The sequence below is a fragment of the Cricetulus griseus genome, chromosome X (assembly GCF_003668045.3).
Source record: "Cricetulus griseus strain 17A/GY chromosome X, alternate assembly CriGri-PICRH-1.0, whole genome shotgun sequence".
NCBI lineage: Eukaryota > Metazoa > Chordata > Mammalia > Rodentia > Cricetidae > Cricetulus > Cricetulus griseus.
Genome location: NC_048604.1, coordinates 113,591,329 through 113,879,686, shown reverse-complemented (window position 1 = coordinate 113,879,686; position 288,358 = coordinate 113,591,329). Strand labels below are relative to the sequence as shown.

The window sequence follows — 288,358 nt, the reverse complement described above, 5'->3', positions numbered from 1 at the left end:
CAGTTTCACAGGGAAACAGGAATATGTTTTAGACATACACTGGGTAGCTCTGTGCCTTTAATTACCAATACAATAATGTACATTTAAAAACTGTTACCACAGTAGATCTCACATTAAATGCTCTTACCACAAAAGAAAAGTAACTGCTGATGGAAGGCACTTAGTGAGAATACTTCTAAACAGAGTAGAGATAATTAACTTATTATGTAAATTAGATTTACAATCTAAAAGAACAATAACTCACTCCCTAAATTTTGAAACACACACAATTATTAGCACATATAAGCATAAATGGTTTACAAAGCTTAAAACATGCCACACAAGACTAAAAATTTGATTAAATATCTCCAAGTGGAAACTCTAGTAACATTCATACCTAATTTTTTTTCAAGACAGGGCTTCTCTGTGTAGCCCTGGCAGTCCTGGAACTCACTTTATAGGCTGGCCTTGAACTCACAGAGATCCTTCTGCCTCTGCCTCCAGAGTGCTGGGATCAAAGGCATGTGCCATCACCTCCTGGCTTATAGCCTCAATTTTGACACAAAATCATATGTTATCAAAATAATATCAGAGACTGAAAAAAGTTGTGCAGATCAAAATCTTGTCAAATAGCAAAGAAATATACAATGTAAAAGCATTGAAAGAGTTTTAAAATTTTATAAGCTGGAAAAGCAAAACAGTAGCAAAATTGTTACTCAGAAGCACAAGTAGTTGCTGTAGGCATTTGTTTTCAGCCCACATACAAACTCAGAAAGGTTGATGAAAAATGTAAAACACAAAGAGACAAAATAACACTACCTACCTTCAAATGAAAGTGAACTAAAATACTTAAAAAATTACAACAAGAAGATTTGGTGTTGGATTTTGAAACATTACAAGGAAACAACTCTCTCAGACTCTATTTGAATAATAAAATCATTGCAAACTGGCCTCAAAGGCATTAACATTTACCGAAAATGTTTATTGATCAGAAACATTTTGTTTTATATAATTGAAAATTTTCATACATTCCCAATGGCTACAGCTAAAATATATTCTTTTACAATTCCTCTGTATCTCCATCAATCTGAGGGTCTCACAATGAAACAGTTGCTGAGCAGGATGGCAGACATTCCTTCCATGCTTACACATTCAAACTGTCCCCACAAGATCAGGCTGACCCTGTGCTTTCCGTGAAATGCTATGGCTTTGCTAAGATCAAAGTTTTCACATCTGCCCTTCCCATCGTCAAATAGTTTTTTTTGTCCACAGCAAGGCCCAGTAGAGTTTCCAACAGTGTCTTCCACAACAGGGATGATGCTTTGAATTCACAGAAGACTGTCACAGTATGTGAAAGACCTGCTCAAATTCAAGACAGAAAAAAATCCCAGCACAGAGGAGGGGGTGTGGGCACAAAGTCCCACCCATAACCAAGAAGATATTTGCAATTACTACCTGCTGGGAGAGGGAAAATCAGCTTTCTTCATGGACTGACACTGGGCATGTCAACCACACTCCAGGGAAGGACTTATATTCAGTAGTCATTGACTAAGACAAAATGGATTCCATATTTTTGGGGCACTTTTCGTTGTTGGGTTTTGCTGTTTTCTTTTTTGAGAGAGAAGGAAAGACCATGAAGATGTATGTGTAGATAGGGAGGCAGGGATTATCTGGAAAGAGCTGGGGGGTGGAAAGAGAGAATATGATCAAATATATTGCATGAGAACATTTAAAAATATAACAAAAAAGAAATTGGACAGCTGGAAAAATAAAAGGAAATGAAATGAAAATGGACAAAAAGAGTGACATACTATTTTAAATAGGATTTTTCATCCAAGCTCTTTCTAAGTTGCAAGTTTTGACATGGAATTTTCTTGCTTGGCCTGTGGAAAGCAATCTTGTTGAAGATATAGCAACAACAAAACACAGCTATATCTTCCTTGTTTTGGACCCAAAATGCACGTGGTCGTTGCTCTGCGAAAAATGTGGAATTTTGATGACTCCTCTGTGTTTTCAGTAACTATTGCTTCACAGCAAAAAAGAGTTACCCAGATCACTGTTTATAGCCTGAGGGTGGCCATTATTCTTTATGCTGATATGACTTGGAGACTTTTTTTGCAACTTTTGCTTTCATATTTCACTATGAAAAAATGATTGTAGAGACCACCAGAACAATAACTCAGTTTCGATGTTAAGAAGGCATGACCTACTTTATTTGATTAATTTCTTTAATTACCACACCCTCCCCATGCAGTTGTTTTAGTCAGTTCATAGACATCATACATACTATTTAACAGTTGTCTCAAAAACATGCAGATTCTTTTAAAACGAAATCATCACATTATTATACCTAAGGTATGCAACGACGTTCGAAGTTCCCTATTGTATAAAACGTTTTGGTAGGGAGATTTTTTGAAATTATGATCTGTAAAAAGCCCAAATGTGGCACAGTCATATCTCAAATCTATCAGGAGTTTTTGTTATTAATCTTTTTTCTTCGGCGTCCTTTTATTTTTCAAGACAGTAACAGTCCTGGTTGTCCTGGAACACTCTCTGTAGACAAGGCTGGCCTCGAACTCACAGAGATCCACCTGCCTCTGCTGCCTGTATATAATGCATTCTGACTATTCTCACCCTCATACTTTCTCATCTTCATCCTATTCCTGTCATCCCCAAGGCCCTCTCCTCCCTATAAGGTCCTCTCCTACATTAAAATTGTTTTGTTTTGTTTACAGATTTAACTGATCTCAGTAGGAGCTCTGTAAGGGAGCAGCCTTCAGGCCACAAACAAATGGGAGAGAGAGCTATGATGGACATTTTCTGCACAGACTATCAACATCCTTACACAGACCAGAGGCTTTTGCTATCCCTCTGGACTTCACCCCTGGGGGAAGGTGTTGCCATTTTACCGTGGGTTGGGTCTGAAGCTCTCTGGTCCTTGCCAAGGCTGGCTCATATCAACAACTCCCATTGACTCAGGACTTCACACACTCAGGGCTTCCACTGCTCCCCATAGGATTCCATGATCCCCTTCCTGATCCACAGTTGACAGACTAAGTCTTGTGAAAGTTCAATGCATTAACTCCAGCTGCTGTGAATTAGTGATTGCAATGGCTGTGTTATGAACAGAAGATGTATTTTTTCATACTCCCCTTTCTTGTCTTCTGGTTCTTATATTCTTTCCACTCCCTTTTCTGCAATGTTCCCTGAATTTTAAAGGGGTTTAAATGTCCTATTTAGGTATGAACACTCAACTGCCACTTATTCTTAGCACCTTAAAAGGCTATGTCTTCGTTAAGGTTTCTATGGCTGTGAAGAGACACAATGCCCATGGCAATTCTGATGAAGAAAACATTTAAAGTGAGATCTACAAAGATGACACCAGCTAACTATCTCAGCAACAGAGGAGAGGCTACCTTAAATGCCCTCCCCTGATTATGAGATTGATGACTGACTTATATGCCCTCATCCAGCAGCTGGTGGAAGTAGAAGCAGACACCCATAACTAATCACCGATCTGAACTGGAACCCAGATGCAGATAGCTGGAATACCAGCATGGGACTGATCCAGACCCAAGGAACATGGGTTTCTGTGAGGAAACCTCAGAAATCTATGGGACCTCCTGTAGAAGCCCAGTATTTATCCCTAGCATAGGTGTGGACTTTGGGAGCCCAGTCCATATAGAGGAATACTCCCTGAGCCAAGATACACGGGGATGGGCCTAGGCCCTACCCCAAAGGAAACGTAAGACTCTGATGACACCCTATGGAAGGCCTCACCATCTAGGGGGAACAGAGAAGATATGTGACAGATAAGGTTTTAGTGGGGGGCAAAGGGGAGGATGGGTGGGAGAAGGGAAATGGAATTGTCATGTAAAACAATCCTGTTCCTAATTCAAATAAAAAAAAGTTGAAAAAAAAACCATAAATGTTCAGAAGGCAGTTTGGTGCATGTAAATTCAGCTGGACAACAGTAGTAAGTGACCACCCTATGATCAGGATCTATGATACTCACAGTCATGTTTGTGATCCAGTTCAGTGCCAGGTGTGCATTCCTCCTGTTGTGTGGAGTTCAAATCCAATCCAAGAGTGGTTGGTTACCTTCACAACAGTCATGGCACTGTTATACCATTGGCACATCTTGTCTAACAGGTTGGCATTTGTGATGATTTGAATGAAAGTTGTCTTTCATAGGCTTAGGTATTTGAATACTTGGTGATACTGGTTGGGGAGGTTATGGAACTTTTAGGAGTTAGAGAGAGAGCCTTGCTGGAGAATATACATCACTGGGGGAACAGCTTTAAGATCACATAGCCTTACCCCACTTCTTATTTGCTCTGTGTTTGCTCTTTATGCTTTGTATTTGTGGTTGAATATGTAATCGCTCAGCTTTATACATCATCTACCTATTGCCATACCTCTCAGCATATGGACTTTCCCTCTGGAACTGTAAGCCCAAATAAACTCTTTGCACTTATAAGTTGCCCTAGTCATGGTATTTTATTACAGCAGCAAAAGATAACTAATGCAGCATTGTAGTTCACAGGACTCACAGGTGATTAAGACTGTTGATGGCTTTTCTTTCCCAGAAGACCGAATAGTACCTTCCATCAGTATGAAAACTAGCCAGCAGGGAAGAAGATATCAAATCAATGTCAGGTTATTTCTCTATAACTTGCAACCAAGGTGTATGGTATCTTCAGAAATAGGGTCTTAGCATATGATTCTGATGGGTAACCAAGAGCAGATGGGTGGCAAGAGCCTACATTGTTTGTTTTTATGTGGGGGTTTTCTGGGGATTCCCTGACCAAGAACGTATCTCAGGCTGGTACAGGGATTTTTGTTTAATATACAATGGCTTCTAGGAGCATCATTATTCAGCCATGTAGGCTATTCCCCTTAAGTTGTATTTCTTAATTGGCTAACAGAGTATTAGGTTTATGTTCTGTTTTTTTTTTTAACTTGACACAGCTAGTTATCTGGGAAGAGGAGCCTCAACTTAGAAAACACCTCCATCAAATTGTCTGTAGGCAAGTCTGTGGAATGTTTTCATCATTAGTGATTGATGTGGGAGGGTCCAGCTCACTGTGGATGGTACCACCACTCAGCAGATGATCTTGTGGTATATAGGAAAGGAAATTGAACAAGCCAGTAAACAGCATCCCTCCCTGACTTCTGCTTCAGTTCCTGCCTCCAGATTCCTGCCTTGACTTCCTGAGATTTCATTCAGTGACAGACTGTGATAGAGTTTTAAGATGAAATAAACTCTGTCCTTCCCAAGTTACTTTTGGACATGATATTTTATCACAGAAATAGAAACCCCAACGATGGCATTATTGATTTTTTTCTTTTGGACTACCAACTTCTTGGTTTGAAGTCACCCACTATTATTGTATTAAGGTCAATCTTTACTTCTAGTCCCTACATCATATTATAGTTTAAAAAACCAAATATGCACAACAAGGAAAGAATACTGTTGAAAGCTGCAAGAGAGAAAACATCAAGTCACATGTCAATTAAAATCGATCAGAATAACAGCATAGTTTTCAACAGGCACTCTAAAATCTAAGAGAACATGGAACAATGTATTTCAAGTCCTGAAAGATAACTTCTAACACAAATTATTAAGTTCATCAAAGCTAGCCTTGATAATTGAAGAAAGAAAACCATGCTATGATAAACACAAACCAAAGGAATTGGTGACTACTAACTACTGAAAATGCAATAATAACCTCTTAAAAATAATACCCTCCTTAGTCCAATATCTTTTGAGAAATAAAGGATTGAGGGTAGTATGGTACATACTAGAATATTAGTGCTAACAGCAGACATAGAAAGGATCAGCTATCAGTACTAGACCAATAGAGCACAAATAGGTAAAAAGTAAACAAAAGAAGGAACAATAGAGAAGAAGGAAGAAGATAAGGTAGCTTAAGCTAAGAATAAGTGAGAAAAGAGAAAAATGAATGCAAACAGACAACCTAAAACAAATTCAGCACCAAGAAGATGAGGCTGGGAAGATTATAGCCCCAGGCCCACCTGTTGAGAAACTGTTGGAGTGGAGAAGGTGCACACAGGAGAACTTTGATTCACAAATTTAATATCTGATAAAATCAGGTATTAAGGAAGGTACAAAAGTGAAGAAAATGAACAACAAGAAAAAAAGAAGCAGAATAGCTGGATATAGTGTTACGTGCCTGCAATTCTAGTACTTGTGGAGTGGAAGCATAGGATGAGAAATTCATGGTTATACTTGGATACACAGGAATTGTGAAGCCATTGTGAGCTGCATCTCAAAATCCAAGTGAAACAAAAAAATGAATAGAAATATATGTATTTCTGGTTTGATCTGTCAGAACTAAATAGCCTCTATGCAGTTCACATAGGGGAGAAACCCAAGTGCTGATCAGTTCATCAGTGGTTCATGACCTTAAAAATGTCTGCGGAAGATGCAGGGATCCACAGCCAAGCACTGGGCCAAGCTCTGGGAGTCCAGTTGAATCAAAGAAAGAAAATCAATCAAAGAAGAAAAATAAAATGAGAGTACCAACAAAAACTTAATTAAAAGTAGCTGGGCATCCTCAACTGAAGAATGGATAGAGAAAATGTAGTACATTTACACAATGGAGTACTACTCAGTGGAAAAAAGCAATGGAATCTTGAAATTCGAAAGCAAATGGGTGGAACTAGAAGAAACCATCATGAGTGAGGTAACCCAATCACAAAAAGACAAACATGGTATGTACTCACTCATATATGAATTTTAGACATAGAGAAAAGGATCACCAGCCTACAATCCACATCATCAAAAGAACTAGGAAACAAGAAGGACTCTGAGAGAAAAATGCATGGACCCCAGAGAAGGGGAAGGGGCAGGAACTCCAGAGCTAATTGGAAGCATGAGGGTAGGGGAGAGGGAGGTGGCAGAATGAGAGGAGGAGAAAAGGAGGGGAGAGGAGGAAATGGAGGATCAGAAATGTTGAGTCATGGGAAGAATAGAGGAGAGCAGGATGAGAGATACCATAACAGAGGGAGGCATTGTAGGTTCGAGGAGAGATCTGGCTCTAGGGAGATTTCCAGAGATCTACAAGGATGACACCAAATGACAATCTAGGCAATGGTGGAGAGGCTACCCATAATGCCCTTCTCCTATAATGAGACTGATGACTGACTTATATGCCATCCTAGAGCTATACACTGAACTGAATTCTGGAACCCAGTTGCAGAGAGGGAGGAATGAAGAAGGGGTCGTGACGAGGCTGGTGAAACCCACAGAAACAGCTGACCTGAACAAGGGGGGTTCATGGACCCCAGACTGATGTCTGGGAGGCCATCACGGGACTGATCCAGACCCTTGAACATGGATGTCAATGAGGAGGCCTTCACACTCTATGGGGCCCCTGATAGTGGATCAGTATTCATCCCTGTTGTAAGAAGGGACTTTGAGAGCCCATCCCACACGGAGGGATGCTTTCTTAGTCTGGACACATGGAGAGGGCCTAGGCCCTGCCCAGGATGATATGACAGACTTTGGGAAACCCCCATGTTGGGCCCTACCATCCCTGGGGAGCAGAGAGGTGATGAGGTGGGGAGGCTGGTGGGGGAGGAGGGGAGGGAGAGGGAGAAGGGATTGGCATGTGAAGCAGGCTTGTTTCTAATTTGAACTAATAAAAATAAATTAAAAAAACAGAAACAAAAAGTAGCTGGGTGTGTTGGTGAAAGACCCGCTCGAAATGCCCCTGAGCCCCCTGCCCCGAAGCTGCCGGAGCCTCCCAAGCCTTCACCCCGGCAGGGCTCGCGCCCCCGGCCCGCCCCGCCTGGCACCGCGCCTCGGGGCTGGGGCCGAGCAACGAGCACCAGGTGGGCAGGCCCGAGAACGAGCACCGGGTGGGCCAGCACGAGGGCGAGCACCAGGTGGGTCGGCACGAGAACAAACACCGAGTGAGCCGGCCTGGAGCCCTGCCCCTGAGCCCCCGCCCCGCCCGAAGAGAAACACTCCGTCCCAAGGTCTCCGCCCCCAAGGTCAGCCATCTGGACGCGGAGGGAGGGGGAATTGAGTCTGTTGTACCAGACACCAGACCTTGAGAATATGCTGATCTGGAATGGCTCTGTGTCTTATTTGAACCATCCAATAGAAATGATTCTGTATTTCGCCTCATTTGAAAGACTCTGTGTTTCACCTCATTTGAATAACTCTGTACTTTGCCTCATTTGAATAACCCTGTATAGCGCCTCATATACATTGACCAATGGGAATAGCTCTGTATAATGCCTCATTAGAATTATCCAATAGAATCCCTGCTCCTAGCTTGCGCCTTTTTCCCTATATAAGGACCCCTTTCCCTTGGCTCGGGGCGCTTAGCCACACAAAAGCTAAGTCGCCCCGGGTACCCGCGTCTCCAATAAAGCCTCTTGTTTTTTGCATCCAGTTCGTGGCCTCGCTGATTCCTGGGTGTGTGGGTCTCCCTCTACGAAAGTGCCTCTTCGGGGGTCTTTCATTGGCACATGCCTTTAATCCCAGCATTTTGGAGACAGAGACAGGTAGATCTCTGTGAGTTTGAGTCCAGCCTAATCTACATAGTGAGCTCCAGGGTAAGCAGGCTATATTGAGAGACCTTATCTCAACCCTTCCAACCCCCACAAAGCCAACATTTATTTAATAGTTAAAAAAAAAAAAGATGGCACTTGTGGCAGGGAGTGGAAAGGGGTGGAGAATCTTCATGCCATCTTGCTTTCCTTTTTCTGGCTATTTGGGTTGTTGTCTACAGGAGAGCAGGGCATTCCTGCATGTTGTCTTGCTTTTTGAGTGCCAGAATCATTGAATTTGTAAGGTTTATTCTTTCATCAGAATAAACTTGTCTTCATGTTGTCTCCATGTTGCTTCTAAAGGCCTGCCTCAGTGCTCTGGTCATTTTTATTAATTTTTTTCATTTATTTTACATATCAACCACGGTTTCCCCGTCTTCCTCTCTTTAGGCTCCCTCCCTCCACCCCATCTCCTGTCTATCCCCTCATTCACTCCTCCATTCAGAAAGGGACAGGTCTCCCATGGGAGTCAACAAAGCATGTCAAATCACACTGAGGAAGGATAAGCCCCCTCCTTCAAAGCTGAGTGAGACATCTCACCTAAGGGAATAGGTTCCAAAAAGCCAGCTGCTCATGCACCAGGGACAGGTCTTGATCTCACTGCTAGAGGCCCCACAAACAGACCAAGCTACATAACTGTCATCCACATGTAGAGTGCCTAGGTCTGTCCCGTACAGGCTCCCTAGCTGTGGGTTCAGAGTCCATGAGCTCAGATCAGCTGTCTCTGTGGGTTTCCCTGTCATGATCTTGACCCCCCTGGTTTGTACAATCCCTCCTCTCTCTCTTCAACTGGGATCCCAGAGCTTGGCCCAGTGCTTAGCTGTGGATCTCTGCATCTTCAGCTGACATTTTTTTGAGGTTGTGGACAGCTGGTGAACTGATCAGCACTTGGGTTTTTCCCCTATGTGAAGGGCTATCTGCTTTCAACCACAAGTGAGGGACTACTACCTTCTACCCATCAGCTGTTGAGTGACATATTCCTCATATGCCACCAGACCATTTGCTTTCTTTTTTTTTTTGACTCCACCAATAGTACAATTTCTGTGTACTTAGAACTTTCAAGAAGCAGCTGACAAGACGGGATCAGATACGTATGAAATTGTTTGGAGCAAAGGCTTGTAGGTGACGAAGAGGAAGAAGTAAGCAGAGGGAACCTTTGCACTAGAATTCTCATGCCTGTGAGGAACAAGGCAAAAGGAAGTAGGGCTGGCTTAGAAGCTTCCTGGTCTTTAACACAGTTCAAAGAAAATCTGAGCCAGAGAATTGGTGTCTAACTACAGCAAAGAAATGGAATCAAAATTTAGATGTCCATCACTTGATGAAAGGATAATGAAAATGTGGCCCATCAACACAGTGGAATTGAATTTGTACACAAGAAAAATGAAATCATGAGAATGGGTATAAGTGGAGAATATTGTATTAAGTAAGGTAATTCAGACCAGAAAGACAAACACTGCATGCTTTTTTTCCATGTATGGATCTTAGCTTCTAACTTTTTTTTATAAGACATTTAGTTAGATTTTAATTTCAAATTAAAAATAAAACACTTTTCAACTGTACATATAGTACATGCAACATACTTCTTTTTTCCCTTCCCCTCAGCCCTCTCCCCCAACCCCCCACCTGCCCCTACCCCATCCACCCTCTACTCTCCAGGCAGGGTAGGGCCCTCGACGGGGGATCCCCAAAGTCCACCACATCATCCTGGGACGGGCCTAGGCCCTCCCCCATGTGTCCAGGCCAAGAGTGCATCCCTTGACGTGGGATGGGCTCTCAAAGTCCCTTCTTACACCAGGGAAAAATACTAATCCACTACCAGGGGCCCCCTAGAGTTCGGAGGCCTCCTCATTGACATCCATGTTCAGGGGTCTGGATCAGTCCTGTACTGGCCTCCCAGACAGCAGTCTGGGGTCCATGTGCTCCCCCTAGTGCTCCCCCTTGTTCAGGCCAGCTTATTCTATGGGTTTCACCAGCCTGGTACCGATCCCTTTGATCTTCATTCCTCCCTCTCTGCAACTAGGTTCCAGAGTTCAGTTCAGTGTGTATCTGTGGGTGTCTGCCTCTGCTTCCATCAGCCACTGGATGAGGGCTCTACGATGGCATAAAGAGTAGTCATCAGTCTCATTATAGGGGAAGGGCGTTTAGGTTATCCTCTCCACCATTGCCTAGATTGTCAGTTGGTGTCATCCTTGTAGGTCTCTGGAAATCTCCCTAGTGCTAGATCTCTCCTCAGATCTACAATGGCTCCCTCTGTTATGGTATCTCTCATCCTGCTCTCCTCTATTCTTCCCCAACTCAACATTTCTGGTCCTCCATTTCCTCCTCTCCCCTCCTCTTCTCCTCTCATTCTGGCAGCTCCTTCTCCCCTACCCTCATGCTCCCAATTAGCTCATGAGATCCTGCCCCTTCCCATTCCTGGTGTCCATGCATTTTTCCCTTAGAGTCCTTCATGTTTCCTAGTTTCTTTGGTGAAGAGGATTGTAGGCTGGTAATCCTTTGCTCTACATCTAAAATTCATATATGAGTGAGTACATACCATGTTTGTCTTTTTGTGACTGGGTTACCTCACTCAGGATGGTTTCTTCTTGAATATGTGCATTTATGTGGAAGTGAGTGTGTATAGAGCTCAGGGAAGTAGAAGGGCTCACAAGATGAGAAAAATGCATGTGATGTAAAAGTGGAAGGGAGAAGATTGTGGGAAGGAAGGTTTATTTGAGGGATGGGGTCAAGGAGGTAGAGAAGACGGTGGGGAAAATTCAACCAAAAGTAATTGCTACTACTGTAGCTCACCCACCTAGAGTTACATGCTAAGATCCTGTTGCTGAAGATGCTACATGTATTGGTCACAGAATATAGAGAATTCAATCTAGAACCAGGCTAGTCTTCTTTTCTGCTGGTCAGCCCTTATCATGCTAGAATATGCTATACTGGTTGCTGGAAGCGAATTCTCATTAATTTTCTCAGCTGTGGACCCTGTGTGCAACAATACTCTACAATACAGGTGAAGGCAAGATGACTACACTGGTATAACAGTGGGAAGTCTGATACAGGGGTAACCAAACACTTTTTAATTGGATTGGAGGCCCTTTCCACAAGAGGGATTCACGTCTGGTGTTACAAATCCAGTCAAAAGGCCATGGCTCGGGAGGTCGTAAGTCTTGGTGGAGAAGCTACTGTTGCTGCTTGGCTAAATGAACATGATATGCCTGTCAAATTGCCTTCTAAATAATGCTGTTTATATTCATAGAGTAGTGCTGCTAGCATCTTTGTTTGGAGAAGTTTTTCTAATCAGTGGTCAGTGGTAAATACCGAGACTTAAAACTACTCAAAATGTTGAGAATAAGGGACAGTTGGATGCTCAACAATAAATAGGACGTCTATACCACCCCCTTTAAGACTCAGGGACTATAGCAGAAGAAAGGATGGAAAGAATGTGAGAGCCAGAGGTATGAAATAGTGATTTTTCTGGCATGCCATGGCTTTGCACTCTATTCTTGAGCACACAGCAGTTGTCATTGCTTGCATGAGATCTATATAAGATAGGGCCATAAAACCCTGCTGCAGAAGGGAGAGATCCCTCTTGGGAGATTTACAGGCAATTAACAGTTAATGCCGGGAGAAAAGACATTTTCTTCAGTGGTATAGCCATGGTAAGGTGTCTGTGCTCCTGTAAACAAACATTCACCCATGCTCCTGTAAGCAGCTTTAATGAAACTCACTGGGTCACACACACATAAAAGAAATGAAAATATAAGCCAGGTTAGTTGGGAATTGGAAGGGGATTGATTGCAAGAGTGGAATGGGGACAAGAGTGGGTAATGTATGTATGGTTGGAATATGATAAAAATACATTATGGCTCTCCAGGCTTGGGCTTAGATTCCGGCGACATGGCTAAAAGCACCAAGAAGGTTGGGATGGTTGGGAAATACGGGACCCGCTATGGTGCTTCGCTCCGGAAAATGGTGAAGAAAATTGAAATCAGCCAGCATGCCAAGTATACTTGCTCCTTCTGTGGCAAGACCAAGATGAATAGACAAGCCGTTGGCATCTGGCACTGTGGTTCCTTCATGAAAACAGTGACTGGTGGGGCCTGGACCTACAACATTACTTCTACCATCACAGTGAAGTCTGCCATCAGAAGACTAAAGGAACTGAAAGACCAGTAAGAACTGCTACTGCCTAAGACCTGCCTAGCTGCAAGAAATAAATGGGTTAATTTACATAAAATATGTACAGGTATGCAATTTTATAATGGCACTCATGAGCACATTTAATTATTTTATGCTACTAACACATTTTATTATTTTCTTAATTCAATTTATTCATTTATTTTACATCCCAACTGCAGCTTACCTTCCTTTCTCTCCTTCTATTCTCTCCCCTATCTCCCCCTCTCCCACTACTCCTATGCATCTGTTCAGAAAGAGGCAGGCCTCCCATGGGAATCAGTAAAGCACGTCATATCAAGTTGAGGTAGGACTAAGTTCATCCCCATGTATTAAGGCTGGGCAAAGAGACCCAGGATGAGGAATAGGCTTCCAAAAGACAGTAAAAGAAGAGTCAGAGACAGCTACTGCTCCCACTGTTAGGAGTCCCACAAGAAGATCAAACTACACAACTGTAACATATATGCAGAGTGCTTAGGTCAGTCCCATGCAGGCTCCCTGGTTGTCAGTTCAGTCTCTGTGAGGCCCAGTGAGCCCAGGTTAGCTGATTCTGTGGGTTTTCTTGTGATGTCCTTCATCTATCTGGCTCTTATAATCCTTCTCTTCAGCAGGATACCCCAAGCTCTGACTAATATTTGGCTGTGAGTCTCTGCATCTGCTTCCATCAGTTACTGGATGAAGCGTCTCTGATGACAATTGGGGTAGGCACCAATCTATGAGTATAGTAGAATATCATTAGGCAAAACTACATTGACATTTCCCTCCCAATTGTGTTTGGGTCTATTCTAGGTCTCTGGGCAATCCAGCCTCTGGGTCCTGGCACTCCAGGCAATGTCATGGGTGGGCGCACTTTTGTGGTATGGGTCTCAGGTTGGACCAGACATTGATTGGCCACTCCTTCAATCTCTGTGCCACTCTTACTCCCTGTACTTCCCATAAGCAGGACAGAAAGTAGGTCAAAGGTTGTGTGGGTGGGCCAGCATCCCAATCGCTCCACTTGAAGTCCTGCTTCATTACAGGAGATGGCCAGTTCAGGTTATAACATCCACCATTGCTGAGAGTCTTAGCTGAGGTCATCGTTGTAGATTCCTGGGAGTTTCCCTTGCACCAGGTTTCTGCTTGACCCCCAAATACCCCGCTTTCCAATCATCTCTTTCAGTACTCTCTCCATCCATCCATGCCTCATCGCGATCCTTCATGTTCCCATCTCCACCGGTACCCAATCCACCTGCAAGATCTCTTCTATTTGCCCTTCCCATGAATGCATTCCCCTTGGGTCCTCCTTGTTACATAGCCTCTCTGGGTCTGTGGATTGTAGCATGGTTATCCTTTACTTTACAGTTAATATCCACTTATAAGTGAGTACATACCATGTTTGTCTTTCTGGGTCTGGGTTACCTCACCCAGGATGATTTTTTTTTTACTGGTTTTATCTGTTTGCCGGCAAGTTTAATGTCATTGTTTTTTTTTTTTTTACAAGTGAGTTATACTCCATTGTGTACCACATTTTCTTTATCCATTCTTCAGTTGAGGGCAATCCAGGTTGTTTCCAGTTTCTGGCTATTACAAACAATGCTGCTATGAACATAGTTGAGCAAGTATCCTTGTGGTATGATTGAGAATACTTTGGGTATATGCCCAAGAGTGGGGTCTTGAAATAGATTAGTTTCCAATTTTCTGAGGAACTGCCATATTGATTTTCAGAGTAGCTGTACAAGTTTGCATTCCCACCAGCAGTGGAAGAGTGTTCCCCTTGCTCCACTTGCTCTCCAGCATAAACTGTCATTTGAGTTTTTGATCTTAGCCATTCTGAAAAGCGTAAGATAGAATCTCAGAGTCGTTTTGATTTACATTTCCCTGATTATAGTGGGAAATTACCAATACGAAAAGCCTTACTTACAGAGAGACCTAGCCAGCCGGGATGGCAGTAGCCTATACAGCCAGAAGCAAAGAGTAACCAAAAATGCAAACGCAGTCACACTACATCACTCTGACCACGCCCTCACAAGCGTGGTCAGGCACACCTATAGCCAGCCCCTAAGAAGGCATGGCTACAGCTTCCCCTACAATTCCCCTTTTAGTCTAAAAGAGGATTAAAACTTAACATTTCTCTGCTAACTGTTTATGTTTGAGTCCCACACAGCCAATGAAGACCTGCCTGACAGCAATCCCTGGACACCCTGGAAAGAAAATGGGCCACTCCTCCTCTACTGCACTGGATCCAACTTGCTCCATTTCAACTGACACTCCGGCCAGAGGTTTGGGTACTGACTTCAATCAAGTTGAGGATTTCAAGTGAGATCTTCAATCAAGTGAATCCCACCTAACATGGACTGGATACTAACATTTTCTTCCTACAGGACCCCACATGACTATCATCGTCCCATTTCAGCAGGAAGTAACTTGGAGGATGCTATGCCCCCTTTCCCCATTGTTGTCATTTAGGATAGTGTATATACCTAGTTAGGAATAGCTTCCTATTGTTTATGGTTGGGATTGGAAGGAGGTGTTCAGGCTTCAACACCTCTTTCAGATGACTTTAGGGTTTAGTTAAAATAGATAGTTAGGATGTGACATAAGCAGATTGTTGTATCTTCTTATATTTTACCTTTATGATTGTTAATTTTGGATACTTTACACTGTTAAGTTTTAATCCTCTTTTAGACTAAAAGGGGAATTGTAGGGGAAGCTGTAGCCACGCCTACTTAGGGGCTGGCTACAGTGTGCCTGACCACGCCCTCACAAGCTTGCCAGGGCGTGGTCAGGGGTATGTAGGGTGACTGCGTTTGCTCTTTCGCTTTCACTTTGGGACTTGCTGTACAGACTGCTACCACGCCGGCTGGCTAGGTTGCTCTGTAAGTAAGGCTTTTCCCTATTAAATACCCTTATATTTCTAGCTGACTCCGTATTGGTAATTTCCCACTATACCTGATGGCTAAGGATGTTGAACATTTCTTTAAGTGTTTCTCAGACATTTGAGATTCCTCTTGTTGAGAATTATCTGTTTAGAACTGTACTCCATTCTTTAATTGGATTATTTGGTTTGTTGATATCTAGTTTCTTGAGTTTTTAAATATATTTTGGAGATCAGTGCTCTGTCAGATGTGGGGTTGGTGAAGATCTTTTCCTATTCTGTAGGCTGCCATTTTGTCTGGCTGACTGTATCCTTTGCCTTACAGAATGTTTTCAGTTTCATGAGGTCCCATTTATTAATTGTCAATATTATTTCCTGGCCTACTGGTGTTATGTTCAGGAAGTGGTGTCCTGTGTCAATTTGTCCAAGATTATTTCCCACTTTTTCTTATATCAGGCTACCAACACATTTTACAAACAGTGGTAACTGTGAAACTGTGCTTTCCTTCTCATGTTCATTCTTGACCCCACCAGAGTATTAGAGCCTCCACAAACTGTCAGTCTGGTCTCAATATGCGTGTTCCTTACTTTTTCAGTCTCATAAACCTGAAAGGAAAAACTTTTGGCCCAGTTTTAGCATTGTAATAGTAAGTCTTGGGCAATTTAGCCTTCAGATCAGATCTGTTCTTTGGCAGTGTCTGCAGGATCAGAGATGTGAGCTATGTAATCTGTGAGCTTTGCAATTTATTAGGCCATTTCTGAGTTTCAAGTGCCCCTTTTGCCTTCAAGCTCAAATATGAGTATTTCCAGGGACACAGCATCTCCCCTCAAATTTAGGCTAACCTCAATTTAACTCTTGAACTACCACCAAGAAAAACTGATTTTGAGATTTGTTTGGCAAAATTTTCCTAGTGTGATGACACTATGTAGGGGTTCAGCTGCAAGCAGTTCTTAGAGTTGTAGGTTGGGGACTATTGTAGACAGCATGCTGGGAAAACAAAAAACTAGATTTCCTCTCATGGTCACTTCTCCCCATTATCCAGTTTATGACAGCATTGCGACTGTACAAAAATGTTTACTATACAAAAGATTGTACTAAATAGTTTGTTGTCTTTAATCCGATTCTGTTGGACTCTATTGTGCCTGTGATTTTGGCATTTGGAGACATAGTCTTTGCTGTGAAGATGAGGTTATGAGTGGGCCTTTATCCAGTATGACTGCTTTTAGAAGAAGAGATACATAGACACACAGGGAGAATGCCTTATGACAACAGAGGCAGAGGTAAAGGTGGTGTGTCTAATAACCCTGAATGCCTGAATCTAAGGGAAATGCATGGAACAAGTTGTTCCCTGCTTTCAGAGACATTCTAATCTACCACTTGTGGTTCTCAACATATGAGTCTTTTACCCATTTGGGGATCACATCTGATATCCTGCATATCAGATAGTTACATTATGATTCATAACAGTAGCAAAATTAGTTATGAACTAGCAATAAAAATAATTTATGGTTGGAGGTCACCACAACACGAGGAACTATACTAAAGGGTTGAGGCATCAGGAAGGTTAAGAACTACTGGTCTACCATTATCTTGCTTTTTCTAGTCTCCAAAACTGAGAATAAATTCCTGTTGTTTAAAGGCATCATATTTGGAACTTTTTTCCCTACAGAAGACCTAAGAAGCTAAGAGATTCTCTCTTTGTTATGTATATATGTGCATGCATGTGCAGGTGTGGATGCATATATGTGCACATGCATGTGGAGAACAGAAGTGCTTGCTACTTACACACAGGGTCATCTTTTTTTTAAATTTATTTATTAGTTCTAGTTAGGGAACAAGCCCGTTTCACATGTAAGTCCCCTCTCCCTCTCCCTCCCCTCACCCACATCCCTCCTCCCCCATCCCCCGCCTACCCCCACTCCATCCACCCACCACTCCCCAGGCAGGGCAGAGCCCCCAACGGGGGGCTCCGGAAAGTCCACCAAATCCCCCACACCGGGTCATCTTATAGGTATAACTTGATTTCTCCTGTGGTTAGGAGGTACTTACCTCCTAAGGTGAGTCAGAGAATAAGAATAAATAAGTAAGACATACACATCAATCGATATCTACATTGCTATCTCTGTGGAAATGATGGGGGCTTTTCGAACTATTTTTTTTCACTCAGTAAATGGCCATAGGTTATCATTAGTGCAGAGAAGGCTCAAATTGAAACAAATAACAGAGAATACTCCTTCAACCAAGTTCTACGTGGTTTCTGAATAATCATACAGGAATGTTTGTCGATGGACTCGGGTAATAGATCTGTTTCAGAGGTGACAATTTCTCTGTTATTTCCCTTATTTCTTCTATGACATCGGTGTCAATGGGAATTGTTTCTGTTGGAGTTTGAGGTAGTCCTGGTCTTTATATGATTTGAAGACATGATTCCTCTTATGAATTTTTTTTTACTGCCCACTTGACTTCTCCAGAAGAATTTATTCTGTTAGTAGTGGGACCTTTTCCTTTTTATATAACATATGATAAAGATGGACAACACTGTTAAGTTAGATAAAACAAAAAACCCTGGGGGGTTCTTAAGTCATGAATACTTTAAGCACAAGTTAATCTTAATGTAGGTGCTTTGAGTTCATACTCCAGAATTCACCTTAGTGACCTACTCTATGGGTTCTTGGACTTTTTGAACAACCCCCTGTGGCACTTCTCATAAACAATGCCTACTGAGAGAAAATTTTTATGTATTAAGCTGTGACCTGGAATTCAGTGGAGAAACCCAGATATTTGTGCCTTTTGAATTCATCTGGTAACTCCTATGTAGTCTTGGGAAATAATTATGCAGTGGGAATCCTGCATTCCTGCTTCCTTAGCTTGCAATTCGTAAGGATGAAATGATCAGATGACTGGATATTGTTGTCCCAGAATGAAAGCAACTTCCTTTTCTTCTTAGATGCATTGTCTCATATGTGGAGTTAATAACAGGCAGACACATTTTATTCTAATCACATGCTTTAGGACCTAGTTCTTAAAGGGGAGAAACACTGGTCTCTAAAAGTAACAGGTGAATATATATATATATATATATATATATATATATATTCACATATATATATACATATATATATTCACACACACACACACACACACACACATATATATATATATATATATATATATATATATATTATAGAGAGAGAGAGAGAGAGAGAGAGAGAGAGAGAGAGAGCTGTACCATTGAACTGAAACTGGATCCAAATGAAAATCAGCCAAATTAGTCTTTTTGCCACTGATGTATTCCTCTTTAGGCAATCAGTTAAAGTGATTAGCTTGTTTTCAAAATTTGGCTTGCCAAGTAGTGAGGTTCATGATGTTATTTTTATATGTACTTTGTATTTGTTGTTTTTACCTCACTCCCACCATCCCTCTGCTACCCTCCTGTAGGCCCTTCCTCCCCACAATAACCTCCCTTCTGCTTTTGTCATGTATTTTCTGTTAGTCTTCACTTCCTCTTGAGTCTTCTTTCCCTGATTTCATGGTTCCCATTTCTACTTTTATGGCATATACCTATTCCTCCATTTACTAGTATATTTAAAAATCTAGGTCTGCACATGAGAGAAAATTATGTAGTACTTGTCTTTCTGAGTCTGTCACTTTCCTTAATGTATTAATTCCTAGTGCCCCTCCCTTTCCTGTAATTATTTCATTTTCCCTATGACTGAATAAAATTCCATTGTGTGTGTGAATCATATATTCCTTATCCACTTATCTGTTGGTAGACAGCTAGACTGGTTCCATTTCCTACCAGTTGTGAGTAGTGCAGCCGTAAGCAAGGATAGCACTTGCTCACATTGACACTAGGTCTTCCTCACCTAGTCCACTCAAAAATTAAAGCATCTGGGTTTCTGGGTAATTCATGATCTAGTCAAGCCTACATTTCAAAATAACCATCACAGATATCAAAATTTTTGTTCTATAGATGAGTTCTAGAAATCAATTAAAACATTTTCTTGTGGTTTGTTTTTTTTTTTGTTAGTTGTTTGTTTGTTTTGAGACAGGGTTTTACTATGTAGCCTTGGATGGCCTGGGACTCACTTTGTAGACCAGGCTGGCCTCAACCTCACAGAGATCTGCTTGCCTCTGTCTCCTGAGTACTGGGATTAAAAGTGTGTGCCAACACTCCTGGCAATAGTAAACATTTTGTTTGGCTTTTAAATATATTCAGTTTAAAAAAAATGAAAAGCCATATTGTCCGTATTTCACTTAATGAACTGCAAGTTTAAGTGTGGTTTTGGAGAGGTTATTGTCATCCCTGGTTCCATCCTAATTGAGTGGCTCATGCTTGTGATGATGAACAAAATGGCTTCCAAGTGATTCTCATGAAAACCTCTCTCATGGTTTACCATTACCTTCTGATTGATTCATTCCCATATGTCCCTTATGTGTTGTATGACCTACTACATATCCCTATAGCAATTGTTTGAGTAGAAATGCCCAACAAATTTCATCTTGCCTCTACTGTTATGTCACTCCAGCCCTTATCTCACCTCCATTGGCCATTTGGAAAACTTTTCTGTTCTTAGGACATCATCTCTGATGTGGGCAACTTCCCTGGGTTCAAGTAAATTTTAAGGTTCTCTATGAAAAATGTTCATCTTCCTTCAGGGTAGGTAAGTGGCTGAGAAGAGCAAGTTTCCGTAGGTTCCTGAAGCTTCCTGTCCCCCCTTCTCTTGAAAGTTATACCCCCTGCTTGCTTTGTTTTGAAGGTCTTGTGGGTCAACATGTCTTTTTAGTGGAAGTTGTATACAGATAGAGAAACCATAAAGACAGGGTTTGTCTCTTGTCTTGGAACTCTCTGAATGCCTCATCACTTCAGATAGATTCCTTCCATTGATTTCTTAGAATAGTGCCACTGATGAGTCACTGTGACTATCTTCCCACAACTTCCCGACCATTTATTAGAACTACTACCTTTTGACCTTTGGAAGGGAAATCAATTGGCCTGCCACTTCTATCAGTACACAAAAACAAGTCTCCCACTTTTTTAAGTACAGGCACACCCTCTCTGCCTGATGAAAGGGAACATGCTGTCACAGATGCAAATAATATGATTTCCTTCTGCTATTAACTCTCCACTAGGAATAACAACAGTTTTATTCAAGTTCCAGAATCTCCTGCCTTAAATTCTTCCAATATAGTAGATTTACCTCCATACATCATTTCTTGGCAATAGATTTTTTCTGGTATGTTTAGACCTCCCCAAAGATAGAAACATGTCTTTCCAATACTTTGATGGTTCCTTCCTGGCATATTTGTCAACTCAGAGATTGGTTAACTCTAATCTGCTACCATTGTTTCCACTCGAGGCTTCTGTGATTATGGAAAGAGCAGCACCTCAATCCACTCCATTAAATACCAGTTCTTCAGAGAAAGGCCAAATATCATGCCTAAGATCACCTGTGGCATAATTTCATAAAACCAAACCCCATCTTTCCAGTAGGACCACTTAATGGATGGTAAATGATGTCTCTCCATAGTTAATGAGAAAGTAATGTTTTATAATTCTGCCTAATATATGTTACCAATAGAGTTATTATGAAGGATTATAGGAATAAAGTCACCAAAATATGAAATGCTATAAAGATGAGTATGCCACAGTTTAAGGTTTCTACTCTTTTTTGTTTGTTTTTTTGAGACAGAGTTTCTCTGTAGCTTTGGAGGCTGTCCTGACCTTGCTCTGTAGACCAGGCTGGCCTCAAATTCAAAGAGATCTGCCTGCCTCTGCCTCCCGAGTGCTGGGATTAAAGGTGTGCTCCACCACCACTCAGCTAAGGTTTCTACTCGTAAAAGTGTGTGGCAGTTATTTATCCAAAACTTTCTGATATAGTATTATGTGGGGGAATGTGGTATGCCCTTTTTGGATATTTGCTTCTTGGCCCAAGATGCAGTGGGGCTGGTCTTGAACAAGTTGTTGCCATACTTGCTTTATGAGGTAGAGACAAAATTTGGTCAGAAGTTATCAAGCTGTGAGGAGAAATTTTGACTATTCTGGTCTAAGAATGTTTGAAGACTTACCGTGAGAGTGTTCTTATCTGGTAGACACCATCTTTCCTCAAGAAAAGTAGATAAACTCATTCCTGGTCAATGTTAACCACTAATAACACCAAACCACAGCCTTCTTTAACCTCATGACCTGTTTCTCTGCCCCTGTTACTTCTCTTGCCACTAGTTGTTGTTGACCAATAAAGAAATCCAGGATTCACTATACTCCCTACTCATCAGTCAGTCTACACAAGAACAATCCTCCTTGTAAATGGCAACCTTGCTATGTAGAACCTAGTCATTATTAGCCTTTATGGAAATCATCTGGATAGCCTCTAACACCTCCATGACTGAAGGTAAACAATGTCTAGAATGCACGCCACCTCTAGATATTTCCATTGTTTCCATGAAGAATAACTGCTCAACTCCTTGTCATGGTGTGCAAGGGCCTCTGTGATCTGGATCTAGCTTATGGCTTCAGACTTCTGTTTTTACTTTTCACTTGCAATTTTGCTCTACTAACACTTCCTTAGAACAAACTCATTGAGGTCTCTTGCAGTTCTGAGATTTGACATGCATTTCTCTCTGCCTGAAATAAGTTTCTCTAAATACCTTGCATGCCTGCCTCACAAATGTAAACTTTTTATGGTCATATGTCAAATATCAGTTATCCATAGAGCCTTCTTCATAGCTCATCCTGAGTCATTCCTTCCTTCTTCCCTTCTTAAGACCTATGCTGTATGTGTGATGTCTTGTAGAACAATTGGATTCATGAGTTAGCTACCCATTTACTTTCCCCTGGATATTCATGACAGTGAATTGCACATTCTGTAAATTGGACTCTTGAAAAATGAAGGAAACCCATATGCTGTGTATGGAAAAATGACTGATAGAAATGCCCTAGTCACTGCTTCAGCCATATTCCCTTACTCTCAGCCTCTGGTATGAAAGTCTTCCTCTATTTTGATTATTCACATAAGCAATCAATTAGAAGCCAAAATTTTCAATGATAAGGAGGACCAGGGAACATGATATAGTCATGGTGTGAACCTCGAAGTGAGATACTTTCCCATCCTGGCCCACCATACAAACCTTATGGCGATATTTGACAGGATCCAGACAAGGAATGAATTTCATAAGGGATAGATTTCCTACTTTTTAAACTCTTCTGGTCATATTGATTATGATCATAGACATTATTTAAATAGTTGTAACATTAATTTGAGTCTCTAGAATTTAAAATTCACTTTTCTTTGAATAGTGGAAGTCACTTTAAACATGCAACATCTCCTGGGAACCCACAGGCCACTCTGACCATGGAGACAAGTAGGTTAACTGAAGATCTTCATGAGTCCAATTCCCCAGTCTCATCCCCAGCTCTGTAGCTGACCTTCTGCTGTGGCCTCTCTTCACTATCTACCGCCATCCCCAGGGAACTTACTAAGCAGGTCCTAGTGGAACACCCTGCTTTCCTCCCTCCTGTGAACCCACTCAGTATCCTGAGCCAACCCCAATTCCAAAGTCTCAGGTCTCAATACCCAGAAACACATTTTACCCAGAACCCCCAGTGGGCACACCTATCAGGACCCTAGAAGAATTTCCTACCAGGCTACACACAACCACCACACTCTCCTAAGAACCAGAGAGGAAACAGAAACCAAAGAACCCATGCAGTCTAGACTCTAGCATAACAGCATAATCAATAACAGCCAGGATAATATGTTTCCACTAGAGCCCAGCAACCCTACCACAGCAGGCCCTGAATATTTCAACACAGCTGAAGCACAAGAAAAAAAACCTTAAAATGGCCTTTATGAATATGATAGAGGTCCTTAAAAAGGAAATGAATAAATCCTTTAAAGAAATCTATGAAAACACTAAGACAGAGTGGAAGGGAAGGGATGAAACCTTTCAAGACACTAAAGTCTTGAATCAATAGAATGAAAAGAAAACCTTAACCATGGGAAAACTAGAAATGAAAAATTTAGGAATTCAAACAGGAAACTCAGAGGCAAGATTCACCATCAGAATACAACAGATGGAAGAGAATCTGACATTGAAGACACACTAGAAGAAATGGACACCTTTGTCAATGAAAGTGTTAAATCTAAAGAAAAAAAAACAGTCCTGGCACAAAATATTCAGGAAACCTGGGACACTATGAAAAGACAAATCTTGTCGGGCATTGGTGGTGCACACCTTTAATCCCAGCACTCGGGAGGCAGAGGCAGGCGGAGCTCTGTGAGTTCGAGGACAGCCTGGTCTCCAGAGCGAGTGCCAGGATAGGCTCCAAAGCTACACAGAGGAACCCTGTCTCAAAAAAACAAAAAAGAGAGACAAATCTAAGAATATTAGGAATAGATGAAGGAGAAGAAACACAAGTTAAAGGCACAGAAAATATTTTGAACAAAATCATAGATTTCCCTAACCTAAAGAAGGAGATGCCTATCAAAGTACAAGAAGCATACAGGACATCAGACTGGAACAGAAAAATGTCCTCTCAACACAGTAAAAAACAGTAAATGTATAGAACAGCAACAACAAAAAAGAATATTAAAACTTGCAAGGGACAAAGAATAAGTAACATATAAAGGCAGACCTACTAGAATTACACCTTGTTTCTCAATGGAGACTCTAACAGTCAGAAAAGCCTTGACAGATGTGCTACAGACTCTGAGACCACAGATGCCAGCCCAGACTACTACACCAAGCAAAACTTTCGATTGCCACAGATGGATAAAGTAAGACATTCCACGACAACACCAAATTTAAGCAATATCTATATATAAATCCAGTCCTAGAGAAGGTCCTACAAGGAACACTCCAACCTAAGGAGGTTAGCCACACCCAGGAAAACACAGTGAATATATAATCCCAGACTAGCAAAATCAAAAGAGGAGAAACACACATACCCACCACCAACAACACCACTTCAATAATAGATAGGAAATCAACAGTCACTGGCTATTTACATCTCTCAACACCAATGGTCTCAATTCCACAATAAAAATCCATAGACTAATAGATTGGATATGAAAATAGGATCCATCCTTCTGCAATATCCAAGAAATATACCTCAGCATCAAGGAAAGACATCCCCTTGGGGTAAAGGGTCAAAAAAGATATTCGAAGCAAATGGATCTAAGAAGCAAGCTGTATAGCCATTTTAATATCTGACAAAGTAGACTTCAAACAAAAACTAGGGAAGGACACTACATACACATCAAAGAAAAATTCCACCAAGAGGACACTGCAGTTCTTAACACCTACCTATGCCCCAAACCCAGGGAGACCCAAGTTCATAAAAGACACAACTACTACAACTGAAGTCACATATTGACCCTCACACACTGATAGTGGGAGACCTCAGTACCCCACTCTCACCAATAAACAGGTCATCCAGACAAAAACTAAGCAGAAATGCTGGAGCTGACTGAAGTTATAAACCAAATACACCTAACAGATATTTATACAGCATTTCACCCAAACACAAAAGAATACATCTTCTCTGCACCTCATGGAACTTTTTCCAAAATCAACTACATACTTGTAAACAAAGCAAATTCTCAACAGATACAAGAAAATTGAAGTAACTTCCTGCATCCTATGTCCACCACATATTAAAGCTGGATATCAACAACCACAGAAACACAGAAAGCATACAAACTCATGGAAACTGAACAACTCTCTACTAAACAAAACATGGGTGTGGACAGGAATTAAGAATAAAGTAAAGACTTTCTAGAATTGAATGAAAATGAATACATAACATATGCAAACTTATGGGACACAATGAAGGCAGTGCTAAGAGGCAAGTTCATAGCACTAAGTGCCTACATTAAAAAAAAAAACTGGAGAGATCTCATACTAGTAACTTAACAGCATACCTTAAAGCTCTAGAACAAGAAGTAACCATACCCAAAAGGGGTAGATGGCAAGAAACAATCAAACTCAGGGCTGAAATTGATAAGATAAAAACAATCAAAAAACAAAAGACAATAAAAAGAATCAAAGAAACCAAGAGTTGGTTCTTTGAGAAAATCAATAAAGTTGACAACCCCGTATCCAAATTAATTACAAGGCAGAGAGAATATCCAAATTAACAAAATTAGAAATGAAAGGGGGTTACAACAACAGTCATCAGAGAAATCCTGAGAATCATAAGGATTTTAAAACCTGTACTCTACCAAATTGCAATATTGGAAAGAAATTGATAATTTTCTCAATATAAAACACTTACCGAAGTTAAATCAAGATCAGATAAGCAATTTAAACAGACCTATAACCCCTAGTGGAATACAAGCAGTCATTAAAACTTTCCCAACCAAAAACAGTTCAGGGTCTGATGGTTTTAGCATAGAATTCTACCAGACTTTCAAAGAAGTGCTAATACCAATACTCCTAAAAAATTTCCACAGAATAGAAACAGAAGGAACATTACCCAATTCATTTTATGAGGTCACAGTTACCCACATAGCCAAACCATATAAAGACCCAACAAAAAAAGTGATTTACTGACCAATTTCCCCTATGAACATAGATGCAAAAATTCTCAATAAAATACTTGCAATTTGAAACCAAGGACACGTCAAAAAGATCATCTACCATGGTCAAGTAGGCTTCATCCCAGAGATGTAGGGCTGGTTCAACATGCATAAATCTATAAATATATTCTAACATAAAAACAGATTGAAAGACAAAAACCACATGACCATTTCATTAGATACAGAAAAGGCCCTTGACAAAATACAACACCACTTCATGATAATAGTCCTGGAGAGATTGGGGACACAAGAGGCATACCTCACCATAATAAAGACAATATAGAGCAAGCCCATAACCAACATCATCTAAAACGGAGATAAACTGAAAGTAATCCCACTAAAATCAGGAACAAGACAAGGTTGTCCACTCTCTCCCTACCTATTCAATATAGTACTTGAAATATTAGTTAGAGCAATAAGACAATTGAAGGAGATCAAGGGGATACAAATCAGAAAGGTGGAAGCGAAAGTACCTTAATTTGCAGATGACATGATAGCATACATAAATGACCCAAACAATTCCACCAGAAAACTGATTAGCACTTTGAGCAAAGTAGCTGGTTACAAAATTAACTCACAAAATCAATAGCCCTCCTATATACAAATGGCAAATGGTCTGAGAAATAAATCATGGCAACAACAACTTTCACAGTAGCCTCAAAGAATATAAATATCCTGGGCTATGGGGCTGGAGAGATGGCTCAGAGGTTAAGAGCGCTGACTGCTCTTCAGAGGTCCTGAGTTCGATTCCCAGCAACCACATGGTGGCTCACAACCATCTATAATGAGATCTGGTGCACTCTTCTGGTGTGCAGGGATACATGGGAGCAGAATGTTGTATACATAATAAATAAATAAAATTAAAAAAAAATTAAAAAAAAATCCTGGGCTATGACTAACTGTACTGGCTGCTTTTGTGTGTCAACTTGACAAAAGCTAGAGTCACCAGAGGAAGGAGCCTCAGTTGAGGAGATGCCTTAATGAGATCCAGGTTGTAAGGCATTCTCTCCTTTTGTGATCGATAGGGAAGTGCACAGCCTATGGTGGCTCGTGCCACCCCTGGGCTGTTGGTTTTAGGTTCTATAAGAATGTGGGCTGAACAAGCCAGGGGAGCAAGCCAGTAAACAGCTCCCCTCCATGGCCTCTGCATCAGCTCCTGCCTCCAGGATCCGGCCCTGTTTGAGTTCCTGTCCTGACTTCCTTCAGTGATGAACAGCAATGCTGAAGTGTAAGCCAAATAAACCCTTTCCTCCCCAACTTGCTTTTTAGTCATGGTGTTTTGTCTCAGCAATAGAAACCCTAACTAAGACACTAGCCAAGGGAAAGGCTTGTATGATGATGAAAACTTGAAGTCTCTGAATAAATTGAAGAAAATATCAGAAGATGAAAATATCTTCCATGCTCATGGATCTGTAGGAGTAACATAAAATGGCCATCATAACAGAGGCAATCTACACATTCAATACAATCTCCATCAAAATCCCAACACAGTTCTTCACAAATCTTGACATGACAATTTTCAGCTTCATATGGAAACACACAAAAACTCACAATAGCTAAAACAATCCTGAATGATAAAAGAATCGCTAGAAGTCTCACCATCTCTGATTTTACATTGTACTACAGAGCTATAGCAATAAAAACCACATAGTATTGGCATAAATACAGACACACTGATCAATGGAATCCAACTGAAGACCCAGACATAAATCCACACTGAAAAACAGACTCCTTCTTCAACAAATGGTACTGGCCACACTGGATGGCTGCATGTAGAAGAATTAAAATAGATCTATACTTACCATTCTTCATAAAACTCAAGTCCAAATGGATCAGAGACTTCAACACAAAACCAGATAAAGTGGGGAATAACCTTGACCTCATTGGCATAAGAAAGGACTTTCTGTACACATCATTATTAGCACAGGCATTAATAGATGGGACTTCATGAAACTAAGAACCTTCTGAATGGCAAAGGACACTGTCATTTGGACAAGTGACTACCTACAGAATAGAAAAAGGGCTTTTTAAAAAAATCAGCTCCACATTGGCTAGAAGACTAATATCCAAAATATATAAACAACTCAAAAATCTAGATATCAAGAAAACAAATATCTCAATTTAAAAAATGAGTACAGATCTAAACCAAAAATTCTCAATAGGGGAAACTCAAATGATCAGGAAATACTTAAAGAAATTCTGAATAGCCATTAGGGAAATGCAAATAAAACTACTTTGAGATTCCATCTTACATCTGTTAGAATGGCTAAGATCAACAAATCTTGCTGGGGAGGATGTGGAGTAAGGGGAAAACTCCTCCATTGCTGGTAGTAGTGAAAACTTGTACAGCCGCTGTGGAATCAGTGTGATGATTCCCCAGGAAGATGAGAATTGATTTACCCCCAGATCCAGCTATCTCACTCTTGGGCATATACCAGAAAGATGCTTCATCATACCACAGGGATACTTGCTTGACCATGTTCATTGCTGTTCTATTATTTATAATAGCCAGAAACTGGAAAAAACCTAGATGTCCCTCAACAGAAGAATAGATAAAGAAATTTTCAGGCAAATGGATGAACTAGAAAAATCATCCTGAGTGACATATCACAAACCCAGGAAGACAAATATGGTATAAATTCCTTTATATGTGGATATTACCCGCTAAGTTAACAGTAACCAAGCTATAGTGTATAGAACCACAGAGGGTAGGTATAAAGCAAGACACTACATGGTACAGATAGATCTCCTTTGGAAATGGAATAGAATAAATAGTTATGGATGGATGGAGGGGCTGAATTGGAGGATCTAGTGGGGTTGAGGAAGGGGATATGGGAGGGAGAGACAGATCAAATTAAGGGGCATTTGAGGGTTAGTATGAAAACCTAATATAGTAGAAACTCCCTAAAATACATACATATACACACATGATCTAAAGTAAACAACCAAATAATGGGGGAGACAGAGGTCTACCTGACCATCTCTTCTCCCCAACTGAAGCATCCAGTCCCAGGTTTGGGTTATGTCTAAATGGAGTTGTTGACCAAAGGGGACAAATGGGAATCTCCAAACAACCTAGGCTGTTGCCAAGACTATAGTTTGTTCTCTAAAAACTGACAGCAAGGCCCTATTGCTGAAGACAACACCCACACAACTTATTGAACATGGACATGTCAAGCTGTTCTATACAGAGAGCCTTCACCCCTATGTTCCAGCAGCTTTGGTACAGGAATGTACTCTGTATCATATGAAAAGAGAAATGTAAACTCCAAGCCAGCCAGAAACCCTTTATATACAATGGTGTCCTGCCTGCAAGATATCCTAGGACAATTGTGGCACAAAGCTTGTAGGAGTAACCAATCAATATCTGATTTGAATTAAGGTCTGCTTCACAAAATGAAACACACACCTGACAGTGCTTGGGTGACTAAAAACCTGAGACTAAAAGCCCATAGACCTAGGGTAAAATCAAATAATACTGATCTAAAAAGGTGATAAAATGACTCCTAATGATAATCTGCTTTACTCACAGATCAGCCATCATCAGACAAGCTTCCTCCTTCAGCAGTTGAGAATACAGAGACCCACAGCCAGACATTAAGCAGAAAATGAGAGTTGGTACACTGAGTCCTAAACAAGACACCTCTATTAAAGCCCTCCCCTCCAAGCTCAGGGAGCCCAGTGGACGAGGAGGTGGAAATAGTGTAAGAGACAACGGGGATGGAGGACACCAGGAGAACAAGGCCCTCAGGATCAACATGAGCAAAGCTCACCTGAACTCACAGAGACTGAAGCAGCATGCACAGGCCCTGCAAGGTTCTGCACCAGGTTTTCTATGTTTATTTTATGGCTTCCAGTTTAGTGTTTTTATGGGACTCTTGAGTGAGTGAACTGATTCTTGTGCCTTCTCTTAGGGATCTTTTCTTCCTGTTTATCTAGTCCAACTTTAATGTAACAGCTTTTGTTTTATCTTATTATATTTTATTATTATTTTTAGAAGACTTTTCTTTTCTAATGAGAGACAGAAAGGAAGTGCATCCAGATAGAAGGATTGGTTGTGAGGAACTGGGAAGAGCAGAGGGAGTGGAAACCATAATCAGAATATATTATGTGTAATAGAAGGAAAAATAAAATATGAGCTATCTTATAAAACTACTTACAAATCCTATAAGAATGCTCCTTGGCTCACACTGAAGTTACGAATGAATAAATCCATTTTAAGTAAAAATCTTGCAAATAAAATACATTAAATAATCTGAGATTAGTGGTGGTACATACCTGGAATCCTAGCAATCGGGAGGCCAAAGTAGATTGCTTCTTGACCTTTTGGCTAAGATCAAGTATAGGAGGGCAAAGTAGAAACATCATGAGTTTGAAGCCAGCCTAGATTACACAGAGTGTTTCAGGCTAGTCTAAGGTACAAGAAGAAACCCCACTCCCATCCTAAAATGAAACAAAACAAAAACAAACAGCAAAATTCTTGAATCCAAATAACGACTGCACACCACAGGTTAGTAGCACCATACATTGTTCAGTCTTTGGGGTTTCCTCTAACGATTGCAAGATGGATTAGGCATTACAAGAGAGCATTACACTATATGTAGCTAACCTGAAAAATATCAAAAGTGAAAATATGTAGTACTTGATCAAATATTGCTTTTGCACCATCAGAAAATTAAACTATTAAAATCAAGGGCCTTCTGTACTAGTAAAAGTGGGATTAGTATTAATGGGTTCTACTAATACTGGGTTTTGTGGTATTAAGGAAATATGAGAGTATTGCTGAATTTTAATTAGGTTAACTACTGCTTGAAGGCAATGTTTAAATGATTCCGAAACCAGATTAAAAATAAATGATAAACAGGTACTTATTAAGGAAGCTCTACCACAGTTTTCCTGTTCCTGAAGCTGCAGTCTCTGCCCTCCTGATGCTCTCACCTCAACCCCAGAGAGCAAGCCAGCCCTTCTTCTACCTTATAAGGGGTCAGGACTGCTCACCAGAAGCCACGCCCATAAGATGTGGCCACCACTGAAAGTTCACTGTCAAAGCAAGATGCCACTACAACTGTTCAATTTAAGTGGTCCCAGTGATACTCAGTGATGCACATTTACAAGGTATCAGGTGGCATTAAACACTCTTACAGCGAAATAACTTGTATAGTGCTTCGATAGTCTGTTTGATGTATGGCTTATACATATTCCAAATAAATATTTGATCATGCCATGAAAAACAAGATGAAAAGTCCAAGTACATTGCCTTTAAGAAACAAAGGTGTGGGGGCAGCCAGATAGCTTACCAGGTAAAGCCACCCACTGCAAAGCTGATGACTGACTTGGATTCCTGGAACTCACATGAAACGAGAGAAGGGACTCACAAAAAATGTGCTCTGCAAAGGGGTCAAGACCAGGCTGGTGAAACCCACAGAAACAGCTGACCTGAATAAGGGGGAACTCTTGCTCCCCAGACTGATCACTGGGAAACCAGCATGGAACTGATTCAGACCCCATGAATGTGGGTGTCAGTGAGGAGGCCTGGGAAATCTATGGGGCCTCTTGTAGTAGTAGATCAGTACTTATCCACAGCATAGGAATGGACTTTGGGAGCCCATTTCACATAGAGGGATACTCCCTCAGCCTAGACACATGGGGCGGGGTGTAGGGGTGGGGGTGTGGGAGGGGTCTAGGCCCTATCCCAAAGGATATGACAGACTCTGAAGACCCCTCCCATGGAAGGCCTCACCCTCCTAGGGAGCAGAAAGGGTATGGGATAGGTAGGGTGTTAGTGGGGGGCAGGGGAGGAGGGAAGGGAGAGGGAACTGGGATTGACATGTAAAAAAAATCTTGTTTCTAATTTAAATAAAAAAATGGAGAAAACAATGTTCTCTGAACTCCACATATTTGTGCACCATGGTGTCTGTACACATCCACAGTAAATAAATAAATAGATGTAATTAAAAAGAAAAACAGATAAAATTATGCACACTTTGATTTTATGTAAGCAGTATAAGAAAAAACAGGGACTTAAATCTTCATCATATTCTAGGAAGAGTTAAAAGTCTTGCCAACTCAAGGATTTTTCTCTGTGTGTAGATGATACTTCCAGAATGGTGGTCTTTTCTCCATTCAAAGTCATATTATGTTCAGAATACATGCCCAATCTAGAGCCTGAGATAAACCAGAGATAAATGTGTCTGCAGACTTAAAGGAAGGCGAAATTCTATTATTTGTGATAAATTGGATGGATCTGGCCATCATTATATTAAGTGGAACAGAAATATGCATTGCATGTCCTTATATGTGGGAATTAAAAATGTTGATATGAATGAAGAACAGTGATTATCAGAGTTTGGGGGTGACAGACAAAGGGAGGTTGAATTTCTTTGTTCACAATGCTGGATGGTGAATCTAGGGCCTTTCAAACGTTAAGCAAGTCCTCTACATCTGAGCCTAGGAAGCTGAATTTGATCAGTACATACTATATATATTTGATAAAATATTCCATTGTACTTCATTTGTTTGTAAAATTAATATATAGCAATTGCCGGGGTTTGGCCTATATCAGTCCCACGCTACAGAGGCCATCTGTTCTGGACAGATGTCTTTGAGGCTGCAATGGGAGCCATCCAAACAGCCCTGGATCCAACCCTTAGTGGGAGAGTGTATATAGGGCAACTCCTAGCTACCCCTCAGCATTAAGGGCAAGACAGACACATCTTGTCATCTCAGGAGGGCTCTCAGTCCATACTGGAGACTGGAGTCCATGGTTTATGCAAGCATCCTCTTAAAGAGCTTTCCAACTATGGTGGTGATATCAGAAGACATCTATTATCATGTATAAAGCTGATATCAAACAGTTCCTTTAATCCCAGAGACACCCCTAAAACTGCACGTCCTCACCAGCCTCTCACCAGTCCCTAGGCACATACACAAGCCCTCAGAATAGGTGTGGGCCTAGGTCTGTTGTTATGCAAACTAGGAGACTTTCTCCCCTGAGGCTAAGCCATCTGGTGATAAACAGCCAACACCTGAAAGACAATGTGAGATTCGAGCTCCTGGGATAGAGCTGAGGTTTGCACCCCAAAATATCATAATTGATCTTTTTTGGGCCCCAACAAGCAATAAAAATAAAACTTCAAAGAAACTGAATTGAAAACCCTGTTAAAATTACTGACGTTTTAATACCTTCTCTAAGATGTCCTTGAGTTCTGTCTAAATTATGTTTCATATAGTTTGCCCTTTTAATGGTAACTAGTATTGCATGGCATAAATGTACCACTATTTGTTTAATCATTCATCTATTAAAGGACATTTTGGTTCTTTCCAGTTCACATGCCAAGGCTTAAATCTCAATTGTATTTATTCATTCTTGTTGGCTGTCTGTGTGTTTTGTTTCTCTGTATTTTTCCCTGACTTTCTGTGAGTTACTTGAACATTTTTTTTCAACTTTTTAAATTTGAATTAGAAACAGGATTCTTTTACATGACAATTCCAGTTCCCTTCTCCCACCCGTCCTCCCCTACAGCCTCCCCCAGCTAAAACCCTATCTATCACATATCCTTTACTTGAACATTTTTTAAGAACTGGATTTTAATTAATTATTGTTTTTGAATTGTATCTCTTTTCTTTTTTTTATTGGGCTGGCAGCAGAAGGGGGTGCCATTTTGCTACTACTAGGTGTAGAACAAAGTGTTGAGTGGTTCCTCTATTAGTTACTGCTCCGTTGCTGTGATAAAAGCAGACTAAAAGCAACTTATGGATGAAAGGATTTAGTTGGCTTACAGGTTATAGTTCATCATCTAAGGAAGCCAATGCAGTAACCTGAAGACAGGAACTAAAGTAGAGCCAAAAACTGAAGCAGAGACCATGGAGGAATGTAGTTTACTGGCTTGCTTCTCATGGCTTACTCTGCTTTCTTCTACATACCAGGTTCCCTGCTAGGGATACCAGGGACAGCATAGTGAGCTGGGTGGGTCCTCAAGACAACTTTACAACAGTTAATCTGATGGAAGCAATTTCTCATCTGAGAGTCTTTTTTCCTAGGTATGCATGGGTTTTTGTTAAATTAACAAAAACTACCCAGCACAGTTCTCCTTTCAGCTTCCAATGACCCCTGGGGGAAGAATCTCATCTTTAGTACTTGGCAAGTTAAGAGTTTAAGTTTCTTCCTGTATCTTTGCCAATACAATCCTAGGTGAGAGAGGCAGAAGTCCCTTGCTATGTCCCTCATGATTTCCATCAACACCATGGTAATTAATGATGGTGTGAGGTGTTCTTTTAATTAACTATTGTGGTGAGAAGAGGAGGGATCCTCTTATCTCCATGTAACCATGGATGTCAAGTTTATAGAATCCCCATTGGTATCCTATCAAAAGGAAATTGTTACTATCACTCCCAACTTGCCTTTCCTGGTACCATTGTGATAGAGGGTTTGGGATCTTTGTTACAATCAAGCATAAGCAAGAGTCTACATTTTTCACATCTAATTATTTTATAGTTATAATAATTATATTTCTTCTTTCCCCTTCATTCCTTCAAATGCTCCCACATACTCCTCTACAGTCACCTTCAAATTCATGGCCTCTTTTTTTCATTATCACTTAACTTTTGTTGGCTTAGATGGTGGGACATTTTGTTTTCTGTACTTTTTGCATGGAGTAGAATGACAGCTTGTCTAAAATGAATGCCATGAGAAGTTGCTCCATTCCCTGCTTTTTTGTCTAGAGAGTGCAGTCTTTTCATCTGTCTATGCTCACTGATATTTCCAGTCTACCAGCTGGGTATATGAGAAGGGAGGAAGCTGTGAGGGAACTTGCTGATGTTTCATTTGGGGTTTCTGTGGTCTATAACTAACTTGTCTTATTCTGTGGCTTACCTTTCAAAGTTTTCTTATGTTTTTGTTATATACAATGTTCAGTGTTTACAATTCTACTTGGAGGAAGAGGGTTTAAAAGTAAATGCAATACATTTCTTGGGAGCAGAAGTTTCCCTTGTTTTGTCTTTAAAATCATTTTGTCATGGAAAATTTAATATATAAAATAAAGAAATTGATAGAATAAACCCACATAAGTCATCTACAACAGTTCTTGAAATTTTGTTACTCTTTATTCATGTATCTCTCGCATACTAATTTTTATTGTAATTGAAATTAAAATCCTACATATATTATTTTAATCAGTGTAAGTGTGCATCTCTAAAAAGAAAATACTTTTTATATAATCATGCTACCATTGTCATAATTTACTAACAGTAATCCTTTAGTGTAATGAAGTAGCAATTTATACTGAAAGACTCTTGTCTCAAGAAGTGGGCCATATAACCCCGATTATTAGTTCCCTGGTTACTAGTAAGGCTGTGGTGGGGGGAGGAAAGGGTACATAGGTTCACTCTGCTATGATGGGAAGCAGGAGCTGCTGAGCTCACTCTTAGTCATCATAAATGAGCCCATAGACTGGCTAGTCCTGAGCTTAGAGAAATTTAATATGGTCCAAATGGGCTGGGTAGACCTCAGTTCCCAGACTAAGAGGTTGTTTTGTGTGTGGTTTTTGCTGTTTTCTTTTTCTTTAGCTTATAGAAGACTTACCAGCCACTGGTGAGAAACAAAGGCCATGGAAAAAACTAGGAATCAAACATCTCATTATTGAAATTAGATTCTGAATGAGAAGAAGCATAGAATCTAGAGAATAAACATAAGAAAATTCAAGGTATTTTATTCGTAAAGAATGATTTCATGGTGGGAGACTAAATCCAACCTACTTTATGGATGCTAAATAATAATACCACTGAGTTACATCACTAGACCTTTAAATATTTTTGTGCTTTAGTCCTCCCATGAATAGTGAGAATAACACAATAATATTAGTACCTATATCATCAGTGTGTTATAAAGTTAAATAACATAGTGAATTACTTATAAAACTGTACTTGGCATACTGTTAGCTATGTTTGTTACTATGTATGCAATTATTATATGAAAGCCATAAATCATACCATGTCATTGCTTTAAAACCCACAAATAATTCTCAATGCAATTGCAATATGAGTCAAATGTAGTGTGATGTTCTACATGTCTCCAGATGATCAAGGCCCTCCTTATAATTCTCATTCGTGTCTTATACCACTCTTCTCTTCTTAGTACAAGTCTCAAGTTGTTCTTGCCTTATTTTCATTTCCTGAAATGAAGATTATCTCTCCCCCTCCCCCTCCCTCCCATTCTCTCTCCCTCTCCCTCTCTTTCTGTCTCCCTCCCTTCACCTTCAGTCCCTTTTTCCTCCCCTCTCTCTTCTTTCTCTTTTCTCCCCCCTCCCCCCGCCCCCTGTCTCTTGTCTCATGTCCTTTGCCCTTGCTCTATACTCCTACAACCAGGAAAAATAAAAATAACTTTCTCAAAAATGAGATACTAAAATACTAAAATCAAGAATCGACAAGTGGGCTGGAGAGATATCTCAGTGCTTAAGAGCACTTATTGTTTTTGTACACACTATGTAGTCCAGGCTGGCCTCAAACTCACAGAAATTTGCCTGCCTCTGCTGGAATTAAAGGTATGCACCACTGCCCAGTCTGAGACTATGTTTTAAGAAGAATTGAAGCTTCTGCTTGGGCCTTTAGAACACTCACTTTTGGGAGATCTCTTATGACCCATTTTCTGAGCTTGTTGGTTATCTGTGACTCCAGTTCTAGCCCTTTTCTGACCTCCACAGGCATCAGGCACACTTGGGCACAAAGACATACATACAGGCAAAACATTCATATAAAAATAAAATCAATACATCTAAAATACTTTTTAAAAGCTTGAGAAATGTGTTTATACAATAATCTCAAATATATGGTAAAAAAATAAAATATAGCAGCGATAAATGCAAAGTATACATTAGAATGAAACAGACAGAAAGCTTAAGAGTTAAGAGTCCAAACTATATTACAGCTATTAAGTTTGAATTATAGATCTAAACTAATCTGTATGTGAGTGTGGGCATCATTCTATCTCTCTTTGCTTCACTTTCCTTGATTATAAAATGAGAAGTATAATAGCATTTTTTTTTCTTAAAATTGTAGCAAGGGTTAAACAAGTTTAATACACTAGCACTTGGCATACTCCCAGGGTCATTTAAGAGTTATTTAAGGTGATTAATAAGGACTTAAGGCCTAGTGAGAGCACTGAGACCATAGTCGTAAAGCTGGGGAACCAGCATTGGACTGAACCAAGCCCTCTGAATGCGGGTGCCAACTGGGAAGCCAAGGCAGTCTATGGGACCTCTAACAGTGGAGCCAGTGTTTATCCCTAGAGCACAAATGGACTTTGGGAGCCCATTCCCTATGGAGGGATACTATTGCAGCCCAGATACAGGAAGGAGGGCGTGGGCCCTCCCCTAAATGATGTGAAGGGCTTTGATGATCCCCCGTGGAGGGCCTCACTATCCCTGGGGAGTGGGTGGGGGTTCGTTGGGGTGTTGGTGGGGAGCATGGGAGGATGGGAGGGCAAGGGAATGGGGGAACGAATATGCAAATAAGAGGGCTTTTAAAATAAAAAAAAACCAATTTTTTTAAAAAAAGAATTTAAGGCCATTTGGTAGTGGCACACGCCTTTAGTCCCAGCACTTGGTAGGCAGAGGCAGGTGGATCTCTGTGAGTTTGAGGCCAGCCGGTTCTATAGAGTGAGTTCCAGGACAGCCAGGGTTACACAAGGAAACCCTGTCTTAGAGAAACAAAACAAATCAAATCAAAACAAAACAAAACAAAGTAAGAATTTAAAAGATGCTGGGCTTTGTGGTGCATGACTTTAATCCCAGCACCAGGGAGACAGAGGCAGAGAAAATGCCCAGAGAAACCCTGTCTCAACAAAACAAAACAAAAAGAACAAAAAGAATTTACAAGAAAACTAGGCAAAGAATGTGACCAAGAAATTCACAAGAAAAGGTAAAACAAACAGCCAACAGACATGAAAATACAGAGGACTTCACTTATGATAAAACTTCATTTTTTTTGAATTCCGGAAATATTTTTTTGTATTTTTTTATTAGTTCAAATTAGGAACAAGCTTGTTTCACATGTCAATCCCTTCTCCCTCTCCCTCCCCTCCTCCCACCCCCAGCCTATCCCCCCACCCCAACCACCCTCCACTCCCCAGGCATGGTAGGGCCCTCAACTGGGGCTCCCCAAAGTCCACCACATCATCCTGGGCTGGGCCTAGGCCCTCTCCCATGTGTCCAGGCCGAGAGTGCATCCCTTCACGTGGGATGGGCCCTCAAAGACCCTTCTTATACCAGGGAAAAATACTAACTCACTACCAGGGGCTCCCTAGAGTGCAGAGGCCTCCTCATTTGACATCCATGTTCAGGGGTCTGGATCAGTCCTGTACTGGCTTCCAGACAGCAGTCTGGGGTCGATGTGTTCCCCTTGTTCAGGCCAGCTGTTTCTGTGGCATTCCAGAAATAATTAACTATACAAAAGTCCAAAGTAGATATTGAGACTAGATGAATGAGCAATTTATATTCATTGAGTTAGATGAATTATGTGAATCTGTACGCATGTATAATATTTAATATAGCCATGGTGTTTTATGTAATATATTATGTAGTGATGGTATTATAAAGAAAAACAAAGCAGTGATGAGATACTATTTTATATAGTGGTCAAGAAAGTAGTCTGAAATAAGGTGACATTTAAGGACATCTAAGCAATGAACTGAAGCAAGAAAGAGAGAAAATCATGATGATTTCCTTTTTATATTAAAAAGTTACATATATTTATCTATTTGTGCATGTGCATGGCTTGCATGTGGAAGTCACAGGACAACGTGTGAGAATGGTTCTCTTTTTCCATTATGTGGGTCTCAGGAATTGAACTCAGGCTGTCAGGTTTGGTGGCAAGCCCTTTTACCCAGGGAGCCATCATGTTGGCTCAAGCCATGAGAATTTCTGAGACCAAAAGAAACAAGGGCTTAGGCCTGGAAGCAGTAGCATGTATCATCTGTTTGATGTAAGGCCAAGCTGATAGGTAAAGAAGTCTAAGTAATCAGTGAAAGATTTGATAGGGCCTGAAAGGCCAGAATAAGGACCTGAGACTAGACTAGGAGTGACATGGACCACCTATGATCACTTAACACATAATTTGGACCCAAATAACAATGAGTTCAAAGGATGACATCAATTCTAGGATACTATTATTTTTAATTTGTTTTATTTGTGATTTTGTTTTTTATGTTTATTTTATGTGTTTTGCCTGCATGTATATCTGTGCACCATGTGTAGCTGTTGCCTGCTGAGGCCAGAGAGGGTGCCAGATACTCCTGGAACTAGAGTAATAGATGGTTGTGACTGCCACATGGGTCCTGGAAATTGAACCCAGATCCTTTGGAAGAGATTCCAGTGTTTTAACTGCTGAACCATCTTCTCTTCAGCCTGTGAGTCTAGGGTACTATTGACTGTGAGACATACCAGTATTTTATGTACCCACAACAAAGAAACCAAAATGCTGCTGAACATGTTCATAAAGTATCATTCAAAGATACTTTGAATACTCCAGCAATATTTGAACATGAAGAGCTATGTGCCTCTTAGGGTTGATAAATTATAATACTCTTCTTCATGAAAGAATATACCCAGAAGCGGTCAGATTTTTGGTCTTTCCACTGTAATTGGCTACAAGATGATTTCTACTATAGTCACTAACTCCTCATTTCCAGGAGGAAGAAAGGAGAAGGGGGGAAGATGCCTTTTAGTTTTCCATACTAATTTAAAGATTGTCTTGTAAAGTCTGTCATAAAAAACTCATTGTAATTTATTGGGATTTCATTGGATATGTACAGAAAACTTAGAGAAAATACCTGCATAGGCAGTCTCATTTACATTTCATAAAAGGATATATGTATAAAAATGCTTATATTTGCATAGAAACTTTCTCACAAATGTCAGGGAAATGGAATTGAGTATGATTGGTGAGAGGGAGACAGGGACTTTCATTTTTCACACCATGCCCCCTTCTATACATTTCTAAGAATCCCACATTTATGGACAAACACACATACATGTAACTTTTATTATAAGAAATATAAACCAGTGGCTTTCAAAATGGAGTGTGCTTTGCCCAGGAGTATAGGAAACTAAAAAGAATCAATTTTTACATCCTCCAATTTCATATGTAGTGTTTTAAGATTGATCTGCCAGAGAACATGGTTGTGATAGAGGAATCAAGCTGGTTCTCTTTTTCCCATCTCCAGTTTCTTTTTGCACTTACAAAAGAAAATCGTCTTTTACCATCCCGAGTCTCACCCGCATGCACTACCCTGCAGTGTAAAATCCTCAGGGTGCCAGAGAGACAATTCCGAACACCACATCTACGGTGAACAAACAAATTGCTCTAACAGTGCATGGGAATCGAATCTTTTTGAACCTCAGATGGTTCCTAATTGTTTGCTTCCAATAAAATTGAAGGAAATCCCAGCGGAGCCCTCAGCTGATAAATCACAAGAAGGAGTTTTGAAGCTAAACCATTGTGTGATATTTCTAAAAGGATGCAAAGGCTTGAATGATGTTTCTAAACGAAAATGCCTCTTCCCTTTTAGTATATGTTAGGTTTATCTGTGTTAACAATTAGCCAAACACAGATTAGGAGGGACAGGATCCTTAATCCTGTCTCATTCAAGCAATGAGCAATATTAGTCCATGGGAACAACCCCTAGCAAGTTGCTCTAAGTGGAAAAATATATGTACTTGGGTCAAAATTTTGTTGGAAGAATACAGTAGACTTAAGAACTCCAGGAGAAAAGGGAGAAGATACAACTGGCAACTGTCAAAGAAATCTATTGTATATTTTTAAGGAGAATGATGGTGGCTCTCAGCTCACTAATGTATTTAGGTTTCACCAGATTTGTGTAATGTACTGACGTAACAGTTTTATTTCTGAAGGTTAACACACTTGTCAGAAATTACGTTTTTGCAGCCAAGTGACATTTACGATGCAAAATTTTAGATGTCAACCAAAAACTGTGTGAAAGAGACCACGTTTTTCAAAATATTTTTAGAGAGCATTTTGATATAAACCAAGTTTTACATAAACATAGAAAATTTACTAGGAATTGTCATTTACTCTTTTGCCACCTTGTGGTCAGAACAGTATTTGACTCCTAGGCGTGTGAACTGTGAGGCAGAGCTGTCTTTTCTTGAGGTTTTCTGTCAGTGTTTCCCAGGTCTTTGTGAGGCTGAGATGGTGACATCTGTCCCGGTCTCACTCCAGATTATACAAGCTCTATACATCTAAAGATTATGGTGGCTCCCACCACTGATAGTACAAAAGCATAGTACAATGAGGAAATAAATATAAGAAAGAAACAAGTAGGGCTGGAGAGATGGCTCAGCCGTTAAAGAGAGATGGCTCACAACCAAAAATATAAGAAAATAACAAGTATGTTGTATATTTTCCAATAGGTAACTGTTTTTTTTTTAAATAAAAAGTATTCAGCTAGTTTTTGGTATTCTTATTTATTTAATGATTCCTATTTGCTGCTTCTTTCCTGCTAGTTGTCCTAAAGACACTTCCTTAGTGTGTATGTTCCTTTTAGGGAAGCACAATCTGATTCTAATCCCGGGGTGTCTTTGGCTCAGTGCTGGGTCTCCAGCTCTTAGTACAATGGCTGGCTGTGAACGGGTATTGAATAAACATCGGTGGGGTGAATGGTGGCAGAGCCATGCACTTTCAGAACTTGCTTGCCTGGGTGGTGTCCAGGTGCCTCTGTGTGCTTTACAGGAAGTCGATTAGTTAGGCAATCAGGTTACATAGCTATTATTCAGTGGCAACGCTGCTAAGCATGGGGATCTTCAGGTTTCTTTGTTGGTTGGAGCCTGTGAAAATAGAATGAAGGTACTCCTTGCCTTCTGCTCCCATGCTGCATGAGCTCAGTCACTTCAGCAGCAGCAGCAGCAGCAGCAGCAGCAGCAGCAGCAGCAGCAGCAGCATTCCTTTAGTAGCCGTATTGCATTTGGGCAGGCATTTGTTGGAAGACTGATTCAAGGAACTGAAAACACAGCTGACTTAGGAAAGGCTGGCACTAAGGTAGCCTTAGGCTAGATAGGAACCAGACAGCTTCCCTAAGGGATCCAGATTCCTGATTAATCCCTGAGGAGTCTGTCTTTGCTTCCTCTATGAAGTGACTCAGGTGGAGGTCTATTTCCAGGGAAGACCAGCGACACTTTGCTGTGCTTTGCAGGCAGGCACAGCCCCTAAAGCAGGGCAATGTGCACCAGCAACAGCCACACTGAGGCATCCTGCTCTTCTTAGATGACTCTCTCCTTTTGATCCCCCATGCTGATACCTGCCTTTGCCCTCACCCTCTAGAAGCAACAGTCGCAGTTGCATCTGACACCCCCAGCTTTGCCCGAGACATGAGCCTCTTCTTCTGGGCGCATTTTTTTTTCTGGGCTCCCGGATCCTGGGCTCTGTGCAGCAGCCCCCACCCAAGACTGGCGTCCAACCTCTCTCTTCACGGGCAGCTCCACAGATACCCCTTCTATTTCTACGTGCTGCTTGCTCACCCCAGACTCTGCTAAACCTTAAGGATCTCTCAGACTTTGTAGTTTGGGTTCTTTTCAGTCTAGGGGAGGTGCCACCTGTAGGTATGGCCTTGTACTGTCTGGTTTCCCCCTGCTGGCCTTGCAGTGATGGTTTCTGCCCACAGGCTGCTCAGGGAGGGCTGTACCTGGGGGCCAGCTGTCAAACAGTCATCCCGCCCAGGGCCTTTGGAGGAGGAGGGGGCGAGCAGCAGCCCAGGAAGTTTAGAGCACTGATATGATAGTCAAGGGGACATGCCTCTTCAGGTGGAGCGGCTTTAGGAGCACCGAGTCAGAGGCTTGTTGGTTCTGGGAGGGCTGGAGCTGGACCCCGAGGGGAGACTGGGACATGCTTTGGGCAGGTTCAGCTGCTGCAATGATAGATGTCGGAGCTTCTGCCTTTATTCTCCACGACCACCCTGTGAAGGGATATTTCACAGCCTCAGAAACATTTCTGGGCAAGACAACGATACAGCCCCCGGGCCCCACACGCTAGGGGAAGCCTGCACCCTTGAGGGCAGTACGAGAGGGGAGGAGACGGCCAAGGGGGTCAGAGCGGCGATTGGAGTTGAGAGCTGGAAGCGCCTTAAAGAGACTGCGCGGTCCCCGCCCCACTTCCCGCCAGCCTCAATGAATTAGAGCTGTGTTTCCCAAACTTGCCTGATCACTAGCAGCCTCTCCGGCCCTAGCTAGAGATCGAGGTTCCGGAGTACCTCCCTTCCAGAGTCTGATTCAGTAGGCCTGCGGGTGGAGCTGAGGAATCTGTAATTTTAACACGCTCCCCACGTGATTGTCGTGAACAAGCAAGTTTGGGAAATATTGAATTAAAGGAAACGGGGCCTGGCTGCAGAAGCGGCCTCCGCTAGGGGGCTTCGGCTGGAGCATTCCCGGGGGCGTCGCCTGCTTCCGCTGCCGCCTCCTTCAGTGAAAGTCCCTTTCGGGTCCAGCAGCCACAGCCACCGCGCTCCCTCAGGCCGGACCAGGGACACCCCAGGTCTGCGTGGCCCCCGTGCCACCACGCCCAGTGGCCCGAGCCCCGCGAGCAGGGGGAGGAGCCGCAGCCAGTGGAGGCGGAGGAGGCTGGAGGAGGCGGAGACGGCGGAGACGGCGGAGAAGGCATAGAGGAAGGTGGAGGCGGAGAAGGTGGAGGGGAAGGTGGAGACGGCTGGGAAGGTGGACGCCACCGAGAAGGTGGAGACGGCTGGGAAGGTGGACACCACCGAGAAGGTGGAGACCGCGGAGGATCCGGGCCGCGGGGCTGAGCTCAAGCTGGAGCCCGAGCCGGATCCCGAGCCGGATCCCGAGCCGGATCCCGAGCCGGATCCGAGCCGGAGCCGGAGCCCGAGCCCGACCCGAGCCGAGCCCGAGCCGGAGCCGGAGCCCGAGCCAGAGCCAGAGCCCCAGCCGGAGCCCGAACCGGAGCCCGAGCCTGAGCCGGAGCTGAAGCCGAAGCCCGAGGCGGAGCCGGAGCCCGAGCCGGAGCCCAAGCCCGAGCCCTTACCGGAGGCAGAGCAGAAGCCTAAGGGGGAACCCGAGCAGGAGCCGAAGGATGAGAACCCAGCGCGGAGCGGCAGCGGCGACGAGGTTCCTCCCCCCACCCTTCCCTCCGATCCGCCGCGGGCCCCCGATCCCTCTCAGCGGCGCAGTCGTGCCCCGCGCCGCCGACCCCGGCCCCGGCCCCAGACTAGGCTCCGTACCCCGCCGCAGCCTAGGCCACGGCCCCCGCCCCGGCCCCGGTCCCGGCGCGGTCCTGGGGGCGGGTGCCTGGATGTGGATTTTGCTGAGGGGCCACCAGGTTGTTCCCACGTGAACAGTTTTAAGGTGGGAGAGAACTGGAGGCAGGAATTGCGGGTTATCTACCAGTGCTTCGTGTGGTGTGGAACCCCAGAGACCAGGAAAAGCAAGGCAAAGTCGTGCATCTGCCATGTGTGTGGCACCCATTTAAACAGACTCCACTCTTGCCTTTCCTGCGTCTTCTTTGGCTGCTTCACAGAGAAACACATCCATGAGCACGCTGAGACAAAACAGCACAACTTAGCGGTAGATCTTTATTATGGAGGTATATACTGCTTCATGTGTAAAGACTATGTGTATGACAAAGACATTGAGCAAATTGCCAAAGAAGAGCAAGGAGAAGCCTTGAAATTACAAGCCTCCACCTCGACAGAGGTTTCTCAGCAGCAGTGTTCAGTGCCAGGTCTTGGTGAGAAATATCTCACCTGGGAAACGACCAAACCTGAGTTAGAACTGCTGGGGCACAACCCACGGAGAAGAAGAATCACCTCCAGCTTTACCATCGGCTTACGAGGACTAATTAATCTTGGCAACACGTGTTTTATGAACTGCATTGTCCAGGCCCTGACCCACACTCCAATACTGAGAGATTTCTTTCTCTCTGACAGGCACCGGTGTGAAATGCCCAGCCCCGAGTTATGTCTGGTCTGTGAGATGTCTTCGCTCTTTCGGGAGCTGTATTCTGGAAATCCATCTCCTCATGTTCCCTATAAGTTACTGCACCTGGTGTGGATACACGCTCGTCACTTAGCAGGGTACAGGCAACAGGATGCCCACGAGTTCCTCATTGCTGCCCTAGACGTCCTGCACAGGCACTGCAAAGGTGATGATGTTGGCAAGGTGGCCAGCAATCCCAACCACTGTAACTGCATCATAGACCAAATCTTCACAGGTGGCCTGCAGTCAGACGTCACCTGTCAAGCCTGCCATGGTGTCTCCACCACTATAGACCCATGCTGGGACATTAGTCTGGACTTGCCTGGCTCTTGCACATCCTTCTGGCCTATGAGTCCAGGGAGGGAGAGCAGCGCGAATGGGGAAAGCCACATCCCAGGCATTACTACCCTCACGGACTGCTTACGAAGGTTTACAAGGCCAGAGCACTTAGGAAGCAGTGCCAAAATCAAGTGTAGTAGTTGCCAAAGCTACCAAGAATCTACCAAACAGCTCACTATGAAGAAGTTACCAGTTGTTGCCTGCTTTCATTTCAAACGGTTTGAACACTCAGCCAAACAGAGGCGCAAGATCACTACATACATTTCCTTTCCCCTGGAGCTGGATATGACACCATTTATGGCGTCAAGCAAAGAGACCCGAATGAATGGACAGTTGCAGCTGCCAACCAATAGTGGGAACAACGAGAATAAGTATTCTTTGTTTGCGGTGGTTAATCACCAAGGAACCTTGGAGAGTGGCCACTACACCAGCTTCATTCGGCACCACAGGGACCAGTGGTTCAAGTGTGATGATGCCGTCATCACCAAGGCCAGTATTAAAGATGTGCTGGACAGTGAAGGGTATTTACTGTTCTATCACAAACAGGTCCTGGAACATGAGTCAGAAAAGGTGAAAGAAATGAATACACAAGCCTACTGAAGCAACATGCAGGCCTACCTGTAACAGAAGATGATGACACTCGTACTACAACATACTACAACGGGCATCGAGATTTAATTGATCTACTTGACTGAGGCCGATGGGCCTGACAGAGTAAGAATTTAACAGTACCCAGTGTCCAAAAGGTCCTGATTGGAAGAGAAATAGAAGGGGAGGGCAAAGAGGCTCTAGTCTAAGCAGTCATGTGAAAGAAATTAAATGGCAGGAATGTTCTGGGTGGGGAAGGTAGAGCAGAGAAAATTGTGACACTGGTTTATCTCCTATATTCCTCCAAAAGATTGTGTGGGAAAGTGTAGGGGGGAGGGGGGTGGTGTGGGGGGGTGTGTGCCCTTGTAACCGTAAAACATCTTTCTCCATGGGTGTTTCAGCTTCAATTGACCAATCATGTAACAGTTACACATTTGTGGGAGGAAAAGGAAAAGTTTATTAAAATGTAGCCCATTGTGTACATGGGGTGAAAGCAGAACAGTGGAGGAGGCAGGGATAGCTCATTGATAAACACCTTTGCCAGTTTCTTTGTATTTGTGATTTTTGTGCTATTAAATGCAGTATTAAAAAAAAGATAGCCCACATGGGCTAGTGAAAGGAGAAGAAATAAGGGGCTTGTGGAAGGGGAGCAGGTGCTCCAAAAGTAGAGAAGGCTAGAAATGCTGTAAGATAAGCAGTTAACAAGGACAGGCCTCAGCTGACAGTGTAGTGTGTGTTTTCTTTTAAAAAGCTGTATGATATACTTGAGCAAATCAGTGAACCTCTTTGCGATTGTTTTCTCATCTGTAACATGCAGGTAATTCCTATCTTAATGGGTTGTTGTTAAAGATTAAATGATATAAAATGTGTCAAAGTCAAAGTAAAAGGCTTGAAACTTTGTAGGGACTCAGTCAATATTTGTTGGATCTGAATCTGAAACTTATTTAAACTGGGCCAGAATGCATCAGAGGTGAATGCCAATTCCACCTAATACCCATGAACAGAAATGACATACCATGTCACATGCAGTCATATACACAGACAATCTTAACTCTTTCTCCCAGGCATGTTGTGTATAGGGCATCATATTCAGTGTCACACCCCAGATTGGTGGTTGGGGGGAAAACACAACCATTACACGTTTTGCCCATTTGAAAGACAATGACATTATTTTAATGGCTCAACAATCCAGTGCTGGGATTCTGGGGACAGTATGCTACCAGGCATCCACACAATGGTGTTTGGTGTGTCCTGTCCCGCCACCCCCACTTCAGAAAGCATTGTGAGTATAGCTTCAATATTTACCAACAGAGATCAGAAGAAAGACCTCCAAAAGCCACCAGTCTGTCAGCTTAGAGATGCTGGTAGAATGGTTTGCTACACTGGACAGAGCAGCCTGCAGAGAGTTACGCCGAGACAGATGGAAAGATTTGGAATGGGGGAAGCACTATGCATCCCTTTCTCAGCACCGGTTACAAAAAGTAACCATTGCCTGGAAAATCCTTGGAGGCATCTCAGTGTGTGTCCAGTGCATGGGCATTGGATCCGGTGTCTCTGATAAAAGGCAGGGTTCTCTACAGCTTCCCAACAGAGACTTTTGTGGCTGTTGGTATATGCCACTGAGCTCAGAGTTTTTGTTTATTGTGATGCCAGGGATTGAACCCAGGGGCTTGTGTATGCTAGGCAAGTATTCTGCTACTGAGCTACATGCCCTAGTCTCTCTGTGAGAGCTTTTAAAGACATGAGCTCCATTTTCTTTTGGATCCTGGGTTTCATCTTTAGCCCCTGGCACAGTTCCTGGCACACAATGAACAGGCACATAAAACGTTTACTAGTGGATGCATGGATGGATGGATGGATGGATGGATGGAATAAACATACTCCTTCCTTTAAAATTACTCAAATGTCTTAAGAACCACAATCACCAGAAGAAAAATATTTTGCTGTTCCATTGGGTCCTTTGGAGGATGGGGAGATAAGTATGCAGCTCCAGGGCTTGGTAAGTTATTTGGTTGCTTTTGGGCATGGGATTGATAACACTGTTTAGGAAGCCAAGGCTATGTCCCCATTCCTTGTGCCTGCCGTGGGAAAATTCAGTCAGACCTGTGCCAGCAGATTTTGACTGCACACACAGAAATTGTTCTTTAATGTTTCCAATGGTTTATTTGGAAACAAATTCAAACTCCCAGAAAAGGTTAAGAATAACAAAAATATTCTTTTGCCCTCTACCCGTATTTACCTATTAACATGTTGCTCCATTTGCTTTATCATCCCATATGTGCACACCTGTGTTTGTGTGTGTGTACATGTATACATGAACTCAGTATGGATAAGGTACATACATCAGGGCCCTTTGTGCTGAAATACTTTGACGGGCATTTCCTAAGAACAGACATGCTGCATAAACCACCACAGTGTAGCTTTAGAAAAATGAACATTGTGCTAATGTTTAATCTATCATTTATAAGCCAAGTTTCTCCAGCAAATGTCCTTTTATAGCATTTCTCCTGTTATAGGATCTGGTCTAGGGTAAAGTGATGTTTGTCAAGTATCTTTAGTCTCTTTCAATCCAGGAACATTTCCATGGCCCTGCTTTGTCTCATGACATTCATATTCTTTAATAGAACATCCCCCATTTTGAGTTTTTCTGATACAGAAGCTGTCATGTACATGTCCTGCACTCAGGAATAGTTGTAAGAGAAACTCACTGATGGATGACCAGTGAAGGTGACCTTGTCCCTGTTGGTGGAAGGCAGAGACCACCAGAGTATCTATGGCTGATACTTCTGGCTGAACCTCACATCTGTATCTCAAAATAAAATAAAACACTCTGTCCTTAAGAACAGGGCAACTATTCCAGCGCAAAACCTAGTCCTATGCCCCTACTCATTCCCAGCCTCCAAACTGAGTCATGGGATACGATGGTAGCAGGACATGATTTTAAATCATGCCACCGTGGGACCCAGAACATCATCTACTCAGCAGGTATGTATTAACCTGGAGTCCAAACTAAGATCCAGGCATCTTCACAACTGAGGATGCCAAGAGGATCAGAAGGTAACACTAAGGCATATTCACCAATGTTCCCATGTTGAGCACAGAAGGAGTGGTTGTATGGATGGGGGAGGGAAGGGGTAACTATATCTTAAGCAGCTGTGTGGACAGAGTACACAACAGTGAGGCCTAGAATGAAGAATGTTTTGAAAGGTGGTGAAACATAAACTGACTTGTGACCCACAGAACTGAGTTATTTTACTTGAACTGGTGGTGGTTAGAGATGAGCACATAGGAGCAAAAGCCAGTGAAATTAAAGTTCATTCTTTAACTCGATACATTTTGACAAGTTGCAAAATGAAAGAATAGGTTTATATGTAAATTTATGATTGGGGCATAAAAGAGCACAAGTAAAAGATGGTTGCTTGTAACTGAGGCTCTCAGTAACCCAGAGCTGAAAATGGGGACCACATTAGCACCCATTACATATTCTTTCTACGCCTGCTTGGCCTAAATCTGGTTGGAGTTCTAGAGATCTATCACTGCCTAGACTAGCAAAGTCCTGGAACTGATTCTGGCCTGCAGGTCACATTGGTAAATGCTTCACTATACTCTCCCAGTGCTGATACAGGATGCCACCAACCAAAAGCTCTTCCCAATCAGAAAACAGAGTGGCATCCACACAACCATACCACAGGTCATCACTGCAGTAGAACCAGTGCTGGGAATTGTTTGCTCCAATGTACGTTCCACACCTAGAAATCAAAGCTCAGATCCTCTGATAATATGTAGCCCAGGACTCACGGTAGTATGTCATTTCACAGTTAACATCCCCTGCAAATTGTCCATGTACTGAGAGACTTTTGTATTGAAATGTATTAAATAGTGTGTACATATCATTTAGAACTCGATGAATTTCTACAAAATGAACACATTGCTGTAACAGCATCCAGATTAAGAAACAACATACCTATGACCCAGAGGTACTGCCCCTAACATTCTTCAGTGTGACTCAGTATAGCCTGTCTTTGTACTTCCTATGGAGGCAATTGGTCAGGATACACTCTTTAATGAAGGGCTTTTTTTGTTGTTCACCATAATTTCATGAAATCAGGATTTCAGGTTATTTTGTCATAAAAAATAACTGGGAAATTCATCACTTTCATCCACTGAACTGAATATAAGAATCAAAATTCTTCCCAGTGATTTCTGATATAATTTTAGCAATTCCAAGGAACCCAGGCCATTGTGAAATTGGATCTCAGGGGTATTTATAATCTCACTCAGGTACAAATCAGTGGATAGAAAATAACTTTCAGCAGAAGCTTGGGTAAAATACCCAGAAATGCTAATCTTGGGCAACATTACAGAGTTTTTCCTAATAATTGAGTAGGATACTCAATAAGTTCCCCAACTAACAAATGTCAGAGTCACAAGAAAGATGTGTTAACAAACTGATTGCTGGCTCATGCAGAGTTTGAGATCTAGTAGATGGGGGATGGGGCCTCAAAAATAAGCATTTCTGTCACATCCCCAGGGGATGCCCATGTTGACTCTGGGACCACATTTTGGGAGCCACTGACAGTGCCTATTTGTTTTTTACTCAGTTGTACTTGGAACTTAAGGACTCTACAAAGATGCTTTGGGAGCACCTTAGGAAACAAGGGGGAGGGGGAGGAGATTTAGTTGGGAAGAACCAGACATCTCAATGCCGTTTCAACCACAGCAGCTACTTTTGTTTTATATTTCAGGGGCTCCTAGGAATATTTGAAGAAAGGGCTCTGCTATTAAAATATTTAAAGGTTGCAAATCACTTGTGCTAAGAAATTTTAGACCCCAGGGCAATGACATACTTGAAATACATGAGTAGTATTTCTGGAACATAATGCAACATCTGACAGAGACCAGGCCTCTTTCACGCCTGTCATCTAGATGCTTCTGAGGGGGGGGGCTTCTTTGTCCCTTAAAGAAGACGGTTTTTATGTGGATGAAATTGATAAGGAAAAGAGTAATTATAAAGGTGCAAAATCGTGTATGCAAAATAGGGCTTTTGGCAACACTAAGATGATATGAATAGCGCCTCCCCCAGTACAAACATATTAACATGAGATGAACTATAACGAAAATTTAAATTTATGTAAAATGTCTAGAGAAACAAAAAGAAGCCAGCAGCACTGCAACTATCCAGTATGTTTTTGGTTTCTGGTATCAGATCGTAAGGGCCAGGAGCTTAGAACTGTGGGTCAAATAGTCATGCAGGTACCAGCAACACTGACTCAAGCCCACCAAAGGAAGAAAAGTTGCAACTGACATCTCAGGGTGAAGCCTTCAATAGATTGGCTCGTCCATTAAAAGGAGGGGTGTTAGAAAGGAAATAATGATAGGTCTTTTGTTCTGTCTGGAGCAACCAGGAAAAATGCTCAGGTCTATCATGTGTGAATGTGGACAGCTACATTTATCCTACTGTGTCTTATGAGGCCCACATGTTGAAATATTAAAATAAAAATTGTTAAAATATCTATTATAGGAAAAGCCAACAATACAAACAATACATTTTGACAAGCCAGGCCAAGTGGAACCTTCATATAAAATAAATATCTGTTGAAGATGTACTTAGAAACAAGCAATGGTAAATAAACATAGAGTCCTTTCATGATATATGTATGCATGCAGATGTGTAGTGAACCCCATTAGTTAGTACACTTAATATGTGTAATAGTTATAGTAAGAGAATCGCTTGCCTTCTAGAACAAACACCTGCATATTTTGGTTGATTCCAAGTGGTCAGCCCTGAGCACATGTACAAATGAGCAAAGCTAAATTATGGGATATGTATATGTATATGTATATGTGTGTGCATATATACATATAACAATAATTTTAAAAAGAGATCATGAACTTGGGAAGGGGAGGGTGGATTTGGAGAGAGAGGGAGTGGTGGGAGTGATGTAGATGCAGTGCTCATGTATGAAATTCTCAAACTATTTAAAATAGATGAAAGGGCACTACTGATAAAAAGGGAAAAGCAAACAAGCAACAAAAGTTATTGCAAAGAAGTAATGTGCCCTGAAAGTGACTCACCAGTTGGCACAAGCAGAAGAAATACTGATGAAATGAGGACAAATTTAGAAAAACAAAACTATGCAAGTTTGGCAATAATAGACTTGAACTAAAATACTGAAAGATATACTTCAGGTAGAGAGAAATGGAAAGTTGAGAGGAGTAAATAGACAAGGAATAGGGAACAAAAACTGTACATATGAGGAAATGGAAATAAGTAAGTATATAAAACAATAATGTTATAATGATATGCACCAAAGTCTCAACAACTTGGGAGGCTGAAGCAGAAGGATTTCTGGAACTCAGAGGTTAAAGGTCAACCTGGGCAACATAGAAAGAATCCATCTCAAAAACAAACAGAAAAGGCTGTTGTAGCTCTTGGGAGGCTAAGGCAGGTGGATCAGGATTGCAAGCTTAGCCTTGGCTATATAGTAAATCCCAGGCCAGCCTAGACTTAAGAGTGAGATCCTGAAAAAAATCAAATCAAATAAGGAGAAACCTGATAAAATTAACTGGTAAAAAATGTTAAGAACGAGTATAAAAATGAGCTGCCACTAAAAACACCAGAGTGAAAAACCATGCCAGACAGTAGGGTATTGTTAATATTTGAAACATTTTAAATTTCTCGTATTGTTTGAATAGACAGTAGGAATATTGCCTGAGGTTGCACTGTGTTGTCAAGAATGTTTAAGCATTTAAAAGCAGGAACATTCTGTGGCTGGTAAAAGCATAGCTGGTAATTTGATTCAACCTTTCTACTCAAGTAATGAAAATTACTGGATAAAATCTTTCAAAACCACTTTAAAACAATGCAGCATTAAGAAGACAGAGATTTTCAGGCTAATTATTAGATGGAAGCTTGTAACTAGGCAGGTAAAATGGCCATTGGAGTACCTAAGCTAATTTGTTAGAAGGGCATTTACCTATATTGGCTGCCTGAGCTGTCATTCAGTGTGATAAAGGAAACTAAGCTTGTCCCCATACCCAACAATTTTAGAAAACTGCACAGAAGGCTGCCTCAGTAGAACTCATTTGATGAAAAGAAAGGGCCAAACAGAGTCCTGTGTTGAAAGTCCTTCCCTGACACTCCAACTTTTACATAGATTTATGTACCACCACCAATGGCCTGGGTCATCCAACGAACTTCAAGCCATGCACATGGTTTTCAGTGGTTTCCAGACAGGTGACACTCCAAGGTGCTCAGTAAAAAAAAAAAAAAAAAAAAAAAAAAAAAAAAAAAAAGCAAATCCTCTAAAGGTCTCAGGGAACCTCCATCCATTAATATTCATGAAGAATGGCAGGAGAGCCTACTGGGTAAGGAAACAAGGAAAGCAAACCCATACAGACTCAGAACATGGTTACTGTACATGTACTTTGAAAGAACTGTGTGAGCCATGCTTAAAGAGGCAGGGTATTAATTTAAAAACAACTACAAGGAACACAAGCCTTTAAAAAGTGATATAGCATTTTGGAGAAGAATTTGTAGAAGAATAAACCACCAACTCAATGACCATATAGGGTATATGGTAGAGTTGTGGACATTAGTGAAAGAGGAGTTATTGAGATAAACTTGAAAATGATGAAGAAATAGGAGATGCACACACAGCTATTTCTGGGGCAGCAATTTGAAAAACGAAAATAGTTAGTGACTTCCTAACATACATATCAGAAGCAAAGAACACTGGAGTGATTGAAAGAATATATAATCTCCAAGCTACTTAAGGGAGAAGTCTGGGGGGGAGACCCCATCAATCAAATTGAAGACTGGAAAGGAGGGGAAAAAAATCAAACACTGAAAAAAAACAAAGGCTAGAAGAATGCACAATTTAAAATGATCTGATTAAATCCAAATCCAAATAGTGCAATGGAAACAATAAATGTACATTTGCTAACATCTTTAGCAAATAAAATGTCATGTTCGATTGTGGAGGATAAAACAAGCTATGTGATCTTCAAGTGAGAAATATCAAAGACTAGCAAGATCATTCAGCAGGTAAAGATGCTGGCTCTAAAAGCCTGATGGCTCATGTTCCATCCCCAGAACCCACATAGAGGTAGACAGAGAAAACCAAGTTTGCAGAGTTATTCTCTGACCTCCACACATGTGCTGTGTCTTATACATGCTTGGGCACACACACACAAGGGTGCACACACACACAAGGGTGCACACACACACACACACACACACACCACCACCACCACTAATAATAATAATAATAATAATAATAATAATAATATAATCAAAGAGAGACATATCAAAATATAAGATTTAAAGTTTTTCATAATTTTTATTTTTATATTATGTGCATTGCTGTTTTGCCTAGTGTATGTTTGTATGACAATGTCAGATCCCCTAGAGCTAGACTTACAGATATTTCTGAACTGACATTTGGGTACTGGAAATTGAACCCAAGTCCTCTGGAAGAGCAGCCAGTTTTCTTAATCACCAAGTCATCTTTCCAGCACCTAAGATTTAAAGTATTGAGGAACAGAAAAAAAAAAAAAGTATGAAAGTCCCAACTGAAGGCTAGAGGAAATCTGCTTTAAACTACACAAAATAGATCATATGACCCAAAAAGTGAAGGGAAACAATTCAGCAGGAAGATGTATATAACCATAACTTTCAGTAATATACTTTCAAATTATATAGAAAATGGGCAAAATTACAAGGAGAAAAAGCAAACACATCTATAACCACAATGGTAGATTTTGGCATACTTACTTCATAGACTGATAAGTCAGACAAAAATGCAATGGAAACATAGGTGTGAACTGAACAGTTATCAAGTGTAATCTAATGAGGGGCACACAGACTCTTCTGCGCATCTAACAGTTAGTACATGCGCTTTTCAAGCACACTTGTCATACTGATCACATTCTTGGCTATGACGCAAATCTCAGCAAATACCACAGCAGTGATTTTATTCTGACCAGTTCCCTAACCATATTGTGATTAAGTTAGAAATAAAAAAAACAACAATAAAATTCCTAAAAAATGTAATATTTTAAAAACCTCAACTCCTGGGAAGGAAAAAAATCATAATGTAAACAGAAACAATTTAGCACTGATGATACCACAGGTGTCAAAACTTGTAAGAAACAGTTAAAACACAGCCAATTAATAATCTAACTTCACAAGTTAGGAAATCAATACAAAATGAAGCCTCATGAAGGCTAAAGACAAAGCACAGTCTATGCGAGATCACACATTAATGGAGCAGAGACAGGCATGTAATAGAGAAGGTAACAACATGAGACACATTTCTGACAAGACAAGGGGGCACAGGTCTAGACCACACAAGAAAACAAAAGAAAAGGTGCGTGTGAAGAGTGCGAAGCATGAATGGAAGGGCAAGAATTAAACAGAAAAGAAATGTAAAAATACTTTTAAAAGACCGCAGTCAACCTTTTACCAATAAATGAGAGATAGTTGGCAATGTGAGCAACTTTCTAGAATAATATAACTATAAAACTTGAGAAACACAAAGTCTAAAAGGTAATTAGTTAAAAACATCAACTCAGTAGTCTCAATGCACTCTTACTTAGAAGTGTAAGAACAAGATGTCTAAGGTAGTATTTGCCAAATCTTTCTGATAAAAGTGATTCCAGGAAATGGAAGGAAACCACTGCACATCATTTGCTGCAACTAGAATATTATCCTTTCAAAACTGGGTAAGAACTATACAGATTAAGACTTTTTTCACCAATTTTACTTATAAACATAAAATGTGAAAAGTACTAGCAAAGTGACTTAGTGATGTACATAAAAATGCTATATTATGGTGAAATTTGATTTATTTCAAGAAATTCCAGGATGGCTTACTACTAGCAAAACTATTGAGGATATTTTTGATAAGTTTTTTCTTCAGTCCTAGACCTCACTAATATGATGATAAAAGGGTTTCAAAGCACATAGCCAAGAGGAATCATGGTTTCAGTTCTGACTTGTAAGAGGCTTAGATGTCGTCATCACTTGGTCCCTTATGCCATGAGAGCTGGGTAAACTAAAATGAGATGAGTGTTCTGGAACCTAACAGAGAATTGAAATCACAGCAAAATGCCACCCTGGCTAGTAATCTGGCAAATTGCTGGAAAGTAAGTGTGGAGGAGCATAAAGCTGAGAACACCTGGCAAGGGCACAGAAGCCACACACTGGAAGACTTTCCCTAACCTCAGCAAGTTCTCATGGTGAGTGAGAGTTTTCATTGCTGTGCCAAAACGCCATGATCAAAATCAACGTGGGGGGAAAGGGTTTATTTCATCTTACCAGGAAAGTTGGGGCAGGAACGTGAAGGCAGGAGCTGATGCAAAGGGCATGGAGAAGTGCTGCTTAATGACTTGCTCCTCATGGCTTGCATAGTTTGCTTTCTTATAGCAACCAGAACCACCAGTTCAAGGGTAGCATTGCCCACAATGGGCTGCTTCCTCCCACATCAACCATCAAGAAAATGTACCACAGACTTGCCCATAGGTCAATCTAGAGGGAACGTTTTCTCAACTGAGGTTCCCTCTTCCAAAATAACAATAGCTTGTGTCAAGTTGGCATAAAAACTAGCCAGCACTGTGAGGAGCTGAGGGAAAAAACAAACAAAAAGCAAAAAAAGCAAACTCCAAAAACAAAACAAATAAAACATGATAGGGCTCTACCAGTTATACAGTGTAACACAATATATTTCTCTCCAACAGAAATCTACTCTTGGGATAGGGTAGTACAGAAACATTACCTTAGATGATTTCCACCCCACTCCAGGCTTCTTGAATAATCCCATAGTTATAAGGGAGAAGGTTTATTGGAAATAAAGTAGAAATGCTGCAATAAGGGAAGTATTAGGGAGGGTAATTAAAATTCCAGAGACAGAAACATTTGTGTAGGTCACAGTGGTCAAGACCCACACACACTTAGAAGAGTGTAGACCACTTCCACAGCACTGGCTGGCCACATCAGCTAGCCTCCTGTTATAGCAATGACCTACAATGGAAAGAACTGCAAGACAGATTCTCTCTGAGGAGCAATATGGAAATAAATCCCAAAGCTAAGAAGGGAGAGTAAAGTAAAGACATTAAAGGACTTGGGTTTCTGGTCATTTCAGCCAGAGTAGACATGAAATACAGTTTATATCCACTGTCTCCTGTTCATTCTGGTGCCCTGGAGAACTCTCACTAAGATAACAGTGGAAGACTTATTTGAAACAATGATGGGGGGCTGGAGCAATGGCTGAGTGGTTAAGAGCACTGGCTGCTCTTCCAGAGGACCTGGGTTCAATTCCCAGCAACCATGTGGCAAATCATAACGGTCTGTAACTCCATTTCCAGGAGATCTGACACCCTCATACAGACATAGATGCAGGCAAAACAACAATACACGTGAAATAAAAATAAATCACATCAATGGTGGCTAAAACATCCCAAAGCAGCAACAGGCAACAAACCACAGATCCAAGAAGCCCAGAGAACACGGAGAAAGATAAAGCATCAAAGCAAACCCCCAACGCTCACACCTAAGCATACCCAGAGAACCAAAGACAGTGCAGATATTGAAAGAAACCAGAGAAAGCAGGTGGATGAATAACTGACTTTACGTGCTAAAATGGCCATGGATAAAGTGGATAGAAGACTGATACTGTGGGGAAAAAAGAAAAGAAAAATAAAACCCTCAGAAATTGATAGCACCAAGGACCCCTGAAAATAGTAATGATGATAGGATCAACATTGGTTTTGTTGAAAATTTAAGCAGCAGCACACACCATTGCTGGGAAGGTGGCTCAGTCATCATATGACTCACAAGCATGAGGACCCGAGTTCAATCCCAAGCATGCACATAGGAAGCTGGGCATAGCAGCATATGTGTAATTCAAATGTTGGGGAGTCAGAGAGAGGATTCCTGGAACTTGCTGATGATCCACTCCAGGTTCAGTGACAGCCCTGGTCTCAAAAGTAAGGTAGAGAATGACTGAGGAAAACACTCAAAAACATCTCCCCTCCACATGCACCTGCACGCATGTATGCACACTGCAGTACACACACACACACACACACACACACACACACACACACACACACACACACACACACACACACCAGGAGCAGCACACAAATAAGATTAAATGGTTTCCTTGGTAAATTTTGCCAGGTATTAAGGAATTAACAAACTCAAAATTAAAAAGAGAGGGAACACTTCCCAGTTCATTATAAGAATCCTACATTGCCAATATCAGACAGGGACCTCACACAAGAAGAAAACTATAGATTAATATACTTTATAAAAATAAATGTAAGCCGGGCGTTGGTGGTGCACGCCCTTAATCCCAGCACTCGGGAGGCAGAGGCAGGCAGATCTCTGTGAGTTCGAGGCCAGCCTGGTCTACAGGAGCTAGTTCCAGGATAGGCTCCAAAGCTACACAGAGAAACCCTGTCTCGAAAAACCAAAAAAAAAAAAAAAAAAAAAAAAAGAAATAGGTATATCAGGGATGATATACTGATACAATAGGAGTAAATCTCTTTTAATTTTTTTTATTTTATTAGTTCAAATTAGGAACAAGCTTGCTTCAGATGTCAATCCCTTCTCCCTCTCCCTCCCCTCCCCCCAACATCCCACCTGCCCCTAGCCATCCCCCCTCCACTCCCCAGGCAGGGTAAGGCCCTCAAAAGGGGCTCCCCAAAGTCTACCACATCATCCTGGGACAATGGGAGTAAATCTTAAGAACCTCATGTTAAGTGAAAGAAGATAAATACAAAAGGCTTCAAATTACACACTAGTAGTTGCTGAGCATTGAGGGAGAGGAAATAAGAGTGACTAGAAATAGGGCTGGAGAAATGGCTCAATGGTTAAGAGCACTTGTTGCTGTTCCTAGAGGTTCTGGATTTCATCCCAGCATCCTCTTGCTGGCTTACAACTGCTTGTTAACTCCAGTTACAGGGGATCCCACACCCTCTTCTGGCCTCCTGGCACACACATGGCACATAGACATACATACAGGCAAAAACATCCATATATGTCAAAAATAAAAATAAGAGTGACTGGCCATAAATACAGAACTTCTTTTGGGAGTAATGATAATATTCTGGAATTAGCATTGATTTCTTCACAATCTTGAGGACATACTAAGAGACAGTGTGAGTTTTATGGTATGTAAGTTATATTTCAATTTTAAATGCAGACTACACTAATAGATTTTTTTCTTCAAGAGTTATGAAGATTCAAAGAAATGATACATGTACAGTCTTGAGGGCATTTCCTGGCATCATCCTAAGTACTCATCAAATTAAGGATGCAAGTCTTTTGACAAGGAGCTGGGGGGCTAGGGATAGTGGCATAGGCCTATAATGTCAGCATTCAAGAAGGCTAAGCAGAGTTCCAGGCTCCCCTCTGGTACAGATTGAGACTAATTCTAAAAAATGTGTAGGAAAAGGAAGAAAAAGAATAAAATGTACCTCTTCTAGCAATTTATCTTCCATGTATACTTTGCTCAGATGTAGATATGCTTCTTGTATATATTCTATATATACACTGTCACGCATACATGCATAAGGTTATTAAAACGTTGGAAACAAGCAAAATCTCTTTCAACAAGGAACTGGCTAAATAATTTGTGACACCTCTACACATGGACTACAATGCAATTGTTCAAAATGAGAAGGCACTATCACTAATACAGAATAATTTACAGCCTATATTAACTGCAAAAAGCCAAGTGCAGAAGAGTAACCATGAAATGCCACTATCACGTGTGAATGTAGTACCTATTTTTTAAGTTCATTTTTTTAAACTTCATTTTTCATTTCTACTACAGTTTCGCCTCACACCAGTCCTCCCACTCCCTCACCTCCTTCCTCAGGTCACTCCCTATCCACTCCTTCCACAGGGTAAGCGCTCCCATAGGGGATGGACAATGTCTGGCCCATTAAGTTGAGGCAGGACCAAGCCCCTCCCCCTTCTTTAAGACTGAACATGGCATCCTACCATAGGGAAGGGGTTCCAACAAGCTAGCTCACGCACCAGGGATAGATCATGGTCCTGCAGTCAGGAACCCCTCAGATACACCCAACTACACAAATGTCTCCCACATGCAAAGGGCCTAGTTCTGTCTCATGGGGGTTCCATGGCTGTCAGTCTATAGTTTGTGAATTCCCACAAGTTTGGTTCAGTTGTCTCTATAGATGTCCACTTCATGATCTTGACCTCCCTTGCTCATATATTCCCTCCTCCCTCTCTTCAACTGGATTCCCGGAGCTTAGCCTAGAGCTTGGTTGTGGATCTCTGTGTCTGGTTCCATCAGTTACTGGATGAAGGCTCTATGATGACAATCAGGGTCTTCACCAGTCTGATTACAGGAGGTCAGTTCAGGAACCCTCTCCACCATTGCTAGGAATCTTAGCTGGGGTCATCCTTGTGGATTCCTGGGAGTTTCCCTAGCACCAGGTTTCGCCCTAACCCCATAATGGCTCTCCCTATCAAGATATCTCTTTCAGCCGGGCGGTGGTGGCCTTTAATCCCAGCACTTGGGAGGTAGAGGTAGGCGGATCTCTGTGAGTTCGACACCAACCTGGTCTACAAGAGCTAGTTCCAGGAAAGCCTCCAAAGCCACAGAGAAACCCTGCTTCGAAAAACCAAAAAAGGAAAGAAAGAAAAAAAGATATCTCTTTCATTACTCTCCCACTCTGTCCCTCTCCCAACTTGACCATCCATTCCCTCATGTTCTCATCCCCCATTCCCTCCCCTTTACCACCCCTTATTCCCAGTTTACTCAGGAGACCTCATCTAATTTCCCTTCCCAGGGCCATCTATGCATCCGTCTTAGGATCTTCCTTGTTACCTAGCTTCTCTGTAGCTGTGGATTGTAGTCTGGTTTTCCTTTATGTAGTACCTATTTTTAAAATATGGTTTCTATTATATAAGCTTTATATGTGTATCTGGTGTGTCTGTCCATATACTTAAGTGAAAATAGACAGCTTTATTTTCAATAAGTCAACCTAATGTCTATACTTCAGCCTCCACTTCACCAGTAATACTTTTCAGATCTATCCCAATCTAGTGGGATAATCACTGGGGTACAAGGTTATCAAGGATTGGATGCCAGTTCTCAATTGTCTGCCCATATAGCATACCACTGACCTGATCTAGGGTCCTACAGCCCTAACAACCTTAGAATATATCTAATGATTCTATGCCATATTTGGGATGCATAACTCATTCATAATGCTACATATGGTGCTATCTGTTGAGAGGCACAATGCAGTATGATAAAAGAATGATCAATGGCTTGATAGATAGGAAGATAAACAAACACACTATGTGTCAGACATTATACTTGACTCTAGGGACCCACTAGTAAACAACACAGATAAAAAAAAAAAACATTGCCTTAAATGGATGGAAGTAGAAAAATCATCTTGAGTGAGGTAACCCAAACCAAGAAAACAAACATGGTATGCACTTACTCATAAGTGGATATTATATGTAAAACAAAGGATAACTAGGCTGCAATCCACAGCCCCAGAGAAGTTAGGTTACAAGGAGGACCCTAAGAGGGACGCATGGATCTCTCTGGGAAGAGAAAATGGATGAGATCTCCAGGGTGAACTAGGGGCAGGGGTAGGGTGGGGGTGGAGGAGAGGATGGGAACATGAGGGTTCAGGTTGGTTGAGTTGGGGGCAGGGCAGAGGGGAGAGTAATGAAAGAGATATCTTGATAGAGGGGGACATTTGGGGGTTAGGGAGAAACCTTGTGCCAGAGAAACTCCCAGGAATCCACAAGGATGACCCCAGATATGACTCCTAGCAATAGTGGAGAGGGAGCCTGAACTGGCCATCTCCTGTAATCAGATTGGTGACTACCCTAATTGTCAACAGAGAGCTCTCATTCAGTAACTGATGGAAGCAGATGCAGAGATCCACAGCCAAGGGCTAGGCCAAGCTCCAAGTGTCCAGTTGGTGAGAGGGAGGGGGATTGTATGAGCTAGGGGGCTCAAGATCATGACTGGGAAACCCACAGAGACAGCTGACCTGAGCTAATGGGAGCTCATGGACTCTGGACCCACAGCTAGGGAGCCAGCATGGGACCAACCTAGGCCCTTTGCCTCTGAGTGACAGTTGTGTAGCTTGGTCTGTTTATGGGGCCCCCAACAGTGGGATCAAGACCTGTCCCTGGTGCATGAGCTGGCTTTTTGGAACCTATTCCCTATGGTGGGTTGCCTCGCCCAGCCTTGATGCAGGGGGAGGAGCTTGGACCTGCCTCGATATGATATGACATGCTTTGTTGATTCCCATGGGAAACCTGCCCCTTTCTCAATGGAGGAGTGAATGGAGGGATAGACAGGAGGTGGGCGGAAGGAACAGGAAGAGAGGAGGGAGGGAAAACTGGTTGGTATGTAAAATAAATGAAAAAATTAATAAAAAGAAGACCATTGCCTCCACGGACCCTATATGTGAGGAAAAAGAGAAGGAAACTTGTACAAGGAGGTTGGAACTATCTTTCAAGTATAGACCTAGATAGGATTTTGCAGTTGATAAGAATAAAAAACTGGGGGGGGGGTGGAGAGATGGCTCAGAGATTAAGAGCACTGACTGCTCTTCCAGAGGTCCTGAGTTCAATTCCCAGCAACCACATGGTGGCTCACAACCATCCCTATGAGATCTGGTGCCCTCTTCTGGTGTGCAGATATACATGGAAGCAGAATGTTGTATACATAATAAATAAAATCTTAAAAAAAGAATTAAAAACTGTGGGTCTGAAACAGAGAAATTAATTAAATTTCTATCTATAGAACAGCTAGTTGAGACAGTTGCCCATCCTCCCACCCCAAACTCACACAAATATCCCAGCAAAAACTGGATGAGTCCTCATGAAGTCTGCCCCATGAAGTATGACTTGGATCACATGGATGTGATTTAATCAGTGGCCCAGGCAGTATGTGGATTGAGATGATAGAGCATTTCTCTTGAGAGAGAAATAGTTTTGATAGATGTTATTTAGGATTTCTGGTGCTTGGTAATAATAAAAACCAGGACAGCTTTTAATAGTTTTCATTATTATTTTAAAATTATATTTAAATTAAGAACAATGCACTTCTTCACTGCCTTGCCACCCAGCACAGAAGTTTGTTGCCTGCATCGCTGAACTTGGTAGCTGTATTAGCTACTTTTCTTTTGCTTTGATAAAACCCAACAATGGCAACTTATAAAACAAAGAGTTTATTTGTTCCAGAGATAAGAAATCCATCATGGTGGGGAAGCAGTGCGTCAAACAGCAGGCATGCCTTCTATGGTAAGACACTGAGAGTTAACATCTTCAAAGAAACAGGAAGCAGAAAGCGAACTGTAAGTGACACACTTTAAACTCTCGAAGCCCTGGCTGGAGAGATGATTCAGTGACCAAAGCATCTATTACTCGTGCAGAAGACCGGGAATCAATTTCTACTGCCCATGTGGCAGGTCACAACAATCTGTAACTCCAGTTCCAGGGAAACTATATTTCAGTTCCTGAAACTCTGTTCTGACATCTATGGGCATCTTCATTCTTCTGACCACCACAGGCTCCTGCATGTACACATTGCACATACATACACTCAGGCAAACACATGTACACACACAAAATTAAATAAATACATATTTAAAAATAAACTCTCAAACCCTGCTTCTAGTAACATACTTCTAGAGGCTGGACCTTTTCAACCTTCCCAAACAACACCATGAACCGGGGACCAAGTGTTCAAGTATCCAAGCCTATAGGAGACATTTCTCATTCAAACATATTAATATAACTTGAAGCAGGATATTTATTTTAGTAAACCCATGTCAAAATGTGAACCACTGTACAATATTTTATTTTTGGTTGTGGGCTTAGCCTTTAATGGCTGAGCTATCTTCCAGCTCCTACTTTGCAACATTTAAAACAGATACCTAGCACATGAAATGTGAATGGTAATCAAAAAGGAAGCAGTTCAAGACCCACACACAGAGCCTGAAAGCAATGAAGCAAAGAGAAATCAACCTAAGAAAAGACAAGTGGGCAGCATAGATGAGGAGAGGATCTCTCCCAGGAAATGCTAGAAGTATTGTAGACCTCATGATGTGAGACAGACATGTGCTGGCTCTTTAGGAGAGTAAAATGCAGGGTTATAAGGGTTCAAAGAAGATAAGACACTGACATATTTAGAAATCAGATTTATAAATCCCAGAGCAAACTAGAGAAGAAAAATAAATTGAGAGGCCACAATAGAAGTCAGACAGACACACAAGCAAAGAAGATGGAAATTCCAAGGAAATAGCCAAAGGAAAACACACCAACCAATTGGAAAATACCAGTATGATCAAGACAATAGAGCAACTACAAGTGATAAAGTAGATAGATAAGTCTGATGCAGGAAATCCCACAGCCCACTTCAAACACACAGATTTGAGATAATCCATATAGCCACCTTCAAAATCAAGGAAGAAAGATCCCACATTCCAGGGACAAAGAAAGAAAGTAAAGTTTGGTCAAAAAGTCTGAAATGAAGCTGAACTGCCTCAAAAAGGGCATCAGACATAGAATACATTTGAAATTATCATGAAAGGGCAGTTTTGGGACCTCTTGAAGATTACAAGATCCTCCTGGAAACACATGAGGTCAAAACTATTGTCACAATAATGCTGGGGTGTATTTGACTTAATCATTCTATCAAGTGGCCAGAGGAATTTTTCTGAGACTAAATGACCTATAGTATTACAATAAATTGTATGTAGCAGCAGATTTGAGGTTACAGCTGTCTTCTATTGAACCAGACAATGAAGAGCTTTGCAAAACAAAGGAATTAAAGTTTTAACTTACTTCTGACCTATAGTTTTTTTTTTTCCTTAAAAACACTTATACAGTGTGTGATGTCTTTTTGGTATGATTATTTTAAAACAAATTAATGAAATAAAATCTAAAATTGATTTTACTTTCAACATCTATTATGGCAAATATTGATAGATATAACTCACAAAAATAAAAGTTCTTTAAAGTACTCAGTAACCTTTAATTTTTTGTTTTTAAATTAACATGGTAAATTCTGACTTTGTTGGCATACAATTTGATGAGTTCATCCTTGTATATAGGTTCATGTAACTACTACAATAAAAATAACACCTCTAGGACTGAGCAGTAGAGATGCTGAGACAGTTTGCCCTGCACATACATGCGCATGTGGGAAGAAGTTAAAGTCTGACTGGTGCCTCGAGCAAATGTATGGAGGGGTATTGGGTGAGAGAAAGGGGGAGGGAGGAAGGGAGGCAGACAGACGGAGTGATTCGTGTCTTGTGGAGAGAAAGTGGACCTGCAGAGGTGAAGGTGGTGAGGAACGGGATGATGTGGGAGGGCTATTTGCCATCTGGGACCATGGTGACATCGGATTCTGGGCTGCTGCCAGGGCTATGTCTTGGTCCGTGGCCCTTCTGCAGTTGTGGTCTGTGTTGATGTCCATGGTTCCTGTTAGCACTGAAGACCCCAAGGATGCACGCAGTTTGGGCCACCACATGCACCCACATTGGTGCCTGAAGGCCATGCCACACTGATCCGAGTGGCCTGGGCTGCCACCCAGGGCCATGGAAACGTCTGGGCTTGAGCTGTGACTGAGGGCCATGTCTGGGCCCATGGCCCTACTGCAGCCAGGGTCTATGTTGATAGTCAGGAAGCCTTTTGTCATTGAGGATCAAGTAAGTGCCCCCACCTGGGCCATGTTGGTTTCTGAGTGCCACCCTGAAGCCGGGGTGATGCCGATTTGAGTGGTCTGTGCTGCCACCTAGGGTAATGGTGGCATCTTGATCCAGGCTGCTGCTGAGAACCATGTCTGAGTCCGTGGATCTACTGCAGTTGGGGTCTGTGTTGATGTTTATGGCCTGTGTCACCACCAAAGGCCACACAGATGTCCCGGCTCTGGGCCACTATGTGTGGCTATGTTGGTGAGCAAGGGATGTGCCTTGGCCGGGGCCATGCTGTATTGCCACTCATGGCCAGGTTGTTGACCTGGCCTGAGCTGTTTCTGGGACCATGTCTGAGTGCATGGTCCTACTGCAGCCAGGGTGTATGCTGCTATCCAAGATTCATGGTACCATTGAAGGTCGTGCAGATGCATGTCACCTGGGACCATGTTGTTGTCTGAGGGCCACCTTGCAGCCAAGGTGATGTAGATCTGAGAGGCCTGTGCAGTCACCTGGAGCAATGCTGACATCTGGTCCCAAGATGCTACTGAGGACCATGTCTGGGTCTGTGGTCCTACCACATCCAGGGGCTATGTTAATGTCCATGGCCCACATTTCCACCAAATGTCACAAGAATGCCTGGCTTCTGGGTTGTCATCTGTGATCTTGTTTGGGTCCCAGGGATGCACAGCTGATGGGGTCATTCCGACCGAGTGGCCTGTGCTGCCATCCATGGTGTCATCTAGGCCCAGGCTAATGCCAAGGGCTAGTCCCGTTGCAGCCAGGGGTCATTTTGATCTCCATGATTCAGGTTACCACTGAAGTCACTACAGATGCCTGGAGTCTGGGCTCACACCTAAGGATCACACTGCTATTGGAGCCATGAAGATCAGGGTGGCCTGCACTGCCACCCAGGGCCATGTTGACATCCGGTGCCAAGCTGTGGCCTGGGGGCCAGGCCTGGGTCCATGGCCCTTCCATAGCCAGGTGCTGTGTTGAGGCCTTGCCTCCTGTTGCCATTGTGGCTGTTTGACTGCTCCAGTTCTTTTTTTATATCAAATACACAATTTATTTTCTTTTTTGGTGTCATTGTTTTTTTTTATGCACAGACACTTTTTCTTTTTTGAGTCTTAGCTGAGCATTGGCATTTCTTATTTTTTTGAATTTTTAAAATCATTTTTTATTTGAATTAGAAACAGGATTGTTTTACATGACAATCCCAGTTCCCTTCTCCCTCCTGTCCTCTCCTACCACCACTACCCCAACTAAAACCCTACCTATCACATACCCTTTCAAAAAGCTGAAATTTTAAATACGCAGGCTGAACAAATCAAAGCGCGCATTACAGAGCTATTTTCCTTAGCAATGGAAGGCTGATGTATCCTTTGGTCAGCATAAAGACATTTCCTGGGGAGAAGTAAAGAAACAGTTATTCCCCCTCAAATAGAGAGTGCACCAGCAGACCAAAAACAAGATTCCATCCACATCCAGATGGATGAACCAATGAGTTTATCAGAGTTACTTCATAGGCGCACAGGTTACTTAACTACACTTCAGGAAGCCTCTCCAGCAACTTACAATCAGTTACACCACTGAAAAGACCTCCTTAGTGACAAAAGGGGAGCTGCACTACTGAAGGGTCCAACCTGCAACTGCTGCAGTTCTTTATTGCCACTTGGGACCATGTTGGAGTCTGGGTGGGGGCACGCTGTTGCAGGGCCCATGCAGATCTGAGATGTATATATTGCCATCCGGGTCCATGGTGACATCTGGGCGCAAGCTACTGCTGCAGGCCATGTGTGGGTCCATGGTTGTGTTGCAGCTGGGGTCTGTTCCCTGTGTTACTGCAAGGGCCCATGAGAACCATGTCTTGAACCACGTCTTGAACCATGCATTGAAGTACAACAAGGAACTTGTTGAGCTGGCCCCACCCATATTAGGAGACTTGGCCCCTCACACTTGTGAGAGCTGGCCCTCATCTGAGGCAAGAGGTTCCAGTGGTTGGACTGACCAGCTAACTCAGCAGCCATCCAGGTACACATCCAGGGCTTTCAGCTTGCGTACCACAACCTCTACCCCACCTGTAATCTGCAGGAGTATGTGAAGGCACTGGTCCTCCAGAGCCATGGTCACATAGTCTACATGACCCAGGGCAATGTCCGATGAATTTCGGTGAGGGTCCAGTACTGATGATGTGCTGGAGGCCAGAGGCCTTGAACCTGACTAACAACACATTACACAATGAGCATTTGCAAGTAAAGCTGTGTGGACAAAATGGTCTACTGCATGATACACAGAAGCTCCTGAATGCCACTAAGACAAATAAAGAGGTGATGGAGAGGCAAAGATGGAGGAGCAAAGAGTTTGTTTTTTCTCTCTTTTGTTTGTTTTTTGTTGGTTTGTTTTTAAGTCGAAATTGACATTCTTATTTGTATTTTTATTCACTTTAATATTTTTTATTTTTTCTTTTGTTATCTTTGGGGGACACTACAGGGGTGAGGTAAAGATGCAAAGGGACTGAGAGATGGGTGGGATTGGGGTAGATGATGTGGCATTCCCAACGAATCAATAAATAACAGATGGTTTTCTTTTCTTTTTTTGGTTTTCTTCCCTCCCTCCCCCTACTTCCTTCCACTCCTCTCCTTTCCCATCATCTTCTCTCCTCATTCTTCCCCCTCCCTTTTACCATTTCCCTTTCTTCTCTCCTTTCCTTTTTTTAATACAGTGCCTCATTATGCATCCCAGGCTGCACTCAGACTCATGATTGTTAAGTCTCAGACTTCTGAGATCTGAGGTTACAGGTGTACACCAATATGTTCAGCTCAAAAAAAATTTATTATCCAAGAAATGCTCCATTTTGCTGTTCCTTTGTTGTAGCTTTGCCCTTAGCCCCAAAGATACTGATCTCTTCTGTGTCATTATAGTTCCATGTTTTTGAGCATGCCATGCAAATAGAATTGCAGAATACGTAACACCCTGAGACTTAATTCTTTCCTTCAGCGTAATGCCTTTGAAATTCAGTTTGTTGTGTTTGCCCATTGCCAGCCAAGTAAGACTTGTTTGCTTATCCATTCACCCGCTGAAGAACATTTGGCTTGTTTCTGCTTTGGTGCTATTATAAACAAGACTACTACAAACATTTTTGTATGTCTCTTGTGAATATTTCTCCAAGGTAAATGCCCAGGAGGGATTGCCAGATCGTATGGTTAGCATGTGTGTAACTTTAGAAGGGATTTGAAATTGTCATCCAAAGCAGCTTTATCATCTTGCACTCTGAAAAGCATGTCAGTGTTGTAGTGGCTCCACAATATTTCTAACAGTTGGTTTTGTCCATAGTTTTCATTCTCATCATTCTAACCAGTGTGTAGTGGGATCTCAAGATGGTTTTAGGGTATATATTCTTTTCACACATTTGTCTTCATCCACACGCCCTCTTTGTTCACTATATTCTTTCAAGTCCTTTGGCCATATTTTAAATGAAATTTTTAGGTGCCTTACTGCTGTGCTGTGTTTTTAGCTATATGTTGGAAATCATCTTTCTGTCAGGTGTACTGTTTGAGACCTTTTCTCTATCTGTAGTTTCTCTATTCTTTAAACAATGTCTTTTGCAGAATCATAGGTTTTGATGAAATCAATCTCAGCATTCTTTTTTTTTTTTTTTGAGATAGGGTTTCTCTGTGTAGCTTTGGAGGCTGTCCTGGAACTAGCTTTTGTAGACCAGGCTGGTCTCAAACTCACAGAGATCCGCCTGCCTCTGCCTCCCAAGTGCTGGTATAAAGGTGTGTGCCACCAATGCCCGGCTTCAGCATTCTTTTATGATCACATCTTTTGTTATCAATACAAAATCAATACAAAACACTTTAGTCTAACACAAGGTTGCTGGAGGGTTTCTCCTTTGTTTTCTGCAGAACGTTTCATAGTTTTATGTTTTATATTTAGACATTCCATTGATTTTGAATTAATTTTGTGCACGACATAGGGCTAAGGTGGAAAGTTGGAGTTAATTTTAAAAATATATAACAAAGAATAGTAAGATAAAACAAAAACTATCACATTAAAGTTGGACAAGATAAACAGAAGAAAAAGAGCCCAAGAGAAGGCATAAAAATCAGAGACTCACTCATTTGTACACTCAGGAGTCCCATAAAAACACTAAACTGGCCGGGCGCTGGTGGCACATGCCTATAATCCCAGCACTCGGGAGGCAGAGGCAGGTGGATCTCTGTGAGTTCCAGGACAGCCTGGTCTACAGAGCGAGTGCCAGGATAGGCTCCAAAGCTACACAGAGAAACCTTGTTTCGAAAAACCAAAACCAAACAAACAAACCAAAACGCTAAACTGGAAACCATAATATGTAGCATGGGACTTTATGGAGACTTCCTGTGCATACTGCCTCACTCCATTAGAGTTCATATGAGGTTTGATCAGTTTTTCTATAGGCCCTTGTCTTTTTGTTGTTGCTACATAATACTGGTCCAAAACAAAAACAAAAAACAAAAAGCCCTGTAGCAATAAAAAGACTCCTAATGACATTCTGTTATACTCATAGATCAGTGCTTTGTTCAGCCATAATCAGAGAAGCTTCTTCCTGCAACAGATGGGAACAGATGCAGAGACCCACTGCCAGACAATATACAGAGAGTGAGAGACATTGGACCAACAGCTCTAAATGGGATGTCTCCATCAAATCCCTCCCCTCAGAGCCCAGGGAACCCCTTGGAAGAGGAGGTTGAGAGAGTGCAAGAGCCAGAGAGTTAATTTTTTATTTTTCTGGAAAAAAATCCAGTTGTATCAAAGTCATTTGGTCATCTGTTGAACAGACTATCTTTTCTCCACTAAACTGCAGCTGTGTCTCCATCAAAGACAAAATTACCACCCGTGTGGGTCTTTCTGGACTCTGTTCTGCATTGATCCTTATGTGGGTTCTTTTGTCAGCATAACACTGCCTTTATTTGTTTAACTTCATAGTGCACCCATTCTTTTTCTTGTTGCTATAACCAAAATCCTGACAAGAAGCAACTTCCAGAGGATGGCTCACAGCTCAAGCAGAAACAGTACATAATGACAGGGAAGACATGGCAGTGGAAGTGTGTGGAGGCTTTCTCCTTCCTATCTTGACTGATTAGGAAGACCAAAAGAGAAAACAGAGACAGGCTACTAACTCCTGAAGAGTACCCCGGACCCCCAGCAACTCACCTTCTCCAGCTAAGTCTGTATCTTAAACCATTAAGAGCCTCTCAAAATAATACCATCAGCAGAGGTCCAAGGCTGCAAACACATGATCATATTGAGGACATTTCGCATCCAAGTAAGTCTTAAAAGCAGATGGTATGATTATTTTGACTTTATTTTCTTTGAACTTTGTCTGACTGCTATTTCTTTCTTTATTTTCTTTTGTCTTCCCATATAAGTTTTGGTAATATTTTTTCAATGATGACAGAAATATTATTTGGATTTTCATTGGAGTTGTGTTAAACAAAGATCAACTTAGGAAGCATTGATGTCATTATCAGGTTGAGTTTTCCAATAAATTAAATTAATATATTCTTATATTTGTTTTGGCCTTTGCATAGTTTTTCCATTAAAACTTTATATTTTTTAGCATATACTTTTGGGTTGTGGAGTGCCAAGAATTTTAAAGTGGCAAACACACTGATAATTCCATGATACTATGACTTCTGTTTTCTTCCTCAATACATTTTCTACTTTCAGGCTATTCCAGTGGCTGCTCCCTGCGTTCTGTCCAGGTTTTATGGAATTAAGTGTGAGAGGCAGTACCAAGTTTGCTTACCCTGGACAAAATGTAATTGTTTCTAAGTGTCTATGGGTCACAAGATGGAAAAACTTGAGAAGCAATACATTTAGGTGCTAAAATTTTACTTCTTTTTTAAAATTAGCAACAAGCTTGCTTCACATGTCAATCGCAACTCCCTCTCCCTCCTCTCCTCCTGCGCCCACACCAACCCCCCCAAACCCCGCCTCATCCCGCCTCTGCTCCACAGGGAGGGTGAGGCCCTCCATGGGGGATCTCAAAAGTCTGTCATATCATCCCAGGCAGGGGCTAGGCCCTCCCCTATGTGTCCAGACCAAGAGAGCATCCCTCCATGTGGAATGGGCTCCCAAAGTCCGTTTGTGTGCCAGGGATAAATACTGGTGTACTACCTGAGACCCTATAGATTGCCTAGGCCTCCTCACTGACACCCACGTTCAGGGGGTCTGGATCAGTACCATGCTGGCCTCTCAGCCATTAGTCTGGGGTCCCTGAGCTCCCCCTTGTTCAGGTCAGCTCTTTCTGTGGGTTTCACCAGCTCAGTCTTGACCCCATTGCTCATCATTCCTCTGTCTCTGCAACTGGGTTTCAGGAGTTCAGTTCAGTGTTTAGCTGTGGGTGTCTGTGTCTGCTTCCATCAACCATTGGATACAGGCTCTAGGATAGTATATAAGGCAGTCATCAGTCTCATTATCCAGGAAGGGTATTTAAGCTAGCCTCTCCGTAAGCTTAAATTGTCAGTTGGTGTCATCCTTGTAGATCCCTGGAAATCTCCCTAGTGCCAGATTTCTCTTTAAACCTATAATGGTTCCCTCTATTATATCTCTTATCTTGCTCTCCTCTATTCTCCTGACTCAACCTTCCTGCTCCCCCATGTCCTCCTCGCCTCTCCTCTTCTCCCCCTCTCTTTCTCCCAGCTCCCTCTCCCCTCCCCATGCTCCCAATTAGCTCAGGGGATCCTGTAACATTCCCCTTCTCCAGGGTACCATGCTTGTCTTTCTTAAGGTCCTCCCTATTTCCCAGACTCTCTGGCGGTGGGATTGTAGGCTGGCAATCCCCTGCTCCATGTCTAAAATCCATATATGAGTGAGAACATACCATGGTTGTCTTTTTGTGACTGGGTTACCTCACTCAGGATGGTTTCTTCTACTGCCATCCATTTGCCTACAAATTTCAAGATTCCATTTTTTTTTCGGCTGAGTAGTACTCCATTGTGTAAATGTATCACATTTTCTTTATCCATTCTTCAGTTGAGGGGCATCTAGGTTGTTTCCAGGTTCTGGCTATTACAAACAATACTGATAAGAACATAGTTGAACATATGTCCTTGTAGGAATGTGCTTCTTTGGGGTATATGCCTAAGAGTGGAATTGCTGGATCTTGTGGTAGACTGATTCCCATTTTCCTGAGGAGTCACCATACTCATTTCGAAAGTGGCAGTACAAGTTGGCACTCCCACCAGCAGTGGAGGAGTGTTCTCCTTTCTCCACATCCTCTCCAGCATAAACTATCATTGGTGTTTTTTATTTTAGCCATTCTGACAGGAGTAAGATGGTATCTCAGAGTTGTTTTGATTTGCATTTCCCTGATGGCTAAGGATGTTGAACACTTTCTTATGTGTCTTTTAGTCATTTTAAATTCCTCTATTGAGAATTCTTTATTTAATTATTTACCCCACTTTTTTTCTGTTTGCAACTCATTTAATCTATTCTAGAATTTCATTTAACATTTATCAAAGGAAACACTCAGCAAAAGGGGTAAATACAGATGTGATCAAAAGGCTAAATTTCCCCCCATGGTACCACCTAACAAAATATTGAGACTTACATTATAATTTTTAAAGTAATGTATTCACCAAACAGTAAGACATTACAGGAAAAATAACAATGCTCATATCTACCTGTGGACATATATATTTGCTTTTACCCCACTTTTTTTAAAAAAGATTTTATTAGGTATACAACATTCTGTTTCCATGAATATCTGCACACCAGAAGAGGGTTGTGAGCCACCATGTGGTTGCTGGGAATTGAACTCAGGACCTTTGGAAGAACAGTCAGTGCTCTTAACCTTTGAGCCATCTCTCCAGTCCCCTTACCCCACTTTTTAATTGAATTATTTAGTGTTTTGGAAACTAGCTTCTTGAGTTCTTTGTAAATTTTGGAGATCAGATCAGCCCTCTGTCAGATGTGGGGTTGGTGAATATCTTTTCCCATTCTGTGGGCTGCCATTTTGTCTTGTTGACTGTGTCCTTTGCCTTACAGAAGCTTCTCAGTTTCAGGAGGTTCCATTTATTAATTATCGATCTCAATGTCTGTGCTATTGGTGTTATGTTCAGGAAGCAGTCTCCTGCACCAATTTGTTCAAGGGTAATTCCCACTTTCTCTTCTAAGAGATTCAGTGTGGCTGGATTTATGCTGAGGTCTTTAATCCATTTGGACTTAAGCTTTGTGCATGGTGATAGATATGGATCTATCTGCAGTCTTCTACATGCCAGCATCCAGTTATGCCAGCACCATTTGTTGAAGATGCTTTCTTTTTTCCATTGTATAGTTTTAGCTTCTTTGTCAAAGATCAGGTGTTCATAGGTGTGTGGGTTAATATCAGGGTCTTCAATTTGATTCCATTGGTCTACCTGTCTGTTTTTGTGCCAATACCAAGCTGTTTTCATTACTATAGTTCTATAGTATAGCTTCAAGTCAGAGATGATGATGCCTCCAGAAGGTTCTTTATTGTACAGGGTTGTTTTGGCTATCCTGGGTCTTTTGTTTTTCCATACAAAGTTGAGAATTGTCCTTTGAAGTTCTGTGAAGAATTGTGTCGGTATTTTGATGGAGATTGCATTGAATCTGTAGATTGCTTTTGGTAAGATTGTCATTTTTACTATGTTGATCCTACCTATCCAAGAGTATGGGAGATCTTTCCATTTTCTGGTATCTTCTTTAATTTCTTTTTTAAATGACTCAAAGTTCTTGTCATACAGGTCTTTCACCTGTTTGGTTAGAGTTACCCCAAGATATTTTATGTTGTTGTGGCAATTGTAAAGGGTGATGTTTCTCTGATTTCTTTCTCAGCCCCCTTTATTGTCTATCTATAGTAGGGCTACTGATTTTTTTGAGTTAATCCTGTATCCTGCCACTTTGCTGAAGGTGTTTATCAGCTGTAGGAGTTCCCTGGCAGAATTCTTTGGGTCATTTATGTAGACTATCATATCATCTGCAAAGTGTAACATCTTTTCTATTAGTTTGTTTGTTTTTTAACACAGTGTCTCAGATAGCCCAGGCTGGCCTCAAACTTGCTATGAATCAAAGGATGACCTTGAATTATTAATTTCCCCACCGTTACCCACTGAGTGCTGTGATTACCAGCAGGTACCATCATGCCAAGTTTATATACTGCTAAGGATTGAAGCCAGTGCCTTGTGCATGGTAGACAAACATCTTACCAGTTGAGCTATGTTCTCAGCAACTGGGACTGGAATTTTAATATGCTTTCAGAGGTAGAAGATGAGTCTATGAAACAAAACCTGATTCCCATCCATGAAGTAGCCTTTCTTACAAAGGACACTGGCAAAATTTTAACCACAGTGCCAAGTAGTGGCAAGGAAGTTTGCCAGTTGTCCAAGACAATGAGTGAGGAAAAAAGAAAGTGCATGTATCAAACAATGTCAAAATAAATTAAGAAATAGACAAAAATCTAAAGCAGTTATTCATAGAGATTTTAAAAAGGAAGGTAGGAAGGAAAAAACGTGGTTAAAAGAAGACAAAGGGATTTTCTTCTCCTCTTCTGACCTGGGTTTATCTTCTGGCCATAAGCAACTAAACAGAATGGAAGAATTATAGTAACGGCATTGGACATCAGGCAGCAAAGCATACTGATACTTGAGAAAATGGAAACAAAGTGAGCCCATGAGCACTTCAGCTTACTGCCTAGAGGATGCTGTTCAGGGCACAACAGAGGCAGGGGGATCTAACTAGAGTCTAGCCATCTCACAGCAACAAGGAAACACAAGCAAGTATTGGAAATCTAATGAGTAGCTTAGTAATTAGCTAACAATGTGTATTGTATACTTGAAATTCATGAGGGGAATCTCAAGTGTTTCAAACACATGCTTTTACACACACACACACACACACAAACACACACAGTGGGGGAGAAGATAAAGAGAGAGAAACTACGAGAGGTGACATATATAACATGTATGTTATATATCTTCATGCTATCCACACTTGAATAAAGTGGTGGGGGTGGAGAAAAACAAAAAGCTCATTTAAGGAGTGAAATAAAGTCACTATATTCATAAGGTGTGTACAATATGTAGAGATGTAGAAAAGAGGAAGGGAGAGGGGGAGAGGGATGGAAAGAGTGTGTGAAAGAGAGAGAGAGAGAGGTGTCTTAGTTGGGGTTTCTATTGTAGCAATGAAACACCATGACAGAAAAAGCAAGTTGGGGAGGAAAGGGTTTATTTGGTTTACATTTCCATATCACAGTTCATCATGGAAGAGAGTTAGGACAGAAACTCATACAGAGCAGGAACCTGGAGGCAGGAGCTGATGCAGAGGGCATGGAGAAACGTTGCTTACTGGTTCACTCCCCATGGTTTCTTGCTCAGCCTGCTTTCTTTTAGCACTCAGGACCACAAGCCCAAGGATGGCACCACCCACAATAGGCTGAGCCTTCTTCCATCAATCACTAATTAAGAAAAAATGCTTAGTAGGCTTGCCCACAGCCCAATCTTATGGAGGCATTTTCTCAACTGAGGTTCCCTCCTCTCAGATGATTTTAGCTTGTGTGTCAAGTTGACATAAAACTAGCCAGCACAAGAGGAGGGGGAAGGGAAGAGAGGGAAGGGGAGGTGTAGAGGAGATGAATTCCTGTATCTCCTTCAAGCAGCCCACAACGACCTAACTTTGTTTGCCAGTTATACATCTGACAGGGGATTTATATCTAGAATACATAAAGAACTCAAATAGACACCACCACCACCAACATCCTCATCCAATTCAAAAAATTGGCCTCAGACTTGAATCAGAGAGTTCTCAAAAGAAGAAAAATAAACAACTAAAAAATATCTCAAAAAATGTTCATTGTCCCTAGCTAATAGGGAAATTCAAAAACAACTGTGAGATTTCATCTTACTCTGGTAAGAAGTCAAAGTGAACAAAACAATCACCAATGCGTCCTTTAGTAGCCAAAGACCATCTAACAAAAACCTCAGCACCAGATGTGAGAAGCCCTGGTCAGGGTTGTCCAAAAGACCCTCAGAGTAATACAGACTATTGTTACTGCTTTTGGTCATTCCTCAGAGGTGAAAGGTAAGTCCCTATTGCTAAAAATACAATGTATTTTAGATGCAGGGCCCAGAGGACCTGAGCTGGAATTGGCCTGAAAGCTTCCTCCATGAGGACTAGCTTTCATGGTACCAGAATGCACCATGCAAGTTTCCAAAGGAGGGAAACAACCAACAGTCCTACCCAGATATGATTCTTATGAAGCACAACAATGACCGGCATGGCACGATAACCCTAAGAGTGCTATAGTGGCATGAATACCTTGATGGTAACCAGAAGCTCTCTAATTGGATTTAAGACATTCTCAACAAGACAGAAACCATGCCTGCTTCTGGAAAGTTAGCAAACTACCCATGGCTAGTGAAGTAGTGGATCTTGGAGGAGAATCTACAACTATCCTTTGCTAAATCATCATAATCCCTAACTACATTCTAAATAGTTATCCTTATACCGACAGATAAGTGTAGCCCTCATTGTCTCATCAAGGAAACTTCTCTTTGCAGCACACTGAGCCCATTCCAGAAAACCACAACCAATCAAACTGTAGGCTTGATGATCTCAGTCCCAACTGATAAATCTACAACACAACTCCTACACCTAAGGCTCAGGGATCATTGTGGAAGAGGGCATGGAAAGATTGTAAGAGACAGAGGATTGGGGAGTTTGCTGTGAGACTGTGTCTCCTGGGAATATCACAGCTATACCCATAAAGTTTCACCAACATGACTGTCCAACCATGAGCTGAACATGGACACAACAATAAATATGCCAAAGTGGATAGAGAAGAACCTAGGAGGCCTCAACCCTATATGAAGAGCTACTGGCAATTAAGGAATACTGAGAGTGAGAGAAATAGTCTTCTTGAGGGTAGAGCATACCAACTGGTTATCCAATACCAAAATATTCCTAAAAGCATATAGACCAAGCAGATTATATTTAGGAATATATATGTTTATACATCTAAACATACATATATTCATACAATAAAAATGAATGAAAATGGAGGCAATGAATTTGAAAGAAAACAGGGAGGGGTGTATGGAAGGGTAGAAAAAGGACAGGGAAGGGAGAAGTGATGTAATTATATTAATAATCACCAAAAGTAAAGAAATACTGCTACTACTACTACTAATAATAATAATAATTACTATAAAATTTGCCTTCAAGGTGCCAGGATGTAGTGGTAGCCCTTGCCTGGCATGTGTGATGCCCCAAATTCAATTCCCACAGCTGTAAGAACAAAAACCCTAGCTTTCAAGCACATAACCTCAACTTTCCTGCTAAATAGAAGAAATGTTGAGGTTTGAGAAAAAAATAAAGCTGATGCCCAAATCTGATAGAGGCAAATAGGAAATTAAAAATTTAGAGACCTATTTTGAGTGCAAGAATAAAATGAAATTCTAGATAAAATACACCCAGATCTGTTCCCTCATGTATGCTAGCATTAGAAAATATGAACAAGTATAGATTAACCCATTATTTTAAATGTGCCTTCATTCATGATCTTAATGTAATTACAAATGAAAAGGATAAAAACCATCATCTTAGTTTTAGGGAAGACACTGAAATTCAATCTCCATTCATAATTTAAAAACAACTAAATGCAAAAGATACTGAAATGAAAAGATGTATCTACCCCAATCTACAGCTAACTTATTATTATTAACTATTGTTGCTGCTACTTTTATCTTTGACACAGTCTCATTATGTAGACCAGAATAGCCCCAGACTCACAGTCCTCCTGCCTCAGTCTCTCAAGTGCTGAGATTACAGGTGTGTAGTGCATGACTGTCTCAGTATCATTACTATCAAACATGATACTGGAAGTTCTAGTAAATGTACTGTGCTTTTTCCCAACTTGACACAAGCCAGAGTGATCTCAGAAGAAGGAGCATTAATTGAGAAAATGTCTCTATCAGGTTTGATTGATATGAGAGGGCCCAGTCCAATGTGAGTGGGAAAGTGGTTCTTGGATGTATGAAAAAACAAACTCAGCAAGCCATAGAGAGAAAACCAGTAAATGTGTTGCTCCATGGTCTCTTTGTCAGTTCCTGCTTAGATTTCCTGCCTTGACTTCCCTCAGTGATAAACTGTAACCTATAAGATGAAATAAACTCTTTCTTCCTCTTTAGATTGTTTTTTTTTTGGTCATAAGCAGCAGGAAATCAAACTAGCAAAACATATACTAAGAGAAAAAGGGGGAAAAAACAGAAACAGATATTATATGACTCTTACACAGTGGCAATTAGTTAAATATAATTTAAAAGAAGGGTCTAGGACTGGAGAGATGGATTAGCAGCTAAGGGCACTTGCTGTTCTTATAGAGGTCTTGGGTTCTGTGCCTAGCGCCTACATGGTAGACACAACCATTTATAACTCCACTTCCAGGAGACTGTTTATGCACAGGATGCACATACATGCATGCAGGCAAAACAATCATACACATAAAAGAAATAAATCTAAAAGAAGGATTTAATTGTTTGTAGAATAGAAGCTATAACTTATCTAGAGTGTATCTATCACCCATTTACCTACATATCTGTATATATATATATAATTTATTTAGATAAATCTATTTAATTATTTATACTTTTATTTTCATTCACTGAAATTTTGAATATTTAGAATGTTATGGGTACTGCTGACTCTAAGATTGATGAAACAAAGTTCTATTCATGATGAAATGTACATTTTAGCAGGAGAACATGATAATAAATAAAATATATAGCATTGTGGAAAGTGTTTGTAGACAAAGAAACAAAGTTAAGGAAATAGATAATGAAGGGGGGGAGTATCTTAAAAGAAGTGGTAGATGGAAGAAAGGTAAGGACATATAATAAAGACCCAGAAGGGAAAAGTTTGACAACAGGATGTCTAGGGGAAAGGGACTGGAGATTTCCAGGGAAAAAGAGTAGCAAGTACAAAGGTACTGAGTTGAGAAGAGCATGGCAAGTCTAAAAGCAGGGGACATAAAATCACAAAGGAATGGATAAGCTGGAGAACAATTAAGATGAGGTTATGGAGTTATACATGCAATAAATCATACAGCACCTCCCTTGTAGGCCATCATAAGGCATCCTTTTCTTTTATCTTTTTTCCTTTTCTTTTCTTTTTGCAATGATGGGAATTTAACGTAGGGTGTCATCCATGCTAAGCAAGCACTCTATTTCTCATTTATATCTTCAGCCCATGAACTTTCATTTGGTTAAGATATTGAAGCTATTGAAGGGCTTTTAACAGAGGAATGACATAATTCAATTTGTGTCATAAAAGACCACTTATTATAACTTCTTCACTGTGAAGAGAATACAGGGCAGCAAAGGCAGAATACAGAGCAGTTAGGAGAACTTTGTAGTCATTCAGGACAGATGTGATGGTGTCTAAGAACAGTGTGCTAATGAGGGAGAAGGTGGAAAGGATATAATTCTGAGGGCATTTTGAAGTTAATTCAGAATGCTTTGGTAATATGGAGTTTAAACGCAGGGTACAAGACCAAATGTCAAACTGAAGAGAATTTGGGTTGGAATCAGGGTTAAAGTTATGGTGGACATATTTTTATTTGAGTGACTGGAGGGATAGTTTTCTAGAAACAGGCATGGGACATACTGGGTGAGGCTAGATAAGATTTTAAGGATTGTATTAAGTTTGAGATATTTATTAGATATCCAAGTTGAGATGGAAAGAAGGCAATTACATATGAGCAAAATACTAAACATATATTTGTTTGAAAATGTCCTCATGAAACCCAGTACTGTGTATAAAAAGGTGATATACATATACCCATGCATACACATGTACATGTTGTATACATATATATGTGTGTGTGGTGGTTTGAAGAAGAATGGCTTGCATGTTTGACTGCTTAGTCGTCAGGTAGTGGCACTATTTGAGGAAAATTACAAGATGTGACTTTGTTGGAGGAAGTGTGTCATGGGGGTGGGCATTGAGGTTTCAAAAGTCCATGCTAGGCACAGTTTTCTCTCTTGCTGTGGTCTGTGGATCAGGATGTAGCTCTTACCTACCACCGCATTGCCATGCATGTGTCCACGCTTCCTTCCAAGATGATAATGGACTAAGCCTCTGAAACTGTAAGTGAGCCCCCAACTAAATGCTTTCTTTTTATAAAGTTGCAGTTGCTGTGGTTATGGTATCTTCTCTTCCATGTGGAATTTAGTGGGGGAGGGAACAAAAGCAAAAATGGGACAATTAGGGAAAGAGGGACAAGAAAGAGCAATAGAAAGAACAAAATGATAAGAAATGATCACAGCAATAGAATAGTGACCAAGACAATGTGTATACCCATATACACATTCATACACATGTATTCACGTATACACATGTATATATACTGTAGATAATGAAACTATGCTTACATAACAATATATGGGACTGGATAGCATCATGTTAAGCAAAAAGCCAGACTCAGACAAATACCATGTGGAATTTAGGGGAAAGGATACAAAAGCAAAAGGGGGACTCTTAGGAATGTGGAAGGGCAAAGGGAAAAGAGGAACAAGAAAGAGCAATAGAAAGGGGAAAATGACCAAAGTACATTTTATTTGTAGTGATTTGAAAGAAATGGCCCCTATAGACTCATTGGGAGTGGCATTATTGGAGGTGTAGCCTTGTTGGAGGAAGTATGTCACTGGGGGTGGGCTTTCAGGTTTCGGATGCTTAAGATAGGCCCAGTGTCACTCTCTACTGACTGCAGATCCAGATGTAGAACTCTCAGCTACTTCACCAGCACCATGTCTGCCTGTATGCCACCATACTTCCTGCTATGACAATTGAGTATTTTCCTGTGTAATAGTTGCCATGCTCATGGTGGCTACTCACAGGAATAAAACCCTAAGACAATATTCATTTATGGAAGTATCACAATAAATGCCAGGCTAAACATTAAATGAAATACCTAAAAAAGGCCTGAGAACATTAAGGTTATATTTTTTAGAATATAATAACATGATTTTCCCTAGTTAAATTAATATGAAGTATTTTAGCAATAGTTTCTTATAATAGATTATCACAGCATTATTTATGTTTTAACTGAAGACCAAGGACTAGAGAGATGGATCACTGGAGAGGAATGAAGCTATGGGTCACTCCTCCAGGAAAAGAGCCAAGATCTGCTGAGGTGCTTGCTAAGGGTAGAGGAGATATAGGATGGGTAGTAAGGAAAGGTGGTTATAAATACCAGCTAAAGCCACGTGACCAGTTATGAATGAGAAGTATAATTGATAAGAGTGTTTCTGTTGTATTTTGTTAAAATGCATTTGTGCAGATATTTGTGCTTTCCTCAATTTTCTTTATCATGTGATATAACATCAATTAAGGGAATGCCAAGGCTTATCATATTTAAGTTTGAGATACTAAAGAATGTCCTTCAAGGGACATTGCCACCAATTCTAAATTTATAATGCATTTGTGATTGTATGAGAGATATTTATGTCATGTTTAGGTGTTATTGTGAACTGGTTTTCATTCAGAAATTAATCCTGACATAAGGAGATGTGATTGTGCGTCAAGTTGACAAGGGGTGGACTTGTGATGGCTATCTTTGGTTATCAACTTGATTACATCTGGAATTAACTAAAGCCAAAAAATGGAGGGGCACACCTGTGAGGAGATTCTACTTAATTTGAAGTTGGAAGGTTTACTGCTAATCCAAAACTTTGAGGTAGGAAGACACATCTTTATTTCAAGTCTTTTGAACTGGAAAAACCCATTTCTAATCTGGGCCACACTTTGATTGGACATATAAGACACTTCCATTGGACATGGAAGAAGGAAGTTTTTGCTCTTTGCCTGCTTGCTCTTGCCTTGATAGCAAGTTCCTTCCTTTACTGACATTAGAGCCTACTTCTTTGTGACTCCAGTTTATGCTGAGACCAGCTGAGATATCCAGGCTCCCAGACTAAACAGTGACTGGATTCTTGAACTTTCCATTCATAATCAACCATTTTTGGATTAGCTGGACCTAAACTGGGCAGTACTGGTGCACACCTTTAATCCCAAAACCCTGTCTTGAAAAAACAAAAATAGCAAACAAAAAACAGAATTAATTGGACCACAGCCTGTAAGTCATTTCTAATAAATCCCCTTTCTATATATAGAAAACTCCATTCTGTAAGTTCTGTTACTCTAGACAACACTGACTAATACACCATTGTTTTATTTTATTTTCTTAGCTTTGGGGTTGTTTGTTTTTGTATTAGACTTTTGCTTGTTTGAGACAGAATTTAAAGTTGGGTAGGTAGGGATCGGGGAGGATCTGGAAGGACTTGGGAGAGGGGAAGGATATGATCAAAATATGTTTACATTTAAAAATTCACTTTAAATAATAAAAATACTTTAAAAACTAGATTCAATTGTAACAGAGAGTTGAATGGTTATTCCAGGAGTGTAGAAGATGAAAGAATGGGGAATTCTTTAACCAAGACTACACAGATGTAGGTATAATATGAATAAGTACTAGAATGTTACCACACAGTATGACTAGAATTAATAATAATATGTCACTTTAAATTTGTTGATAATAGACCTCAGATATTCTTGCCAAAAGGAGAAGGTAACTATCTGAGGTAGTGAATGTGCTACCTAGATTGGGCATGATAATAATTTTTCAATGCATGTACATCTCAAAGCATCATCTTTATATTCATATATATACACATAGATGTATATGTAATCTTTATTAACCCTAGAATCTCCACTCAGTAGCCCCTTATCAATATACTCAGCCTGATCCAGTTTTATGTTCCTTCCACTATTATCCCACATATTTAAAATCCATTCCCACACATATTCCCCAGACTTCTGCTTGAATGAATTAGCAAACTCGTTAAGCTCTTTAGTAGTATATCTTTACCTCCTCATGGACTACACCTTCTATCTCCTCTCTAGGAGCTTAGTCTGGCTATAGGTCTAGAGATAACTATTAATGGGCCCTGAGGGACAACAGTATATTGTCTTGCCTGACATCTCCTTCAGAGAAGTTAACTGCTGGTTTGGTAGACAATGGAGGGTTAATTTCTTCAGTCAAAGGCGAAAAAGGCAATTATTCAGGGAGAGAGGTACATCTTTTACTGAGTTTATATAGAGTTTTACCTCAGGTGAGAGAAACCTTGAGAATCTAAGGGTTCAATGTTTTCAGGTTCAGTAGGGTCCTCCCACACGTCTCCATTGCAATGGACAATCCTATTCTTCACCAATTAATGTCCTTACTTTAACTGTTGATACCCTCTGAGACTGGTACTTGAATTTTTTCTGTAATTCAGTCAACCTTATAATGAAGCTTTGGTTTGATTTTCCACAACTTGAGCTCTGGCTGCTGGAGAGAAGATGCTCTTCCAGGGCACACTTAGAAACCTTTAGACTGCTTATGAGCATCTGGAGCTGGTCAGCTTTATCACTGTGTTCATTGTTGTCCTTCATCATATTCTCAGATGCTAGAAGCTGGTTAATTTTATCACAGAGTTCATTTTTTCACTTTGTTAATTTATCCAGACATGCTAAGAGCAACTGACCAACATCGTCGTTTTCCTTATTTTTTTCACAAACTGTCAAAAGTTTTATATACAGAGTCATCAAATTCTTTGCATTTCATAATTACTGAATAGGGATAATCAAACACATTTGCCTCCTTCAGTTTGTAAAAGAGTTCACACCATGGGCTTTTAGTATTCTCTGATCTCTCAGGAGAGGGAGAGACTGGAGAGGCTTTGGTAGCTCTAGGTGTTGGCAGATTGTAAAGCCTATTTCAGATACATCAAAGATTCATCCTTATACGTCTGTTGTTCTGGAAACACTCCTGGTTCCCAAATGTGTATTAGTCATTGTTTTCTAGAGCTTTGGTTCTCAACCTTCCTAATGATGTGACCCTTTTATACAGTTCCTCATGTTGTGGTGACCCGCCCAACCAAAAATGTTTTTCTTTGCTACTTCATCACTGTCATTTTGCTACTGATAATGAATCATAATGTAAATATCTGTGTTTTAAAAACATAGTTCTTTACTGATTTGGGGGGATTACACATCATGCACCCCCAATCACGCTCACTTCCCAACCCCTCCATACTCACCCCTCACCATTGTAGCATGCCCTCTAAAAGAACCCCCCAAAACTAATTAAAAAAACAAGTCCTCTGACACACCATCATCACTGGACCCTCACCAAAACTCCTCTCGGATATCCTGCTGTTGAGTCACGGGTATCCTGCGGTTATTGTTCTGCAGGATCAGTCTCTTTAAGCTTTCTAACAGGTCACAGATGGGGTAGATGTTAGGGTGGGTCAACCCAAGGCCCAGGATGTGGGTCTGGGTGGCAGCTGACTGGTCATTCCAGGCCACTGGGACTACCCCACACCCTCAAGCAAGGGCAGAGCCAGTTCTCCTAGACCCTTGCCATCAGGGCCAACTCTTCCACGCAGGTGGTAAAGGGTGGGGTCATCTCTCTTTAGTGTGGGGGCCAGCTCTTCCATGGGGGACAGGACCAGCTCTCCTGCTGCGGTGTCCAGTGAGGGGCAGGACCAGCTATCCCAGGGCCAGAGAGGGGCCGGCCAACTCAGCAGCACAACCCGAGGATTTCAACACACATGGTTCCTATGAGCCCCTGTAGTAATATGGGCCTATGGACACCATCGCAGACTCCAGCTGCAGTGGGAACATGGCCCTTGGCAGCAGCTCAGGCCTGAATGTCACCATGGACCCAGTGGCAGCACAGGCTACCCAGATCATTATGGCCCTGGTGGCAGCAAAGGCCTAGGATACTAACATGTTCACAGATGGCTATCCAGACTCCAGGAATCTGCACAGCCCCTGGTGGCAACAGGAGCCTTGCTGCTGGGCCACAGACCCAGACATGACCCACAACAACAGCCTGGGCCTGGATGACACCATGGACCTGTGTGTCAGAGCCGAACACCCTGATAAGCATGGTCCTGGTGGTTGCACCACCCTCAGGCACCAACATGGCCACAGGTTGTGGTCCAGACCCCAGGTATCCATGTGGCTTTTGGTCATACCATGAGCCATGGACACCAACACAGAACCTGGCTGTGGTAGGACCATGGACCCAGACATGGTCCTTGGTAGCAGCCTGGGCTCAGAGGTCACCCTGGCCTCAGGTGGCAGCATAGGCCACTCAGATTGGCATGGTCTTGCCAGCAGCATGGCCCTTGGTATTTGGGTCTTTTGATGGTCTTAGGCCACCATCTGAGTCATTTGAACCCCAAAGGGTCACAACCCATAGGTTGAGAACCACTGCTCTATCAGAACAGAACTTATAAAATGAATCTATATAAAAGGGGGACTTATTACAATGACTTACATGGTGTGGTTCAGCTACTCCAACAATGGCATGCCATGAATAGAAAGTCCAAAATCAAATCAAGTGGTTGCTCAGTCCACCAGGTTGGATGTCTCAGCTGGTCTTCAGTATATGCTGGAGTACCTGAGAAGTAGGCTTCAATACCAGTGGGAATGGGCTTGCTAGGGAGGCAAGTCCCTAGCAAAAAGAAGTAGAACTTCTGACTTCAAATTAAGCAAAAATCTTAATCACAGGTATGCCTCTCCATTTTGGAGGCTGTACTTAATCCCAGATGTAATAAAGCTAACAACAAAGAATAGCTGTCACAAACACACACCCTCAACACACACACACACACACACACACACACACACACACACACACACACACACACACACACACTGTGGTGTCTATTGTTTGTTGGTCAACTACTCCTGAACATATGCCTGTGCTGAAGTGGTTGATATACCACTCAGCATCACTCCATTGGTTAAAACTGTTTCCCTCTCCCAGCAGCTATAAATGACAGTTGCATTTTTAATCTTTATTGTAGTGGTTAGGGTTTCATTTATTTATTCATTCATTTAAAAAAATAAAACAAAATAAAATATAATAAGATAAAACAAAAACAATCACATCAAAGTTGGGCAAGACAGACCAACAAAAGGAAAAGAATCCAAGAAAAGGTACAAGGATCAGAGACTCACTCATTTGCACATTCAGGAGTCCCATAAAAATACTAAACTGGAAACCATGATATATACATAGAGGACCTAGTACAGGCCTATGCAGGTCCTATGCATGCTGCTTCAGTCTCTGTGAGTTCATATGAACTTTGCTCAGTTTATTTAATGGGCCTTATTTTCCTGGTGTACTCCATCCCCTCTGGCTCTTACATTCTTTGTGCTTCCTCTTTCACAGGGTTCCCTGAGTTCTGAGGGAAGGGATTTGATGGAGACATCCCATTTAGGGTAGAATGCTTCTAGGTCTTTCAACCTCTATGTAATGTCTGGCTGTGGGTCTCTCACTCTCTGCATGTCTGACTGTGGGACTCTGCATCTGTTCCCATCTGCTGCAGAAGGAAGCTTCTCTGATGATGGCTGAATGAGGCACTTATCTAAGGATATAGCAGAATATTTGGAGTCATTTTATCACTATGCAGCTTCCTGATCCTGGAAGCTTCATTTGGTGATAAGGGATGGTCAGTTGGGACTCTGTCTGTCCCATTAATTGGTGATTTTCATATATATATATGGGATTTTCTACTGTATTGAATTTCAATACTACCCTCTCAAATGCCCCTTAATTTTAACTGTTTCTCCCTGTATTCCCTCCCACAATCCCCTCGCCCCCTACTTGATCCTCCTGTTCCATCCCCATCATCCACCCATAAATATCAGTTCTATTTCTCTTTCCTACTGAAATTTCTCTGTTCCCTCTAGTTTCTTAATCTATACCTATCCTTTGTGGGTCTATGGGTTGTAGCTTGCTTATTATTGACTTAAAAGTTAATATCCATATATAAGGAAACATATACCATATATTTGTCTTTCTGGATCTAAGACACGTCACTCAGGATCTAATGGATGAGTGTTCCCCTTACTCCACATCCTCATGAGCATGAGCTGTCACTTGTGTTATTGATCTTAGCTATAATAACATGTGTAAGATGGAATCTTACAGTAATTTTGATTTGTATTTTCCTGATGGCTAAGGATGTTGAACATTTCTTAAATAGTTCTCAGCTATTTGAGATTCTGTTAGATTTGCCACACATTTTAATTGGTTAATTATTTGGTTTGTTAATGTCTATTTCTTAAATTCTTTATATATTTTGGATATTATCTCTCTATTGGATGTGTAGTTGGTAAAAATCCATTCCCATTCTGTAGGCTGCTGCTTTGTCTGAATGAGACTGTCCTTTGCCATGCAGAAGCTTTTCAGTTTCATGAGTCTCATCTATTAATTATTGATCTTAATGCCTGTGTAAAGGTATTCTGTTCAGAAAGTCTTCTTCTGTGCCAATGTGTTCAAGTATATTCCCCACTTTTTCTACTATCAGATTCAGTGTACCTGGTTTTATGCTGGGGTCTTTGCTTTATTTGGAATTGAGTTTTATGTAGGGTGATAAGTATAAATCTATTTGCACTCTTCTACAGATGGCCATCTAATTTGTTAAAGATAATGTGTTTTCTCCACTGTGGATTTCTGGCCTCTTTATAAAAAATCAGGTGTACATAGGTGTGTAGATTTATGTCTGGGTCTTCAAGCCAATTCCATTGATGAACATGTCTGTTTTGTGCCAATACAATGCTGTTTTATTAATATAGTTCTGCAGTACAACTTGAAATCCGAGATGGTAATATTCCAAAAAGCTTTTATTACTCAGGATTGTTTAAGCTATCCTGTGTGTGTGTGTGTGTGTGTGTGTGTGTGTGTGTGTGTGTGTTTCCAAATGAAGCTGAAAATTGTCATTTCAAGATCTCTGAAGAATCCTGCTGGAATTTTGATGGGGATTGGACCATTTTTACTATGTTAATCCTGCTGATTCGTTAGCATGGGAACTCTTTCCATCCTCTGACATCTTCTTTAATAACTTTCTTCAAAGACTTTAATTTTTTATAATACAAATCTTTCATAATTTGAGGAGTATCTGCACTAACTCTTCTTAGAAAGTCTGGTAGAATTCTGTGATAAAACCATCTGCTCCTGATCCATTTCTTTTTAGATATTCCCATTTGGTGGAGTACAAGTTTTTAAAGCATATCCTTATGATTCCCTTGATTTCCCCCATGTCTTTTAGTATGTCCCCCTTTTCATTTCTAATTTTGTTCATTTGAATATTCACTCTCTGCTTTTTAGTTAATTTGGATGAGGGTTAGTCTCGTTGATTTTTTCAAAGAACCAGCTCTTTGTTTCATTGATTTTTTTGTAGGTTTTTTTGTAATTGCTATTTCTATTTTATTGGTTTCAACCCTGAGTTTGATTATTTCTTGTTATCTATTCCTTTTGGGTATGGCTACTTCTTTCTATTCTAGAGATTTTAGGCATGCTGTTATGTTGCTAGTATGAGATCTTTTCAGTTTTTTTGTAGGCACTTAGTGCTATAAACTTGCCCTCATTGTGCCCCGTAAGTTGCATATGGTGTATATTCATTTTCATCCAATTCTAGAAAGTCTTTAATTTCTTTCTAATTCCTGTCTTGACCCATGTTTCATTTAGTAGAGAGGTTGTTCAGTTTCCATGAGTTTGTATGCTTTCTGTGTTTCTGTTGCTGGTATCCAGCTCTAATCTGTGGTGGTCAGATAGTATGCAGGAAGTTACTTCAATTTTCTTGTATCTGTTGAGAATTTGCTTTGTTTACAAGTATGTAGTTAATTTTGGAGAAAGTTCCATGAGGTGCAGAGAAGATGTATTCTTTTGTGTTTGGGTGAAATGCTGTATAAATATCTGTTAGGTGTATTTGGTTTATAATTTCAGTCAGCTCCAGCATTTCTGCTTAGTTTTTGTCTGGATGACCTGTTTATTGGTGAGAGTGGGGTACTGAGGTCTCCCACTATCAGTGTGTGAGGGTCAATATGTGACTTCAGTTGTAGTAGTTGTGTCTTTTATGAACTTGGGTCTCCCTGGGTTTGGGGCATAGGTAGGTGTTAAGAACTGCAGTGTCCTCTTGGTGGAATTTTTCTTTGATGTGTATGTAGTGTCCTTCCCTAGTTTTTGTTTGAAGTCTACTTTGTCAGATATTAAAATGGCTATACAGCTTGCTTCTTAGATCCATTTGCTTCGAATATCTTTTTTCAACCCTTTACCCCAAAGTGGTATCTTTCCTTGATGTTGAGGTGTATTTCTTGGATGTAGCAAAAGGATGGATCCTATTTTCATATCCAATCTATTAGTCTATGTATGGCTTTTGATTTTGAATTGAGACCATTGGCGTTGAGAGATGTAAATAAATGGCCAGTGACTGTTGATTCCTGTTATGGTAGTGGTGGAAATGTGTGTTTCTCCTCTTTTGATTTTGCTGGTCTGGGATTATATATTCACTGTGTTTTCCTGGGTTTGGTTAACCTCCTTAGGTTGGAGTGTTCCTTCTGTCACCTCGTCTAGGGCTGGGTTTGTAGATAGATATTTTCATATCCAATGTGTTAGTCTGTGGAATTGAGACCATTGATGCTGAGAGATGTAAATGGCCAGTGATTGTTGATTCTTCTTATGTTGTTGTTGTTGTTGTTATTGTTGTTGTTGGTGGTGGTGGTGTGTGTATTTCCCCTCTTCTAATTTTGCTAGTCTGGGATTATATATTCCCTGTGTTTTCTTGGATGTGGCTAACATCCTCAGGTTAGTGTTTACTTACCTCCTAGCACCTTCTCTAGGGCTGAGTTTGGAGACAAATATTGCTTAAATTTGGTTTCATCATGGAATATCTTGTTTTCTCTGTCTGTGGTGATTGAAAGTTTTGCTGGTTATAGTAGTTTGGGCTGGCATCTGTGATCGCTTAGAGTCTGCAGCACATCTGTCTAGTCCCTTTTGGCTTTTAAAGTCTCCATTGAGAAGTCAGGTGTAATCTTAGTAGGTCTGCCTTTATATGTTACTTGGCATTTTTCCCTTGCAACTTTTTAATATTTTTTTTGTTGTTCTGTACTTTTAGTGTTTTATCATGTGTTGAGACGACGTTTTTTTTCTGGTCTATTTTATATGGTTTTCCGTATGTTGTTTCTCCTCCTTCTCCTTCTCCTTCTCCTTCTCCTTCTCCTTCTCCTTCTCCTTCTCCTTCTCCTTCTCCTTCTCCTCCTCCTCCCCTCCTCTTCCTCTTCCTCATCCTCCTCTTCCTCCTCTCCCTCCTCCTTCTCCTCCTCCTCCTCCCCCCCTTTTTTTTGACAAGGTTTCTCTGTGTGGCCTTGGCTGTCCTGGAACATTGCTCTGTAGACCAGGCTGGCCTGGAACTCACAGAGATCTGCCTGATTCTGCCTCCCAAGTGCTGCGATTAAAGGCGTGTGCCACCACTGCCCAGCTCTGTATGCTTCTTTCCTTTGATACACATTTCCTTCTTTAAGTTATAGAAATTTTCTTCTATGATTTTGTTTGAAATATTTTCTGTGCCTTTGACCTGTTTGTCCTTTCTCTATTTCTATTATTCTTAGATTTGATTTTTTCATAGTGTCCTGGATGTTGTGTGCCAAGAAATTTTATATTTAACATTTTCTTTGACTGAAGTATCCATTTATTCTATTGTTTCTTCAGTGTCTGAGATTCTGTCTACCATCTCTTGTATTCTGAGTGCGAAATTTGCCTCTGAGTTTCCTGTTCAAGTCCTTAAATTTTTCATTTCTAGATCTCCCTCAGTTTGGGATTTCTTAATTGATTCTCTTTCCACTTTTAGGTGTTGAATGGTTTATTCTTTTCCTTCCAACATTTCTTTGTGTTTTTATAGATTTCTTTAAAGAATTTATCCATTTCTTTTTAAGGACCGCTATCATATTTATAAAGGCTGTTTTAGTTGTGATTCAGCTATGTTATAATATCCAGGATTTCTAGTGCAGCCCTAGCTTCACATATTGCCCTAGCTGTTGTTTATTGTGTTTTTTTTATGATGGCATCTGGGCTTCTGGGATTGGGAAAATTGTAATTCTAGGTGATATGTGGTCTTGTGTTTATTGGGTGAGTGTTTTGTTTCTTGGTTTCTGTTTCCTTACTGGTTCTTAGCAGAGTGTGGTCCCTGGTAGGTAAGTATTCTTGGGTCCTCATGAGTGTGGCCACTGGGGGTTCTGGGTAAAATGTGTTTCTGGGTATTGCGAGCTAATACTGAGGAATGGGGTTGGCTCAGATTACTGGGGGGCGGTCACAAGAGGAGGGAAAGCAGGGTGGTCCACTAGGATCTGCTAAGTTAGTGTCCTGGAAATGAGGGCAGAGAGTGAGGAGAGGACACAGAAGATGGTATGCTACAGAGCTAGGGATGAGACTAGGTGACTGAACTTAGAGTAATGGAGGAATCAAGAGTTGCAGCTAACTTTCTGGCTTTCCTGTTCAGAGGGGCCTGTGGGTTCCTATGAAGTGTCTGCTGAATTTGGGAGCTAGGACAAAGCAGTGACAGGGGTGGGTAAGGAAGTTTGGAGGGGAAGGTAAGTGTGATCCCCTGGAAATAGATACTGGATAGGAAGGGAAGCTGTAATAGATTGTTCTGCTGCAGATCTTGGGATAAGACTAGGGGACTGGATTTGGAGGAGCAAAGGGAGAGGTGAAGGTCTGCAATTAGCCAACATGTTTCCCTGGCATGAGTGATCTATGGGTTCCTAGGGAGTGCCTTCTGGAGTTGAGGGTGGGGATAAAGCAGGACTAAGGTTAGTGGGGAAGGATCTGTGTGATCCACTGGTAATGGGGGTAGGGGAGAGGGTACAGCAGTTCTCTGCCACAGAGCTGGGGATGTGTTGGGGTTAGGATTTGGAGGATCAGGAGAGGTGTAAATCTGCAGTCAGCCTACCTGCTTCCCTGGCTGGGGTGGCCTGTGTTGTAATTTGTTTATTGATAGCAAATCAATCTGTGAGATTCAATGAACTCAACTGAAGAATGTGCATAGGAAAGTAAAGAGACTGGGAGAGATGTCCAGCAGGGGAAGGGCTTGCAGCACAAGCATGACAGCCCAGCTTCCACAGCTAGAAGTCATGTAAAGGTTCGAGGAGGAATCGGTTCCACAAGTTGTTTTCTCATCTCCACACATGGGCTGCAACATGTGTGGACCCATTTATGCATAGCACACACACATACACACACGCACACACACACACACAGCCATACTAAATATTTTAAAAAAGAGAAGTTAAAAGGATTTTGACTGAGCACTTGAGTATTTATGCATGTCTTTAACCACTGAATTTTTTTGTGTGTAGTTCAGTTTTTGTGTCCAAGTGGTGGACTCTATACTTTCTCTAGTTTGAGTAGTTATTTCCTACTTATTTTTAACATAAAGTTGACAGGTAATTGTTCATATTTATGTGCTACAGTGTGGATTTTATACATGTGCGCAATATATAATAGCCAGTTCAGGATAATTAGAGTGGCTTTAACCTCAAACATTTTTTTTTTTCTTTTGGGGAGGAGGTGGGGTTTCAAGACAGGGTTTCTCTGTGTAGCTTTGGAGTCTTTCCTGGAACTTGCTTTGTAGGCCAGGCTGGCCTTGAACTGACAGAGATCCACCTGCTTCTGCCTCCCTAGTGCTGGGACTAAAGGCGTGTGCCACCCCCACTTTTATGTTGAAAGCATTCAAAAATCCTCCCTTCTGGCTGTTGCGAATCTGCAACTAGCTGTTGTTAACGACACTGAACTCTCTCAACACTTATAGCTAGCTTCTTGAGAGCAACGGAATTCTTGCTTTGTGCTCTTCAAAATTTTTATATCAGCCATCACATTCTCCAAGGAATCTCAGATGAAAGGGACTTCAAAGCCATCAATAGAACTCCTCCTGTCATTTCCTTGTTTGCTTATCCTCTTGATCTATTTCAAATCAGGATTTATCAAGAGCTGTGGAGCCTGCTGCTTCCAGATACTTCTTCCCCCATTTTCATCCCTTAAGCTCTCCACCTGTTCTTCTTTGCCACAGAATATATCATCTACTCTTTAACGTTCCTGTTATTATCAATTGACTCTCAGGTGTCCTTCTTGTGGCTCAGAGATTTTAGTGCACACTTGTAATCCTGACACTGGATAGACTGCAGCAGGAGCTTTATGAGTTTGAGGCCAGCTAGCTGAGCTATGATGTGAAACCCCATCACTAAAACAAACAAAATAGCAACAGAAACCCACCAAACAAACACAACTATTTTAGCTTCTGCCTCCTATTAATTCTGTCCTCCCCTGTTGTGATTTCAGTATTGCAATGTCTGATCCCCCCCCTTGCTGTTTCTCTTCAAGTCACTTCTCAACCTATTTGCAGCTCCTTGCTTGCATCCATCTTGTCACTGCCAGTAGCTCTTACTTCTTTCTTATATCCTTGGAGTTGAACATTGCTGTAAAAAAAAAAAAAAAGAAAGAAAAAGAAAGAGAAAAAAGTGCACTCTCACTTTAAATTCAAGACCATAAACCTCAAGTGGGCACTTAATGTTGCCAGGAAATCACATAGTATTATCCTAGTCCATTTGTGCTGCTGGTTTCCTAGACAACTATTTCATACCTTCTCCTCTCCCTTCAAACCTCTACCACCTCCGCATACACCCTCATTTTCAGTCCATGACCCGGCTTCTGGTTTCAGAAAGAAAATAGAGGCAATCAGAAAACAAAGGCCACAGATTTGGGGCACTGCATCTACTCACACACCTAAATCTGTGCATATAGTCTCCCCTTTCTCACAGTGCTGCCTCAAGCGAGCCCGCCCCTTCACTTGTTCATGACATTTCCTCCTGGCAATTTTCTCTTCTCTTGCTTTCTTAGGAGAAAATCTCTTTTCAGGTTCTTCTCCATTAGCTTCAATTATGTTGCTGTCTCTTCCATTAGAAACATTATTTAAATCTTTTGAGTCACTATGCTTTACTTCCCATTTGCCCCACATTCCCCCATTACAGCAAGATTCCTTGCTATAATTATCTAAATTCAAAATCCATAATTCTTTCCATTATTTTTCTTACCTGTTTATTTTGAATTATTATAAATCCACAGAAAGTTGCAGAAATAATACAGAGAAGCCCTTTGTAAATTTCACTCAGGCCCTGCCAGCAGTTACCCTTTATTGGCTATACTGTGATGTCAAATCTGAGAAATCGGCATTAATAATAAGTCGTATTCATAATTCACTGGAGATGTGTATAAGCTGATGATAACGAAGACACAACTGTTTTTGTGCCAAAACAGCATCCTTCTCTACCCATTTAGAGTCGCATTCTTTCTCTCCCACTGCCCACTCCTAACCCTGGTAACAACTAATCTGTTCTCCAATTTTGTAATTTTCTGATTTATAAAATGTTGCATAGGGCCAGTGAGATGGCTAAGCAGGTAACTGAGAAAGCCTGATCTCTTGAGTTTGTTCCCTGGAATCCTTCTAAAGATAGAAGGAGAGCAGGCAGTGGTGGCACACGCCTTTAATCCCAGCACTAGGGAGGCAGGCAGATTTCTGTGAGTTCCAGGCCATCTTGGTCTAAAAAGCGAATTCCAGGAAGGCCTGGGATGTTACACAGAGAAACCCTGTCTCGACAAAATAAACACACAATCAAAGGTAGAATGAAGGAACTGACTCCTCTGACGTGACATTCTTGCTATGGTATGTGCTCACACATAGTGCACACACACACACACACACACACACACACACACACACACACACACACACACACACAAGCAAGCAAAAGAAAACTATACATTCCAAAAAGCTCTACAAATGAAATTCTGCAATAAAGTGACCTAGTTAACATAAATTTTTAAATTTTATTTTATGCTGGGGCTGGAGACATGGCTCAATGGTTAAGAGCACCAGTAGTTCTTCCAAAGGAGCCCAGTTGAGCAGGGTTCAATTCCCAGAGCCCACATTATGCTCACTCACTACTCTGTAACTCCAGTTCAGACATTCTCATACTAGCAGGCAAAACACCAATGTACATAAAAAGTTAATAAAATAAAATTTATACAACCCACAGACCCAGAGAGTAGGTAGCCAGGGGAGTTCGTGGGGGGACTCCCAGATCTCCATGGGAAGGTGAAGTCTAATAAGTGGACTGAGGGCAGGTGAGGATGGAAACATAAGCCATCGGGCTGCAGGGAGGGGGAGAGTGCTGATGGGGAATCTTCCAGAAGTCTATGGGGGAGGATCTCCACTTAGATTCCTAACAACAGTGGATAAGTAGCTTGAACTGGCCCTCTCCTGTGACCAGATTGGTGCCTGGCCCAGTTGTTATCAGAGAGGCTTCAATCAGCAACTGATGGAGGCAGATGCAGAGACCCACAGACAGACTTTAGGTCGAGTTTGGAAATCCTGCAGAGGAGGAGGAGAAAGGAGTATAGGAGCCTGAGAGGTTAAGGACACTATGGAAGGCTCACACAATCAACTTACCTGGGTTTACAGGGGCTCGGAGAGACTGAACCAACAACCTAGGCACTCTGCATATATGTTACAGTTGTGTAGATTGGTCCTCTTGTGGGACTCCTAACTGGGAGCATGGGCTGTCTGCAACTCTTTTACTGGCTGTGCCTCCCTTCCTTCATGTTGGGTTTTGTCTCAGTGGGGCTTCTGCAGGTCTTAGAAACCCCTATTTCCTATTTTGTTTACCAACTCTAGGTCTTATAATCTTTCAACATACATCCCTGAACCTTGAGGGAAGAGATGTGATACAGACATTCCATTTAAGGCTGAGCATTCTGAAGTCTGTTTTCTGTCCATTGACAGGTTATGGGTATCTGTGTTAACTGCCATCTTCTACAAGAAGAAGTGTCTCTGGTGAGGCCTGAGTATTGTTGATCAAACTTATTTCCAACCCCACGCAGTTTTTTTCCTCCTCTCCTTGTAGATCCAGCACAGGAATGCTAGGTCTTTTGATACCATCTCACAAGTTCCAGAGTCTTGGTTCAGTTTCTCAAGTCTATTTGCCTTTTGTTTAAGCTTCTATTGTTCTGTCTTCTACTTTGCCCCATGTTTTCCCCATATTCTTCATTCTGCTCTTGAGCCAATGCAATGGGATTTTAAACTTTGTGATATTGTGTATATTGTTTCTAAAATTTCCATTTTGTTCTTCTCTAAAATTTATTTATTTTGAACCTGTATATATTTAAAGTTTGAAGCTTTTTTTATTGAGCACTTCAAAATTCTCCGATTCATTGTTTGAACATCTGTGCCACCTGGACATCAGTGTTTGCTGAGTATTCTTTTTTGAGAGTCTCCTGGAATGTTTTAGGGCTCAGCTCTTCCCTTCCTCTCCTTGCTCCTTTGGCCATTTTTATCTTGTCTCCTGGATTTACGTGTCATCTAATGACAGACAAATGGTTAAAGAAAACTAAATTCTAACCTCTTCCCTCTCCGAATCCACTTCTTTCGCAATCCCCAGGTTCTCGGGCCACAAACTTTGGACATTCTTGTTTTCTTGTCTAATGCCGCACATCCAATCCATCAGCAAATCCTGATACTGCAACCTTGGACAAAAATGCAAACTCTGACCACCTCTTATCACCTCACTGCAATCGCCTTGATCCACGCTTCCATTATCTCTTGCCTGGGTTGCTCAAACCACCACACCACCTCCTGATGGTTGTTTCTTCTTCAACCTTTGCCCTCTGTAACTTTAGTAGAAACAGCAGTCCTTGCAGGAGAGAGAGAGAGAGAGAGAGAGAGAGACAGAGACAGAGACAGAGACAGACAGAGAGACACACAGAGAGACACATACACACACAGAGAGAGCAAATCCTGTTGCTTTTTCTACTATGCTTCCCCCATGTCTTCCAAGCCATGGATGAAACATGAACAGTAGTCAAAATCTTAATGTGGCTTGACAAGGTCTGGGCCACTGTGAGTTCTCTGACCTCAGTACCAATTTCTGTCTCACTTGCTCACTGTTTCCACTCTATGATTTGTTCCCAGTCCTGCCAGGCAAGAGGCCATCTGACCACCTTCCCACTTGCTTTTCCGTGACCTGAACTATTAGCACCCTCCCTCTAGGCACTGCCCTGGCCTTCTCTGACTTCTTTCAAGTTCTTTCTCAAGTGTCTCCTCCTCTCAAGATCTGCTCTTGCTACTCTATTTTAAGTTGCAACCTTCCTGATACGTCTTGACAGCTATGTCTTCCACAGCATTTACCTTCCCTGTATAGCACATACAGTTCTTATTTATCTGCTCATCATTTGTCTTCACCTCCATCCCTCAATAGCAGGGTATCATGGAGGGCACATGCTTCTGATGTGTATCATACAGTATGCAATAAGACTTCAGTGTGCTCATTTTATAAATAATTGACTATACCACCTTAAGATGGATGCAGTGTTCCAGTCCTTTTGTGCACCAGTTATTTTAACCTTTGTAGGCTTGAGGCCTTAAAGTTTCACCTTAAATTTTCATCCTTTCTATCTCCATTATATTTTAAAGTGAATTTGCCATTTCTTTTATGGTCAGATTCTGGAGGTTAACAGTAATGGACTAAAAATAGCAAAAATTAGAATGCATTCTTACTAAATTATTATTGAGTTTAAGAAAACTAGATAATGATATACTGAATCACTATTCTGTGTATTCTAAAGCTACTTAAAATCACTACAAAAATATGTTAAAATCAGATAACTAGGAAAGGAAAATTTACAGACCTAAAAATTAAATGGAACTAGAAGAGAGGTATTTTAGTCAGTATTCTGCTGCTGTGAAGAGACACCATGACATGGCAACTCTTATAAGAGAAAGCATTTCATTGGGGCTTGCTTTTGCTTCAGAGTCTCAGTCCATTATCAGCATGGCGGGGAGCATGGTAGCACACATGCTGGAGCAATAGCTGAGAACTACATTCTGACACCCAGCAGCTATTTCTTTTCTCTCTCTTTTTTTTCTTTCTTTTTTTATTTTTTGGTTTTTCGAGACAGGGTTTCTCTGTGTAGCTTTGGAGCCTATCCTGGCACTCGCTCTGGAGACCAGGCTGGCCTCGAACTCACAGAGCCTGCCTCTGCCTCCAGAGTGCTGGGATTAAAGGCCTGGCCCCAGCAGCTATTTCTAACCACAGAAACCACTTATTTATGTCCGCTGACTTCTTCTGCCAAATTGAAATGATAAAAATGCCTCTTTTTAAGTCTGAAGTGGATTGAGGATAGGAGGAAAGGGATGTGAACACACCATGAGAGTAATGTTAGACCCCACGTTTAGTGTAGGGATTTACTGAATCCTTATGGGGATCTGGCCACCATGGCAATGAATTTTATAAATGAAAAATTGTATTTTATCTACTTACTTATTTTTATGTGTGTAAGTGCAGACATTCATGTTCCGCAGTGGGAGTGTGGAGGTCATTGAACAAATTTCTGGAGTTGGTTCTTTCCTTCCACATTGTGCGTCTGGGAATGGAACTCAGGCTGTTAGGTCTGGTGCCTTACCTGTTGAGCCATTACATCACTGGATGAATATTTGACACTGCAAGATGTAGAGCATCTTCAACATTTTTCAGGGTTCCTAGACATCTTAATTTAAATAAGTCAAACTGCTGCATATAAATTTGTAGTACAAAATGGGAGAAGTATGTTTAGGGCCATTTCAGAACATTTTGGAAAATTGGTCTTACTGGCAAGACAAGATTTATTTAACATTTTTTTTTATGAAAGTCAAGTCAGCAATTCCAACAGCCACTTTTAAAATCAAGCATTCCAACACAATAAAATCTCAACAAACTAGTTTGATACTTACATGCCAAGAAATGGTTGTAGAAAAGTATTAAAAGTCTATTGGGTTTTTTTTTTGACATGTAGCCCAGGCTCATTTTGAAGTTTCTGTGTAGTCAAAGATGATGTCAATTCTTATTGTCCTGCCTCCCCCTCTAGAATGATGACATCACAGGCAGGAGTCATCATGCCCGGTTTATGTGGTGCTGGGGATCAAACCCAGGTCTTTGTGTGTGCTAGGCAAGCATTCTACCAACTGAACCACAGCCATGGCCCTAAAAGTCTCTCTTTTCTGTAATCAAATTATTATTATTATTATTATTATTATTATTATTATTATTATTATTATTATTAGTTTTTCCAAGACAGGGTTTCTCTGTGTGGCTTTGGAGGCTGTCCTGGAACTTGCTCTGTAGACCAGGCTGGTCTCAGACTCACAGAAATCCTCCTGCCTCTGCTTCCTGAGTGCTGAGATTAAAGGCAGGTGCCACCACCACCTGACTCAAATTACTTTTTGTATAAGAGCAGAAAGTTTCGTTGAACACAGTAAAAGAAAAGAAAAAGAAAGAGAAACACCGCAATTCATAGCATAAACTATTCTGACATCTGAGCCCAGGCATTTGTTGGCATTGTATTTGATGGCATGTGCAGGGCAAACTGAACAGGTTGTGCATTCAGAACGAGGCTATAGTGAAGGTGTGTAGTGCAGCACAGCTCAGTATTGCTAGAACAACCCGGGGCCCATTATTTGTTTGATTTGAATTAGTTTTTGTGTGTCACACATTGGGAAACCCACTATTGCTAAGGTTTTTTTTTTCTTTTTGATCCTCACGTTCAGTTATGTGACCCCATATAAAATTGTGAGCAGCAGTTTAAGCAGCCGGGAGCTAGAGAAATTTGCTCATTGTCTTATATTCTGTCCGGTTTTTCTAAAACTCTCCTTGATGTTTCTTGAGCATTCTAGGTAGTTTACTTTAAAACTAACACCACAGCTGGTACAGTGCATAATTAGCATATGCATAAGTATGACCTACTCCATGCTGGAATGGTGAAGGGCTCCATTTCGTGTAGGTATTATGCAGGCAACCACGGCTATTGTGGGTTCCTGAGTCCAGTGGTCCTGCCATGTCCACAAGACACTGTTTCACTCTGCCCTTTCCCAACCTCTTTCTGGCTCTTAGAAATCTCCCCACCCCCCTGCCTACACGATCCCTGAGCCGTGTGTGTGTGTGTGTGTGTGTGTGTGTGTGTGTGTGTGTGTGTTAGATGTCACCTTTGTGTCTGAGTCTTCCACTCCCTCTAATTTCTGCACTTTGTCCAGTGGGGAATTTCTGCAGTAAACACCATTCACTGCACAAAGAAACTTTGATGAACAGTGAGAGCTAGACTCATTTATGGGTAGAGACATACTTTTGATGGCAGTTAGATACTATATCCATTTATCAAGACACAAGTAGTAGGTTCACTATGTACCCAGGCTGGTCTGGAACTCTTGATCTTCCCAATTTAGTCTGCAAAGGAGTGGGATTACAGGAATGAGTCATTACATTCCTCCCAAGAATCTATACCTTTTTGAGGAAACCGTTAACTTCTTTATTAGCACCACACTTTAATTTCTTTACTTGGAAAGATAGACATTTATATTTATCTCACAAATAGTTCCTCTTAAATCTGGGGACCTTAATCAAGGAATCTTAATCAACACTGCCACCACCATCATCAATACTGTTTCATCATTAGTACTAGGTGACATTTATTGAGTGCTTACTCTATTGAAAACGTTCCACATTATTAATACAATCAAGCATAACATACCATTTTTCCATTAAGAAACCTGAAGAGTGAAACCTGGTAACTCAAAAACAAAACAAAGGGACAACAGCTAATAGGTTTCTAAGGCAGGATTTTGAGCCCACACAGTCTGACTTCAGTGCCGGCTGTCATGGCTGTTTTTCTTTTTTCAATTCACAAAAGATAGAGAGAATGAGAGAGAGAGAGAGAGAGAGAGAGAGAGAGAGAGAGAGAGAGAGAGAGAGAGAGAGAGAGAGAGAGAGAATGGTGTTTAAATGTGATCGCCAGTTGGAGCACTGTGGTCAGTGGTGCCACCAAGTGGCCATATTCATGTATTACAGTCCTTCATATATATATATATATATATATTATATATATATATATATATATATATATATATCCTCTCAAATAATCCCACCTTTCAAGCAAAGCCAATATATTCTTTCTGCAGAGGCAGATTTGAGTTATTTTCTTGGAGAAATAAATTTGATTCAGCCTGCCTTTTTCATACCCTTTAATCAGAGGAAACTTTTTTTTGACAAAGTTGTCTGCATTTTGGATCTCCTACCTCTCCCAGAATAATTCCCTTAGTTATGAGTGCTTTTTTTCTTGCTCCTTCAACCTATAATTCTCGGCGGAGGGGCTTTCTGACCAATCCACAAGGAAGTTCTTGTTCTCCATACTTCAGTGTTGAGGGAAAAAAGAAAAGACATAAAAGAAAAAGATGTTTCTCAACAATCACTCCTTATTTACTCTCTCTCTCTCTCTTTCTCTCTCTCTTTGTTTTTTCGAGACAGGGTTTCTCTGTATTGTTTTGGAGCCTGCCCTGGAACTCACTCTGTAGAACAGGCTGGCCTTGAACTCACAGAGATTTACCTACCTCTGCCTCTGCCTCCTGAGTGCTGGGATCAAAGGCGTGCATCACCGATGCCCGGCCCCTGGTTTATGTTCTTAAGGCAGACTTCCAGCAAAAGAATTGCCTTGTTCAAAAGCTTTAACTATTGGGCTCATTGGTAAAGTGTGTCCTTACTATGCACAAGGAAATTCCCAGTGCGCGCGCGCACACACACACACACACACACACACACACACACACACACACACCCCTAAAACTCCTCAATTCTTCCTCCATTTATTTCTGAATTAATTGAAAATTTCAGTCAAACATTCACAATTCTTAAAATTTAGACCTCAGTTCACTTTCTATTCATACAGTTCAGGAGTCCTATATTTTGATTTGCTGTACCATGAGAGACTATGGTGTTTTAAAAATTCATTTTGTTCTCTACAGTCATGGGCTAGTAGAAATGTTTGCCACTTAGTATTAGCCATCACTATTGCCATCACTAAATCATCTCATTTGTGTGTGGGGGGGGCATAAATGGAACTGGCACACAGGAGTTGCTTTGATTTGGGGCTCAGGTATAGAGCTTTAGATAAAGCCTGTCTGGGCACAACATTTCATATCTCCTCCATGGTTCACAAGGATGCAGAACTCTGGGTTCACAGTTCAGACCCATACCCAATGATGATCCTGTGACAGTCCTGCCTTGTTTCTTTTGAAATTTCGCTAAGGTTCACTCTTCTCCCAAATCTTATCATGACCCCATCTTTTTCATTGGTGAGATGACCATACCGTGGTTTTCCTGTTATGTGGTGCTTTTATTAAAATTTGTCAAAAGCTTGACTCTGTTAGGTTTTATATTTCCAAGCCCTTAGCTTGTCCACAGTAAGCATACAAAGTTCACTGGTTTCTCTCAGCCCTGGCCACTGCATGCTACTGTACTGATCTACCAGGCGAAATGTGCCTACTGGTGCAATAGGGGCATGCATGTTATAGGATAACTGACCACTTTCTGATTGAATTTGAAACCTGCACTGTAGGAAAGGATTTTATGCCTGATACTGTAGCCCTGGTCATAAAGCCATGTCTTGGGAGGTCATAGGTCCTTGGATAGAACCTGCTATTTTTATTTGGCTAAACGATTGTATTTTAAATATTAGTGTTTATAGTTATATATCTGGGCTGCTCTCAGCCTTGATCAGAGGACCTTCTTTTTGCAGTGGGCAGTGGTCAATAAAGAGACTCATAACTGGTTCAAGTTCTAGGAGCCTGAGTGTTCACCCTTAAAGCTAAATGACATAATTCTCCACTCCTACCCCCAATTAGGCCCAAGTACCATCTTAGAAGAGGAGAGTGAAAGAATGAAGGAGTTGGAGGATGGAGAGGAGTGCTGAGAAATACCATCTTCTGTACACAAGGCAATTTGTACTCATGGACAAGATCAAGCCATCAAAATTCCCACATAGATTCGAGAGATGGTCCCCAGGCTCTACTCCTTACTGAGATGCTGGGGATGCTATTGGTAGTTGATAGCTTCCTGGGAGAGAGAATCACTCTTCTTTGAGGGTGTGGCCTTTGGTAGATATCTCCTGGTGTGGTGGATGGCTCCACACTCATGCTCATGTGGACAGCACTAATTGGATTTATCAGGTTAATAAAAAAGAAGATACCAAATTAGGAGGGGAGGTGTTGGGGGAAATACGGGACAAGTTGGAGGGGGGCAAATGGGAGTGTATGGGATTACAGTTTACTGTATTCATGTATGAACTTCTCAAAGAAAAAAACGAAAAAGCCTGGTGCAGTGGCACAGGTCTATATTCCCAGCACTTGAGAGGCAGAAGCAGGTGAATCTCTGATCTCCGAGCCACTCTAGTCTACCTAGTTTTAGGTTAGCCAGAGCTAAACAGTGAGACCCTGTTGCAAGAAAATTGAAAAAAAATTATTGCTTACTGTAGTCTATTCTGAATTTGAGTACTTGGGTTCCAGGTAGTTTACTTGTGTTGATGATATGGATTCCAGCCTTAGTTCTTCCAATACATTGATTGGCGGCACTCTATTTGTCTGGACTGTTCATTCTTTTAAAAAATGAGAATAGGATATTTCTTGTAATTGTTTGACCTGGCTTTGGAGACAGATAAACCTTAATTGGAATCTTAGCCTTCACTTTGTGTTTTGTTTGTTTGTTTGACTCAGTACCCTGTATCACAGGCTGCCTTCAAACTTAACTATGTAGCCTAGGATGATTTTGAACTTCTGATTCTCCTGTCTTCAAATCCCTAAATACTGGGATTACAAGTATGTGTCACCTAGTGCTTTTGCTTTTGGTAATGATAAAGTTGGAGATAATACCGATAACTAACTGCAATATAGACTTTACTGTATTGGATTAAATTGACTGCTGCACCTGGTGGTGGTCGCACACGCCTTTAATCCCAGCACTCGGGAGGCCGAGGCCGAGGGATTTCTTTGAGTTTGAAGCCAGCCTAGTCTACAGAGCGAATTCCATGAAGGCTACAAAGCTACAGAGAAACCCTGTCTCGAAAAACCAAAATAAATAAATAAATAAATAAATAAATAAATAAATGGCTGCTGCAAGCATCACTATATTTGATCACTATTCCTATTGCTACAACAGTGTGAGATTGGAAACGCTATGTAACCTTTCTGTGCCTCTGTATTTTTACGAGTGAAAATGGATAAATAATGATACATGCCTCATGGGTTCTTGAGAGCATTAAATGCAATGGATTACGTGTAGGAGTTAGAACAATGCCTGGCCTATAGGAGGTTTAAATATGTGTTCTGACATTATTAATATTGTATTTCGACTATTACGCCATGGGCAAAACGTTCAGGATAAGCAGTTTGTTCTAAAGACAAAAGCCAAACCAAGGTAGGCAATCTGCAAACAATGAAACCGAGTGGAGCATTGCTTTTTCCGAATGCAACTGACACGCCCAGCACTTGGGTTGGATCCGCCCAGTCCTCATTAAATATGGCTGCAAGCCCGGCTCCCCTATTGCGGTTGCGCATGTTGAAACTCCTCCCAGCAGCTGCTTCTTGGCCGCGGTTTTCCCCGGGCTGGGCCGAGGAGCCTGGAGAGGGTCCGTCGTGGCCCGCATGCGCACACGCCGTCTGGGCAGAGCTGATACTCAGAGGCGCCTGTCACATGAGCCGCGCTCCCGCTCCGCTCCCCCTCCTCCAGGCTGGGCTGTGTGAATGAAGCTCTGCCGGCTACGTGGGGCGCTCGCTCTACTCGCTGTGTGCAACGCTAGAGCCGACTGAGCGTGCTGCCCACCGCCGGTGGCCACCGGCTCCGCCGCGCCAGACCTCGGTGACAGGTAAAGGCAAATGGGCTTCCCTTTCCCAACAGGTCCTTCCCCGGCCGCCAGCCGCCAGCCCACCCCGACGAGCCCCCTGCTACAGCGAGCCAGCTAGAGCGCTCGCCTGCCACCACGCTCTCCAGATCTGGCGTCCCCTGTCTGGCTGCCACTGAAGGAGGTGGACAGGCTGGTTCCAGCCAGTGTGGGGCGGCATCTCCCCGGGAGCCCAGCCCTGTTCTGTTCTCGGAGCAGGGTCCCCAGGCTGCCCGAAGTTTCCTTGCCAAACGGCGCCAAGCCCGCCCAGCTTTGAAATCGGGGAGCTCGGCTGCCCGCGTCGCCTCTCCAGAGGACAGGGCTGGGGCGGCGTTCGCTGGGAAAGCGTGCAGCCGAGGCCGGGTGGTGCGCGCGCTCGTGCTTTGGATCCGCCACGGTTTCGCGTGGGTCTTAGTGCAGTCCAGTCCAGACGGTCTGGGCAGAGAAGTTGGTGTGCATTTTCCTTCTTGCCGCCCAACGCGCATAGCTGCTGCTTCCCAGGCGTTGGAGCTCTGCGCTCCAGCGCCTTTCCCAGTAATGGAAAGAAAGCTGTAGCTTAACTTTGACGCACTTTTTACCTTTATGAACGTTTCAGAACAAATCTGTTGCCTGGAGTTGGACGTGAGTCTGTGTGATAACGTCAGTGGAAGCTGCACCGAGTAAATGAGGGAAACCCCGAAGTTGAAGCATTAAAAACCAGTGAGACTCCACTTTACACACACTCCATAAACGTATTAGTAATTTTTCTTGGGTTGAATTTCAGAGCTGTTCAATTTCCCCTTGTCCCACAACGCGCTGATCAGTACTTCTGAACTGTAAGCAAAATAGGAGAAGGGGAGAAAACCCAAACTTAATAAACAGTACCATGTTCCAGATAAGTCATTGGAGCACTTTTTCCTAGTGAATTCATCCTTGGGGTTTAAGTTTCTTAAGCTCTCTTTTTCTTGGACTACAGGAGCCTTTCCTCATCCAAACCCGGTCTTTGTTGGCGTTTTGAGGACTGGCGCACACATGAACCTTTTTGTTCTTTACAGAAAAAGAGGTCAGTAAAGAGGGCCAACATGATTCTCAAACTAGTATTAGCCTTTAGCGTTTGGGCTTTAGCATTTCCACTCCAGACTTGCATATGTTGGTTATGTAAAATCGATGGATATAGAAAATCACCTCCATGTTCACTAGGCCTAAAAGGTGAGGGGTTTTTTTGTTTTGTTTTGTTTTTTTTGTTGTTTTTTGTTTTTGTTTTTTGGAAAGATGTGGATTAGCTTTTATGCCCAGCAAGGGAAATAAATCATTAAAAAAAACTTGTTTAAATGGACAAATTTTAATATATTAAACTTCAAAACCAAACTAAACTAAGACCAGCAATCATACCCTTTAGTTTTTCCTTTGATTCCTAGCCCCTTTCATACACTTGGAAACAGTATTGTCTTAAGAGTGAATTTGAAGATTAAAAATTTAGTAGTACTGTTTTTCTCTGTGTGTGGAGGGGCTGGGTGGGCACAGCTTTATGCAGTTAGTTCTTTCCATCTTGACTTGGGTTCCAGAGATTGGACTCAGGCTTAGGCGGCAAGCTCTTTTTTTTTTTTTTTTTTTTTTTTTTTTAAATATGGTGAGTCTTCTCATCAGCCCCGAGTTTAAAAACTTAACATTGAGAGGTAGCTAAATTAAATAGATTGTACTTAAATTAGTGTCCTAGTTATATATTTTTCTTTGTCCTCGATTCATTCTCTCATTAATACGGACAATATAACGTGTTCACTATAGAAAATTTGCAAAGTGAGGAAAGTACAAAATGAAGTGGAAAGGAAGACCCACGCCCCAAAGGGTTTTGGTGTTTTTTACTTTTTTGTTATGCTCCTTTTCTTTTTTTCCTATGCCAGATATATTTTAGAACTTCACAGAATTTGCTCTCTTTTCTATTGATTTCTTCATGAATACTTTAGGGGCAGAGGAAGAATTCATTCACCAGAGTGTGGAACTTTAAGATAGGAAACACACAATGGTTATCTCAACCAACCACTACTCATCCCTTGATGATGAGTGGCCAAGTCCATTTACTGAAGCCCCAGTGATTCATGCAGAATCCTACAGCAGTGAGTGACAATATGAACTGAGTAGCTCTGCTCTTTTGCCAGCAATACCCCGCTGCTGCCGAGGGGGAAACTTGACACTGCTCATGTATGCTATCTTTGAAAGAGAGGTTCAGAGAGGGGCACAGGTCATCTTCAAGAATTTGAAATTCTTTGTTTTCGTTTCAGATTTTCATTTTTTTCTGTTTACATTTTCAGGTTTGGGGCCTTAGAATCTTGCAGAAAGCAGAACCACACAGTTGCATTTCCATCTAGACCCTCTTTAAGTCCCTCTTCAAAACTGGGGGCCTCTGGAAAGCTCTGAGCCTGTGACCCCAGCGTGGGAGAAGATAGGTACAAGATGGCCATGTGGCAGGGTAAGAAATTAGCACTTATTCCTCTAACTGGTTTTTCCTCCTGCTGTCTTCCACCCCCACCCAACCACCAGAGCCAGTGGCTGGCAGCCAGCTGTTTCTTTAATTTAACTCTTTCTTTGCAAGGACAATGCACATTCATTTAAGAGAAGCTGTTGTCAGCTACAAGTTCAAATGATTTTCAAGTGGATGTGAGTGGGGTCTGAGACAGATGTTAGGCAGTCCATTTAAAAGACCTTCCTCCACTTAAACATGTATTCCTGGGGATTAGGCGTGAGGAGATTTTTTTCATATTTGTGGTTTTCATTTGTTTCAAGTAAATTTGTATTGTAAGATATCCTCTCGAAAGGAGGGGAGACACACTTTGCTGCCTTTCAAGCTTCCTGTTCTCAATGAAGACTTTCTTGAGGTTTTGGCAGTTGAAAAGACCCATTGAATATTATGTTTATATTTTGATGCTAGAAAGAAAATGCTCATTTTAGTATTATCAGCCTGAGAGCCAAGCTCAACAATGTTTGGGCTGGTAAATTACATCTCTTGTTGTGAGTTTCTGTTGCATGCAAAGTTATTTCTTTGCGGTTGGGCATTGCTCTTCAGGATAGTATCAGAATTTTCATCAGAATCTTAAGATCACCACAGAAGAAATGTGGGTTTAAGAAATGATTGACAAAAACTATTGAACTGTGTCTCTGACCCACAGAATGTTCAGGGCCACTTACACGGAATAGAGTAAAATAGCTTCAATATCTACGAATATTCAAAAGCTAATTTGTTTGTTTAATGAATTTTTAAAAAATGTTCTATTGTGTTTTTGATTTAAAACATGTACACACAAATGTAACAAATAGTTTTGATATACACAGATTGTCAGTTTAAAGATATTTTTTGAAATGGGATTTGGCTTGTATGCTGGCTTTGATGGGTGTTTATCACAAACAGTTTAGGGCCAATGAGAAGGTTCAGTGAGTAAATATGCTTGCCACCAAGCCGGACAACTTGAGTTCTATCCCTGAGATCCACAGGCTGGAAGGAGAGAACAGACTCTTACAAATTGTCCTCTGACCTCCACATGTGTGCATGTGCCTGTGTGTGTGTGTGTGTGTGTGTGTGTGTGTGTGTGTGTGTTCTTGAGCGCGCGCGTGCAGTTAAATCCTGAGAAATTAAATCCTGAGAAATTCTTTTCATTCAATAAGCAGGACAGAGATGGGAGGAAAGCACAGAAGCGTGGAGGGTTCCTCATGATCTGGAAAAGACAGACTTATGAATAAACTATGTTGCATTAAGTAACTATTGCCATAGGGAGAGGTGTAAAATGAGATGCAAGCCTAGAGAAAAAGCACTGGGAACTTGGAGGTTTGAGCTGTTCTAAAAATGAGTAGGAGTTGGCCATATGGATACATGAGAGAATTGCATTCTAGCCAGACAGAGCAGCACTGTTCAGGAACTTCCAGCTTGCTTTGTTTGCCTGGTGTGAGATGAAGCAAGGAAGGTAGTTGGAGGCCAGAAAATAAAGAACCTTATATGTTCTAGGAAGGCTTTTACACTTTATCCTGGACACAATGATTCTAAACAGGGAAGTAACACAAACAGATTTTGTTTTAGAAAGATTACTTTGGCAGCAGTGCTGTGATGAGATGTTGCTGGAGACAGTAAAAAGCCTGGACTAATTGAGAAGTTTTCTGAAATAGTGGTTTAGGGGAAAGATAGTGAGGTCTGAGAAGAGAAGCAAGGGTAGTGAGGTTGGAAAGAATACAGTGAGTTAGTTCCAGAATGTTTTTCGATCAAACTTAATAAGAACTGGCCCTGGACTGATAGCCAGCTTGGCCATGGGAGCCAGTAGTGCCATTCTCTGAGATGAAAAACATGAGATGTGTCTGAAGGGGATGATGGAAGCTAGTGCATTAAACTTTTGACCTGCTTGGTTCCTTTTGATTGCTTTGGGCTGTCAGGTTGATGTTTCAAATGCATTTTTGCAAAAGTATAGAGCCTGCAGTGTATGCAGGAGGGGATCTACTTTTGTTCCTGGTGATGCGTATGAAGAATGTAGTTTTCCTCTGCATTTGTTCAGATGTCTTTAGTTGTTAATGATGTATTATTTCACAGTAAATATCGTAATGTTTAATGATTAACAATTATTAATAAAGAAACCAAATGCCATGTTTTCTTAGTACCATATCTTAAGAGTTTAGGCTCTGGCATGTGATCTGCTTAACTTTACATTGACTGGAAATTCATTTTGTTAAGAAGGAAAGGGGTCTACAAAATTTAGCATTTAGGATCACCACAGTTTATTGGCTATTTTGAGCAACTTATGAAGGAAATGAGAATTCAAGGTTAGCCATGTGAGTCTGGATTGAACTCCTGACTTTGTCACTTGATAGCTGTGAAGCTTTGGACAATTTATTTAAACCCTGTGTGACTCAATGTCCTCCTTTGTAAAATGAGAATGAGACTAGAACTTACTCTATAAGGTGGTGAAGACAAATTGAGTTATATGCAAAACAACTAAACCTAGTATTGTAGAAAAGTTATGTTATAATCATGAGACACTTAGAATATCATTTAGTGTGTAAAAGTATTCATACTTTAGTAATGGCTAGTACTACTACTATTAGCCCTGTCTCTGTTGTTTTACTTTAGTTTGGATGGGACTGGAGCCCCATTCTGTAGAGGTAATTTCAGGTTGTCTCTGGAAGCCCTGCCATGTAATAGTCTGTTTGGCTCTTCAAGTAGAGGTTTTGATCTGAAGTGATTCTTAGGAAACATGTAACTCTGTCCTACAGTCCCAGAGTCCAGGTTGCCCAAGGTCAGATGGAGCCAGGTCCTACTGACAGAACTAAAACCCAATCTCAGGATTCTCTCTTCTATTGTTCTTTTATGGGTTCATGGAAGAGGGACTATGTGGGCCTGTCATCAGCTCAAGGAAGCTTTTGCATTAGTTTTTGGAAGCAACTAGTTGGGAAATTTTAAGAGCTAAAAATATCAGATCTTTTTGGTTTCTTGGGCCATTGTTTTCTAGTCCTTCATGGAGCATCTGATCAGAATTGGTATACGTCTTCAACATGGCCTACGTAATTATTTTGACCAAACTCAGTGGAGCCCTTTAATGCATAGTTTGGCTACTTTAAACAAAGTATGTGTTCATATTTCTGATGACTGAAGGTAAGCATTAAAAATATCAGGGTTTTTTTTGTCTAATGATTAGGAAAACGGTGAAGAGGAGACTAGCTGGTTTAAAGTTATAAGGAGGCTTGTGTTAGTAAACATAAAAAAACATACTATCTCAGTAGTTGTGAATGAAAGGGGAATGAGAATGGCATGCAGTTTTTCCAGTATAATTTTGCAAAGATTAAAAAGGAATGGCAGAACTCAGAGTTGGTAAGAACATTAGGAAGCAGCTGTTCTCACACACGCTAGTGAGAATGTCAATGTAGAAATACCTTTTTATTTTTATTTATTTATTTATTTATTTATTAGTTTTTCGAGACAGGGTTTCTCTGTGGCTTTGGAGGCTGTCCTATAACTATCTCTTGTAGACCAGGCTGGTCTCGAACTCACGGAGATCCGCCTGCCTCTGCCTCCTGAGTGCTGGCATTAAAGGTGTGTGCTATCACTGCCCGGCTTCAATGTAGAAATACTTTAAGTATGTTTGAGTAGTTAATTTCCTTCCTTCCTCCCTTCCTTCCCTCCTTCCTTCCTTCCTTCCTTCCTTCCTCTCTCCCTCCCTCCCTCCCTTCCTTCCTTCCTTTGCATTTCTTTCTTTGTTTCTGGGACAGGGTTTCTCTGTATAGCTCTGGCTATCCTGGAGCTCACTCTGTAGCTGGCCTCAAACTCACAGAGATCCACCTGCCTCTGCCTCCCCAACCCCCAGTGCTGGGATTAAAGGTGTGTATCAGCACTGTCTGACTGCACCACCAGTGCCCAGCCAGAAGTTAATTTTCCTTGACTTTATCCTGAGGAAAGATATATGAATAAAGATACTAATTGTAGCATTTTCTGTGTTGGGAAAATTGGTGACATTTGCGTTCTATTGTAGTCATATGTGGAATACTATAGGTTCTAAAAGTGATTATGTGTTTTATTTATTAGCTTAGAAATAGATTTATGATATAATGTTACATGAGGAGAAAAGCAGATTTCAAATGAGTAATAGTTAAAAGTCTGTTCTGTTGTATTTTTTTAGTGTTTCTCAACTTCACCATCAGCAACATATTGATAAGATAGTACTAACCTAATAGTTCCCAACTCCTGTGCTCATTAGGATCACCTTGGATTTCTCTAGAAACTTCAAATTGGGGTTGGGAAGATGGCCCAACAATTAAGAGGTCTTCCAGAGGACCTGCATTTGATTTCCAACCCATATATAGTGGCTTACAGTAATCTGTAACTCCAGCCTCAGGGGATCTGACACCTTCGAGCTTCTGAGGCCACTGCATGCAAGTGGTGCACAGAAATGCATGCAGACAAAATACCCATACACACAAAATAAAATATAAAAAAAACTTCCCATGTCTCATTCAGGTCAAATAAATCTGATTCTCTCCAGATGTGGTGGCCCACACCTTTAATCCCAGGATTTGAGAGGCAGAGATAGGCAGATCTCTATGAGTTCAAGAGCATCCTAGTCTACCCAAGTGCCTTCCAAGCCAGCCAAGGCCACCTAGTGAGACTGTGTCTCAAAAAAAATCAGTCTGATTCTCTGGGAATGGGTGGATTAATTAGTATTTTTAAAGCACCCCCTTCCCTGAGATTTTAATGTGCAACCAAATTTGGGGATCACTAAGTAGTGGTTGAAAGGATTAAGTGAGAAAAATAACTTTCATATGTTTATTCAATGCATAATACCAACACAAATCTGAAAGGAAAGCCAGGCATGGTGGTACACTTCTATAATCCCAGCACTTGGGAGGTTGAGGCAGGAGAATTGTCATAATTTTGAAGACAATCTGAGCTACATAGTCCCAACTATTTCTTTTTTTCTTTTTTTTCTTGTTTTTTTTTGAGACAGGGTTTCTCTGTAGCTTTGGAACGAGACACTATTTCAAAACAACAAAATCAAACAAGAATTGTCCAAAAGGATGCATGTAAAATTTTAATATGTATAGTTCATTAGTAGAATGTATGCTCAGCATATGCACGATCCTAGGTTCTATCCCTATCCCTAACAAATAAAGATATTGAGGTGTACATGCCTGCAATCCCAGCATTCAGCACGCTGAGGCTAGAGGATCATTGAGTTTGAGGGTAGCCTGGGCTACAGTGGGAAACCCTGCCCCAAACCAAAAAAGAAAAAACCGAAAACAAAGGATAAATTGACTTTATTATATGATTCCTTGTTAATTAAAAATCTTAATTTCTGAAGGAAGTATATACACAAATATACACCTTTTACCTTAACATATTTAGTTCAAAACTAGATATTGTTTCAATACTGGGGGAATGCAAATAAATTATGGCAGGTCTATATAGTATAGTATCTGGCCATTAAGAATGAAGACTAGACTGGGTGTTGGTGGCACACACCTTTAATCCCAGCACTTGGGAGACAGAGGCAGAGGCAGAGGATCTCTCTGAGTTTGAGACCAGCCTGGTCTATACAGTGAATTCCAGGACAGCCTCCAAAGCTACACAGAGGAACCCTGTCTCAAAAAACCAAAAAAAAAAAAAAAAAGAATGAAGACTAACGGCTAAGTATTGTGAGACAGTCCTGTGATTTCAGTACTTGGCTGGTTGAAACAGGAGGAATAAGAGTGTTGGCCATCCTAGGCTACAAAATAAGACTTGTCTAAAAAAGGCAAGACTCATGCTCCAGGAAATGTTTTTCAGAGAAATCCACACCATAAGAAACGCTTCAAAGTATTTAAAGTAGTTTTCTCCAAGTGGGAGGATATGCTTATATTTTTTTATACATTAGTTTATTTTTCAAGTTTTGTACAACCAATGTGTATTATTTTGAAAAGCAGCAAAGAAGTGACTTGGAAAGGTGATAGAAAAGTCTGTGGAATTCCAAAGAATGCCTTTAACAAGTAGTACAGAATTTGAGTGTCTGGACAAGTGCCTCACTTATTATGTCCCCTCATACCTTTGAATAAGAAGAGAAAAGAAGTCAGGTCTCCGAGAGTTTGGTTAGAGCAGGCGTTTTGCTATTAATACTTCCATAGGTACTCTTAATTTTTGGCTGTCTCTACAATTGATTCTACAAAAATTAAACCCTTTGGGACATGAAAGTGGAGACAAACCGATTTGGGAAATTACGTTGTATGTGATGAAAAGTAACATTATATGTCACTGTATATGAAAAGAAAGCAGAGGAAGATTATAATAAAATGCATCATTGCAATGATAAACGGGTCTGCTGGTTTCGCTTGCAAAGAAACTAGAAGTTTAGACCTTGTAGGTTTTTCTTTTCTTTCCCATCACAGTGTATTTGTAAACACTCTAATGCTCCAGTGATTTGACTAACACATGGTAGGCCAAGATGGAGTGTTACAAAGCAGTTGATGAGTTGATTACAGAGGTTTGGTGTGAAGTCTGGGTAGTCTGGCTTGCTAATTGGACCATTATTACCCAGAAAAATCCATCTGCTCCTGACTCTTGACCAAAATGTTAGCATCCTTTTGCCTCTCCAGTGAGAATCAGGTTTTTATAGCAGTAGCAAGGAAGCAGAATCCACCCCATTTCTCCCTCTGTCTGGCACAGTGCCTCCCTGTGGCAGGTGCTGAGGAATTGAGTTCTTTGTCAATTAAAAAATACGAATAAGGTGTAAATATAATAAAAATAAATAAATAAAGAATTTTTGTCTCTCTTTATCACTCCTGCGATTCCCAAGAAGGTTTGAAATGAATGGAGAATGAATTTTTGTGGCTAGTATTGAAGTAAAGGAAATTTTGGTATTCTAACTTTTTTCCTAAGTACACAACTGTGGAGGAAACCCAGGGCCCGGTATCTGATATGGCTGGGACTTGAACCCAGCTTTGCCATTTGGTAACTAAAATTACCTCAACTCCAAAGACTAAGTTGTTTCATTATGGGTCAAATATAGTTTTGGGAGACAGCTGCTGGGCTTATAATCTGTCTCTGTCACTGTTAGGTGTTTCCTTTGGGAAAGTTATTTAATCTCATGTGCCTTACCTTCTTCACCTGCAAAATGGGGTCAGTAAAAATAGCTACTAATTAGTATATTGCTGTAGCAATTTTTAGAGGATTATTGGAAGGATTGAATGAGTTAATTTACATTTATAGCTTTCTCACTACCTACTGAAAATTGTTCAAAATTCACAAATGCTAGCCTTTACATTATAATATGCAAAAGATATATATGACAATATTTACTTCATATGAGTCTAGATATGATTGAGTTAACCATGGAATCATTGGTAGCTGTGGCATAAAAAAAATAAGTTATTGAAGGGGCATTCTTAATCTGGAAAGTAATCTTATGTGTTATCTGTTTCAAATGTTTAATCTTGCAAAGGAAGAATTTGAGACATAGTGAGACAGTCTAGGCCACACAGCTGTCACACGGGCTCCTGATAATGGCTCTTTATTTGGTCTACCTGTCTACTTATCCCTATTGTATTGTGTTGTCTGCCTTTGGAGCTCTGCTAATTTTGTGTGTTTGTGTTGGAGCGGTTGGATACTGGGGATTGAGTCAGACCTTAGACATGCTGTGCGAACATTCTAGCACTCTACTACTGAGTTATATCTCCAGACTTTCCTTTACTTTTTATTTTAATTTTGAGGCAAGATTAAGTTGCTCAGGCAGGCCTTGAACTTTGGTTTTCCTTCCTCGGTTTCCTGAGTAGTTGGGTTGCAGTCCTGTACCCACCACCAAGCTGGGCTAGCTGCTCAAATGTTTATCTTTCCTTACTGTGCCTTATTGTTACCGGGAAGAGTGTTCCTTTAGTTCTGAAAAAAAAAAAATTCTTTTCACCGAGGTTTCTGGGATTTGTTTTTGTCATTATGCTAGCATTTTTGAGATAAGTTGAGGTTCTTAGGTTTTAAGCAGAATTATGATTCAGAACTTCCTGTTTCATGTAATGCCTTTCTGTGTGTCATGGGTAGGGAAGGCAGGACTTGAGAGTTTCGCTATTGGTAGCAACAAATGGCACATTCTTCTTCCTATCTTCTGTTAATACCCCAGATATTTATAGACCTGTGGTAAGACTAAAGAATCTATTGAGTAGTTAATAATGTGAGGTAATTATCTTTGTCATGTCATATTTTGATGCTTTTCAACTCAAAACTGACTGACATTAAGTGGCATTTTATTGTTTGTATTTAGGATTTCTGTTCTGACCATGAGAAATAGAGCAACACAGAGATCACAGTGTAGAGTATCAGAAAGTAATCCAAGGTAGGGACTATCCAGTAGAAGTGAAATAGTTACTACAGGTATGTGAGATACTTTGGACATTGAGTTCTTTCTTTCAGCCATCAGCCTTCCATACATGCCTGTCCTTTGGTGAAACCAGCCTCTTGATTCTGCACTGTAGTGGGTAGTGTATAGATTCTGTTGTGTGTGTTCTGTACCCTAGTGTGCAGCCCTAAACGGCATTGGCTGTATTTATCTAGTTCGTCTGTTACCAAGACAGAGAGCATTTAGGACAGGTACCATCCACTGAAGGCAGTGCTCACTGCATCTTCCTTTAATGAGTAATAGCTATGTTAATCCAGCTCTTAAATGATGGATTTTTTTACATCCTAAGATTTGGACAGTGGATTCAGACTAGATGAAAAACTCAAGGCCCCAGGCAATACCACCCATAATTATCACTAACACCAGGAATGCTACATAATGGTGTGATACAACGTATTTCCCACTCACCCATAATTAGTTTAAAGACATTAGCAAAGGAAACACATTTTGAATATTAAGAACTTAACACGTAAGTATATTTATGGCATGAGATGATCTAATTTAGAGATTTTGCTAGTGTTAGAGAGAATAAGGTTTCCTAGTGATGATAAATGTGTGTAGGCATCACTGTAGAGAATGTAATGAATTACATGAGGGAATAACCTTGTTTACTGTTTCAGGTTTGAAAAAGAATAACTTCTCTCATTTAATTACGATGGCACTCTGGTAGAAAGGCCAAGCAGCTATTACTTCATGAAGCGGAAATAGGGAACTAGATAGTGAACATAATAATAGAAAAGTACAGAGCATTTGGTTACATCATCTAACAGTTCTTTTAACAGTTTACACACCAAGTGTCATAGTTGTAGCAGGTACACCCTGCTGTGATTTGCCTTGCCCCCATCCAAATGCAAATTTAGATGGTACTTCAGGAAGTTCAGACCTGAGGAGTGACTTAAAAGCCTCCCATGGTGCACAGTTGGGGGCAGTATAAATTGTTAGACTCCATTGGCTTCGGAAAATGTAAAATATGAATACCTTCTGGCTCAGTGAATCTGCATGAATATCACTTATATGATGCTGGCTATCTAATTATTGTCATCCTTTGGTGCTGTCTACTGTCTATGCTAAACCTTCTAGTCCTTCCACTACCTTCCCTTTGGTCTGACTTAACCTGTGGACCACCTGTGACTTCTTGAGCTCAGGATCCTCCAGCCTTAGTCTCCCCAGATTACAGGCCTGTGGCACCTTGCCCAGCTCACTCTCATCAGTCTTAATATCCATTACTAGAGGCCAGGTATATTAATTATGGTATATGTACAGTATGAGAAGCTGTTCATATAATTAAAAGGAATGAAGTATATAGGATTGAATAATATCTATATATAGTAAAAAGGAGTGAGATAGTTAGACATGAATTTGTAAGTCTCCCCTTCCATTCCTTTCAATACCTTCCTCCCATCTCTTGCGCTTAGGAATGGAACCCAAGGCCTTGTACATGCTAGATAAGCACAGTACCACTGAGCTATGCACACCCCCAGTCCTTTTAGTTTGTATTATACTCATATGCTTAGAAAATGTGTAGAATGGTGCAGAAGAAACAGTTCCAAGTTTACTTTGGTAAATAGAGGTGACAGGGTTTTCAGTTTTCACTTGGCATTTATTTACTGATTGGCTTAACAATATTCTGATCTATAATATCTCTAAGTAGCAAAGTTTCTATGAAAACTGTACCCTACTGGATTCTTTCCTTAATTCTATTAATCTACACTAAGAAAAGAAACGTGGTGTAATGGTTGTGGTGAGAGGTCAGTTTGAAGCGCAGGAGGCCAAGTTCAAAAACTAATGGCCTCTAGAAAAGATACCAAGGGATCATTGTAGCTGGATAGATTAGGGGAGATATTTGTTAACTATTAATGCTTTAAAAAGTAAGAATAAATTAAGTTAAATTGTTTTTAGTAGCTTTTCAAAGTGAAATAATTTCCAGGCATGGTGGCACATACCGTAAATCCCAGCACTCAGGAGGCAAAGGCAGGTGGATATCTGTGAGTTTGAGGCCAGCCTGGTCTACAAAGCGAGTTACAGGACAGCTAGAACTACACAAAGAAACATTGTCTCAAAAAACCAACAAAACAAAAAACAAAAAAAGAAAAAGAAAAAATAATTGTAGTTTTATCATTAGTTTGATGTCTGGGTGTTTTAATATGTAAGTAGTATAGTAAATGTATTCCAGATAAAAGTTAAAAGTAGAATGTGTCAGTGTCTAGAATAGTAGCTGTTGTTCTTGTTCAATTTTAATATTGTTCATGAACTTTAAGTAAACATCTTGAACCTTTTGCTTAAGGATCTGAGATGAAATGTAAGTATAAACTTATGTTTGAAGTAGAGAATATGAAAGTTGCCTAATGTTTACTTTGTAAGACTTTGATTAAATCTTCAAATATTTCAGGGCTTTTAGTTGGCCCATATGCCTCAAAAGGAGGACCTTGGCCTGTGATACAAGAAGTTGAAGGGATATCTATCCAAATGTTTCTTTGATGTTACCAATTCTTTGCTGAGTTGTGGGCAGTCAGAGACACTAATGATTATCGTGTGCTAACTGTCCCTAATTCTCCATCTGTAATATTAACCACGACATGAACAATAAAAAGAAAACTTTAATGGACTGATTAAGAAGCAGGGCATGCTCCAGTATGCTGAGGAAGCTGCTGTACAATAGGCAGGTGTTAGATACGCCAGTGATGAGTTTAAGAGTTGTTGAAAAAGATGATCATCAAGTCACTTGAGGCCGTAGGTGGAAATAGAAAGCCCAGAAACACAGAGTGCAATGTTTGCTAGGTGTGGTGCTACATCTTATAATCCTAGCACTTGGGAGGTAGGAGGATCCTGAGTTCAAGGTCCATCCTTAGCTATACAACAAGTTTGAGGCAGCCAGGGTTTCATGAGAGCCTGTCTTAAAATACCAATAAAACAAGTGTGTTAACTTTTGAGAGATTTTTCTAGGGGAATAAGAACTTCAGGTGCTTTTTAGAAGAGGTTTGGGGTTGACCTTGAGCCTGGACCTAGAGTTTATGAATAGTGAACAAGGATAGAGAGATTCTCACCTTTCCGGGTGATTACAGAAGCTTTTGTTCTTAGTTCAGACCAGGCATGAAGGAGGGAGGAATTGGGAGAAGAAAACTGATATCTTAGAAGGATACAGGGGAAAACCTGAGCTGGACTTTATGTGTGCAAGTAGGCTGGACTTTATGTGTGCTAAAATCCTGTACTTGGCTGCCCTGGGTAACTTGTTGCTTATATTTCCCATTCCACAGTATTTTGATTTGATGGGAGTCAAGAAAGAGGAGTAATCATAATAAAAACAACTATCATTTACTGAGTACTTACATTTCATAAGTAAAAGTGCTTCATGTAGATTATCTTTAATTTTCACAATAACTGTTTAAGGGTCAGGAAGTAGGACATAGAGTGGTTGAGTTTTATTTTGAAATTGGAACTGGTGGGGCATGGGTTCACAGCAACCTCATTATGGAGCCTGTGCTCTCAGTTATTTTGTATTTCTAGGAGCACAGTGCCCCAAATCCTGTTTCTACTAAAGTCCTTTTGTGTTCTTTTGTTTCTGGATGTGAGCAGAAATGTAAGAACACCTTTAACAGCTGAGCCATGTCTACAGCCCATGTTGTGATCTTAATAGCAAATAAAATGAGTTCATAGGTGTAAGAAAGGTTAGAGGTCTTGAATAAGTAGTTTGTGAATAAGTGGACTATACTTCTGTGGCAAAGTTTTTCATTCTTTCTGAAGTAATTTTGTGACTATCTTGTATTTGTACAACACTCTTCTATGGCATACGTAGGACTAGGATGATCCAGAAATAGACAAAGCCCCCACCAAGGGAAAAAAAAACTAGTCTGAGGAAGTTAGAGCACCTGCACAAATAGCTGTAACAAAGTAATGTTAAAAATGCATTCAGGAACATTTGGAATACTGTTTTTTTTGGGATTTGGAATGTCTACCAAAGGCCCATCTGTTGAAGGCTTGCTTCTCAGCCTGTGGTGCTATAGGGAGGTGGTAGAGGCCTCTCTTTTACCTGTCTTGCACTTTCTTGCTGTCATGAAGTGAGCAGCTTCTTCTGTCACATGCTCCTGCCATGTGTATACTGTGTTAGCACAGGCCTAAAAACAGTAGGCCAACCATACATTGGCTGAACCAGAATTAAATGTAAGTTGGTTCTTCTTAGGTATTTGTTCTGGTAATGGACAGATAACTAACACAAATGTCATAGGAGTTTGACAGTTGTGTAGAGGTGGCATTTGAAGCCCGCTATGTAAGCTTTCTTCTAAAACTTGCAGTGATTAGGTATATATAAGGCCTAGCCATTGGGAGCCAGAATATAAGAGTAATTTAGTGGGAAACAGGAAGCATGAGAAGAATGGTATGGGAGATGGGCAGTGTATATGGAAAACTTTGCACTCACATTTAAAAAAATTACATCATGAGTTCTACAAGTTAAGTATCTTACTTTCAAATATTAGCTACAAAAGTCATCATGTGTGTGAAAACTTTTTTGTCTGAAAATGTACATGGTTATGTGTAGTAATTGCAAATTAACTCAAAAAGCTATGCCTCTTTCTATCCAGATTGCCTGTGAAGTTGTATATTGTATTAATGAGTCTGCATCATAAATAGTGACACACTGAGGCTTGGTGATGCTTGCATCAACTTAATTCCAAAGGAACTCAGGATATCCATAGTAGTGGTTTCAACTAAGGATGGTTTTGTCTCTAGGGACATTTGGAAACATCTTGGAGGCATTTTGGTTTTCACAATAGTGGAGCGGTGTTACTGGCATGGAAGACCAGGAAGCTAAATAATCTGTATACTGTACTGGCCAGCCCTTTTCAACAAAGAAGTCTTTGTAGATAATAGTGTCAGTATTGGCTAGAGCTGAGGAACCCAGATCCAGGGAATTTGGAGTAGATTGAGAGATCTTGGATGTGGTCCTTGATGTCCGTAGTGTTTTTTGTCAATATCCTGTAATTCTAAACTTTGCTACCTTGTTAAAAGCTGGGGGCTCTGTTGGCTGTTTAGATTTCAGTGGTAGCAGTATCAATATCAGATAGATGAACCACTTATTTGCTTTTCTAAGTATTCTGGTTGTATAATGGTTATTTACCATTAATTCATCTCTAAACTTTATACATATTCACTTTCCCTCCAGGGAAGCTTGCTTTCAGAACACTTAAAGAGATCTAAGCAAGGAAGCTAAGACTTGATGAAATGTTATCTTGAGTGTTTTTGTATTTTAATAGATCTTATCTTAAAAGTGAGATACAGGCGCTCTGGAGTGCCCCAGGCTATATGGTGATTTACTCAAACCTTTTGATGCCAAAGCCATTGTTCCTTCAATTTGGCTTTGGCTTCTGTATTTCAACTTTGCTTCTGTCTTTTGAAGAGCACAATGAAATATTTGACCACGGATTGGATATTCTTGGGTTTGGGTATTATGCAAATATAGCCCAGAATATTCAACCTGTTGTATTTTAGAAAGCTGGGACTAAAGGCATGCACCACCAAATAAGTCTTTAAAAAAAAAGAAGTATTACAGCAAATAGGGATGGACCTTAACGCCTTCAATCCCAGCACTTGGGAGGCAGAGGCAGGCAGATCTTTGTGAGTTCGAAGTCAGCCTGGTCCACAAAGTGAGTTCCAGGACAGCTAGGACTGTTACACAGAGAAACCCTGTCTCAAAAAACCAAAAAAAAAAAAAAAAAACCAAAAAAAAAAACAAACAAAAAACAAAACAAAAGAAAGAAAAAAAGAAAAAGTTTTAAGGTAAAGGAAAAGTTAGTATATAGCACAGCTGGATGGCATTGTTCTAAGCTACCATTTTGAAGAATGTTGCCTGTTGGACTGACTCCCAAATTATATTTGTCTAGTAGTTTGGATTTTTTTTTTTTTTTTTTTTGGTTTTCGAGACAGGTTTTCTCTGTGTAGCTTTGGAGCCTATCCTGGCACTCGATCTGGAGACCAGGTTGGCCTCGAACTCACAGAGCCTGCCTCTGCCTCCCGAGTGCTGGGATTAAAGGCGTGTGCCACCAACGCCCGGCTGTAGTTTGGATTTTTAAATGTGTAAAAATAAGATTTTTCCATTGCTCTCAGCTGCCCTGCTTAGCTTAATAGATAACTACTTAAAAGACAGGAAAGTAGAACTGACATTGATTGTTTTATGAACTTTGAAGACATTTTTCAGCTCTTTAAAAAAATAAATGGATATTTATCATAGTAGCTAATAGTTACTGGGCCCTTTCAGTTTTCAGGTACTGTTTTAATAATTAAAATACATTGAATTAATTGTGTGCGTGTGCGTGTGCGTGTGTGTGAGTGTGTGTGTGTGTGTGTACAACTTGCAGCACTTGGGTTTTTTTTTTTTTTCCTTCCACCGTTTGGGTCCAGGGATGAAATCAGGTGGTCAAGCTTGGCAGCAGGTGCCTTTGCCGTTGACTCATCTTGCCAGCTCCCAGATACCGTTTTAAACCCTTCACACATTTTTCATTGCAATTCAGCTGTATAAGGTTAGTAGTAATATTCTTCTTTTTAAACTGAAGAGGATGGGTCAAAGAGAAATTAAGTAAATAACTTCCATAAGTAGTATATAATTCCTGGTATGAATGTTTATATGCTACAAGTATAAAATACACAGTGGATTTCAAAGACTCCATATGCAGAAGAATCTAAAATACCATAATAATTTTTTGTTGTTATTTATAGAAAGATGCCACTTTGTATGTATTTGATTCAATAAAGTACAGTGTTACATGTCATTTCAGTAGACTTCTTTTTATTTTTCCTAATTCAAGCATTTAGAAAATTTAAAATTGCTTGTGTGTCTTTTATTCCTGTTAGAGAGTTACACCATAGAGTGTTTTATCAAGCCAGCTCTTAGAAATGTGGAATGTCTCACCCTTGTATCATGTGCATGAGACTAAAAGCAGAAGAAGAAAAAAAAGGTTAAATACATTAAACTGAAGTTAACTGCTGCAGCCATTCTGGAAGAAGGATATTATACCTGCTCTGAATAACTGTGTTAATAAGGGTTGATGAGCAAGGGAGAATTTAAACTTAGGAACATGTTAGTTGAAACACTTGAGCAACCATGTAAAGCATTGTGTTGATACTGTGGCTCACATAAAACTACTGACTTGAATCTTTCCATTAAGAACTTATAATCTAGTAAAAGGATTACACATATATAATGAGTAGTAGAAACAAAGAACTCAGAGTCCTCAGTGAACAGTAATAATTTGCAGCTAGGTTAAGGAGAGAAGGTTAGGAAACAGGTGACTTTTGAGCTGGTTGAAGAAAATTAGGTAGAGGTATCCTCCATTCTCAGATACTGAGGACAGGTCCCTGAGTTCAGATGGTTGTTTGGTGCGGTACAAGTTGGAGAGAAGTCAGATAGCTTGAAATACTGATTTGGGGTGATCAGTTTGTATTACTTGCTATACGTTCTTTATCTCACTGATTTCTTGTACATACACTGGATCTTCCTATCATAGAGCAGATTACATATCTGAAGTCTTTTGATTTCTGAGCTTCTGGATCAGCCAGGCTACAAGGGTTGATTACACAGAAAGCTCATGGCTTCACGTATGTTTTGGGGTAATAGAGATGGGCAGGTGAGCAGATAATTTCTTGTTGCAGTTTTTGAGATAGGGTCTCACTGTGTAATCCTGGCTGGCCTGGAGTTCTCTGTGTGGACCAGAGTGTCTTTGAACTCATGGAAATTGGCCTACCTCTGCCTCCTGAATATTGGGATTAAAGGTATTCACTATCATGCCTGGAAGAATTGTTTGTTTTAAAACTAGTTAAAATGGTGCCATCTTGAAATTAGATTTAACTTAACAATTTTCTTGTCTAATATCTCAGGCAAATAATTGTAGCATCCTCCACAGGGATGGGAAGGTAATAAGGCAGAAAGAGGCCAGAAGTTCCACTCTAACAGAAACTTCTTTACTTTGAAGTGGGAAGGATAAAAAAATATTCTTATTATTCCCACTTATATTACTTGGTTCAATTCTTGCCAGCCACCAGGTATATAACAAATTGGCTGCTTTGTTTTTCCTGTGTTTTTTGAAACATGGTCTCATGTGGCTAGGCTGGCCTAGCATTCACTATGGTGCTGGGGATGATGTTGAACTTCTGATCTTCCTCCAGTTGCAGGTACTAGGATTACAGGCATGTACTACTGTGCCTGGCTGCTTGTTTTGCTTTTGTGTAAAAGATGTTTAGCATTTAAAAGCTAGCTTTGAGGGGCTGGAGAAATGTCTTAGTGGTTAAGAGCACTGACTGCTCTTGTAGAGGACCCACGAGCACACCTGGATTCAGTTCCCAGCAGTTCCATGGTGGTTCACTATTGCCTGTAACTCCAGTTGCAGAGGATCCAATGCCCTCTTCTGATGTTCTTCTGCTCATGTGTGCATGTGGTGTGCTTACACACACTCAGTCTCATAAAAGAAATCAATTTTTAAAACTTCAAAAATAAAAGAATCTTGTTTTCAAGGTGAAATTTGGAAAGAAAAGAACTATATAACTAAGCAGTAGGGGTGCTTGAGTCTGTTCCTGCAAGCAAGTTGACATTATTTTGTAGGTGTATTTTTATTCATTTCTTTTGGCTTGCTGGTTTAATGCTAATAAAGTTTTCCCTTAATAATATAGAATATGCTACATTGATTCCTTCCTGTTTTCCAGAGGATAGTAGTCACCTGATTTTTCCTTTTATAGAATCCTAAAATGTTAAAGCTACAAAGGAGTCCTCTTGTGAGATGTTATAATAGCTGTCTCAGTGAGAAATGATAGTGTATTTCTTTTCTTTTAAAAATTAGAAATTATTGTAATCTACTCTTGTTAAAAAATTGTTTTTTTAGACAGAGTCTCACATAGCCCAGGCTGGCTTTTAAGTTGCTGTATAGCTGAGGACACCTGATCCCCTGCCTATCCCTCCCCAAGTTCTGGGAATACAAGAGTGTACCACTGTACCCAACAAGTTCTTCATTTTATGTTGTCAAATGCATTAGGCATTGCCTTTGTAGCTTATAGTAGTTTGTGATTTCTTAACATATGTTGCATCAGTTGGTGCGAATAAGAATTGGAATAAGAAATATTACGTAGATAAATTTTCAGCTGTAACTGTAGTTTTCATGAAGTCCATTGGTTTTTTTTGTGTGTATGTTTTTTACAACTAATGGGCTTCCAAGCTGCAAATTGTGGCATAGCCAATGCCAGTCTTTTTCTTTTTTAAAAATCTCTGTCTGTTTGTCTTAGTTTCATATCCTGTTGCTTAGATAAAATACCCTGCCAAAAGCAATTTAGAAGAGAGGTTATCTGGCTTCCAATTCTAGGCTGTAGTAAATCATTACAGGGAAGTCAAGGCAACAGGAACTTGAAGCAGCTACATCTACAGTCAAGAGCAGAGAACAATGAATTAATGCTTGCGTGCTAGTTGTTCACTCTTATACAATCTAGGATTTCCTGTGCAGGGAATGCTGCCACTCAAAATGGGCAGATCTACTCACTAATCCTTATAATTCCCAACATACATGCCCACAGGTCAATTTACTATAGATGATCCCTCATCTATAGTAAATCAGATGGCACATATAATTCTAGATTGTGTCAATTTGACAAAACTTGCCTGCCTGTTTATCATCTGTCCGTCTGTCCATCCGTCTACCATTATTCCAAAGATCTGTCTTAACATGTATTAAGATGCTTCATGCTCTTGTGTATACTTTCAAACAATATGATTTGGAGCTTTAGAGCTAATATTAAGCCCTAGACAGGAATCATGATAGATTTTGAGTCTAAACTGGCCTACCACCCAAGATTCCTAGAATCACGTTACCTGTGAATATCTTGGTCTATTGCAGCCTTTGGCTAAGACAATTAGACCACTCACCCTGCAGTGGCCTTAGCCAGTGGTTGTGGTGATTGTTTAGTTACTCAGAGGCAGTGGCTTTGGAGTGGGGCTTCCTGAATTTGAATTCTAGCTCTGATACTTGGCTAGCTGTGGTTATAGCCTCGGGCAGATTTGTAAGTTCTCAGTGTTTTAATTGCATTCTCTCATCTGTAACAGGATAATAGTGATCACTTCACAGGATTTTTGTGATGGTTACATCAGATAATGAAATGTGCAGTACTCAAGCTGTCTACTACATGTCTCAGGTGCTTTTATTATGGTTATTCCAGTCTCATGAAGATTGAGATGTTGCAAAGTCCTTCTTTATGTCAGACAGCTCAAGTCTGTTTCTGACCTCTAGCCTGTAGTGCCGAGCAGAAGAAACCTCTTCCCTTCTTGCTTCCTCTCCAACTTTGCAGAGGTTAAGAGGCGAGTAATGATGGAGTTGGATGTAATGGTTCACATCTGTAATCCCATCACTCAGAGACTGAGACAGGAGGACCGAGGTGAGTTGGAGCTCAGCCTGGTTACATAGTGAGTTCTAGGCCAACCTAAGCTATGGTTTGAGACCCTGTTTCGAACTTACCCCCTTACAAAAGAAAAAAATGGTATGAATGCTAAAACATGTTTTCTACAATGAGGTATAATAATACTACCATTGTTTTTTGGCATACATAATAATTACTAACTTTTCTTCTCTACTGGTTACATTTACAGGTTAAATACCTTGTATTATGCTTAGTGTTCATTCCCCCCACCACACATACATTTTTTGAGACAGGATCTTTTGTAGACCACTCTGACTTCAAACTTGCTGTGTAGCCAAGGGTGGCCATAAACTCCTGATCTTCCTGTCTGCACCTCCCATGTGCTAGGATTTTAGGCATGTGTCACCATGCTTGACTGTCTTGTTTTTATATAACAGGATCTTTAGACACTTATTTGTGATGCTTTTCTCCAAGACCTGATATATATATATGTGTGTGTGTGTGTGTGTGTGTGTGTGTGTGTGTGTGTGTGTGTATGTGTGTGTGTACATATATCTATATATAAATATCACAGTGATGTAATATTTAACTGTACACCACTTTCTTTAAAAAAAAAATACATCTTTTATTGCTGGGCATGGTGGCCATGACTATAATCCTAGCTATTTGAAAGGCTGAGGCAAAGAGGTTTTTAATTTTGGGAACAGCCTAAACAATTAAGGAAGGCCCTTCTAGAAAAAGAATATGTAGTTTATTAATGAAGTTGAGTGTTTCAGTACTATTGTCATTCTGTTGACTACACAATATTTTAAAATGCACTTCCAATAATCTTGAATTTTTTGGAGACAGTTTCATGTGTAGACTAGGCTAGCCTTAACCTTACAACAATCCATTTGCCTGTCTCCCGAGTACTAGGATTAAAGGCGAGTACTGTCATACCTGGCATCCTCAAATATCTTTACAAATTTCATTCACTTACTCTTTTTGTTTTTTTGAGACAGGGTTTCTCTTTGTAACCTTGATTGTCCTGGCATTAGTTCTGTAGACCAGGCTGGTCTTGAACTCACAGAGATGCTCCTGCCTCTGCCTCCAGAGTGCTGGGATTAAAGGTATGTAACACCACAACCAGCCACTTTTTGTTTTTACAGTATTTTGGAAATGTTACAGCTTTGGAAAACTGGGCTATTAGTCATACTATAGCCTTCCTTCATCTTTTAAGTCTGCCATGATGTATTTTTTGGTGATATTTGGCATCAAAATCAGAGCCTCACATATGTTAGACAAGTGTTCTACCACAGAGCTACCTTCATCACACCATGATTTTTTGCAAAGATCACCAGTAGAAACTTCTTAATCAAGGGTGCTGGTTACCTTAAGACCATAGTCTATACTTCATTTGGGCTCACAGAGCCACATTCATTTGAGACTGCCTATTATTTCTCACATTTTAGTATTTTTTCATCTTTGTCCTGCCATTACCAGTGTGAAATATTAGCTCTGCCATTTAAGATGGGATAGAAATAGGAACTGAATCATTCCACTGGCATCCTTGCTTGCATACTTGCCGTCCCTCCATCACCTGTTCACATATATTTTCTACTCAGGGTAGATTATCTTACATTGAGGAATGTGCACCTGTTACAGCTACATTAGTTCCTGTTGCATACTAGTATATTTTCTATTTAGTCACATTGTGTTCTTTAGTGGTGTCTGCTTTTTTATTTCTTTACAATTTGGGGAGCTACTAATATTATGAAACTGTTCCTCTAATTTTTATGTCTCTTAAATATTAATCTACTTAAAGGGTCACTGTGATGGTTTGTAGAAATCCTTATTCCTGATATGTGTAGGGTATGTTCATACCTATATTTTTGTTGTTGTATCTATAGTTGGTACTGAGAAGTCTTTAACATGATCGGGCCACATTTCCTAAAGCTTATTTCACTTCTACTTTTAACTAATCACTTCTTCTTTCTTGGTCAAACTTACAGAGTTTCTAGTTCCTCTTTTTCTTCCTCAGAATCCTAAAGGATGAGATGTCTCTGTTATGAATTCAACATAGTCCTCCCCATTTCATAACCATAGTGTTTGCTGGATGGCACTTTTCCCCCTCTGATCTCCCGTGTCTTCCCAAATCTGTGGTTAAAAAAACAAGAGTCCACGTGATTACAACCATCTTGCTGAACTCTTTTCCTTGCTGATACTGTTCCCCACCCTGCCTCAGAACCCTTTCAGATGGAAGCTGCTTAGTCCGCTAATTCCTCATTCTCAAGCAAGCTTCCGGAGCCAGAGTGTTGTTCAACACTTTTCCTTTCCTCTTTTTTTTCTTTGACATGCATGTTACCAGGTATTGTGCAGGCAGAGAACAAATTTTGGGTTACTTGCTTGTCTTTTTTCTTTGATGCCCTTGGTACTTAAATTAGTTTTCTATGCCGCATTGACTCCTGGCATCACTTAAAGCCTCATCAGTGGCTACACTGATGAGTTCCCAGATGCCCCACATAACTCTTCTTGACTTCCAGTCATATGACCTTCATTTTTTTTACCTCTTCATTTGGTCACACTGATTAATCATGTCACCATGTGGAACTGTTCCACATCTGTTGTTCCCTTTCCCAGAATTTCTCTGAGCACTTAAGCACTTCTAGTCCATTTTCCTTTCTCCTTGACTTCCAGCCCCTTAGTCCCATGTCCTTTCCCACCCAACATGCATTCCTACTTTCACTTGGCTCCACCAGCCATTTGATATTCATTCCCACAGTATCCTCAATTCCCTCACGTTCCTCTTGTTCCGCTGCACCTGCCCTGCCAATCCCCAAACCTAAATGGATTTTCGCATCTGTTTTCCTCTGTCCGGTTCCCAGGCTTCTGAGTAAATACTAGGGAAAATTGCCTCACCATGCTCATTATATCCATGACGAAACTATGATTTCTAACCACAGCTGGATCCTGAACAGCCGCTTACTAATCCCTTTACACATTCCTAGTTGGTTTCTTTTTCAACTTACCACAGCAGCTGTTCCATTTTCTTACCATACCTTCCAGCCCTTTAATTTAGCTCTTTCTTGCCCCAACTCCAATCAGCACATAATCTAGTTACATACCTCCTTGTGAAGAGAGAGCTCATTGGTCACAGATGCTCTTTTCTTTCAAACACACAGATCCATAGCTGCTTTGTTTTTGTGTTATCTTCCCCAACGCTGACATTGCTTTTCCTATCCTCTGATGACACGTTTAAGATATTCTGTTCCACTGATAACCTTCCTTCTTGTATCTTCTGTATTTTTTTTAAAAAAGGGTTCATTTTCTTTTGATTGCAAACATCAAAGAATCTCTCTTGCACTCCCTCCAAATCTTTTTGGTCTTACCAATGTCAGAGACAAATGGGATATTTGTTCCCTTTGCTTTATCTTAAAATATGTTGAAAGAATCATCTATATTTCCTCACCTTTCAGTCTTCACCTTACTTCACTTCAATGAACCATCATGCAATATGGTTCTCCGTTAGTCTCTCTACTAAGAATTAATCTTTCACAGGTTATCATGGCTTACAAATTCAGATTAGGTGTCACAGGATACAGAGAGCACAGGTGGGAAGAGTGTGTGTGTGTGTGTGTGTGTGTGTGTGTGTGTGTGTGTGTGTATGTGCGTGCGTGAGTGTGCGCGCGCTTGTGTGCATGAAGTTGCCTATTCCTGTTTATAAAGAAAGAGAGATAGGGGAGGGGTGGAATTCAATACTATACTTTTTGTGTTTCAAGGGTGGTTATAATGTGCTTCAATAACCATAGTACTTCTTTCTTTTTGCTTTTCGTTCTCAACCAACCCTTTGGTTTGTTGAATCCCTTAAGAACTACCTTTTTTTTTTTAACTATAGATGATACTGTGGTTGGTAGTGATAATGATGGTCATATCTATGTTTTCTCATTGGATCTTTGAAAATTTTGTACAATGTGTATTGATTATAGTCATTCCCTCCCACCCCTCCCAGACTCACTCACCCTTCCTTACCCACCCAACTTGGTTGTCCTTTTTGTTTCTAAACCCATCAAGTCTGATTTGTGCTGTGTAAGTACTCTTGGATGTGTGGCCTTCTACTGGAGTATGGCCAACCTACCAGGAGCCACACCTTTAAAGAAAACCGACTTTCCCTTCTTCCAACATTGATAGATTACTAATAATTACTAATTAACTATGGCTGGGACTTTGTGGCCATCTTTTTCCATGCTTGGATTTTGTCTGGCTTGAACTTTCAGAAGTCCTGTTTTGAATGCCTGCTGTAGTGGATGTTTGAATGCATTCTCTGCCCTTTACTTTCCATGAACAGTTTAGTACAGCAAGTAAGTACTCTCATAGAAAGATTATAAATGTTCCAGTTAAGGTTCACAGAAGGCAGATGTCTTGACTAAGATTACTTGACAATTATGAAGGTGCATAGGAGTTGAATCCTTGTCAGTGTCTCTCCAAAGCACCATTCTTTATCACTATACTACTTCCTTCCATGACCAAGTGCTAGATGCCTTCTCAGCAATGCCTGACAACCGTGAGGTCACCTTTGCTTTCTTTTGGAAAAAGATTTATTTTTAACTACATTTATATGTATATCTGTGTACGGGTATGTACTTAGGAGTACTTATGAAAGGCATTGTATACCCCTGGAGCTGGAGTTGCAGGCCATTGTGAACCACCAAGTCTGGGTGTTGGGAACTAAACACCTGTTTTCTGCAAGAGTCATATCATCTCTGCATTCCACTCTTGTTTTCTTGCAATCCAGGCTGGCATTCTAGTGACCTTGTTACCAGTACACTGAAATCAATACATGGACATCTCTAGTTCTAGGTTTGCTTTTTAGATCTTTCATCTTGCTTGCTCTTGAGAAACTGTGGATATTCTTGTATGGGTTTTCTTTCTGTTCACATTTGGTGTTTTTTTTCCCCCTCTACATTTTCATTTAAGTCCATCCAGATTTTCATCATTAAAATGTGACTCTATATATAGCATAATGGTTTCTTCCTGGTGATTGTAAAATTTCCTCCACCCCTTAGCAGAAATTCATAATTCTAAGATCTTAGTCATCATCTAGAAAATCACATCTTGTTCTTCAACATCATCAAAGTAGCAAGATGTTCATTTCTCCTATCCTCTCTTCTGGTCACAAGTCATAACTTTCAGCATCAAAAAAAGAAAAATCTCGGGAAAATCAGTTTTCTTCAATGAAGTGACACTCTAGGTTTCTTAACCACATTCCAGGGCAAACCTCATGCTTAGGAGTATTCATAGTTAGCCAGAACAAGTTGGAGTCCATGTTGTTTGTTTTTTAAGAGGCATAGAACATGGAGTTGTGTGGTTAGGGATTTAGGGGAGGATCTGGGAGGAGTTCGCAGAAGGGAAAGAATATGACCAAATATATTGCATGAAATTATCAAAGAACAAATAACTAACTAACTCAGATTCCCCTGAAGTCTTCAGTCTCCCACCTAAGATTTCCAAGTCAGTAGAAATGAAGTTGAAATATTGACTCATGTAACTTTGCCTCAGATCTTAACATTTACATGACCAAAGAGAAACTTGAAGATTCTCAGCATCCATGCCTATGCCGCTGAAAGAATCAGCTGAGACCAAGAAAGGAAAAGGCAGTTCTTCTGTTGATTGAGCTGACAGTGCCAAGTTAACAAGAAATGTCATTTCTCTCAAAGGCATGCAACAGCTGTAGGATGCCAAAAAGATAACTTTCTTTCAGGGACTATTCCTTTCTTTCTTTATGATGTCTTCAGATCTGACTTGCTTTTATATTTGTTGTGGGCATTGCCAATTCCTGAGCTGTTCTTGGCTCGTAACAGACCCAGTCTCCAGTGCATGACAGCTTTGTTTTTTAACCCTCACCCAGTGACCAAGCCAGACTGGAGTCCACTTTCCTTAGGACCTCCATATAGTCCTTCAACAGGAAACGACAGAAGCGCCTTTCTACTTTCTCGTTAGATGGCACTCCTTGGGTGTGGTCCTTTATGTTGAGCAAACAAATTTGAGTCTGCCTTACTGCAGGCCTGTCCTTGCTGATCTTCAGATGGATGATTCAGCTTTTTGTAAGAATTATCTTGCTATCTAGATCAGGCTGGCTTCAAACTCATTAGTAGCTTAGGGTAGTCACAAATCTCATAACATTCTTCCTGTCTCAGCAGGAAGTGGGACATTTGTCACTCTGAATCTTGCTTATTTTGCTTAACACAAGGATCTCAGTATTCTCCCCCACAAAGAGGGCTGACTGGTGAGTTAATGTCATAATTATCCCAAAGCCTTGTTAACATTTTCTAATGAGGCAGTTTGGAATATAGTACCTTCTTTATGTTTGTCTTTGTCTGCTAAGGAATATCTGCATTCCTTACCATTTTGACAGAAAATAAAGCTATAAGTCTGCAGTTAAGTAACACTAATATTATCTTGGGCAAATTTATTAAAGTTGGTTAACTGGTTAGGTGGTAATTACCTTGTATGAAGCCTTTATTCCCTATTTGAATTTTTAGCTGACTGTATAAATGAGAACAATAAGTATGTTAACTTTTACTTTTGCTTGGGAAAATGTTCAAAGAACAACCACTTATTGAGCTTCTGGTATGTGTCAGAAAATGTCAACCAATTGTTTCTTAAAAATGAATTGCTTTCTAAGCACCAGGCCTTGAGCTTCTTCTCAGTTTGGTGGGGGGTGGGATGGGGAGTGAGTTGTTATCAGTTCCAAACAGAGCAGCAAACTACTTCCTGGATAATCTTCTTTAGGAAGAATCACCATATGAGAAGTAGGTAAGAGGTTAGGTTTTGACTGGAAACCTCATTAATCCACTCTGGTTTTAAGTAAACAGAGTGTCTTTTAGTGAAAAGCGCAGCTTGGATAAATGTTTGGCAGTTGATGCTTTAACGATCAAGTAGCAATATGTTTATTCTCATTTTGCTTAAATATGATGAACCATGTTCTAGGCTTCTAAGCACCATAAAAATATTAAGTCGTTAATCTTCATGACAACTTTATGAAATGTGCTATTTTGCCCTCACTCCTATTTTTCCGAGATACTACCGATTTAATACAGGGTCTTATACATGTCAGGCAAGTGTTCTACTGCTGTACCGTATCTGCAGAACTTATTAATTTTTACTTATTTGGAGACAGGCTCTCATTTATATTTTCCAGGTAGGTCTTGAATTTATGATCCTGCTGCCTCTCAGCATCCTGAATATCTGGGATTACAGGTATGTACTACCATGCTCAGGACACTCCTGCCCTCCATTTTTATATGTGAATTAACTGAGTCACATAGAGGCTCAGTTTCTTGCTGTGGTTTATATGGCTATTAAGATTTGATGCTAGGATTTGAGTTCAGGCTGTCTGTTTCCATAATCTGCTGCCTGGAGTAAACTGCAGTAAGTTCCTTCCTAAGGGGCCTGTAAGGTTAATTTGCTTAAAGAGATTTATTTTGTCCCTTAAAATTTTGCTTCTGCTATTGATGAATTTATCAAACTCCTTTTTTTCCATATAATTATTTTGCACTCAACTAATTTAGATTATGACAAATTTTTTTATTAGTGGTTTGTGATGAAATTAGATTATTTTATCACATTATTTAAGCTACTTTTTTGGGAGGAGGTGCACTTACTATGTGTCAGGTGCATGTCTCCAAGGCTGCTCTTTCTTTCTTTCTTTCTTTCTTTCTTTCTTTCTTTCTTTCTTTCTTTCTTTCTTTCTTTCGTTTTCCGAGACAGGATTTCTCTGTGTAGCTTTGGAGCCTATCCTGGAACTCGCTCTTGGAGACCAGGCTGGCCTTGAATTCACAGAGATCTGTCTGCCTCTGCCTTCCGAGTGGCTGCTTCTTTCAAGACCAGAACTTGCCCAAGCCCTGTCTTTTCCATTGGCTCCCATAGATCTTTCCTTATTCTTCCCCAGTCTTGTAGTGACTGAATCTCCAAAGTCAGGGGTAAGCCTTTCTTCAACTTTATCAGGTATGTCCAGTGACTGAATAATATGTCACCTATGTCTGTGTTCCTAACATGTTCAGCAAGATTGAACTGGGTTAGGCAATCATCTTGTGTTGTTTCACTTGGAAGATAAACATGTTGTCATACTTATCCCGCTCCAACCAGGATCTTTGAAGTCACAAACCAGAGGATCTGTCTAGTGTTGGTTTGTTGATTTCTGAGAGTTTGGTCTTGATAATATGTGAGTTTTATCTGTTCTTATCAGCTTCACTGAGACATAATAGCATACAATAAACCTAGGTATCTCCATGTAGGTTGCACTTCATTTCCTAGAGATATTTTATAGTTTTCGGTGTATGTGTGGGTGTTAAATATCTCTTTTCAGGTTTATTACTAAGTATTTTATGGTTTGGGTGCTATTTAAAATGGTATTTTATTTAATATTTTATGGTTTATTTGTAGTATATTAAAACAGAATTGATTTGTAGACATTGTGCTTGCTAGTTTTTATGTCAACTTGACATAGGCTAGAGTCATCTGGAATGAGGGTACCTACTTTGAGAAAATGCTCTCGTCAGATTGGGTTGTGGTTAAGCCTGTGGAACATTTTCTTGATTAATGATTGATGTGGGTGGGGCTATGCTACAATGGGCTGTGCTACTCTTGAGTGAGTGGTCCTGGATGGTATGATAAGGAAGCAGGCTGAGCAAACCAAGGGGAACAAGCTAGTAAGCAGCAGTTCTCCATGGCCTCTGCATCAGCTCCAGCCTTCAGTTCCTGCCCCTTCCCTCAGCAATGGAGTGTGAATCTGAGAGTTGTAGGTTGAAAGAAACCCTTCTCTCTGCAAGTTGCTTTTGTTTATGATATTTTTCTCACAGCAATAGAAACCGTAATTAAGACAGTCAGTCATTAACTTTGTACTCTGCAACATTACTGAGCTCACCTGTTTTAGTAGCTGTTTTATAGATTCTTCATAGAGATAATCATGCCTCCTGCAAATAAGAATTTTTTTTTTAAATCTTTCTTTCTTGTCTGCATGCTTTTATTTCTTTGTCTTACCAGATTTCCCTGGCTGGCACTGCCAGTACAATGTTGAGAAGTGGTGAACGTGTGTAAGTGTGTATTCATCCTGGCTTTCTTTCTGATCCCCATAAAGACGGAGATTTTTTTTTTTTTGTCCTTTGTTCTTTCTCAGATTGGAGAAGTTCCATCTGTCAGGTAAAGGTTTTCATCTGTTCTGAGTTTGTTTGTCAAGGGCTTTTTTTTTTGTATGAGAAACACATGTTAGATTTCCAAGTGGATTTTCTGTATCTGTTTCTATGATCATATATTTCATTAAAAATCTTTTAATCTGGTGAATTAAATTGATTTTTTTCAAACATTATCAATCTTACATTCTTGAGGTGAACCCTACTGCCTCTTGATGATCAGTGTTACATTTTGTTGTATTTAAAGGGATTCTATTAGGGATTTTCACATGTATGTTTATGAAAAATGCTATTGGCCTTCAATTTTCTTTTCTTAAAACATGTTTCCCAGGTATTGTTATCAGATTAATACTGGTCTTATGGAGTGGGTAGGAAAGAACTTTCTGTCATCTTCAATTTTGTGAAAGTTAGTTCAGTTGGTGTTTTCTCTGTTGTAATTATTTTGGAGAATTCCCTAGTGAGGCCAGCTGGATTTCCAGTGTGATGGAAAGGGGTATATTTTTAACTGCAGACCCAAATTCTTTAATAGACATATTGTATTCCTATTATCTATTTCTTACTTATTCTGATTTTGTAGTTTGTGTCTTTTTTCCAACTTTTTTTATTAGTAGTTTGTGTCTTTAATGGAATTTCTCCATTTCATCTGTGTTTTCAAGTCTATTGCAATAAAATTCTTAATAGTATTTTTCTATGTTTAAAATTTTGTGGAATCTGTAATGATTTTTCCTTTCTCATTCCTGGTAATAGTATCTTGTCTTCTTTTAGTTTTTCCATGTCCTGTCTAAGGTTAGAAGATGATACATTGGTTGATATTCTCAGAGAGCCATCTCATTATTTCCTTGATTTTCTTTGTTTTTATACTTTCCTTCACATTGATTTTCACTATGTTATTCTTTTTTATTTGACTTGTTTATTTATAGTTTGTCATCTAAAAACTCAAAGTTATATTTCTCAATGTGCCAGGATGTGCTTATATATAGTATAATGCTTAATGAGGTTATAAGTATCTATGTCCTGAAATAATTCTCATTTATTTATTGAGACAATACCATTATCCTTTCTTCCATGAAATGATAGTGATTCTATTGTGAAATGTCACTCCAAAGCTTCTTTTTTCTATATTATTTATTTAAATTAGAAACAATCTTGTTTTACATGTCAATCCCAATTCCCTCTCCCACCTCTCCTCCCCTTCCCCCCATCAGCCCCCTATCCCATCTCCTTTCTGTCCCCCAGGCAGGGTAAGGCCTTCCATGGGGGAATGTCAAAGTCTGTCATTTCATTTGGAGCAGGGCCTAGGCCCTCCCCCATGTGTCCAGAGAGTATCCCTCTATGTGGAATGGGCTTCCACTATGCTATTCTAATGCTTTAGCTTTTTATTTTATCTTGGGTTTTACTTGCAGTTAAACTTGGATTTTACTTTCTCTGTTAGTTTTATTTTCCCCCTCCCCTCCTCTCCCCTCCCCTTCCTCGAGTTTTGTGTAGCCCAGGCTGACCTCCAATTCCATACGTAATTGAGGATGACCCAACTCATTATCCTCAAGCCTCCACTTCCCAAGTGTTGGTTGATGACAGGTATGCATCGATCAAAGTCAGAGTTTAGTGGTGTAAATGTTTCTTCATGCACTATTAAAGTTGCATCCCTTAACTTTTAATTTTCCTGGTATTTATTTTTGGTGTTGTTTTTTGATACCTGTAATTCAGACTGGCTGGAGGTTGACTTCAAACTTGAAACAGTTCTCCTGTCTCTGCTTCCCAAATGCTGGGATTAACAGTGTGAACTCTTAGAGAGTAGCCTGTTAATGGTTTCATAATATTTGGAGTTTTAGCGCTTGTCTTTTATGTTTTTGATTTCATATTTAATGCTATTTTGAGCCGAGAATATACTATGCATGCTTTGGATTCTTCTAAACCCACTCAGACAAAAAATAGGCCAATTTGTATTTGCTTTTTGGTAATTTTTCCACATATATTTGAAGGGAATATATAAGATCCTATTAGGTAGAGTGTTCTGTAAATGTCAGTAGGATCCAGTTATTTGCTAGAAATTTTGAAGTTTTCTGTATCTTTTCCAATTTTTCTATTTGTTCTGTCAGTTTTTGAAAGAGTGGGATTGAAATCTCCAACTGTAATTGTTATGAAGTTGTTCCTCTTTGTTCATAGTTCTAGCTTTAAATATTTGAAGCTCAGCTGTTGGTACCTACAAACTTAGGATTAGTGTGTCAATTGATTGTTTCATTTAATCTAGTGAAATTATCATTTTTATGCCTGCTGATAGTGTTTGTTCCAAAATCTACTTTTCAGCATTCTTTTGATTAGTTTAGTGTTCATTTGCTGTATCCTTTCTCAGCCTTTTACTTTAAATTATTTGTGTCATTATATTTAAAATACCTTTTTGTAGATTGTAATAATCAGTACATTCTTGCTTTTTAAATCCACTCTTCATATTTCTACCTTTAATGTCTTTGTTTGGAACATTTTGAAATAACTTTATTTACATGTAATTTACATGTGATACAATTTGCCTATTTAAATTGTACAATTGATTTATTTGAGACGAGACCTTTTTATGTGGCCAAGAACTGTAGCCTAGCCTGGGCTCAAACAAAGCAGCTAATCCCAGGATTATAGGTATATGCCACCATGCCCAAATAAAGGTGTGCAATTTAATAGTTAAAAATACACTTCTAGTTGAAAACCCACCACAAAATATAACTTAAGAATATTTTCTTCATTTTTGAAAGAAACTTTGTACTGATTAGCAGTGAATTTGTACTTCCTCAACCTCATCGTAGGCAACCACTAATATATTTCTTGTCTAAAGACCTGGCTATTCTAGAAATTTCCTATAAATGGAACCATAGAATATGTGGTCATTTGTGACTAGCTCCATTTACTGAGCACATTTATTTTCAAGGTTTATCCATGCTGCAGCAGGCAAAGTACTTCATTTCATGGCTGAATAATACCCTATTGAGCAGCAGCATGGCACTTTGGTTATCCATTCATCACTTGATGTATGTTTGATTTGCTTCTTTTTTTACCTATTATGAATGATGTTACTATGAACATTCCCCTGTAAAGTTTTGGGTGGACATAGGTTTTCATTTTTCTTGGCTGTACATCTAGGAGTGGAATTTTTAGGTCATGTGGTAACTATGTTTAGTATTTCTGAGGAATTAGCAAAGTGTTTTCGAGAGCAGCTGCACATTTTGCATCTCCAGCAGCCTTGGATAAGGGATCCAGTTTCTCCTCCTTGTTCACAGTTGGTACTGTCTATCATGCTATTGTTCCATTTGAGTAGGCATTCTTTAATTTATTTTTAACAACGATTTGGAGTTTTCCCAATACAAACTTGGTACTTTTTCTATTACATTTTTTGCTACTTAGTGATAGAAATAGATTTCATTATTGCTAATACTTATTTTATTCATTTTCATGAAATTCTTAAATGCAGTTGTTTTCTTAATACAATTTCAGATTGCCCATTGCTAGTGTGTAAAATTGCATGTATTTTTTTCCTGACCTACTGACCTAGTAACTTGTAATCCTAATAAATTCATTTACCTAATAAATTCATTTACCTGTTCAAATAAGTTTTTTAAAAAGTAACTTTCTGAGAAAGTTCTGTATATTAGGATCATGCCTGCTTCAGTATGGTGGCTCCCATTTGTAATTCCAGCACTTGTGATGTGGAAGCAAGAGGTTCAGGAGTTCGATGTCATCCTCAGCTGCATACCAAGTTTGAGGTCTGTCTGGGTTACTTAGGCAGACCCTATTTCTAAACAAACAAAACAACAACAAAAAAGATCATGGCAACTACTAGTTAGTGATACATTCACTATTTCTCCTACCTAATTGGCCTGGATAGAACTTGTAGCACTATATTGAATAGCTGTGTGATTGTACATACTGCTTTGTTTCTGATGCTAGCATTTCGTCCTTTACCATTGATTATGATGCTAGCTCTAGGATTTTCAGTGCTAGTCTTTAATTGAATGGTTTTATGATATGAAAGGGTATTGCACTTTCTGCTTTAACATGGAACTGAGTTGCCAGGCAGTGATTGTGCACACCTTTAATCCCAACACTCAGGAGGCAGAAGCAAGCAGATATCTGTGAGTTCGAGGCCAGCCTGGTCTATAGATAGAGTTCCAGAACAGCCAATGCTACACAGAGAAACCCTGTCTCAAAAAAAAGAAAAAGAAAAGAAAAAACAAAGAGGGAGCTGAGTGAGTGTGATCAGGTCTCAGTGTTCTTAGCCTGTGGCACTGGTGTAGAGCTTCTACTCTGCAAGTGGAAGCTCGAAGGATGAAGGGAGATCTGGTCTTTTCTGCTCCTGTGCACAATGTAATTCTGTTGCTCTGGGGTGTGGGGAAAGACCAGAAGCAATAGCAATCCATTGCTCTTGTGAGCTGGAAGAAAGAAGCATCCTGATTTATTTGGCGACTCAGGTTGGCATCTTTGTAACCCAGAAATGAGGAGAAAAGGTAAAAAACAAAAGTAGGTTAAGATCAGATTCCAGCAATGTTCACTGTTCATGTTGATTGAGATTTACTAGATTTCCTGGAATGTGTTCTTCTCTATTGTCTGAGTACACATAGGAAAATCTCCAAAAACCAGTGATTGCCTTTAAATTACCTTTTTAAAGCTAGTTAAATTGTTGCTCTTCTAGAAGACAGTCTGCCAAGCTTCTTACTGCCATTTTAGAAGGTCCAGTCAAGACTTTGAGCTTAGAATTTTAAAAATGGAAATCACCTAAAAATCTGGCCAAAATGTATGAAACTTCTTACATCCTTTCCCCAGATTCATCTGTTTTATTTTGCACATTTGCTTTATGATTTCTACAACCTGGTCTACATTTTTTTCTGTTATATGTACATAATTCTTGAACCACTTCTGATAAAGGTACACAGTTCATGGCTAATTTGCCTTCAAATAATTGCATAAATATATATTTCTTAGGAATAGAAGCTGTTTTCTTGCATGACCATAGTAAAATTACAGTTTTTAATAAATCAGCATTGACTCATTTCATTTATCATAAAAATTTAACTAAAAAATTTTGAGAATTTCATGCATTCATGCTATTTGCGCCATTGTTTTTATGTTTTATTTTGTCCATACTGTAAGTATAGTGATACACACATGGTGTACATACTCAGATGTTTTTCTGCTGACAGACATATGCAGTAAAAATGTTAGGAATCAACCAACCCAAAGGTTGACCAAAAATATCGTCACCATATCAGTTCAGCAGATCCTGCCAACATCATCTTGTGACAAAGGCAAAATACATTTCCCCTACTCCTATCCAATATGAAGAAACACTGAGGAATTTACTAAAGATAAAAAGCTTAGGAAATACATCTGGGCCTCAACCCAAGGATTTCTAATTCCCAAGTCTAAACTTTTCCGCTCACAATTCTTGCTAAATAAACTCTCAGCTGTCTACATGTGACTTTTTAAAAATTTTGTTTAGTTTTAAGGCAAAAACAAAACAAAAAAAAAGGAAAATAAAAACCTAACTCCGTATCTGTTAGCAGTCAGTTTCTAGCCACAGCCAACCACTTTCAGCCATCCTACTCGGGATGGATCATATAAATGAATAATGTAATGTGTGGTCTTTCATGTCTGGCTTTTTTCACTTAACACAATGTCTTCAAGGTGCATCTGTGCTGTAATATGTATCATGTGCTTCATTCTTTTTATTGCTTAATATTCCATCTTCTGGCTAGACCATATATTGTTCATATGTGCTTTGTTTGCATTAAAAACAATTATCTGTTATGAATAGTTGTATGCAAGTTTTTTTTATGGACAAATGTTTTTATTTCTCTTGTGTAGGACTTTGTTCCTTGACTAAGTACCATGTTAACATTTTGAGAGAAATAGCAACAAAGAAATAAGCATAACTCTGGGAAGGTTTTGTTTTTCAATTCTTTATTTTTCAATATTTTTCTCAATCTGCCCCCATTTTATTGATCATCCTTGATTTGGTCTTTCTGTTTTCCTGTTCAGTTCTCACCCTTGTGAGAGATGCTTCGAGGAAAAGAAACATTTGTAGATGAGAAGTGCTAGGTGCTACACGTATAACTCGGTAACAATCTAATACACTTGCTCTTATTAAATACATTTAAGGATAGGGAAATTAAGGCTCTGAAAGAATAAGTAATTTATTCAAAGTCATCCACAAATTAAAAGGCAGGTGTGAGATGAGCTGACATCTGCCTGATTCCATAGCTAATATTATTTGTGTAGGCTGTGTCCCAAATGAGATGTTTATGAAGTATTCAAAAGAAAGGTCTTACTTGAGAAAAAAATGGGTGTATGGAGGAAAAAAAAAACAAACTGCCACTGGATACTGAGATTCTGAGGAGCACATGGGAATGGAGTATGCAGGAGGTGAAAGGGGTAGTAGGAAGCAGATTTGTGGTGTTGAACATAGACTTTAGTTGAGAGAAGGAATGAGTTGATGAGTATTCAGTTTGATATATATGGAACTTGAGAGAAACATTCATTTAATTGATATTCAAGGCATTTCTTTGTGCCAGGGACAGTCCAGGATGCTGGCAGTACATCGAAGAACACAATTGCCATGATTCTTGCCACAGTGGAACATGTGGCTTTAGTAAGGCAGACAGATAAAAACAATTATCAAGTGTAGTGAGTTCTGTGCCAGGAGGAGAGAAGACAGAGATTTAAGTCAGGCTTCTGAAGACAGTGATTCTTTGAGCGTCTGAGGTTGATAGAGAAATTCAGTGGCAGTAATTTAAGGCACAAGTGGAGGCATCAGATGATTAAAGGTGAGATAAAAAGATTTAAGTTATCATTCATAAGAAGGCATAGCTGTTAATGCTGCTTTCTTCCACTTTTTCTTTTCCTACAAGGGAAGAGATAGGAATTGCCTTCAGCCACATGGAAGTTCTTTAGTCTCATTTTGTTTGACCTTCTGCTTTTAAATATGTCTTATCTACTGCCTGGAGATCTCATCTCACATCACTATTGTATCATGGGCTCCTGTCTATCTTTAGTATCATCTTAGAAAGCATACTATGAATCCCAGCTCCATGTCCCTGCAGTCTACTGGACTTGTTGATTACACTGTGTCTCCAGTTAATTGTGACTGTGCTAAGAAAAGAGGCATGTGCCTTCATCAACCAAAGTATCTTCATAGTGCCTGATGCATAGTAGTATGGATGCAAGGACAAATTAAAAAGGATCAGATTGGGAGAAAGATCTCAATCTTTTGTACAAGAGTAGGAGCTATCATTGCTTCTTTGAAAGACAGCTATGTTTCTGGTATAACCAATTTTTTCTTCTAGAGGGATGATTTTGCAGGGAACTTTCTTTTTATTGAAAATATATTTTCCCCCCTCACATAATATATCTTGATGACACTTTCCCCTCCCTCTAGTCCTCCCAGCTCTTCCCCACCCCCCCTCCCATCTGGATCATCCTCTTTCTGTCTTTCATTAAAAAACAAATGGGCTTTTGCAGGATAATAATAAAATAAGATAAAAACTAACACATTAGAATTGGACAAAACAGACCAACAAAAGGAAAAGAGCTCAAGAGAAGGTACAAGAAACAGAAACCCAATCGTTTTAGGAATCTCCAGGGACCTTTTGACAGTGTCTGGTTGTCAGATAGCTAGGGATATATAATGGCATCTTGTTCAAGATAGCCTTCCAAATCAAACATTATTCAGCAGAGGTTGTGAAATCTGCCCTGGAATCTACTTTTCTTTTTTCCTTAAAGTAGCGGTCCTTAAAGTGTGGCCTTCAGCAGTGGCAACATCACCTAGGAAGTATTCAAAAAGAAAATGGCAAAAAATTGGTTTCTATGGCAAAACCCCAAACTAGTGAGGGAGAAGATCTGGGAGTGGGGCCCAGTGCTGTTTTGACAAGCTCTCTAGAGGGTTAGGATGGATGCTGAAGTGTGACAACCATGCAGCAAGTGAGAAATAATCCCCTTGGTAACAGAACCCCAGGGAAGTTAGCCAGCATCAGAAAGTCAAAGGTGGTATATTAGGAAAATCCACAGGAAGCAATGGTTTACAGGTTTACAATGGTCATTGTTATTAAATCTTCCTGGAGATTTGCTAAACTAGGAAAGAGCAAAGGAGGGAGATGGTCCTAGTTGAGACTGCTGAAATGGAGGGAGACAAGGATGATGTCATTATGAGGCAATAGGTTTGAGCAGGAAAGGGCCCAGAAAGCTTTTAGTTTGCAGTCATATATGCCAGAAAACGTACTTTAAAATGTATATTTACTATTATTTATGTGGGAGTAACTTGCCAGTATGATTTTCCCTCTGGTGTTAATATTTTCGTGTTTTCTTTCAGGCTTTGTCTCTGTACATAAGCATTTCTGAACAATACATACCAAGGTTAGGACAGAGCGATAGGCAGTATTTTCCTGTGGCAGTAAGGGAATACTTAACTTCATTCTTAGCTTGTTTTGCATGGTAATAGTTTTTTTTTTAATTTAATGCACTAAGTTAAAGCAAGGCAAGTATACTTTGACTAATGTTATGTGAGAGAAAAGTTAGAAAAAACTCTGATTTAAAAAATATTTTTTTCTAAGCCCCATTAAGGAAGTTGAGAATATAGATAAGATTTGGAATCAATAGGTCTTCTTTAGGGATGGAAGATCACATCATAAATAGTAACTACACACCTATAGTTCACTGAGATTATCCATTTGCTAGGAGATGGTATCACATGGATTTTATTCCAGCACTCAGGAGGCAGAGGAAGGCAGATCTCTGTGAGTCCGAGGCCAGCCTGGTCTACAGAGTGAGTTCCAGGACAGCCAGGGCTGTTACACAAAGAAACTCTGTCTCAAAAACAAACAAACAAACAAAAGGATTGTCCATTTGGATCATTTTCTGAAGTTTTTAATTGAATGGGGGTTAGTGAGTAGGGAAGGAGTTTAGAACATGTCTGTGGAGAGTGTAAAGCAGGGGCATAGGGAAGGACTTTAGAATGTATTTTGGGGGGTAGGCCCAGAAGAGAAGGACTTTTAACCCTAACATTGGATACCCACTTGAAGGAGAGTACTAGCTGTGCTCAGAGATCTTTTCTCTCCTTTAAAGCTTGAGGACAGCAACAGTGCAGTGAATGTAAGTGCTCTCCAGAACCCAGGGAAACTGACAACATCAACCCAGTTTAGAGATGTGGGACACTGATACTCAATGAAGTGAAATGGTGTGGCCGGGGTCTGACATCAAGTAATTGCCAGTGCTAGAATTTTAAACTGTGCTATGTTTCTCCCCAAGCCTAGTGTAATTTCCACAGTTATGCAGTTGTCGTGTGGTAACATTCCTAGAGTATATGAGATTCACCATCCTACACTTAATAGACTAAATCAGTGGTCCTTATATCAGGACAAGAGAAACTTTTCAAGTCATCCTGTGTCCTCGTGGATTCACTGCATCTGTGGAGAGATCCAGGAATGGAGAGAAGGAGAGGAAGAGATAATAGATAGACAGACAGATAGATGGATAGATAGATAAATGGGTGGGTAGATGGAGGAGGAGGAGGAGGACACCCCCTCCTATGCCTCTTCTCTTTCCCAGAAGTCTAGGATGCTAGAAGGCTAATCCTAAAGTTGGAGAGCAGGTGGTGGGCAGGGCTGGGCCAGCAGCAGTGAGCCAATTCAGCTGTGATGGTGACAGCTGCTCCTCTCCAGTTGCCCATAACCAACTGATCTTAGTCACTTGGAGGAAGGACAAAGTGCAGAAGGTTCTTTTGTGTCCTCTGGCGGCAACTAGAGTCAAGCTTCTTATGTTCAGATTTTATCTCTGCGGCAAACCAAAGATGTCACCTTGGGTAAGTTGGTCTTTTAAATTCTCCAGTGAGACAAAATATGTAGTGGGAGCACTCTTAAGATCTTTGTGATCTGAGGGAACTGGGTTAATTTGCAGCCACACAGTTCTTAGTAACTGTATACCCAGTGTTCACTTTTCCGGCATTTGACCTGTGCTGCAGCCAGAGGCCTTGTGTGGTTTGAAGCTCTGATGTTTTTATTTCAAAATTCTTAATGATTTTTGAGCAAGGGATCTTATAGGTATGTTTTACATTGGGTTCCTTAACTTATGTAGCATGTCATGTGCAAGATTTTGGAAAGTGCTAAACTATTCTAAGTACTCCAACTGTTAAATGAGAATTGTGTTGAAGCATACATGAGATGTAAACTGAAGTTCCTTCAAAGGGACTATACTTTAGCTTCTAGACGGTTTACATTTCATTGATTAGAGCACTATTGCCTCGTCGTGAGGTGAAGTAATGTAAATTAAGACATCTAAGTTGTTAGGGTCACTTAGGTCCCTTTGATAGCCAATTATCATCTGTCCCAGCATCGAGTTTAGCATTTTTATGTAATTATGAGTCTGGAAAGGTTTTGGATATTGTGAAAGGGTTCCTCTCCCTCCCTCCCTCCCTCCTTCCCTCCCTTCCTTTCCTGTTGAGGTTCAAACCCAGGGCTTTGTGCATGCTATTACTATTGACTTACATCAATGCCCTTCCTCACCTTTTTATAGGTTGCCTACCTGATTACCTGCTTTCTGCTTGGGACTATAAACAGTCTATGCAATCACTGTACAAATGGAGAATCATGCCTTTCCTGAGCTCATATTGTTAAGTTGAATGTTTTCAGGTATGATTGTTCATGTTGGCTATCAGTATGACACCTCCCTGTATTAGATTTATTTTTCCTCCTTGGTAATTAATTTTGGGTTGAATACATGCCACACAAATACTCTACCAATAATCTACATCCAACTCCTGTTTGCCTTTAAAAACATTTGAGACAGGGTCTCACTAAGTTGCCTTGAGCCCACTTTATAGCCTAGGTAGGTGTTGAGCTTGCAATCCTATTGCCACCCCTTTGAGTTGCTAGAATTACAGGACTATGTCACCAGACTCAGTTTTTATTTTCTTTTTTTCAATGCTTTTGAAAAGAGGAGGCATGTAAAACAATTATTTGGTGTAAGGCGTGGTTATTAGCTATTGCTAACAGAAGGTCTTGACGTTTAATACCTATGTCTGCAAAATGAATGTTAGATTAGCTCATGTATAAAACTTTATAGTTTTCTTGAATGCTAACTAATAGGAAAACACTTTGAAAACCATAATGGCTGCTTTTTGCCTTCTTGTTTTTATGGTGCTGGGGTGGAACCCAGGGACTTAAAATTCAGCATAGGTGCTCTACTGATGAAACTACACTATAGCCCTGCTCTTTAAATGTAAGTGCTCATTTCCTTTCTTGACAGTGTGAATTAATTGTGGTGTTGGGGATTGAACCTGGGGCCAGTCTTGACTTTTAAAAAACATGTCCACGTTAATTGCTTCTGCTTATTGCCTCTTAACCTTCTGTCTTGAAGTCTCCCTTGAAAATTCTTACATAAAATTTTTAACCCCTATTTAATCTAAGTGTACCTTTTGTTTAGGTACTGTCATACATTGAAAAGAGAGATTTGGCCTGTTGACTCCTTCCAAATGGCAGAATCCTTCCTCTCTCAGGAGAGAGCCTACAAACTTTTCTTAAATGTTTATTTTTAACACCCTCTCTCTCCCTCTCTCCTCCCTCCCTGTCTTCTTCCTTCCTTCCTTCCTTCCTTCCTTCCTTCCTTCCTTCCTTCCTTCCTTCCTTCCTTCCTTCCTTCCCTCCCTCCCTCCCTCCCTCCTCCCTCTCTCCCTCCCCCCCCCCTCTCTCTCTCTCTCTCTCTCTGTGTGTGTGTGTGTGTGTGTGTGTGTGTGTGTGTGTGTGTGTGTGCGCGCGCGCGCGCGCGCGAATATGTGTGTGTTCATGTGAATGCAGGTGTCCATGGGGACCAGAAGAAAATGTCGAATATCCCCAGAGCTGGACTTAAGTCATCTATGAGCTGCCCAATGTGGGTTCTAGAAGTAAAACTTGAGAGTCTTTCCAAGATCAATATACACTGTTAAGCTCTGAGGCATCTCTCCAACTTCCAAACCTAGATATTTTAAAAACCATTATGGACAGTTAAGACAAGAGCAAAGTGTATGTGGAAAGGTGATGTGGATTTCCAGAGAGGATCGCATGATTAGAGTGTATTGCTGGAGGCATAGAAATGTAATGGGGATAATTGAAACATAAGCTTCTGTGGTATTTTGAATAAGAGTCCCCCCCCCAGGCTCATATTTTAATGCTTAGTCTTCAGGGAATGGCACTGCTTAGAAGGATTAGGAAGTGTGGACTTATTGGGGTAAGTGTGGCCTTGTTAGAGGAAGTGTGCCACAAAGGGTGTGCTTTGAGGTCTCAGAAGCCCAAGCTAGGCCCAGTGGCTTTTCCTTCTGCCTGTGAATCCAGATGTAGGACTCTCAGCTACTTCTCCAGCACCACTTCTGCCTGTGTGCTGTCATGCTCCCCACCATGATGGTAATGGACTAAACCTCTGAAACTATAAGCAAGCCCCAGTGAAATGCTTTCTCTTATAAGAGTTGCCTTGGATATGGTGTCTTTTCAAAGCAATAGAACACTGACTAAACTTTTCAGACAAGAGGAAGAAGATAACAAAACACAGCTTAAGAAGTGTATCTCCCACCTTATTATTATAAAGGCTTTCTGCAACCCATCTCTTATAGCACCCAACCATGAACATTCGCTTTTTCCCTAGACAGGGTTCCATGGATCCCAAGCTAGTCTTGAACTCATTATGTATCTGAGTTCATTATGTAAATTCTGATCCTTTTGCCCCACCTCCCAATTCTGGGATTATAGACATTTGACATACCTGGTTTATACAGTGCTGCAAGTACTCTCTAAACTGAGCTACATTCCCAGCCATGAAACAAAACAATTTTCAAAGCCTAAAAGGCTTTTATGAACTATGATGTAGACATCAGTGAGATGGCTCAGTGGGTAAAGACACTTGTTTACCAATCCTGACAACCTGTGTTGGATCTCCAGAACCAACATGGTGGAAGGAGAGAAGCAACTCCTAAAAATTGTCCTCTGATTTTACATGTACACCACGGAACACACACAAAATATATAAATAATTTAAAAATGTGTCTTAGAGGAAATTATCATCTTGTCAACTATGAGACTATATCATCTTTTTATCTTCTGTAATTAGATTAATTTTTATCCTAATCATGACTACTTTTATGTGTATTATTTTGCTTAAAAATTTTAATTTTACTGTCCTTTATTTTAAATTGTACCTTTTTAAAAATTAAGACACACCTTTAAGTTTTTCATTTAATTTTAATTTTCAGGGTAAGATCTCATACTATAATCCAGAGTGGCCTTGGAATCACGATCCTTCCTCCTGCCCCAGCTTCCTAAGTAGCTAGGTTTCAGGCATGCATCACTCTATGGCTGGCTAATGTATTTTGATTTCATTTGATCATATTGATCGTGTATGGGTGATCATTTCTTCCTTTGTGTTGGACCTGACAAAATTCTTTCATACATTGAATATAAATGCATCATTCCATTTAAGAAAAATTATATTAATTTTTATTTTACATGTACCAGTGTTTGACTGAATGTATGTCTGTGTACCTCATGTGTGCTGATGCCGTCAGAGGCCAAAACGAGGTGTTGGACCTCCTGGGACTGAAGTTACAGAAGGTTGTGAGCTACCATGTGGGTGCTGGGCAGTGAACCTGGGTTCTCTGAAAGAACAGCAAGTGCTCATAACCATTAGGAGTATCTCTCTAACCATTAGGAGTATTTCTCTAGCCCCTTGTTCCACTTTGATAGGCTTTCATAATTATAAATTTGAATCTGTCACTCATTTGAATCAATGAATTTTGATCATTTTCCAATAGAAGTTATTAAAAATCCTTTTCCCCAGGGTGCCATTATTTCTCACATTGTGATCCAAAGACATGGTATGTATGAACTTAGTTTTCACTATTCAATCTCCCATATTGTTGAAGTTACTTGCATCCCATTCTAATTTCCACCTTCATGGTTAATGCATTGCTCTGCCTCTGGGCCTTATCCATATCTTGCTCCATTTCTTATTCTGAAAAAAGTAATGATCAAATGAACAGATTCTAAACTGGGGTTGAAATTGCATTAAAAGCCACCAGGGTATTCAATTTTTCTATGCTCAGTGTTGATGCTTTAGTCTTAGCAGGTTTTCATTCTAATTACTTATTTGTTAAGTGAAATTTTAAAGTGTGAAAGTTGTGTCTTTTAAGAATCATGGTTGATTCAACCAGCTTTTAGGATAAATGTCTATTTTACATAAAATTATTGAATGACACTTATTATAGTTGGAAAACTCCGATAAAAATATTTTGACTAAAAATAAGAATCATGGTTGAAATCCAATTATTCACAGATTTGTTCCTTTCTCTTACTAGCACCCTGAAAATAGCAGCAGTTGACCTTTGAACAGAATAACAAAAGGGCACTGAGAGGACTGCTTCCTGCTATACTTACTTGTCTTAAAGCTCAACATCGAGCCTCTGGTAGCATTATTTGGTGGGATCAATAAGGAAATTAGTCTAAGTCCTTGGGCCCAGTATACTTTGACTTCCAATCTCATGACTTAGTGATGCTTGGAAGCAGTAGCTCTGTACTGGTGGGAATGGGGATGATGGTTCTGGTTTCAGTGGTGATTCCTCTTTTGTCTGCCATAATCCCCCATGCTCATTGCTTTCTGTTTTGCTCTTCTAAGTTTTGATTGTTTTTTTTTCCAAGTGACAGTGATGAAAAACTGCCTTTAGTACAGATGGTCTTTAGGGAAATAATGGGCACATAGATGTGAAGGAGCCCCTTGCTTCCTATGGGAGACTTCGGGTGTCTGCTTTCAGGCTTTCTTTTTAAATTCTAACAAATGCAATCATATGAAACAGGGTGGAAGAAGTATTTTTTCCTATCCAGGGCTGCTGACCACTGAAAGAATTCAATGAAGGGTCATGGGGAGGAGCGGCAGGGAGCAACCTTTAGAAAGTAACGGCATAGAACACGCTTCATTCATCTGTTTCTTAAATTAGGAAAAGAGAACATAAAGCCCCCCTTTCAATAAGTACAGCAAGTAATTTGCAGGAAGTACTTCATTTTTATGCTACTGGCAATTATGAGAGAGAGAGAGGAGAGGAAATCAGGGACATACTGAATCACTTTCATAAAGGCTGCTCTCCTCTAAGTACAGATTTAGAATGCATGCAGCTAAATAATCCTAAAGCTTTTGCTCATCAAAGCATTCTCAAAGTTGTAATGCAAGCAAGTGTGCACATATAGAAGACTGTTTGACATATTTGGAATCCCAACTATTTATATTATTATGTCCATTGTTACAAACTCTTCCTTTGTTTTCACTTGTATGTGTTCTGAGTGAGGAAATCTTTTTGCTTTTTATTGCTTGTTAGGTGTATTTTTTCTTTTATGATTATCACTCTTTCTCATGTTATTTTGAAACAGGGTCTCATAGCCTAGGCTGGCATTGAACTTGCTATGAAGCTAAGGATGTTTGAACTCCTGATTCTCTTGCCCCTGTTTTCCAAATGATTCTAGACCTAAGCTTTTTCTTTCTTTCTTTGTTGATTTTGTTTGTTTTGTGGGTCTTACTGCATTGTCCTAAAATTCACCATGTAGTCTAGACTGGCCTAGAACTCCAAGTGATCCTTTTGCCTCATCCTCCAGAGCGCTGTGATTATAGGTGAAAACCACCATTGTGAGAAGACTTTCAACTAACATTTTATTTATTAATTTCCATGTATCAGTAGGACACAAATATTTTTGATGGCTAAATCAAAAGATTGCATAAGTTCTTTAAGATAAGAGTCTGCATATTACCCTAGCTTTATTGAGGTATAATTGGAACAGAAAAAAGCCATAACTAGCATAGATAATTTGAGATATAGAGTGTATGCTTGGTTCATATGCAAATACCTCAAATTGAGGCATTGATGAGTAAAATAAATGGAAGTAATGATTTAATCACATTTTGGAGATGAAAAATGTGAATATAGTCATGAGAGAACGTGTTTGGTACAAAGTACATTTAATAAAGAAAAAAGGTCTATCTTTAGGCAGGCATGTTCTTTGAATTGGGACTATGCATCAAAACAGTTGGCATATGTTGTTGATTTGATTTTGCCTTTTGTGTCAGTGATGCTTCCTAATAATTTACTTGTGCTTCATTTCATTAGTTCTTCATTAAAAAAATACTGGTCTGTAATCCCTTATTTTGAGGAGGTGTTGTTAACTTTATATTTAGAAGCCAGGCTTTTGGGGTATTGTATTATTGTCATGGAATAGTGACAGGATTTGAAAACTATCAAGGTAAAACTTAAGGCCTAAATTTATTGTCATCTTTGCCATATTTAGTCTTCACTATCTATATCTACATCTATGTCTATATCTATGCTCACTTAGAATAATTGTGTATGTGACACACACACACACACACACACACACACACACACACACACACACAGAGAGAGAGAGAGAGAGAGAGAGAGAGAGAGAGAGAGAGAGAGAGAGAGAGAGAGAGTGTTAGTTGATGGTGTAAATGGGATTTCTGCCCCTTTTCATTATTTGGCAGATGTTTATTATAGGAGTAGAAATGTAATTTATTTTTGTGATTTGCTTCACTTTTTGAGCACATTATTTTTAATTTTGGTTCTCAAATATCTCATCCTTTTAGGTTATGTAATTCTATAGTGTGAGAATAGTGCCCTTTACAGTTTCTTGTATTACTCATTCTTTTCCATACTTGATTATGGTGATCAAATTTTCTATCATGGTTAATTAGGAATTGTGAGTAGATATTTTTCTTTGCTATTTGAGATGAATACCTTTAATGTCTGTCTTCAAAAGAATGCTGACTCCCTTCAGTTCTGTCTTCCTGTATAATAGTAAAAGAAAATACCTCCACATTTTTTGAGGAAGGTTTTCATAGTCACTATGTAGCTGATGACGACCTGCCTTAGCCTCCAAAATGCTGGTATTATAGGCCTATGCCACCAAGACCAGCTGAAAAGAGCTTCTATGTTTAAAAAATCAGAAATGAATGCTGAACTTTCAGGTTTTAAAAATTGTATTTATTCAGACATTATTTTTGACTGCTTGTGTTTATTTTAAATCAACTTTTCAACCTCAGGCTAAAACTAGGACAATCCCATTAAAGTTAGTATATAATTTGCTAAGATTTTGGTTAGAATTTTGCACTTATGTTCACAAAGAAAACAAATGTGGAGTTTTCCTTTTGAGGTTTTAGCCACACTTTGGGTTTAATAATGAAAAGCTGACATACATCTCATGAAAATTAGCTTGATAGAACCATTTGTATAATGAGGTCATTGTTCACTTCTTTTTCTTTTGAAATACTTAAGTAGCTTTTATTTTCTTTTGAAATTTGTTGATAATGTTTATTTCTTGTTCTATTAGAATCTTTTTTCCTCTTTGTGTACCCATTTTTCTTTTGAGAAAGTTATTTTCATGATTTCCCATATTTGCATATAGAGTGCTCTAATTTAATAATCTTTTATTCAGTTTGTAAGGAACACATTAATTTTTTTTACTCAGTATACTATTACCAATTTTATCTTAACAGAACATATTAATAAAAGCATAAAAGTGAGCTGGGTGGTGGTGGCGCACACTTTTAATCTCAGCACTCAGGAGGCAGAGGCAGATGGATCTCTGTGCGAGGGCAGCCTGGTCTACAAAGCTACACAGAGAAAGTGTATACATTAATAGGATACCAAATGGTGTTCTGTACATGGATATATTCTATGAACTTGAAATCAGGTTAAACTAATTTGTCTCCTCAAACATTGTAATGTTCAGTTTCACCTGCCAACTTGATACAATATGGAATCACTGAGGAGAAGGATCTGTGCATGTCTGTGGGGAATTAGTTGTGGTAGGAAGATCTGTTCAGTGTGTGTAACATCATTCCCTAAGCAGGGGATCCTGGACTGCATTGCTAGTGGCATAAGCTAGCTGAGCACTAGCATGAATGCATTCACTGACCTTGTCTTTTGACTGTACACATAATGTGACCAGCTGCTTCAGGCTCCCTATCATGATGGACTGTAACTTGAAACTGTGAGCTAAAATGAACTCTTTCTCCCTGACGTTGTTTTTAAAACAAATACTTCTTTAGGGCTGAAGAGATGGTTCAGCTGTGAAGAGCACATACTGCCTTTGTAAGAGGAGCCGCATTTGGTGTTTAGCACTCAAGTCAGGTAACTCATCATGGTCTGTAACCCCAACTCCAGTTTCTGACACCTCTGGCTTCTGTGGGCATACATAACATGCACAGACACATACATATACTTAAAAAGAAGTCTTGAAAATACAGAGAAACCCTGTCTTGAAAAACCAAAAAAAGAACTTGAAACATATTGATTTTATTTTTTAATTATGTTTCTGTATGTATCTGTCTGTGGGTATGTGCACATGAGTGCAAGTGCCTGTGGAATACAGAAGAGGGCATCAGATTCCCTGGACTTGGTTCCTGGATGTGGTTCCTGAATTTAGGTCCTCAGCAAGAGCAGTATCTGTTCTTAACCTGGGAGCCAGTTCTCCAGACCTTCCCCCAAGTTACTTTTGTCAAGAGTAGTTTATCATAACAATAGAAAAGAAACTAAGACAAACTTTTAAAATCATTTCTTTATGGTAAAAAACTTAAAAATAGATTCTTCTTGTTTTCAGAAGTAATACCTCCACAGTTACCTAGACCACCACAGCTTCTTGCTACTACCTAACTGTAACTTAAAACCCAATGACTAAAATAAATCTTTAAAGACAATCATTTGTTTGCCTTTGTTTAATTGTACAGCATTTTAAACAGTCTTTTTTTCAAAATGCTGCTTTCATAAGATAGGCTTATTGGATATGTTGATTAACTATCTTAAAGTCTTTACTTTCTTCAATCAGTTGTAATGTAAGAAATATACAGTTATGACTTCTAGATGCCCTAATTGTATCCTTTTCTCTCTTAACATAGTCTCTTTCTGTGTAAAAACATGACCATTTCATATTTACTATGAATGTCTTTAAATCTTCAGTCTGAGTAATTTAATTCTTATGAAAAACTCAATATTCCCAAAGTTTTTCACTTAAACCTGACAATTATATTGTTTTGATTGAATTAAATGTATGAACTCTTTCACTTTTATTGCTAATATGATTTTACATCTTCAGATAATGGGATATTCTCCAAATATGCTTGTATTTGTTTCTGTTGTGTTAAATTAATTACTTTATTATTTCATAAAAAATTAGGTTTTTTATTTAATAGTTATTTAAAAATCACTTTTTAGAGTCTTTATCATTTTAGAGTGTTCTTATTCTCTGGTTTACAATTTATTTATAAGTATTTTATAATGATTAACATTTGAAAGTTAACATTACATTTTTTATTTTCCTATGGCAATGAACTTTTTGTTTAAATTCATAGTTTCATTGGATTTCAGGGGTAGTTGAGTAATGTGAAAAAATAGCTCCATTTTTAAAATTTATTGTGTTATGTCACTTTTATTGTTGTGTGTAGTGATCCATTTATTTATAATATAGGCTGAATATGACTGGGACCAGAAATGTTGGCTTTGGATTTAAATTTTGAGGTACCTTAGGGATGGGATTAAAGACTCAGATGATACTAATTTATGCTTTGTATACTTAGTCTTTGTACTTTGTATACACATAGTCTAAAGAAAATTTTATATAATGTTTTAAATAATTTTTTGCATGACATGAAGCTTCATGGTACAGAATTTTCTAAAAAAAAAGTTTTAGATTTTTGAATCATTGCAGTTTTCATGTATGGAGATTAATGATAGATGCTCAGGATGTAATCTAATGGTTATATGCTCTAGAACTTGTTAGTATGTTAGTACTTGTCATCGTAATCTATTTGGTTTTCTTGTGTCATTTCAGAGTATCTTTTTTGTGTGTTGTGCATGTGCATATATGTATATGTATATGTAAATGTATATGTATATGTATGTAGGGTACACCACCATACATATGTGTGCAGACACCAGAGGACATTAGATACCCTACTCTGTCACTCTTTACTTTATGTCTTTTAGAAAGCATCTGTCAGTGAATCTAAAGTTAGGCTGGTGGCCAGTAAGTCCCAGTGATCCTCCTGTCTCTATTCCCTACAGGCTTCCTTATGGCCATCCCAAACTCAACTCTTGATGTTTTCTCAGCATGCACTCTTACCCACCGAGCCGTCTTTCCAGCTCTGGGATTTTCTATCATCTTTTTACAAAAATGTTTAAAATTACGTGTGTGTGTGTGTGTGTGTGTGTGTGTGTGTGTGTGTGTGTGTGTGTGTGTGTGTGTGTGTGTGTGTGTGTGTGTACATGTGCCTGTGCTAGAGGAGGTTAGAGGAAAACTTGAGTTTGTTTTTTTCTGCCACCATGTGGGCTTGAGGTATTTAAACTCATGTCAGCAGACTTGACTGCAAGTACCTTTATTCACTGAGCCATCTAATTACTCTGAAACAGTAGCCCTAAGGCTGAATCGTCCAGAGCATGTGTAGACCTTCGCCACTTTACTTCTTCAGTTAATGGTCTGGCTTTCACAAATCATTTACCTAAACTCTTGTTTGAATCCTGCCCTCTCTATGAAAAACCTTTATATAGTTAACACCTACATTTACTTGTCTTAAAACTGTTCTAGTTTGTGTCACTCTTGGGAATAACATTTCATTGCTACAAATCTAAAACAAATTTGTAGTGACATTCCTGGATAAAAGTATTGATATTGTCTTTATTGTTGTGACTTCCCTTACTTGCTTTTAGAATTAGAAAACAGTATGGACCTGGTTTTCTTTTTAAGCAGTCATTGCCATTGTGTCCTATCTTGATTATTTTAAAGTAATAATACTTGCTATTCTTCTAGATTAAGAAAAAGTGTGTTTTGTTTAATTTCAAGGGACCTATTGCTTTGTTGTCTGCCCAAGATATCTGGCTTCTTGCACTGCCTTATTTAGTCTCTCCCTCTATTTATTAGCAGTTGGCATTGTTTAAAAACAACTGTCTGGAATTTCATTTTTAAGACATGAAAATAAGTTGTTCTTAGCTAAACATTTTTAGGGATTTGTGTATTTGTTTGAAAACTTAAAGTCTTTGAGTCTTTTATTGTGCTAGCAAATATGCTATTTATCTTGGTTCTATGTAGTAAATCTTTACCATTTTTTACATTTGTGTGTGTGTGTGTGTGTGTGTGTGTGTGTGTGTGTGTGTGTGTGTGTGTGTGTGTGTGTGTAGGGGGAGGATATTAATGAGCATGTGAAGGTCAGAGGTAATCCACAGAGTTTGTTCTCTCCTTCCACCATGTGTGTTCCTGAGATTGAACTCAGTTTCCAGGCTTGTTGGCTGCTCCCTTTACCTGATCACCACAGGCTCCATGTGGAAAATCTTTAAGTAAAAAGTTTCTTTTTGTAGTTATAGTTTGATTTTATCTTTCTTTTCATTTTTAATTCATAAAAAGAGGGTAGTTATAGGATAAATTAGGAGTCTACCTTCCTGTCTCTTATAGTAGATCATTTCTAAAATGAGTTAATGAAAAATTCAGTCTTTTTTTTTTAAAGATTTTATTTATTTATTACGTATACAGTCTTCTGTCTGCATGCCAGCAGAGGGCAATAGATCTCATTCAAGAGATTGGGAGCCACCATGTGGTTGCTGGGAATTGAACTCAGGACCTCTGGAAGAACAGTCAGTGCTGTTAACCACTGAACCATCTCTCCAGCCCTCAGTCTTTTTTAAAATATATTTTTAGACAGGCTTTTATTATGTATTCTTGGCTGTCCTGAAACTTGTTATATACACAAGGCTTGCCTTGAACTCATGGAGATCCACTTTCTGAGGGCTGAGATTAAAGGTGTCCACCACCATTCCTTTCTACATGTTTCTGCTAGATTCCTCAGAGTTTTTAATGTATTACTATACATGTTAGTTCCCTTTCTTTTTGCTCTGGCAAAAACAACTTGCAGATGGGTTTGTTTTGACTTATGCTTTGAGGGACTATAGCTAATCATGGTGGGAAGACATGGTGGAGGAAGTGTAAGGTCACATTGCATCTGAAGTTGAGAGGCAGAGAGAGATGAATGCTGGTGCCCTGCTTCCTTTCTGCTGCTCCTTTTTATTTTCAGTCTGTAACCCCAGTTCAAGAGATGACACTATTCTTGTTTCAGATGAATTTTCCCCTTCTTGTTTAAACCCCTCCAGAAATGCCTTTGAAGGCACTCCAGAGGTATCCTAGTGACCTCCAGGCCAGTCAGGTTGACAGTGAAGAATAATCATTGTACTATGTTCCCTCCCCCCATTTTTTTTTACTATGGAACAACCATATTTTTAAGGGGGAAAAGGTGCGAATATGTAGAAATGTGTCTTAGAACTAAGTGTTCCATAACTTAACTTTAAAAAGCTGCCCTAAAGAACATATACTTAAACTTACCAGCCATGATTGATGGACTTGGTCATCTTCCAAAACAGAAGATTACACAATAAGGAAAAGATGGAGGCAGGATCCCGAAAAGTTAACCCAGACAGGGAAGGAGTTCAAGTGTGAACACTGATGATAGAACCAGCTGATATTGCCAACACACCTTGGAAATGATAGACTGTCCCTGCCCTGTGTACCTAAAATATTTCATTGGCCAAAATCCATTATATCATCTGCTCATTGAAATTTCAGGAAGGTAACCTGTTAGAAACCAATGCCACATCATTGTACCTGCTAAGTTTGTCAAAAGCTGCTTGGAGTCTCCTTATATGTAGGCCCTTTCTTATGTTCTGCAGCCATATCCTTTGGGGATTAGACAGTGAGGTTTTTAAAGATAGATAGTATCTTATCTGGTAAGACCGACTCTTAATTAGTTTCAAGGAGTTTAGCTGTAAGTTACTAACAACAAAGCACTGTTAAAGAAGTCTATGATAATTAGAATATTTATACATGCATAAAATTGTCAGAGAACAAACTCAATAAAAGTTAAAAAGCTATCTATTAAATGCTGCTTATTAAATCTAGCCCTGTCAGGTATAAGTTTTGCAAGGGGGAAAAATCACTGCTTTCATATATGATGCCTTTGGCAAATCTACATAGCACAGACTGAATGGTTCCAGACCACTGCTGTTACTTTATGTGACACTGTTTCCAAGAACTCTTCAAATGTTCTTGCTGGAAGTCCTCATCCAAAGGGACAATATTAATTATGCTCTGTTAAAAATTTCAGATACAGTTCTGTTGCCTGTGTGTGAGGTGGGCCAGGGAGGCAGGGTACATGGCTGTTTTAACATGCACTCACTCAAGTGTGAAGGGGTTTCAGGGAAGGAATTATGCAGACTAGTTTAAAGATTACTTAGATTTCATTTTTAAAGTGTTGCTTTCCTATTGTGTTTACAATCCCAATTCACCTTGCTTTGCAGGAAATTACCTCCATCCTACAAGCCAGTCTTTTTCATCTCCTATATTTCTTGATAGCTTCTACTTGCTATCCTTTGTTAGGGCTTAGCTTTTGCTTTTAGAGAAACAGGGTCCTTTTTGAAGTTCAGCAACAGACCTTGGGTTTCTATTATGCTTTTTTTTTTATCCCTACATAGCCAGCAAATCCAAGCATTATACCTCTAATGCTATTGTCCAACACCCTGGATCAGAAGTGCTTCAGGTTCAGATGGCTCCTTACATTTCCAAATTACTTTAATCCTATTAGGGCCTATGGGATTTTTTTTCTCTTTCTTTTCATTTCGTTTTGCTTCTCCCCCCCTTTTTTTTTGGCTTTTTGAGACAGGATTTCTCTGGCTGTCCTGTCCCGGAACTCACTCTGGCCTCAAATTCACAGAGATCGGCCTGCCTCTGCCTTCCAATTGCTGGGATTAAAAACGTGTGCCACCGCTGCCTGGCTTTTTTTCCTTCTCTTTTTCAATCATACCCAACAAACCTGTTCTACAAAATTACTGTTTTTATCATGTCACCTCCTTATTAATGAGGATTTATTGTCTGAACTAGAAATCATTGTAGTTTCTTTAACCTTCAAGGCTTTTGTCCTTTCCCCTCATCTAATTGATCTCTCCTTAACTCACCCAGCACTACAAAATACCTTAGTCCTTCCAGTTGTAAGTGGTATCCTACAGTACACCACCAGTCCTTCTTGAAGTAGCTGTGCTGAAAGACCTGCTGTTTTTAATTAAAATTTTAGCTTCTTTAAACCATTACAGATCGACACTTTTGTAAAACATAATAAAACCACTGTAAAAACAAACTTATAAAGTTATGTAAAAGATAAACTTAGTGTGGAATGGCAATACGGAGTCAGGTCTAGATATAAAGGTAGTTTATTTAGGAAAATGCTACTCACTCAGATCAGCCTAGCCAGTCGGAGAGAGCAAGGTAAGTAGAAGGGACCCCACATGTGTATTCCTCACTCTTAAACCTTCCCCACATCACCTCACATGGGCGTGGTCAGGGGCACTTGTCTCTAGCCCAAAGCGGGCGTGGTTAGGGTATCCCCTACATAAACTTCATTAATATGAGATTTATAAGACATAAATGGACCCTGTCAAATTGCTATAGAACTTCCTAAGTGCTTGTTGATGCTTGTAATTGTCCCTATAGACATGATAATAAGGAGTCGGGGACTGGCACAGGCCTCAAGCCACAGTGGGAGTGACATTGCTTTTGCCTTCTCACATTGCCTTGCTTCTACTGAGTTCCCTCTCTCTGACCTTTCTGCTCCATGATGCCCTGTCTCATTGTCAGCTGCTTTATCTGCTTGGGCTACAGGTCCAAGCTGGATTTACCTTGCAATTCCATGAAGCTATATTGAATGGGTCTGTTTTTCTCAACTCTTAACTACTCTGGAATCTCTTTAATACTATAGTGCTTGGCACTGTCACGTGCATTTTATTCTTCTACAATTCTTTCTCTCTTAGACTTCCCTATCTAATACATTTGCAAGGAGCCTGAGCTCCTACAGATTATGAAACACATTTTCCTTCCAGATACCTACATACTGTATTCTAACCCCTGGCCATATAAATTTTCCAATACATATGGGCCAAAGGAATGAGTCAGTCTGTTTTGCAAATGAAAATATCTTACTTTATCTCCTTTCAAATGTGTCTTCCATAATATGTAACTAGGTACTTAGTTAAAACATGTATTTTAAAAGTATATTAAACTGATAGATTATAATCTAGGCACATATTAAGCACTTTACAACATTACCCCTCATGGAAACTTTTGGTCATTCTGTAGAGTTCACTGTAGTGTAAGGTTTTGTAAGGTTTTGTTGGAGTGTGGTGACTTTCTTATCCTTGTTCACACCAGTTATTCTTTGTCCCAATTTTATAGAATGTCATGTGTTAGGAATGTTATGAAACTTAAAATATTTTTATTTGTTCAATTTCTACCTGTGTATGTTAACACACAATTTTCTTATTTTTTATTTAAATTAGAACAAGCTTGTTTTACATATCAATCCAAGTTCCCTCTCCCTCTCCTCCTCCCCTGAGCCCCACCCCCTCCACTAGCCCCCTATCTCATCCCCTTTCTGCTCCCCAGGGAAGGTGAGGCCTTCCATGGGGATCTTCAAAATCTGCTATATCATTTGGAGCAGGGCCTAGGCTCTCCCCCATGTGTCTAGGCTGAGAGAGTATCCCTCTATGTGAAATGGGCTCCCAAAGTCCATTTGTATACCAGGGATAATACTGATTCACTACCAGAAGGCCCATAGGTTGCCCAAGCCTCCTAACTGACACCCATATTCAGGGGGTCTGGAACAGTCCTATGCTAGTTTCCCAGCTATCAGTCTAGAGCCCATTAGCTCCCCCTTGTTCAGGTCAGCTGTTTCTGTGGGTTTCCCCACCCTGGTCTTGACTGCTTTGCTCATCACTCCTTCCTCTCTACAACTGGATTCCAGGAGTTCGGCTCAGTGCTTAGCTGTGGGTGTCTGCTTCTGCCTCCATCAGCTACTGGAAGAAGGCTCTAGGGTGGCATATAAGGTAGTCATCAATCTCATTATTGGGGAAGGGCTTTTAAGTTAGCCTCTCCCTCTATTAAGTTATCTCTTTTCTTGCTCTCCTCTATTCTTCCCCCAACTCAATCTTCCTGCTCCCTCCTGTCCTCCTCTCCCCTTCTTCTCTCCCCTTCTCTTTCTCCTAACTTTCTCTCCCCTCCCCTATGCTCCCAATTAGCTCAGGAGATCTTGTCCCTTTCCCCTTCTCCAGTGAACCATGTATGTCTTTCTTAGGCTCCTCCTTGTTTCTTAGCTTCTGTGGTGGTAGAACACAATTTTTTAAAGGCTAGAGAAAACAGTAAACCTAAAGAGTGTTGCTTCAGAGAGTGCTGAATTAGCCTATTTCAGTTTAGATCATCCAGTATCCATATTTGTTGATTGGCCAATCGTTTTTTTCTTTGTGCATTTGTTATAAAGTCAGAATTTATTGGTGTCCCATTGGTCCATCTCAACCAATGATTTTTAATATGCCATTTAAACATTTGTGTATCAAGGCATTTCATGATGCTACCACTTTCGACAAATGATACTGAGACAGTCTTTAAACTTGTAAATTAAACTATAGCACACATGCAGAATAGTGGACAAATCCAAAGTTACATCTCAGTGGTTTGCCACAAAGTGAACACAGGTGTGTAACCAAAAGTGGTGAGCCTTTGCCTGGGGACTTTGTTTACTTTATTCCACAGCCCCAGTGATGGTTTCTTAAACACATGGCATTAGTGAGGGCATATATTATGAACTGTAAATAATCATGTGTAGAGGTGCTGCTCAGTTGAAGGAATTAAGCCTTTGACTTGTTTCTTTGTCCTAAGAGCATTTATGCCATCTGTCTGGCAGCACAAATTCTGACAACTGCCCAGATCTGTAGACTTTTTTCAGTTCATTTATTTTTTTAAAAAAGACTTCCAGGTGTTTTGAATTATATTTAGTTGTGGTTAGCAGCAAATTTATGAGCTGGCTGGCTCCATCTTGACTTGTGCCATAGAATCTACAAAAGGGTCTCAGTGTGTTCTTTTTCTTCTTTTTTCTCTCTCATGTCTATATATGCATGCACAAAATATTCAGAAAGGCAGGAACTTTGCACATGGATTATTATTTACACTTGATAATAAATAATAAACTTATACAAAATATTTTTGCCTCTGAAATTTCATTGTAAAAAAGAGCAAAAATTTTCCTATTTTCCAACTGTTTCTGCTTTCTTTGAACTTTGAAATGGTGAATTTTCATATGCTGTTTGTGTCCTGCCCTAGAATTAGACACAACCCTCATAAGGTACCCGTGGCTAGGAAACCTGCCTGTTTTCTGTTGAAAGACCTTACGTGGCTTATAGGGTTGGCATTTTAATCAGCACACAGTAAAATTCCTGGTGATCACCTGGCTGCACATGCCCATAACCATAGTACTTGGGAAATAAAACATGATTAGGAGTTGAATATCGTCCTTTGTTAGCCTGAGCTACTTTGAGACCCTGTCTTAGACCAAAACAAACCAAAGTAAAATTGCAAGGTTACTGAGATAAGGAATTAGATTACATTAAATCTTAAAAAGAAAGAAAATTCTGTCAATGATTCGAGTACTTCACTGGTAGAAAACTAAGATCTCTGTTTAGGATTAAGGAAGCCGTACCTAAATGCCATTCTTCCTGTTTGACTCAAGGAGAAAAAACATTTCTTTCTGATAGCCTGACACAGTTTGCTTGATACACTGATAGCCTGACATAGTTTGAACACTTTGCTATGTCAATTTCCTGAGTGTTTGTGCCTGTTTTCTTCAGCACCCCGAATCAATAATTTCTTAACTAAATGTTACATTAACTTTGAGATAAACACCAACAGCTTCTGAGGTTGGCTGCCTATATGATTTATTAAGGAATATATTATAATCACAAAGGTTTGCATATGTGGGGCTATAACTTTTCCTTGTTTTCATAAGTAGTTAATTAAGTTCTGTTGGCCCATGGAAAGGCCAGCTCATGAAGTAGAGTACAATCAGGGTGTGAGGCTGCTATGCTGTTGTTTCCTTGAGCTAACTATGGAGGACTTGTTATTTGCTGGCTGAGTGATATTAAGCAATAGGATAGTTTAAACAGACTCAAGAATCCAGCAAGACAAGTTAGAAAATGAGACTGCTGTGAACTTCTGGCCTTTGAGAGAGATGTGCTGGGCTCCAGTATATTTGAGTCTCTTCCTCCCTTGATTTGAGCTCTTGAATTTAAGGTTTCTTCCCCAAACCCACCTCTCTGTTATCAGATTCACTTTTAGAACAGCATTCTCCAGAAATGTGGGGAAGGAAGGGTTTCTGGTTTTCCTTGCTTTTTAATTTAAGGGCTTTGTTTAAACCAGGACGGGGTGGGGGAGAAGCAGTCTTTCCACATGTAACATGTTGCTCTTTGTGGCCTTTTGTTATAGAAGTTCTACAATTGTACATGTTTAACATTATATGGTGTGTAGTTTTCATGTGTTAAGATCCATGGCAACAAGAGAAGTAGGAGAAGGGTGAAGGTAATAACATGGGCTGTTTTAGACTCAGTATATACTCATTGAGGAGAGAAATAAGAGCAGAAGTGTGTGTGTATTCTTAAATTAAGTAGCATTTGATAGGTATAGTGACTTATATATGTAATCCTAGCACTTTCCAGGCTGAGGCAGGATTGAGAGTTCCACACCAGTTTGGGGCTACATAATGAGTTCTAGGCCAGCCTGGCGTATGTATTATAGCAAGATTATCTAAAAAATAATATAGTTTGAACAATCATTATCATATGATACAAAAGCTTTTCCTGAGCACCCATTGTGTATAGATAGCACTGTGGAGGACACCAGAGGACTATGCCTTGAATTCTGTTATTGTTCAAGATGCAGTAGAGGGGTGCTGATGTAAATACAATGTAGTGACTGGTATGGTCTAAAGGGAGGGTAAGAAAGGAAGAGAAGTATATCAAGGGATAAATGAAGCTTGGGCTGACCTTTAATTAGCACTTAATATTTAGACATGTGGAAGGAGCAGGTAAGAATGCGCTGTGGTCAAGAAATACAAGTCTGGTTAGAGATTGATGGTGAGGGTGACCAAGGAAGTAGTCTTAACTAAAGAACAAAGCTATGGAGAGCTGCCAGGCATGGAATGAATGTAGCTAACAACAGGGAATTACCTTGTGGAGGAATAACTAAAAAGGGGGGGGTGTAAAACAATCAGGTCCTAGGAATCTGAGGGGAGAGTGGGAATAGAAAGTAAAGAGATAGGGGCTAGAGAGGCTCAGTAGTTAAGAGCACTGGCTGTTATTCTAGAGGACCTGGGTTCAGTTCCCAGCACCCACATGATAGCCTACTATCATGTGTAACTCCATTCTCACTGGATTCCACACCCTCTTCTGGCCTCCACGGGCACCAGACATGCACATGGTGCATAGATATACTATAGGCTAAATAGTAACACACCTAAAATAAATAAATTTTAAAGAAGAAAGGAAAGGGATGCATAGAAAATATGGGACACAAGAAAGTCCAGATTTAGTGTCAAATTACTTATGTATATGGGGCTAAAAGAGAAAGGAACAAGAGAAAACCAACCTTCTAAGTAATAAAATTAGCAATAGTGATTGCAGGGGAACTTTGAGAGAAAAGGAAGTGTGATGACTTCGCTTTAGATATGTGATTGAGGTCTCAAACTTGTTATTTGGTGATAAATGGTTTGAAATATGCTGTGGCATGAATGAGAGAGAGCAGGAATTAGATATTTAGAATTTTGAATTCACTAGAGAATAATGATGTCAGAAACTCATAACAGTATTTCTAGTTGATTAGAAAGATGTATTCTTAGCACAGACTGGGCATATTAACAAGCTTGAAGGAGAGATGGCAACAAAGACTGAAAGGAAAAACAGTCAGAGAGGTACACAGGAAACCCAGAAACCTTTGCAGTGTTAGAAAAATGAGGATGAGGGCATTTCTGGACTTAGGGAGCCACCTTAATGTCAGGGTCAAAAGAAGAAATTAAGGAGAATAGCAAGGGTTTTAAATTTTAGTTTTTTTTATTAAGCCCCTTTTGTAAAATTATAATCTTATTATAACACACCTTATAATAGTATAACATTTCATACAGGCCTATTCATTCTCATATTTCATTCCAAGGGGGTAGATATTCCAGAAATATCCTATCCATGATTATTTCTGCCGCAGAAACTCTAAAAACAACATATTTCCCCCTTTTATTTTATTTTTGAGAATTTTATGAGTACTGGATTTACATGATACTCTTTCTTCAATTCCTCCCATGTCTTCCCATTCCTTCTCAAATTCACTGCCTTTTATTCTTTCATTGGAATTGTGTGTGTGTGTGTGTGTGTGTGTGTGTGTGTGTTTATAAATAAACCTGCTGAGATCATTTAGTGCTGCTCATATGTGTTAAGGGTTGACCTCTTGGGATTGGCTAAGTATCGGGCTCATCCCTGGAGAAGACTCATTTTCCTCTCAACAGACATTAATTGCCTATAGCTCTTCATGTAGGAATAAACCCTTGTGAGAATTCCCCTATCCACTTTGGCATGTCAATTGGTATTGGCATTTTAAGGTCTTGTTTAGGGAACCACATTTTTGACATTTCCTGGGTATAGTTTCCCTATCATTTATAGAAGGTGGTACCATGAATCTGCTGTGGGACAAATTGTAAATGACAGAAGCCTGTACATGTTCTCTCAAAACTTATAACACTAAGTCACAAAATTAAGCAAAATTGGCATTCTTAAACAGTTTCAGCATGTTGTGTCCCCCAACTGAAAATATTTATTTCTAATAACTTTTTACTAGGGTGCTGGGGATGGAACCTGGAACCTTACATGTTAGGTAAGTGCTCTATGGGCGCTGAGCCACATCCCTAGTCCTTAATGTCAACTTTACTATGAAGAACTTAAGATGTAGAAGTAACAGCCACTTGCTTTCAAGGGTCATCTCAAATCAGACAGGGTTAGAAGGAGAAACTAGTTCTCCAAATTATTTAATATGTTTTTTTTCTTATCTAGGTAAGTGAGAGAGTAAAGACTGACCTTTAACTTGGGGTATTTTTTCTGTTGGACCTGATTTCAGGTCAAGACCTATTCATAAACTTTTAGCATTGCAGAGTAAGATGTGGGTGGTATTTGTCATGCTAGTAGCCACCACACCTTGGGTGGGTGGCTAGAACTGAGACTGGAGGATGGAGTTTGTGTCATTCATCATGACGCACCCTGAAACCCTCTTGGATTAGTAAACCACTTTATCCATATTGTGCAATATGGATAAGGAGAAGTGATTTGAATAGCTGTTGATAAAACGTTTTGGGGTCCTTGAAATGGCAATACTTAGAACAAAATGGGAATTGAATAGATTTACTTCACAACTAGTTAGGGAGACCCTACCTGTATCTGAGGCCTGGGGCAATGATAGTCAGTTTCTTCCCCAGGGAAAGATAAGGCACAATGCAAATAACTTGGATGCAAAGTAGGACGCATGTAAAAACTATATGAGAACTTCATAACAGAGATATATTCAGATCAGGGTTTGGAGGAAATAGAGAGTGCAGAGGGCTGATACCTCCTAAGAAAAGCCTAAACAAAGAGATAATGAATCTACTCAGTCTGCCTCTCAGCCAAGTGGCAAGATGTAATAAATTTATGTACCAAATAAATGATGTAACTGTCTATTTTTAGAGGAAACTTGAGCTCATGAGCAAGCTCCTTCCAAGTTGTCAGGATTTTTTGTTTAAATTTCTCTTGAGTAATAAAAGTGAAATTCATTCAGCTACCATTTTTATCATGTGTTATGTCTTGACTTTAGAATTACTGGGGTTGGGAAATGAGGGAAATAATAGCTTTCATACACTTTTTTTTAAAGGATCACCAGTACAGCATAGTGTGACCAGGACCAAAGGCAGGAAAAATACATTGGTTTATGTGCAGCACACAGTATTCTATTGTTTATTCATTACAAGCATAAGCAGTTTAGTGAAGGGTGTTAAGACCATCCCCAGCCCCTGCTGCTGATCTGATTCTTGGCTTGACTAATTTTCTATGTTAATGCTGGAGTTCATGGCATTTACTCTTTTGTATTTTCGTGTGTGTGTGTGTGTGTGTGTGTGTGTGTGTGTGTGTGTGTGTGTGTGTGTGTGTTTGTGTGAGTGTGTCTGTCTGTCTGTCTGTCTGTCTGTCTGTGTCTGTGTCTGTGTCTGTGTCTGTGTCTGTTCTGTGTCTGTGTCTGTGTCTGTGTTCTATGTGCATGTATATGTGCAGGTGCATACAACTATACACATATACATGTGAGAAGGTTAGAGGAGATCACCATCCTCTGTTACTCTCCACCTGGTTTTTGAGGCAGGATCTCTCACTGAACATGGATCTTGCATAATGGACCTATTCTGGCAGCTAGCAAGACCAAGACTTCCTTCTGTTTCTGTTTCCTTCAGTGCTTGGGTTACAGACCTATGTTGGAACATTCATTTCTATGGATTTGGGACCCAAAGTTTGGTCTTCATGTTTGGGCAGTAAATGCTCAAGTAACTGCTGAGCCATCTCTTCAGCCCTGTCTTTGGCATTTTCTTCTGTAAGTATGTTCAAGCCTGACCATTCAAGGTCTGTAGATCATTGAAAGTATACTAAACACTCATCTTGGTTATATTGGTTTGACTACCATCTTTATTCAGGCTTTATTCCAAGGACTATTGCAAAATTCATCTTCATAAAACTGGGCAGAATGAGTTGCCAGTTCAGGAATGAGTTTCTGAAATCTCCTGAAACATTCCTGATCTCTCTTATCAGTAGATTGTGAGGATTGTTTTCTAATCTTCCTAGTGCATGCTTGTATTCCTACTGGCTGCTAGATTTAACTTCCTGAAGGAACAATTTATTTTCCAATTTAAAAACTACCCATTGCCTATAGCTCTCTCACACCCAGCCTGATCATTTTCATACTGTCATCAGAATCCTTTTGCCCATCTGGACTAGGTGCCTTGCTTGAATAACTGATTTTAAATCAGTCATTTAAAAGTTACACTATTGGCTGGGCGTTGGTGTCTCATGCCTTTAATCCCAGCACTCGGGAGGCAGAGGCAGGCGGATCTCTGTGAGTTCCAGGCCAGCCTGGTCTCCAGAGTGAGTGCCAGGATAGGCTCCAAAGCTACACAGAGAAACCCTGTCTTGAAAAACCAAAAAAAGTTATACTATTGATTTTTAGTCTTATCCAAGCAGTAAACTCCATAGATATGTGAATGGAAGTTAGTTTTTATTGTATTTCTCTTCACATTCAAATGGACTTATCTATTAAGAGCAATAGCAAACCATCTGAAAGTCCTTCTCTAAGTGGTTGCTTATCATAGTGATACTCCAGCTCCTTATCCCTATCATAGCACCTAAAGACTGCAACATGGCTTTGACCTTTTTCACCTTCTCCTCCCTGGAAGAACATCTGCTGTTGCAAAACTGGTTTTTTTAGTGCCTTTGCATTTGCTGTAGCCCAGCCTTACCCTCTAGCATTCTATCACCTTCTCTTGACATATGGTCTTTCCCATGTGCTTGGTTGTTCTTTACTCCAACCCATTTTGTTTATAGCAGGTAGTTCTAAATTCTTGTATTTTTTTACCTACCAGTTTGTGTGAGTAGTTCCAGGTCAGCATATCCTTTTATCTGGGGGTAATTCTGTCCTCATTGTATTAGAAAGTCTTCAAATTGGGCTGGGTCTTAGCTTTTCGGTAAGTGATTATATTATATGTATCAAGTCCTAAATGTCTTAATTTAGGGTACTCCTGATTCTGGGTACACCATTATCTTGAGTTTTTTTACAATAAATTTTTACTTAAATTAGAGACAGTATTATTTTACATACCGATCCTAGTTCCCTCTCTGTCCTGTCATTCCATGCCCCTCCATTCCACCCCCATCTACTCCCCAGGGAGGGTGAGGCCCTGGATTCCAGGAGTTTGGCTCAGACCTTAGCTGTGAATCTCTGCTTCTGTTTCTATCAGTTACTGGATGAAGGCTCTAGGATAGCATTTAAGGTAGTCATCAATCTCATTATAGGGGAAGGGCATTTAAGGAAACCTCTCTACTATTGCTTAGATTCTTAGTTGGGGTCATCCTTATGGATCGCTAGACATTTACCTAGTGCCAGATTTCTCTTTAAATTTGTAATGGCTCCCTCTTAAGGTATCTCTTTTCTTGCTCTCCTGTATTCTTCTCTCGACTCAATCGTATTTTAAGAGTTTTTTTTTTTTTTTTTTGGAGGCAGGGTTTCTCTATGTAGCTTTGGAGCCTGTCCTGGAACTAGCTCTTGTAGAGCAGGCTGACCTCGAACTCACAGAGATCCCCTGCCTCTGCCTCCTGAGTGCTGGGATTAAAGGCATGCGCCACCTATGCCCGGCTACTGCCCTTGAATTCTAAACATTAGTGAGATGGGGTATATTAGTTACTTTTCTTGTTGTGACAAAGTACCTGACACAAGCAATTTAAAGAAAGGGTTTACTTTGGTTCATGGTTTGAGGGTATACAGTCAATCATGGTAGGGAATACGTGGTGGCAGGGGCATCAGGCACCTGATCACATTACATCTACATTCAGGAAACAAAGCTTTCTTTCTCCTTTTTATTCATTTTACAACCCCAGCCCACAGGATGGTTCAACCCACATTCAGGTTGGCTCTTCTCTCCTCAGTTTAGCCTCTGTAGAAACACTGTCATAGACATGCCTGGTGATGCTTCTCCTAGGTGATTGATTCTGAATCCAAGTTGATAAGATACTACCATAGCTTTGGACTTCTTTCCACTTCTCATCAGTCTTCAGCTATTCTGGCCTTGCAGCTGTAAATACCTCCTGTATAGATAGATGGCTTTCATATTTATGTTGCTGAATTTCATGTTTTTGTATACTGGACATCTGCCCCAGATGACTAATAAGTATGTAAAAATTTAAAGCCTCCAAAATCTAACTCCTCATTTTCTTCCTTTGTCTTTCAAAAAGACCAACTCCTTCCTCCTCCAGTGTTGTATAACTCAAATTGCATTCCCCAGTTTCTCAAGGCAAGGTTGCAGAATGTTTAAATAGGCTAAAATCTCTGGATTTAACATTTGACATTTATTTATTGTTTTACTCTTCAAGGCCAAGGCATTTATAAAATGTAGTTGGCTGCACTTTTGAAATGTGTGTCTAAGGTGATTGTATCTCACATAGCCACTTCTCACCACCGCCATTACTTCTACCTACATTACCTCTTCCCTGGGCTTAACAGGGTAAGATCTTGTGCTCTAGCTCTTGTGTGTGTGCACATAAATATGATCAGGAGATATAGCCTACTTTTCAGTTTCTATTTATAATGGCTTACATTACAGATCCTTAGCTTTCTTTTTTGTTTGTTGATTTTTATTTTATTTTGAGGCAGGATCACACAATGTGAAGCAGACTGGCCTCCAACTTGCCATCCACCTGCTTCAGCCTCCTAGTGCTGAGATTATGGGGGTGTGTACTATCACACCCAGATAGGATCCTAACTGTTATTGCTATTTATTTGTCCTTTATATATGGCCCAGTATTATTTCATCTGTAGAACAGGGGAGATGATCATTACTTCACAGATATTTGTGAGAACACTTTAATTATATATGAAAAATACTTAATACTCTGCCAAGAGTGAATTATAGACTGGCATTAGGAATAAAAAAGAAAAGAAATAAAAAGACTATAAAAACAAATAGTCTGTAACACAAATAATATACCACTGGAGACTGATATTGGGGTTCAAGCTGAAGATCAGAAAAGCAAAGCAGCCACCTACTAGAGAGTTCTTATCTCTACCTCAGACTGAATGGGTGTTCCTGGCTCCACAAATCCTCAGAGTGCAATGCTATGCTGTCCCTATCTGGACACTAAATATCACATAAGACCCTTTCCTTTTTCCTTTTATACCTCTTAAATCCTGGGATTAAAGGCATGAGCTCTGATTCACGTGTAGTCCAGGATGGTCTTGGACTCAAAGAAATCCACGTGACTCTGCCTCCCAAGGGCAGGGATTAAAGGTGTGTACCACCACTGCCTGGACTCTGTGGCTGGCTAGTATGCCTGCTAGGATTAAAGGTATGTATCACCACTGCCTGGCTCTATGGCTTCGGCTACCTTTGCATGCTGATCCCCAGTGGCATTATTAAATCATATCACCACAATAGTCCCTAGAAAAAGTGTACATTCCTAAAGATATATATGTGAATATACACAAATGAGAAGAGTCTCATTGCTTTGTGTCTTGGGCAGTCATCACACCTTTCAGGACCCCACACACCACACACAGACACCCATGTACCTGCATGCTGATGCGTACACAGGAGAGCAAGCCTACAGATTTGCTTTTTCTCTTTCATGCCTTGAGTGTAGGACCGTTAACATCCTAATTACCCTCCCACACCCAAGGTTTGCAGGAGAGCAAGCCTCTCTTCTCTCTCCTGTGCACAGGCACGAGTGCATATACATCTGCACCAAAGGCATGTAGCTCTTCTCTCATAATGCTCTGCCTGCGGGATGTATGTACATACACCATTACCACTTGCCATCCCTTCCTGGTGACTTTCCTGACTCTGTGTGTGCCCTGCTTGGTCAGCATGTGTGTGTGTGTGTGTGTGTGTGTGTGTGTGTGTGTGTGTGTGTGTGTGTGTGTGTGTGTGTGTGTGCATGCTCGCGCCTCACCTGCCTTACCCACCATCAATTTTCACGTAGCTGGTTTGCTGTTTGTGTGCAATCCCTCAATCCCTGGGCTACTTTCTACTGCTTGGTCCATGGAAAGTACCCACATGTGATGCCAAGAGAGTGAGCCCTTCCCTGCTCCCTCTCTCACATCCCTTGCATGGTGGAGGGTGAGCTCTCGGAAAACCCCTCCCACATGCAGGGTTTGCAGGATGGTGAGCTTCAGCTTTCCTTGCTCTCTTGCGCATGGTGCATATATGCATAGCCACAACTTCACAAAAGGAAAACATACACACCCAAAGGAACAGCCCTCTGTCCTTTCCCTGAACTCAGCCATGTACATATCTTGCCAGAGAAGACTGCTCTCACTTTTTTTTTCCTTGAGGCAGGGCCTTATGCGTCTCATGCTGTTCTTGAACCTCCTGCACAGCTGAGGATGATGGCCTTGCATTTCTGTTTTTGTTTTTTGTTTGTTTTTGGGTTTCTCTTTTGAGATAGGGTTTCCCTATGTAGCTTTGGAGCCTGTCCTGGAACTCACTCTGTAGACCAGGCTGGCCTCGAACTCACAGAGATCCACCTGAGTGCTGGCATTAAAGGCTTGAATGGCTATGCCTGGCTTGACCTTGCTCTTCTGATCTTTACGCCTCCACCTCGTAAAGGCTAGGTTTGTAGGCATGTCCCAGCACACCTGGGGATCGAACACGGGGCTTAGTGAATTCTATGAAACTGAGTAACATTTCCAGTCCTCTTACCATTTTATTTTATTTTATTTTATTTTATTTTATTTTATTCACACAGAGTGTGGACCCTCACCTTCAGAGACAGTTAATAGCCTAGAAAGAAGAGAAGTCTTTTGACCCAGTCCTGTCTTTCCTTTATATAGGGGAGTAGAGACAGACTTCTCAGAACTCTTCACACATGGGGTATGATGGAAAGAAAGCCCTCTAGCTAATACTCCCAAACCTCCGCTGTGAGGGAATTTGCACCTGCTTCTTTTGATAAATTCATTCACATGTATATTAGATTTCAGGGAATGGAATTGCCTCACTATGCCACACCTTCCCACATGGACATGTATATGCACAGGGAAATGTATGATGGCTTTTAGACGTTTATTTGGGTATTTTTTGTTTAATATTGATTTTTTTCTCTTCAAGGTTTGAGCTTTTTCTCATTTTTGTTTCAGAACTAGGCTTTACAGCTGATTTGTGTGATGGGCTATTCACCAAATGCTTGCTGAGCTATCTTCTTTACTCTGGGTACTTCACCATGCATACGCCATGAACCAAGACAGTCTCTGCCCTAGTAGGGAGAAGAAGGCAGTGAACCAAATGAGTAAATCACAAGATGTGTCATTTGGTGATAAGTGCCCTAGAGAATGAAAAAGTAAGAAAAGCGTATAGAATGTATGGGGCAGTATTAGTGGGAAAAGTGATGTAGTTTCAGTTTCAAATAGGGTCTTCAGGAAAGGTTTACTACATTCTGAGAACAACAAAGCCATAGAAACAGAAGCATAAGTGGAGGGTTCAGTCATAGATGGAGGAAACAGAATTGATGATTAGTGTGAATCTGTCCAAGGTAAGGGCTGTTCTTAAAAATAAGCCATTGTGCCATTGTTGTGTTTAAAAATAATTACCAACAATTCTTTGACATCACATATTCATTGCCCAAATTTCCATTTCTTTCAGAGATACAATAAACTAGGATCTAAATAAGGTCCTTGCATTGACTTGATTGACAGGTATTTTAAGTGCCTTTGAATTATAAGACCCCTCCATATTTTTCTTTCCTTATAATTATTTGCTGGAAGAAAGTAGGCCACATATCTCCATGGTTTTCTACAGTATGGGATTTTTATGAGCGCATTCCTCTGATGTGGTTTCCATGCTCCTTTTCTTTGTATTTCCAATTAATTGAGAGTTGTATCTAAAGGCCTGATTAGAGTTAGGCTTAATTTGGAGGGAGGGAAGGACTGTGTCTCCATTAAGAGACACTGGGTCTCTCTGTGTGTTAGTTTGCCATTGATGCTCAAATTCTAGAGCCATTATTTCATTGGCAGTTGTAAAATAAAGGCATTCTAATTCCATTATTCAGTCTCCCTTTAATAGCTGGGTTATATCTGTAAAGTAAAACTTTCCCTCATTTACTGTTTGATTTCCTGCTAGTACAGTTTTTATAAGAAAGACAGGGTAAATGCTTGATTCTCTTATCAGAACTATAAATAACGAGTTTGTTCACTAGCATATTGCAAGGACAATTTTTTCAAAATCTATTTTTGATGAGCACATGGATTTAAATCTATTTAGTTTTTCATTCATTGCAGTTTTTCTACCCAGTGCGACCCAAATGTTCCATCTTCTGCCAGTGTGAACTTCTTCAATTATGGTGTCTTGTGTCTGTAATCCTGTACTTTAGGGTATAGAGGCAGGAATATCATTGCAACTTTGAGACCACCATGGGCTACATAGTGAGTACCAAGCCAATATAGGCTACATGAGACCCTATCTCAAAAAGCCAAACAAAATTGGTCTTCAGTCCTTTGGCTCTAGTAGTTATTTGATAACTTCTCTGCCTTCAGGGATGCAAAAATACTTTCTACTCATTGTCATCATCTCTTCTTCCACAACTGACATCTGACATCTTCATGCAGCATTTGTTTCTTTGAGTCAGACAACATATTTGGAGTTCCTATATTATACAGGCATCAAGTTGCTCATTGCATCTGGATTGGTAGTTTTTAGGCTTCTTCATGATCAGAGCAACAGCAGCAGCAAAATGTTTGATAGTTCCTGTGGTAGTTTGAATGTAATTGATCCCCATAAACTAATAGGGAGTGGCACTACTAGGAAGTGTGTCTTTATTGGAGTAGGCATGACCTTGTTGGAGGAAGTGTGCCACTGTGGGGGTGGACTCTGAAGTCTCATTCATATATGCTCAAGCCACCCCCAGTATCCCAGTGCACTTCCTGTTGCCTTCGGGTCAAGATGTAGGACTCTCAGCTCCTCTAGCACTATGTCTGCCTGCACACGATCGTGTCATATCATGATGGTATCAGACCAAACCTATGAAAGTGTAAGCAAGTGACCCCATTTAAACATTTTTACTTATAAGAGTTGCCTTGGTCATGGTGTCTCTTCATAGCAATAGGAACCCTAACTAAGACAGTGGCTTTGTCTTGATACTGTTAATAATGGATAAAATACATTATCCAGCCCAAGTTCTCCTTCACAATTCAAAGAGTTATTGGGGGGGTTGTTTCACAGAATGAGTTCTGACTGTGGTGTGGCACATAAGGAGAATAAGGGCAAAAAATCCAGAAGCTGACTAGGAAGTGGTGATGGTGAAGGTTATAAAACTATAGTTGGATATGAATGTACTTTAAAGGTAGAGCCATTTGGATTTCCTGATATTGGATGTGAAGTATGAGAGAATGAGTCAAAAATAGACTTCTTTTCCTTCTTTCTCATGAATGAATTGTATACATGTCTTGGTACTACCCCTTTAACCCTTAACACCTTGATAGAGGCACTTTCCCAGTGTACAGTACCTGGGCAAGAACTCACAGAGAGCAAGCATCTTCTGCACAGAGACGAAAACATGTGTTTATCACCTTACCTTGTTTCTTCCACAGAGGCTTTTGAGAATCTCTTGGATTTGCATATTCAAAAGTAGGCAAAGCACGAGGGGTTATGAATGTACTGTGTGGTAAGCTTGTATTTGGGAAAAAAATTGCTTATTCTCATGTGCCTTCTTTCATGTGGTCAGGGGCTGTAGAAAGTGAATTTTGTCTTAATTTCTCCAGGCAGCCCATGGGATCCAACCTTTTGTTTGCTCCTTCCCTGTGATACCTGCTGCTAGTTCTTTCTGTGTGCAGTACATGGAGCTGGGATTCATGGGGAAGATGAGCCTTATTTAAAGATGGCAGGGAAAGGGTATCTGTATATTACCTCCCTCTCTTGCCTGTCTGTGTGTATTTATGGTTATGCATTGCTTAACAATGGGAATTTCTGAGAAATCTGGTTGTTAGGTGATTTTGTCATTATGCGAATGTTAATGGAGCTGTCATAGTTACTGTTCTATATTGCTGTGAAGAGACACCATAACCCAGGCAACTTATAAAGGAAAGCATTTAATTAGGGGCTTATTAAAATTTCAAAGGTCGAGTCCATGACCATCATGGCAGGAGACAGACAGGCATGGTGTCAGGGCAGGAGCTGCGTGCTTACATCTTATCTGCAAATTGCTGGTAGAGGGAGAGATGGGTAGGAGAGGGGGGAGAGAAGAGAGAGAGGTGCACAAGAGCGTGACAGAGAGAGAGAGAGAAAGAGAGAGAGACAGAGAGAGAGAGAGAGAGAGAGAGAGAGAGAGAGAGAGAGAGAGAGATTGGGCCTGGAGTGGAAGTGGGATTTTTTTAAAGCTTAAAGTCCACAGCTCCGCCAACAAAGCTACACCTAATGCTTCCCAAAACAGTTCTACCTACTAGGGACTAAGCACACAAATATATGAGCCTGTGAGGGTCAATTTCATTCAAACCACCACAGGAGTGTATATTTAAACTAGTAGGGATGTGGTATCACTGGGTGATGTCATCTTATGAAACTACTGTTGTATATGTAGTCTGGTTTACCAAAGCATCATGTGGTGTATGACTATGGTTCCTATTCTATGCCAGTTTGCTGATGTGTGGAGTCAATGGTGAAAATCATTATCACTGTAGGTCTACATACATGCTTGGGATGGTGCAGAATGAATTGACTTATTCTGGCCTCCACCTCCTAAGTATCAAACCCCATTCCTCAACACACATAGGGGATGCGGACCTGTATATGCAGAGTCCTGCTGACAGGTAAGCAGGAACAGAGTCATATTACCCTAACTTCGTTCTCTCACACCTTCCAGGAAAGACAATGGGATATCCTGATTTTCATCTCTGATGTAGCTGTTGGAGGACGGTGGTATACTTGTTTGCTAATACTGTCTGTTACTTTTATACATACATAGAGTCATATATGTGCTCATGCATTATCTGGATAGATAGGGGAATAAATATGAAAGAGGACTACATATAGCTATGTATAGCATGTACAGGCTTGTGAGAATGCAAGGCTTCTTTTGTTGTTTGTTTGATACTCATAGGGCAAATGGCTTATTCTCTATCATTAATTTATATTCTCTCTTTCCTTCCTCTCTCCTTTTCTACCTCTCCTCCCTCCCTCTTACCTTCTCTGTGACACACACTAGGAGAGTGAAACTTGTGATGTTGTCTTTCACATCCCTCATATGAAGGGTTGTGAACTTCATTGATTTAGGAGGATTGAGGAAGAATTACCAGAGAGTCGGTCATTGCATTGCCCTCTGCAGGTTCTCCCAGTCACAAGTAGTTATACCTCTTCCACACAAGTTTTGCATGTATGGGTATGACAATACTATGTTAAAAAGCATATTCAGTCAGACACATATACACGAAAATGGGAGCATAAGAAGTAAAAATAATAGCCATGTGCCAGGTACTGTGCTGTACTCCAGGTTTGCATTTTCCTTCATTTTCTTGCTACTCTTTAAAGGCATAGCATTTGTTATTCCCATTTTTCAGAAGTAGTCCATGACATGGGAAAAGCAGATTGATTCTTTAATCCAGTATATGCTGATGTGTAGATTCGAACCAGGGTTTGTAGATACCAATACAAGTCCATAATTTTCCCACCATACCCATGATACTGGTGAGGCCCCCAGAGTATAGGCACCAACATCACCCCAACACTTTCCAAATGAGAAATGTCTCTATAAGCTGTCTTATTACCAAGTCCTCCAGGTAACTGGATTGACTTTAACTAGATTCTGATGTGTGTTAAAGGTAACGATGCTAATCTGTACATACTGCCACCTTGTTCTACAATATATGTCCTCTGCCCCCCTCTCTCTTTTTTGGTTTTTGTATCTCTGGCTTAATATTTTTTGTTGTTATCTCAGAATAAAATATGCATTTATTGCTGGGCATTGGTGGCGCACGCCTTTAATCCCAGCACTCGGGAGGCAGAGGCAGGCAAATCTCTGTGAGTTCGAGGCCAGCCTGGTCTCCAGAGAGAGTGCCAGGATAGGCTCCAAAGCTACACAGGGAAATCCTGTCTCGAAAAACCAAAAAAAAAAAAAATGCGTTTATTTAAACATCTTGTTTCTCTGTCTCTCCCCCCACTCTGTTTGTGTGTGTGTGTGTGTGTGTGTGTGTGTGTGTGTGAGAGAGAGAGAGAGAGAAAGAGAGAGAGAGAGAGAGAGAGAGAGAGAGAGAGAGAGAGAGAGAGAGAGAGAGAGAGAAAAGAAAAAGAGACAGGGAGAGGGAGAGGGAGAGGGAGAGAGAGCAAGCAAGAGAAGGAGGGAGGGAGAGGCAGGCAGGCAGGGGGGGTCAGGGTTCACCTCAGGTACTTTTCGTTAGACATCTTCCCTGTTTTTTTTTGAAGAAGTCTCTCATTAGGACCTGAAGTTAGGCCAAGGAATCCACCTTTCTTTGCTTCCCCAATGCTATGGTTACAAGGTCACCACCATGCCTGGCTTGGGAATTGAACTCATGTCCTTATGACTGCACTAAGTATACTCAGGTAGTAACCTGAGCCATGTCCCCAGCCCCTTCCTCCCCTAGACATCTTTAATGTGAAGCTCAAAAGCCTTGTCTTCTTTCTCATCATAAATGAGGACCATGCATTACTTTGCTTCAAACCTTTTGCCCTACTTCTGTTCTCTGATCTTTCTACCTGGGTGAGAATACTATCTGAAACTGGGCAAGGATTCTGAGAGCCAGAGCTTTGTGTGTGTAAAGGACAGAACACCTCTCTATTCTCCTTTTGTGTATTCTAAAAAAGCATATTGACCACCACTTCTATCTGGGATTCTAAACTTGGCAACAAGTGTAGAGTTGCAAACAAGATGTACTCTGGCCTTACCCTTGTGGAGCTTACAGTTGAGGTGGATGAATGGAATTCTTGATCAGCTATTGCATCTACATGCTTTAAGAGTGTGTGGGTCACAGTGTGGACTTCTTATTCCCAATGCTATTTTGCAGTCACATGGAGTTCAGAGGGAGAGAACATTCTGTTTGTCTGGATAGTCATAAATGACACTATACAGAACAAGCTCTTTTGTTTTGGCTACACGCATGCATATGTGTGTGCACACACATACACACAGGAAGGGCAGGTCCCTGAGCCTCTTGCTTGCTCCTCCTCTCGAATCCTTGGAACCTAGGTGTGAGTGCTGCTTCAGTGCAACACACCTGTTCAAGGATTCAAAGAGGCTGAGCCTTGTCTGCGCGTAGGCCCATACCTGTACATCCCATCGGCCACCTTTCCTTCTCCTTCCCAATGTTTGATTGTGTTTTTAGGTGCCAGACCTTGTTCTACACATTCTCTGATGGGAGAATGAACTTCATCATGTCCTGTAGCCATGCTTCTACTTCTGTCTGAGCATGAGCTTTCTCAATTCCCAGCTTGCTATGTGTCAGATCACGTAATGAGGAGCACACATTATGTGCTGTTGCTCAGGCAACCCATTTTTTTACCTTTGATGATCACCTCTGTGCCACAGCTTTGAACTGACTAAAGGCATTGGAAAGGAATGAAGTGTCCCCATCCATTGTATGCTCTTTCAACATGTGTGCACACACATCAGATCCCAGCCTTCTTGCTACCTTATAAACATGCATCAGGCCCACACAGACTCTCAAGTATTATTTGGGAAAGATACCATTTTGCATATGTAGAAGTTTTGTCTGAGAGAATATGTCCATGTAAACTTTTCATGGGGGCAGATGCATACATAAATCTTAGACAGGGGTGTCAGTCTTGGGTATAGGTGGTAATGCTTTGCTGGACAAGGACAAGGAAAGTTAAATATAATGTACAGAACTATACAAGCAGGGTCTTCTGCTATGCTCATCCTCTCTAATCCTTTGTCCCTGGGTGGAAATGCTATTTGTATGCAATGCACCCGGGCAAGGATTTGGAGAAGGTGAGCCCAATCTTCACAGAGAAGGATGGGGCATCTGTGCATCATGTCACATCTGTTTGTTGCTTGCCTGCTTCCTTTACATCTTCTCTGCCTCCTGTCTCCTTTCCTTCTACAAATACTCACTCACTCACCCACCCACCCACTCACTCACCCACCCACCCCCACCCACCCACTCACTCACTCATTCACTCACTCACCCACCCACCCACTCACTCACTCACTCATTCACTCACTCACCCACCACCCACTCACTCACTCACTCACACTCACTCACCCACCCACTCACTCACTCACTCATTCACCCACCCACTCACTCACTCACTCATTCACCCACCCACTCACTCACTCACCCACCACTCACCCACCCACCTACCCACTCACTCACTCACCCACCTACTCATTCACTCACTCACCTACCCACCCACTCACCCACCCCTCACTCACCCACCCACCACTCATTCACTCACTCATTCACTTACTCACTCACCCACCCACCCACCCACTCACTCACTCACTCACCCACTCACTCACTCACTCACTCACTCACTCATTCACAGGAAGGGAGAATATGGAACCTATTGTGCCATCCCTCTCCTGCTCTCAGCATGCAGACCAGTAGGCTGAGGGACTTCCCCTCTACTACCACCACCACTCACATTCACGGACAAGATTTTATTGTGTAACTCTGTCCCTCAAACTAATTCTCCCATACCCATCTCCCTAGGTTATCCTTGGCTACACAGAGTTGCAGCCTGGCCTGGGCAACAGGAGAGCCAAAAAGAAAAGTGCATCTCATCCACTCATCCATATTAAAAGGAGTTGTTTTATATCACATTTTTTTTATTCAGATGAAGTCTTGCTAAGTAGTCTAGACTGATTTGGAACTTGTTGTGTATTCCAGACTGGCCTTGATCTCCTGATTGATCCTCCTTCCTCAGACTCTGAGCATTGGGATACAGATGTGTGCCACTGTCTCCAGATGCTTCATGTTTTGAATGACCATTTACATTGGTGATCCTGAAAGTGTGATCACTGAAGCAGCAGCATCAGGATCACATGGGAAATAGTTGAAAGTATGGAATTCCACTCCTGACCTATCAAGTCATAAAACATAGCAGTTTATATTCTTTGGAGCCATCCAGTTGACTCTGATGATCATTCAAGTTTTAGAATCACTGCATTAAGTCAGAAGAGGGGGTGGAAAGGAAAGGGAAAGGGAAGGAAAGGAAAAGAAAGGAAAGGAAAGGAAAGGAGAACCTCATCTCGTCTCTCCCATAGCTTCTCATCCCACACTTGATGAGGACATGAAGGTAACATGTGTATAAAAAAAGTATATATAACAAAGAGAAGAGAAAAGCCTTGGCACATATAATGAATGGCTCCTTCTCCCCTACCCATAGCATATTGGAGTTGTGAATTCTAGAAACAACTCCTATATGCATGGATTACAGGAGAGTGAGCCTTGTCATCATGAATCTACGAAACAATTCAGTTACCACATGTTGATTGCTCTCGCTTGTGCCATGCATTGTGCTGTGGGTGTTCTGCTGAGGAAAGGTGGTTTACAGCTGAGAAAATAGTCATCCAGGGAGCTGGGAACTAAGTGTTGAAGTTCTCTGATACATATACATGGTCCTTTGTGCATGCGCATGTGTGACATATGGAAGTGTAGGTGTGTTTCTCTGAAAACTTTAAAGGCAGGGAGGAGACATATCACTATGCTTATCTGCACGAGTGTAAACTTTCTTCTTACACAATAAAGTTCACATGTTAAATAGGTGTCTAAACCCCAGGCTTTATTCACCCTTGCCTGTTCTTAAAGCCCTGGCATGAATGTTGTCTGTTTTTTTTTTCCTTTGTTTCCCTTTTGAGACAAATCTTGCAATATAGTCTAGCTACCTACAATTTCACAATTTTCCTGTGTTGGTCTCCCAAGTGCTGGTATTAGAGACCTGTACCATTTTGCTTTGCATGAATGATCTTACCAGTGCATTGGATTTATGCAAAGATATAAACCCTGAGCCTTGCCTATGTATAGGAAAAGCCCATGCCCCACTTCTCTTTATTTTTCTTGTTCCTTTAATGGGTCACTTGTGTTTGTATTTTGGTCTGGCCACCTATCCCTTTAGCAGATTTATTGAATTCCTGCTGTTTTTAGTGCTACAGTGAGCTACGCTGCCTGAGATGTAACCTTTACTGTGTATTGAGCCCACAGAACTTAAACGTCTTCAAGACACCAGATTGCTGTGGGTGAAAGAGTTCGGGGTATGAAAATGAAGGCTTCTTTTTCAACTGTTCACACATATTGTGTACCTATGCACACAGATGTGATATGTACATCCAGACAGAGCCTTCTGCCCCCCCCCCCCGCTCCCATCCTTGTCATCTAGATATGAGTATTGTCTTGAAGCATCTACCCTAGGACAGTAAGAGGGACTTTTTACTTCTTCGAGAAGGGCAATTACCCGTAAATCAATGCTTCCTCCTTTCTCCCTCCACAAGTACAGATTGAGCACTTAGGTAGTCCCCAAGACTGGTTTTCTTTTCAGGAGAGATGTGTAGAGGGATGGAATTTCCATGTTTTAAGTTGGTGGTAGGTCACAAGATGTGACTTTTTATCTACCGAAACTCTCAAAGTGTAAGACTTCTCATTCCTGATCTCATATAGGTTTATAGTACAGCAAATCTTTTCCATACTGAACACTCAGGGTCCTGGTCCTTCTCCCCTGCTCCCCCTCTCTAATCCTTGCTATCTAGGTGCTAGTGCTATCTCAATGCAATGCACCTGGGCAAGGGTTCAGAGAAGGTGAGCTCATCTGCATCAAGGAGGACAGAGACCCTGTGTGTCAGCCCCTCTCCCTCTCCCTCCCTCCCTCCCTTATATAAATAGTTATTTGCATGACTCGCATGTATCAGGGAAGCCCCTAACAGAATATTTAAGTAATCCCAGGCACTTTGCTGGTCTTCCTTAGAGACTAAATATAATAAAATCTTCAGATCTGTTTCCCTACTTCCTTTCAATCTAGAGGTGAGCATTGTCTCACATATGCTCTCCAGCTAAGGATTCACTAGAAGGAAAAGGAACTATTTAGATCTGCCCTTTTCCCTTCCCAATGTCTATTCTAGTTTCTACTATGTATTGGGCACTTAGTTTAATGTTGAGGATGTAGTAATGAATGGATAATAAGGGCCAAATTTCTTCATGTGGTCTCTGGTGAGTGTCTTTAGGGAAAGAACTCCATCTGGATCAACGGTGTATATGGACACAGTGATGAAGATATCAAACGGTGAGGGAAAGAATACAAGTTGAAATGCATATACATCCTGCAAATATGCAAATTATCCACAAATGTACATATTTTTCTTCTTCCACCTATTTAGTTCATTGCCATCCCCTTGGAGGAAGAGAGATGTGCTCATTCTTATAGACTCTTATACAGGGATTTTTTTTTAAGTTTGAGCTTCTAAAGTAACCCTTATTATTCAAGACTATGAGCTACTTTGATATATCTGCCACAGATTGTTCTGGAGTGAGGAACGGGGGTCTCTTTGTCACTACTCTTACATGTACAGCATATAATATGGAAAATAAACATCCTACATCTTTATATTGCCTTACTATAGTCATATAGCAGTATATTATATCTTCACCTCTATCTTCATCTGTCTATCACTTTCTTTGTCTGTTGTATTCATTTAGGAGTTCATTCTATAAAGGTGCCTTTCTTTGTTTCTGTCTCTTTTATGTAGTATATATACATTCTAAGATTTTCTTTGCTCTACCATCGTTGATGCTTAGCTTAGCACACAGTTCTATGACAGGACTTTTAAGAACAGGAGCCTTGTCTGATGTAGACCAGTGCATAGCATCCTTGGGTTACCCCCTCATTCTTTTATTCACTCCTTAATTAATTTACTTATTGATATTTTGGAAACAAAGGGTCGCTATGTAGCCTAGAAAGGTCCTGAATTCATAGCGCTCCTCCTGAGTGCTGGAGTTAGAGCAGTAATTACTGCTACCATTTGACCCATCCTTTGTTTTTATTTTTGTAATAACAAGCATGAATAGCTGTTTCATCTCTACATTACTTCTTTAAGATTCCATCATCCTTTCCATGTTATTTAAGAGTAACAGTTCAGAGCTGAAAGCACAGTGTGCCTCTCTGAGCTTCCATTTTTAAATTACTGGAGAAATATCTTCATGGATCATCATTTCACAGGATGACATTTTTAGGTCAAGCCTCAAGTAGCCTAGGCTGGCTTTAAGCCTCCTGTGTAGACAAAGATCTCTCAGTCCTCCTGGATCTTTCCCCTAGCCCTACCCTCACAGGGTACTTTAAAAATTAGATTTATTTAATCTATGAGCATGTATGTGTGCCATGTGCATGGCTAGTGCCTGCAGAGGCCAGAAGAGGTTGTTGGATCTCCTGAACTGGAGTTACAGATGGTTGTACACCTCTGTGTGGATGCTAGGAACTGAACACAGGTTTTCTGGGAAGAACAGCAAGTTCTTTTAATGGCTGGGCTATCTATCCAGCACTTATGAGTAAACCACTCTTTGGTCTACTTAAGATGTTGGTTTTTAGAAACTGGAAGCCACCTAAATGCCCCTCTCCTGAGGAATGGATAGAGAAAATGTGGTACATTTACACAATGGAGTACTACTCAGCAGAAAAAAAACAATGCAATCTTGAAATTTACAGGCAAATGGATGGAACTAGAAGAAACCATCATGAGTGAGGTAATCCAGTCCCCCAAAGACAAAAATGGTATGTACTCACTCATATATGGATTTTTGATCTAGAGCAAAGAAGTAGCAGTCTACCCGCCAGAGAAGCTAGGAAAGAAGGAGGACCCTAAGAGAGACATACGTGTTCCCCTGGAGAAGGGGAAAGGGACAAGATCTCCTGAGCTAATTAGGATCATTGGGGGAGGGGAGAGGGAATTAGAAGAAAGAGAAGGGGAGAAGGGGAGGGGAGAGGAGGACAGGACGGAGCAGGAATATCTAGTCAGGGGAGGAATGGAGGAGAGCGAGAAAAGGGATACTATGATAGAGGGAGCCATTATAGGTTTAAAGAGAAATCTGGCACTAGGGAAATGTCCAGAGATCTACAAGGTTGACCCCAACTATCAATCTAAGCAATAGTGGAGAGGCTACCTTAAATGCCCTTCCCTGATAATGAGATTGATGACTACCTTATATGCCATCCTAGAGCCTTCATATAGTAGCTGATGGAAGCAGAAGCAGACACCCACAGCTAAACACTGAGCTGAACTCTGGAATCCAGTTGCAGAGAGGGAGGAGTTATGAGCAAAGGAGTCAAGACCAGGCTGGAGAAACCCACAGAAACAGCTGACCTGAACAAGGGGTTGCTCATGGACACCAGACTGATAGCTGGGAAACCAGCATAGGACTGTTACAGACCCCCTGAAGGAGGAAGTCAGTTTGGAGTTCTGGACAATCTACAGGGCCACTGGCAGTGGATCAGTATTTACCCCTAGTACACAAATGAACTTTGAGAGCCCTCTCCACATAGAGGGACACTCTCTCAGCCTGGACACACTGGGGAGGGTCTAGGTCCTACTCCAAATGATATGACAGACTTTTCAGATCCCCCAAGGAAGGCCTCACCCTCCCTGGGGAGCAGAAAGGGGTTGGGATTGGAGAGTTGGTGGGCAGCAGGGGAGGAGGGGATGGAGAGGGAACTGACATTGACATGTAAAAGAGATTTGTTTCTAATTTAAATAAAAAACAGAAAAAAAGCCAAAAAAAGATTTTGGGTTTTTATCCATATATGAGTGAGTGCATACCATGTTTGTCTTTTTGTGACTGGGTTACCTCACTCAGGATGGTTTCTTCTAGTTCCATCCATTTGCCTGTGAATTTCAAGAGCCCATTGTTTTTCTGCTGAGTAGTACTATTTTCTTTATCTATTCTTCGGTTGAGGGGCATCTAGGTTGCTTCCAGGTTCTGGCTATTACAAATAATGCTGCTATCAACATGGTTGGACAGATGTCTTTGTTGTAGGAATGTGCTTCTTTTGGGTATATGCCTAGGAGTGGAATTGCTGGATCTTGTGGTAGACTCATTCCCATTTTGCTGAGGAGTCACCATACTGATTTCCAAAGTGACTGTACAAGTTGGCACTCCCACCACATCCTCTCCATTCTGACAGGTGTGACATGGTATCTCAGAGTTGTTTTGATTTGCATTTCCCTGATGGCTAAGGATGTTGAGCACTTTCTTAAGTGTCTTTCAGCCATTTTAGATTCCTCTATTGAGAATTGTCTATTTAGTTCTGTACCCCACTTTTTAAAGGATTAACAGCCTACTAGCCTACAATCCACACCTCCAGAGAAGCTAGGAAACAAGAAAGACCCTAAGAGAGACATACATGGTGGATCCTGGAGAAGGGGAAAGGAACAAGAGCTCCTGACCTCATTGAGAGCATGGGAGAGGGTAGAGAGAGTTAGGAGAAGCAGAAGGGGAGAAGAGGAGGGGAGAGGAAGACATGAGGGATCAGGAAGGTTGCGTCATGGGAAGAATAGAGGTGAGCAAGAAAAGAGATACCATAATAGAGGGAGCCATTATACGTTTAAAGAGAAATCTGACACTAGGGAAATGTCCAGAGTTCTTCAAGATGACACCCATGAACAATCTAAGCAATAGTGGAGAAGATACCTCAAATGCCCTTCCCCTATAATAAGAATGATGACTATCTTTTTTTTTTAAATGTTTTATTAGTTCAAGTTAGGGAACAAGCTTGCTTCACATGTAAGTCCCTTCTCCCTCTCCCTCTCCCTCCCCTCACCCCTATCTCTCCTCGCCCACACCCAAGAAGAATGATGACTATCTTAAACGCCATCCTAGAGACTTCATCCAGTAGCTGATAGAAGCAGAAACAGAGATCCACAGCTAAGCACTGAGCTGAATTCCTGGAATCCAGTTGTAGAGAGGGAGGGGTGATGAGCAAAGGAGTCAAGACCATGCTGGGGAAATCCACAGAAACAGCTGACCTGAGCAAGTAGGAGCTCCTGAACCCCAGACTGATAGCTGGGGAACCAGCATAGGACTGAACCAGGCCCCTTGAATATGGGTGTCAGCTAGGAGGCCTAGGCAGTCTATAGGGGTATTTATTTATCCCTATAGTATTTATCCCTAGTGAAGGAACTGACTTTGGGAGCACATTCGCCATGGAATGCTTTCTTAGCCTAGATGCACAGGGGAGGGCCTAGGCCCTGCCCCAAATGATGTGACTGACTTTGATGATCCCTCATGGAAGACCTCACCCTCCCTGGGTAGTGCATGGGGGGTTTGGTGGGGGGGGATGGGAGGATGGGAGGGAGAGGGAACTGGGATTGATACGTAAAATAAGATTGTTTCTAATGTAAATAAATTTTATAAGACAGAATTTCATTTTGGGAGTAATTTTAGGTTTATGACAACAGCTGAGGGGGGAATCAAAGTTCCCACATGCTTCCCACCCCAGTATTCCCTGTTCTTAACATCTTGTGTTAGTGCTGTACACTTGTTACTAATGATGAAACAATGTTAATGCATTGTAATATGTTGCAAAAGTCCATAGTTTATATTAGAGTTCTTCTTTTTTTTTTTTTTTGCTTATTTGTTTGAGAGCCTAGGCTGGCTTAGATCTCAAGATCTTCCTGTTTCAGCTTCCTGTGTTTACAGTCCTGCACCATAACACATGCCATCATTTTTTGAGACTGGTTCTCACTATATTGTCTAGTGTAGACTGGATCTTTTGGGCTTGACAGCGTCTCAAGTATTTGGGCACAAACAAAGGCAGGTACAAATGTCCTTGGCAGGCTATCCTTCTATGTTGTATATCTTATGGGTCTAGACAAATATATAACAAAATCTATCCACCATCCACCATTACAGCATTCTCTGTACCCTGCCTCTTCATGCTATTCTCCTTTCCTACTCTAAATCTCTTGAAGCCACTGCTCATTTTATTGTCTCTACAGTTTTACCTTTTCTAGAACACACATCATTGGAACCATAGTGTTACCTTTTCACAAGGTCTTCTTTTACTTATTTTTATGTATTTAAGTCTCCTCTGTGTCTTTTCATGGTGCATGGCTCCTTTTTATTAATTGTTGTGTTTGTTTTGCTAATGATTTCTCCAACATTTTCACATCCATATCAAATAAGGGACACTGGTTTGCAGTTTTTTTTTAAATAATCTCTTTCCTGTAATTTTGGTGTTAGGCTAATGCTGGCTTCATAGAATGAAGGCAGTTGAAGAGAACTAACATGGTTTTTGGTTAAATGTGTAGTATAGTAGCATATAGTAGTGAACTCATGTGTGTTTTCTGGTTTGGAATTTTATTTCTGATCCAATTTATTTAAACAAATGTAGGCCTGTTTCACAATTTAGTTTTAGTGTTTCTTGTATGAATTTCAGTGGATTGTACTTTTGAAGGATTATTACTTTATTTCATCTAGGCTATAATACAGTGTGTAGACACAAAACTGTTAATGTTTTTATTATGTTTTAAGTGTCCATGAACCAATAGTTATGGTCTTTTTAAATTTTATTTTTGAGATATAGTCTTGTTATATTGCTTAGGCTTGCCTTGAACTTCCTATGTATTCCAGGTTGGCCTTTATCTCAATGACCCTCTTGCTTCATCCTCCCAAGTTCTGGGATTTCAGGCAGGTACCACCAAGGTTTTATTTTGTCCTTGATGCTAGTGATTTGTATATTTTATATTGGTTGATTTGACTAGTTGTTTGATTATCTTTTCAAAGAACAAGGTTTTTATTCTGTTGACTTTTTCTGTTGATTTCTGTGTTAGTCAGCTTTCCATCACTATGACAATGTGTTAGCAAGAAATCATCTGGTAGAGAGAACTGTTTACTTTGGTTTCACTTCAAACATTTTAGTCTATAGTTGGCTAACTCCATTACTTTTGAGCCCAAGGTAAGGCAGAACATCCTGGCATGTAACACATGGTAGAATAAACTGCTCCTCTCATGATGGCTGGGAAACAGAGAAACTAAGGAAGGGGCCAGGCATGGGATATATGCTTCCAATGGATAGGGTCAGTTGGTAGAGTGTTTGTCTCACATGCAAGATGGCCTGGATTCAATCCCCAGAAGTGAAAAGGAATGATTTTTTTTTCAGGACATGTAGTGAAGTAGGCTCACCTCCTATGGTTTCTGTTACCTCTCAGTAATGCCATCCAAGTATGAATTCATTGATGAATTAATCTGTAAGGTCAGAGTCTCAGAATCCAACCTCCTTGCAAAAGCTCCACCTCTGAATACTCCTGCTCTGGGAGTCAGGCTTTCAACAATAAGCTTTGGGGACCATTTCAAATGCAAACACTTATTCTTCTTCCCCTTCTCTAATTTTGCTCTATTTAAATAGTCAGTTTGTTCTAGTTTCCTGAAGTAGTAATGTGATTGATTTGTACATATTTCTGCTTTGATTTGCTTTATCCAGTGTGAACAACTTAGTTTTACCACATCCCACAGTGTTTTCTCTTCTCTCCCTCCTTTCTTTTTGATATTCTGCAGTTTGGTGTATATATCTAGGTATAGATCTTTTCTGTGGGGTAGAGACATTTATCCTCTTCAGTATTTTGAGCTTTCTGGACTTAATGTTTGGTGTTGATCATGTTTGGTGTTAATTTTAGGAAACTCTTGGTCATTATTATTGTTTCTGTGGTGGGGCGGGGGGAAGCTTTGCACACATGTACAGGCCACAGGACGACATAGAGTCATATTCTTTCACTCTCCACCTTACTCCTTTTAGATAGGATCTCATACTAAGCTTATGATTATTGCTTTGGCTAGTGAGGCTGGTCCGCATGCTCCCAGGATTTGCCTGTCTCCTGTCTCTCAATGCCAGGGCTGTAGACATGCACAGCCATATTCAGCTTTTTCATGTGGCTCGTGGAGATTTGAATTAAGGTCTTTATGCTTGCTGCAAGCACTTTTACGTCCTGAGCCTTTTGCCCAATTCAAGTCATTATTATATCACACATTTCGTCCATTCTTTATTTTTCTTCTCCAGTAGTCTTGCTGTGCATGTGTTGTGTCTATTTCTATCTTATTTCTACTCTGTCTCTACCCTAATACTCAGACAGTCTGATTTTTAAAATGTTTTTTCTCTTTGTGTTTCAGTTTGGGAAGTTTTTCTAGTAATTTCATTAAGCTTACTTAAGTTCCCTTTGCCGTGTGCACTCCATTATCATGAACCCATTTAATGAGTTTACATTTCTGTTACAGTTTTTTTTGCTGTCTGGCATTTCCTTTTCTTGAAAAGTCAATACATTTTTATTTAAAGCATTTCACATGTAATTCCTTTGCTGTCCATCATGGTCACTGAAGTTTAAGATTTGTCAAGACAGTCTCCTTTCAATGAACTGATGCCTAATCCAATTGTGCTAAATAATTTTTTCATTTTTTTACCTCTATGAATTAAAGATGATTAATGACAACTTCAAGTTCTCTGTTGGCGATATTTTGCACCAATTTCTTCTATTTAATTCTTCTCACTTTCTAACATCCCATATGTCTCTTAACAATTGAGTTTAGATCATACTCATTCCTGTCACACTCTAAATACTATGGATCTGTAGGTAGCATATGGTAGTGTTACATTGAAACAAGCACCCATTCACAGCGAGACAGGCATTTTTAGCTCCCGACCTTGTGTTGGAAACAAGCTTCGTTTTCAACACTATCATTCTTTTGAATTGCCTTCTGTATCATATTCTTTTTTATATGTATCAAAAATTATGCTGGACAATGAGTTCAGGGTTGCAAGAGAGGATTTTAAAACATATTTCTTTTATTTTTAGAGATTGTAATATAATTACATCATTTCCCTTACTTTTCCTTCCTCCAAATCCTCCCTATTTGTGGGTATAAGTACAAATTTTAGAGTATAGTTAGGGATTATGCTGGTTTGGTAAAGTGGTGGTTGTAGGTTCTTCACCAAGATCCATGACATGGTTTTCCTCTTGTGGAGAGGGTCTTAAGTCAAAGAGAGAGCTGTTGGTTACCACAAACATATGTAAGCTACTGCTACACTCTTAAGGTTATTGTACCATTCTGATCATTGTTGTGGTTCATATGTATCACACTGGGTAGAACTGTTGCTTTCTTCCCTCCTGTGGAAAGTTGCTTGACCATTTAGTGTGATCATTGCCGCTCTATTCATAATAGTTGGGGAATGGAATCAACCTAGAATGTCTGCCAACAGATGAATGCAGAAGAAAAATGTGCTACATACATACAATGGCATATTAGTCTGCTGTGAAAAAAATGAGACCATGAGATTTGAAGGTAAATGAGTGGAACTGGAAAAGATTATACAGAGTGAGGTAACTGACCCAGAAAGACAAACATTGTATGCTCAGTATCATATCTAGCTTCAAATCTTTTGCAAGGGAGGTGGAATACTGGGGGTGTAAAGGCTGAAGCAGCGAGAGGAGAAGGAATATGGAGGATAGTAGGGAGTGGTGTAGAGGGCTAACTCAAAGTAAGGGTATATAAAACCTTTTATGGGAGTCTACTATCTCACATCTCAATTAAAAATTACTTGAGGGCCTTGGTGGTGCACGCCTTTAATCCCAGCACTCGGGAGGCAGAGGCAGGCGGATCTCTGTGAGTTCGAGGCCAGCCTGGTCTCCAGAGCGAGTGCAGGATAGGCTCCAAAGCTACACAGAGAAACCCTGTCTCAAAAAAACCAAAAAAAAAATTACTTGAAAGATTGTAGAATACTTGTGAAATGAAAGAAATGGGAGCATACTGAGAGTAAAAGGACTAAACAGGGATGGTGGGAGGCAAAGGAGATGAAGGAGTAATGGGTAGGTTAACTAAAACTAAGGATGTATTGAAAAAGCCTCGTGGAAGCCCACTAAGCTAATTTCATCATTTGACTTAAAAAAAAAAAGTTCAAATGGAATTACTCTGTACAAATGGGCAATGCTGCTCTTAGAATACATTACTACTAAGTGAAAATTGCAGTGCAAGTTATGGGCTGCCTCTCTGTAAGTTATATGTCCTTCATGGCTGGGATAAATATGATATTCTGTATTCTTTTAAAATTTATTGCATTTTACATTTTTAGACATGGCATTACTGTGTAGCCCAAGCTGCACAAGAACTCACTGTGTAGCCCAGACTGACTTTGTAATGACCCTCCTACCTCTTTTTAGTTTGGTGAGGCAGCCCTTGCCTGGTCTTGGAATTCTTGGCAATCATGCTGCTTTAGCCAGAGTACTGGATGTGTTTCATACCTGGATTTGTGTTCCTTTTTTTTCTTTTTCAAGATAGAATTCTGCCTGCACGTATGCCTGCAGGCCAGAAGAGGGCACCAAATCTTATTACAGATGGTTGTAAGCCACCATTTGGTTGCTGGGAATTGAACTCTGGACCTTTGGAAGAGCAGGCAGTGTTCTTAACTGCTGAGCCATCTCTCCAGCCCCCTCTCTTTGGTTTTTTAAGACAGAGTTTCTCTGTGTAGCACAGGCTGTCCTACAACTTTGTCTGTAGGTAAGGCTGGCCTTGAACTCACAGAGATCCACCTGCCTCTGTCTCCTGAGTCCTGGGATTAAAGGAAGACATATACCACCACCACTTAGTAGATCTATAAAACTAAGCCTGTCATGTTTTATTGAAAAAAGAACATATGCCTATTTGCTGATTTAGATTATTTTCAATAGCATAATATCAAGTTATATAAAGGTTGCCATGGGGACTTTAGGTTAGACTATAAATCTAAGCCAGTCACAGTGGTACACAATTGTAATACTAGCTACTTAGGATACTAAAGCAGGATGACCATGAGTTCCAGGCCAGCCTGGTCTACATAATGAGTTCTGGGTCAGTCTGTGCTACATAGCAAGACCCTATCTCAAACAAAACAAAATTATAATATATTGATCTAAAATCATTCAAATTATATGCTTTTATGTTTGTTATATTTAGGTTTTCTAATGTATTGTCTATGTCATACCCAGGCGACAGCATTCCCCAGCCCTTCTCCTTATCTTCTGACTCTTATATTCTTTCCACTCCCTCCTTCACTGTGTTCCTTGAGTCTTAGAGGGGTTGGTGCAAATGTCCTTTGGGGAATGAACACTTATTTTAAGCACTTTGGGCAGTTATGTATCTCTGCATTCATTACCATTTCTTGTGAAAAGAAAGTTTCTCTTTTTAAGACTGAGTAGCATATGTTTGTGGATATAAAGATATGTACTTAGAAGGCAGCTTGATGATATATTAATTTGTTTGGCTAAACAGTAGAAGTAAGTTCCTCCGTAGGGCATAACACCTCCTTTGCTATGGCTATATGTAAAAAAATACAGCTATTATCTATATTTTTTAACCAGGCATGAATTCCCTTTGAGGGATCAGGTCTCAGAACCAAGCAGAGAGTGTTTTGTTGCCCCTCTGACAGTCATACTACTATAAACTGAACAAATCTTGCCTGGTAGGTTTCATTGTACTTCCTAGGGTTCTCACCTGGGTAAGACCATGTATGTCTCCCCATCCCCCGCCCAACAGTCTACATCGAAGTGTCTTGCATGTTTAGAGCTGGCCAGCATGGAGGAAGCTTTCAAAGTCAGTTTGTTTGATTTCTCTGTATTATGCACAAAGTCTATGGTGTCTTTAGCAATGGGTCTTATCAACCAGTTCTGGTGGGCAACTAAAAGATATGGCAATAGCCTGTGTTGTTTTGGGGGCCTCTATGGCTTCCTTTACCAACAAATTATGAGGAGGTACTTCATACCTGGAATTGGAAATTTTGTTTAATATCTCATAGCTATTAGATATAGCACTATTCAGCCATGCAGGCTATTGCCCTTTATATTTTTAGTTGGCTTTCCCAGTAGTAGCTTTTCATATAGGTAGATACACACTGTTCATTTTGGTTAACCCTCTCTCCTCATCTCTTTGTCTCTTCCATCCCCTGCCCCTTCCCTTCTTAAATTTCCTCTCTGTTTTTTATATCACCTGTGTTCTGTTATGTCTTCTCTCTGGAAACATGTTCTACCTCAATGACTGTTTTCTGGTTTTTGCAGCTATTCTAAGTTAAACACAAAAATCTAAGGGCTAGAAGCCAGGATCTGCATATGAGGTAGAATATACCATGTTTGTCTTTCTGGATCAGAGTTACCTCAGTATAATTGTTTCAGTTCCATCCATTGACTTGCAGGTTTCATAATTTCATTTTTCTTTACAGCTGTGTGTGTAAGTACCACATTTTCATTTTCCATTAATCTGTTGATAGATAGCCAGACAGTCTCCATTACTTAGCTGTTGTGACTAGAACAGTAATGAACATTGTTGAGAAGCTATCTCTTTAGGAGGTTGTAGAGTCCTTTGGGTATATGTTTAGGAGTGAACATAGCTGGCTCATTTGATAGACTGGTTTTTAGTTTTTTGAGGAAACGCCATACTGATCTCCATAGTGGCTGCAATAGTTTGCGCTCTTAGCAGTGAATAAGGGTTCCTATTTTCCCACATCCTCTCCAGCACTTTTTGTTTTTTGATTTCTTTATGGTAGCCATTCTGACTGGATATGGGATGCAACCTCAAGAGAAATTTTAGTGTGCATTTCCATTATAGTTAATGATGTTGAATATTTTTAAAAAGTTTATTAGTCACCTGTATTTCTTCTTTAAAAATTACCTGTACAGACTCATGTCCCCCTTTTATCGGGTTGTTTGTTTTCTCAATGCTTAATGTTTTTTAGTTCTTTGTATATTGTAGATATCAATCCTCTGTTGGATGCACAACTGACAAAGGCAGAAGTTTATGCAGCTGAGAAAAAACTCTTGACCCTTCTACCTTACTCTCCCAAAGTACTGGGACTACAGGCATGTAATTACAGGCTTGCCTTCTTCTTTTAAGAGGAATGATATTTTGATTGTTGAATTAAATTCCAATATTCTATATCATGTCTAAAAAGAAACCCTCTACATGGACTATTTTCAATGTTTTAATCCAGGATGAAAGTAAATTAAAAATCTGTTTTTGACTTCTGCATGAGCTAATCATGAATTTAATGTTTCTGGTTTTTAGGTTCTTTTTCATTTTTCCTTTTTGAAACTGGATCTTGCTTCATAACCCAAACATGTCCCAAATTTGGAGGGATCCTTCTGCCCCAAGTACTGAGATTTAAAGGCATATCCTATCACACTCAGATGAATTTGCCCTTTTCTACTGTGTTAAGAACCTCTGTTGGTCATGTTGTCAGTCTTCTTCATAAGACCGGAAGAGTTTATTCTGGCTTACAGTATGAAGAGATCATTTCATCTTGGACAGGAAAGTGCGGCAGTGGAGTAAGTTACCAGCTGCTCACACTGTGTCTGTCAGATAACTGATAGTGTCATTCTTTTCTGTGATTCCAGACTTGCATCCCTGAATTGATCCCCTCTTAGACAGAGCAAGAAAGTCTTTCAGTGAGATTTGATATGCAGTTTCTTAAAGTTTATTTCTGGATTGTATATATAGTTTTCAAAGTGAAAAGGATTAATAAACATAGTGTTGTCTTTGTCAGGCCTGGTATTTCTTTATTCCCGACCTTCTAGGGTGCTTTTCTAGATACCTCATTATCACACTTACTTTATTTTTGCTTTCTGAGATTGGTTCTTACCATGGATCTCATCACATTTGCCTCCAACTCAGTATTCTCCTGCTTAGCCTCAGCTCTGGTTTTACAGGCATATGAGACTGTCCTAAGCTAATTTATCACACTTTTGAAAGTCTGTGAAACAGAACATTTATGATTATATCTGAAGAACTTTGAGATGATAGTGAAAAGCTAGTCTTCTAAAAGAATATAGTATATTGTTTTGATTTATCTAAAGTTTTAAAGCCATTTTAAGTAAATTATCTAGAGTGTATCTTGCTTATTCATCTGTTGGGAATGATCCAAACACTATAGATCTAGGTTGTCAATTCCTTCAAAAGTATTCACAGAAGAGATTAGCTTGTCATTTGCTACATTTCACAACTGTCTCTGGCTGATGTGACTTCTTCCTCCTTCTTATCAATTGTGCAAGTACAGCTTCTCCCAGCTTAGCACTTCTTTACGTCAGCAGTTTTTATAGTGTGCTATGTGGGTTCCCAGGACCTTTGAGGAGTGGGGTCTACAAGGTCAAAAGTATTTTTATGTTAGTGTTTAGACATCACTTGTGTTTTGAACTCAAGCATATGTTGGAATATTCTAGAGACTAGTTTATGTTTGGGAAAGTGCAGTTATCTTTCAAACTATGTTAATGTATTGAATTGAGTATTCGTGTATTTTATTTGCTTATTTATTAATTTATTTGTTTGTTTAGGCAGGGTTTCCAAGTCTGGCATGGAACTCACTATGTAGCCCAGAATGGCTTCAGCATCATATCAATCCTCCCTCTTTATCCTCCTGACTGCTGGGATAAGAGATGTGAGCTGTCACACTCAGATTATTACATTTAAATAAGTGAATAAATATATATTTTAAGCAACTCTCAGTTCTCACTTTAAATACAGTAATTATCTATAGATATAATCCATATAAATAATAGCTTTTTTAGAGTCCTCAATAATTTTGAACACTAAAGAGATCTAGAGATCAAAACATTTGAGAACGCTGCTCTGATGTTGCCTGTTTAGATTTCCCATCACTTCTCAAGCCCCTGATCACCTGTGAGGCTGACCCTCCATTGAAGACCACACTGTGAGGAGATGCACAGTGATTTTTCTCCTGGGGATTTATACTTGCAATTTTGATAGGTTAAGGAAATCCTTTGGATTAAAGATTATCCCAAACCTCTGAAATAAGCATCTTTTATGTCGTCTCAGAGATTAATATCAGGTATCCACAGTTCATTTCTGCTTCTCAAAATAAGATAATTAAAACAGAAATAGAAGTATAAACTAGAGTATTTTTGTGCCTTCTGTTTGTGGCAGGCACTGGAGAACACAGGCTTTATGTAACCCTGCAATAGAAAGATTGGAGCCTAGAGGGCACTTGCTTGGGTTTTTAGGTTCTTGTGTTCTGGAACAAAGATTTGGACAGAGACACCTGGATAATAACAGAAGACGACAGTTTATTGAGTGAAAAAGTTCCTTCATAGAGTATAAGTGGGCCAGAGCTGGACAAAGGCCCCTGTATCAGAGGCCTTTGGGTCATTTGCATAGCACACAATTTTTCCCACACATGTTCTGTTACAAGTTGGGCTCGATGTAGAGGAGTTTCTGATTTTTATCCTGGGTCAAAAGTTACTTTCATATGCTAAGCTTGATACCTCAGAAACGTCCCTCTCTCTGTTCCTTCCTCCTTCCTCAAGCCTGGCTTTGAGTAGAGTGGGCATATAGCAGATAGTTTTCTGTCTGTGCTGCCATTGCTTTCACTATCACAGTTTGGAATATCTTAAGATTTCATTTTAAACAATAATATTCTTACTGCTTTATTTACTATGTGATGCCTTTTTCCCTGTGTCTTAGTTGGTTTTCTATTTCTGTGAAGAGACACCATGGCCAAGACCACTTAGAGAAGAGTTTATTGGGGCTTACCGTTTTCAGAGGTTGAGTTCATAAACATTATAAGGTAGTATGGCAGTAGTCAGGCATGGCTCTGGAGCAAGGCTGAAAGCTTATGTCCTTGATCCATAAGCAGGAGGCAGAGAGAGACAGAGAGATAACTGTCAGTGGTGTGGGTTTTTGAAACGTCAAAGCTAGCGCTTAGTAACATACCTCCTCCAAAAAGGCCACATCTCTTAATCCTTCCAAACAGTTCCACCAACTAGAGACCAAACTGAAATATATGATTCTTGGGGCCCTTTTTTAATTTAAACCATTCACCCTGCTTCCTCTAATCATATTCTCTGGTTTCCATATTTGCAATATCCCACTCCTGTACTTATCCAGAATGCCATTTGCAGTCTGATAAATATTTTAGTGGAAACCCTGTCTCGAAAAACCAAAGAGAGAGAGAGAGAGAGAGAGAGAGAGAGAGAGAGAGAGAGAGAGAGAGAGAGAGAGAGAGAGAACTGGTAAAGTTTGTTGCTTCTCTTTGCATGTTAGTTCTGAAATATATTCTGTACTTAGTATTTTTATTTAAGAGGTCATGTGTGTTTTTAGCTCACTCACATGTTGGCTTATATATTTGTTTTTGCTAAATAAGTGTACTGGCTGCTTTTGTGTGTCAACTTGACACAAGCTAGAGTCACCAGAGGAAGGAGCCTCAGTTAAGGAAATGCCTCTATGAGATCCAGCTGTAAGGCATTTTCTCAATTAGTGATCAGTGTGGGAGAGTTCAGCCCATGGTGGGTGGTGCCATCCCTGGGCTGCTGGTCCTGGGTTCTATAAGAAAGCAGGCTGAGAATGCCAGGGGAGCAAGCCAGTAAGCAGCATCCCTCCATGGCCTCTGCATCAGCTTCTACCTCCATGACCCTCTCCTGCTTGAGTTCCTGTCCTGACTTCCTTCAGTGATGAACAGCACTGTTAAAAAAAAACCCTCCCCAAGTTCCTCCCCAAGTTGCTTTTTTGTTCATGGTATTTCATTGCAGCAATAGAAACCCTAACTAAGACAACTAAATTAGCTGATATGGGAATACTAACCTATTTGAACCAACATGTATCAGTACTCATAGTAAAACAGGATGGTAGCAAGTTATACCACAAACTAATACCACCCTGTCCACACCCACCAGCTGGCTTTTGTCTTGGTCTTAGTACAAATTCTGGGAAGATATTTTCCTCCTTCCTTTTTCCCTCTTCCTCTTCTAAAAAATTAATTCTTTCATTTTTATCATTATAATGTAATTATGTCATTTTCCGTTCCCTTTCCTCCCTCTAAATCCTTCCATATATATCTCTCTTTTCAAAAATATGTGCTTTTTAAAAGCCGGGTGTTGGTGGCACATGCCTTTAATCCCAGCACTCGGGAGGCAGAGGCAGGCGGATCTCCGTGAGTTCGAGACCAGCCTGGTCTACAAGAGCTAGTTCCAGGACAGCCTCCAAAGCCAGAGGAACCCTGTCTCGAAAAAAAAAAAAGAGAGAGAGAAACTCTGTCTTGAAAAACCAAAAAAAAATGTGCTTTTTTATTAGTTGTTATATACACATGTGCATATGCATATACATACATATTCTCAAATTCATAAATTCAATAGTAAATTTTAATGTCAGTGGCTTCAATTCTCCAAAAAAGACAGTCTGACTGGCTGAATCAAGAAACAAAATCCATCTTCCTCTTTTAACAAAGGAAGTTTGCTAAAACTTCTCAGCCTGCTATCTTTTCACCTACATAGAAACTAGAAGTAGCAAAGTGATTTCCCAGCTGGTTCCACCTCTCTATTCTATCATACAGCTGCTACACTTGCTTTCTAAAATGATGCCTTTAATCATTTTGCTCATTGGAAACCTCAATGACTCTATTTGGTCTCCCACGCCCTCCAGTTTCTCACAGACACCATTCCTGTATTCTAGTTAAGAGTAAATGCTAGACAGACATGTATCTCCAAGACCTCGATCACTTCGTTTCCTGTGCCTGAAATAACCTCTCTCCTCCATGAAAGCCTTCTTTAGCTTCTAACCTTTCCTCCATTCTCCAGATGCCAACTGTATTCTTATTATAACAGTCCAGCACAGCTGTTATATCATTTAACGCCCCCCCCCCAGGTCATAAATTCCTTGAGAGTTAGTGACAGAGTCATAAACTCCTTTTGTATCCACAGTTCCCTTCCCTGTTAGTGCAAGGTAAAGATTTGTTAAGTGTCAGCCATATATGTGTGTTGATGAGCTGTTAACCCTTCCCCCCTCAACTGGAATTCACTGTAGTAAACATTTATTGAACACCTATGCTGAGACAACATAAATGGGGACACAGTGTTATCACAAGGCTGAAGTGAAAGAGATTATGCAGTCAACATGGGAGTCTGAACAAAGGGACTATTGAAGGAAAAGCCTGTTTGAGCTGGTCTTAGATGGATTCAATAGCATTTCACCAGACTGAGAAGGACTGGGGATGGGGATGGGGATAGGCAGGATTCCACAGAGAGCAGCTGGCTTTTGTAAAGAGGCAGAGGCATACAACTACAGCCATTCCTCCTTATCTATGAAACATTGGTTTCAGAACTCCTCCCAAAGGTGTTAAGTTCTTTATTAAAAATGACATCCAGTGCTTGCATACAACCTATATGCATCTTTTAAAATCCACTTCCAATCTTCTTTAGATTATTTGTGATAGTTCATACAGTGTAAATGCTATGAAGTTATTTATTACACCATATTGTTTAGGTAATAACAAGAAGTAAAATTGTACCATTTCATCACCATAGAACTGATATTTTTAAAACATTTTTGATATGTAGTTGGATGAATTTGCAGATACAACACTCATGGATACAGAGAGCCAACCTGATGGTATAACAAATTTGTGAGAGTAACAGTGGGCATATGTCAGTTCTGCTACAAAAATACCAACCACATAATACTCTGAACATTTTACCTCTCCTTAGCCTTCTATTACCTATCAGATTCTACCTGCAGCCCCAGAACTAGATGGGAAAATAAACAAATCAAACTCCTTATGTTATTCCTGGCATGCCCCAAATTCTGGCTGGCTTCTCGCTTGTAGACATCTACAGGTTTGATTTATTCCAGATATACCATTCTTTGAACTAAACCATCACAGTGAAATCACAAGGTATTATGGAAAGTTGGAGTTCTGCTACACATGACTTCAAAAGTCAACTTTAAAGATAGTACTTATTGTTTGTGTGTGTGTAATTTTAGGGCTGATCAGTTTATATTGGATAACCAACAGACTCAGTAGATTGTATTTATATAATTGTGCATCTATGTATTATGTAACAATAATAAAGAATAAGAAACTAGTGTGAAAGAGAGTGAGGGGGCACAGGAGGAGTTGGGAGGAGCAAAGAGAAGGGGGAGGTGATGTCATTGTATTTTACTTAAAATTGCGGTACTGGGGCTTGAACCTAGAACCCTACTCATGCTATGCAAGTGCTGGACCACTGAGATATATTCTAACCCATTTTAATACCCCTTTTTGAGACACATCTCACTAAGTTTTCCAGTCTGGTCTTGGACTTACTCTGTAGTTCATACAGGCTTTGAATTTGTAGTCCTCCTGTTGTCTGGGGTAACTAGGATTACAGGCTTCAACCACCTGGCCTAACTCAAGTGTCAGCTTAATGGATTTTGTTTATTCATTCTATTGCTTTATTTTTTTATCTTTTGAACATCTTTATATCTGCAAAATAACTGTAAGTACTGTATCAAAGTGAATTATCCATAGGCAAATCCCGAATTCACCTTTACTGATGGTATTTGACCTCCTTTGTTGAACTATTCATTCATCTGTTTTGCTTGATTTACTGGCTGAATCTTTCATTGGCCCTGCCAATGAAAATTGGCATTTACTAAGGAAACATTGTACAATACAAACATTGAACCAAATGACTGCTTTAGTGGCTGTTTAATGTTAGGTAGCTCAGTTTAGCTGGGTTGTTCCATGTCAGTGGGCTACTGGAAAGGATTTTTAAGGTCCCTGTGGGGAAACAGACATTTTTCCAGCTACTCCTTTGTTGGGTCTTCTCCTATGTTATTATTTTGTTCTAATGAATTCTCAGCACAATAGGTGCACACATCTGAAACTATGAATACAGGATGCATTCCAAAGCCAAACATAAATTGCTTTTGGACTTCCTATACTTTTCTTTCTATAATTTGTGTGGTTAATAGAGTTGTTGGAAGTGGGTATTTTAAATCACATTTGGAATGAAACATAATCACAGGGAAAGAAAGAAGGACAGGATTCTGTCACAAATTCTTTGGCTTTCTTTCAGAGGTATCCACCACATGGGTCCCCCAGACATTTGATTTGTTTTCCTCTTTTGTATCTCATACTGGAATCAAACTCTGGGTCCTCCTGCCTGGTTTTCCTAAGTGCTGGAATGAATGATTTGCACCACCATGCCTGGCTTCATTTAATAAATTTAAATTGAGAGAGAAATTGAGTTACTTTGTTAGCCTGATTTTTTTCTTTTCATCAGCTAAAACAGCCTTTGTTTCCAGTTGAGGGTTTTAGAAATCTAGAGAACCCTACTAATTGAGATTGAGGATGTTTTTGTAGGTTCATTGAAAATATCAAATTCTACAATCAATCAACCATTAATTATAAATACTGATGTCATTTCATTTAAAAGGAACATTGTTGTCAGGGTGGAAAGAGGGCAGGCATCATGCCTTTTGGGGATTTTATGATTTGTGTGTAGATTAATATTTTTACTGCTTTTTAAAAAAATTCTTGTTGAATTTGAAGTGGCAACAACAAAAGTATCATGTGGCATTCTTAGGAAGTTACCAATGGGGCTTGAGGAAGAGATACAGAAGTTCTGTAGCTACAGATTTAATATCTTTTGTCAAAAATGCTTGAGAATAATAGAGCATGGTGGTATATGGCTGTATTCTCACTACTTTTGAGACTGAGGAAGGATAATTACAGGTTAAAAACCAGCCTGAGCTACAGAGTGAGAACTCTGTCTTAAAAACAACAACATATAAACAGAAATGTTTGGGACCAGAAGTTTTCAGATTTTGAAATATTTGAATATGTAGTAAGATATCTTTGAGCTAAGCCTCAAGTCTAAATATGATACTAATTTGTATTATATGTGGATTTTACATAGTTCAGAGGTCATTTTCTACAATGTCTTAGTACACCTCAGTTTGACTGCAACCAGCAGAGGAGACCTGATGTGGGATTTCCATTGCTAGAATCTTGTTGCAACTCAAAATGCTTCACATTTTGAAGCACTTCACATGTAAAATTTTTGGATCAGAAATAGTCAATGTCCAGTAGGTTTCTTTAAAGAATTAGCTAAGGTAAATGAAATTCAGGCTGAGAAGCATCTTTTATTTCAGACAGATGGGAGCTGAGATCTAGTTTAGAGTACAGGGGTTGTTTATTTTCTTTTTTGAAAGTTTTTGTTTCTAGAGGAAACCTGTGCATGTAGCTGCCCTAGGTTAGAGAATCAAGCCCAAGTGATGTGAGAAGGTATGTGGCTTGGGATTTTGGAGTCTATACATACATGCATGTAACAACTATTAATGAAAAAAAGAGGCCATAAATTTTAAGGAGGGCAAGGTGAAGCCAGCATGAAGAAATTCCTACTGAACACATTTTGGAAAATTTGAACATGAAAATACAGCAAAGGCCGGGCGTTGGTGGTGCATGCCTTTAATCCCAGCACTCGGGAGGCAGAGACAGGGGAATCTCTGTGAGTTCGAGACCAGCCTGGTCTACAAGAGCTAGTTCCAGGACAGCCTCCAAAGCCACAGAGAAACTCTGTCTCGAAAAAACCAAAAAAAAAAAAAAATGACAGCAATGGATTATGACACATTGATTAAATAAGTATTCTACTTACATGTAAATACATAATGATTAAATTAAATATTTTATGAGAAAGAGTTTGTTAGTACCAAAATACCACATCAGAAAATAATCACTGTTACAAACTGACATTCTTTTGTTGTACCTCTTGGTAGAGGCCTAATCCCAGTACTTACAAATTAGAGGCAGAAAGTTCAGGAGTTCAAGGTTATTTTCAGCTACATAGTAAGTTTGAGGCTAGCCTGAGCTAAGACATTCTATCATAAAAAGTGGGAGATTGCCTACAAAACAATTTTAAACTATAATCTTCAAAACTGTCAAGACCGTGAACTTCAAGAAAGGGCCCAAGAAACCATCACACATGGGTACCTTTTTGTCACTTTTTTGGTAAGTTTATAGTTTTTTTTAACATTTTAGAGACAGTCTTTAATCCAGGCTTCCCTGGAAATCATGGCAATCCTCCTGTCCCCATCCCCCGAAGTGTTTAGTTTATATGTATAAACCACATCATTTGGGTTATTTTTCCTAATTTTGAAACCCTCTAAAGGTTGGTTAAAATTACAGAAATGGGAACAAATTAGCAATTAATGAAGAAATACTTGTTTGAAGAAATCCACTGGAGTCAAATTCAGAGCAAATACAGAAAAACACAGCTATCAGAGAAAAACCGTAGCTAGGTATTGTAGTTCAGTCATAGCATGTGTGAAGTTCTGAATTCTACCTTTAGCATCATGCCTGCCCCCAAATACTGATGGAGAGAAAGGTTCAGCACCAAATTTTGCAGAAAGGGGTGTGTTCTAGAGGAACAGAATCAATACAATGAATAATATGCATTTAAAGGGGATTTATTAGATTGGCTTACAGGGCAAAGTCTGGTTAGTCCAATAATGGCTGTCTCACATCTGACAGGCTAAGAATCTGGTATTTGCTCAGTCCAGGAGGCTAAGCTGGTATCTCAGGAGTTCCAGTCTGGCTTTGAAAGCCTGGGGAATTCCTGGAGAGCTACTGGTCTTTAGTCTATGTCTGAAGAAGCTGGGTCCAGTATGAAGTAATGAGCAGTTGAAACATCAGAACAGATGAACTTGTCAGCCACAGTGAAGGCAAACAGACAAAAAGCCAAATTTTCTTTTTCCATGTCCTAATGTGGGCTGCTACCAGAGGGTACCACCCACACTTAGGGTGAATTTTCCAACTTCAAATAATCTTAGCAAGAAAATTCCTCACAGAACTGCCCAGAGGCTTGTCTTTTAGTTGATTCTAGGTCCAGATCAAATTGACAACCAAGATAACAATGGTTAATGATGTGTAACAGGGAATGTGGTTTATAACAGGAGAAGTCATGATTTAAGCCATCACCCTTGATTGTAGCAGTGGTATGTATTTTTTTTAATTTCTGTTTAGATTTTATGTCTTATGTTATCTGTGTGAGTGATTTGTCTGCATGTGTGTACATGTACCTCATCCATGCTTGGTTCCCACACAGGTGAGAAGGCATTGGCTCCCCTGAAACTAGAGGAATAGATGGTTGTGAACCACCATGTGGGTGCTAAAAACCTAACTGAGGTCCTCTGCAAGCATCAGTGTTCTTACCCACATAGTGATCTGTCCAGCCCTAACTGTTATATATTGTGTGTACCTGTCTGTGGGCCTGTCTGCTGCAAATTAAATAGTAGTGAGTTTATAATGCATAGTGTGAGCACTTTGAGAAATAATAGGCTTCGAAAGTGAAATAAGCCCTGAAGTTGGCAATTTTACCATGCAATTATTTGTATTTACCACAATGAAAAAGAAAAATATGTCAGGGGCTAATTGTGCATTGTGATGATCCCAGTGTTTGTCTTTCTACACAGGAGCCATGGATAACAGAGGCTTTCAGCAGGGGAGTTTTAGTAGCTTCCAGAGCAGCTCTAGTGATGAAGACTTGATGGACATCCCAGGGACTGCTATGGATTTCTCCATGAGAGATGATGTGCCTCCTTTAGATCGAGAAATAGAAGGTATCATTCTTGCTAGTTTTAAAAATAGTTGTAATTTGTAAACAGCAGGCACACAACCTTGCAACTTTTAATATATTGTTGTAACTAACACCAATGATGGGATATGGAATTGTTTTGACCCCTAGAAAAATTCCTTCTTGCTATTCCTTTGCTTTTAGACCTCTGTCCTCCCTAGTCTTTGATATCACTGATCTTTTCTTTTGAGGATATATTACTAATGGAATGGGGGTATGGAGAGGGTGGGGCATGCATGGGTCATGGTGTGCATATATAGAGAGGGCAAAGGATGACTTGACAGAGGATAACTTATACAGTTCTTCTCTCACATCATGTAGGTTCTATGGATAGAACTCCATTGTGTAAATGTACCACATTTTCTTTATCCATTCTACTGTGGAGGTCCATCTAGGTTGTTTCAGTTTCTGGCTATTATAAATAGAGAAGCAATGAACATAGTTGAACAAGTGTCTTTGTGGTAAGATGAAGCATCCTTTGGGTATATGCCCCAGAGTAGTATTGCTGGATTTTGAGGTAGACAGATTCCAGTTTTCCTGAGGAGTCACCACATTGATTTCCACAGTGGCTGCATGAGTTTTCATTCCCACAAGCAATAGAGGAGTGTTCCTCTAGCTCTGCATCCTCGTCAGCATTACCTATCACTTGTGGTTTTGATCTTAGCCATTCTGACAGGTAAAAGATGGAATCTCAGAGTTATTTTGATTTGTATTTCCCTGATGGCTAAGGATGTTGAGCATTTCATTAAGTGCTACTCACCCATTTGAGATTCTTCTGTTGTGAACTCTGTTTATATCTGTACCCCATTTTCCTCCATTTTTTATTTAAATTAGAAACAAGATTGTTTTACATGTCAATCCAAGTTCCCTCTCCCTCCCCTTCTCCCCTGCTCCCCACTAACACCCTACCTATCCCATACCCTTTTTGCTCCCCAGGGAGGGTGAGGTCTTCCATGGGGGGTCTTCAGGGTCTGTCCTATCCTTTGGGATAGGACCTAGGCCAACCCCCATGTGTCTAGGCTGAGGGAGTATCGCTCTATATGAAATGGGCTCCCAAAGTCCATTCCTATGCTAGGGATAAGTACTGATCCACTACAAGAGGCCCCATAGATTTCCAAAGTCTCCTCACTGACATATTCATGGGGTCTGGATGAGTCCCATGCTGGTTTCCCAGCTATCAGTCTGGGGGCCAAGAGCCCCCGCCTTGTTCAAGTCAGCTGTTTATGTGGGTTTCCCCAGCCTGGTCTTGTCCACTTTGTTCATCACTCTTCCTCCTCTGCAACTGGATTCCAGTTCAATTCAGTGTTTAGCTGTTGGTATTTGCTTCTACTTCCATCAGCTGCTGGATGAAGGCTCTAGGATGGCAAAAAAAAAAAAATCTCATTATCAGGGGAGGGCATTTAAGGTAGCCTCTCCACTGTTGCTTAGATTGTTAGTTGGTATCATCCTTGTGGATCTCTGGACATTTCCCTAGTGCCTGATTTCTCTTTAAACCTATACTGGCTCCCTCTCTGATGGTATCTCTTATCTTGCTCTCCTCTATTCTTCTCCCTACACAACCTTCAAGAAGCTAGTTTCCAAAACATCAGATAATCCAATTAAAAAGTGGGGTACAGAACTAATAGAGAATTCTCAACAGAGGAATCTAAAATGGTTGAAAGACACATAAGAAAGCGCCAACATCCTTAGCCATCAAGGAAATGCAAGTCAAAACAACTCTGAGATACCATCTCACTCCAGTTAGAATGGCTAAAATCAAAAACACCAATGATAACTTATGCTGGAGAGGATGTGGAGAGAGGAGAACAGTCTTCCACCACTGGTGGAAATGCAAACTTGTACAGCCACTTTGGAAATCAGTATGGCGATTCCTCAGGAAAATGGGAATCAGTCTACCACAAGATCCAGCAATCCCTCTGTACCCCATTTTTAAATTGGATTATTTTGTTTTTGATATCTAGTTTATTTATTTCTGAGTTCTTTGTAAATGTGTATATTAGTCCTCTATTGATGTGAAGTTGGTAAAAAAGATATTTTCCCTTTCTGCAGGCTGCCATTTTGTCCTATTGACAGTATATTTTGCCTTACATAAGCTTTTCAATTTCATGAGGTCCATTTATTAATTATTGATCTTAGCACCTGTGCTATCTGTGTTCTGTTCAGGAAGTTGTCTCCTGTGCCAATGAGTTCAACACCATTTGTCACTTTCTCTTCTATTAGGTTTAGTGTATCTGGTTTTGTGTTGTAGTGATATATTACTTATGATTTAATAAAGTTTGCCTGAGGATTCAAAAAGCAAAATCACCCCAAAATTATAGAAGTCAGGCAGTGGCAACACCCCTTTAATCTCAGCAGCCAGAAGCTAGGAGGTGTTGGTACATACCTTTAATTCTAGGACTCAGGAGTAAAAGATAGACGGATCTCTTTAAGTTCAAGGCCACTCAGGGATACACCCTGGGATACAGTAACAGATCACATGTCTTTAATCACAGCACTAGAGGGCTATAAAAGATAGAAGCAAGATCTTCAGTAGAGTGGAGTCATTCGTTTTCTGGCCACACTGAGAAGAGGCAGCAGTTTGAGACTTGGTAAAGAGCTTGTGCATGTATCAGCCCTTTTAACCTTAGGTGAGTGCTAGTGACTGGCTGCTGTGCTTTTCTGATATTGATGCTTGAAGTTTGAACCCCGATATCAGTCTCTGGGTCTTTTATTTATTCATGTTAGATTAAGTCAAGTTTTTTGATCCACTTGAACTTGAATTTTATACAGAATGAGGTCAATTTGCATCTAGTTTGACCAGCACCATAAGATGCTGTCTCTTTCCAGTGTGTATTTCTGGCTTCTTTATCAAAAATCATGTGTCTGTAGGTGTAAGGGTGTGTCTCAGTCTTCAGTTTGATTCCATTGATGAATGTCTCTGTTTCTATACCAATTCCATGCTGTTTTTATTAATATAGTTTTTTAGTACAACTTGAAATCAGGGATGGTGACACCTAGCTGTCCTGGTTTTCTGAGTGTCTGTGTTTTCATATAAAGTTGAGAATTGTACTTTCAAGATTTTGGAAGAATTGTGTTGGAATTTTGACAGGGACTCCATTGAATCTGTTGATTGTTTTTAGTAAGATAGTTTAAAGTTGTTAATCTGGATTTTATCTCTCTCTGCCTTTTAGTTTGTTTGGATAAGGGTTTGTCAATCTTACTGATTTTTCTCAAAGAGCCAACTTTGTTTCATTGATTCTTTTATTTTGCTTGTTGTTTGCTTTTATTAATTTCAGCCCCAAGTTTGATTATTTCTTGCTGTTTACTCATTTTGGGTGTGATTTCTTCTTTTTGTTACAGAACTTTCAGGTGTGTTAAGCTGCTAGTATGCAGTCTCCCAGATTTTAGTTTTGTTTTGCTTTGTAGGCACTAGTGCTATGAATTTGCCTCTTAAAACCACTTTTGTTGTGTCCCACAAGTTTGGGTATGCTGTGTATTCATTTTCATTCAATTCTAGAAAGTCTTAAATTTTTCTCTTAACTTAAATATTGACCCATTTTTCATCCAGTAGAGAGTTGTTCAGTTTCCATGATTTTGTAAGCTTCCTGTTGTTTCTCTTGTTGTTGATTTACAGCTTTAATCTGTGGTGGTCAGGTAGAATGAAGGGAGTTATTTCAATTTTCTTGTATCTCTTGAGACTTGCATGTGGTCAATTTTGGAGAATGTTCCATGAAGTTTAGAGAAGGTGTATTCTTTTGTGTTTGGGTGAAATGTTCTGTTAATATCTGTTAGGTCCGTTTGGTTTGTAACATGAGTTACCACTGGCATTTCTCTGTTTAGTTTCTGTCTATGTGACCTGTCTATTGGAGAGAGTTGGGTATTGAAGTCTCCCATTCTTAGTGTATGAGGAGCAATATGTGATTTAAGCTGTTTCTTTTACAAACTTGGATACTCTTGTATTAGTGGCATAGAGTTAAGAATTGCAATATCAGCCAGGTGTTGGTGGTTCATGCCTTTAATCCCAGCACTCAGGAGGCAGAGGCAGGTGGATCTCTGTGAGTTCGAGGCCAGCCTGGTCTACAGAGAGAGTTCCAGGACAACCTCCAAAGCAATACAGAGAAACCCTGTCTCAGAAAAAAAAAGAATTGCATTGTCCTCTTGGATTTTTCCTTTGATTGGTATGTAGTGTCCTTAGCTATGTCTTCTAATTAGTTTTGGTTTGAAGTTCATTTTGTCATAAATTAAAATGGCTTCACCAGATTCTTAGCTACTTTTGCTTGGAATATCCTATTCCTTTTTTTAACCTTGAGGTGATGTCTATCCTTGATGTTATGGTGTGTTTCTAGTCTTTGTCTTTTTATTGGGGAAGTAGGAGTATTGATGCTGAGAAATATCAATGACCAATTGATTCCTATTTGTTATTGTTGTTGTTGTTGTTGGTGTGTGTGTGTGTGTGTGTGTGTGTGTGTGTGTGTGTGTGTGTGTGTGTGTTTTCCTTTTAACTTTGCTGCTCTGGGATTATTTATTCCCTGTGTTTTCTTGGATGTAATTAACCTCTTTAGATTGGAGTTTACCTTCTAACACCTTCTGTAGTACTAGATTTGTAGATAGGTACTGCCTTAATTTCATTTTGTTTTGGAATGTCTTATGTTATCTATGGTGATTGAAATTTTTGCTGGGTGTAGTAGTCTGGGCTTGCATCTCTGATCTCTTAGAGTCTGTAGCACATCTGTCTAGGACATTTTGGTTTATAGAGTCTCTATTAAGAAGTTAGGTATAATTTTAATAGGTCCGCCTTTATGTGTTACTTGGTCTTTTTCCTTTTCTCTTTTCATATTCTTTCTTTGCTCTGTATGTCTAGTGCTTTGATTATTGTGGGTCAATGGGGACTTATCTGGACAAATCTTTAGTTTTCTATATGCTTCTTATGCTTTGATAGGCATTTCCTTCTTTAGATTAGAGAAATTTTGTTCTGTGATTTTGATGAAAATGTTTTCTGGTCTTTTTGAGCTGTGTTTCTCCTTCCTCTATGCCTATTATTCTTAGATTTGGTCTTTACATAGTGTCCCAGGGGTTTTGAATGGTTTGTGCCAGGACTTTTTTAAATTTAACACTTTCTTTGACCAAGGTACCCATTTCTTGTATTGTGTCTACAATGCCTCAGATTGTCTCTATCTCTCTTCTTGAAGCTTATCTCTGTGGTTTCTCTCCTAGTTCCTAAGTTTTTTTATTTTCAGAATTCCCTCAGTTTGGTTTTCTTTGGTTCTATTTTCCCTTTCAGGTCTTAAATGGTTTTATTCATTTCCTTCCACTATTTGTACGTGTGTGTGTGTGTGTGTGTGTGTGTGTGTGTGTGTGTGTGTGTGTGTGACTAATTTGGTTTTTTTCGTTTGTTGTTGTTTTGAGACACTAGCTTTGGAGCCTGTCCTGGAACTGTGTAGCCCAGGCTGGCCTCGGATTTACAGAGATCAACTAGTCTCTGCCTCCTGAGTGCTGGGATTAAAGGCATGTAACCACCACCACCCAACTACTCTTTATGTTTTTATGGATTTCTTTAAGGAATTTATTCATTTCCACATTAAAGGCCTTTATCATAGTCATAAAAGCTGTTTATGGTCTTTTTGTTGCGCTACAACTATATTGGAATACTCAGGGCCTGCTATGGTAGGGTTGCTGGGCTCTAGTGGAGACATTGTCCTGGCTGTTACTATGTTTTATGCTGGAGTCCAGGCATCTAGGATGGCTGGAAATTTACTGTGTAGCTATGGCTTGCGTTGAATTCCTTATCCTTCTGTCTCCCAAGTGCTAGCATTTCAGGTATTACCACATGCCTCGCTTACTTGAAAAAAATGAGATTTCTTTGGAGAGTTTTTAACCCATGGTTTAGAAGAAAGTGTGATGTATACTTTTCTAGGGATTGGGGTTGTGTGTGTGGGGGAGGGGGAGTTCAGTTCTTTTTCCATTGCTGTATTACAGTTTAATTTCATTATGTTAGGATTTATGGCAGTGTTGTATCTACTATTTGGGATAACTAGGTATCACAGGGGGCGAATTCCTATAGCGACTTTGTTTGTTTCCCCTCTTGATTCTGAGTTTGCCTCCATCTAGCTCCTTTAGAAATGATGTGTCTTGCAACTCTTTCACCTATAATTTACTCCTAGGGCACCAGAGCCCTTTTGTTGTGTTGCTATAGTCTGAGGAATAAGGCAACATCACAATCAGGCTAATTGTTACTGTTTTACTGGGACTGTGTCTTGCAGCGGTGACCTTCACAAGTTCTCCAAGTTACTTTCCCTGCCTTCTCTATGTCCTTTAGCATTCACAATCTACTTCCTTGAAGCCCTGGCCTTGCTGAGTATGTATTCCCCCTCAGGTGAAATTGGAAAGCCAGATGGGGGCTGGAATGGGAGGAATGCCCTTCCCCCAACCAGGAATAAGGTTTAGGCAAAGTATTTTCCCTCGGAGCGTATCTGTTGTGAAGAAATCTCTGGGTATGTTTCACAAGGATTACTCGTCCTCTCTCCTAGTCAAGGGCAGGAGATTTTTCTAGGATCTTCAGTATGAGAACTTGGTAAGGTTTCTGGAAATAGAGCTTTGGTGTGGGACTCCGGAGCCCTTGGGTTTCTCAGATTTATGCTAGTCCACACGGCTCCAGCAGTTCATCCAAGTTGCCATTTGAGTTTTCCTACCTGTTGTTGTTATTATGGCTCTAACCCGATTTATTCCAGGTAAGCAGATCTCAGCTGGGAATGTTTGGATAAGCTAGCTCTTCAGACTTGGGGGTGGTAGTTTCTTCAGTAGCCTCAGTTCTCTGATGGATCCAGGAAAAAAAAATAATCGATTTTTTGGTATTGTCCAGCATTTTTTTATTCTGTTTACTTGGAAAAACTGAATTTGAAAGTTCCATATTTATCATTATTTTTACTAAATTTGGGGGGGGGGTTGAGACTAGGTCTCATGCTATATAGCTCAGGTTAGCCACAAATTCACTATGTATAGCTTATGGTAGTCCTCATGCTTTACTGTCTGGGGTACTTGAAATATAGGCACAAGACATTACACCTAGCTGATTTTTTCAAGGGACTAAAGCTGGGACCTTTTACATGCTAGGCAGAACCTCTACCATTGGTATTAACCCCCGTCTCCCATTTATTTGTTCATGAGTAGTGAACTACCGCAGCAGTCGTTTGATAGTACTGAAATTGGTGAGTCTACCTTACCTTGTTCAATTTAGGGTAAATGGTAAATGAAAGGGGTATTGTAATGCTTCAGGGGCAGAGATCATTGCTGGTCAGTAGGTCCTCCAAATGTATCCTGTAGCCATGTTACCTATATGCTAGAAATGCTAGTTCCCAGTGAGGGACTAGGTTGCTCTAATCTTCATCAATGAGCTTATCTTTTCAATTCATGAATTTGCCAGTAGCACCTTCAGATAACTATTTTGAATTCCTCAAAAGATAAGGTCCTCTCAAAATATTTCTTAGTATGGTATGAATGACCAAACTAAAAACATGTCTGAAATAACAAAATGTGAAGCTCTAAGGCACCTGAAAACGAAATTGTAAGAGGCAGAGGCATTGGATAAATACAGTGAAACAGTGTTTCTTGGACATAGCAGGGAGGCTGCATATGTAAACTCACATTGGTTGTGACAGCATGCACAAGACCTAGTCAGACCAAATCCCAGCATGGAGCTGGGAGCTGGGCATGAAATCCCCACCCCTAGCCATGGGGCTGGTATCAACGGGAAACTGCTAAAAGAGGGAGAGACAGTTTTCTCGTAAATTGACCATGCTCTAGTGGAAGACCACACATCAAAGAAAATTTGAGCAGCACAAGGGAGGGTATATGGGGTGGGGGTGTGGAGGGATGAAAGGGGAGGGAAAAATGATGGAATTATCATCTTAAAAAAATAAAAGAAGGATACAAAGTTGAGTGGGTGCATTTTGCAAAAGTTGGGGGTGGTAAATGTGATTAAAACGCAGAAAACTCTTAAGGGAGAGAGAGAGAAAGAGTGAGAGAGTTATAAAAATAATATGTATACCTGATTTGTTTCAGTGATGGTAGATCTGTAAAAGCCACCAAGATTAAGGCAGTTGCCAAGGTTATACAGCTAATGCAGTGTGGAGCTACAATTATAATTTGTACCTTCTCAGTGCTGGTCGATATCCCTCAATCACAATGACCTCATTGACTAAGCCACCTTTATGTGAAGGCCATCCTTTTACTGTTCAAAGAAACTATCTCCTGATCTGTCTCTAAATACTCCAGTGGGCTGCCTTCTGGAACATGAGTCTGCTCTTTGCATGCCCTGCTGTCTCTATTCTTCTGTGTTACTATTTTTCTTTGTTTTGTTTTATCATTTTTTGACATAGGATTCTCTTAGTCCTGACTGTCCTGGAACTCAATCTGTAGACTGGGCTAGACTTGAACTCAGAGATCTGCCTGCCTCTCTCTGCCTCCTGGGTGCTAGTATTAAAGGTATGTGCCACCACCACCTAGCTACTATTTTTCTTTTAAAACTCATTTCTGCGGGCTCTGCAGAAGTAGCCCAGTTGTAGGTAGAACACTTGCCTGGTGTATGCAAGGCCATGGGTTTCACTTCCAGTACTTAAAATACATAAATTCAATTTCTATAATCAACGAAAATAATATCTATTTCAGTACCATGAGGAAATCTCTGTCTTCTTCCTACTCCAGATATAGCTGCTAACAGGGATTAAATGTGACCGTTTCCATTCAGTTATTTCAGTAGCTAGTCATTTCTCTAGACTGATTGATTGTCTCTGTCTCTCCAGAGACAGGGTCTTACACTTAAACTTGTGGCAATCGTCGTGCCTCAGCTTTCCAAGTGCTGGGATTATAGGCATGCACCATCATGCCAGGCTCTCTATTTCTTTCTTTTTTTTTTTCTCCCTGTGGTAATCGGGACCAAATCGAGGGCCTTGAGCACACCAGGCACTCATCTACATCCCTAGGCCATACATATATTTTAAAAAGAAACAAACTATGATTTTTTTTGAGACAAGGTACTTTTGTGTAGCCTGAGCTGGCCTTAAAGTCATGATATTCCTCCTGCATCAAGCTTCCAAGTGCTAGGACCGGGGACCAGAGTTATCACACTGAAACCTACTTAGGCTTTTCAGATGAGTTTTATTCTCATAATATATCTGGGGAAGTTTTGTGTGTCAAAGCACATCAGTCCTATAGGACTGCACACTTGCATTTTTCCCAGGTTGCCACTACTCTAGACAGTACTGCAGTAGCACACATGCTGCTACACACAAGTACAACTGGCTTTAAGACTCTATGGTTTTCAGGGCAATTACATATGTGACTGTTTGTCTTCTCTTGTTTGCTTATGTTTTGTTTTTTTTTTTTTTTAGATAGCGTCTCATGTAGCCCAGGCTGCCATGAAACTTGCTATGTAGCTGAGTCTGGCCTTGAATGCCTTATCTTTCTGCTATTTTCTCCTAAATGCCACAATGACAGGAGAATGCCACCATGACCAGCCTTTTTTGTTTGTTTTTATGGCACTTACGTTGGGATCCAAAGCCTTGGTGTATACTAGCTTTAAGTGCTCTAGCACTGACCACTATCCCCAGCTATGGTGTTTTTCCATACATGATATTTCATTTTTTTTTCCTGTAGATTTAGGATGGGTTTCCTGACTGGTATTCTCTGTCTTGAGGTTTTTCTTCCCATCATAGAATTCATTGGCAATCTCTTCATTCCTACCTTTTTGATTTTTTAAAATATTGATAGGGAAAACCCAGTATAGACGTAATTAAAAGTTATTAGGCAGAGCCATGCTACCCAGAGGATTAGCTTGTGATTTGTAGTGTATATTTTAGGGCAGTTTCTCCCTATCTGTTACATTACCCACCCTTATGTCAGCCCTATAACTGTGTAACTTTGGGAATGAAGGAATAAAGAACCAGTAATGGAACAGGGTATTGTGTGTAATAGGCCTAGTGAAGCAGGCCTATAATCTCAAACAACTAAGGGAACTGAGGTGAGAACTGCTTGTGCTAACAGAAGGAGTTCAGAGTCATCTTAGACAGCTTAGTGAGATCTAGTCTCAAAATAAGTAGGCAACTGGCCTCACACACATGATGCCTTTATTTCATTTCTGCATTCGTTTGTGTGGCATCCCAGTTAGTAGAAACATGACGATAGCAATCCTTATGTTGTTTGTCCTGTCTTTGGCAATCAGCAATCTGGCTCTACTGGTAGTGTAACCATGTTGGGCCAGGAACTTCCAGATTGGTGCAGATATTAGGGGCAGGAGATACAGAAAATGTGACCCCTAACAAATGTGTATAGCTCTGGGGAATAGGGATGCATCTAGATGAGACAAAAGAAAGAGGGTAGCAGTACCAGAATTGATACTCATGCTTGTCCCTGGACTTCCCCTGTCTCTGTCTGTTATGCTTTACATTCTCATTTTCTTCTCATAATTCTCAAAGATCCTTTGAGTAGTATACATGTGAAATGTGCTAACAGTTCCATTAGCTGGTTCCCCATCACTCTTTTTTTTGTCTGCCTGTCTTCAGAGATAGGGTAAAGACTTTGGTCTTCCTTGTCTTTCCTACCTCTTCAATACTTGTCAGTTGTAAGCTGCGCTAGAACTAAATCAAAGCTGAGAATTTTTAAGTGAAGAGAGTACAGAGGTGAAGTCCAATAAAACTCAGATTGCTTGTCAAATATTCCATCTAGGGACACCAGCTGCTGGGCTGTGGGGAAGCTCAGGAGTTTCCAAGGGATGGTGAAGGGGACTCTTTGGGAAAGAGGTCATTTAGAGGCATAATGCTATTTTAGTTTTTAACAACTGGGATAGCGTATAGATGCACAGCAACAGAATAAATTACTCTGAATAAATATTGCAGGGTCCATCAACTATTTCAGAATATTATGTATTCTCTTCAGGGTTTAGATGGGAGGTCCAATTGGCTGACATGCTTTTTGGTCACTGCATTTGGGTAAATGAGAAAGCAAAATAGAAAGCAAAACGTGTTGTAGATGAGAACTGCAAATGTTGGCTAATTATTAGGGCTTTACCTGTAATGTGTTTGTAGGCATGTAGCTGAAGTGGAGTGTGAAAGAGCATATGTTATGAGAATCTTGCGTGATAGAACCAGTGGAAGAATGGAAAAGGGAAGTAGAAATGGTTCATAATAGGCCATTCACCGTTGAATGGAAATCCTTTAAATGGTCACAGGATGAGTAGCTTGTGCTAGGCATCGTGCTGAATTTGTATTTGTAGATGGAGTTCTTATACCTTTGTAAAAATGATAACATATCCCAATAAACCCAACAAACTCCTTTTTTAAAAGGACTGTTTGCAAGTTCTTTGATACATACCAATAACCTAGTCCCTTTCTTCGAGTGCTTATTTGGTATTGGAACAAGTGAGCCTCCTACAGCTTGTGATGTCCCTAAAACAACCCTTCAAGGTCTGCACATGAGGTTTTGTTCTCTCTCCTCCCTTCCTTGTGTTTTTGTTAGTGTTTAACTAGTTCATTTAATCAGTTACTATTCAGCCCCCTAGGTAAATTTCTAATGGTTTGTTGGTTGGGGATTGGAATAAACTAAATTTCTAATGGTTTGTTGGTTGGGGATTGGAATAAACATCATTTCCAAATTAGAGTTTCTATCCCTGCATTTAAAGGGGTTTTCTACTCTTAAACATAAGGCAGTTTTGTTGGTGGTGGTGGTATTGCAGGGGAGAAGCCAAGAAAAGGCCTTCTATTGCAAAAACTGGGTTCATAATTTCATTTGTATGCCTCCTTATTCAGGTGACGTGTCTCTAAAGACCCATTGCCGAGTCTTCAGACCTAAATATAACTAGCAGAGAGGCTCTTTCAAACTTGACTTCCTTTTTTCGGACTGCTTTACTGTATGTTTTCCCCAGACTCAAGCAAGGCAAATCAGTCTTTGAGGGATTTTTCTTTTATTATCATTTAGCTGGACTTTAACTTATATCATTTTGATAGAAAATCAAATTTCTGTATGTAACATTCACCATGCCATCAAATCTCCAGGTAAAATTTACTGTTTTTCACTTATTTGAGGCAAAAATCTAGGCTCACCTAACTATCCTAAATTTGGAATGTACACTTATTAATTTCACTCCACTTTCTTGTCAGTATGTGAATATACTAGATTGACTCATAACATACTGTTTTATAAAAAGGTGTTTGCATCCTGTTGCTTTAATTATGCCTTACTAGTTGCCACTGCTGCTCCTTTTGACCACTAAGTTTTATGAGTTTACTCTGTGCCTTACATTAAAAGCACTAGGTTGAGAAGTCAGCCAACACCCGTGGTTAATTGTCAGCCTCAGATACTTGATTGAAAGAGTTCACTCTACTTAATCCAGCTCCTCAAGGAAGCCTCGGGATAGCAGCATCATTGTCATCATTACCACCATATCTTAAATATGTTATATTTCCTATTCTAAAGCTTGTAGCAAATATTTTTAATTGCTTGTCCACAACTTGCCCTAAATGCTCCTTGAAAGGACGTCACTGCTGAAAGTTTTCAAAACATCACAGCAGGAGTCACAACTCGGAAGCTAGCAAATGATCTGGCTAGATCTGTGTTCCAGAAAGATAACTCTGCTTGGCTCTAAATATTTACTTTATTGTGTTTTTATCATATGACACATCAGAATTGGTAAGCATTTTGTGTTATCACCATACATTCAATTGATCTACACTGAGTAGTATGTATGATGAACATATGTTAGAGATTACAAATCTGCCAGAGAAGGGAGGAGAGGCAAGAAAAGAACTTTTAACACTCAGCATGTCAAAGTGAACATGGTGACTCATTTCTTAATCTAAATCATAATTAGTTTTCATTTTAGCGTGAAAGCTACACCATGCCTACTAATCCTCTAGTATTCAAAAGAAAGAGCTGTATTTGGAATAGAAAAAGTTCCCACTGGAGAAATGCTGGTTGTCCCTTTGTAAAACATGGGTCCAACTACGAAAACTATATAGAAATATAAACTACTTAAGTGTCCAAAATATGCTACCTTTGCCAACTGGCTGCTATACTCTATGTCTGCAGAAATTATGTGAAAATCTAAATGTTAAGTCCTGTTTGATAATGTAGGTGATTGTCAGTGGTCTTCAGATACTATAGCTAAAATTATGATTAATAAAGATTAACTTGCAGGAGGCCTTGAGGCTGGGCATATAGTTTGCTTTTAGTCTGAAACTAAACATTTAGTTGTGTAAGAGAATCATGGTAGGCTTACAAATGATTTTGCTTTTTGCAGTGTTTTAAATCTTTGCCACTTAATCATAATTTCCACTCCATTTGAATTCTGTTCATTAATGCTATATTAGTTCATCAAGATATAATTATGATGAGCTAAAAGAGTATATAAACCTCATTCAGTGCCTTACACTTCATAAAGTTTTGTTGCATTAACATTTCAGGATGTATTGGGCCTTAGGACCTGATGAAATTAATAACATTTCCAAGCCCTACATGCAGGGTCTGATTATTGGAGCACACTGTAACTGGGTTAATGTTAAACGGTGGCTGTCCTGCTGATTCACTTAGGGAGTTGGGAGATGACAGTTTTATTCTTCTTTACTGGGCTGCTCTTACTGCACAATTAATTAAGACATGCTTAAAAATAGCCTTCAGAATAGGGCCAGAGAAGGGAAAGCCTTTAAAATAATGGAACTGTAGAAGTAAATTTATTGTCAGGGCTGCAGAAGCTACTCAACCAGGTTGAATTAATGAAAATTACAGACCATGTTGCTTTTTTGAGAACACTACTAAGAGATCCCTCACCCCTAATTCTCTACCTACCTACCTCTCTACCTGCCCTACTTCCTGACTCCCTCCCTCCTTCTCTCCTTTCTCTTCCCCCTTCCTGCCTCCCTCCCCTCTTCTTCCTTCCTTCCTTCCTTCCTTCCTTCCTTCCTTCCTTCTTTCCTTTCTCCTTCCCTCTCTCCCCCTCTCTCTTTCTTTCTTAAGACAAGACCTCACCATGTAGCTCAGGCTGTCCTCAAATTTGCAGCAATCCTCCTTTCTCAGCTTCCTGAGTATCAAAATTGCAGCTATGTGTTTCTATCCCTGCATTTTTCAGTACTAAGGATTGAATCTAAGGCCTGCTGGGCAAGTGGTCTACCAACTAATATATATCTACACCCCTCTATATCCTCTTGGTTGTATTCTAAGGCTTCAAAGTGGTTAGGTGCTATTACAGAACTGACTTTGGGGCTGGAGATGTCATACTGTCTGTAGAGTACTTGCCTGACAAGCATGAAGCCCTGGGTTTAATATAAATGCAACGTAAAATTGGGTGTAGTAGCATATGTCTGTAATTCCAGCATGCTGTAATTTCAATACTCAGGAATTGGAAGCATGAAGATTAGAAGTTCAAGGTGATTCTCAGCTACATAGGAAATTTGAGATCCAGCCTGGACCACATGAAAGCCTATATTTAAAAAAAAAATAGCTTTCGGTGCTGGAAAGATGGCTCAGAGATTAAGAGCGCTGACTGCTCTTCCAGAGATCCTGAGTTCAATTCCCAGCAACCACATGGTGGCTCACAACCATCCGTTATGAGATCTGGTGCCCTCTTCTGGTGTGCAGATATACATGGAAGCAGAATGTTGTATACATAATAAATAAATAAAATCTTAAAAAAATAGCTTTCATTGTAAGTTGATATGCAATTTAGTTTTTATTGCATTTTTATTTTTTAAAAGTGTGATACTGAGGACTAAACCCAGGGCCTCCGGCATGCCAAATCTGTGTTCTACCTCAGAGAGAGAGAGAGGGGGGGGGCTATCAAGTACCCTCCTCTGTTGTTTTGTTCCCATTGAGACTGGGTTTTACTTAATATGAAGTTGATTGATTTCATGTAGACTTGCTGAATGGTAGCTTCTGGGATTCACTTGTCCTGTTCCTCCGCGGCCCCCCCCCCCCCCCCCCCCCCCCCCGTGCTGAATCTACAAGCATGCACAGTTGAATTCAGATTTTTTACATGAATGCTGGTTATTTAAAATCAGGTTCTCATGCTTGTGAAGCATGCACTCTTACTCACTGTAACATCTACCCGTATTCCAAAACAATGTTATTTTTGAAACAGGGTCTTGCTATGTTGTCCTATCTTACCCAGAATCCTAGGTTCAAGTGATCATTCTACATCAGCCTCACAAAAGTATTTGGGAGTTCAGATGTGTGCCAGTACACCTGTCCTTGTCGTGTTTTTCTTTAATTCTAATATGCACATAAAATGGACACATGTGTATGCTTTAAAGAATAATTGAAAGATGATCACTTATCACCAGGTCAAGAAAAATGGCCAGTATTTCAGAAGCCTTACTTTTGCCACATGTTCTTCACAGACTGAAGCTTTCTCTAGTAGATCCTGTCTTTATTTTTGTCATTTTCTTCCTTCTGCTTGTAATGCAACCATTTGTATCCTAAAATTTAGACTTGCCTGTGATTGGGTTCAGGATTAGATACATAATGTTAGGAGCTCTTTTATGTCTGGAATCTTTCAGTATTGTGTTTGTGAGATTTTATGCATGCTATTTCTGTGAGTTTTAATTCCTTTTATTTTATTTATTTTGAATTTTTTTGAGACAGGGTCTTGCTATGTCACCCAGGCTGATTGCAAAGTTGCTAGCCTCCTAATAAGTCCTAGAATTACAAGCGTATGCCACCAAGCCCAATTTAATGGCACATTTAAAAAGACTTTTCTGTATTTACCTTTTCAAATTAGGATCCCAGTAATTCTAAAGTTTTTGGACATTTCTACTTTGATGTCTGGTTCTTTCTGCTAAATGAGGTATGAATTGTAAAACTTATCTGGTCTCTAATTTTCTGAGCCAGCACAGCCCACCTACCGGTTTGGTGGCATTTGTTTAGTTGAGACTACATCTTTAAGGCTTCTGTGCTAGGTTAGAAAATCTTCCTTTCTCTAAGGCCGGTCCAAGGGTCTGGTCATGTGATCTCAGCGGTGACATCACACTCTGACCAACCAGGAGCACTGGTGGCTCTTTAGGTGGCGTTCGTTGCTGTGAAAAAGCAGAGAAAGCAGCAAGTGCCCTTGTAAAGCACCCCAGAGCAGGCCTCCATCTGTAAAAGCGCCTCAGCCTAAATGAGCAAATGCGGGCTGCCAAGGTTATTTCTTCCTTGAGACAGAAAAAAAGAAAACTGTGATCCAAGGTAAGCAGACTGAGCCCAGCCCCGGACTGAAGCATGCTCCGGGAGCAGGGGATCTGGAGAATTGCAAGCAGTCTGTAGTAGGATTCTAATCACTGCCTGCGCTGTGCTAGGGGCCTGATATTTGCGTCTCTAGCAGGAGACAGACGACAAAGGAGGATGCAGTGGTGCTCATGTTACCTAGTGATGTAATAGGATTCTCTTTTTCCTGCCAGGATGCTGTTGCAGATCTTCATTTTGCTTTAAAGCTGGGGGTGGAGGAGCTCATTTGATATATAATGTAACATTAAAGAGCTATCTGATGCTTCTCAGAGTCTTTCACAAAATCCTTTCTATTTTTTTCTTCCTGAAAGGAGAACTCTGAAACTAGAGCAAATTCAATGGAAGCATTAACCTGCTTCAAGGAGCCAGTTTCTGGTTGTTTGGTGTCCTGCGTGCGTGTCAGCATTTCATTTGAGAATGGAAACAGCTTGATTCAGCTCTCTCCTTCCCACACACTTTGTTTCTTTCTGCCCTTGTTTTCTAGCTGGCTTTCCCCCCCACCAAGGTCTCAAACGTAGCAGCTTTCATCTTTATCACTGACATGATAGGAAATGCTGGGGTGGTGATTCAGCAGACATCCATTTTATAGCCAGGTACAAGTGAAGATAGGAAAAGGACTTTGGTTTGAGGTTTTAAGATTAACTTGTTCACCTCCTCCACACCACTTCAGTGACTCACCCACCCGAAGATGATTAGGACTCTGCTGAGCTTTTCCTTTCAAATCTGTGAATTGCTTGTAAAAAGTGTGCTGAATTAGGCATTCAACGGACTTGTACAGTTGGTAAACCAGGTACAATTTATCTTTTTCATTCAAACTTACGCCATGAGAATGCTAAAGTTGTCTAACTGAGTTAGGCAAGGGGATGATGGAGAAAGAGTCAGCTGAGGGCAACGTGGCCATTTACTGAAGAGGGGTTCATTACCAAATAGTCTTGATGAAGCCTTGTTCCTGCCAAGATTTGTGCTGCAAATGTGAGATTTGGCTGTGTGAGTTAAATGATGGAATTACTCCGCATTCTCTCTGTGTGCATTTATATAGATTTCTCAATGCTGTTTTTACATTTTTAGTTTACTAGCAAAATATTGTTCCATCAGATGATGTTGCCAAAATATTTTGAACAAGTTTATAAGCAATGTTTTACCATGTGTCAGTACAACTGCTTACTTTAAATATTCCCTCATCCTTGCCATTTGTTGAATGCATTTTGGTTCATCTGATGTTTACTGACTATCACATATGTGCTAAGCCAGTGTGGAGAACAAGAAATGGTGACACAGTCTTATACCAGTTTCTCAGGAGGCTAAGATGGGATGATCACAAGTTCTAGGCCTGCATGGGTAATGTAGTGAAACTTAAAGGGGAAAAAGACATGGTGGAGAAGGGCCATGATGAATTCGACATAGAATATCTATTGAAGATTGCCTAGTCTAGAAAAGGAAGATAAAGCATATGCACACATAAGTAACTTGTAATGGAAAAAGTAGACACCAAGCAGTCTAAGAACCATGATTAGTGAGCACACTCAGATGTTGCTTAGTTGAAGGACTAAGGAAAAACAGTTCATTGTGATGCTAACCATTGTTGACTAAATCTCTACTTGTAAATATTTGACTTTCTGACATACTGTGAAAAAGTTTCTACCAGCCCATTATATTGGAGATCAAAGCATTCTGTCTACTGAAGGAAAATTTGTGCATTCCAATCAGCTTACCTCTTGAAGAGGCCAGCATTCTTTCTTTCAAGTCTTCAACCAGGCAAAAGCCACCTCATAGAATTGAATTACTGCCTTACAAAGTTGAGATGGCTCTTGGTGTGATCCATTTGCAAAGACCTTGGAGCCTTTCATCTCCTTTCCATGAAGTGAAATACCTAAACTGCTCCAAGCTCCTTCCTTGGCCTTTGTTCTATAGATACTTCTTCAATTACATACCAGCTTTTGTTATTTCTCTCTTTTTACTACCACTGTCCTGGGTCCCTTTCCACTGGGATCCTTATTCATTCATAGTGCCTTTAGCTACTTCTCATTTGAGTCTAGGCCACAGAAACTGTGAATGTGATAGATATTTCCAGTAGGTAATCATTGCTGCATCACCACAACTAAACTGTAATCATCAGATATTTTATGGGAGCATTATAATTTTTGACTGATGTACTATTAATGTCTGTTTGCTATTCAACACAGGGAACAAGTCATACAATGGTGGTGGAATAGGCTCTTCAAATAGGGTCATGGACTTCTTGGAGGAGCCGATCCCCGGTGTAGGGACCTATGATGATTTCAACACAATTGACTGGGTGAGAGAGAAGTCTCGAGACCGAGATAGGCACCGAGAGGTAAGGCATCGATGGCACATGACTAACAGCTCTTAGGAAATGTGGGGGGAAGAAAGGTAAAGAGCTACATATGCTTTCCTTTTTTCAGCCCCGGAGCTGGTGGGAATCTGGCTTCTGTTAGCAATATAGGTTTTCTTTCTTTATATTCTTTTTTTTCTTTTTCTCATTTCTTTTCTTTTCTTTCTTTCTTTTTTTTTTTTTTTTTGGTTTTTCAAGACAGGATTTCTCTGTGTAGCTTTGGAGCCTATCCTGGAACTCTATAGACCAGGATAGCCTTGAACTCACAGACATCCACCTACCTCTGCTTCCCGAGTGCTAGGACAAAAGGCGTGCGCCACCACCATCTGGCTCTTTCTAAAATTTTTTTGAGATAAGTCTTACTCTGTAGCTTAGGCTGACCTTGAACTCAATCATGTCATTCACACTGAATTCAAAGTCCTGAATACAATTTTGCCTCCCCAGTGTTGCATTAACAGATGAGAGCCACTATACCTTGTTTCATTTCGTAATATATTTCTATTTTTAAAGACATTTTATATATAACTTTCATCTTTGCTTTTCAACCTTGTGTTTAATGATTTATTTTCCTGTAGAATGCTGTTAAATGGGACACTCAGCTCTGAAAAGGGTGTGCATGCCTCAGCATAGACAAAAGTAAATGTGTGTCTTCTCCCAACTCATCTCCCTTTTATGTTCTTTTCTCTTAAAGTGTGGTCTCTAAATCCAAGGAAAGTAAATGGGCTTTTTTCAAAGGGATAAAAAAACCAAATTACCCTAAACTTAGAGTGTACTGATGACTATAGGTTTAGATCTGTTAAGAGTATAACTCTTGTAAAACCATAAAACCAAAGTAAATTTATGCATTCAGCACTAATAAAACCACAAGACCGATCAAATTCGTATCCAAGACATTAATTTAATGTGATAGGTATTTAGGGGCAAGTTATATAAGCTTGACAAAAGAATTTCCTAACCTCTCTTTTCAAAGTACTGAGAAATTTTCTCAGAGTTGTCTGCCAAGGTCCTTTGATTCTTTTATTGTTGTTATTGTTATTTTATTGAGACTTTATTCAGATTAGACTGGAACTCACTAGGTAGATAATCTAAACTGGCTGGAACTCTTAATCCTCCTGCCTCAGCCTCCTGAGTGCTTAGATTATAGGCATGTACCACCACATATGCGAAGAGTGCTTTGTTATTTATCTTCTTTCTTAAATGAGACAGGGTCTCACTGTATAGCCCAGGCTAGTCACAAGCTTGCAGAGCTCTTCCTCCCATAATCCCAAGTGCTGAAATTACACGTGTTTTCCTGCCATGCCCAGAGCCTTTGCTTTGAATTTGTCCTGTATCATTCAAGTTTAGGCAATAAACTATTTCTAGTTTCTGTGGGAATAGCAGTGGAGAACTTAACTCACCAACAGTGAAGATATTGAAACCCAGCTCCTACCCATATACTCTCAGCAGGTAACCCCCTGGCAAGTCACTTCTTTGGGGCACACTAGTAGTTTTTGTTTTTCTTTTTTTAAGTTCTGCTTTACTCTATATTTAAAATATATTAACCCCATTCTCTACTGAGTTGATTTCTTCCTGTCAGAGACAGGAAAATCTCTGTAAGAGATTATTTTCAGGTGTGTGTGTGTGTGTGTGTGTGTGTGTGTGTGTGCGCGTGTGTGTGCGCGCGCGTGCGCGCGCCTGCAATGATTGTGATCAAACCCAGGGCTTCACCTGTGGTAGTATTCTACCACTAAAGTACACACCAGCCCTGTTTTTATTATTATTTTTAAGCCTTTCCCAGGTTCTGCCAAGTATTCTCACAACCACATGAACCCCAGAATCAGGTTGTCACAGGTACAGGTTTTGAAAAATTTCCCCTTTTTGGGGAGTCAGTACTGGTGATTGAGTCCAGGGCTTTGCAAATGCTAGATAGTATTCTGTCAGCAAGGTATGACTTAAGTCCTCTTCACTTTTTATTTGGAAACAGGGTTTCCCTGTCACCCAAAATTAGCTTTGAACTTACTTGTACTTAGGTTTAGCCTAAGTCTCCCAACTCACTTCATTCAGTTTTCTTCCGTCCTTTTTTTAGGGGTCATGTTTCAAGAGAGGGTTTCTCTCTGTAACCCTGGCTGTCTTGGAACTCACTTTTTAGACCAGGCTGGCCTGGAAAAGCCGTCTGCTTCTGCCTCCCGAATGCTGGGATTAAAGGTGTGAGCCACCACACTGGCTCAGTTTTCTTAATTTCTTTTCTGTTTTTAAAAATCTTGTAATTAGTGTTCTCTCCCTCTCCCCCTCCCTCTCCCTCCTTCTCTCTCTGTGTGTATGTGTGTTATGTGCACATGCATGCACAGGTCACTAGACCAACTTATTGGCCCTCAAAATACATGTTAAAGTTCCTTTTGAAACTCATAATCTGTTAATGTTTGTGATGTTGCTGTAGATGAAGGTGAAATAAATCAATCCTGAGTATAATACATAGTGGTACAAAGAAGGGGAAGTACCAGTAACAACAACTGGCAGAATAATGGTTTTAAAAAATACAGACCTGAACCAATAAGTTGGTTAAGTATACAAAAGTACTTGTTGCCAAGTCTGATGGTCTGTGTCTGATCTCTGGAACCCACGTGGTGGAAGGGGAGAACAGACTTCAGCAAGTTGTCCTCTGATCTTCACACACACACACACACACACACACACACACACACACACACACACACACCAGACAGACACATACACACAATATATATATTTTATTATTTTATATATATGACTAAATTGAACAAAATAAAAATATGAACACTGTGGATTTAAGTTGACAAGGGTAAGACCTGAACAGTCAAACTTTGTGTTTAGCCTGATGTCCTCAAGATACAGTTGTTGGTTTCTGAAATTGAAGGAGACACATCACCAGTATCACTTAGTACCTGTGATCACTGTACCTTGAGAGCTTTGTACCATTAAGGTCTGGAAATTTCCTGACTGAATCACAGCCACAGATTGTAAACCTCAGTTGTCACTGAGATCAGCCATCATTTGCTTATTCTTTGCAAAACAGTGAAGCTATTGGCTGTGAATCAACTCTTCTTGAGACAGCTGTTAGCTAGGGCAGAAAAAGACCCCTGCAATACACAAAACAGGTTGATTGAACTAAGAAATTGATGGCTAAGTGGGGGTGTATCTTGGACATCACAAGAAATTGGTAGAGTTTAATAAATTGCAGCATTCTTGCTAACTTGGTTCAGTTAAATAAATCTCTATTGTTATCTATTTCCAGATAATTTGTATTTTTCTGCTGAATGGTTTTTAGATGAAGGGAACATATGTGAGAAGGATACTAATGTTTTCTTATTTTTTCCCCTAGATTACCAATAAAAGCAAAGAGTCAACATGGGCCTTAATTCACAGTGTCAGCGATGCTTTTTCTGGCTGGTTGTTGATGCTGCTTATTGGACTTTTATCAGGTATGGTAAACTACAGTAGTTTTTAAAATTAATTTCCCAGAACTGTAATGTGCCCCTTCTGAATTGAGTCAAGTGCTATGTTCTCCCATCTTAAATGAATTGCTGGTGAACCTATTGAAAGTGCAATTTCCCATTTGTAAATGAGTTCTAATACGTGTATCCCCTTCCTTAAATCAAAAAAGAAATACATCTAAACACAGTTTTAAGGTGGAAGCCATCACAATATCTCCCTGCCCTGTGGGAAAAGCACATTTGTTGGAGGCTCAGGTTTTTGGCACATTCTGCACAGGGTTTAGAAGATACAGTGATAACTTCCTGAGACATTTTGTAGCAGTTTTTGTCCTTCGTTTTTTGCAGCTCTGGGAATAAAACCCAAGACTAATGTATGTGCTTGTCAAGGTTTCAACCACTGAGTCACTCCCTCAGTCCTTTTTTTTTCTTGAAACAGTGTCTCATTATTTAGCCCAGGCTGATCTTGAACTCAATATATAATCCAGGCTAGAAGGAAATGTGATCCATTGCCTCATTGCCTCACTTTCCTCACTGCTGATATTACTGGCAAAAACTACCATACCCAGCTGTTTACTGTCTCTTAAACTTTTAACTCCTCTCTGTGGTGGTATAAGAAGGTATATTAACATGTATCTCCTACTCTTAGGAACTTAGCACATTCTTTCCTGGTTTTGGAGGGATATTATGAGAGCACCTTTTCGTAGAAGTTCCATCGACTTTCTGTAGCCACTCCAAACCTTATGGGTTGATTATCTCTTATCCAAAATGCTGGTGAAATGACTCAGTGGGTAAAGGTGCTTGCCCCTAAGCTCGACAGCCACAGTTTAATTCCCAGCACCACATGATGGAGCGGAAATCCAATTCTTACAAGTCATCCTCTGACCATCATAGAAATTGTCCTCTGACCTTCATATGTACACCGTGGCCAAACACACATACACAGGGGGAGCACATCCACATTCACACTGAATAAATAAATGTAAAAAATGATTGAAGCTAGAAATATTTGAAGTGTTAGTATATTACATAATGAAATGTTTGGGGGAAAGGACCCAAATCTAAACATGAAATTTGTTTTTTATATATACATACATATAATACATATATTAATGACATATAAATATATGTAAGCACCATGTATATATAGTATGCATAGCTTGAAGATAGTTTGATATATTTTAAGTTCACTTGGATTTTTGTTATTTTGAAAGACTGTCTCATTTGGTTTAATGAGACCCAAGCTAGCCTCAAATTCACTCTTATCTCAGCCTCCTAGGTCCAGATAGTAGGCTTTAGTCACTACGCACCTTTTCATCTGTAATTTGACTAAAGTCCTATCACATGAGGTCAGATGTAGAATTTTCTACATGCAGCTTCATGTCAATGCTTAAAAAGTTAAGGACCATATTGCATTTCAGGTTAGGGGTGCTCAACTTTTACATGGTGTATGAATGTGTACTTGCTCTGCAGATACAGCTTACACCAATTCCAATGCAAACTTAACCCTCTTATGTAGGAAGCAGAAAGCCAGGGATACCAGGCAGGGAGTCCAAGAAATGTACCCTTATAGCATTAAAGACAGTACCTAGGAATCTTGAACTAGTTAGAAGTTAAGTAGAAAAACTGGAGAAGATGGTGTAAGATTTCACTTTTTAGCACAGACTCTATTTTCAGGAAGTCAAGATTTAAATCCCTGCTCCATTACTGATAATGGAGTTTCTTAACTCTGGGAGACTTTAGTGTATTGATGTGTAAAAACAGAGATAGTGTAGGTAGCTATATTAAATACTTTCTTTGAGGAATACATGAGATAAGGCATCTGGCATGGTGCCTAGTTGTTGATGCTGCTCTTGACATGAGCCATGGAGTAGAAAATGGCTATCTCAAATATAAAATGGTTCATCTATCCTGAGTTTCTAAAAATTGCCTGGGAATGGAGCTGGCAAGATAGCTTAGTTTGTGTGTGTGCGTGTGCGCATCCTTGCTCTGCAAGCCTGTCAACCTTAGTTTGATCCTTGCAACCCCTGGTGGAAGGATGGAGCCAACTTCCAAAAGTTGTCCTCTGACCTCCATGTGTGAGTCTACATCACTTAATGTGTGTGAGCATACACAAATAATACATAAAATAAAATTTTTAAAAGAATTGTCTATACTAAAAGGTCGGAAGTCTTTTCTTTTTCATTAAAGCGCTCAGATGATCCTAAATATTTTAAGAGTTGTGAGTTAAATGATGTCTGTAAAATCCACTCCACTTTGTTGCTGTGGCACAAAAGCTGCTGTTTACCTGCCACTGGGATGTCTTTACTGACAGATATAACATGTGAGCAAAATTTGGCCCTCGTGTTTTAGTTTGCCAGCCCCGTGGTTGAGGGTATTGAGATGTGCCTTCTGGTTCTTCCCTGAGGGAGAATACAGGTTGGAGCTGATTAATAATAGATTGGGCAGTCTATAATTGCAAATATTATAGCAAAAGCAAGAGAAGGAATATAGAGGAAGAAAGGTCATAAATCCAGTGATTAGGAATATGTTAGTGTTCTTCAGATATATGTTGAGAGCCAGATTTCAAGTTTTGATAGTTATTGGAAAGAAATGAACAAACCCTTGAAAAATGGCAGACAAGGATAAGGGACAACACCCTATTTTTTTAGGATAGGGAAGCTTAATAAAACTTTAGCCAGAGAAGAAAGCAGCATTTGTGAGAAGGGGGAGATATAGAAGTAGAAAGGACGACAGGACTGAAGATAGCTGTATAAATACAAAATACACATATGAAACAACCAGAGCATAGAACAAAGTATGGAACTATAAGGCCTTGTTAATTTTGTGAACCCAGGCAGTAAATGCAATGAACAGAGGGGGGCTGGAGTAGCCAAAAATAGCTGTCAGAAAATGCTGGATTTGACTAGGGCATTCAGGCAGGTGGTAACACTTTCAGCACTTACCAAAACATACACATAACATGGCCTTTCTTACCCAACCAAATGTAGGCACAATATCCTCAACTCTTTAATGTGTTTCTTGTCTTTAGGTGGTCACTGGCTGTTTCTACCTTACATACACATGAGGTATTTTGTTTTTAAACATTGGAGACCCATAACAGAAACCGTGTGTCTGAATGGAACAGTCTGGGAATTCTGGGGCTGTTCTATAACACCTTTACCATTTCTCTGAGGCATTATAATTCTGGGCCATTTAATTTCTCTTGTCCAGAGTTTCTTCATTTAACTGACACATGACAGCCAGAAGTAAAGTACTTTAGCTATCTTAGTGCTTATCTGTTTGCCAGTTATAGTACTTATGGTTCCTATTTTTATTTTGCTTTTTTCTCATCATTTTCCTTAGTAGATGTTCTATATATGGTTATTCCTTTTTGCTGAGATCACTGTACTGTGTTTATACGCTAGGTTCAGTAGGCACCCAAAGTTTCTCTAGTTCCATCCAACCTTCTTTGCACACAACAGTCTGTGCTGCTAACAATTCAATGTCCTTAGGGTACGATATCTTCCTGCCACTGTGCAAGTTCTTCCTATCCATGGTGAAAACCCTAGTGTCCAGGCTTAGCCCATCATCCATAATCTTCATCAGCTTTTCTCCAGAGCCTTTTCAAATAAATATTATGGAAGATTCTTCACTGTGCGCGATTTGTATTCACTCAGCCTGATTGTATATAGGGAGAGTCACATAATCTTTTTGTTTTAGCTGTTGTTTTTGGTTTGAGATGGAGTCTCATTATGTATTCCTAGCTGGCATGCTAAGTAGACCAGGCTGGCCTTGAGCTATCCTGGGATTAAAGGCCTATGGTATCATGCCTAGCAAGTCACATAATCTTAAACAAATTATTTCCTTTATAGATTGTCATCCCTAAACCATACCAAAGCAGTCCCTTAATTGTCAAGTGAATTTCACAACCAAACTCCTCCCTCTCCCCCAAATGTTTTGCTTTCTCCTTAGTTCTTTCCGTGCATTTCATATATAATAGTGTTTATGTTTAGTTTTAATCCTGTGTATGTGTTTGTGTCCACGTGAGAGTGCAGATGCCCTTGGAGGTCAGAAGCATTTCTAGAACTAGAATTATAACTGTTGTGAGCTATCCAATGTGAGTGCTGGGAAATGAACTCAGATCCTCTGCAAGAGTGGTATGTGCTCTTAAGCATTTCTTCAGCCTGCCGCCAGTGTTAATGTAGAGAAATATCAAGTAAGTCAACAATCAGAAAGAATAGGAATAGGAAATATAGACTAGGAATAGGAAAGTATTTATTTACCTGTCATTTCAATTCCTTTCCTGTCACTTTAGCTGATAAAGATTGTTCCAATTACCAAAGATAGAATTTCAGAAGTGGAATTTAACTTTGGCTTTCCCTTTCTTCCCCACTAAATCAGGTTCCTTAGCAGGCCTGATAGACATCTCTGCTCACTGGATGACAGACTTAAAAGAAGGGATATGCACAGGGGGATTCTGGTTTAACCATGAACACTGTTGCTGGAATTCTAATCATGTCACCTTTGAAGACAGAGACAAGTGTCCAGAATGGAACAGCTGGTCCCAGCTTATCATCAGTACAGATCAGGTAATGTGTAGTATTAATTTCTGTACCACTGAATTTCATTCTTATATTTCATTTTTTGTCCTGTATTCCTGGAAATTATGAAATCTTCCCCTATTTTCTTTCACGGAAAAAAAGTGGAAACAGCTGTCTTCATTTTGTGGTTTAAGTACAGCCCTATTTCTATCTCTTATGACATGTTGGAAGCATTTTTCCGCTTATATTTAAAAGTTTGGTTTGTTTTTTAAAGAAGTCTATTTCTTAGCCTCAAGTACATAGTATAGCTAAAATCATTGTTCTCTAATGCTGTCAATAGAAAGGTCAGAGGCAGACAACAGGTAAGATATATAATTTCTTGCAAAAGATTATGAAATGGTTTTAAATAGCTTCATCATATAGAAACACAAAGCAGTTTGTCCTTGAGCACTGAATTAGAACAATCAAAGGTATGGTGTGTTTCATATCAAAATAACAGAGATCTAGGAATAAAATTGCCCAGTCTCTCTTGTAGTTGTATCAGTATTTTCATTATTGTCTATTGTTATTTTTCAATCAACACATAATAATTTTGAGTTTCAGTTTCTTTCCTATCTTTCAGTCCTTTGTTATATATTAGATCTCTCCCACTGAAAAAGCATACACAACAAAAGTGTTTTAGTTGCCAAGCTCAGCAGTAGAAATAGGTACCCCTTGAACTCCCTCTCTATTTACCCATTCTGTTGGTGAAGTAGAAATAAGACCAGAATACAGGCTTGTACTCTTAAAATTTATCTTTCATCTGATTGCAAAGAGTTAAAGAGTAGAGTAAAGGTCACTAGAAGCTGAGAAGGGAAAGGGGGTGACAGAGAGAAGTTATGCAATGGACAGCAAATAGAGAGGAGGAAGAGATTCTCCAGTGCAAACAGCAACCTTACTGTAACTGTACTTTACAACAACTAATGATTAATTAAGACACTGAGTATTGGGTCCAAGGCCTTGTGTGTGCCAGGTAAGTGCTCTAATGTAGTGAACCACATCCCTTCTTACATATTTTATGAACAATTAGAAGGCTTCAAACATAAAGATATATGAAAAATTTTAAGTAAGTAAAACTGCTAATTTTTCTGATTTGATCACTACAAATATATATTTGTATACATTTATCAAAGTATTGTACTATACCTTATAAGCATGTGTAACCATGACAAGTCAATTAAAAATTTTAAAAATAATTTTATTAGCCACTTTGTTCACAAAGCATTTGAGGTGGCAACCATGCTCACAGGCACACACAAGTCAATTAAAAAGGATAGGAAAATAATAGTCAGAAATAAGAGATTTTATATCCATATATACAACTATATACATTGGCTTAGGGAGCAGGGCTTTATGTGTATTGTACTGGATAGTTTTATGTCAAGTTGATACAAGCTAGAGTCATCATAGAGGAGGGAACCTTAATGATTTTGTAAGGTCCAGCTAAAGGACATTTTCTTATTTAGTGATTGATGGAGAAGAGAGCAGCCATTGTGAGTGATGCCATCCCATGGGCTGGTGGTCTTGGGTTCCATAAGAAAGCAGGCTGAGCAAGCCAGTAAACACTACCCCTCCATGGCCTCTGCATTAGCTTCTGTCTCCAGGTTCCTGTCCTGCTTGAGTTCTTGTCCTGACTTGGTGATGAGCAGTGTTTGTGAAAGTGTAAGCCAAATAAACCCTTTCCTCCCAAATTTGCTTTTTGCCCATGGTGTTTCATCACCACAGTTAGTAACCCTAGGTAAGACATGTATATGTCTCAAAATGCAGTATAGCTAAATTATAGGATGAATGTTACAGACCATCCTAGAACACTGATTTTTTCCTGAATATTTGGAATATTTTTTAAGTGTAACAACAATTTTTAATTTTTTTAGATTTATTTATTTTAGGCATATGAGATTTTTGCCTGCACATGTGTATGTGCACCATATGTGTGCCAGGTACTCACAAAGGTCAGAAGAATGCTTTGGATTCCTTGGAACGGGAGTAACAGATGGTTGTGAGCCACCATGTAGGTACTTAAGAATCAAACCTTGATCCTCTGCAAAAGCAACAAGTGTTCTTAACCACCAAGCCATCTTTCTACCTCCATAAACAATGATTTTTAAATGGAGTGTAAATTTTTCTTCTTTTCCTTGTGTAACTCAAGGCTTTGCATATGCTAGACAAGTACCCTACAACCGACTTACATTTCCTTTGTTTTAAATATTTTTATTAGACAAGTACCCTACAACCGACTTACATTTCCTTTGTTTTAAATATTTTTATTGTAAAAGCCAAGCTTGGTGACACACATTTGTAACTCCAGTACATGAAAATTGCAGGCAGGAAGACCAGGAGTTTAGAGTTGTTCCTGGCTACATTTTTGAGCAGTCTGGGATCATATGAGGTCTTGTCTCAAATTAAAATATTAAAGATCGCATTTATTTATTTATTTATTTATTTATTTATTTATTGAGAGGGGGAGAGAGAGAGAGAGAGAGAGAGAGAGAGAGAGAGAGAGAGAGCATGCTTTGTGTGCATGCCCCAGCACATGTGTGGTCAGAGGACAGCTTTGGGGAGTCAATTCTTTCTTTCTACCATATAGATCCTGGGGAATTGAACCTGTGTTGTCAGTCTTGTTGGTAGGTGCTTTTAATGACTGAGCCATCTTGCTAACCCTTAAAAACTATTACAATTTTTTTTTTAGCTGGATATGGTGACTCATGCCTATTTATAATCCTAGTATTTGGAAGTTAGTGGCAAGAGGGTCACTGCAAATTGAAGACCAGCTCAATCTTATATATTGATTTCCAGGCCTGTCAGGGATACATAGTAAGATCCTATCTCAAGAAAACAATAAATATAAAAACAAGCAATTAATTTAAAATTATTTTGAAATATGATCTTGTTAAGTTGCCTTGCTGGCCTCAAATTTGTGATTTTCCTGCCTTAGCTTCCTGGGTAGCTCCATGGATTTTTATGTCTCACTCTCTTGCCTAGTCTAGTCTAGAACTCCTGGGAATCCTATCTTGGTCTCCCAAATCCTGGCACAAGAGGTTTCAGCTGTCATACCCTTCTCTGGATTTTGATTCATTTTAAGGAAGAAACATTTCTGTTTTCCATCCATCCCCAAGTGCTTCCACCTTCTACCATGATATCTCTATTTATGTATTAGAAAGACCTGGATAAGGAAAAGTTTAATAAGCCTTACAACTTAGGGAAAGAAGAGATAGAGAGAGGGTGGGGGAAGATGAATGCGTGTTTCCTTTGCTTTGGAAGAAGCACTTGTCTTTATTCTCTTAAAGATTCTGAGTATCAGTTGCTGACTACAGGCTGTTCTAAGTAGACTGTGAGCCCTGGACTTGCTGTTGATGTGAACCAGTCCAGCTGATGTGGACACCCCCTGTCTCTGCAACAGAGTCTGCCAACAGCCCCTGATGGATTCCCCATTGCCTAAATTCCTTTTTTGCTTTTGACTAGCATTTCAACCTTCTGGGGTCCCTAACTTCGTTCCAAAGTCAGCAGGAAGTAGCTTGGGAAAGAATTCGCCGCCCATTTTCCCTGGTTAAAATGCTAAGTCAGGAGGGACTCCCTTGCATGGGGATGCCAATATCTCTCACTCCCTGATGGGGGCGCTAGAGAGACAGCAATTCCATGATTGGAATTTCCAAAAAAGAAAATGGGGGAATGAAGGGACCAGCTCCCCATTTCAGCAGTCATAACAGCTGGACACCTGCTTTTCTGACCTTGTCTTAGTCACTAGAGGTTAGGTGCCTGCCTCGTGGTAAGGAACCAATCAGAAGTTAGCTGGTGGCACTATGCTTTACGATCCTGGGTGTACTTTACAGACAAGCGCACAGCAATGACGCACAGAGCATAGCAACCACCCTGGGAGGGCCTATGGGCCATAGCAACCAGTTGACCAATCAACACAGGGCAAGCCCTCCAAGCCTGGAGGCACACCAATTGTGAGCCTGTGTGTACCCCTAGACACTCCCCTTACGCTGCCCTACAAGATCTCTTGGCAGCTGGTTCAAACTGTCTTTTGTAGCCAACCGCCATGGTGGATGGACAAAAGACCCGAGCTAGCATGGGGTTAGCTCGTTAAATTACAATAAAGCCTCATGCAGTTTGCAGCAAAAAAAAAAAAAGATTTAATTAATTCTTTTCTATTTTGTGTATGGGTGTTTTGTCTGCATGTGTGTATGTGCATCAGGTGTGAGTTTGTTGCCCACAGAAGCCAGAAGAAGACATTAGATCCTCTGAACTTGGAGTTACAGATGATTGAGAGGACTGGGAGTTGAACCCAGGCCCTCTACATGAGCTCCAGGCACTAACCACTGAGCAATCTCTCCAGTTCTAGGAAGCACTTAAAAATAAATGTATATTCTTACTGTGTATATGTGTCTGTGTGTGGGAATATGTGTGCCATGGCACTTGTGTGGAGGTAAGAGGGCAATTTGCAGGAGTTGGTGCTTTCCTTGTGTTCTAAGATTTTAACTCGGGTCTTCAGGCTTGACAGTAGGCACCTTTAACCACTGAGTCATCTTGCCAGATGACTTATTTTTTAAAGCAATTGCATAATCAAAATGTTGTGCCCTTCATCCTGCCTCCCCCTGTGGTTAACACTTTGCATAGCAAGAGTGCAGGAAATTGATATATCTAAAATCCATAGAACTTATTCCCCTGTTTTGGTTGTTGTGTTTCTGGATTTGTGGTGCTGAAGGTTGACCCTAGGGCCTTGAGTATGCTAGGTGAACTCTCTATGCATTGGTGATGCAACATCACCAATACATTTTAGTTCTCTAGCTGTATACAAAATAACCAAAAGCAGGAGAGAGGGAGGGAGGGAGGGAGAGAGATCTGTAGTTTTATGATGATGTAAGACAGCTCCCTCATGCTGCCCCTGTATAACTAGCCCTTTATTATCAGTCTGTCCTAGAGATTTGGTCACACAACAGATTTTTCTGGCTCTTTTTATGAATGAAATCATTGCCTGGGGAAATAGCCTGTGAGGCTTTCAGAAGCCTTCACTTGCCAACAGTTTGGCCACTGGTCTCTGCCTCTGGTCAGTGTCTGTTTTCCCTTTCACTGCCTTTCCCTCTTTGTTTCCTACCTCTGGAGTTCACTTGCTCTCAAACTCCTCTTAAAGGACAAAAAAGTAATTGTTCTCTGAGGACCTAAGATCATGGAAAAATTGTATCAAATTCACAACTAACAAAACCACAGAGTCCTGATTCTCCTTGGCTAGGCCTTTAAATTCTCATAGCGTTTTATGTTTTGCAAAGTTGGAAGTCCAATGAGCGTTGTATCTATGTCATCTGAAGTATAACCCCTGGTGTTCGGTGTTCCTTGTGGGTAAAGCATCACTATTTGCCAGACCTTTAATGCTAATTGCTGTGGAGTATTAGTTGAAGATATGTTACATTTGTTTATGCTGTGGAATATTTGTTTAATGATGCAAGTATGTATTGCATTCTTTCATTTTTCATTTGTTTAACTCTGTGAAGCTGTGTTACTTTGCCTGTCTAAAACATCTGATGGGTATAATAAAGAACTGAACAGCCAATAGCTAGGTAGGAGAGATGGAGAGGCAGGGCTGGCAGGCAGAGAGAATAAATAGGAGGAGAAATCTAGGTCCAGCTAGCTCATTCCTCAGGGTCATGGGTTCGAGCCCCGTAGGGGAAGCTAAGTAGGGGTGGCTACAGCTTCCTCTACACATATTGGGTGCCAAAATGTAGTTGGATCTTTTTTTTTTTTTTTTTTTTTACACTTTCGGGGCCTGCAACGTAGCTCCTATATAAGTACATGGAGACATATTCTTACTTATGAATGCCCGGCCTTAGGTTGGCTTGTTTCTAGCCAGCTTTTCTAATTTAAATTATTCCATTTCTCTTTAACTACATTTTGTGTCTGGGCTTTTTACCTTTCTTTATTCTATATGTGTTTCTTCCTTTCTTACTCTGTGGCTGGCTGTGTGGGTGGGTATGGATGGCCCCTGGCATCCTTCTCTCCTCCTTTTCCAACTCCTTCACTCTTCTTCTCTCTTGCCTAGATGTCTCCCATTTATTCTCTCTGCCTGGCAGCACTGCCCATTTGCCTCTTCTGCCTAGCTGTTGCCTGTTTTAGACAGGCACAATAACACAGCTTTACAGAGTGAAATGAAACATGAAAGAATGCAACACATCTTTGCATCATTAAACAAATATTCCACAGCATAAGCAAATGTAACACACCTTAAAATAATATTCCATAATAGTTAATTTTTAGTGCTCAGAACTAATGTTTTACGCCGGGTGGTTTTTTAAGCACACACCTTTAATCACAGCACTTGGGAAGCAGAGGCAGGTGGGTCTCTGTGAATTCGAGACCAGCCTGCTGACAGGCTCCAAAGCCACAGAGAAAACCTGTCTCAAAAAAAAACAAAACAAAAAAGAGAGAACTTTTTTTAGATGTCACACTTCATAATCATACATACATACATACATACATACATACATACATACATATCAAAAGTATATTCTGTCTGTATGAAAATAATTATTCCCTTTTCATTCTTTGGAGAATCTGGGATTATTAGGGTCAGATAGTTTCTACTCACACACTTTTTTCTGTGTCTGTGTTAACCATTCTCTCTAAGATGTAATTATTAAATGTAGAATATTTAAAGTAACAGGTAAAGGCGTAACAGTCTATAATGATGGTTACTCAGGCAGGATGAATAGGAAATGATGGCAGCCAAAGGTATAAATTGGCAATTAGGTGGGGTGAATAAATTTAGAGATACAATGTACCACATGAGAACTGTAGTTAAGAATATTGAACACTGAAAATTTACTATTCAAAGAAGCATAATTATGGAGGCTGACTGTTATATAAATATCTGTGACATTGGATATACATGTATTAAAACATCAAGGCTTGGGGCTCCAGAGATGGTTTAACTGTCAAGAGTGCTTGTTGCTCTTCTAGAGGACTAAAGTTTGATTCTTATCACCTACATCTAATAGCTCACAACTGCCTGTAATTCTAGCACCAGAGAATGTACTGCCACCTCTGGCCTCCACTGGCACTTGCACTAACATGGTATGCACCCATACATACACACACTTTAAAAATAAAATAAAGCATGAAGGACTAGAATTTGACATGGTAGCTCATAACTCTAATTCTAGCACTTGGGAAGTGGAGGCTGGAGGAATAACAATTCAAGGGTGTCCTCTGTAGCCGGGCGTTGGTGGTGCACACCTTTAATCCCAGCACTCAGGAGGCAGAGGCAGGCGGTGGATCTCTGTGAGTTCAAGACCACCCTGGTCTCCAGGGCGAGTGCCAGGATAGGCTCCAAAGCTACACATGCCTTTTAGCATGTGTGAACCCAGGGTTAACTCTCCAGAATTAAAAACTGAAACAAATAAAACACTCTCCTCACTATCATGCTACTTGCCCTAAACATGCACAGTAAATAATTATAAAGAAATGAAACAATGCAAGAAGTTTAGTTACTATAATCTCTGAGAATTTTTATTAGTTTTTTATTTAAATTAAAAACAATCTTCTTTTTCATACCCATCCCAGTTCCCTCTCACTCCTATCCTCCCATGCCCCCACCAACCCCCATTCCACCCCCATCCACTCCTCTGAAACAGGGAGGCCTCCTATGGGGGACCATCAAAGTCACATCATTTGGGCCAGGGTCTAGGCCCTTCCCCCTATATCTAGACTGAGAGAGTATAGGGAATGGGCTCCTAAAAGCCCGTTCGTGCACTAGGGATAAATACTGGTTCCATAGACAGCCCAAGCCCCCCAACTCTCACCCACATTCAGGGAGCCTGGTAATCTGTGGGAATTTAACACCAAGATAGGTATGGGTAATTGAATGTTGAAGCTTGTCATCACTTCAGATAAGTAGTCAAGGTTTACCCATCCAAGAAACTGGGAAGGCTATTGTTAAACTTGACATAGGATCATACATATTTGACTGCAAAACTGACAAAAATACTAATAAAATGTATATTATAACCAGGTATGGTTTCAGTGTGCAATCCCAGTTCTTGGGAGACAGAGGCATGAGGATTGCTGCAAGTTGGAGGCCAGACAGGGCTGCATATCAAGACGCTGCATCAAAAACTGAATGAGCTTTCTCTTGCCAAGAATTTGGCCTCCTGGTTTATGCCTCTGGCTAGAGAGGCAGTTGCATCTCTGTGAGCTTGAGGTTAGCCTGGTTGACATAGCAAGTACTAGGCCAACCATAGATGCATAGTGAGATGTTGTCTCAAAGACAAAAGTGAGTCATGTTTTGAAGGTTTTCCATTTTCCTTTCCAGCATATCAACTCTTAGAATACTTTGAGAATTTCCTCTGATCGCAGCAAGACATGTGATTTTCAGTACCAAGGGTGCATTATGGTGTTTCAGTAGTTTCTCTCATGAATGGCCTGCAAAGAGATATTTAAGCAATTTACTGTTGTTCTTTTTCTTCCCAACTACTCTCCTGGCAAAATGTCACTGAAAAGAGCTGCGTTCCCCACCCAGCTGTCTACACTAAAACAGCATCTGTCTTTTTTTTTCTGTTCCAGGGAGCTTTTGCCTACATAGTCAACTATTTCATGTATGTCCTCTGGGCTCTCCTGTTTGCTTTCCTTGCTGTATCTCTTGTCAAAGCATTTGCACCTTATGCCTGTGGCTCTGGAATCCCTGAGGTAAGTACAGTATGAACCAATTTTTGTCAAACTTTTCTGTGTATTCCTGCATATATACTACAGCTTGGTGACTATCAATCAGGATCAGAGCCAGAGGGTATCTAAGCTCCAACTAGATTTTCCTTTAAGTCTCCTCTCAGCCTGGGTCACAGAATTTGGCCTAGAAGAGGGGAGATGATGGCCCGAACTCCTTTCCTATCTATTTGGGGCTTAGATTGTTTTACTCAAGCAATGTCAATTTTAGGTTATCAAGATGGCCTTGCTCCTCAGTAATAGTCACAATGTTCTTTGGCAAATATTCCAGGCTGTACTTACTCTTTCAGGCTGTTTCGTGAACACTGACCTTATTCTCAGAATATTTTATAACCGGTGGAAATACCTGTTCCTCCTCAACTGCTTCTGTTTCTCCATCCACACACTCTCACTCTTACACTCTCATCCTCTTTCCAACTGTCACATGGCCCTTTACTCCCCAAAAGTTCATGGAAGTTTGCAAAAATACTTCTGGCTTTCCTAGGTCTTTCCTATTCTGAGATCCCTCATGGGACAAGTATATGTAATATATATATATATATATATATATATATATATATATATATTATATGTCACTTGTTGAGGAGTTATTGTAAAGGGGTGCAGATTTTAGCTTTTCAGCTTTGTTTATTTACTTAGTCTGTATTTAATCTTTCTGTGTTTGGCCTGCAGATAAAAACTATCCTGAGTGGTTTCATTATTAGGGGTTATTTGGGTAAGTGGACCCTTGTCATCAAAACTATCACTTTGGTGCTGGCAGTGTCATCTGGCTTGAGCCTGGGCAAAGAGGGCCCCCTAGTGCACGTGGCTTGCTGCTGTGGGAACATCTTGTGTCACTGCTTCAACAAGTACAGGAAGAATGAAGCCAAGCGCAGAGAGGTAATGACATTTGACCTTAATAGTTTATTTTTACTCATGAGCAGAGATGATCTTAGTGGTGAGAATTTGGGGATTTCATCCTTGTGAATTCAACTAGCTTTTGGTTCAGCAGGTTCAGTTCTAGGAGTCTGTTTTATAGCCACGCTAGTATGTGTATATGCACAGGTATCTAAGGATAGTCAACACAAACTTAACATTGTAAAAGCAAAATGTCCATCAAATAAGGCCTTGATTTAAAAAAACTGTTCTGCTCATATCATAGGCAACTGTGCAACCATTTAAAAGAATGAGATAGCCCAAAATAAATTGACATGGACTGCTGACAACAGAACACTACAGCTAGTTTGTGACTACTGTTTATGGGATAACCAGTAAATGTATGTCTTTGCATTTAGGAAGAAAATGTCTAGGGCTGGTGTGGTGGCTCAGTCAGTAAAGTACTTACCTTACAAACGTCCAAGAACCTATTCTTTTAAAGTGGTACATACTTATAATCCCAGTGCTTGGGAGGGACAGGCTGATCTCTGGGTCTCAATGCCCAGCCAGCCTTGGCTGCTAGCCCAGTACCAGGCCAATGAAAGACACTGTCTCAACAAACAAAGTGGATAGTGCCTGAGGAACAACACTTGAGGTTGACCTCTGGCCTCTCTTGCACATACATGCATCTGTACACTTGCATACCTGCATACATGAAGATGAATATATAAAACCCCAAAATATCTGGGAATAATTTTATTCTAAACTGTGAAAAGCATGCACTTTGTGTTAGGTGGGATAATAAGGCAGTAGGAAAGGAGAAGTGAGGACTTGAATTTTTATTTTATTTTTATGTGTCACTTCTTAAAAAGAAACTATAGAAAATAATAGACTTTGAGGGACTTGTTGTGTATGAGTAAATATAAACAGTATTTCAAATGGCAGGTTTTCATCTTTTATTGTTATTAAATGCCACTTGAATTAGTTTCTCCCTGTATTACACCTCTCTCTGCCTGCCTCTTGCTTCAGTCCATCTAAATTCTTTCTACTGTAGCATCACTGTATGTTTTAGTTAGGGTTTTTGTTGTTGTTGTTTGATTTGTTTTTTTTTAAGATTTATTTCTTTATTACATATACAGTGTTCTGCCAGCATATATGTCTGCAGGCCAGAAGAGGGCACCAGATCTCATTATAGATGATTGTGAGCCACCTTGTGGTTGCTGGGAATTGAACCCAGGTCCTTTGGAAGAGCAGTCAGTGCTCTTAACCTCTGAGCCATCTCTCCAACCCCTTAGGGTTTCTAGGGCTGTGAAGAGACACGATGACCACAGCAATTCTTATAAAGGAGAATATTTAATTGGGGTGGTGCGCTTAAAGTTCAGAGGTTCAGTGTATTATCATCATGACAGAGAGCATGGCAGTGTGCAGGCAGATATGGTGCTGGAGAGGTAGCTGAGAGTTCTACATCTTGCAGGCAAGAGGAAGTGAAGTGTCACACTGAATGAAGGTTGAGCAAATGAGCTTCAAAGCTCCCCCCACACACACACTTCCTCCAACAAGGCCACACATACTCCAACAAAGCCACACCTCCTAATAGTGCCACTGCCTTTGGGGGCCATTTCTTTCAAACTAGCACACTGTGCTTATACTCCAGCTCAAATACATCCAGTTGTTAATGTATACTATTTTGAGGAGGAAGAATATTTTTCTTTTTAATTTAAATTTTTTTAGATTATTTTTTTCATTTATTTTATATACTGATCAGTTTTCCCTCCCCCTCTCTTCTCATTCCATCTCCCATCTCCCTTCTACCCCCCCATCCACCAAGAAGGAAGAATAGTTTTTAAAAAATTGTCCTAAGTCATTGGTTCCTTTTATCTTGCTATAATTATTAACCTAAGGAAGCAGTGGTTCTTGTTTTATTTTCCTTGAATGGCCTAAAAGTCACAGGCGGAATAGGTCAAGGCCTAGATCATTTTATTAGAAAGAACCTCTTGTAAAACTGGAATCCAGTGGTTTCTCCTGAAAATAACGACAGCAAAAAGATTAAGCGGAGGCTCTGGAAACTGAAAATGCTGAGGTTTTAAGTGAGGGATAAAGTTTCCACTAAACGGGGAAAAGTTCCTGGAGCAGTCAGAAAGGGGAGGAGAGCAAGCAGGAGTGGCGGAGGGGCATGCTAGTAGAGTGTCATGTGGGAGAAGGACACAGAAGCTGTGCTAAATTAGAGAAGTTGTTTATCAGCAATAACATGTACCAAGTCAGCTAACTGAAAAGAAAACCATTCTAAAGGGCAAGAATAAGTGTTGGTTGCTGCCTTTGCACCGATAGAGTTGAGTTTGAAACTGGATTCCTTTTAGAAGTTGAAATGTTTGTCTGAACTTGCCCGACATTTATCTGACCATCTGGATTTTTAGTCGTTTTGCTTTAACTTAGATATCCTAGTGTTTCTTTCTGTCATGCTGGGCCTCAGTCCCAGAGCCTTGTGAAAGTTACATTGTTTTGTACTTGTCAATAGCAGCACATGTTTGTAACCAGTGGCCTTATGAGCAGATCTGAGTTGGACAGGGGGGGGCAGAGATTCCATCCTCAAATGTAAAACTTAAGTTTCCCCCTCCAGTTTCATCCTAAACATACCCAGTGAAATATCCCTGTTTATGGGTTGAATTTTAGATTCCCTGACCTTCTCAAATGACAGCCTTTTGAGCTCTGACTTGTCCAAGCTCTCAAGGTTAGCACCAGAGATTTATATCCTTTTCCTTCCCCTTAATTTCCCTAGATGGTTTGCCAGTCCTGAAGAAACCTGTCTGCTTGTTTTGCCAAGAAGTATTTCATTCTTCAAAAGTCTTCCTTTTGTTCAATTTCATCTTTACTATATGGCTCTAATTCATCTCTCTCCACAGCTAGTAGTAGTAGCAAATGACGTGTTCCTATGAATTCTAGTGTGTGTTCTGCACATCTTCCATGCCTACACATCCACGTAAAAGGCAATCCTCTCTAAACACCACTTGTTCACTTGCCCCTCTTTTCCTGGTGATGCACTATTCTCTTCCCTCTCCATGCCATCTGTCTTCTCTGCCTTTAGAAATCTAGGTGTCTCTCTATTTGTATTTCTATAGGCCATTGAGACTGGACTAGGCTACAAGGTGTAGGCAATTCTAAACTGTAACTTCACTTTTATATCACTAGAGCCTTCTGTAATACCTCATTAAAATATTTCCAAATGTGCTACGGGGAAAGCCCATGAGGTCTCAACCCTACACAAAGAACTACATGCTAATCAGGAATGCTGAGAGTGGGAAAATAGTCTTCCCCAGGGAAGAGCACACCAATTATTTATTCAGCACCAAATAGGCAGCTCTGAAAATGTACATTCAAGTAACATTATACAGACTAAGCAGGTTACACTTGGGAATATATATGTATATACATATATGCATATAATAAGAATTAGTGAAAAAGGCCATAATTTTGAAGGAGAGCAAGGAAGAGTATATGGGAGGGTTTGGAGAAAGGAAATAGAAGGGGAAATGGTATAATTATAATTCTAAAAACTAAAAGAAACAAAGTATGTGGGTGAAATGCCTCACTGCAAAGTACTTTATCTGGGTTTCCAAACTCAAGTTCAATTGCTGCACCAGGAGGGCTGCCAGTATGGGCCCAATTAGAATTAAGCACATGCCTCAGTCACAAAGTAAAGGCTCTTTTTTTTGTTGTTCAAGCATACGGAACATATATGTATTCAACATCTAGCATATAGTATTTGCTCTCCAAGTAAATAGAAATTGAACCTCATTTTTTATGATATGGAACATGTAAAATTTGTTTTCCCTCCTTTTAGGATTTTTAATTCAAATATAATTATACCACTCACTCCAACTTCTCCCATATGACCCACTCCTTCTCAAATTGATGGCATCTTTTCCTTTGATTTTTGTAGTTCTTATAAACACACACACACACACACACACACACACACACACACACACACACTTAAATATAACCCACAGAGTCTATTTAGTGTTGCTTGTGTAAAAATGGTCAGCCCTGTAAAGTTATTGTTTTTTAATTCTTAGTGGCTATGAACATTTCTTTAAAAATGTGATTGAATATAAGAAAGCCATATTATTCTATTGCTGATTTTGCATTTTGGATTGTAGGTGTTATCAGCTGCAGCAGCTGCTGGTGTGTCTGTAGCCTTTGGGGCACCTATCGGTGGAGTATTATTCAGCCTGGAAGAGGTAATGACTTCTGTCTGTAAAGCATGTGTATGCTTTGTATTAGAAATCTTGGCCAGTATCTATGTATGTTGCAGTCCTTTAGCATGTAAGCAGAACTTTCTGGCAAGTTGTCATTTCATTTAAAAACAGTTTTTGCATCTTGACTAAGTTTGCTTTCTCACCTTCTGTCTTATAGGTCAGCTACTATTTTCCCCTCAAAACACTATGGCGTTCATTCTTTGCTGCCCTAGTGGCAGCATTTACGCTCCGATCCATCAATCCATTTGGAAACAGCCGCTTGGTTCTATTTTATGTGGAGTTTCACACCCCATGGCATCTTTTTGAGCTTGTGCCATTCATTGTGCTAGGCATATTTGGTGGCCTTTGGGGAGCTCTATTTATCCGCACAAACATTGCCTGGTGTCGGAAGCGTAAAACCACCCAATTGGGCAAGTATCCTGTCGTCGAGGTACTCATTGTGACAGCCATCACTGCCATCTTGGCTTTCCCCAATGAATATACCCGGATGAGCACAAGTGAGCTCATTTCTGAGCTGTTCAATGACTGTGGCCTCCTGGACTCCTCCAAGCTCTGTGATTATGAGAACCACTTCAACACAAGCAAAGGCGGTGAGCTACCGGACAGACCTGCTGGCAAGGGAGTCTACAGTGCTATGTGGCAGCTGGCCTTGACACTCATACTGAAAATAGTCATTACTATATTCACCTTTGGCATGAAGGTGAGGAATGAGGAATTCTTTTGGTGAATTCTGTGTGAATGTTCTGTGTGGATGTGGGCTTTGGAGGGCAAAGCCAAAGTATCCTACAGTCTTGATAGTTCATGTGGCACCAACTTTCCCCAGACGCTCCTTTGCCCCTCAGTGTTTTCATGGTAACTCCGTCTCAAATTGCTTAAACCTATATTTAGGTCAAATGCAAACCTCACTAAGGAGTTTTTAAGAGACACATTTTCTCTTTTTCTATGTAAAAACATTTCCCCCACAAAAAAGATAGTGAGATATTTGTGCTAAAACATTTTCTATGCCAGTGCAATATGTGACTAATGCATTGATAGTCTTTATAGAGTGGTTCTCAACCTGTAGGTTGTGACCCCTTAGGGGTTACATATCAGATATTTACAGTACAATTTAGAACTGTAGCAAAATGACAGTTATGAAGTAGCAATCAAAATAACTTTATGGCTGGGGGGGTCACCACAACATGAAGAACTGTATTAAAGGGTCGTAGCATTAGGAAGCTTGAGAAGTGCTACTTTATAGGGTACGTGTTAGAGTTAATTAAAGAAGCACAATTTTAGCCTGAACTCCATGAGGTTACCAATGTTCTACCATATTAAATACATTTTAGTGGTTAGCAGCTTCATAGAATTCAACCCAACACACAGCTAAATGGTGTTTTTATAGTTAGTATCCCTGCTGACTTGGTAATGTGTAGGGTCCACTTCACAGGTTAAGATTAAAATATTTCAACTATCAAAACCAGATAACACAGTCCAGTGAGATGGCTCTACAGGTAACAGAGCTTGCTACCAAGCCTGTGGATCTGAGTTCATTTCCTAGAACCTACATGGTAAAAGGCAAGAACCAACTCCTGAAAGTTGTCTTCTGGCCTCTACACAAACATCACACTCACACACCACAATAAGTGTAAAAAACAATCCAAGCACATTCTTACACATAGGAGCTACAGTTGATCTCGTCCACTTGCAGAGTAGAATTATCTGAGGAGTTAGTCTAGTGCTCTATAGCAAAGTAAAGTGACAATACCAATAATTTATTGTATATCTCAAAATGTTCAAATGATAGATGTGTTAATTATTCAGATTTGATCACTACACGTTGTATACACATTCAAATATCACACTGAATAAATATGTACAATCATTGTGTCTTATTTAAAAGCAGATCTTAGGGTGTCATTCTTTACCTTTAATACCTTAAGTTACAATCTCCAAGTTTTAGAAGAAACAAAAACAGAAATTTGGTTAAAGCATTTGTTTCCTCCATTCTAGGTTTTTCTTCTTTTTTGTTTCTTCTCTTTAGCACCCTACTACCAAATTGTTCCCTCTCTTCTCCATGGAAAGGCATTTGAACCAGGGATAAGATGGAGACCCTGAAAAGTTCCTGGGTGCTTCTTGGGTTGATTTCAACATTGTTTCATTGTTTTCTAAAGGGAATCTGTAGATCTACAGAACACCAACTTGAGTGCATCCCAATGTCAATTGCACACTAAAATCAAGGAACCATAAGCTGTCTTGACTTTGTGTGTACTATCATTTCCTTCCTTTGATATTAATAGTTCATAGAAGTCAAGAAACAAAACAGGAAGGTAGATGAATGTTCCTTTTTTTTCAGTTAAGCATGCAGCTATAGCCACCATCTCATTTAAAATTTTTGTTTAATCTACTGTTGTGTTGTTATAAGGTAGATGGAAACTTCCTATGCCATCTTTTTTATTTGAGTGATGGGTTAGGATACAATATATAACTATCATTATGAGTATTTTATTTAAATCCCAGCACTAATATTCACTAACTGTTGACCTTGGGTAAATGATTTAACCTCTCTGAACCTTAGGGCCTATCATTTAGAAATAATAATAATATCTAATTTCTGGTGTTATTATAGAACATCTATCAAAATCTTTATATAGACCATCCAGCATAAAACACAATAGTCAACAAAGGGTAGATTGTTACTGATAAAAATTCAGAATTGGGGGAAATGTCTGCATATATAAGAAATTCCATCTATTTTCCTTTTTCTTTGGGAAAGGCCTAATTTCTGCCTCCAGTTTTGTGTTGGTCTGGAGAGTTCAGGCTCTTGCCTGATGGACCCCCGCATCAGGGTAAGCTTCTTCGAAGTCATCCTTGCCTGCACGTCCCAGAGAACCTCTAGTCCCTGTAGTGTTACACAAATCTTTGCAGCCACTTGGTAGCATAGTGCATAGTTAAATTGTCTTTGGCCTGTTTGCTTTGCAGAGGGTCAGTCCTCTAGCCCTACCATATGGCAAGAGCAACATCATTTCTCACTAAGCACCTGTTGCTTCTCTTTGCAGATTCCTTCCGGTCTCTTTATCCCCAGCATGGCTGTTGGTGCTATAGCAGGCCGTCTTTTAGGAGTAGGAATGGAGCAACTGGCTTATTACCACCATGATTGGGGCATCTTCAATAGCTGGTGTAGTCAGGGAGCTGATTGCATCACACCTGGCCTTTATGCTATGGTTGGGGCTGCAGCCTGTTTAGGTGAGTAGTGTTTGGCTTCAAAAAAGTTACCCTGCCAGTGACATACAAATGAAGAGTAATAAGAAATGCAATGGACTGCAGAGTGCAGAGTGTTTTTTTTTTCTCATAATTATCCATTTCTTGTTGGGTTTACTATTTCTCAAACATTTTAAGAAAGGTAATTCTAATCTCTCACATAGGGGAAGTCATCAGAAATCTGGACATAGCTACCTGCATAAGAATGTGTATCACAGTAATATTTATAAGAACCAAAATTAGGCAGGTGTGGTGGCACATACTTGTAATCAGCCCTTGAGAGGGTCTCAAGTGCCAGGCCTGCCTAACCTACACAGTAAGACCTTCTCTGAAAAGCAGCCCAGCCTCCTCCCCTGCCAATGAAAAGCAACCTAAATTTGAACAAGAAGGAACTTGTGAAGTAAATTGTGCTCCATCCATATATTACATTCTATGGCCCTTAAACATGATGCTGTTACATATAACATGTTTTTGTATGTGTGCATGTGTATTGTGCTAGGGATTGAACCCAAGGTATGCTACTTGCTAGGCAAGCTCTGAGCTATATTCCAGTGGAATATAAATACCACTGAGCTATATTGCAAGCTTCCTTTTCACTTTTTATTTTAAGACAAATCTCACTAGGTTTTTCCTACACATATGATCCTCTTGCCTCCACCACTTGACTAACTAGAATTATAGGCATGAACCACAAAGCCTCTGTTAACTTTTAGCATCTTTCAATGTGATATTTAAAACTTTTGTCTTACATTTATTTTATGGTGGGAGAAGAGAAGCCATGGTGTGTGTGTGTCAAGGTCAGAGGACAACTTACCAGATTCACGTCTCTCCTTTCACCACTTGGGTTCTGGATGGTCAAACTTAGTTCATAAGACTTGGCAACAACTAGCTGTCTTGCTGCCGCAACCCTTTAATTTGTTTGTTAATATAATTTAAAATTGGGAGTAATGTTGAATATTCCCAACAAATGATGGGAAAAAGTATGATAGGGAACTAAACATAATATGAGCTCACATATGTAAAAATAGATGTTTTGTTTCAGAAAAAATGTGAAAATTTTACTCTGCTTATATATAAAAATACAGTTTTGAATTGGAGAAAACCAAAAATTTTATTCTGCTTATAGACAGCTACATTTTCTGTGATAAGTATGTATTACATTTACAGTTAGGAAAAAAAACAAGTTTGTAAACTAGAAGGCTGTTTCTGCTTTTATTTTGAGAATCTAAGCCATGTCTACTGTACAGCCTTGTTTTAATGCAAACTGGAATCTGCTGAGACACCGTTCTAGCATTATTTCTAGTTCTTTTCCCAATGAAACCCACAGCAGGTATGCAGTTGTAATAACTCTTGTGCTTTCTTTCCTATGTCTTTTTTCTTTGTAGGTGGGGTAACTCGGATGACTGTTTCTCTTGTTGTCATAATGTTTGAACTGACTGGTGGCCTGGAATACATTGTGCCTCTCATGGCTGCAGCCATGACAAGCAAGTGGGTGGCAGATGCTCTTGGGCGAGAGGGCATTTATGATGCCCACATTCGTCTCAATGGATACCCCTTTCTTGAAGCCAAAGAAGAATTTGCTCACAAGACTCTGGCAATGGATGTGATGAAGCCCCGGAGAAATGATCCCTTGCTGACTGTCCTTACTCAGGACAGTATGACTGTGGAAGATGTAGAGACCATAATCAGTGAAACCACTTACAGTGGCTTTCCAGTGGTAGTCTCCCGAGAGTCACAAAGACTCGTGGGCTTTGTTCTTCGAAGAGATCTCATCATTTCAATTGGTAAGGATTTCAGTAAAGGAATAAAGGAATTTTCTAAGTGTGCATGAAGTCAGGGAAACAAAGGGAAGGGGCCTGGTTAAGGGACAGAATGTAGAGCTAGCACTTCAACTTGCAACTTTTCATTCCCTTCTCTTCACATAGAAAATGCTCGGAAGAAACAGGATGGGGTTGTGAGCACTTCCATCATTTATTTCACTGAGCACTCACCTCCAATGCCGCCATATACTCCACCTACCCTGAAGCTTCGGAACATCCTGGATCTCAGCCCCTTCACTGTGACAGACCTTACGCCAATGGAGATCGTAGTGGATATCTTCCGCAAGCTGGGACTGCGCCAGTGCCTGGTTACACACAATGGGTGAGCACCCTTGAATAAAGGCAGTTTGGATTATGGGAGAAACTGACTAGAGAGATAAAAGGGAGAACCCAAGTTTAAATAAACACTTTTAGGCCTTTTCGAAGCTCCAAGAAGAAGGTAGATATGATTAAAGGGTCTTGTTTGAGAGATGCAAACTATTAGTTGCCCATTATCAGTAACTCAGTTTCTCCTCTACTAAGAAAGGAACTGTGCTGCTGGGTACAGGCATCACTGAAATTGTAATGGTGTCAGAGATGTACAGTGGTACCTCCAACCCTTTGGACATGCCTTCTAATCACCACGGGAAGACTGAAACCATGGCTAATACTGACCTTCATATATACTATGTTTGTCACTGTATATTCACATGCCTATGAGGAAGCTTAATTTATAAGTCAGATGCAGTCAGAGAGTAAAAACAATAAATGTGAAGTAGAACAATTATAATAATACTGTCATAAACATTTTGTGATTGCAGAGTTCCCCCTCCTTTTAAAATATCTTATTGTTTTAGACTATGGTTGCCCTTGGGTAACCAAAGCCATAGTTACAGAGACTGCTGACCAGGGTGGTAGCACACACCTGTAATCCCAGCACTTGGATAGTAGAAGCAGGCGAATCAGTTGTTCTAGGCCAGCATCAGCTATGTAGTGAATTTATCCTACCCTGGTCTACATGAGACTCTATCTCCAAAATCCCCTTGTTATTATTTGAGGAAAGAAAACAAATATCCAAGATTCAGTGAGGTCTATCTACACAAGGGCCCCCAGTTAAATAAATAGATGGTAGGGTATAGGCTATAAATCACAAGTCTTTGAACTTCCAAGCCCAAGACTATTCTTCCTGGAATATATCTTGTCCAGTAAAGAAGCCCCACTATTGTCATTGGGAAAGAGTACAGGCTAAGAAGATGCCTGAAGTGTCTTCTTGTTTTTAATACCCTATGTTAACCTAATAACTCTTTTCCTCCTGCTTCTAAAATTTGGAAATGACATACATAATAAATAACTTACAAGAGCTAAGTCAGTAAGTAGACTTTCTCTAGTAGGTAGTGTTTACTAAAGCCCTTACTCGTGTAAGAAAATACTCCACGAGATTCTGGGAGCCATGAAAGTAATCTTTCTCTGTCCTTGAATAGTGTGCATGGTTGTAGGGAAGTCAGGAACATAGAAGTGATCGTAGGGCAAAAGCAAAAAGAATAAGGACTGTGGACCAGCCTGCACAGAGCATGCCATTGCTGGGAGCAGTGCGGAGTCTCAGCTGGTTCATAGGACCAGGGATGTTTGGGGGTGGGGGAGCATCTGAATAGGACTTCGGTAAGTAGGTAAGATTCATAGGTTTGAAGAGTAATATTTAAATTATTTAAATCAGGGGGAAATGTGGGACCTGAGACCTAGATGTAGAAGTGTTAGTGTTATTTAGGGATGTATGCATTATTCCATTTATATATATATATATATATATATATATATATATATATGAGTTAGCTCATCATTCTCCAAGTACACATTGTATTGTGGTGAGAAAGAAAGTTGAGAAAGATTAAGGAGGACAAGAATCACTTTTAGCTAAGAACGCTATTTTCACTGTACATTTATTTTGGCTTTGTTTTATGTGTTTGTCTTTTAGGCGCTTACTTGGAATCATTACCAAAAAGGATGTGTTAAAGCACATAGCACAGATGGCAAACCAAGATCCCGATTCCATCCTCTTCAACTAGAATCATGGGTTGTTTTGGATATAAAACAAGGACATTGTGGACCATGGATATATTTTATTAACTGGGTACCCAAAACACATTTCCCATATTTGGATGGTGAAGTCGTATTAGTGTGTTGTCTGTTTCCTACAAGTTAACCAGTTGCACTACATAATTTCTGGAAATTAATCTCTCTAGAAGAAAATACAGATAGGCTTATGTGATAATGCATTATGGAGGGTTCACGAAAGAGTAAAAAAGACTGCCATGGTTTAATTATGTTTGTTCTTTAAAATTATTTTTTTTTAATTTAAAAATAATTGTTAGCCAATATGCAATCACTGAAAACTATGCAAGAAAAATTCCAACTATTCTGACATATAGCCTGAAGGAAACTCATGAAATAGTCATGTGTTGGGGGGGGACTCTAACTGTCATTGGTAGAAGATGAAGTGTGAACTAAGGGGCTTTGCCTTTCAAGCTACAGAAAGGAAAGCCAGAAGGAAATAGCAATGGCATTTTTAGACTGTGAAGATTCAGTTAAATTCTTATTCCTGTTACAGTATTTAGAATTATTAGTTTGTTACGTTTACCTTTTCAGGAGAAGACAGTGCTGCTCTGGTTATCTCCTCCAAGTGAAGTAGAGGGGTTGACCTTTAGAGCCTGCTCGCCCTGGTCTTTAAAGTGCACAAAGTTAAGTTACAGAGCTTTCTCCTTGGCTGCAGAAAGGCTAATTTTCCAAATGGCAATGCTAGCTAGTAGTCAAGGACTTTGTTAGGAATTTATTAGTATCTAGGAATTATTTCTCCCGGTTTTCTTGAAATGAAGATAAAGTTCTGAGCAAAGTCGGTGACTAGGAAGTTCACATTTTTGTGAAGTCCTAACGAAATCTCTTACCCAGATGCCACCTCCATGGATGATGGTGCTTTAGGCTTCTGGAATAAGTAAGAATAGTGTATGGAAGCGAGTCTAGGCTGAATACTGGTAAAGCAGGGGAGAGTGAGAGCTGCATCAGTATCCGGATGCATTCCTTTGAAAAGACCACCAGTACTAAAATAACTAACTGGACATCTGTGCTCCTCCTAGTGTGGAGTATGCATAACAGGCCATTGTTCCTGTGATCAATGAAGTAGGCTAGAGATAGATGCTTCTCCATGTATTGAAAGAACTGGAACGGGATAGGCAACTGCAGCTACCTTGAGGTACCAGATCTGACTAAATTGCAGAGCCATCCTAAAACCTAGGTGGATGGATGAGGCCTGATGACACCAAAGGTGCTTGTACCCAGTTAAAGAGGTGCCTGTCTCAATTTCCTACCACAAGTGTGGCAGTTTAAAAAAATCATATTATAGAAACACCTGGTGGAATTCAAGAGCCACCACCAGCATTCCAACCACTCTTTCATTTTCTATCATTTTATCCATGTGCAATTACTCTCCCTCCATTCTTTTTGCTTTTCTTCTCAGCACTGAATCCTCTTTAGGATGGAGCAGTATGCTTAGTTAATCCTTCCTACTAATGACAAAAATATCTACTAGGGCTAGTTAAATTGTAAGCCAAGGCTCAGCAGTGTTGAAACACTTAGACTAGAGGTGACACTTTTGGTTTGCCATGTGCCCCCGTTGCTGCTGCCGTGCCTCCATTTCTGTTTCAGCTTCCCATGGCAGCGAGGCCACAATGTTGGGTAAGAGTTCAGCCTTGTTCATCTTACAAAATCTGTCCCTGCTACTTCCGACTGTCCTTCTAGCTCAGAATCAGTGGCCCTTGGCACATTCCCATGTGTAACCCACCCCTCCCAAGCAACTCGGTGTACCTCATTTTAAAAGTTGTTGATCCCTGAGTCAAGGACTTTTTTTTACCCCTACTTCTTACTGTTCCAAAATCAGAAATTCCTTTATTATCCAGGGCTGAATAGCCAAGACATATTTTGGTTTTTTTTAATCTTTACTATGTCAACGTAGCCCCCAGAGTTTCTCCTTTTAAATCTATTGCTCTGGCATTTTAATGAAAAAGAATGCTTGGGGTACATGGTATCATAGTCATGGCTCTGTGACTTTATGTCTTGTTCCTTCTTTGCCACTGCATTCTTTGTGTGAGATAAGACTCTGCCTGAGCAGATAGTGTATTATGTGGAGATCAGAGATCTTGTCTATGTATTTCAGGTTCAGTTGGTACCTATTTCATTAGTGATCCCTCTTCACTAAAGTCTGCCAAACAGGAAACGTTACTGTGACTGGTATTTGTTGGCATGGGAAGGTTTGGTCATGTCTCATAGAGCAGCAGTGACATGGATTGTCTCGTTTGCCTTCTAGTTTTTTTTTTCTTCATTGTACACAGACGAGCCAGTGTTAAGGTGCTACTTCAGAGAATAAATCTAAGAAATCAGATAACACTGTGCGAATGGATACTGTCTAGATGCTAAGCACCGATGGGCCCTCCAGATAATTGACAATATCCCTTTGATACCTCACTCCTTAGAAATACCATTCATTAACCTCAGTTTCTCAGGAATCCTTGTAGCTTGTATGCCAGAAATTGCTGTATTGGTATGGTGTCCATTTTATGTCCAATCCCTCAATGATTGGCTGGTTCTTACAGGAGTACTTTACAAGGTTGTTAGCCTAGCACCTGGACACACAGCGGTTCTTGTCTTGAGGTACAGGGAAGTTCTTCCTGTCATTGCCATTCCATTTCATCAGTTAGGTAATCCTCAAAACAAAACAAATCTGAAAACAAAAAGAAAAAATCAAAGCCAATATAGGGAAGTCTGTCATAGCCTCAAATGACTACATACCTCAATGGTAAAATACTGGATAATTTAAGATTTTTAAATGAATTGAGACAAGTTTATTTTGGTACTGGAAAAGAAAATAGCCTGATATAAGGAAAGCATTTACAGAAGAACACCAATAAATGCCTCAAGAGAATTTTCCAAGGAAATATATCTGGAGGAAATTTAGCCATGAAGGGAGTTGATGGATCTGTAAAAGTCTAAATTTTATATCTTCACAACTTCAATGGAAAGAACTTAACATAGTTTGGAGAGACTGCATAGTGAGCTCAATTAGAGATAGCAAACGGGGACTGGCAACGGGAAATAATAGCTGTTAAAGATCATGTCTACTTACATCTGGTTAGAAACAACCACATTGCTTTGCAGCACCCTCCTCTCTCTGGCCCCAGTGTCCTGGCGTAGCCCAGCTGCAGAGTAGAGCTGATGTAGTTCTCAGAACAGAGCACTTCTGGTGGATTAGTTGGAATTGATGATACTTTGAATTGGCCAGCTGGCCGAGCAAACGATTAATTTGCTTGTTTAACTGCAAAGCAGGCCAATTGTTTTGGCACTCGAGTCTCAATCTGAACTCTCTACAGGAAAAGCAGGGGCCTTTCTAAAAAGATCAGTCTCTGAATGTGTGGGCTCGACTTCACTGTTCTAAAATGTTCATCTTTGCAACCACCTCTGGGATTATCTGGTTTCCCTTTATGGAGAGGGGGAGGCACCAAAAATGATGACAGACCTGTTAACAAAATGTGCCTGATGCCAGGTGGTATGAAGAAAGCCGTCCCGTGTCCTAGTCCATGCTTTTTGGTATAAGGTGGGCAGAAAAGCTTAATTATGTGCCCCAAAGGGAGAAAAAGGCAAGTCATCTACAAGCCCAGGATTCCCAAACTAGAGCCTCAAAGCACCATTTGGCTTCAGGACAGTCTAGTTTTGTGGACAGGGTCAGCATACGATATGTACTTACAGAGGAAGGTACTATCTGAGTGTCTAGATGATAAACCTTCTACCATTTTGTTTTAAGCCTCCCTACTATGTCCTTGTTCTATATTGAAAATAAGGTGTCTTCTCCCATTGCAGATCAGAAGCTGTGTAAATTTGGAGATGAGTGGGCACAGCACAGCTAAGAAATTGCTGGGCTTTGCTTCAGTTTCAGCCATTTGTTCCAAGGAGAGAGGTTCTTGGAAAAATGTGTATTAGCAACTTTAAGCTACTCCCTGTATATATGCTGGCCACATTCTCATTTCTAAGCATCTGCATCTGGGCAAAGTTATAAAGAGATGAAGGGAACAAAATGAATTTTCCCATGATGTTAATATGATTTTGTCAAATCCTCCAAGAAGGATATGATGTGGACTTTTCCTTCCTTCTTTCCTTCCTTTCTTCCTTATTTCTTTTCTCTCTCTCTCTTTTTTTGCATGGGGCCTATGAGGCCTCCCAGCCCAACTTTCCAGTCAAAAATTCCTACCTCTAAGTTGCTACCAAAGGGTCTTTGGTCTGCCTGTACACACTTGTCAAATGGATGGCCTGACTAGTGTTTGGCCTTTTGAGGAGAAACTGATGGTACATATAAGGCAAAAACACAATCTGTCTCTGCCTCGTTTCTTTTGCTCCCCCTACCATTTGTATCCTAAATTCAAATCTCCCCATTTTTGTGAGCTTGTTGTTTGAATATGGACTTTGGTGGGTAGGGAGAAGTTGACCCTGAGAACGGAGAATGGGAACTCCTCAGTTGATGAGGTCATTGGCAGTTTGCTCACTCCACAGTAGGGGCCAAAGCCAGCAATACTTACTGGGAGTGTTGAGGGCTTTAGCTGTATTATATATTAGTCCAAATGTGCTGGAATTTGGGGGTAGTTTAGGATTTAATGAGAAAAAAATGTCATTTAGTGAAATGGGGAAGAAGGCAGGACTTGTGATGGGTTTTTTGAATCAAAGTGGGAATGTTCAGCCTTGCTGTTGAGTAGAGGGTACCTCAAAATATGATTCTTTCCCCTCCATTCACTTTCTTGCCTTTCACTTTACTTTCTTCTCCATTGTCCTGCCTTTTTAGTACTCAGCTTTTTATATAAGTATTTACTTTTTTTTACTATATATTTGGTCCTTTGGGACTGTGTGATGATTAAATTGTATTCCATTCAAGATAAAATTATATGTTTAATATTTTATTCTCTAAAAATTGTCTTTTGAAGCTATGCTGCTATCCAGGTACAGGCCAGAAAGGAATTGGGCCTGATAGCATCTTGGTCATGTCACCAAAGGGTGACTATAATGTCATGATGATGACTCTTCTTTATTTGACCAAGCCCAGCCTCCTGTTTATACCTCTGCCCATTCATTTCTGGCCATGGGAAATATACCAGCTATTGGGTGAGCCATTGAAGCCAGGAGGACCAGAAGGGCAGGATCCAGCCCGTGGGCACCATGGGAATATCTCTGTAGGGAGCTCATTAGTAGGGCTGGCTTCAGTTGCAGTAGCCAAAGAAAATCTGTCTGACTGGACATTTTAATTCCTAAGATTTGGTCAAAGTTCGGCTGAAGCTAATGCATAGATATCTGTAGTAGCTTGGCATCCAGAGAGGAGCTTCAACCAAAGCTAATAAAGCCCAAGTGTCCACAGGAAGCTTGGAGCAGAGCTGTTCAGAACAGTCATTTACAGAGTGTTGCCAACCCTTCAGCCATGCTTTTGTAGCTTTAGCCTCACCTGCTTATAGATACAGCCTGATCCAAAGCTGTGGCTTAGCGCTCACTTTGTTCTGCTCCCTGGTCATGTATAGTGACATGGTGTAAAAAGGAAAACATGGATTGGGGAGTTAGGTGACCTGGTTTGTATTCCCTATGCTTCTACTAACTAGCCTCAAGATCTTAACCGCTCTGTGCCTCAGTGTTCCCATCTGCAAAATGGGGATAGTGTAAATTGCCCTACCTACCTCACAGGGTTGTTGTGAGGATAAACTGAGACAATGAATGGAAAGCACTTTGACAAATAAGTGCTATGCAAATTGTAAGAAATGGAAACAATCATGTTCAAGGCAATGGAATGGACATTAGCAGAAAGGTTAATGGGATTGTCCAGCCCTTTCTCTGTGTGGCTTAAACCTAGGTTGCCATTGCTTTATACATTTTCACTTAGCACAGATTTGTAATTATGCATGTAATAAAGCACAGCCTTATTCAACTTGATTCTAGTATGTTTTTGAAGATCCTGAACTTTTGAGTGTTGTGTTTTTTTATCATAAAAGAAAACATGAGGACAAGGTGTGGGTTTTGTGGAATGATTTAAAAAGCAGCTGTGGGGCTGGAGAGATGACTCAGTGGTTTGGAGCACTTGTCGCTCTTGTAGCAGACCCAGGTTCAATTCCCAGCACCCACATGGTGGCTCACAACCATCTGTAACTCCAGTTCCAGGGGACCTGATGATCTCTTCTGGCTTTAACAAACACTGAGTGTATACACAGTGCCCATATATACGTGTAGGCAAAACATTCATAAAATGAGTTAAAAATTTTAAAGCAACTTAAAACCACTACTATCAGGCTCACTTCTTTAAAAATGTTTGTGAAATACTAATTATTACACTTGCAGATTTAGTGCTTCCCCCATTCCCAGTTCTGGGAATGGAATCTAAGACCTTGAATACTCTTAGCAAAATTTCTAATATTAATCTGTATTCCCCAGCCTCAGTACTGATTTTTTTAAATATAATTTGTTTGTTTTTACTTTATGTACATTGTTTTTATCTATGTGTATGTCTGTATGAGCCTGCCAGATCTTGAAGTTACAGACAGTTGTGAGTTGCTGTTTGGATTTTGGGAATTGAACCTGGGTCCTCTGGAAAAGCCGTCAGTTCTCTTAACTGCTGAGTCATGTCTCCAGCCCCTGGTTTTTAACATAAGGAGACAAATGAGGAGCACTGAAGATGCCTGGACACCCCATTTATTCTGGCTGAGTACATGCTACTGTCTTGTGTGTTGGTAATCCTTTCCTGATGACACGAGAATAAGTTTGGAGCTGCATTTTTCTCTCAGGAGTTCTTAATCATGTAGGATGGTAAACTTCATCAGACTTATGGCCCACAATTGAGGAGTAGGATGGGTGATTAAAATGGCCCTTCGGGGTTGGAAAGGTAGCTCAGCATTTAAGAGCATGGGCTGCTGTTACAAAGGACCTGGACTTGATTCTGATTCTTTTCTCAGCACCCACATCAGGCAGCTCACAACCACCTGTAACTCTAGCCCCAGGGAGTGCCAATACCTCTGATCTCCCTGAGCACCAGTGCTCACACAAGTTTAAAAATAGTATTTTTAGTGTTGAACAATGTTCTCCCATGAACACCAACCCCCTCTCTCAGTAGCCTGTTTGTGGTATGTTGACAGTGAAATGCCTTTGGTGAGGAAACCTTCCAGAGTGGTCATGTAAATTAACGAGGGACAGGGAATGGAAAAGTGATTATAGCTATGCAACAGTTATTGCCACACATCTATGAATCCTACAAAATAAATGAAGGCCACACTTTGAACTATAGTTTTTCTTTCTCTTTTTCCTGCAGCTAACTCCTCCCTACCCCTTCCCTCTTTCAGCCAGATTATTACCTGTAAGCTAGTTTACATTGATCCAAGTTTTATTCTAAGAGTCTCTCAGTGGTTAAGAACGCTCATTGCTCTTGAAAAAGACATAAATTTGATTCACACCACCAGGGTCAGTGGCTCACAACCTCCTGTCACTCCATTGTCAGGGAATCCTGATGCTCTCTGGCCACTGCAGATACATGCACTGTCTTAGTCAGTGTTCTATTGTTCTGAAGAGCCACCATGGCCATGCCAATGCTTATAAAAGAAAGTGTTTGATAGGAGCTTGCTTATATTTTCAGAGGTTTAGTCCATTACCATCTTGGTGGGGAGCATGGCAGCACACAGGCAGACGTGGTGCTGGAGAAGGAGCTGAGAGTTCTACATCCAGATCCACAGGCAGCAGAAAGAAGAGAGAGTCACTGGGCCTGGCTTGGGCTTCTGAAACCTCAGAGCTCAACCTCAGTGACACACTTCCTCCAACAAGGCCACACCTCCTTCCCAATCCTTTCAAATAGTTCTAATCCCTGGTGACCATTCAAATATATGAACCTATGGGGCCATTCTTCAAACCACCACACTGCACTAATGTGATACATACACACAAGTAAAACATTAAAACTATGTTTCAAAAACTTTCCCTATTTTGATATTTGAACACATCTATACTGGTGTTGACATTTTGTTGCTATCAAGAACATTATTTATTACCCTTGTCTTTACTTGGGGCATTTCAGGAAGGACTTCTCTGTATCAAAATAAGCCTTATAAACCTGAAATCCTGGGCTGGTGAAAAGACTCAGTTAATAAAGGCATCTGTCACCAACCTTGAAGACTCACATAGTGGGTCCAATCCTTTAGGACTCACATGGTGGAAAGAATTGGTTCTGACAGGTTGTCTTAACCTACACAGTGTGGTGCTGCGATATGTGCATCTGTATGCACACACAAAATATTTTTAAGAACCTGAAGTCTCACTATTTTTTGTGTGTTTTATGAGACAGGCTTCCACATAGCATTAAGGAGAGGATCCAGCACAATGCTGCCACCATTCCTGAATCTAATATGATTACCTCTCAAGAAAAGAAAGTGATGAGCCTGTAAGGCTGTTACTGTGGGACTCAGATAAAAATTGATGGAGTGTGAAGCACAGACTGATAGATTGTTTGGTACAGGTGTGCCCGGAGAAAAACATGAGAATGGCCACCAGATGTCAGTGCAATCATGAAAGTACTGATGTGCCTAAGGTTTGTCCAGAGGTAACTAGAAGGCAGGTAGGTCAAGAAGCAGTAATTCATATCTATAGCTGAGTTATGGGAATATTAATTCTTAGTTTATTAGACATTTCACTTAATGTACATAATAAAATAGATGCTTTTCTTATGAAAGAACTGAAGAGTCAGGAATGGTGAAGCATGGCTGTAATGCTAGCAGAGAATCTTCAGTTTAAGTCTAGCCTGGGCTATATAGCAAGATTCTGTCTCATCAGGTTGCTCTATCACTTCCGTTATGACCAAGACAATTAAAAGATGTATTTTTAGTTTTTAAGTATTTGTGTGTGTGTGTGTGTGTGTGTGTGTGTGTGTGTGTGTGTGTGCATGCATTGTGTGTCAACTGTTAGCAAAGATGTGCACAGTCCAGAAGATTGTGCTCAGTCCCCCAAGTCTGGAGTTATATGCAGTTGTGAGTTCCCTGACATGGTTACTGGGAACCAAACTGCAGTCCTCTGTAAGAGCAGTACATCCTCTTAACTACTAATCCATCTCCCCAGTTCCTTTGATAATTGGAGGACCTTGATAGCTGTCAATGGACAAGAGGTATAGACCAAAACTATTCCAGGCAAACAGAAGCATGTTCACTATTCCCCAGGTCTCTTTAGCGCCTGACTCTCACACTGGCATTCAAGTCCACAGCTCCCTTCAAGAACACACTCTCGGCAACCTAAAGACATCCAAACGAGGCAGCTGTAACAGTCCTGTGCCTCCCAATAATGGGGAACTAGGTCTTCAGCACATGTTCTTCTAAAGACATTCAATATCTGAGCAGCAGATGTATGTTCTAGGGCATAATAAAAATGATATCCAAGCATCATGTGTATTCATGGCTTAGTTACTTTTCTGTTGCTGTGAAAAGACACCATGACCATGGCAACTTATAGAAGAAGGAGTTTATTAGGCATTATAATTTCTGAGGGTGATTCCATAGCCATCATGGGGAACATGGCAGCAATGCCTGCATGGCATTGAAGCAATAGCAGAAAGCTTATATTTTGACTTCACAAGCACAAGCAGAGAGACCTAATGGAATGATGTGGGCTTTTGAAACATCAAAGGCCACCCCCAGTGTGACAGACCTCCTGCAACATGGCCACACCTACTCTTTCCCAAACAGTTTCACCAACCTGGAGACAAAGTACTGAAATATGGGAGCCAATTTCATTAAACCACCACAAGAGACAATAAAAATGACCATTAAAAATTACTACCCTAAAAATGATGTGTAGGGAATAATTGGTCCACTCAACCAACATTTGGTAAGTACCCACTTAGAGCCATATACTATAGTAGGGACTGTGGAATGAAATGAAAGAAAAAAATTAGACCTATACCCTGGTGACAATGTAAACCTCACACAACTTTGAATGACATAAACCAGTAAGTTATTTATAGTGAAGAAAAGTTCCACTTCCCCAAAACCGTATGGGTTTGGAAACTTCTGCTAGCTGCTTGCTAGATATCCCTCTCCCATAAGCATGCTTCCTGATGATTTCTAGAGCATCCATGGCACCCAAGCAGTATGTCTCATATGGTTACTTAGAGGGATGCACTAACATTATCCCCTCCTATTTCGTCTCCCACTGGACCGCAGCCAAAGCTTGCAAAGCCCTTCAAGATTCACCCCAGGTATCCCCCAGCCTGTCAAAGTCAGCTGTACTCCAGATACTTGCCTGTCATTCAGCAGCATTTCTCTCTCTAGTTCTAATCACAAAACCAAAACTCACTGAAGGTGAGTGGATAACAAAATATGAGGAGATGAGAGTGCCCTGGTTGTGGTTTTCTCAACACCTCAAAGGCAGAAAGTAACAGGAATTAGAACATGGTATATTTTTATCTCAAGTTTAACAGACCTTTTTTTTTTTTAATGATGCTGGAATAGATGTAGCTACTAGGCAAGGCCTCTACTGCTAAACTACACTCCAGCCCTCAGTGGTATTTCTTCTACTATTCTTGCAGTTCAGTGCTCTTGTTCTTCCTAAGTGTTTCCATACAACAGAAAGAAGAAAGCAGGAGTCTGTCTTGATAATGTTGGACAGTTCGCATATTACTGTGGATACTAATCTGATAAACATGTATGAAGATGGATAGGATATCTCCAATGGGTAAAAACAGTTAGATGGAGCAGGGTTGTGATTGCAGGTTTGAGTGTTTTATGTTTATTTTCCTTGGTGTCATTTGAAGTTCTTTACCGAGAGCTTATATTGCTTTCATATTTTCAAAGTAGACATCCAAGAAGGACAATATTTTATATTTGGCCATGAGGATGTGTTCATCTTATCATTTGACAGATAAATTTGTTTTTCCTGTGAACTAATGATAAACAATGAAACCCGAGCCCTCAGGTCCAGTAAATGGTTGTTATGACGAGAATTCCCATTTCTAGCAGGGGAGCTATATGAGTCATGAGTCATGTTTTCTCTCATAGTCTCACCCAGCAGCCAGCATGACCCTTTTAAAACAAATCAAATCATGTCCCTTGTCTGATTTGAAGCCCTTTGATGATTTCTCATTACATTCAGAGTACATCTAACCCCTTTCCCTGGTCTCTGAGGCCTTCTCTGACCTTTATTAGACATGGCATACTAGCCTTGCTTTAGGCATTAAATCGTGTCCTCCAAAACTTCACATTCAATTCCTAACTCTTGGTGCTTCAAAAAGCAACCTAATTTGAAAATGTGATTGTTGGCAGATATAATTAAGGTAGTTGGCTCGGGTTGTGGAAGGTGGGCTCCCAAATGTAAGAAGTGGACATTTGGACACAGACACACAGACACACACACACACAGACACACACAGACACACACAGACACACACACACAGAGAGAGAGAGAGAGAGAGAGAGAGAGAGAGAGAGAGAGAGAGAGAGAGAGAGAGAGAAGAGAGAGAGAGAGAGAGAGAGAGAGAGAGAGAGAGAGAGAGAGTCACATGAAAATAAAGGAACAATACATGCTATCAGGCTAGCAGAAGCTTGAGTCAAGGTTTGTGACAAGATGGTTCCTCACATCCCTCAGAAGGAACCAGCCCTTTGGCCTTCTTGGTCACACTTGGAGATTTGGAAATGTAAGACTATATACACTTCTGCTCTGGAAGGCCACAGCTTGTGGTACTTGGTCAGGGTAGCTCGAGCAAATGAATACAGCCAGTCTTCCCACTCACCCCCTCCCTCAGCTGTTCCCAGCACACCCTTCTTTTGGTCAGTTCCTCACTACATCAGTTCAACACATAAGCTCAACTGCCAAGGAATCTTTACACTGTTTCATGTTTCTCAATGGCACTTCCTTCACAGGGTTGGATCCTTATCATACAGTCTGTTTTCACTTGTTTGAGACAGGGTCTCACTAAGTTGCCACAACTGTCTTTGAACTCACTCTGTAGCCCGGGGATGGCTTTGGACCTGCAATCTTCTTGTCTCAGCCCCCCGCCCCAAACAGCTAGGAATCCATGCCTGCATCACCAGGGCTGATGAGCATTTTTCTATAACAGTGCAATGCTTCCTTCCATGTGTCCATAGCATGTTTCTGCTTAGGAAGCATTACACAGGCCTAAATGACCTAGAAGAGTCCTTTTGGAGGGATCAACCACATGCACATAGACAAGAGGTCCCAATACCCTCTTGTATTAGCCATTAACACTATATGTTACTACTGTCACAGGGCAGCTTACACAGCTCAGTGGCAGAGGATTTCCCTAGTATGCCAATATCCTGGCTTCAATTCCCAGAACACCTCAATACTATTGTCACAAACACAGAAGCTTAAAACCACATGCATTTATAATGGCTTAGGTGGGTTCACTAAAGGCTGAAATGAAGGTGTTGGCCAAGGCCAGACTCCCATTTGAGGCTCAGGTAGGGAAGGAAACACTTCCAAGATTGCTCCCAGAATTGTCAGTAGCATTAAATTTCTTGGGGGTGGGGGGGCTGCTAGACTACAGGGCTCAGCTCGGCTCAGCTCAGCTCAGCAGCGGCCCCTCTCTGTTCCTTGCTATGCAGTATTTTCCAGGGATGCATAGCCAATAGTTTGTCATAGGGACCCATGAAATGAGAGTTTGATTGTAAGAAACTGGTTCATGTGACTGAACTTGGCAACTTGAAAATCTTCAGGATGAGTTGACATGTGGAGACTCAAGAAAAAGCTGATATTGCAGTACATGTTCAAAGGCAATCTTCTGGAAGAATCCACTCTTGCTCAGGGAAGGCCAGTCTTTTGTTCTAGTCAGGCCTTCAACCGATCAGTTGCAGCCTACCCATATTATAAAACACACTCTTCTTGATTCACATTCTATTGATTTAGATGTTAATCTCTTCTAAAACACTGTCACAAAACATCCAGATTAATGTTGGATCAAATGTCTAGCTACCAGAGAACAGTTAAGTTGACAAAATTAACTATCATACTTATTGTTATGGGGCCACATGACCACCCACTTTACCAAGGCCTGCTAAGAAGAAAGTCTCCTAACTGAAATGCCTCACAAGATGATAAAACACAATCACAGAACTGACATGCTGTCACCCCTGTATTCTGTGTATTCTGTGGGTTAGAATGGAGTCACAGGTCACGCCTATACTCAACAGGATTACACTAGAGCATGAAGTCCAGGAGGTAGGAATCATGGAGGAGCATGTAAGCCTTTCCACCACCATCTATCCTTTGACTTCCTGTCCCTCGCACATTTCAGATGCATTCATTTCCTCCCGACATGCCCTAAAAATCTCATCCACCACAAAATCTTCTTAAAGTCTCGAATATCAGCCTCCAAATCAGATCCAGATGTAGCTGCAGTCCTTCAGGTAAAATTCTCCCCAGATTGTTTACATGCAGGAAAAAAATAGAAGAGGACGGGAGAAATTGTCAGTGGTTAAGAGCATCTGCTGTGCCTCCAGAGGCCCCGAGTTTGAATTCCAGCATCCATGTTAAACAGCTTTCAATTGCCTCTAACTCCAGCTCTACAGGATCTGACACCCTCTTCTGGTTTCTGTGGGTACCCACATGTACATTCTCATTCTCATTCTCATTCTCATTCTCATTCTCTCTCTCTCTCTCTCTCTCTCTCTCTCTCTCTCTCTCTCTCTCTCTCTCTCTCTCTGTCACACACACACAATTATAATACATAATAATGATAATAATAAATAGAATACAATTATCAAATTATAAATACATCAGGAGGCAGAAGCAGGAAGGTCTCTGCAAATTTGGACCCAGGCAGGTCTACATAGAGAGCTCCAGGCAAGCCAGTGTTGTATAGTGAAATAGCTTTTCACCAAGGTGGCACCTAAAGTGAAGAAGGAAGTTCCTATCATACCGGAGGCCAAAGGCAATGCAAAAGCATCAAGAACCAAGAAGGCAGTGCTGAAAGGTGTCCGTAGCCACAAAAAGAATACATCCACATGCCACCTACCTTCCTTCCAGTGACCAAAGTCTTAGGACTTCAGAGGCAGACCAAATATCCTGGCAGGTGCATGTTCAAGAGAAACAAGCTATATTGGCCTCAAATTCCCCCTGACCACCGAGTCAGACATGAAGATGAAAAAAGACTTCAGTGTGGCTGTCAAGGCCAACAAGCACGAGATCAAACAGGCTGGGGAGACACTCTATGACAGTGATGTGGCCAAAGTCAACATCCTACTCAGGCTTGATGGGGAGTGGAAGGCATGTGTTTGGCTGGCTCCTGGTTATGATGCTTTGGATGTTGCTAAACATATTAGGATCATCTAAACCAGTGGTTCTCAACCTGTGGGTCGAGACAAATGGGGCGTCGAATGACCCTTTCACAGGGGTTGCCTAAGACCATCTGAAAACACATGTATTTACATTACGATTCATAACAGTAGCAAAATTTCAGTTATGTTTTTGTTACCAACAAAAACGGTTGCAGCTGAATTATTCCATTAGCCTGCTTCTTACAAAACTCAGCCATCCAGGGGTCACCTTTAATTTTGCACTATCTTAGTCCAAGCTGTGTTCCTCCTTAAATAGCTTTTCCCAAACCTTTTTGAGTCTGCAGTTAGGTTTACCTGGGGCTCACTCCTGTAAAGACAATTCTTGCCCACACATCTGTTAGAGATGATCCTGTCTCTATCTTGGTCTTGGAGACAGATGAGGGACAGAGGTCTTTGCTTCCTGAAGCAACTTCAAGGCTAATATCCAGAGTCCCATAAGCGACTGAATACCACTCAAATTCTTCTGTCCTAGGACTTAACATTAACTTTTGCAAAATCACACCTTTATCTTTTTCTCTATGTCACACTTTCTTTAAAAGTGCTTGAAGACCATTTTTCTTAAAGTTTAGCTCTGTTTGACTTCTGCAGAAGTAACAAATCATGACGTGCTGTTCTGTTTCTAGTTTAAGTTTTCTTCTCAGTTTGTTTCTCTGTATGTTTGACAATAAGCATTAAGGAAAAGAAAGTAGTCCATACCTTTCACACTTTGTTTAGAAATCTTAATGCAATTGCCACGCTCATCAAATTGGGCACTCTGCTTTCTACACAACTGAAGGGAATGATGTTACTAAGCTTTCTTCTGCCATGTAACAAAAGTCTCTCTGCCCTGTGTCTCTCATGTGAGGCTATAGTGAGAATGTGACCATTTATAAATGAGGAAGACAGCCTTCATTGTAAGGACTTTGACCTTATACTACTAATCTCCAGGTCTTCGAGAAAATAAATTTCTGGTATTTAATTCCTCCTGATGTATTGTATTTTGCTGTGGTGACCTGACTTGACTAATATTCTTGTTTGAAGCTATTAGAATTGAAAGATCAAATCCTTCTCCTCTGAATATCCAACTATGCAGCAGGAGACAATCATAACATGGAGAACAAAGATCAACTGTTTTGTTGTTTGATTGGTTTTGTTTTTGATACACAAGCTTACCCTGTAACCCTGGTTGGCCTGGAAAAATATACTTCTTAAGACAACAGTGTTGGATTGGGCATTGCGGCATCGTTCTGTAATCCCAGCACTTAGGAGGCTAAGGCAAGAGGATCTTGGTTCAAGAGCAGCCTGGGCTACATACCAAAGCTCTGTCTCAAAACAAGGTTCATTTCTCCGTGAATACAAAATAAATACATATTTATTGTTCCAGAACTAGAAAATGTGGGGGAAATTTAAAGAAACTGGAGAATCACGGTAAAGATTTACAAAGGCAAAAATATGTTAGTTTCTTAAATCAGAAGGTGTTTACAGAAACAGAACTGGAAGGATGCCGCATCATAGCAATGCACACTTCTTTTCTCCTTTCTTGAGCACATTTATTGCAGCAGAGCACTTTCTGCAGATGTCTTTTCCTTCACACTGATTTCCCTCCTGGGTTTTGACTTCCTCGTCTCCATCTGGTTCTGGGCCAGCTCCAGCTTGTTTGAGGCCCTGGCTCTGAGTTAAAAGGCGCTTTCCTTTCGCAGACCTGTCTCAGCCCATGTGATTTCTTAGGAATTATGTCCTCAGAGAAAGGGAAAGGAAGAGATGGCTCTTGGGACAGGTCAAAGGAGCAAACCAGCACCTGTGGCCCCCCCTGAGTCATAGAAAACAGTCTTTCTTTACTAACATATGCTAATGGAACCCAAACCACAGGCTGGAATTTGTGTTCAGGGAATAAGGCAATGCAGATGGGCCCCAGGCTGATGAGAGATGCCCAAGGTTAGCAAAGATCAAATGATAACACTATAATCTAGTTTTGGGTCATACTCAGGTGTGATTCTCTTTTCTCTTTTGGTGCTGGAGGTGCTAGAAGTGTTAGGCAAGTCTCCCCCCACTGCAGTTGCTGGGATTTCAACTTTAGCAAAACATGCATGAGTCACATTAAGAGGTTGCTCACATTTTCTAAATTCTTGAGAAATGGATATGTTAACATTCCTTTGGGTTTTCCGTTTTATTAAATATTTTTGCAAGGCTAACCTTTTTCATAGTAACAATGTTAGAAAATATATTAAGTAACATAGGACATCTCAGATGAATTGAAACCTCAAGTGGTAGAGTTTTGTTTTGAGACTGGCTTGAAGCCTGAACTACAGTGGGGAGGGGACTGAATGTTTGGAACACGGATGGTGAGGAAATAGTGGAAAAACATTAAAGGCAATTCACAAATGGCCAGTAGCATAAACAGCTATACAAAGCAATACTGAAAAGTATTTGTCTAATGTAAGAGAGAGCACAGCAAAAGAGACACCCCTAGATAGTGTACACTGAAATGTAGATTGCTACAGTCTTTATGGGGGCGTCAGGTGTGTGTGATCTGCATATCATCTTTGTCACAGTTATGCCCCTTTTAGGAAACAATTCTGTCAAAATCACCAAGTAATTGTGCAAAACTTCATATAAAAAGATATTTATTGTAGTGTTGTCTGTAATGTGGAAGAATGGTTATAACTGAACTATCCATCGCCATAGGAGTTATTGGAGCATTGTGGCTCAACTATGCTTTTAAAGAAGACAGCGGTGTGAAATGGTATAGATAATCAATAATGATGACTGAATGACAAGCGATTTGCAGAAGATTGAATGTATTATATTTCCATTTTCTAAAATGAAAATGAAAAAAAAAAGCCTCTCTACAGAAGGTACTAGAAGGAAAACGCCAACCCAAGGAAGTTAGCTGCACCCATGAAAACACAGGCAATAGATAGTTTCACACCAGCAAAAGGGAAACACACACACACACACACACACACACACACACACACACACACACACACACACACACACACTACCACCACCACTAAAACCAAAAAATAACAGGAATTAACAATCACTGGTCATTAATATTCCTTAATATCAATTGTCTCAATTTGCCTATAAAAAGACACAGGCTACAGAATGGATATGAAAACAGCATCCACCCTTCTCTTGCATACAAGAAACACACCTCAACTTCAAAGACAGACAGTACCTCAGAGTAAAGGAGTGGGGAAAAAAACTTTCCAATCAAATGGACCTAAGAAGCAAGCTGGTATAATCTCTGGCATTATGATGTGGTTACCAAGGAGATCTGGGTGGCCTTGGACTCAGAGATCTGTCTACCTCTTAATCCTGAGTCCTAGGACTAAAGATGCGGACCACCACCTTCTATCTTCTGGCTGCTGAGATTAAAGGTGTGTACCACCACTGCCTGATCTCTATAGCTTAAGGCTGACTTTGCTTTCTGAATCCTCAGGCAAGGTTCAATAAATTGTAAATAATACATCATCACATTTCTTGTTTGTTTATTTTTGCTTTTTATGAGAAAAGGTCTTGCTATTTAGCCTTGCTTGACTTGGAATTCACAGTAATTCTTCTGTTTCTGTTTGATGAGTGTTAGGATTACAGGCATGAGACACCATACCTGGTCTAATTTTAATTCACATAAATGGCAAAGTTAAAAACTTGATCTCTAGTAAAATTAATTAGTAAAAGAAATGGACTCCTAGTGGCTATATCAATTTACTTGGTATTGTGTTTGTGCAGTTATCATTTAAATACATTAAATTGGTAGCATACTTCATATGCATGAAATTTGGAGCCAATAAAGTTATCTCTCACCCATCTCGGGGTGAGAAGGAACATGGATCTGTTTGGAAAAATACTTTTTACTTCAATCTGCCTGAGTTTCCTATAGTGAAAATGGGATGAAAAATAATATCTGGCTATTAATTTACTGAGATAGTTTTTTTGGATTTTTGAGACAGGGTTTCTCTGTGTAGCTTTGGAGCCTATCCTGGCACTTGCTCTGGATATCAGGCTGGCCTTGAACTCACAGAAATCCACCTGCCTCTGCCTCCCAAGTGCTGGGATTAAAGGTGTGTGCCACCAATGCCCGGCTAGAATAGTTTTTTTTCTATACATTGTTGTCATTATTAAAATTAGAATACAGTGTGTCTTAGTCAGTGTCTGTGAAAAGACACCATGACCACAGCAACACTTATAAAAGAAAGCACTTAATTGGGGCTGGCTTACAGTTCAAAAGTTTAGTCCATTGTCACCATGGCAAAAAGCATGGCAGCATGCAGGCAGACATGATGCTGGAAAAGTAGCTGAGAGTCTTACATTCCCGATTCCCAAGCAGCAGGAAAAGAGAGAGAGGCAGTGGACCTGGATTGGGCTTTTGAAACCTCAAAGACCCACCCCCAGTGAGTGACACTTCCTCCAACAAGGCCACACCTACTCCAATAAGGCCATACCTCCAATTCTTTCTCAAGTAGTGACACTCTTGATAACCAAGCATTCAAATATATGAGCCTATGGGGTCTATTTTTATTCAAACCACCACACTAGTGTACCCTTACATGAGCCTCAGAATTAAATCATAGCAAACAGGAAAGAAAAGGGCAAGAGTACAGTTGAGATTTTTTCCTGAGCCTAAGGTGCAGGCATTGTGTTGTAGATGTAGCCATTGGGGCTGACCACCCTGTGATCACTTGTTCTATCTATTTTGACCAAATGTGAATTTTAGTAATGATCTCTGTTTCTTTGGTGAGAGTCGGGAGCTACTCTTATCTATGGACATAGGGATAAGTATTTAGGACACATCTAGGAATTTTGGCTCAGGAAAATAAAAAGGGACCACAGCAGGGGAGTGCTAGAGAGGGGATTGGCAGGATACAAATGATACAAAACTTGATACAGGAAAATGAATGCATGGGGGGGCGGCGTGTTGTGTATTGGGGAAAGAGAGAGAGAGGTCAATACAGAAGGATGTTTTTAAAGGAAGGGACAAGCCCACTCCATCCCCTGTCATCTGTCTAATTGACTGAAGTGAAGATGAGTAGGGGCTAATATACACAAAGGTAAGACTACTTTAGAGACTCATGGAACAAGAAGGCAGAAGCTGCCTGGCTCCTTGATAACCTTGAAGAATGGAGCTCCCATTGCATCTTAGACTATTGTTTGTTAAAAAAAAGAACCAAACCCCATCGAGTTTAAGCCACCATTATTTTAGATATTTTTTCTTTTTTATAAATGCTGCAATGATATCCTGTCTAATATGACACACAAAAGGTCTGTTTCGGCAGATGTCTGATCTCATATTTCTTGGTCATGAAAGGTAACTTTAATAAGTCTGGGTGGAAGATAAGGTCAACAAATATGAAGTGAGCATCCATCTCCTCCCAGCATCTTTTTAGAAGAACATGCTGTTCTCCCTGTGTGTTACCAGCATCTACCACACAGATGGTACAAAGGTCAAGGCAAGTAAGTGATTAAATATAACATACAGGAGAGTGCCCAGAGCAATGGTAAAAACATTACAAGGATCTAGTCCATGTTTTATGATGAAACCACTCTGGCTTTCATTGCTTTTGATTCCCTAACATAAGCAAGAACACTAAAAAGATTACACCAACAGTTCTTATTATGAATTAAGTATGCATGCCAGTTAGTTGTGTCTGGTCAGACAGAGCTTTGGTGGAACATCAGAGTTGAACTGAGAGTCATGGTAGAACAGGCATCAGAGCTGATTGTTGTTATGGTTTGAAAAAGTGCCTCCCCACTCCTCCTTCATGCCACCCATTCCTCAAATCTGGTTTTCATAGTGCATTTCTCCCTTAATACACACAGGACATTGGTTTTAGGAGTCCACAGACACTACATTTGCAGACACTCAAGATCTTCATATAAATGCCATTGCATTTGCATATTACCCTTGCAAGCACTTGGAAAACTGTGGTAAGAACAGTTTTCCAAATCACAATTGATTTCATATGTTTGGCAGACTCTAAGCCTGTATTCTAGTGACAAAGAAAGCTGACAATGCAGATTTCTGGTTCCTGCTCTGAGAAAATGTAAACTCCTACGTGAAGATATGGTCAAAGGAAGAGAGCTTAAAGATGCCATAAAGTGAAACATTTCCACCACAGAAGCAATATAATCCAACTTGTTTTCTTCAGATTGGGAACAACTAGCCTAATATTACACAGCTCTGTCATTAGTGACAGAGGCGCTCCTAGATGCCATGTATGAGGTCAGTACTCTGAATCAATAGGCATTGTTCTTCATGGCTCTAACAGTGCCATGTGGAACTTTCACACATGATGTAGTCAATCAGGAAAAAAATTAAACTTTTTAAAAAATATGTTTTGGAAACATACATAGCTTGTAGGCAACTTGGTCTTGAAAGCCACTGTGCAGCCCTTGCTGGTCTCACATTCTCAGTCTTTTTTTGTTTCAGTCTCCTGACTTCTGGAGTGACAGGTTTATACCTATTCATAATGGTATTCTCTCTCCCCCTCCCCCTCTCTTTCTCTCTCTCTCTCTCTCTCTCTCTATATATATATATATATATATATATATATATATATATATATATATATATGCATATGTACACACACACCCCTCCCTCCTTCCTTTCTTTCTACCTTCCTTCCATCGTGATATACAGCAAGGTTGGTTAAACTTGTGGTGATCCTCCTGTCCCAGTCTTCCAAGTACTATGGTTACAAATATGTATCACTACTCCCGCTTTCATTCAGTGTGTATTTATTGAGCACTTGATGTGGGCAGGTCACTTCTCACAATGTGTGAAAGCATATGGAAACTTCAACTTAGTCAAAATACTGTAGTGCTAGAGGTGCTGTAGTGGAGAGTCCCAGATGGGCTGTGGGAGTACAGAGAATGATCCTGTTGAGCCTACCTATTGTCATGGAATGATTTCTATTAGGAAGAAAAAACAAAATGCCTATTCTTGGGGCTTGAAATGGGTTTTTAATTCAATGATTCCAATAAATCTAAAGATTACACCAAGATATTTTTCAGACTTGGAAACAGCAAAGATCTGTGAGTTCCCAAGATAGCAGATCATTAGGCATAGTTGACCAGAAAACCCCTCCAGAGGCCTCACCTGTAAAACAATCATAATGACTTCATTCACTCTAATGGATAAGCAATGTAGTGATGGAATGAGCTTCCTGTGATTACTAGCAGAGACCTAATTGAGCTAACTTAGCTAAAAGTTTGTAAGGTGCAGGGAGCTTCATGAAACACAAGGTCAGCAAGAAAAAAAAAAAACATGCTTTGGGAAGGACTAAAGCCCCAAACTAGAAAGTCATCAGGAACCAAGACAGGTCTGTTACTTTTAATCTCCTTGGTCCATGTGGTCTTTTCTCTCTCCACAGCCACTCATCTTCTCTTTGCATTTCTGATTACTTTCCTTTTCCATGAATTTGAAAAAGATACAGCTTTCCCACTGCTGTTAGATTTACAATTTCTGAAAGTACTTGAGTCTGATTAGGGTCTCTATTTTCTTAATTCGAGTTGTCAGGATGGAATCTGCTTTTCCTGGTTTGGACTAGAAATTTAATGGGGTTTAGTCAGTTTGGCCCAAGGTGAGGGTTACAGCATGGCTGTATAACATGGCTGTCAGGATATTGCCTCTATGGCTAGAAGAGGTGTTGTTCTGGGAGGAATTGTGTGTGGGTGCTTGATGCATCCCTCAAAACAATGTATGGCAAGGGAATGAAAACTATGAATAGTGAATGAGCTTAATAATAGATACCTATTTTTTCCATTCACCTAGTACCTTTTCTCTTTTTACTGGTGGTAATTAATTCCATTCCAAACTTAATTATTGGTGAGCACATGATCTATGTTAGATTGATCACAGTATTTCATACTTTAGCCAAGCTCAGTTACTTCTGCATCTTTGTGGAATCCTTCTCCCATCCTTAATTTGCTCATCTAACTCTTCCCATATTGTTAGGCTTTACATATGTTGTTAGTAGTGATTTTACCCTGTCCCACCCAGCCACAAGGGTTTCCTATTCTCTATTGACTCTGAATCTCATACCCCCGATGAAATATACAGAAAAGACATTTAGGAGCCATCTGACTCATCAGGTGGGGGTGCAAACCTTTCCTGGAAGTCCTCCAGATGACTTTCAGTTATACTTCCCTAGATAGACTGGGACTAGTCACTGGAGAAGGAGAAGAGCATTGTTGTCATTGCTCTAAGCTAATCATGGTTAGTGTCCTAGTGCTAGTCTATCTGGTACTTGGTCAATGTTAGAGTTTTAGTAACATGAGCTGGGTAGAATCCCTGTCCAAACTGTCAGTAGCAAACTACAAGGTCGAGCAGGATATAGGCCTCTGGTGGTTTACTCTCCTAGCCTTCTCCAACTTGCATACATTCTCATCCACCCCTAATTTCCTTCCTTGATACCCCCTTTGTATCATATGAGGCTGAATTGCAGATTTTACTCCACTCCCTAAAGGAGAAACAGGTCTAAGATTCTATAACTGCATTGAGCATGAATGTGTGAGGCAAAGAAGGGGGTAAGTGACTATTTCCAAGACAAATGTTGGTATTTGCTTACCTTATCGCAGGGAGAAATAGGTAGCAAACATTTAACACTTGTGGCACATAGCACGTGGTAGGAAAAGGGCTCAAGAGATAGGTTTCCTGTGATCAAATTCTAATGTCAGCTATGGCAAATTTTGTTAAGAAACTTCAATGATCTTAGTTTATCAGTTTTAATAAGGAAAATGATGCTTCTGTGATCCACATTGAGGTTTTGCTAATGCTGGAATTATATAATAAACACAAGCTCCTCAGTGCAGTGCTTCACAGTAAGTATCATTAAATATTACCAGTTATTACTGTAGCTGTTATGTATGCAATTAGAAAAGTCTGGAAGGAAATGATGTCCATGCTAAATGGTAGATTTCAGGGAATTAAATTTTTTCTTCCTTATGCTAGCCTATGATGGGGAATGTACTGTGTATGTTTATCTTATTGACTGTTAAATAAAATACTGTTTGGCCAATGAAATGGCAAGTTAGGCAGGACTAGGAGTCAAAGAGGATTCTGAGAAATGTAGTAGAGAAGTGATGATCCAGACAGGAAATGACATAGCAAGGAGACTCATATTTAAGCGAAAGAGAAACAAGAAGGGTCCTCTTTTCCCCTCCGCTCCTGCTCCAGCGGCACGATGTGATCCACCGGCAAGGAGGGACGCCAACAAGGCGTCCGGATAAGATAAGTCTTTTAACATATATAGATTTATGATAATTAAGACTGAGCTAACAGATGAGAAGTCCTAGTCATTGGCCAAGTAGCTTTGAACCTAATACAAGTCTCTCTGTGTATTTATTGGGCCCTAACTCGGGCGGGCGGCTGGTGTAAAGCTCACACGTGGCGGTGGGGCTCAGGCAGCTTTTGGCAGAAAGATTTATCGTAACAAGCCTATATTTTTTTTCTTATTTTTGGAGTCAAACAACTTTATTCAGAGACTCGGAGAATGGCTGAAGATATCATTGTGACCTGCTGTCCTTGACAAGGCAGATCTTTGAGGCCTCCCCGACACTAAGAGATATTTTATATTTTTCAAGGATCCCACATTAAGCATGCTACTACTATTATTCAGCTAAATTGACATTGTATTCAACAGATTCCTAATGACTTATCATTGTATCCATTGGTTAGTACATTTCTCAACACTCATCCGAGAAGTTGCTTTTTGTAGTAGAGAGAATTAACACAGAGACCTGCAGTAGGTCAAGGTGCAGAGGATGAAAGACTTGAAAGACTGGGATTAGCAGCCCTAAATGAATATATATATATATATTATATATATATATATATATATCACCCCCTTCTTCTAAGATCAGATATCTTTGCAGAAGAAAAATTGGTGTAAGAACCAGAGGCAGAGGATGACTACAGAAGAATTTTTCAGACACAGCAGGACAGTTGCATATATGAATTAAAGGAGTTGTGATAGCACACACAAAACCTGTGCAAGCTCAAGCCGGACAAAGATCTTAACATGGAGAGGGAGATGGGCATGAACTCCCATTGGTAGTGGGTCCCCATTGTCAATTGATAGATGCTGAGAGAAAGAGGGAGAGTCGAGAGAGAGAGAGAGAGAGAGAGAGAGAGAGAGAGAGAGAGAGAGAGAGAGAGAGAGAGAGAGAGAGAGAGAGAGAGAGAGAGAGAGAGAGAGAGAAAGAAAGAAAGAAAGAGAGAGAGCTTGAAAGCAAGATTTCTTTAAGGATCTGGTAGGTTGAGCACACTCAAGTGAAAGGCCACACATTCTAGAGTTTATGGGCAACACAGATTGATTTAAAAAGTTAGGTGGGAAGGTAAAGAGAGGTAGATCTAAAAGGAGCTGGGGGTCAATATGATCAAAATAAGTTTCATGAAATTTTCAAAGAACTAGTAAAAATGAAGAAAGATTTAAAAAGCATTGCTTTGTGAATCAGAATATAACACTATATATTTTAATTTTTTAAAAAAATGTATTTATTTATGTGGGGCAGGGGCATACCACAGTGAATGTGTGGAGGTCAGAGGACCACTTGCCAGAATTGGCTCTTTCTCTCCACCTTTTTCTCACGCTGCTTTTTAAAATTACAACAGTTTCCCCAGCAGTCTGCCTTCTCTATGCCCAAAACATGCTGAAGGAAAGCTGTGTACTGCTTGTGCTGAAACAAGTGAACAGGGGGGCTCCACGTAGTCACAGTGTGACTAGCCATTCTCAGAGAGTGCAGTTCTTGGGCCTGTACTGTGCTCTCTTGCCTTGTGGTTAGCAAGAGGAAGGTGACAATTACTCTCTTCATCTTTGCCACTTTCCTTGGGTTGTCCTCAGGCTCTGCACAGGCAAAGGGAACATCAGGCCCTTGAGGTCCTCTTAAACTATCTGTCTGAAAGACATTAGATAGATTTGAGTTGTCATGCTCGGGTTCACAATGTCTGAAGTGTGTTTGATCCTGACAAGCTGGTCTTGGCCTCCATATTTGGCAGAACTTGCTCAGTTAGCCAAATGGAAAAGACTCCAGCTACTTTGAGTGTTCTGTCAATGTAGGAAATGGAGAAAGAGAGGCAAAGGGAAAAGTAAATGGGGAGGAGGAGGGATATAAGACAAACATAAAGAACCACTCCTCAGTCTTGAGCTCAAAGATATTCAATAGGAAACATAGGCTGTCACTACTTAACTAACACCTGATAGGCCACTCTTTGAGTAACAGAATAGAATGGCAGTAATTCGGGCAGTTTCTCATTTGCTTCTGCTTCCTAGGGAAGTCCTCATCCCTACTATGGAAACAAAACTAACTCTGAAAACAAAGATACTCCAGGAGTGCTGCCCACTGGCTCTGCTGGTGTTCACTTTAGATCTTGCAAATGAAACAGCAAAACAATCCCTGTTGCTGATGGGCACAGGGTTGAGGTGGATCCATGGTGTACGGAAAGAGCATTTGGGCCAGGTATGATAGCTCATGCCTCTAATCCTGGCACTCAGGAGGCTGAGGAAGGAGGATTATATATTCTAGACCAGCCTATGCTACACAGTGAGACCCTATTTCAAAAAGATGAATAAGAAACAGAAAAGGAAAAAAAAAGAAAAGGAAAAAAAAACAAAAGGAGCATTTGGAAATCTACTTCAAGATCTCTGTGATCTTAGATTGACTTACAAAGAAGAGAATTTAGGCCTGTCTAGCTAATGAGACCATGCTCTTTCAACAAGAAAGCCCTTAGATGCAAACCCTAGGAAACCTCTAAAACTTCACAAAAGTTCATTGCTTATGGTCTCCAGAGTTGAAGTCAATTTACTTTGTTGTTGTTGCTTTTTAAATCAATTTGATACAAACTAGGATCATCTGGGGAGGGGGACCTCTATCAAGAAAGTGCTTCTATCATGTTGGCCTGTGAGCAGGTCTTTGGAGACATTTTCTTGATTAACGATTGAGCTCATATCCCTGTGGTTGGTGTTGTCCCTGGGCTGGTGGTCCTGAATTGTGTGAGAGCAAACTGAGTGAGTCATGGAAACAAACCAATGAGCAATGTTCTTCCATGGCTTCTGTTCCAGTTTCTGTCTCAAATTCTTGTCCTGACTTCCCTCAGTGATGGCTATCAGGATGTGTAAGTTAAAACAAACAAACAAAAAACAAAACTTCCCTTCCCCAAGTTGATTTTGGTCATGGTGTTTATCATAGCAACAGAAAGAAAACTTGAACACCAGCCCAAGTTAATTTTGTATTTAAATATTTTAGGAAAGAGAATGTAGCGGGATACACGTACATGGAGGCTGTTTTGTGTATATAGCATATAAATGTATCTGGTTAGTGTTAATCAACATCCCAAATCCTAAGAACATTGGTTAACATCTGGTGTTTTAATTAGGGATTTACATTCTGTGGGTAAGTTATTTGAAGAATCTCATACTCCACTTAAGTGCTGTGTGTGTGTATGTGTGTGCGCGCGCGCGCGCGCGCGCGCGCGCGCGCGAGCGTATGCACAGGCATGCACGTGTACCAGAGAGGCTGTGAAATAGCATAACGAGAATTGGAAGTGCTTTTTTGGTGAAATGATATTTAAACAATGATGTTCAAAAACTGTGGCTTGGATAACATTATCATACAGTCATTACCTGCATGGGCTACAAGAATCTAGCCATTCCAGCAGCTATTTACCTTGTGGGATGCTTCTTGTAGGCCTACTCAGAAGCTTGCTACAGAATTTTTGCTGGAATCTTTCCACTAAAATATGTCACATGCAAAATGATAACAGGGTACCTGTTTTAACTACTTTTCCTTGTACTGTGATAAGAATATTCTGATCAAAGTAACGTAGAGGAAAAAAAAGGTTTATTTGGACTTGAAGTTCCAGGAGACACTGTTCATCGTGGTGGGGGAATATGGTGGCAGGAACAGGAGGCAGCTGGTTCACAGTCGGGAAGCAGAGAGTGATGGCTGCTCATGCTCAGCTAGCTTTCTCTTTTTTTTATGTAGTGTGGAACTCAAGCCAAAAGAATGGTGCTGCCCACATTCAGGGTAGGTCCTTCCATTTCAATCAATCTAATCTAGATAATTCTGTATAAACATTCACATAGGCTAACATAATCTAGATTTTTCCCCTTCATCTGCCAGAGACCTGTCTCCTAGGTGATTCTGACCCTGTACCTCTGGTTTGTTGGCAAGTTCTGATGGTTCTATATCTTTGAAGAATTTATCCAGAATTCAAACATTGTCATGATGGTAATTGACAGATACTACTTTTCTTCAAGCCACCACAAATCACCTTTGATTGAATAATTTTGCAAGAACCTGCTAACCGGATTCTTGATTTTCTTTATTTTTATTTTTACTTATGTGCATGTGGTGTGTGTGTGTGTGTGTGTGTGTGTGTGTGTGTGTGTGTGTGTGTGTGTCCATCCCCGTGTGCCCATGGAGGCCAGAAGAGAGCATGAGGTCCCCTAGAGCTGGAGTTGCAGCCCATCTTGTGAAGGCAGAATTAGATTTAGGTGCTAGTGTTCTATGGCAGTTTCCTCCTATTTGAAACTTACCCTCTGAGAAAGAGAGGGGCTCATGAAACTCCTTAATACATCAAACATGCCAGAATGTAGAAACTTACAAAATGCTCGGTTCCTCCCAGCTTTTGTAAAATTATTTATTTATTTAAGTTTCAATTTACATTCCAAACTCAGTTCTCCCCCCAACTCCTCCTCTCCCCCTGCCTCCTCCCAGCTTTATAAAAGGAGTAAACCACTTTTGGGAGAGGAGATTGATTAGCTGATTTGCAGAAAAGAGATTTCTCAGATGTATGGAGCTGCCTGCAAGTTGTACAGAGACCTAGAGAGGAGCTTTTATGAGTCATTGCCGGTGTTGAGGTGGGGTTTTCAGTGACGCAGCTGCTTCTGAGTCATCCTTGCTCCTAAAAGTACCCACTTACCCACACTCCTGTTAGTCATCTCAATTGAAACCTCATCAGTTCGCAAAGTTGGAGTTTGTATAATAGTCATTACTTCAGTCTGCCCTGAGTTATCTCTCTAGAGTAAGTAGCGGTGTGTGTGTGTGTGTGTGTGTGTGTGTGTGTGTGTGTGTGTGTGTGTGTGTGTGATAGCTCCTTAGGAAAATTCTGTCACACAACATCTGGTAACTGAACACTGGTCATCTAGAAGAGCATCAAATTCTCTTAACTGTTGATCCATCTCTCCAGCCCCTGTCCTTGGTTTTCATTAGTCTTTTTTCTCCATAGAACAGCCAGAATGTTCCTTTTAAAATATCTATCACAGGGCTGTCACGATGACTCAGCAGATAAAAGCACTTCTTGTCAAGCCTGATGGTTTGAGTTTCATCCCCAGCGTCCACATGGTACAAAGAAAGAAGTGACTCCTCTAAGTAGGGAACAATGTAACCCTGCCCTGTATGAATGATCATTCGTGACATGAACAGGACCATGTCAAGGACACTACTGAATCAGACCCATGGGGATGGCAAGGCCTTCTCTGAGTCATGTTCAAGTTAATGGTAAAGCCTTCCCCAGGTCTGAGCACAGATGGTTGTAGGGAGCCGTCCCTGCATTCTCCATTACAAGATGGCGCCTGCATCTGGCAGGCACCGAATGGTAAACAAGTTAATGCGCAGGTGCTGGGTAACTTTCCATCCCTTGGTCTCTGCCTCTCCCGTGGCGTCATATGGTCCGATGAGCTGCAGCCAGTCAGGGGGTGACACGTCCGAGGCGGCAGTTGCCAGCCTATATAAGGGATGGGTTTTTGGGAGTTCGGGGTCTCTGCTCTGTAAGCTTATGCTCTCCCTCTCAAGATGCATTAAAGCTTTACTACAGAAGGATCCTGAATGTCCTGCGTCATTCTTGCTGGCGAGACGGTAGCGCGGGACAACTGGTGCCGAAACCCGGGAAATCGAGACCTCATCATCGTCAGCACCATCGGAGAGCCCTTGGCTACAAGGAGGATTCAGAACTGCAGGCAGGTACGATTCGGAGAGGTATGTCTTTTCTGGACTTTGGCTTGGGATTGTCGATCTTTTTTGCTGTTGTAGCACCCTTGAAGAGGTCCAGAATAGCATGTCAGAAACCGAACATAGTGAGAGGTTGGGTGCGCACAAGAAAAAAACCGTCCACAAAAAAGGAAAAAGGCCCTCCCGGTGTGTCTAATGACAAGGAAGTGTATTTGTCAGATCCTAGGGATCCTTCCCCTGTTATTAAATTAAAGGGAGGAGCTGGCTTATGCCCTGTACATGAGCTTGAAGCCTTAAATCTTGATAGCTCTGATGACTCTGAAAGCTCAGGAGATGAGGTCTTAGATACTGATGAAGAGGCCGAATTAGAGGAGGAAGCTGCCAGGTATGAGGAAGAAAGATACCACCTGGATGAGCATAGGCAGAATAGCAAAGAACCTCGAAGGCAGCAGCTTCAAGCATCAGTCTCACAGGTTGTTCCTTCGGCGCCCCCTCCCTATGAGAGGCGCCCGAAGTCTTATTCCTTTCTTCCAGAAAAGGTAAAAAGAAAGCTGGGCCTCGCTTTTCCCATCTTTGAGGGCATTGAGGGAGAGTGTATGCATGCACCCATGGAGTATAATCAGATAAAAGAATTGGCAGAATCAGTCAGGAAATATGGAGTCACAGCCAACTTTACTCTTACACAATTGGATAGACTTGCCCTAAATGCCTTGACGCCATCTGACTGGCAGATGGTCACAAAAGCTGCGCTTGTCAGCATGGGCCAATACATGGAGTGGAAAGCACTCTGGCATGAGGCCGCCCAAGAGCAGGCCAGAGCTAACGCGACGGCCTTAACTCCTGAGCAACAACTATGGACATTCGACCTGTTAACGGGCCAGGGTCGTTTTGCAGCTGATCAAACAAATTATCATTGGGGCGCTTATCCACAAATCGCCAACGCGGCCATTAGGGCCTGAAAGGTGCTCTCCAAGAAAGGAGGGGTTGACAATCAGCTTACTAAAATCATTCAAGGAACCCAGGAGACTTTCTCCGATTTTGTAGCAAGGATGACAGAGGCAGCGGGATGGATCTTTGGCGATTCTGAGCAGGCCGCACCTCTTGTTGAGCAACTTATCTTTGAACAGGCCTCCCAAGAATGTCGCGCAGCTATAGCCCCGAGAAAAAACAAAGGATTACAAGATTGGCTTAGGGTCTGTAGAGAACTTGGGGGACCCCTTACTAATGCAGGGTTAGCTACTGCCATCCTACAGTCTCAAAAGCGCCCCCTTAAGGGGCCAGATAAAAGAACTTGCTTTAGATGTGGAACAATTGGACATATTATGGCAGATGGCCCAACTAGGCTGTGAGCAGAAGCTCCCCGGCCTATATGTCACCTCCATCCAATATGAAAATTTTACCAAAGCAGCTAATTTGTCTAAAAGCCTTTCTCAGTTCATGTTACAGAATTGGACCTCCAAATTTGAGCAAACGCTTCGGGAGTTGAGAGCCGCTATTATCCAGATTAACTCCACGCGCCTTGACCTGTCCTTGACGGAGGGATTGTCATCATGGATCGCTTCAGCTGTCTCCTATTTTAAGGAATGGGTGGGGGTGGGATTGTTTGGTGCAGCCGTTTGCTGCGGATTGGTGTTGCTTCTCTGGCTGGTCTGTAGGCTCAGGGCTCAAACTAAGAGAGACAAGGTGGTTATCGCCCAAGCGCTTGTAGCTTTGGAACAAGGGGCTTCCACTGACATTTGGTTAACAATACTTAAGCAATAGGCCGCTGGCCAGACAGCTCTTGCACACCCGGAGCCTAGGCTCATTGCACAGGGTAGAGTGTCTGGCTTGAGCAGCCCATGAGGGATGTGGAGCAAGGCATCGCACAGAGAGTTGCCCAGTATGCAGGCTTCTCTGGGAGGCATGTTGTCCTGCATAAGGGTTGCCTGCCCTAGTCTCCCTTTCCCAGAAAAACGGCAGAGGACAGGTCGAGAGCGCTTCGGGTCAAGCTAACAGCCTAATGGCGACTCTCGTACACAGTCTTAATGTTTGATTGGGAAGGTACAACCTCTGCCTCTATCCCTCAACATATGGGTGACCTATTTGCTTGTAAAAATATGAAGCCTTATCATTAATTAATAAAAAAGGGGGAGATGTAGGGAGCCGTCCCTGCATTCTCCATTACAAGATGGCGCCTGCATCCGGCAGGCACCGAATGGTAAACAAGTTAATGCGCAGGTGCTGGGTAACTTTCCATCCCTTGGTCTCTGCCTCTCCCGTGGCGTCATATGATCCGATGAGCTGCAGCCAGTCAGGGGGTGACACGTCCGAGGCGGCAGTTGCCAGCCTATATAAGGGATGGGTTTTTGGGAGTTCGGGGTCTCTGCTCTGTAAGCTTATGCTCTCCCTCTCAAGATGCATTAAAGCTTTACTACAGAAGGATCCTGAATGTCCTGCGTCATTCTTGCTGGCGAGACGGTAGCGCGGGACAGATGGTGACAGCCGGTGCAGAAAGTGTCAACCTCAGCTTCCTTCTCCAGGAAGACTTCAGCCTGGGACTGCTCCTCTACAGAGCCCCCTACCAAGATTATCTAACCTGCCTGCCTTCTTGTTGAGCTGTGTGTAATAAACTCATTGAGTTTCCCAGCTGCTGGTCATGTCCATCAGAGCACATGGCCCACCTGATTCCATCTTTTCTGTGTGTGTGTCTGTTGTTTATTTCCTGTCACCCTAGTCAGGTCAATCAAAAAGCTGTGTGGGCTTTGACACCTGTAGGTTGTCTTCTGACATCACATGCATGTCATGGCATGCCCCCAATAAATACAAAATTTAAAAAGTAAAACTAAAACATCACAGAACTGGAGATTTAGCTCAGTGGTAGTGCACTTATCTAGTATATAGGCCCTGGGGTCTATTGTCAACTACTATAAATAAATGTCACATAATTTTTCTACCCCAAACCTCTCTCTGATGGCTTCCTGTTTTGTCCATTAGAAAAGCCCTGATCATTTTCTGCTTCTTCTTTCTAGAAGATGATGCATAAATGACTATTTATATAAATGTGTGCAAATTGCCCTGGGATGTATAAGTGACTATTGTCTTTATTTCCTCATATCTTTAACCAAAATTCATTTTCTCAGTGAAACTTTCTTTTCTGGGGGGATTGGCACTGATTTTATTAATAAGTCAAATGACAGGAAAGACTGAGGACACTCGGGACATTTAGTCACAGTGCTCTGTCCCAAAAGGTGAAGGCACAAGTGATACTTAATGGAAATGCATAGTTTGTGTACCCACATGAACATGTCCTGGCCCCTCACATAACATACCTGGAGTCATCAACAGCAGTCAAGATGACCAAGGCTGTCACCAAGAGAGTGGGCTGGTAGCTCTGGGAAGGCATATGATGCCAAGAGGCTTGACAAGTGGCAGGTGACATCACCCTACAGACAGACATTCCAACAGCTAAGCCAGCCTTTTCTTTCTGCTCCGGAGAACTCACTGGGCAGGTAAGCTGTTTTCACTTAGAGAAATGTGAGGCTTTGCATTTCTGTGGCTTTCCACTGTGAAGACAAAGCTAAGCTCTGTGTCTCTGGGACATGGTGGGAATCCCCAGGAAGTACTGAGAGCTGTGCATGCACCAGGAGGGGCTGGAGGGCCAGGAAAGCACCCCTCCCTGGACCAGCTCTTTTCTAGAGCAGTCACTGCTGCATGGAGGGGGTGGCAGAACTGGGCCCTCTTTACAATAGCCTTAGGAGAGAAGGCTTGAGTTAGTGTGGCTGGTCTCAGGGAAGCCCAGTGCAGTGCTGAGGCTAGCAAAGGGATCCAGTGAGTCACCAGGTCCTAGGCTTTAACCACTCAAAGCAGATGAGACAAGATGAAAATATAACTCCCTGAGATCCACATCACAGGAAAACAATGGGGATGGCAGGTATGTGACAGAAACATTCAAGCCCAGGGAGGTATTAAGGGGTTGCCAGGGGGGCTTTTCCTGTGTGGAGTGTGGAGCCAGTCCTCAGGACAGCCACCATTCAGCACAGAGACCAGCAACACAGGCCACAGCAAGGCAGCCTGACTGCTCAGTCTCTGCCTGCAGAGACTCCCTCCATTCCCACACACCCTAGGAGAGAAGGTGGCAGCCTGTCCTGGCTGTGTGGGTGAAATGTCAGCAAAAGGAATGCAAAATAAGGTCACGAAGGTCCCAGAGACCAAAGGCAAACACTGAACTTGCAGGTCCTGAGCTCTGACTTCAGTCACCTGCCATAGGAACTGCCAGCAGTCCCTTCAGAGAGAAGACACAGTCCACTTGGGGATGAGCAGGAGGGGCAGCTGGGGTCCCAGTCAGCTTCTGGGCTTGGAGTTCAGGAAGAAGCAGGTTGTAGAAAGGGCTGCAGGCCAGCTCTTTCCAGTCAGGTTCAGGTCAGGCTTGGACATTCCTTTGTCAGCAGACCCTGCACAGCACTGCCCTAGGTCCTCAGCCTCTGGGACTAATGGGGCTTAGTGCTGCCTAGGGCAGTGCCTATTCAGATCTGGGCACCCAGATGTCAGGCATGGCTTTCCTCAGCTCTGCTCCAGGCTGTCCTCAGTGGGCTATACCATGGTGTAGCTGCCCTGGCTAGTGGAGAGCTGCTGGCTGAAGACAGATGTGGTGCACTTTGGTTTCACCTGCTTGATCCCCTTGCCTTCTTCCACATAGCCAATGATGGAGAGATGCTGAATCTGGCTACACACCACACTACCCAGCTTAAGCAGCTTGGGGCGCTAAGTGGGAGGTGGAGATGGGCTGGGAGCTTCCTGAGGGCCAGATGCGCTCTCCTGGGGCAGAGCAGACTCAACAGCCTGGGTCAGCTCAATGCAATATTCAATGAGGCCACTCATCAGCTCAATCTGCTTGGAGTAGATCCTCAGTAACTTGTTGATAGGAGTGCCCTCACTGTCACCATCAAACTCTAGCCACAGGACAGGCTCCTCCTCCTCCTCCTCCTCCTCCTCCTCCTCCTCCTCCTCCTCCTCCTCCTCCTCCTCCTCCTCCTTCCTCCTCCAGACTGATAGCCAGAGTCACTGGTTTGCACCCACACCAATGCAAGAAGCCCTGGGCTGGCTTGTCGACTTCACCATGGCAGAAGGCACACCCATAGAAGGGCAGCTCATAGCACTTGAGGAGGTAGGCGTGATAGTGGCAACCCAAGGTGGTCTCATGCTCACTGTCACTGCCTTTGGCTTCCTTTACCTGGCGGTAGGCATTCAGCCGACCTTGCTCACCCAGCCCAGTCTTGGCCCCACTGCTCCGGAAGGCATCAAAGAGGACATGGCCTCATTTGCAGAGGTGGGCAGGGAAGGAGTCCAACTTCTCCCTCAGAGTGCAGGCAGCAGGCTGGTCAGGCTGGTAAGGCCCAAGCTGCGCACAGCACACGAGGGCACCCAGCACCTCACAGTCCTTCAGGTCACAAGGGTACCGAGCAGTCAGCACATTGCCCTTGGCTTCCTCATAGAACAGACAACAGACGCAAGACCTCCTCATCATAGATCTGGAGCTCTCAGCACTTTGGGAAAAACATTCCTTCGGAACTGAAGGGAAGGCTCATCCATGGCCACATCATCGTCAGAGGCTTTGGTGAAGTGCAGCAGCAGCTCTGGCTGCTGGTG

General features: G+C 40.5%; 3 protein-coding genes, 1 long non-coding RNA gene, 3 other non-coding genes and 1 pseudogene across 10 annotated transcripts; 7 read left to right on the top strand and 1 right to left on the bottom strand.

The window, feature by feature from the left end:
• The first annotated feature begins 12,453 nt into the window (after positions 1–12,453).
• On the top strand, positions 12,454–12,732 carry LOC100757126 (60S ribosomal protein L37a). The gene has a single exon (XM_027433288.1). The coding sequence runs from the start codon at positions 12,454–12,456 to the stop codon at positions 12,730–12,732; it is 279 nt and encodes a 92-aa protein (XP_027289089.1).
• A 2,813-nt stretch (positions 12,733–15,545) lies between these two features.
• On the top strand, positions 15,546–30,422 carry LOC118239431. The gene is made up of 2 exons (XR_004771496.1): positions 15,546–15,587; positions 29,699–30,422. It is a non-coding gene; the product is annotated as an uncharacterized LOC118239431 (long non-coding RNA).
• A 13,407-nt stretch (positions 30,423–43,829) lies between these two features.
• Positions 43,830–46,985, top strand: Usp27x (ubiquitin specific peptidase 27 X-linked; the record flags this gene model as incomplete). The annotated part of the gene is made up of 1 exon (XM_027433258.2): positions 43,830–46,985. A coding segment is annotated over one exon (2,268 nt), but the record flags the coding sequence as incomplete, so codon positions are not given.
• A 33,867-nt stretch (positions 46,986–80,852) lies between these two features.
• Positions 80,853–259,412, top strand: Clcn5 (chloride voltage-gated channel 5). 4 transcript variants are annotated; one of them, XM_027433284.2, is made up of 16 exons: positions 105,222–105,462; positions 106,073–106,176; positions 106,433–106,519; positions 107,766–107,923; positions 205,801–205,947; positions 224,369–224,520; positions 227,876–227,975; positions 232,368–232,555; positions 241,103–241,225; positions 241,931–242,137; positions 246,271–246,351; positions 246,527–247,069; positions 249,408–249,594; positions 250,995–251,393; positions 251,535–251,751; positions 253,381–259,412. In XM_027433284.2, the coding sequence occupies exons 4-16, from the start codon at positions 107,908–107,910 to the stop codon at positions 253,469–253,471; spliced, it is 2,451 nt and encodes an 816-aa protein (XP_027289085.1). In that variant the 5' UTR covers positions 105,222–105,462; positions 106,073–106,176; positions 106,433–106,519; positions 107,766–107,907; the 3' UTR covers positions 253,472–259,412. The 4 variants fall into 4 exon arrangements, with proteins under 4 accessions (XP_035306026.1, XP_027289085.1, XP_027289084.1 ...); XM_027433283.2 differs by lacking the exon at positions 106,073–106,176; XM_035450135.1 differs by lacking the exons at positions 105,222–105,462; positions 106,073–106,176; positions 106,433–106,519 and adding an exon at positions 80,853–80,947.
• Positions 172,229–172,305, top strand: Mir532 (microRNA mir-532). The gene has a single exon (NR_105252.1). It is a non-coding gene; the product is annotated as a microRNA mir-532 (primary transcript).
• Mir188 (microRNA mir-188) lies at positions 172,701–172,780 on the top strand. The gene has a single exon (NR_105149.1). It is a non-coding gene; the product is annotated as a microRNA mir-188 (primary transcript).
• On the top strand, positions 179,771–179,850 carry Mir362 (microRNA mir-362). The gene has a single exon (NR_105224.1). It is a non-coding gene; the product is annotated as a microRNA mir-362 (primary transcript).
• A 27,860-nt stretch (positions 259,413–287,272) lies between the features above and the next one.
• LOC113837759 overlaps positions 287,273–288,358 on the bottom strand; it is a 1,377-nt pseudogene continuing 291 nt past the window's right edge.

Bases quoted from the DNA above. Each gene is read 5' to 3' on its own strand.
- LOC100757126 (XM_027433288.1), top strand. From the start codon at position 12,454: ATGGCTAAAAGCACCAAGAAGGTTGGGATGGTTGGGAAATACGGGACC.
- Clcn5 (XM_035450135.1), top strand. The intron at 241,226-241,930 runs GTAAGTACAGTA...TTTGGCCTGCAG, and splicing joins GTGGCTCTGGAATCCCTGAG to ATAAAAACTATCCTGAGTGG. The intron at 247,070-249,407 runs GTGAGGAATGAG...TTCTCTTTGCAG, and splicing joins TATTCACCTTTGGCATGAAG to ATTCCTTCCGGTCTCTTTAT.